This window comes from Candoia aspera, chromosome 1 (genome assembly GCF_035149785.1).
Source record: "Candoia aspera isolate rCanAsp1 chromosome 1, rCanAsp1.hap2, whole genome shotgun sequence".
Classification (NCBI taxonomy): Eukaryota; Metazoa; Chordata; class Lepidosauria; order Squamata; family Boidae; genus Candoia; species Candoia aspera.
In genome coordinates, this window is record NC_086153.1 from 62,631,358 (window position 1) to 62,919,715 (window position 288,358).

The following is a 288,358-nucleotide window of genomic DNA, read 5'->3' on the forward strand; positions in this document are numbered from 1 at the left end:
AGCATCTTTTAAGAGGATGCCCATGTGTGGTCTTTCAGCTGAGGAGCTGCTAGAAGCATTTTATTAATTATACACCATCCCAAGAACGTCTGTTATTGGGCAGTATAACAGTACTAGTACTGCTACTAAAAGTAGAGGTAAAGTATCTGTCATGTTGAGCTACACTGCTGTAGACTTGCTAAAAACACATGTGTTATTGACAGTAGTACAGAAATGGTTTGTCTTTGCCTTTTTCCAATATAGTTTTACAAATTCTTAGTGGCTACATCCATTCTCCCCATCCTCATTCTAACCAGACTCAGTGCTGCTTAGCTTCCAAACCCAGATAAGCCAGTGCTGTAATTTTTATGTGAGAAAATCAGGAGACCAAGCATCATTCAAGCACAACTATGAGATGTAGAATATCCATATTCTATTTTTGGTAACAAAATGCTGACAGAGCTATATCCTTTGTGCAAATGTCCTAATCGTGATCAAAACAGGGTGGACTAGTATTTTCTCTGTAAGTCTGAGATGAGAAGCTGTTGCCAAAGCAACAGAATTGGTACTTTCAAGAATTCTGACCCCTGCTGCTGCTCTGCTTGACTTTCTTTGTAATTCCAGATGCATACTACATAATCATTATGATTTACTGCATATTACAGGCCCATCAGTACTGATCCAAATGCAAACTTATATATGTGGGGCAACATTTTGAAACCAAATTGTAGATTATGTTCCTGAAACTTGTTTCCCTGTATCTCACCCTTTTGCCTAGATATTATTAAGATTTGGTGGAGCCAATCAAAAGGTATAATGAATCAGAACACACATCTTAGTCAACAGTGAATTGTTGGCCTAGATAATGTTTTTGCAGTTAAATCAGGAACCCTTCTACGTTGCCACTGTTTTCAATGTCAATGTTCTCAGAAGCTTGAAGGCGATCCATCTTTACTTTTGCCAATTTGAAAGGCTGAGAACATTGAGTGAAAATTGTTTCCTCACCTTGAGCTGTTCTATGTCCTCGTGTATAAGCAGACAGCTGATGTTAATCGCAGACTGTAGGGCCCAGTACTGATGGTCGAATTTACAAGCACAAACTATATATGAATACTTCTCTAGTTCACACACACTTACTCATAACAGTCCAGAAATACAAATCAGAGAAAAAAATAATAAAGTTAAATAAAAATGATATTGGGGCCTGGGGCCCCGAGCGTGTGAATGGTCCTGTTTCTTGGTTATATTAACATCCATACATTGCTTACTTGGTAGCTATGTATATTTATTTTGTATTTTAATTGTTTTAATTTGTAATTGTTTTAACTGTTTTATAGTTTTATTGTTGTAAGCCACCCAGAGTCACTTGCTGAGGTGGGCGGCTATAGAAATCGAATAAATAAATATATAAATATCACTCAGTTCCTAGTTGTGACAAAGGCACTCAGTGGGAGCATACTAACTTGGAGGTTTTGAGGCATGTTCAGAGTGCTATCCTGAGTTTCTCGCTCATCATTCTTGTTTCCAGGGTCCTTTGGGGAACACTGTGCTTGATATCGTGCCATCACCCATCCCAGCATGTTTTGTAGCTCCTCCATTCGCTCCTTTATCTAAAGCCAGAACAAGTGTGAAAGAGGAAAAAAAAAATCCCAAAATGCCATATTACGAAGTCTCTGAAATGATTTCCTTTCTCTTAGATACTGGTTTCCATATTCTTAGGGATGCCAGGTAGCCTAACAGATTTGTATCTGTCCTTTTTCATTCAAGGATTTGAACTATTATATCCTACTTATTTGTCTCAAGTAAGTAGAATATAATAGTTATAATAAGGCCTGCTGAGGGAGTCTATCTTTTTGTCACAGAAACACCTGGCACTTTAATGATAAACGGCTACTGGTACTTCAATGATAATTGCAAAAGTTTTGTAGGCCCAGGGAGCTTTATCAGATCCCTGGAATTGATTTTTGTTCTATTTTATGTATTAAATCATGAGAGAAAGAAAAGAAAACAGGACTGTCACAAGTCTTTGGATTCTCCCATGTTCTGCTCAAGAGAGAAATCCCTCTTCCATCTGTTACATGTTTCAGCAGACAAGAACAGATATTCTTTACAGTTATTCTGATTATTCCTTCTAACTGGTCTATAAGCCAACAAGCCCCTTTCAGTGTTTCCTGTAATGTTGTCCCCTGTCCTCAGCAGCTACTCTGTGTGTGATATTCCTTAGCTGCTGCTGCTTTTTTAAAATTCTTCCAAGTGACTCTATTCTCAAGCTTTTCCTATAGCCCTACTAGGCTGATTCTCTGCTGCTGCTTTTCTTTGTAATCTGATTTGTGACTAGCTTTGAAACCTGTCCATCTGCTTTCCTCTCAAAACCTTGTATTAGCTTCACTCTGTCCCTTCCCACATATGCTCTCAGAATTAAAAACAAAATAAAAACAAATGAAACAAAATCCTTTGTCATCCCTGATCCAAATCATGACTCTGAAACCATTTTATTTCTACGCCTTCTCCAAATTAAGCTATAGGAAAACTTGAACTTTCTTAAGAAATCAAAGCAATTAAAAAATCTATTTGAAACTAAGTGTGCTGATCCAGTGCAATCATGAATCATGCATGTGACATGGGCTGTATTTAGTGCTTTCTGTAGAGGGCAACATATATTTAAAGATTTGAATTTTATCTCTCATCTTAAAGTCTAGGTTTAAATGGTAGATACTTCCTGAATCAAAGCTTTTTCATGGTGCCAGGCCATCACCAGTTCTTTTTAGCTCTTTTCCCCAGTTACAGATGGTCACAGCATCTTCATGCCTCTGAAACTCCAATCCTCCCCCTTGGTTACACAATACTGTCTTCATCTTGTCCCCAGCCCATGAATGAAAAAAGTTGTTACTAAGTGTACTTATTAAAAGTAGTCTTTCCCCACTTAAACTGGTATCATCCCAACGCAACTTCAATGTGTATTAAATCTGTAACAGTTTGTCATCCATTACGAGACAACACCCCCTTGCCTCAGACTACTAGCCTCCACCAGAGCAAATTCTTTCCCAACATCTGCCCTTTCCATTAGCTCTTGGTTTCCTGAGTTAGGAACTTTAATAGGGGAAGAGGTGAGGGAGTAGTTGCACAGTTTTGTGTTAAAGAGTATTCTAAAATGATTAGACCACTGCTCTTACTTGTAGAAGAAGAGAGGGCATATTTGTACCACAGTATTCTGTCAGTAGGGAGAAGCCTTGCTTTTCCTCAATGCGGTACCCAGAAATTGAGGGAATGCCAAGCTAGGGTTTCGTTGTTTATTTGGCAGTTTGCCTGTATCTGTCCATTTCAATCACCCATTTCCAGGAAGAAAGAGACACAGTTGCCAGCACCTAGTCAGTTTCAGTTAACTTGCTGCACAATCAGGACCGGGTCTGTCTCCCCTCTTCTCTAGAGCTATTTCTGCGCTGGTGTCTTCTCATATGTTTATTTCATATTATTTTAATTTGAGTGATGCCCATATGGGATGTGGGAGGAGAATCAGGCAAACCAACCTAGAAAATCTTGAAATCAGCCCCCCCTCTCCATTTGTGCTGCATTTCCCCACTGCAGTAGGTTCTCCCCACTCGCTCAAATATCAGAAATTTAGAGAATTTTATAATTAATACCATAATATTATTTTCTGATCATTTTACTGATAACTAAATGAATAACTCACTCATAAGGCATGTTACTGGACCCCTCTAAATCAGAGTTAGCAAATAGATGCTCTGGGCAACTCTGTGTGTTTTTAAAAATATTTTTATAAAATATTTGCCTACTGGATTTATTCATGTGAAAAAGAAGTGTTTTCAAGGGTGTGAATTGGATAAAATCCATAATTACATATTATCTGTCTCCCAAGGACTTTAACCCATCTATGCCTGAGAATACATGCTATTTAACTGTAAAGCATTTGCTGCTGGATGAACTTATGCCTAGGAGGGGGCTGCTTAATGGTGCAAAAGATGTCTGTGATTAAGAGCAGTCCTGAGCAATCTATGAAAGCCATTGTTTACAAAAAGCCATTAGCTGCTCTGAGCCACTAATTCATAAAGGCATGCATATTTGCACAGCTATCATGTCCTTCTTCTGGGCTTAAACATTGATCTTTAAATTACCTAAATGATGTTCCTGTTGACAGCCTGTAGGATATTTACATGCCCAGCCTTTCACACTTACCGTCTCACTCAAGTAGTGCTCTTCAGTCACCAGCTCCCACCCTGCTGCTGCCAACTCCTCAAACTCCTTGAATTTAGCCTCCATACTGTTCTTTAGATTCTCCCATGGAGCCTCTGAAAGGCCCTGTGCATTCAGATTCTCTGAGAAAATTTGTGCCCGGGTATCCTCTGTCCAAGAGCTAGGAAATCAAGTGTGAGAGGAAAGCTGTGAATGCAACCAGAAGAAATAGGTCTTCATACCTCCCAAAGTGTAGCCAATTTAATCTTCCATTGCAAGAGTGGAGGGAATGTAGACTGAAATCAATGGGTAGATTTCTGGATGATGTTAGAATAGCAACAATAACAACAAAAATCCAGAATGACTTCTTGCACTGAAATTTGTCTGCTGAATGAGGAAACTTGGGAGCAACAGGGAGTGGATTTAGGGGTGAAACAACTGTACGTTCAGTGCAGTTCTGGTACTCAAAATAAACTCAGGCTCAGAAAGTGCTCATGGGCAATTTACTCATTAATTCTGAATGCATACCTCTTGCACCAGGCTTTGGTTGCTGGATCTTGGGGTTTTACTTAAAAAAATGGACCAGACCTGACAAATCTGAAGTCTGCCCATCCCTGTTCTGCTCTTCCAACAAAGCCACAGAATAATTATCTAGGCTGCAGGCAGGGCATGATCTATTAATAGCCAAGAATCCCACAGGAAGTCTATTCTGCATCAAGTTACCTTGGTCACTAGATGGCAGAATTTGTCTACCCATAGCAAGCATTTCCCTCAACCCTTTTTAAAAAATCAAATCACATTCAAACTGAGCGGGATACCTACTGACTTACATGGACATTTCCATGCAGTTTTCTTGGCATGATATGGAAGCAGTTTCCATTACCTTGTCTCAAAGTCTACTCAGGAAATATTAAAGATGTCACTTCTCCCACTATTGTTTAAAAGTTAGCAAGCAACTCAAATGTAGGTCATCATACTTGACAACAATATAATATTTATATGTATATTGTGCTCAGTAAAGGTGTATAAAGCAAGGAAATCTGTAGCCAATTGCAACTTCCCAGGATGTTGGTTGTGACAGTCTACACTCAAATTGCACGCAATTCCTTATCAAGAAATATTTGCTGTGGGGAACTGTGCCTAGGACTGAAATAGATCTAAGACTCCAGCTCGTTGAATTGTCTTCAAAACAAAGACATCTCACAGACATGCAATTAGAAACAAAACAGTTTGGAGGCTAAGGAAGATAAAAAAACATTTTTAATACAAGGACTATTTCCAGATTCTGACCTTTAGCTAATTTTAAAATGTCAAGTACTCCCCAAGATTTCTCTAGGAGCAAGACACATTCTTGGTGAAGTATAAAGAGTACAAAGGAAGTAAGACTAGCTAGAAAACTATACGGTATAGTTTTCTATTTCAGATGTAAAAGAGCCAGTTTGGTGTAGTGGTTGAGATGCTGGGCTAGAAACCGGGACAGTGTGAGTTCTAGTCCTGCCTTAGGCACAAATCCAGCTGGGTGACCTTGGGCCAGTCCCTCTCTCTCAGCCCTAGAAAGGAGGCAATGACAAACCACTTCTGAAAAACCTTGCTAAGAAAACTGCAGGGACTTGTCCAGGCAGTCTCTGAGAATTGGACATGATTGAACAGATTAAAAAAAGAAAAGGAACTGTAAGGTGTCATGAGTACTGATGGCGAGCAGGAGGGGGCCTCTATCCAGGGGGGAAAACGCATGCGTAGTACTGAGGAATTAAGCAGCCATTCAAAGAGACACAGATCAGACCCGCCTTAACTTTTGGGGTTTATCTGTCTGGGTTTTTCCCACGCTTCTTCAGTTTGTTGTGTTTTCCCCTCTGGATAGAGGCTCCCTCCTGCTCGCCATCAGTGCTCATGACATAAGGAAATGTAAGTATGCTGCAGGATGCCCTCTGAAAAACAATATTTTTTTTAATAATTTAAGACAGTTCTTAATTCTGGACATCTTGCATCCCAAGATTTTAAGGAGAGAAAGAGAAAGAGAAACTAACTTACATAATGGCCAGATAGTCTTTAAAGAATTGCCATAAGCAAACAGTCTGCTGTCCATGAACTGAATTTTCCAGCACCAGTTTTTGGAGATCTTTCCAAGCCTCTAATATTTCAAGAATCCATCTGGATTCATCAGATACCTGAACCAGGTGAGTAACTGCTCTTTCCAGTTTCGCTATATTTCCCTCCAGCTGAGACATATCACTCTAAGGAACACAAGACAACAGGGTTCACAGTGGTGAAAACACTTTCCTGGCTCCTTGCTGCTGTCCCAGAATGGATAGGTTGTTGCTACTGATTTTTGAAAAATAAAAGCACAGCGGATCAGAACCAATAAACATCACACCTACATTGACCTATCTTAAAAAATTATTGCTCAGAGTTATAGCCAAAGTCACATGATAATCCTCTCCTCTGATTTACAGTAGTAACTGGGTAGCATAGATTTTTCAAATTGAATATAATGTCTTCTTTAACATCTATAGCTCCCCACATCTGCTATGAGATAATGTAACTTATTTGGGGGAGTGGCTACTGAGCCCAGCATCTTTGTGCACATTTTGCTAGTTGTTGCTACATTTACATCTGTGCAAACATGACAAGTACTTCACACCACTTAACCCTTGGAACAGGTTCAACTATTTTCAGCCATTAAGCCCCCAATCTGTGAGCTACAAAGCCCAGGAACTCCACAGTTAAGGATCCAGTAAGTATCATATGGGATTTTCTGACTACAGCAACATGTATCTGAACTTCTACACCAGAGCCAATCTAATTCAAAATCCCAGGACATTCCTCACCCACGTTCATTTGAGATTAGCCTAAGGCCAAACTCACTAAAACACACCATGAGCTAAACAAGAAAAGTTAACTCTGAGTGCAGACAAGATTAACAGGAGAAGGAATGCTTCCTGAAAGAACAGTTCCTAAACAATTGCCTTACCTCATTCATGGATTTTTACAAGGGTTCCAGATGATATCACCCTCCATTTGTAACTCTTATTTTCCTGCCAGTTCCCCCATCATTTTTATTTACAAATGGAAGCACAAAGGAGGAAAAGATGGAATAGTTGTACAGTGTATTTTAATTAGCTGGGCTAATCTGAAAACTTCCCAAACTGGGGAAAACCATACACAGCGTCAACATCCCTCAAAATAGAAATGTCAGCGTTCAAGCTCTGGATCTCACCTCTATCTCTTCCTGCCTTTTCTGCATGCCCTGCACATCAAGCAGATCCCTCTCGCTTTTCACTGTGGCAAAACTCCTCTCTGCCAGGATGATGTCCTGAGCCAGTGTTTCTGCCCTCTCCCGGATTGTTTCAACCTGTGAGGTAACCCAGCTCAGCTGAGAATAGAAAGAATGAAGATGAAGCTTAGCAATGGCACTCTGTGCCAGAGATTTCTTGATAGGGTGTTATCCGTTTCACTCCAAAACTCTGAAGTTGCAGTTGTCTAAACACAGGAACCTTTGGTTTAGCCACAGACTAAATTCTTGGCTTATAAGTCTGGCTCATTCTCCCATCATTTGAGGACACTTTCTGTCCAAGCTGATTTTACATGATTTGTTTTTTCAGAATGGCTCTATCTTGTTTGGTCTTAATTTGCACCCTACTGCAGATTTGTTAGTATGAAAATTAGGGTATCCATACCATCTGTTTTTCTTCAGACAAAATATTGTCTTATGCATTTCTCAACATGTGCCACCTTCTCTTAGGATCCATTTCTGGGATTTGTTGAAGGATTTCATAATATCCACTGTAGTGCTAGCTTGGACCACTTACATGCTTGATCCAACAAAATTGAAAATTTACTCCCAAGAAATTCCCATATTGCTGCTTTTTACATGGATGGGATGCAAGTGTGAAGAAAGCCATGTAGGAATATAGTGAAAAGGGATGAGATAGAATCTGGTACAAACAGAGTCTCAGTAATATAAGAACATCTGGGAGAAGATGTGAGGAGGCCATGCAACTCATTTACTTTGGGGAACTCATCACAGGTGAAGCACATGATTTACATGCAAAAGGATCTCAGGTTCAATCCCCAAATCTCTGAGAAATTCTCCTTTCCAAAAAGCTGTTGCCAACCAGAGTAGACAATATAGAATTAGACTAACAGTCTGACTTGATATAAACCAGCTTCTATATATGTTCTACTAGAGACCTTTCAAGATCTCAGTCTACATGAAGAGTTGCCCTGGATTAAAGCAAGCCAAAAATATGACAATCTGCAAGAGACCATTGCTGGTACAGACATATCTTTAGTGGATAGTCAAGAAAAACTACCAATCTGTACTGCTCAGGTTCTTGTTTCGATACCAGAAACATTGCCACAACAAGCAATGAGTTGGGACAGGGTAAAAAGTGTAGGTATTCTCTCTCTCTAACCATCAGGGAAGTATGCTAATATATGGCACCTCTTAGCTTTCTCTTACCCTAATTTCCTCCTTATCTTTCATGACCTGAGTAAAACACTCCAGGCTCTCAGTTTCAGTCACCGCCTTCAAGGCCCGCTCTTGTTCATTCACAACATTATTCAGCATTTCCACTGCTTCTTGTAATTCCTTCAGTGGTCTACTCATGTCCTTACTCTTCCCCTGTTGGGCACTCTGGGCTAAGACAAGGTGCAAAGATTCTGGGGAACTGAACTGGTTTGGTGCAGCCTAAAGCAAAATAAGTATACAAGCAATATTGGTATTAAAATACATAAATCATTCTATTAATTATCACAGCAATTTTGGGAAGAAATTACCATTATTTCCATTCTACAAAGGAGGAATTTAAAACGGAAAGATAGTAAGACATTAAAACCCCCCGCTAAATAAGATTAATAATTTATTATTTAAACTGCTAGTCAAGATGTTTGTGTATGTTTTTCTGCCCAGTTGTCTTCCACCTTGTTTTTATTTAAAGTTGTGTATCTCCTTAATTAGAATTGATAAACAAGTGACCAATCTGTGTTTCTTCGTCGAAATAACTTATATGCTTGCCTAGATACCTTCAAGCCTCTAACCTGTGCTACAATGATGGTAGCAACACCTGCTGTTCCTTCTTTAGCCATTGAAAAAGTTGAAAGTGTGGTGTCTTATCTTAAACAAATGAATAAAAACATTACTAGTGAGTTTAGAGGAATGCAGAATTCAATAGATATATTCCAAACATCTTTTGATACAATTACAGATAAAATTCATATAAGAGAAAACAGGATTTCCCAGTTAGATTCATCAAACAGCTTCTAAAGCTGCTATAACAACTTAGAAAAAGCTAATAAAATATTAGAAATCCAGTAAAGTATCTGAAAGCACAGTGACATATGAAAAACATAAACAGTTTTAGCATTGCTAAAGATAGGGAAAAAAGGATGTCCTGCTGCCTTTATTGAGACTTCTAGTGTAAGATGGTTGATTTACCAATGGACTTTTAATTTGAGACAATACTTGAGTATTAGATGAAAATACTTGAGCACCAAGAGCTTATATGGGGTCCTGATAAGGTCAGGTAAAAATCTTCTATTTCATGGACCACCATGAGGCAGTATGTTACCAGTTTCATCCTTATTGGGACTTGTTAAGATATATTTAGTCAGATCTATTTTATTGGGTTCAAATCCAGGAAGTGAACTCATGCACCACTGCACTTTAGATGACTATATACAGTGCATTAGCACCACACAGGATCTAGAAATAGATCTCGCTACATATGTCTGATAAGTCCCAATAAAGATGAAACTGGTAACATACTGCCTCCAGGTGATCGATCTATATCTATATCTATATATTAATTCATTAATTAATTCATTCTATCTAGCCACCCATCTCAACAATGACTGAAATATAACTGAAAATAACAGACAAGATATACAGTGTGTAAAAAAGAAAAATGTTTTCATGTAGTTTTGTGTAAAACCTTATATACAGGGACAGAATGTAATATAACATCCATATCTCTCTACTCAGACAGCTTAAGCAAGAATATAAAAACCTTCCCTGACTATTCAAATGACATTGCCAGCAAACTGGCCAGAGAAAGAAATCTTCAGTACTACACTACTGTACATATCCAGTGATATTCTGCATTGTTATCAAAATATCAAAAAAAGTCCAGAGTTACAGAATAAATTTTACCTAGCCCGAATCCAGCTCCATTTGAAACTTAGGAAATTTAGGAGCTTGTAGTTGTATTTCTTCAGCATGGTTGGAGACATGACTTTAAACTTTTTGAATACAACCGAGGAATAATGTATATATATTTTTTTTATTGAAGAAAGGACTATAGCAAAGTTTTTCTTCCCTCCCTCCCTCCCTCCCTCTTATTTATTGTTAGACTTGCATTTGAAATTTTTAGCAGGTACACTTCTGTAAAAGTAAGATACATGATTTCTTACATCAAACCGCTCAGAGTCCCTCTTGGGGAGTGGGGAGGTGGGCAGTAGCAAAAATTTGAGAAATAAAATTTGAGAAATAAAAAAAATAAATAAAATTTCAGGCAAGATGTATAAAAGTCCCATTTGCAAATTATTAATACACCTGAATCTTTCATATCAAAATTAATAAAATTAATTCTGGGTAAAATATTAATTGGTCTAAATCTAAATATCTTTGAGGCTACTTTGTTGTTAAATCAGTTCTCTTGGAGCAGTTTCAATGGTGTTCAGATAGAATAATTTATATTGGGTTAATAATACCAAGAAATAGATCTCAGATGAGTAAATGAAATATTAAAATATTGCTATTAGAAATAGCAAATTATATGGAATTAATTATAATAATTCTTCCCATGGGAAAATGCTTTTGTTTTGAATTCTTTTTAAAAAAACATGATAGGATGGGACTTTGAAGGTTGGACACTAGAGGGAACTAGAAGGAATTAAAAATTACAATTAAAGGAGTAGAACACTTAAATTCTACTTACAAATAGAGAATGAAGCAAAATATTTTAACATTGGACATATTGAAGGATATTTTTGAACAATGGACCTAGAAATTAATTTAAGAGTGTCTGCCTCTAGAGACAGACTGTGTTTAAAAAATGTTATGGAAGAACAAGTTTGACCTGACAAGATTGAGACTGATCTGAAAGTGGATTTAAAAATGACAGGTTACAAGAATTATATGAAAAAAGATGCTACACTGGACATACAGAAGAAATCGGCTGATGTCTTAATAATTAAAAGGGATATACCAATAACAAACCAAGAAAGTGACCTGGTTAATTTCCTATATTGGATTTACAAAAGAGGCTTGTTAAAGCATTGAAGAATTTTGTGAGAAGGGACAAAAAAAGAATGAAAAGAAAATCAAGTTCTAGGACATTATTTGAAGGGACTAAAGATCAACATGGCTAAAGTAAAAGGAACATAAAGCTGGTTTATTTGATCAAGGTTAAAATAGATATGTTGCCTCTGGTAATCTTTAATGGACTTTTGCTGACATCAGGACTGAAATGGCAAGGCTTTAAGGATTTGTTTATAGATAAGAGATGGGATATGGAAAGAAGAGATCATTTGTTGTATTTTAAGAGAAGGTGATAAGTTACTAAAATTGTTTATACTTATTCTGAAGGGGGAAGTCATTTCTTTATATATTTCTTTTCTTTTTCTTTACTATATTCTTATTTTCCTTTTTCTATTTTTTGTCTTTTCTGCACCTTCTAGTTTTTCTTTTTATTCTTTTCTTTTTTTAGTTTTAGTTTTTATTGTTGCAGTTGTGATTTTTAATAAAATTACTATAAAAAAACAGCAAATTATCTGGTAAAAAGAGCTTTGTTTAAACTGAATATTTGGGATAAAATTAACACTTTAAAAATGAATGTATCCCCATGGATAATTTTATAATACATGTAGTATTATATTGTGTATTCCTACAACAAATTTTCACAAAATTAAAGCACCATTTTGGAGGTTTATCTGTGGAAATTCTCATTTTTCACTCAAGATGTTTTAATTGTCAGAGAAGAGAGTTTTAATTTTCTAGATTTCAGTTTATATCATATGGTTTACTTTATAGTCATAAATAGTAAATTTTGCTTCCTGGGTTCTTGCCTTTGTTTGTCATTCTGAAACTGGCATATTGAACATGTTTGGCTATTAGGTAAGTATGGAATTCCCACTCTAATATATTAAATGTTGTGGAGGGTTAGCATTCAAGAGCATTCCAACTGGTTTGATCTCCATGAGCATACTGCACTAACATTATGGAGAAATCCAAACTTGAAAATAGCAAGATAATAAGGACTTGGACAGTGTTTGGAAATTATATCTTAAACCAAGTAATCAGATTAATAACTAATTGTTGCTATATGAGATTTCTCTTCCCATGAAATGCAGAATCATTATATATTATATATTTTAACTGAATATATTATTATATATTCAGTTAAAACATCTTTCAATGTCAAGATGGGTTGGCAGCTTTAAGTGCTTGAGAATCTCTTTAGTACCAGAGGATTTTTCATGTGATTTACAAAATTACAAGCCTATGATTGGTTCTTATGATGTGGTCTTTCATAGTGACTCCCTTTTGGACAAAAGTTACTTCACATATTAATTTTGTTTTGGAAGACTTACTGTTTTTCTTGATGCTCATTTTCTTTTGAATTATATGCCAACATTTGGAAACGTAAGAAAAGGGACCACAGAAATGGCTACTGAATGCTTTAACGATCACACGAAAAAGTATCCGACAAGCTTGCATGGTACCAATTCTGTATCAATTGTACAGTGGTGTGAAAAACTCACCTCTCTTTTTATATTCAGACAAACATTTTATCCATAAGGAGTCCTGATTGCAGGAACAAATTAGAAATGTGGGCTGCATATACTAGTTAATATGTCTAGCTTCCTATTTGTTGCCTGTTGTAAAGTAAACTAATTTAAATGTCAATAATTTAAATGACACATAAAAAAATTAGTAGTAACAAAACATTCATACACACACTAGTTTTGCATTATATGAAAGACGCCTTGAGTTTTCTTTTGGTATTTTTTTGCATATAAACTATAAAATAAATAAAACTAGCTCTCACCCTTCATCTAAATAAACCCAGAGCTGTATACAGCATAATCGTGAAATAAGGAAAGGGCAACAGCTAATTTCTAGAAGCAGTAAAAAACAATGTTTTAAACAAACCTAAAAAAAAAATCTGTCTTAACATTAGAAAGGTAAAGATTGTTACATGTTTAAATAAGCAGTAACAAAATAGATTGTAAACATTTACAATAGATGGTAAAAGTAGATGGTAAACATTTAAAATAAAAGTCTCTTCAGGCAGTAGCGAATGAGACACTCAGACAGATTTAAATTTGGAGAATACCGCAGAGACCCGGTACTGCTACAGAAAAAGCTTCCGTCGGACTTATTCACCAGATATGCTAAGCAAGCATTAACAACACTGTCTCTAACATCCATTTCTCAATCAGCCTATAAGGGAGACTGATTTCTACCATATCCCTAAAGGCCAATTCTTTCTCACGGACTTTTTCAAGAGATATTTCAGTAAACAGCAGTCCAGATTATTGTGACAATTCATCTAGTGTCAGTTGTTGCAGTTAGTGGCATTAGAACCAATACGCTTACGATGGGAGATGACCAGAACTAGAAAGGTGTCAAAATTCAGCTATAAAATGTATTACCGATAACAATTTACATGCCATACTTCTCCTGAGACTCAATGAAGCCTGAAAAAAGAATAATACAAACCACTCTTGGTCACCAAATGGTCTGTTTAGACACAATGTACCACACAGATCTGTGTGCAGAACTACGTTATGTCCAAACAAGAACGGGAATCCTGACCCTAGTAGCACTCAGCTTATATTGGTGAATTAACTCTAAACTGAGGTATCAGATAGTATCCCGCTGCCCAAATTAAACTATTAGGAGAGGTCTCTCATGCTGTATATTTCCCACTGAGTGGAGGGGATTTAGATCCCGCTTTCCTCCTCCTCTTCTTTGCTTCTTACCTTTATTTGGTTCCTTTGACTTAGTGTCTGATCCATCTGCACATTCTGTAAGAACTCCATTAAAATCAGGGAATCATGTAAGTCTGATGCTTGGCGCTGGAGGGCTTCCTGCACACAGGCCAGCCTAGTGAGAAAATGTAAGCTAGGTAGCAGTATATGGCACAGAGAAATTCCCTCTGATTTATCAAACAGAAAAAACAGGTTAGGTCAGGAGATAAATCTCTAGCAACAAGAGCGGCCTTATTAAATTGCCCTAGCTCTCTAGGTCCACTCTTCTTGATTAGCTGTCTGCATCCAGTTCTTCTAAATCAGGCCTCCCTGAAGAAATGTGGTCTCTTTGTACTACTCCTGATGAGCCCAGCTGTTATATCACTTTCATTCAGAAAACACTATAGTATTTTGATCCTTAGGAACTCACTTTTCCTTCACTCGTTCCATCTTTCTCTGAATCACTGCAGCTGCTGTGTATTCGGAGGAGGGAACCATCTGCATTTCTTCTTGCAGAGTGTGAATCTTAGTAGCCCATGCTCCAGCTTTGTTCTTCAAGATGCCAACTTTCTGCAGATCCCTATGGAGGTCATCAAGATTCTTCGTTGCTCTTGGCTCAGAGAGCAAGCCTGCCACAGTTTCTAGCCAACATTCAGCTGCTTCTAGCTCCCCAACCAGCTGCAAAGCCTGCAAAGAGAAATAATATACATACATGAGGTATATCTAGCCTGTGATATATAGCACCTGAGTACTTCTTTGGAAGAGAAAAGAGTTTACACAAATCCCCAGGGTCAACTTCTCACTGTAGGAACACTCCACCAAAAAGAAGCAAATCCAGATGCTTGTGAACAGTTTTCAGAGCAAGGTTGGCATGCAAGCAAATGAACTACTTGGACAGAGAACAGAAATGGAAGTTATCTTGGGATTAGAACTTGCAATGAGTGAGATAAAAGTTTTAGAAGGGACTTTTTTTTTCTCAGCTCTGTTTCCCATTCCACCAGAGCCCATCTGGTAGCATTTCTCTCAATTTAACATGGTACATTCCACTGCCTCCATTCCATATCCAGGATTGCAAGGGAAACATACAGTACCATCATGTCACAATACTTGTTGAACTATTGCAAAGGAGAAGGGAAGAATAAGATAATTGTGTCCAGGGATGGCTACTACTCACTGTGTCAATTTCTTGCAATGCCATGCCATCTTCTTGATGTCTTTTTTTTAATTCAGCCCAAAGTTCTCCTAGGTCCTCAAGGGCATCTTCCATTTCTGGACTCCACCTATGATCAGTACGTAGCAACTGTTGTATTTCCTAAGTGGTGCAACATATATACATTCTTAATACAGACTAAAATAATAATCTGCCATATGCTATATGTCATACCACTTACTAATCTATTTTATTCTCTAGAATATCAGCAATGCTCTTGAAGGCCTCAAGTAAAGGGCTTTCATTTCATAGTCTTTTAACTGGAGATGCAATGGTTTTAACCTAAGATCTTCAGAATGCAATACCACTGCCTCTTTGATTTCCTCCTCCGATAGAGCCCAAGAACAGAGTACACTATTAACCACAAAGATCTGCTTTTCTGTAGTATTAATTGCCTGAGCATCAACTCTTTTTTATGTTGGCTTTCCCTCCATGTGCTTTTACCTAACCAGAAGAATTCTGGGGAGAAAAGCTGATGATGTGAGAAAGTAAGCTACAGATGGGGGAAGGCTAGGTGTCTTAGCACCCTTTGTTTTATGTTTTATGTTTTTTATGTTTTATTTAAGGCCACCCAACTCCAAGGTGCTAGCAGTTTTTGAGCTTCTTATTTTATGGAGTGGGAGCTGATCATTAAAACTACAGAGTTCTATGTAAACTGTTTTGAGTAAACTTTTCTAGAAAATGATATATAATAAGCAGAAACTATCATATCTAGTTTGATTTTGACCGAGATTTTACTCATGCAGCAGGCAAGCGGTAAAGAGGTGGTAGAGTTCTGAAAAGATTAGACTGCCTGGACAACCTGAAGCTAACTAGGCTGAGAGCAGGACCATCCTTTAACACTAGCAAGATCACAGTTTTTCTTCTACTGAGATCACAGCTTATTTGCTGCACTCAAGATTGAGTGATGTAACATCCATAGGTTCAGGAGGAATATCTGAGGGCTTTCACTTCTGCTGCCCCCATTTTCACATTTCCTAGCAACCATCCCCTGAGGTAGATGACTTACTCTGCCTAATGGTACATCACATCTATGAAGCTCACATTTTTAAAGTTTTCTTACAGAAAAAAAAATCTCCCTGGAAACAAAAAAAAACCTAGTGCAGCAAGAATTTTAGAAAGAACCTTTTCCCTTGTATGCATATGTTTTATTTGCACTCAGCAAATAAAACATTTGCACTTAGCAGCACTCAGAACTGATTTTCCCTATTTATATTTTCAATATTCTACCACCTCATCCTGTTGCACGTGTAGACCAGATCTGCTACTCATGTCAGGGCCTGTTCTCCATCCAAGTGGCAGCCAACCAGCAGCCTAAGGAAAGCAAGCATTATTGCTACAATAAGGGAATCCATGTGGGCTGCAACATGAAAAGGACTTGGAAAATCTATGAAACTTCTGTAGAGACATTACCCCATCAACATCCTGGCAGATGTCCTGAAGGTGTGCCTCTTGCTGAGGCAGATCCTTTAAAGTCTTTGGCTGTCTGAGAAACTTCCTCCTCCTGCAGAAGATGGAGAATTAGGCTGAGGTCATACATTCCAATTCATCTGTTGATTACTGCCATATCAAGTGCACATGTGTGAAACAGCCATTATATATTAAACCCACAGACAAAGAGAGAAAGAGTGTGTATTCATTTTATTTGAGAGCATTTTAAACTGCAACACATTTTAATGGAGGCTATTAATATTTTAAGTACCATATTCATATTCTGTGTATTGCCAAGCACAGGTATAAGACTGCCATGTAGCCAAACGGCATCATCCATACACAGATGAAGGTAACCATGAGTTTGGAGGAATCCATCATTCCAAAAACAGAAACAAACCCCCCAAACCCCGTTGAGCATTCTCATTGGCCATACGATATTGACCAATTTTGGGAGAACTTAAAACAGAAAACCAGGGGGAATGGAATGGAACTCCATGGAATTATACATAAGTCTTCTGTACTGCAACATTTTTTTTTGCACACCTCATTGCACACCTACTGACACAGCAATACAGCTTTTCAATGAAACTCACAGAATAAACCCACAAATGTTTCACCAGTCCACTCTACATACAAGGAACCATCCTTCTATGGGATATGAGAAAAACCTCATTGCTAAACAATAAAGCAGGTCAAAGCAAGCCCCCTGTCTGGATACTCCCACATCCCCCTTTTCCCACCATTTCCCCTTTTCCAGAGCATTTCCTCTAGGACAGCACTGTGTACACCAATACCTCCTGCTATCACTGGTGATGGCTTCTCTTCCTGATAAATCCGAGTTGCTCTCTTGGCTTCTTACATGTTCTGCCATGATTTCTGGCGTGTCCTTCTGCACCTAGGAGAATATATCCTATGGTTAAATTAAGAAAAGTCACTAAATAGGATTGTCTTTGGCCCTAACGTTATGGAATGCTTTTCTAGCATCTGCCTTAATCCAACCCTACTGCATTTTACAGCATGGCTACCTTGCACTCACCCAAGAAGCAAGAATAGGAGAAGGTTACTATTCAACATATCCCATTTTTCATTCTCAAGTCTCCTTTCTTTAGTATCTGAAAACTTCTTTTAACTAAATTAAAAGAGAGCCAGTTTGGTCTAGTGGTTAAGGTTCTGAGCTAGAAACCAGGAGACTGTGAGTTCTAGTCCCGCCTTAGGCATGAAAGCCGGCTGGGTGACCTTGGGCCAGTCACTCTCTCTCAGCCCAACTCGGTGCAATGTAGACTAGCCGCCTTGTGGTGCACCCTGGGCAACTTGACTTGTCATGGCTAAATAGTCTACACATCTGGCTGCTGGACCTCATAAGGATTTCCCAGCAAGAAAAAGCAGCATGAACACCAAACTGCTATGCCATATGATTAAAAAAAACAACAACTAAATTAAACTTAATTTAATTAAAAATCCCAAACTGGCATACTTGTTCTAGAGGACTAGTACAGTCTGGGCCATCACTTAATAACAGACCATGGTTTTCTCTACTATTTCCAAATAATCCCAAAGCCATTTCAAGGAGAAAAAGATACTTTCACCTACATTCCCTGAAAGAAATAATCCCATCTCTGCTCCACAAATTTATGAACAGAAAGCTGCAGCAAGAGAGGGCCTCCTTAATCAGTGGCACCTTAATCATAGGTCTAAGCCCAAGAAAGGGAAGATCAATGTGGCCATCTGGGATCAACAAAAAAGATTCAACTGTCATCACAGATTCATAGCTAATACATTTTCTCTAGCAGAGTATTAATGGCGATTTGTGTGATGTAACTGGATGTTGGGCAAAGCAAATTGGATTAGGTTCATGTTTTATACAGTATGGATGAAGAAGTCCAAGTGTGGCCCTAAACACACTGCTTACCTCCCACACCAGCTTTTCTTCAGCGTCTCGTCCTGGACTCCTTGTAGTTGTAGTCAGTACCTGATTAGGACTTGAGGAATCAATAAATTCCTTTGTTAAAGCCAATTGTGGGGGATTATCACTCCTAAGAGGTGGGAAAGCCAGAAAATGGAGAAATGAAACAAAAATAAAAGAAAACAATTATAATAAGAATGGGGAAAGGAGGGGCACAAAAAACCATCATGAAAATCACTACAAAATAAACCTAGCCCTATCTCAGAGCAATCTTAGCTCTGTTAATTATAACTGCATTATTTAAATCATTTTATAAGCTCTCACAGGGAGAAGTTTAGAGTTCAATAAAATGAGTCCTCGCCCTCAGACTTACAGGAAGGAAAAATGATTTGGAGGCTGAAAGAAAAACAAACAAACAAATGTAAGGGTAGTTCTCAAGGAAGAAGAGCCCTGATCTTAGTATTTTAGATGAAGAAACCTTAAAACAGCTTCTCCAACCTGGTGCCCTCCAGATACATGGAACTAACCAGCCAGAATGGCCATTTAAGTCAATGCTTCATGGAGAAGTTGGAAAAGGCTGTCTTAAAGTTTCTGGATCACACACCAAGATTTCTCCTTTTACCTTTTATCCCTAAGCTCTTCGGGACTCCTTTTATTTCAACCTTTCTCTGCATTTAGTCCAGTGTTTCTCAATCTCAGCAACTTGAAGATGTATGGACTTCAACTTCTGGAATTCTCCAGCCAGCATGCTGGCCAGGGAATTCTGGGAGTTGAAGTCCACACATCTTAAAATTGTTGAGGTTGAGAAACACTGATTTAGTTACTTAAATCTTTTCCTTAAAAAAGTGGTGCTTTGGGCAAAGCCTGAACTAATTGAAACAGTTACCAACTCCTAATTTTGCCTTGCTGTTGAAGCAAAGACTATTAAGCTCCAGGGTCTATATGAACTTTTGCTGAGTGCTTTCTCTAGTCACTCACACCAAAAAAGATAGGAAGTGCTGATGGTAAGTTTAAAAAAAAAGGGATTTTCATTGCTTCACTAATAAGCTTCCTTCTGTATCTCAAAAGCAGACTAACATATAAAAGTGCAACGTTGGGGAGGAACCTGAACACTTCATTTGCTTAATGTCTTTATATCATAGGCAAAGGAAACACAAGTAGATAACTCTATTTTTTTAAGAATAAGTCTAGCAATTCAAAAATTAGCTGTTTGATAAATGTAGTACTTAGCTAAAACAGGATCTAGGCTATGAAAAGAGTCATAAATCAAATATTCAGCAAATACCTCAACAGCTGCTGTAACTGGGCCCAGCTCTCCTTGATATCTTGGTGTTTGAGGGACACTTGTGCTGCCAGACTGGGATGAAGGCTTATAAGCTGTGACATGGTCACATCCAGCATCTGAAGTGATGGAAAAGGCACAAAATGAATAATTAGGAGTGGTAACTGGCCATCTGCCATAGACCGAGCCTGTACAACTTGACCCACCAAACCAAAGACATCAGACTTGGCATGTATTTTGTGGCCAGGCAAGTGCTTGCCAAGCTCTGTTTTTACAGTTACGGGCTACAGAAAACTCTTTTGAGCTCTTCATGGGCCAAATACAGCTTGATGAGTCACATTGTGCACATCTAACCTACAACATCTCCAAAGAAATCTTCTGGATTAGCTTTTCAGATGTAAACACATATCAAGAAGGGTGAAGATTTCTTCAGAAACTAGGGCTTCTGCTGAAAAGCCAATTTCCTTCACATATTGGTATATCCATTAGTATGATGGACCTCTGACTCTGGACCAATTGGTGCAGGACCAATATCAGAAACTGGCATCTCAATGGAAATTTAAATTCAGGCTACTTTGTTCAACTAATATTTACTGTCTAACCTATTCTTTTCCAATAACATTGTCCAGGAAGGTTAGGGATATTGGAACTGAGGTTTAGCAGATCTGGAAGTGGCCAGATTGGAGAAAACAGGTCAAAACTGAGAAACAGAAGAACGGAGAAACAGACAGTTCTAAGGAGCAACAAATATAGTATGGGGCTTGGAGGCTAAATCCTATGAAGAGCGTTTAAAGGAATTTGGTCTATTCAGCTTAAAGAAGAGAAAGCTAAGGGGAGACATGATAACAGTCTTCTGATACATGAAAGGATGTCACAGGGAAGAGGGAGTAGATTTATTCTCTCTAGCACCTGAGGGCAAGACAAGAACCAATGGGTGGAGATCCAAACTTGAACTAAGGAGGAATTTCCTGGCTATGAGGGCTATTAAGCAATGGAACAGCCTATCTCCTGAAGTTGCAGGTCCTCCATCATGGAGGTTTTCAAGAAAAGGCTAGACAGCCATTTGTTCAGAGTGGTATGAGGATTCCTGCACTCGACAGAGAGTTGGACTAGAAGATCCCCAAGGTCTTTTCCAATCCTATGATTCTATGAAGGATCTATGACTTCTGTGATTCTCTATTGGATCAATTACCAAGGAAGATGATGGGTTCTGCTTCACTGGATATGTTCAAGCAGAAGCTGGGCAGCAGTCTGTTGAGAATGCTTTAACTTGGATTCTTGCACTGAGCAGCAGATTGGATCTGTGACCTAAATGGACCCTCTATGATCTAAAAACAACCTTCTTCCTATGCTTAGGTATTCCAGGGGCAACCCCATTACCTACCATAACCTGGCTGGCAATATCCCGGATTTCCAGGTCTGAACTTGACTCAGATTCATTCTGTTTTCTTTTTCCATAAAGATGCCTCAACTGTAAAAGAAAAGATAGACTTTAAGCCTAGAGAGACAACTAACAATACAATCCTGATCTTGGTGGTATCCACTATCCATTCTCAGAATATATGAACCCATGCTCAGTATATCTATTAATGTTATTTATAAAAACTAATATCCTTAAGGTTTTTAAATTTTGAATTTTTGTTTCGCTCCAAGCCAAGTTTTCTGAGCTTCAGGACAATTTCTGAATCTAACTGGGTAAATAACATCAATTATAAATCTTTCCACTGTACAGTTAGAACTTGTACAGCAGCTTTCCCTAACCTTGTGCTTTGGAAGCTGAAGTCTAGTACATCTGTTGCGGAAGGCTAAATTAAAGCACACAAACCATTCTTTATTACACTACCCCTTATAAAGTAGGATAGTATACCTAGAACTCTATACTCTGAAATATTGCAGGGAAGGGAGCAATGTTCCTTCTTGGATACAGGGTTTACTATCCAATCTTGCTTGCTGGATATAGCATAATTGAAGTCTGGATTACACTGCAGATGACTGAGGGCCTGAGTGAAATGTGATTCAACCTGCCGAACGAAACGCATTCTTCTAGATATTTCAGTGACTCCCCAGATCTATTTTTATGGTTTAGTTGCCTGGAATGTAATCTCAGCCCTCAGTACCTTTGCATGGATGGCTGAAAGGAGCACATCTGCTTGCTGGAGGAAAGCAGCTGCTTCTAGTGCCTGCTGCAGGGTTTCATGATGTTCCTTTAATGTCCTCTGGAGCTGAAGCCACCTGAGAGGACAGAAGGAGAACAGGTAAATAGTTTGGCTCTGTCTCCTTCTTGAATAAGCTGCCTTGATTACTGAATTTTAACAGAAGGATAGCAAGCACAGAAACTTAAGAGGAATGCAACCAGATGACACTCTAGCTTGTCTTTATGTTGTCTCTGCCCTACAACATTCTCTCCACAAGCTGCTGCCTTGGCTTACATTTTATTGAGGTATTTGCGTCGAGCCATGACACTTCTGCTTTCACTCTTCCCTTGTTTCTCAAGCTTGTGAGCCAGGCTATTCAATTCCTCATGCACAGCCTGGAATTGCAGCTCCTCCTGAGTTGAGTGTGGTGGAAAAGAACAAGAGAGGAGAAAATGAAGTTACGTAAACTTAGCTTTCATAAAAAAAGCTGCCCCATTAGAAATTAAACTGGCAGCCAGTACAGTGCACAGACCTAGCAGATATGTGCATACTAAGGTATGCTCATTACTACTCACATTCAGTGAATGTCTGAAGAACCTCCTAGTCCAGGAACAGATAGGTATGTGCAAAGGTCTTCCTGGCCACTGCTCTTCTAGCAGTAGCTGCACGTCCAGGAAAATTCCCATATTGCACACCAGTCCTGAATGGGGAAATGCTACTCCATCCGGGACTAAAGATGGAAAATTTTCAGGATTGGGGTCCAAACACCCACAGCCACTCATTCTTCCTAGGACTGAGCCTGAGTCTCTTCCTCCCCATCTGAACCCTCACAGCCTCCAGACCTTAGCACAAGACATTGACGGTATCACTTGGGCAGCCTGTGGTCAAGATGTACAATTGGGTATCACCCTGACCTGGAACTGACAAATAACCTCACCCAGTAGCCCTGTGTAGATTTTAAACACAAGAACGGACAGTGTTGAGCCCTGAGACACCACACAAGTGAGGGGCCTCAGGCCTGAACTCTTTCTCCTGCCAACAGTGACTGGAACCACCCAAGAAAGGAGATCTTCTGAGGACACCTCTGTACAAGCTACTGACCTCAGATCGCCCAATCCCAGTGCAGAAGCAGCCTGCAATTGTGCTTTCTGGATTCATTTGAAAGTGGTGTTTTCCAGCTTACACTGGAAGTTGGAACTTACACTGCATGAACCTGGCAATGCTGTTTCACTGCTGCATTTTAATTCAGTCTAGGCAATGTTTGTGCTCCTACTGGTTGCTGTATAGAGCTGTTGGCATGACCCTTCCATTATGGTCACTGGCTACCTGCTATTTTTAGTATACCTTAATTCAAGGAGAAGAACATGCCCAAGAACGGTCTTAGTCCTGCTGTCTTTATGAGGCAGGTCTTAGGCAGTATATGGGTTCCTTTGTATCTCTGATAAGCAGTGCTCTGAAGCATTGGTTCACCCATTCCTATTAATGCCATGTGCAATTGATGTACCAATGCTTAAAGTAAGCAATTTAAAGGACTTGTGAACCACTAGATTTCCCCCTCCCTTGGAAATCAAAGGACCCAAAAAATGCTGGCCCTGTTATTTTAAAAACAGGTTTACTGGTGGATATTTCTTATTTTAAAAAAATCTGGGTGAAATTGACAAGAGTTCTGTCAATTCCCTTTCCAGCCCAAGGGGCAGAAAGAAAAGTAAAATTGGTATGTGTGTGTATGGAGGGGGTTCCCACTTGGATGGTCAGCTGTGAAGTATGAGGGACAGTCAGCGGGAAGGGGAGCACATTCAAAATGCTATCAATGGAAACCAAGTTTCCTTGAAGCCCTGCCCATAGAAAAGAAAGTGATGGGAAGGATAAGATGCAAGAGACTCCACCAGTTGGGGTCATGGTAATCGACACTTGTCCATCATCTTTGTCAGAGCTGAAGAATGGGGTGAAAACTGAACAGCAATTGATGGCTTCATTTTCACCTGGTTTCAAAGAGACCAGGTGTGTAAGGCTGTGGTGCAGAACTCTAAGCCAAAATCTATTTGCAGATGCATCTGTCACAGAAAATAGCTCCAATGTAGAAGCATCTTTCAAATACCATTCACAACACAAATTCCCATAAAGAATGTCAGGAAGAATATTACCTGTTTCAAGTCAAGGATCCGCCGGGTAATTTGTACCTTATCTGCCTTCTCTTGCAGCAAAATAGCTAGCAAAGGTTTCTCTTCCTAGAGAGGAAGAGATGATTAAAATATGAGAGATTCTGGAAAACACAGTGGTCATAATATTATAGGAAGTTTTAAAATACAGAAATATTTCTTCAGAATGCACACAGGAATTCAACGTGTGTAAACGTGCATACCAAAGAAACTCAAATACTGAGATCGGTGTAAATTATGCAAATTAAATAAGCTTGCTAAAATTTATGTTGGGGCAGGATTTTCTTCTTTCTTTTCAGGATTAGGAAAGAAATTCTAGAAATTTTTTAAAATTATGTCAAGGAATGGAATTCAGGTGAAGGACTGAAGTCATGGAGACTGAAGTTAAATGACTAATATACTCAGAATTTAAAGCAAAACAAAAACAAAAAGCCTTGAAGACTGAAGGGCACTGAAGATAGACTTTGCCTATCATAAGGTCCTTCTAGCTTTCCCTCTGTTTTTGAGCTTCCAAGAGAAATGGTTGAAAGCTTTCCTTCACATAAAACCTTAAAAACACTTTAGTTAAATGTAACAGTTAAAAATGAAGCGCAGATTCACTTCTGGAACTGAAATCCAACACATCTGAAGGGCACCAGATTGAGGAAGAAAATAGAAAGGGTGGGGGGCGGAGGAAATGCTTTCTCAGTCCCATATTAGGTTACTGAGGAAAATCTATCCACTTAAAAAGGATGTGAGTCGATGAGTTCACTGGTTCTCATATTTAGGGGACAGCAAAAGTGAACAGCCCTAAGCCCTGTATCTGCAACTGCCAGAGCCCCCTCCCAGAGTAAGTAGGACTAAAATTTTAAGAGTTCTTTTTTCATTTTTTAGGGCTCAGGATTTAGGTAGGGCTACTCTTCGCCCTCCTCAAAAGACTGAATTTTGTCACTCTGGAGGGTCATAGGGTCCTGCAAGACTTGGGCACCTATTTCAATCCTAACCACCCACAAAACAAAATTTTGAAAAACTTGAAGATTTCAATCTTGCCCACTCCGAAGAGATTATCACCAGACACACCCAGTGAGGTCCCCACTCAAAAACATTGCCCACTTCCATCACAAAGAATGGTGATATAGAAGAAAAACAAATGGGTCATGCTTCAGCCACCAGAACAGAATTCACATCTCTGAACAAGAAAATATATCTGGGGCTCATTTTCTGGCCTTGGTCCTACTTGTCCTCAATAATTACCTTCTGCCTGATCCAAGCTTCTAGTTGTTCAGCTTTCTGGTTGAACTCTTGTAGGTTCTTGAACCCAACCATGGTTTTAGTCTGATTTGCTGCCACATGCTTCAGCAGTTGCCATTGTTCTTGCAGGGTCTGTAGTCGTCTCTCTATCTCTGTGCCAGATTTTGGTTGGATCATCAATTGCTCACCCATCTGTGGGAAAGATGCAAAAGAATTGTACTGACAAGGTTGAATCTACAACCATCCTGTCTTGCAAATGCATTTAACCCATAAAAAAATATAGAAAATGAGGTATGCATAAACTGGGCAAAATAGAATATGCTGTGGCAATTTTATTTTTTGATTGTCAATTAAAAAAGGGTTTTAGAATTAAGCTCTGTGAGCAGTTAACTGGCAAAGTTGCAAGGTTGCCTTCAAATGTCAATTATGAAAGTGTGTTGTTAATAGAATGTAGCAGATGATGAACCTCTCACAAATTGGTGATTAAAATCTAGACTTTTTGGCCAATGGGAAGATATCTCAAAAAATAAAGATTGTATGGACATTAATATCTTAATAGACTTAAAAGATTAGTGCAATATATATGCTAAGAGCCAGCTGAATCCTATAGTTGTTGAGCCAATCAGGTGAGAACTGAATATAAGAGTGGGAACTGAGGGAACTCTCCATAGCACCAGAAGAATCTTCCAGAGCAGGGTTCCTCAACCAGGGTTCCGTGAGAGGTCACTGGGGTTCCCTGGGAGATCACGATTTATTTTAAAAATTATTTCAAATTTGGGCAACTTCACATTAAAGGGGTAAGTTTCATTCTTTATTTTTAGTTTAAGAACATTGTTAGTGCATATATACAGGCCTACACATGAAGTGAATATAATAATTTTGTAACCTGTGGCCTATATTTGAGCCTGAATGTGCAGGGGTTCCCCAAGGCCTGAAAAATATTTCAAGGCTTCCTCCAGGGTCAAAAGGTTGAAAAAGGCTGTTCCAGAGTCTGATTCCTGGAAGATTAAGACAGCATGCAGAAAAAGGAACCTACTGAGAAGGAGTTTGGTTTGTGGACAGGCAAGATCCTAAATGGCAAACTTGGCCATGTTCCTGGGAAATTGCACAGAAAAAGTTCTGATAAAGTAGTTGTGAGAAAGGGAAGGCAAGCCTAATTGTTTGCACTACTGTTCCTGTCCAGAAGAAATGACTTGGTGATTTCATGGACATATCCATGTTGTTTTCTTGGCAACAATAAAGTAGCAGTTTGCTGTTGCTTTCTTCCGGGACTTTTTTTTTTTTTTACTTAGCTGGGAGGCATTTGCTGGAAAATTCCACAGAGGGAGGAAAAGTTGGCCTTTAAGCAGGGATTGGCACACTTTCAACAGCCCACTATCTCAATAACATCTGCATTAACTTTAACAGGAGAAAGCTTAAGCCATTCTGAGCTACTGAAGAATAGGATTCAGGTCTCTTTTTCATGGAGATGTAAAGTAAGAGACTAAAGAAAGGGGCAAGCAGCCCAGAAACCACGCTTTACCCGGTTCAGTTTGATGATGGTATTCTCAAAATCCTTCATATCTCTTTGTAAGATCTGAGCTATCCGCTCCCATTCCTGAAATCTGCAACCATCCTTCAGGTCATGGAGTTTTCCTCGCACCCATTTTTCAGCCTGAAAGGGAGGAAAAATAAGCAACTGGGTAAAGCTGTACGCTGGTTTTCTGTACTTCCTTCAGGAAGTTCAAAAGTCTGCTCTTGTGTGGGAAAAAAGAAAGGATACAGGGCACTATGAATAAGAACTGTTCTAGTTTAGCAATAAAGAGCCCAAACAAGATTATTCAGTATATCTCCAGTATTTATTCCAGTAGATGTTACAGAACTGTAATATTGCAGCAAGGCTTCCAGCAAAACTTTCTAAGACAATATAAATTACTATAACTGGCCTGCAGAGAACTGGTTTCTCAACCTCAGCAACTTTAAAACGTGTGGACTTCAATTCCCAGCCAGCATGATGAGACATAAGAGAGCCTTGTGTTGGACAAGCATGTAGGTAATGCAGGCAATGCCTTTTGGTACTGAAGGTCCTTCAGAAAAGCAATAATGTTCTGTGGTAGAAGATCCCCTGTATTCTCCCTACCAACTTGTTAATTAAACAATCTGATTGCAAGCATTATAGAAAAATACTGCCTGATCCCAGAGAGTTGCTGCCAGAATCTTGACTAGCTGGATGATTACTTTATTTGTTTATTTATATTTCAAATTTAGTCACCACCCATCTCACTTGAAGAGCAACTCTGGGCGGTTTACAATAAAATAAGAATAAATAGTTATTAAAATACAATAAAAACAATATTCTTAAATATAAAATAAAAAGTCCAAGACATAGATGTTTAAAAAGTTCTTAATTTAAGGGAGCATCTTCAGGGTGCTAACTACCTCCAGGATTGATTACCCCTTCTCATGCCCCATGCAAGATGGCAGAGCCAGGTCTTCACCTCTTTCTGGAAGGCCAGGAGAGTGGGGGGCCTGCCTCACCTCTGGGAGAATCTAATTTGGAGGAAGGTAACTTCCTATTTACAACACATGCATGCATCTTTTTTTTATCCAGAGGGGCCACATCAGTAGTCAGGTTAGGGGATGTGGGGCACGCACACATCCACTGACTAGGTTCACACATATAGGTGTAATGCAGTTTGTCTAGTTTGGTTTTGTATGATGTGTGGACCCATTCATCATGAGTTATTTAACAGACAAGTCATGGCTTAATGGAACAAATAAGCCCAGTTACCATTTCTGTTGGTATGCTATGAGAAACCCAGTCATTCCGTCTTTCTCACATACACACAGACCTGCCCTAAGAGGTGAAATATGAATGGGAAACACTCTTTAGATGCTTCAAATAACAAAATAGTTAGAAATATTATTCACTATTTCAGCAGCTTTTCAACTTATCTTCACCAAGGACTACTAAATCTACCACCATTCAGTTATTAAACTCACAGCTACATGACTCACTTTGATATCTACACGGTATCCAGACACATTCTTGCTTTGTGCTTCATAAACCAAAAGATATGGGGATTAACAAGAGCTGGAAAGGAGGCATCCAAGGAAATTGGCACAGCCTGACCTTCTGCCTCGGCCTGCCTACACCCAAGAGCCAGGCAACAATTAGCGGCTTCCCAGAAACAGGTGGGACACCATTAAATCTTTCGTGTTTGTGTTACCTGACTCTTGCTAAACTATCAGCAGAAAGTAATTGAGCAATTTTTTCCATGGCCAGGGGTGATGAAGATAGTAAACCAGGGAGTCTTCTTACTGAGTCCATATTCAAGACTTTAAGAACCTTGTAAAAACAACGATCATGTATTTCACTGTTTTATTTGAAGACACATACCCACATTCTTTCTGTGTTCACAGACTTACACCAACACATTTTGCTGCCCTCCCTGCACAAAAGCAAGATGTCTATGTCATGCCCTTTCCTTCAAAAAGATGGGGGAAAAAAATCAACATTTCTGTGGACTGACCTACTGTCCTCTGTCCTTTGCTTTAAAGAAAGGCTGCCAAGGATGACCTCATGCCATAGCAACAGCTTCCCTCCCACTAGCCAAAGAACCTTGCTTCTTTCCATCTGCACGTCCTCTCACTCTAATAAAGGAAAGACCTTTGGCAGCAAAAGCACTGCTCTCCCTTCCTTTCTACTGCAGTTTTGAAAAGAAGAGCAGAAGACGGCCTTTTATTGTCCTGTTTTGTGGTGACAGCAAAGCCAAGTTCTTCCTTTGCCAATTTTGTTTCTTTACCTGCACCATGTCACAGTTGAACTGGGCCAGGAGAAGGCTCCACTTGGAAAAGTCTGCCACTCCAGTGCTGCTTTCTATGCAAGGCTTCAGCTCCACTACTGTGCCTGATTTGGTATTTTTGGCACTCTCTTTCCAGGGAGATGCTGCCACAGAGCTTGCAGCCTAGGAAGGAGAGACAGAGAGTAAAAAATTAACCTGACTGGATTTGCCCTGAATCCAACAGAAGAGAAGCAACAATGACCTACGGGACATTTGGTTCCAAAACCAACACTGGCTTGGGTATGAAATGGCAATGCTGAGCCTTAATTGCCCAACCCCAAAACTATGTATTGCCAAAAGGATGTCCAGCTTAGTGTTAAGTCTTCTTTACTACATGCTTGAATAGTCTTGGAGTTTATTCCATTTCTCCCAACATGCAGCTGATACAGCAACAGTATGGTGTGAGGCTGAAGGCACTTCACATGGCACCGTGTCTTTTACCCAAAACAGTTCGAAGCTTTGCCAATCACCTTTACTCCTGCTGACTTCAGCACACTAAGAATGTGCTGAGAAGGCAATGAGCCAATCAGTGCTCCCTCCAGCTAACCAACAGAATAATAAAAATAATTTTAAAAAACCCCAAAGTTACTCAATCAATGACCCACTTAAGTTACTACCTATTCTGGAACAACAACAACAAAATCTCATTTCCACGCCATACAAAAAAAAAAGAAGAAATGAAATAAATTGGTAGTCCTCCCTGCCACCCCAGGTCTTAAGTATATACTGTATAGTTTTCCTTACTTGCAAATAGGTAAGAATTTGTAATAAGCTGAATCTGCCTATCAAGCCACCATTCTTCTTATATGAAAAATCTCTCTTGAGAGCTGCAAAGGTGGCATATCTAGCCATAAAATTTGCAACTTTTCTTAATGTCTCCTGTTGCATCTGTCAGATGCAGCAATGGCCTGCAAATTAAAAAAAAAAATCTTAATTTTTAGACAATTTGAACAAGAACTCACTGTAAGGGAACTTCTTTACTGCCACAGGAGTAACCAAAATCTCATCTCCCCATTCCACACAAAAGGGAAAGAGAAAAAAAGGTAAAAAACAAAATAGCTGGGTGTTTTCCAGGTGCCTGGTCCACTAGGAAGACAAAGGGAAACTGACAAAAGCTTGACAATTTCACAGCAATTGAATCAAGGACCTATTCCCTTTAAAAGACCTCTCTGGTGTCTGAGGCTCTAGAAACAAGGGTTAAGAAAAGCGTTGCTCCAGGGTGGAAATGGAATACCCACAAATTCTGTGGAGTGTCATACTCAGAAAAAGAAAGCAAGCTGTTTTGCAGTTTGGGTTATTCTAGAGCTAAAAAAGAAATAAATCAGGTTAGCTGCCAAATTTAGCCAAGGTAGTAGGATTACAGAGGCCTGCAGCTGCTTTTGAACTGGGACAGAATCTTTGTATGAATGTGCCTGAAATACATTTCACTCCCATCCCTAAGTAAATTATGTGTTTTGCATGAGGCAGCCATTAGATGGTAGGAAAGAGATATGCAAAACCAACTCTGCTGCCATCTAGTGCTAAACTGAATTTTTGCAGCTCAGATCTGGTAGACCCAGTTTTAGGCTTTATAATGTTACTTGATGATGACTGATACTACAGCTATGCTGCTTCATCCTGATGCTTAGGTTGGCTTGAAACAACAGTATAACAGTACTGGTCATAAAGCTGTAATTGCTCAGCAGTCAATGTACCTTTATTGATACACACTACATTATAATGTAGCAGCTGACAAATTTAATATTTATTAAATTTATATAGCTGCCCATCTCACATACGGGACACTGATATGGTTGCATCTGAAATTGTGTATGTGTGTGTGTGTATGTGTTTGCATGTGTAGCATAATTAATCTAATTCTGAAACTAGAAGTATTGTGACGGGTTCAGAAAAAATACTGACAATTAGGGCAATAGACATAGGTGGAAGCCCAAGGAAAGATTAGCATACCATTTACTGTATACATCTTTTGGTACTAAATGTAGGCTTTCCCATCTTACTATTTGAGCTCATAGCTGACCAATGCCTAATCCAGTGTATCTCAACCTTGGCAGCTTTCAGATATGTGGCTGGGGAATTCTGGGAGATGAAGTCCACGCATCTGAAAGCTGCCAAGACTGAGAAACACTGGCCTAAACACATCTATTTAGCTTTTGGGAATTACATTTTCAACACAGAATTGTTAAGCTGTCCCTGCCTTCCTGAAAACTGGCTTGGTTATTAATTTGCTTTATATCCTGCTTCACAGCAAATTTCTGTTCCACTGTAGTATTTGTCCTTTACATAATGGCACAAGAATGCAGTCCATAGAAGCTCCCTGACCAGTTTCAAGCTCACTGCAGTCTGAATCAGAGTGTCCATTGAATTACTCTGGTTCATTGAAATCCATCCCTGTGTTTGCATTTCCACTGAATACAAGAATCTGGTTTATAATGAAAGGACTGTCCATTCGGCTCAGGGTATATCGTCACAACTGAGGACAAGACTTCAGTAAAACTTTTCTATAGCTCTTCCGAGCACTGCGAATGTTGAGGATCAAGCCTAGATTGTCACATAAGTAACATTTTCCAAAAAATGGAAATACCTTATCTTAAGTCTCATCTAATTCTACTATCCTGCCCTAACTTTCTGTCCCTCGGGCTCCAAGAGAAGCTAAACCAATTTCTCCTGAACAGCTAGTGCTCTGATAAAAAAAAAAAAACCTCTTGAAACAAAAGCATGACTTCATGCCTGCCTGCCTTACAAATGAGCTTTAGACTCTGCTCCTGAAAGGCTGACTAGAGACACTTATTTTAAGTAACTCATCGAATGGGAGCCCTGAATAGCTTCCAAGCTTTGTTCTTGAGCTCTGCAATGACACAATGTTTTGTCCCTGCTCCAAGACAGCTAGGGACTGGCAGTTATAAAAATGACCTCTGTCCAAATTCAGCCAAAAACCCAGCAACAAAATACTATGGGGGGATAACTGCAAATATTGTATCTCAAGTCCCATTGGTGGTAGAGAGATCAACAGGACTTAAAATATACAACACAGAACAAGAAGCTTAAAACCACCTTTGTAAAATAAGACATAAAATGATCCCCAAGTAAAGGAAGTGTAAGTTAGTGATGGTAGGGAAAAAAATGCCACAGGCAACTGAGTCCTTGATTATATTAGTTCATAGCCTAAACTCCTTCCTATGATTGACTATTCCTATCATTGGGCAGGAATCTGTGGTGGTAACTGGAAGTTGTGCTCTGCCACTGCATATTGAGATGTGCTGAATGACTGACAACATTGAAACAAGCCTTCTTAATATTAGTCACCTCCTTCTATGAAATACCCTCCCTAAAGGGGCCCAAGTATTCTATTCTGCTACATTTTCAGCACCAAATATATATTTATTTTTCAGGAACTTACATTTTCTTTACATTTTCTTGTCCAGGCAGTCTCTGAGAATTGGACACGATTGAATGGATTAAAAAAACACACACCATTTTCTGCATTTTCATTCCTATGAGGTAATTTTAAGTGGTTCTATCCCACTTTTAAAATCTTAATGTTTTTAGTGGATATTTTAATGTCCCTCTGTTTTGTCATGTATTTGGATTTATTTTTAACTGTATTTTACTATGATTTTACATTTTAGCATGCTTCTATATGCATTTTACCATGAGGGCCATTGCTACATGTAACTAATAATTGTAGAAATCAACAGAATAAAACTTGGTGTTCTCCAGATGAGCTGGACTATGACTCTTGTTCTTCCCATTCATCATGGCTTTTGACCATACTGGCTGAAATAATGAGAGAAGCAATCCAACACATCTGGAGGGCAGCAAGTTATAGAAAGCCAGTCTAAGCTGTCATTCCCCATGCTGTGTCCTGTTCAGTTTTGCACTCAGATAAGCTTATGGATTTGCTCAGTCACCTAATTCATTTCCTCCCATGAAATTTTCTCCAGAAATGAGTTTCTGTCTGGCAGGAAAGGAGAAGAGAGGCTGAAAATGAACAAGGACGACACTCTGCACAGGAACACAAAAAAGAGACTGCCATGGGCACAGCCTTTGAGAGACTGGAGGGACAGGAGGCAGCAACTGCACCCTGACATTTTCCATCAGTTTATACTTCAGACTAAGTTGTTTGTCACGACTTCTTGGAATTAGCAGTCTGTAATGCATGTGTACTTACGAGAGAATGCCCTGGTCATTTATATTGGCTGCAGATACTTTGAGATCATGTGTTGTTTTTTAACAGGTCTTCCAGATTATATCATTATATACACCTGCTAGAAGTGGGAATGCTGTCTTCCGATCTCAGAAAGGCAGTTGGTGAACTCGTTTTAGAGATGTATGTCCAACCATTTCTACAACTTGATATATGCAGTTTATCAAACAAGCAGTTTTTAAAAAGTCTTTTACAAGAAACCATAAGGCTACTTAATTTAATACTAAGTCAAAGAATACTAGGAGGCACATTTTTTTTTAAAAGAGAGGGGAAGAAGCAGTTATAAACTTGAATAATGTCTTTGATGCAAAGACATTATTGAAGTTGAACAGAACAGAGGCTGTTTTGGTGGGTGTGGGAGACAGCTTGGTTCATTAAGCTTAAAAGAAGGTTTACATACCATCTTAAAGATTTTTTTCCTGCTGAAAACTGGTTGGAAAATGTGCCTTTATTACTTGGCATTGCACTATCAAAGTTCAGCTCCATGATTCCTAAAGCCCAGTGAGCCACATGTGGTACATGGCATGTTGGTGGTCCACTCCTGCTTTTCAACATCAACTGTATTTATTTCTCCTCTTCATTTGTTCAGTGTGACAGCACGCATGAGTCCCGTACCTTCCTGAGGGTCTGTCACATATTTATGCAAACATCCAAACAGACACTCTTTTGTTTTGTGATTGGCAAATAAAAAGGAAGATAGCTTTGTGTTCCAAAGGACCTTTCCCATAGGAGAAGGGTGGGGCAGATACTGAGTTGGCAGAGAAGACTTAAGAAAATAAAAAGTCTGCTGGAAAAAGAGAACCTGTAGAATTAGAAGGAGGACTAATGGCTGGTAACCTAAGGAGTTTTCTGGTTGTTGAGAAGAGTCAATCCAAAGAAGAGAAGGTGCTACCCACTGCAGAGGCTGAAGTAATGGAAGATATGAAGTTATATCAGCCAGAGAGAAAGCTTATGCCAGCTTGAAAGAGGGTATTCTGGCCAGTAAATTTAGCTCCTTACTTCTTTCTAAATAAAAAGTAGGAAGAGTATTTAGAAATCGTGCAGTGTGTGTGTGTGTTTGTGTGTACATATTTGTTAAGCCAATATTGTAGAATGCATAAATATAGACAGAGAACACTTAGGCTGCATAACATTTAGTAAAGGAAAAAGTCCATTTTACAATACATTTTAAATCTTGAGCCATGGTGGTTATTAGCCAAGCAGAGAATGGAAGGTAGTTATCAAGTTGCAAATAAATCTTGCAAAGGAAAGGTATGGATAACAAAGGTAATGCTGCTTTCTCTCTTAATGAAAGGGGGGAAAATCACAAGATGAGTTTTGTACTGCATCCTGTGTCAAATCCTGTGAACCCACAGCAGCCCCTGTAACAATCAAATTGTTCCACAGAGGGTAAATGAGAACCTGCTGCTCATCTTCTCTAATGGAGATCTTCTCTTTGATTCTTTTTAGAGCAGGGTTTCTCAGCCAGGGTTCCATGGAATCCTAGGGTTCCACAGGAGGTCATTATGGGTTCCTTGGGAGATCACAATTTCTTTAAAAAATCATTTCAAAATCAGGCAACTTCACATTAAAGAGGTAAGTTTCATTCTTCATTTTTAGTTTAAGAACACTGTTAATGCATCTATACAGGCCTACACAGGAAACGAATATAATAATTTGGTACCTTCTGGCCTATATTTCAGCCTGAATGTACAGGGGTTCCCCAAGGCCTGAAAAATATTTCAAGGGTTCCTCTAGGGTCAAAAAGTTGAGAAAGGCTGCTTTAGAGCTGTTACTTTCTGCAACTTACAGAGGCTTACTTATAAAAATCTGGGAATCTATCTCTTGCAACCAACCTGGTACTTCATATTGTCAAGTTTTTTCCATCTGCAGACCAACATACAATATACTTCACAAATACAAACAGAATGCTATCAGAGCATGGATCATTATGGCATGTTTATTTCTGTTCAGAAAAGATGACAGCTGGTGACTGTAACTGATTGCTGCTGAGGTAACTGGGGCCTTTAAAGATATAGCTGGAGTCAGGAATATTCCCAGACTACATCCACCTGTCTAAGCCAGGTTGAACACCAGTTGGCCAGACTTGAGAAGAAGTATTATGTACAGTGCCTCCATCTCTGGTTTAGCACCTTGACAGCCTCACCTGATTCAGATAACAAAGAGAAATACAATGCTTGGGAAAAGGTCTTAAAGTTCACAAGAATATGGATAGATTGAGAGTTGTATACTCTCCAATTTTTTTTTCTAGGCTAAGATGGGAATCTTGCACTTTCTTCTTTCACCTTCTCCAGTACCAAAACTTAAGTTATAGAAGAAACAGAAAAGTCTCCACCCCAAATCTTCTGTAATTGCCTCCTTAGTTACTGTTTAAGAAGGATATGGTAGAATGTTTTAGTTACAGTTTGGGAGGATATGGATATGATTTGTAGATTTCATCAATGGGTTGTGATCTTTCCCCTCCATAATCGAAGCATGTTGTTTGGAAAGGCAAGACTTCAGGGGATGAGGAGAGAACTAGCAGAATTTATTACAAGATTTTAAATATGAAAAAGGTAATTGCATCAAAAGATTCATGTGTTTACTGAACACTGTCTAGCAATAAGTTGGCCATTATAGCAGGCAAAAAGTCTTTCTCAGAAGCATTACAAAAAGCATCAGTTTAAATCAAGTCATCATAAGTCAATCAATGCTTATTCTTCCTTCCTGTACATACCAAACATACCAAAACCCAAAACATTCTGATGATAACTTACATTAACACTGTTATAACTTGTATTAGGAAAATGACCTGAGGTTAGAGTCTACTGAAATCAAACACAAGCTATATATTAGAGGAGTTGCCTCTTTGTTTATAGAAAAGTCTGCTCATGCAAGTCAATGTCCATAGGTGATGTCAATAAGCAAAGATTTGGGTATCTGATGGAACTTATGGATGCTTGAAATGCCCACCAAGCTAAATTCAAATTGCAAGGCAATCTCCTCTTACTTGGGAGAGTAGCAAGGAGTATATATAAAGATTTGCAGAAGTACCAGCTGCAGGTAAAGATAGGCTTAAATCTACACTTATATTCAAGAATTCCACTCCTTTATGTATAAAGTCCAGTCTTTTTTGAGTCAAGCTCCACTTCTAATGACCAGCTGAACATAACCATATTCAGTAGTTTTCTTTAACTCAGCAGGATATAAAAGAAACCTACCAGAAAAGGTACAACTCTGCCAACTAGAGAATTATCACCAGCCTGGGGGCTTCTTACATCCTGTTTTTCTCCCTTTGATTCCACATCTTTTCTGAGAAAGACCTACAGGAAAAACCAGCATGATGAAGATTTATTTTTCCCCAACTATGAAAAACATTGGAGAATGTTCAGGTAGCTGGGTGCTGAGCTGCTAAGATGGCAATGGCAGAATGCAGACTTTTCAATTTCTCTGTGTTTAACCAAGTTCTCATCCTGATTATGCTTTAAGATGAGAATTACATCACCATGACTGTCAATGAGACAGGCTTTTTAACAAGGGTTCCTCCCGATAACAGTTGCTATGTTGCAAATCCACAAGTAGTAATGAGAAGATCAAGTATACATTGCCTAATTTTTTCTTTCATTCATTTTCATAAGAAATAAAAATAAAAACTTTTTTCAATTACTGATTTTTTAAACCTACACAAGTACAGAGCTGAATTAAATGGTAATTTCATGGTAAGCCCACCATTCAAACAATGTACTATAGTATCCCTCATGTACACATTATTAGCCACCAAGACAATATAATCCCAATAGTATTTGCTAACAAGCAGAAAATAATCCCGATCTAGAACTTTATGACACCAAACACTACCTATGCTAGACATTTTTCAAGGGTGCCTGAATTTACAGATGAATTTGAACACTCTTACCCGAAGAGTTAGCATATGGGCATGGGAAAAGAAGAATCAGCAGATCAGAAACAGTAACCAATGGGCAAATGTAACCAGGAAAAATTAGAACTACAGTATCTCAGAACATTTTGTTCTCTGCTGCATCTATCTCCTGTTAGCAATGAAGGTATAAGGTACCATCCTAATGCTCACATTAGGAGTTTACAAAAGCACTAGTTCTAGGAATAGCAACTCTATTAGAGTAATGGTGACTTAATGCTAGATGAAGTACCACATACTGTATATCTGTGGGGAAACAATAAATTACAATCTTATTTCAAAGGTGTGTATTCTAGACATGGGAAACCTGTCACCCTCCTGATAATGCCAAACTCCTACAAGCTCCAGTCAGCATATCCAATACTGAAACATCCTGGGATCATCCACCACCATCTGGAGAGCCACAGGTTTTCCACCCTGCTCCTGCAAGCGTTTTCATATACTTGCTCAACACTTTAAAACACCTGGATTCCAACAAATATCCATTGCTTGTCTATCTGTCCCAAAGTAAAAGAAAAATAAAATTCTGGTGTGTGTGTGTGTGTGTGTGTGTGTATAGATCAGTGTTTCTTAACCTTGGCAAGTTTAAGATGGGTGGACTAAAGATGAATGAGTTGAAGTTCACCTGTCTTAAACTTGCCAAGGTTGAGAAACACTGATATAGACATATAATGATTGCTGATTTACTTATAAACAACTTTTAAAATATTTTATAGTGAAATTCCATATTTGTCTGATAACATTTAGCAAGTATTTTGACATTCTGGAATTTCAGGCAGTTGCTTTTTATGAATAACATTGTGTGTGCAGGTGCACCAAACATCTGTGCATATTATGTTCAGGAGAGTGAGGAGGAGACAGAAGAGAGGATGCAATGGATGGGACAAGCACTTAGATGTCCAAGTATCTCAGACTAGTAGGGATGGGATAAATAGGTTTCTTTGCAATAAAACATAAAAGGAATAAATGATACTGCACATCTGCAAGCAACAAATATAGGAGAGTATTGCATGATTCATAACAAAGATGGGGAACTGCTATTGTGGCAGTATATTTAAGGAAAATGAACCCTCACATGAGTAAAGTAGAACATTGATAAAAATAGAAGCTAGGAATTAGAAATACACACACACACCCCTTGTGCTTAACAGCTCTCAGGTGAAACTGCAATTTAATAGAAGCTAGGAATTAGAACAAAAAATATATAAACCTAATGCTTAACAACTCTCAAGTGAAACTATATTTTAATATTCAAATGTTTATGTACATTTGTGTATTGTTTATTACTAATTTTTCTCAGTATGTAACATTTTGTACTATTTTAAATTGGGGGCTATCTAAATTCAGATGATCACTATATGGTAATAAAGAGTTAACAGTTTTCTATATTTCTCTGTTGCCATCTAGGGGGCATTTGGATTTTTGCAGCCTACAGCTGGTAGCTCTACCTAAACAAACATTTGCTTTGTTAATAATCGTTGGGTTTTCAACAGTACAAACTTAAGCAAATGTGGCTTACATTTACATAGTGTGAAATAAACTGCTTTGAAACTTAAATACATTTCTCTGTATGAAGATTTGATGAGATAAAGTGCCCATGACAGCATGCATGCCATTATGTCATCATACAAATTATGCACTTGTGTCATTTTGCATCATGATGCAACTAATGTATGTATAAATTGCATACTTGCATTGTTTGCACAATGGCATCATAATGTACATGTCATTATTTCAACATCATTGAGGTTCCTACAGAAACTTATGAAATTGTCTTGAAAGCCTTGGTCCTAAAGCCTGGAGATCTCCAATGAACTTCACAAGTCTGGTGCTCAGTTTTACTTTAAAAAATGGTAGCCAACCTCTTTGATGGTCAGAAGCATCAAAGAGGGAGGGGTGTTCTTTAAATATATGAACCACTGTTTCAATATTTCTCTGAAGTACTTCAGTGCTGGAGTACATCTCTGGGATTTCAGAAAATGGAGAATAAAAAACCCCTTACAAGACCATAAAAGCCTCATAAATAAATATTAAACAAATATTAACTATTCCATTGTGCACCCATCGAAAATGATTTGGAAGAAATGCCTCAGACTATATGGAAGCATGAGCACATACCTCTCTGCTACTCATTATAGCATACGTATTTTTTTTAAGCTTCCATGGAAGCCTGAAAAAATATGTTGCTGTTTTAAGAGTCACATCAAGACACAATGCTTAATTATAGGATTCATCAGATGCATTCATCTTTTTTCAGGCTTGTTCGGATGCCTGAAAAAAACAGAAAAGTGCTATGCATGGATGACGTCCAAAGCACTTCTTCTAAATCATTTCTGAAAGGTGCAGCCCTTCTACTTCAAATCACTTTTAAATACGAATATTCTAACCCGAGACTGAAGTTCAGAGGGACATGCACTAAAGGCATGGCTTAGGATATATGATTGTCTGCTTAAGATATAAAAGACCTGGAACATGTTAGCACAGCCTTTCTCAACCTTTTGACCCTGGAGGAACCCTTGAAATATTTTTCAGGCCTTGGGGAACCCCTGCACATTCAGGCTCAAATATAGGCCACAAGTTACAAAATTATTATATTCACTTCATGTGTAGGCCTGTATATATGCACTAACAATGTTCTTAAACTAAAAATAAAGAATGAAACTTACCTCTTTAATGTGAAGTTGCCAGAATTTGAAATAATTTTTTAAAGAAATTGTGATCTCCCAGGGAACCCCTAGTAACCTTTCACAGAACCCTGGTTGATAAACCCTGCTTTATCATGTGAAAGATGGGCAGTTCAGCCAAGGAGTAAACTTTCATGCCTTACCATGTGGCTACAGCCTGACAAGATGATCCTTTTGTTTCTATTATATTTACAGATTGTAAAAAACAACAACAACCAAACAGCTAATAGTGTTTCTCAACCTTGGCAGCTTGAAAATGTGTGGACTTCAACTCCCAGAATTCCCCAGCCAACCTTGCTTGCTAGGGAATTCTGAGAGTTGAAGTCCACACATATTCAAGCTGCCAAGGTTGAGAAACACTTATCTAACCGCTATTCATTATTTATGGTTTCTTCTAATCCAAGATGTTCAATTAATGCTGTCAATATCTGTCTGTTTATTTCCCCCAGCTGGGCCCACTTGGCTTCTCCCCACCCAGAGTTCAAAAAGATAAGCTTGCAGGTGACATAAGTGCTTTATTTACATGTGAAGCTCCCTCAATCCATCAGCTGCAGGCAAACAAGGCTGTCAGCACAAAGATGATCTCATCCTTCCTGCAGTTCTGCTCCACTTGGATTGCAGAGGTAGGGCTCCCTCCCCCATCATCCGATCCCATCCAGCAAGCAGCAGCCGGGGCACATGTGAAAACAAGAAACGAGTCAGCTTTGCTATCACTTTGGAATGTGGAGGCTGCAACTGAGGAATGAACTGGCAAGAATCTTCTCTGGCTAGTAACAGTACGAACAGGAGCAAACCAATCTTCCCATAGGAGGCACTGATCTGGATCTTACACTGCTCAGTGGCAGAGACACACGTAAGGGCTTTCAGAGTGATTCTTGGCCAAGATTTCAAGGTTGGTTTGGGCAACACTCTTCCTGGTGCTGGCAAGATAACATGGGGTGGTAATGCCTGCAGAGAAACTTTTTTAAAAATCTTGTCTTCATTATTAAAAACCCAAACTGAATGACATGGCCTTGACTTATCCCATTGGAACATGTTTCATAATTTCACAGAACTGACATCACATGACACCACATAGCTGGCCTCAATATTTTTTCTCCGTGAATACTTGCAGTTCATTTAGGAAAGTGGCTACAAAACAAGTGAAGCGTTAAATGAATGTGATCCTAGACATCCTTCTGAGAAGAAGCTTTGCCTAACAGTACATCTTTTCCAAGATTTCCAACTACTTCTCCCATAATCCTCTGTATAAAAATCAACACATCTTGTAGAACACACAGGACTAGAAACATAAAAGGCTACTCCAACATGTGATCGCTGTTTATATTCAAACCCTGGTACCATTACGATACAACAGGCTACTTCTAAGCCTTTTACCAGCATCACCTGGCATGGCACTTTCTTATAATGCCTACCCAGCACTGACATAACCTTGTGTAAAAAGGAAGATGGAAATTTAGATGCTTACTAATTGTATGAGTAACCTTTCCTAGACTTGTTCCACCATGTTCAGAGGTAGTGTATTCTTATTACACCATCCACAGATTGTCTCCACAACAAAACAGAAAAAGAGAACAAGCAAACACATGAGATAAGAAATGGAATAAATAAAATGGAACTAGAAATCTCAAGGCAGTACTACTAGGTTTGGGAGGAGTTCTGTGGAAAGATTTTTTTTAATCTGTTCAATTGTGTCTGATTCTCGGAGATTGCCTGGACAAGTCTCTGCAGTTTCTTTGGCAAGGTTTTTCAAAGTGGTTTGCCATTGCCTCCTTCCTAGGGCTGAGAGAAAGTGACTGGCCCAAGGTCACCCAGCTGGCTTTATACCTAAGGCAGGACTAGAACTTATGCTCTCCCAGTTTCTAGCCTGATGCCTTAACCACTACGATAAAAATAGGGAACCATGATTAGCTCTGACATGCAAGAGTGATGCTTACTATGCAGAGCTACTTACAGATAAATGCTATCAGAGGGCAAAGTACTTTAAATAAATAGTGCTTAGAACTCAGGTAGACCCTAAGCAGCACAGATCTCTCACCCTGTAGAAAAAAAACCTAATTATTCTTTGTTCGTGTTTTATTCTATCAAGTATTGGGAAGTAATAAATTGTGCCTTCCTATGATCAAGTTCTCCAGAAAATTGCCTTCCTCCACAGATACACTGGGGGAATTCTGAACTTCAGGCCTCCATCACCATCTCCAGCCAGCTACTCAAGATGCCTTTTCACACAATGGCTTGAATAAAGATCCTAAGGCCAGGTCTAACCTGGGCATTGTTAGAGAGAAATGAAGTGCAGAGGGGCAGAGCCTAGCAAAAATAGAAGGGGAGGGGAAATGAAAGCTCTTACCTTGAATTGTGCCTTTCCTGCTCTGCAGTTGTTGTTGTTGCAGTTTTTCTCAGCACTGGCGTGAGAAGGGCCTCTGAATATCCCTTCTTCCCCTAGACTAGCTTTTCCATGCCAGTTGGACAAAGTGATCTTCTTGATGGAACGGGACAGCGAATTGCTGCTGATACAATCATCACTGGCAACCACCTCTTCAGTAGGACTATCACTTTTAAATCTTTCTCCAGCAGGCTCCAGAGATGTCTGAGCCAGGTACAGGGAAACACACTCATTGAGGTTTTGGTGCAAGTCATGGTTATTCAGAGCAACAAGAGGAATGTCCGTACAGCTGTCTCTTGGAAATTCCAGGGAACACTTGGGTAGAGATAACTTGGTGCTAATAGTGAACGGTTGGACCTTCCTTGCTGTGCTACCGGACATTGTCTCCCTAGCACAGGCCCTACAGGGGGCCCAGAAAATGCTGGGACACAAGTCTTGATAACTCACACTGCTTTTGGTAGGGGAGAGAAGATCTCTTGTAGCAGGTCATAAAAACAAAGGCAAAATCACAAGTGACAAGATTTGCCTCTGTGTCTTCCACCCCACGCAAAAAAAATCAGAGGTGGAGAATGTGTCCCACTGGATCCGTTCCGCCCTTCCTCTCCTCCAGCGGCCACATCTGGGAGCTCTCCCACAAGCGAAGCTTCTCCTGAAACGTTCAGAGAGCACTTCCAAGCCTTCTTTGGTTTTCTAGCAGAAGTTACACAGCTGCCACCAAGCCAGGTCTCTGGGCAGTGGTAGCTCTGTGAGGAAGCCAACCATCCATCAGTTTTGCAGGAAAACAAAAGCAGAGGGAGCAGAATCGCGGGAGGGAGCTTGGTCTTGGCTTATTGAGCAGAGAGAAGGAAAATTGTTCGGAGAGCCTGGAAGTTGGGAGGAATGGTTTGGGGGTGGATCTTAAGCAATGAGATCAAAAATTTAATCTTCCCCTTGAGAGGCATACAGTTGGTAAATATTCCTTAAGCTTCTCTCCTCTTTGGTCTGGAAGAGCGCCCTCTTTCCCACGAGAAGCTAAACGCCGCTTCTGCTGGGGAAAACGGGTGGCCGGACTGCAGTCTTGTCTCCCTCCGAACGAGGCTCCGCGCTAGGGCTGTGACAGGTGGGTGCTGGTCTCGCCACGCCCGAGCCCCGAAATTTGGGGAGAGGTGCCGCCGCCCCCTTCCCCCGGGAGTCCGCTTCAGGCGTCGTCCACCTTCTTGCGCAGGTTAAGGAGGCAGAGCAGGCAGGTGAGGATGGCCTCTCGGGACTGCTGAGAAGTCAGGCGGGCCCTCAGGCGCCGGAGCAGCGGCAGGAGGCGCTTGCGAGCCAGCAGCCACAGGCGAATCAGAAGGGTGCGCAGAAGCAAGAGGGCGAGCAGCGGGGCGGGCATGCTGCGCTCAGGGCGCGGGCCTGGGATCTGCGGGGGGAGGCACAGAGAGACGCGCCGAGGTCAGAGAGTGGAGGAGGGAAGGGGCGCATCCTGAATCAGCCCAGCATTCCCCTGGGGGGCGCCGGAAGAAGAGGAGGAGCGCTCCCCACGTTAAAGCCCTCCCTTCCCTCCTCGCCCAAGTCTTAACTCTCTTCCACTCGCTATATTTAGCCCGGCTCTTCAGACAGGGAGTTCTTTAGCATGAGGTAATGTGGCTTGGACACAGGGGAGAAGACGGCTTCCAAAAAACCTACGGGCTACTTCCACTATCTCCCGGGAAGATGGGGAAATGGGCTTGTCCGCTCGGACTGCTACCATCTACTGGAGTTTGGAGTTGTTTGAAGAGGAAAACGGGGCCCGAAGACGAGATAGGCCCGAGGCGAGAAAGGGGTGAACAAACGCATCTTACGCCGCGGGCGAGAGAGTGCTGGCAGCAGCAGCAGCTGGTGTTAACAGCTGCGCGGAGTTCAACAGGTGAAGCGCTTCTCCGCATTTGCTCCTTGCCGAAAAGCGCTTCCCCTGCAGCATTCCCAGCTGTCCAAGGGCCGGGAGCCAAATGCCGGAGGCCAACGTAGCGGGCGCAGCTTCGCATTCCCGGCGATGGGTTCACTTTCTGTGCCAGAGTGAGGCACCTGCAGCCCCAGCGGGGAAAAGCGATGTAGCAAACTTTTGCAACTTAGGAGTTGCAAATCTTAGGGAGATTCAAAACGGGAGAAAGAAAGGCGGGAATTAAGGCAGAACCACTACCATCGCTACAGCTCGTCGCCAGAGGACGCGATGGCGAGAGCAAGGCTGCATTCAGGAGTTTCGAGCGGAGAAGAGGCGGTTTCTGAATCTTCGCTTACAAGCTCGCTCCTGCCGCTAAACGCACGGGCCGTTTTATTTCTGGGAAGGGAAATTGCGGGTGGGAGGAGGGGAGGGTGGAACCTTCTGCCTAGTGCCCGGAGTTGTCGTAGCAACAGAGCGCGTCGGAGGCGATGATGCAATTGAATTCCACAAGGATAGGCTCAAAGCGCGGGACGCGGAGAGGAAAGTTCTCTGGGCGCTATGGCAACGGACAATACTGACTTTAATCTCTGGAAGGCACAGGCGAGACCCGAGCGCCGTTCGGCCAAGGGTTGGAAATCCGAGTTGAGTCTCCCTGGGTTGGCGCTGCATAAAACCCTCGTGATTCGAGAAATAAGTCCGTTTTCTCCCTCTCTTGGCCCTGTTGCGTTATGGAGCACCAGAAGCCCCAGCTCTGAATTAGCTGCCCGGAGTGCCGCGTGATTAGAAAATACTCATGGCCGGTCCTCTCAACCGGAGCCTGTTAGAGGGACTTCGCACGTTTGAAACGCTTGGAGGGACCTGTAGGATGTCTTGGAGAGGGAACGCGCTCGCAGAAGGTGGACATGAGACGTGCGTGCCTGCGCTGTTGTACCACGCTCTGCTCTTGCGCTTGGCACGGCATCGCATTTTAGGTTAAATGTTACGTTAAATTTTATGTGTTACTGCCCGCAAGTGTCAAACATGTATGCCCATTGGCTTCCTAACATTAAGCCAATGAGGAACGTGTATGGAGCCAGTCGAGTTTGTACTTATGTATTGTTTCAGATTGTAGGCTGAACGCAGGATCCGAGACGAACAACGTCCAACTTCCCCGCACTGCTCTATTCACATTCAAAGTAATGCCCAAGTTGATAGTTTCATGAAAGGGGCAGTAGGGGCAATTACATACCTGTGTAGTAAATAGCATTTGGCTGCAACATATGTACTCCTAGCAAAAAACAAAACACAACCTGTGCATTAGCTTATTCACATACTACACTCTAAGTTCATTCAGGGATATTGTACCTGCATCTTGCATCTGCTGACATGCCCCATCACATCACACACTACACATGTATAAAAAGCAAAACTTTAGATTGTGTGTGGTCAGCAGTGAGTATCATTTAAACATTCATACATATAAAATCTTACACCAAACACTTTATACACACACAGGCTCTTTCATACACTATGGCCAACGTGTTTGGTGTGCAGATGAAGAACCAATGGATAAAACCCTGCTCTCCCTTGCATATCCCATACAATATATGATGTCACCTGTAGGCGAGCTGCCTGTCCACCCCAGCTCCTAAATGCTTGAGTTGCCTGCAGCTGGGAAAATCCTGTTGCATCAACAACACAGAAGAATAAAAGAAATCAATCTCCAAAAGGGTTTATTATTTTATGTTGAAGGGTGGGTTTCATTACAGCTGCCAATTGATCTGTAACTATCACCCACAGGAATGAGATTAGATGGACATTAATTACTGAGTTCTTAATGTGCTTTCCCCTCATTTTCACCCCCTTTCTTGAGAAAGAGCATTTGAATTTGGAACAGCCAGTTAAGAAGATAGTGTTAAGAAGCATATGAGGCATACAATGTCTTTTATTCACTATACAATACTAGAATGGATCTAATCCATACACACATTTTCTCATAGCATGCCTCTGTCCAAAGGCAAAAAGCAGACATGTCCTTTGACATTTGGACCATAGTCATAATTATGTTGTATAAAAGTGCTCTCTTTGGGGGTCAGGTCCTGTAATTTAGGTTCTGTATTTGCATAATGAGTGACCTCTAGGGGCCTGTTCACACGAAACAATAAGTCTTTTCCTCTCTCTAACTTTGTTAATTAACTGTAATACTTGGGGGACTCTGTGGGACAGGATATCACATGCAGTCTTACTGCCAGCCCAGTCACAGTATTCCACTTAGACTGGGAGGGTCACCATTTTTTATTTGCAAGTATAAGAAATCTAAAATACAAGATGAACATTCTCATAAAAACATCTGCCAGTGCAGATGGTAGAGAATGAACTGGCCAGTTTTAGTGATGCTAAAGGCTGCTTTATTATTACTGATGGGACTCATTACAATTATAATTTGGCATATTCTATATGCCAAATTTATATATTCTAAATTTCTGCTAACCTGCCAAAATTATTCATTGTTACCAGAGGCAAAAGTTTCACAAACTTTTTCATCCATCACCAAACTAAAAACTGAGAGTCATTATAGCCTTAGGGTCCAAGGTTTATAAATGTCATATCTAAGAATACACTTTTTTTAAAACTAAAACAACCTCTCAGATTAACTCCATGTACCTATTTTGTGAACATTTGTAATTATGATTTTCTTTAAACAAATAACTTTTTAATATAGGCATCCTTGAATTACAAGTTGCTTTGCAATAATTCAGTCATGACATGACATCAGCATCAATTATCTTTTTTGCAAAGCACATTTTGAAATTAAATATGATTAACGCTACCTTTGTAATCTATATTTATTATAACAATTTCTATCATCGCCCATCTCCCCCTGAAAATGTGCAGTTTAAGAAGAGATTATGTGCAGTTTAAGAAGAGATTAATCAGCAGACTGCTTACTTTATTAATTCTTTAATCTCTGCAATTTATATGCAGCAATATCTCTTTAAACTATTTTATTCTAGTTGCCATGTTAAGTATTTTTTTCATTCTTATTTCCTTAATTCTGTATCAAAAGATACCCTTTATCAGAGTAGAAAAAACATACAGTTTTAGATGCATATTACATTTGTTAAGAGAAAGATAAAATTAAGAGAAGGAAAATAAATGATATGCCTTCACTTACCCTTCCATCAAAATCTTTTTCCCCAAGCTCCAGCATATTCATATTATTTTTATCATATATGCATGTCTGGAATCACATATAGCTTAAAATTCTATTAAAAATTGTCACCATTGGTCATAATTCTTGCTTCATCCATGACGACATAGCTCATAGCTGTGTCTCATGACATCTCAATGTGAAAAACCAGACACTTAGAACAGACCCACTGCAACCAATAAGAAGTCAGTACTGAGTAAGTTAAATCCCATTGAGTTGAATGGTTTACCTTAAGTTTACCCTGCATTTAACCCTTTATATACAAGCTGATCCTAAAAGCCAGAGTAGAAAGCCACTTCAATTTTCAACTGGAACAGCCAATAAAAATTGCAGTGGCGTGTGATTAATCTTTTTCTATCTCTATATTTTTCATAGGTGCTTATAATAGCGAGTTCAGATCCTTTGGGGGATGACATGTTCAGAAGTAATCCTTCCATAGAACATGTCTGACTAATACAGTTCCCAGAAAACAGCATTTGATGTGTGCAACCAGAGCAACTCTTACTGTTTTTTTGGGGTTCCACCCTTGGTCTCCTCTTCCAAAACTGCAGAAGGGTCCTGTGTCTCTCGGAGCACTTTTCACTTCTCTGAACCACCACTGAGAAAATCACTTGCCTGCACCATCAGCAGCTACCACATGCCCAGACACCAAGGAACAATCTCTCCCCCACAAAAAAAGAACCTCATCTTATCAGCTGTCCTTTCAGAACTAGGCTCACACCTGGCTTTGCCTCCAGAAAAGAAATGGGTGGGGAGCAGACACATGCTCCGTGTCAGTGATAGCTGATGCCCTTGAGAGCCTGTCTGTTGGGAGGGCAGTCCTGGCTCCTGGAAAGTTCAGAGGGTGCTACTGGGGGAGGAGGACAAGGGATCCCTACATCCATACTGCACAGTTACATTATCGGGTATGGGCAGCAACTGTTGCAAAGTCATACAGAAATCCTGCTCAGGCAGCCTGCTTAAAAATACTCCACAAACTGTTTACTTCTACTAATGACACTCACTTGTTTGCCCAAGAAAATGAGTATGGTGGATGCATGTTGCTTTTATACTTATAATTGTTATTTCAATAGTACACAGTTCTGTAAAAATTACAGATCTCATAAGACAAAAGGGGAATTTCTAAAATAGGATATAATGCAGATACCAGAACTAAAATACTAGAGAAAATAGAAAGACTAAAATACTTAGAAGCTGCATTACTAAATTTCTAAATTGCAAATGTATATAATGTAATAAAATGTGAATACTAAAAAAAGCTACTAAAATGCTTACAATAATAATTTTTATATTTTTTTGTATTCTAGAGAATAAACAATAGAAAACAACACCATTAACAATTAACTGGGATAAAAATACTCAGAAACTTTATTTTTTTAATTATCAGAGCTAAATTTGCAACTCCTGTTCAAAATCCTCCCTTCTGAAGTGATCATTCACCTTTGTCTCACAAAAATCTTATGTCATAGTTAAGGGCAAACATCTCTTACTTAGTTCTGAATTTTTATCAAACTGAATAAAATATTTCCAAACTAAATAAAATATTTCCAAAGGAAAGTTATACCCAATATCCTGCATTTTATGTATTCTACCAGTGACTTTTTTCATGAAACTACTTACAGAATAATAATTTGGAATAACAATACTCTAATAATTTGAAGTATTAAAGTTGGAATACTTGTTTCCTTTGCTTTCTGAGCTTTAGATATTCTTCTTGCCACCAGCATAAATCTGATGTCTTTATTTTTATTGTTTTAGTTCTCTCCCTTGAAGAACCATAATAAAGGACCCAGTGAACTTAACGGAATAAGCCCCAAAGTACTCAATGGGATTTATAGATATGACTGGATATGACTAAATATGCTTTTACAAATGTGTCAATTCCAATTCATAGAGTAAATAACACAAAGGGTGTTGTGTTTTTCTTTTTGATCTAGCTGGCTCAAAATGCTTAAACATACTTGGTATTTAGTGTTCATGAAACATTTTCAGTATAAAAATCTTTCGCCACTGTTACTGCACAAGAGCCTTTTGCTAAAGATGGGATTTATGGATAAGTAGGACTAGAACCTAGGCAACTTTCTTGCATCTAAACTTAAATGGTCTAGTAAATCATATTGTCCCACTGTAATCCCAGTGTGTTTAAATGATACTTGATTTGAACAGATTTAGGTTTCTTGAAGTAGAACCAAGTATTTTGCTTTCACTGCATTGCAGATAATGAGATAAAATGAACAATATATTGCCTGTAGTTGGACATTATTATGTCAGACTGCCAAGGGGATGTATAGGTTCCCAGAGCTGGGAATTGGACCCTCTGGATGATGACTTGCAGCTTACTCACCCAGGATTTCACTAGAGAATAATGAAGGAAATGGGAAATGGTGGCAAAAAAAAAGAAAATGGATTGGAAACTGTACACAGTTCAGTTTATTTGGTTCTGTGAGGAAGAGTTTGTGACTAAGATCAAAGATTATCCCTTCCCTGTCCCCCCCCTTTTTTTTCCTCTCCATCTTCCAGACAAATCTTCAAGATATGACCTCTTCTTTGCCCTTTGAAGGCTATGGCAATGAGCTCAGCCGGGATGACCTTTCCCAGCCCTTGGAACTTTCTCACAGGGAGGCAGACATCAACCCAAGGGACCATCTTAGCCCCAGCATAGCAACTTCATGCTCCAAAATCAGAAACAGTAACTTGACAGCTCACTTATTAGCAGGAGAGCACTAGGGGTCAACAGTGATGTAAGACTCCTGGGACTTGCCCACCCCACAACCCCCACCCCCCCAGTTTCTGCTCAAGAACTTGCAATTTCCTCATTTACTTTCCACATGCTTAGATATGCTCAACGACATGCAGGACTTCCTTAGTAAAATGGTGTGACCTAACTGGGGATTCCTGGTCTTCAAGTGAAGTTTGCACTGCAACCTCACTGGGGGGGATCAAGGGAAGATTCTAAACAGTAGAAGGGAGCTCACGTAATGCAACAGCTGTGTTATTCAGCAACAGGAATATATTAGGAACAAACATGGTAGTGGTAGTAGTCCAAATCGTTCATGGCTGCTCTATGTCATTGACTGCTCTTTTCCTCCAACTTCTGGCTGGAGGAGATGCTGCAAAGTATTGTATAATACAGCTGGTCTGTGCTATGTGCACACACAATGGAGGCAGAGCAATAAGCATTCTCATCTGACTCCATTGCCAGGGATTTGGAGTTCAGATAGCCAATATATGATCTGAAGAAGAATCATATCATCATAGTGATGATAAGGGGCTAAATTTGGTTAAGGAAAATAAGAAAGGAAAAGCTAAAGGTGGAGGTGTGTTTGGCCTAGGAGAAAGATGTCAGAGATTTATTTATGGTAATGAGAAATTTAAGTAACAAAAATTCTTCAGTGCTGAGCTTCATTTGGTTTGGCTCAGCTGCTTCATACCTTACTTTTCCTACCTTGAGAAGGTTAAACTAAACTGGTCTTTAGATAAAGAAATTAAGATATACTGCTGTAAATAAATAAATACCTCTTAATGTAACTATGAGCAAGCCAAATGCATAATTTGCATACAATTTACTTCCACGTTATTACCACACAACATGCAAATTATGGTAGTTTTGGAGCTTCAAAATTCAGTGCACAGCATCCAGCATGAAAATGGGTTGCCTGCTCACCTAGCCTATAGGAGAGGACAATCCGTGGGTACAGAGCTTTGCAGCCTTCTGCTTTGTTGGAAAGAAAGCAGTCAACTTTGGTTCATGTCTGTGTGGCACTGAGGTGCAGCCTCAAATTGGAAATTCAAAGGATTTAAATATCTAGTATCAGTGTCATGGCTAAATGGTATCCAGTCCCATAGATCTGATTGCTTTAATTATTTTAATTGTTTCCAGACATAATTCTCATCCTATTTCATGTCCCAGAGTGGACTTAGTTTTAATAGATATAAATATGCTGTGCACTATATCTCTTCTTTGAGTATCAAGTTATTAAAGGAAGATTCTGGGCACTGGGTCTAAACAAATGTGCCAGCTCTTTTCTCCTTGCATACAATTTGTTAAACAATTAATGATGTTTTTTAGTTCAGTTTTTATTTGGAAATAGATAGATTGTATTACATGGTAAACCATTTTTTAGGAACTTTAGATTGGATTCAGGACATGGAAAAGTAAAAGAATTGCACACTGTTTAAATTAATGATATTACAACAGCTTTCCCCAAGCCAGCTGGAAATTGCAGGGGGGTTCCTTCCAACTTACCTGGTTGGAAAGGCTTGTCGCTGTGGTTCATCAAGTCAACCTTGACTCCTGGTGACGGCAAGAAAAGTCCCTGTGGCTTTATGGGCAACGTTTTCAGAAGCAGCTTGGAAGTACCTTCTTCCTAGGGCTGAAGGGGAGTGTCTGGCTCAAAGTCATCCAGCCAGTTTGTGTGCTTAAGGCTAGAACTGACGGACTCCAGCTTCTAATCCAGCACTTTTAACCACTACACCAAATGGTTCCCTGGAAAAGCTATACTTCATTTATTTATTTGAATATTCTAAAGCACTGAAAAGCCTTTAAATTGCCTATTTTTGAAAAGCCACTGTTTTTAATATATTATTGAAATGAGGATAGCTAATATTTGCAAAACTGTTGCATGATAAAAATGATAGAAAAATACATTTAAGAAAGAGGGGCAGCTACACTCAAATACACTATAAACTTCTCTGAATTAAATCTCTCGTTAATCAAAGGTGTGTGTGATGTATTTATTTAGATGAATAACTAATTCATCAAGTAAAAGCCAACATTAGGAAATTTTAAAAACTCATTAGATCAACCTTAGTTACGCTCATCATTTTTAAATGAAGAAATGAGGGGTTAAAATGAGGTTTACACATGTTATTGAAGCAGGGGTCCTCATGTTTTTGGCCAGGAAGCAATACTGGGAATTTTGAGAACATATTGTTGGTTCCACAGCAGTGATGAGAAAGAGAATTTCCTTCTTTGTATAACCATTGCAAAGCTCAACAGGATCAGAAGCCTCCCACATACAGAATATCCTTTTTCCCACCAGGGGATTCAGCTGGATCCAACCCCAAAAGATTAGCTACACAACAGCCAGTTATGGAAGTTGCTCACATACCACACTAAGCTGTAATTTGTCTAATCCACGACTTGTGGTAAATTAGGATGGCTAGGTTCACAAAATACATAAGGCTACAAACTAATTTACAGATCACAATGGTCTTCTTTACAGCTTATGGAGAGGTGCACAGTGCAATAGATTTTTTTTTAAGAAAGCAAATAAATAGTTGTTTTCTCTTTGTACTGCCTCTATTTCAAGGAGACATAATTAAGAGCAACTGGTCTGATTAGAGTCTCCACTGGAAGGGGTGCAACAGGGGAGAAAGAAATGGATGGAGAGGACCCTATGGAGTTAAGCACGCCGCCAGTACTGCACTTTCAGACAGCCCTACAAATCTTGTTATTAGGATCTTGCTGAGACAGCAGAAAGGGAAAACAGACTGCAATGTAAGTAATGAGATTAATGATTTTAACTTCATGAGCCCTTGATAAGAATCACTCAAGCAGCTTGACACAATGCAGGCAGGCCATTTCTGATCAGAAAAATGCAGACAAAAGGCAGTTGGGAAAATCTCACCAGTCCAAGGAAAACAGCATGACTGATGTCTTTTGTTAAGTAGCTAGTTCGCATCATTCCATCACTTCTTTCTTAATAGTGACTACAGTTACTAACAACCAGTACCTATTTTCATATATTTAATAGGACATAAACAAGTGCAGATCAGATTAATTTCCAAGCAAAGCCTTGTCTTATTTTTTTCTGGTGTAACCCTACAATTGCTGCAGCTTTGTGCTCATATAGCAGTGTTTCTCAACCTTGGCAACTTTAAGATGTCTGGACTTCAACTCCCAGAATTCCTTAGTCAGCATGGCTAGCTGGGGAATTCTGGGAGTTGAAGTCCAGGCAACTTAAAGTTGCCAAGGTTGAGAAACACTGCTATATGAGCACAAAGCTGCAGCAATAGGCTTATAGAATTTCTAGCACAAGGCCTTGTGTTTCTTAAGCTAGGGTTAATTTGTTTTCTTCTAGAAATTCCTGATCAAAACATGGAACTCCTTTAAATATGAATGGAGAGAATAAAGCAAGTAAGGGGAAGCTATACTTAACAGAGAACACCACTCTTTGTGATTAAAGTTATAACTGTTCTTACAGTCATGTGTGTCAGTTTTACAACTTCTGAGATAAACCCCAAAGAAACAGCTGAAGAAGTTACTTGATTCAGGAAGTAGCCATATTTCACCATCTGAAAGAAGGCACAGTTTGAGCAGCCCTGCTGAGAGCAGCTGCATCCCAAACACCAGCAATTCTGTGGTCAGGATGAGAAAAGTATGGCAGGCATATGACAACTGAAATCCCCCTCCTTCTGAATCTGAGCTAGGACAATTGGTCTGTTGGCCATTCTTTGGGGACTATAAATAAGTCCTGATTCTTGGCTCACTCTGCCAGTTCTGAGACATCAGTTGTTTAAAGCTGGTGGCATAGGCCATCTGTCTTCCATTTTTGCCTTTCCGGGTTTCTGAAGGCTAAGCAGGAAATGGCCGTCCCCATCTGAAACCCAGAGTGGGATGTTATGGAGTAGACCATATTTTTTTCCTCATCTGCTCTTAATATTATTGATTCTAGTTCAGACTTGCTAAGTAGCTAGTTCTCACCTTTCCGCCATCTACTGATGTGCCAAGAATCAGAGCGAATGCATTGCTTTGGCCTACATCTCCTTCATCTGCATGTCATCTGTGCTATGAAATGCTTCCAAAAATGGTTCATTTAAATTTATTTTGCTATGTTGGTTAATCCCAGACTGGAGGATTAGTTGATCACTTTATACTATGATTCATTGAAATCTAAACCTTCCAGTTGCTACCAAGTTAAGTACTCCAGAAGCCAGTCAGATAACAACTATGGGTTTCTTGATATTCCTCTGCAAGGGCTGATTTTCTTCTGATTGAGTAATGGAATCAAATGAAATAGGTTATTTGAAGATAGTTTGTAATTTTGAAAATAGCTTCTTAGTCACTTTGCTTTGGCCACTGATAATAATATTTCCAAAGTGGATTATAAGTAAAATCTCTCCAAGTACAGTTAGAAGTGTAGTAACAATAAGAGAGTGTGTCTATGGCTTCACTGGGAAAAATAACTGATTTTATTCAGCAGTATTGTTGTAAAATAAATGTACCTCAGGTGATTTTTTTTTATGAGATGAATGACTGGCTGGTATAGATTATCACCACCAGATTCATGTTCGTTGGTTAACATTAAAATAACACGCTTAGCAATAAATGTTTAGCATTAAATGAACACACTTAGAAATCAGCCATAGAGCAATATTGTTTTGGACAGAAGGCTGCACAGAGACCTTCCTCTGAAATAGCCTGTATTGTAAGTTCTTTTAAGCATTGCATTACAGGACAATAATCTCTCAAGTTTCACAACTATGGGTTTCTGGCCCTAGAATAGTTAATTAATTCTACCTCTCTCCAGCAGCTGAATTTCCTTTAGCTTTTCAACTCTTTGCTTCTGAGATCTTCACTCTTTTTTCCCCGACCAATCTCTGACTCTTAACCCACTTTGTTGGAGGGTTGGAGAAAGATGAAGAGCGAGACTGAACACAAGTAAGAGCCATATATGGGATTACATTGTGGTGATAAAGGAATAAAAAATAGTTATTTGTCTGCCATTATTGCTTCTTTCAATAGTTGTCTGGTGGTCCTGTTTAAGGTGACTCATTCCCTTGTGCCATCGTGGGGAATATTCTTCCTATCTGACAGATAAAGGCACTCGGATTCGCTCAGAGTTGCACTCCAGATGGACAGGTCCAGTAGAAGTCCCTGAAGCAGAGTCTTGTAAGATTATCTGGAATGAATTTGCGGCTTTGACTCCTGAGGAAGTGGTCAGGATCCTCCAGACTGTGAGTCAGCCACTTGTTTACTAGATCCAGGTCCCATTTGGTTGGTCAAGACTGCCCAGAAAGTGACCTGTAGTGGGGTCCCACTACAGGGTGTTCTCCTTTCTCACAAAGTCATCACTGGATCCAACAATCCCAGAGTCTTCATCCAGTCTCTTAGGGAAGGTTGCTGAGAAAGTGGTTTGGTTTCAGCTCCAGAGTATACTGGAGGAGATGAATTATCTTGATCCATTTCAATCAGGTTTTAGGTTGGGGTACAGTATGCAGACAGCATAAGTCTCACTAGTCGATGACCTGTGATGAAACCAGGGTGAGGGTAACACATCCATTCTTGTGCTTCTTGATCTCTCAGTGGCTTTCGATACTGTAGATCACAGTATCCTTCTGGATTAGCTGCAGGGTTTGGGCACTGTTCTGCAGTGGTTCCCTTCCTTTCTTTTTGCCCAGTCTTACTGTTAATAGGTGTGAGATCAAATTCACATCCCCTCACTTGTGAGGTGCCACAGGGCTTAATGCTCTTGCCCCTCTTGTTTAATATCTACATGAGAACACTGGGTGAAGTCATCTGTCAGTTTGGGGTCAGGCATCATCGGTACACAGATGATATCCAGTTATATATCTTGACCACAGACCATGCAGGTAATGCTATCAATGTCTCGATCCAATGTCTGGAGGATTTTCCATCTCTGATCTTGGAGGGGAGTGTATTTCCTCATTCACGACAAGTGCACAATCCAGAAGTTGTCTTGGACTCACTACTGCTTCTTGAAGAGCAAGTGGCAGCTGTGGCCAAGAGGGCATTTGCACAGGTACATCTAGTGCACCAATTGTGCTCTTTTTCGGACCAGGAGGCCCTTCAGACAGTCACTCACATCTTAGTCACCTCACAAATGGATTACTATAATACAGTTTACATGAGGCTGCTCTTGAAGACTACTCAGAGGCTACAGCTGGTCTGGAATGCTGCAGACAGACAGTGATGGGTATGCCTCATTATGCCCATGTGACCCCACTGCTCTGTGAGCTGCACTGGTTACTAGTTGGTATTTGGGTGCTGTTCAAGATTCTGGTTATCACCTATGCAGCCCATCATGGCACAGGGCCTGGTTATTTGAAGGACTACCTTTTTCTGCTTGTTTAATCTCTGATGAGATCAGGTAGAGTGGGCATGCTCCAGATCTCATCAATTAAGTAATCCCACCTAATGGGACCCAGGAAATACTCCTTCTCTGTCATGGTGCCTGCCTTCTGGAATGATATCCCCCTTGAAATCTGGATGGCTCCCACGCCACGACATTCAGAAAACTATTGAAGACCTGGATATTCTGTGGAGTCCTTGGTGCTTTCTGAGCTTGGTTGTTTACTTTCAACCCTGAGCTACAGATATTCTCTTCTATTGGTACCTGGCTATTTTCCCAGGCTTTGGGATAGGTTGATAGTTGAGCCCCTGTTGGATTGATTTTTTCATTTTTATGTTTATTTCCAGGTCACCTATATTTTCTATGCTTATGTTCTCCCTCCCTCTCTCTCCTCCTCCCTCCCTCTTTTTTGCATTTTTCTTATTCTTTATCACTGTAAGCCACCCAGAACTGTTGGGAGTCAGGCTGCCTCTGAATATGTGTGTGTGTGTGTGTGTGTATGTATGTATAAATAAATAAATCTTTTTCATTTCAGATCTTTATTTGTAAGGTGCCCAAATGGGTTGTGGGAAGAGAGACAGACATGCCAGCCTAGAGGTACCCAGATGGAATCTTGAAATTGCAGAATTGTGTAATTAGATTAGACCTACTCCATTTGTGTTGCAGTGCCCCAAGTCATGGGTGACAATGCTGAAGGGGGACAGCAGCAGAGTGGAAAACTGATCAGTGTGCCTGTAATTACCGGCCTACCTCCAGGACTGGCAATACAGTTCAGCAAAGAGTTGCAAGACATGAAGGGATCAGCAACACGATAGCCAATTTTATGATGACTGTTTTGTGAGCTGTGGATAGCACTTGAAATCAATAGTGGGAAATGACCTGAGAGTGGTATGAAGAAAGTCAGTGAAGTAAAATCTAAGCTCTCTAAACCTGAAGTGGCTCTCCATACTTTTGCCAACGTCACTTTCAGGGTTGACATTAGTGAGCACAAAAGTTCTTGTGGATTTTTCAAGAGGGCCATTAACATTCCTTGTTCCATTGTTTTCTTTCCTGCTCAAATGCCTTGAGTGATGCTTGACATATGATGGAAGCAGTTCCTGCCTCGTTCAGTCAACAGATTATAGCTCATGTTTGTGAGAGGAAGAGATTGGAATTTAGCTAAAAAAATAGGTAAATGTACCGGATGTGGCCTGTGTGGCTCAGTTCCCCCATTTCTCTAAGGGAAGAGCCACAGAACTACAATTAGGGTAGCCTGGCTTGCTGCAACCTCAGGCTATCCCTGCCATGGTTTCTCCACCCAATGCAAACTATCTAAATCCTCCCACAGCAAATGTTAGGGCTCCAGAAGCCCAAGGCACTCCTATGATCAAAAGCAGCAGCTGGACTGGGGAGATTCACCCTGTCTGCACTCAACCTTATCTCCCACAAAAGGCCTTTTGAGCCAGTAAGTCTGGAATTCTGCTAGGACTAGATTCAAAAGAGAAGGAAAAACTCACATCTGATGGGCGGGGTGGGGGGTCCTGAGCTTTGCACGTGGTAGGCAACAACAGCTGGCATAAGCAGGTGGGCACAGGCTGGGTGGATTCCCCCTCTGCCCTCTTTTTGCTCAGCTGCTGACTGATTTGGAAGAATTATGCAAGCAGTTGCTTGTTGGAAGGGAAAGCAAGTGGTGGGGATGGAGCCAGGCAGCTGAATGTTTAAAGCGCTAAGGGTTCTTTATGATTGAAGTGGCTGGGGAACCGGCCAAGGACCAACAGGAACAGAATGGCAAGGAGAATGTGCTTAGTGGCATTACGTGACATGGCTCCAGAACTCTGAAGAAATTTATTTATTTTAAAGGCCCAAATAATAAAGTGTATCTGCATACGTTTGTAATTAGACTCCCTTCTCCGCTAGTAACACATTTTGTTCTATTAGATAAATATATATTTCATATAACAGAATGAGCAACACCATTTCATAGGTGAAAAATTAATGTGTGCTTGTCTTTTGGTTATAGTTGCAACTAAAAGGCAAGTTTGAATCCAGCAGTTTCAATGGGAGTATTTTAAGTATGTGTGCTCATACTGAATTGCATCATGATTAAGATATCTCATATGGAGATAGGGGTTGAAATTCATCATCCTAATTTGGGTTTCTTCAAACGCAGTATTGTTCAACAAAAGCAAAGCAAAAGGCCCCACCACCCACCACATGTCTGCAGCGATTTAAAGAAGCCAGCTTTTAATAAGAAGGGGTTCACAAGTCAATTCAATTCAGCATAGAAGTAAATGCTGCCATATCTGCTGAGCCTTCAAACCTCACTGAATATACATAGGTTTGAAGGATTGCAGGAGGAGTTCAGAAACTTCCATACATTGCCCAGCATCCTAGTAACAGGCTACCAAGGTCACAGTGCTTCCATGGCTTGAAGGTTCCTGAGATACTTTACCTTACACATGGCAAGGGCTACATAGTACAAGGTCTACCAGTAGTGGAGCATTCCATTGCTTATGTCATGGCAGTCATACAGGTCAGGTTTACATGTCCCACTAAACCATTATGGGCTTGACTTTTAATGTGTTGTGTGAACTAAGGCATGATTTATAGCCCATAGCCTACAGTCTGGCATTTTGTGAACCTAGCCAATTGTGATTTGTTCAACAAGCCAGTTAAACCAATCCTTGGCTTATATACAATGCATCGGCCCAGCAAGTGCATGGATCCTCTTTAGGATGTCTTGGTCCAAAAGAAAGGTTTTATGGTAGTTGCATGGGATTGGCACTTTCAACAGATATAGACTGTCATATAAGGCTACCTTTACCATTTTTAAAAATGTTCTGGAAACCTCTCTACTGTTGCATCTGGTCACCCTAATCTATTATTTGTAAGGTATTTTAATGTGGATCCACTGAAGACAATCACTTTAATAACCAATAGTCCTCTATAGTATGGATTAGACATGTTTTTGCTAGTAGTTCCTACTGAAAATGGGAGTTGCTTTCAATGTACAGCCAAGTTTTTCTCCCAGTTACTCAGGTCATCCATCCACTAACATTAGTCCTGTGGTTCATATCTGAATTGCTACCCAAATCTAGTGCTCTCTTGTGCTTCATTGCTGTAACCCAAAATACTTTTTTTCCACAGACAAATGCCTGTTGTTGCCTGAGGAATAACAGTGATGTCTGTCCCACACTTGGGAATTCCTCAGGGTGCTCAGAGGAAGGAGGCCAAGGCTGTTCCCACACAGATCAACCTTCATGCCTTGCCTGCTAATCACCCAATGCTTTGAATCCAATAATCCCAAAAGCAGAAAGCTGGTTAATCAAGATCAAATTACTGGAATTGGAACCAACCTGCTCTTCCTTCTTCTCAAACAGCTGCCTGGGGCTGAATACCAATTCAGGACACTCAATTTGGAAAACCATCTCAAATAAGCCTGCAGTGTCAGTTATATTTCCAAAGTACCCTTCAATTTCATACCACTTTTATATGAAAGAACCCCTCCACTATCATACAGTTACAGGGGTATTTCAGGCATGCTAATCTGCATTTTATTGTCAGCAGACTTTAATTGTGAATTGCTTTTTCTTGTAGAATGTCCTGGGAATTATTACAGATGGCATGCTATTTATAAATATGGGCAAATAATACATATGTAATAAATGTATATCTAGGGCTGAAACACTGACAACAGGTAGGTATACAACAAAAATGAAATGCCAAGCAAGATATTTCCAGTGGTTCATTCTACAAACAGCACCAAGGGTTTCTTTGAAGGGCAGCTCTGCTTGGCAAGTTCTTCATATGAAGTCACTTGTCAGAGTGTCACAGCCCCTTTCAGCACACCAAGGAAACCTCTTTCCTTTATCAGAATGTGCCTAGAATAGCTTTATGAGGAGAAAAAAAATCTTGGGAAGCTTTCTCCCCTGCCTCCTCTCCCCAGCACATTAGCCAGATTTGAGATTTGGGAGCTGTTGATGGGGGCCATAAGTGGCAGCCACCCAACTTTGCCTTCCTGGTGCCACAGGCTCCAGTTGGCTTTGTTGACTCTTCAAAAGCCCATACACTGGGGCTGTTCAGAGATCCATATATGAGAAAAGACGAATGGAAAAAAGAAGTTGCCAAACACTGAATTACTTTTGGTGAGCCATAGAAGGCTCCACCTTCTCCATTCACACAAGTTTCCTGGAAGCTTTTCATATCCAGCTGCGAGGTGCAGCTGATCCCAAAACACAGGAAAAGCATGCTGGCCTCCTACAAAGCTTTACCAGGGCAGTGTTTTGTGTCTTGCTAATATACTAGTCTCTAAAGACAGAGCATTAGGGTTCTTTTTTACTCTTACTTACATAGTTTTGGACTGTTGAACTGAACAGAAGCAATATCCAGGAACAAAAGAACAAACTCTGCTCTTGTTAGAACCTTGGCACATAGTTTCTCAGTCGTAGCCACCTAGCACGATGGATGCTCATGCCAAATGAACACAGGAAGTCAATGAAGGCTTATTACTATTCCAAGCTGAAGGATATTAAGAGCTAAATTTCTCTCTATTTAAATAAATACTTGGGATAAACAGTAAGAGCTCATTTCCTGCAACAGCTGACTTTGGGATTGAATTTTAATTTCTGGATGACTCTAGTTACTGCATATATATTTAATTCCAACACATAAGAGAAACTTTGCTCTTCTCTAGATCACCCCCTGGGATTTTTTTCTCTGACTTGCCTACTCAGAGAACACTTCCAGACTGGAAATAACCTGGATTCCAACTTAATTGTTTAGAGAAAATCATACTATGAATTGGCAGCTAACTTTTAAATTTATCATTCAGGAGCAGTGCCATGAAAAAACTATAAAATAAAAGTATTTCTAATGTTTCACAGAAATAATCCATATGCCATTTCCATTTTTCAAAGAAGGTAATTCTAAAAAAAAAAGATTGGATAGTGCTATCTTAAAATAAGGCACAATCTTTGAAAAACAACGAAGCTCAAGGCACATTCATTTTGCATTAACTTCTTTCAGGTAATATGAATCCAAACTACAAAAATTAGGGATTACTCACCTTGGAATACTATTTAACATATTATTTTATACTAGCCCAACATAAATTTAAGATAGCTATTCTTAAATTCTTTGAGGATCTTTTAAGTGTATCATTATCAGTTGTACTATTAAAGCAATGATTGAATATAATCTCCCTTAAGCCAATCTGACAAATGTGTTTTCAAACCAAGCCACAGTCATTTTAGGAATCACAATGTAAGAGTAACAGGCAGGACAGCAAGCTGTGTTGAAAGAGCTATTCTGCCACCTGCTGGTTTCTGGATAAAATCTGTAGTTGATTGGATTTTGTATTTTCATCAGCTTTTGTGTTTCTTGGTCACAGCATGTAACTTGAAAACTGCAGTACTATTTTAGAGAGATTAATTAAGTCTACCACCTCTTCCTACAATACATTTTGACACAAGGATCAATGAGAATTTTACAGCTTTAATAGCTTTATCTTTCCCACTCTTCCAATTTAATTGACACTCATGAGCTTGCTTTGTCATGTATTGATTAGTCCCATTACAGTTGTTGGTTGACTACAATTTCTGGTTTAAAAAAGCAAAAGCAACCATGCTGATCATGGCAAATAAAACAATCATATCTATATTAAGGTAGTAATTGCAATCAGTCCAATAGAAGTTTATGAAATAATATTCAACCATTTGAGTTTCCAAGAATCCTTCATCAGAATCAAATTTTTGTATCTGCAGACTACTACTACTATTTTTAAGACTGTAAAGTGAAACAGATACGGCTTGGACACTGGGCCACATTTATTTCCCCCTTTTCTGAATTTTAACCATCTTACCCCATAACTGCACAAGCAGTGATTACATGGTAGATTTAACCTTGGAACAGTACACTTCCATTATATTACTTTTTTCAGTTTAACAAAAACATAAGTGGCATTTTTATTCCATTGGTGTTTCATAATTGGCTGTTGGTAATGTATATTTCAACATTTTGATGCAACTGAACGGTAGGATTTTTAAAGTATTCTAGTTTTTGTAAAAATATTTATGAAATCTGCTTTAACAAATGGTTCCTAATAAAATCCATTTGCTTCCAATAATTTTAACCACTACCAATAGAATTGCATGCATACACAAACACAAAATGTGTATGAACAGAATTAGATAAATTTCTACTATTTTACATATGTTGTAATTTGGGCTAAGGCAGCGGGAGAATATATATATCCTTGCAAGAAAGCACTAAGGTTATTGCCAGCTTCTGCACACAATCAAGGACATGAATGAATTTGGACCAATATTGCACAGAGGAATATTCCATCATTACAACAGCTATATGGAGGCTGTGGATGACCATGATGTTATGTGAAAGAGATGGACAAAACTAATGCTTTGGTGCCATTTAGTAGTCTTTTGCCCTCCAGCAGCCCAGATCTGGTAGCCGTAGTTCAGCCCATTGGCCACTCTTTCTCCTGCTGAGTCCTGACTACCTGAACCTCACATCCATATTTCAGTCTTAATCTTCAACTCCCACTTTCCTCTGGCAGTGGTTTTTGTAAAGATTTCTGAAAACTTAACTCTTGGGAAAAGAATGTATGCAATCTGCAAATTTGCATTTTCTTAGTGTACATGACTTAATTTGATTACAGAAAACAGGGCCCCCCCTTTTTGTTTGAGGAACAGATTACGAAGTGGTGACCTCATACTTTTAATCAAGTGAATAATCTTCCTACAAAAGCCAAGAGGACACAAATAATTTCCTTACTTGGTTGGTAAAGCATAAGCCTTTAAATCTCCCTTTAGGCCCAATAATATAGGATCCCCCCTGCAACACTTCTAAAGTAAAGCATTAAGGTTTAGCAGCTATTCTTGTAAATGGTTGTTTTGTGCTTGTTAATTGAAAATAAGACCACAATTTTGAGAATACATCTATATACAGCACCCGTTTTGCACAAGCCACTTAACTGTGCAAGTAGAACATTTGCAGAGGGCTGAGACTGCAGGTTGGATGGGAACATTTAGCCTGATCCTATTCAATCCAATGGACAGGCATTGACTCAAAGAATATTCCATTCAATAGCACTATAGCAGCTTAGTAGTAAGAAGTGATCTACAAGTAATGTTTCCTGCTTAGACATTTTATTCCACTCTGATACCTTCAGAATATTAAAGCTACAAGCAAAAAAAAGAAAGATTTTTAGCCAAGGACAAGTCAGAGGCATGACTGGTAACAACACTCAAACAACTTTTTCCTTCAGTTAAGCTACACTGTTTGTTGTACATAGATATTGCTCTTCCAAAAAACCTTGGAATACTTACACAAGGCATGTAGTGATTTACACTTTCAGTTTCAACAGTAGCTCAGCCCATTCACCAAGCAACACCCTTAGTTGTATGGGATACGAAAATATTCTAAAAGAAAAGGCTGTATTCCTAATCTGTTGATGTTCTCATCTACTAAATGTACCAGGAGACACTTTAGTTTTGCTTTAAAAGAAGTATTTTCATCATTAAAAATCTCCAAGCCCTAGTGGAGATAAATAAAAAAATAATAGGAAAGCACACCCTTAAGTATGCTTTACTATTTTTATATTAAGTTTAAAATTTTTAATGTAATACATTTTTCAGATTGCTCTTACTTAGGGTGTGGGCGGAGGGGGCCACACTCTCCAGTGTGGTCACTGGTAAAGATGTTCTCCAACCGTTTCCTACCCAAGATTTTGTACAAACCTAGCAAGACAGCCTGTTTAGCTGAGTCTGCTCTAATGATTTGGATGATTAGCTTTTCTAATCTAACAGAGAGCAAAGAGAAATCTCAACATGCAGCACTTGTTTCTGGTACAGTTTGTGAAATATAGGGACTCTCAATGCAGCCCCATCCCTTGGGAGAAGCAGAGTTTGTAAGCTGCGCAGTCTCCCACTGCCTCTGACTTGGTTGGTTACTTCATGAAGTGAAAATAGTGGCCCTTTGTGAGAGGGGGTTTCTTAGTCATCTTGGCAAATGCCTGATTTCACCAACCTTTGGCACCACTTCAGGGAGTCACTGCATTACTTTAGAAAGCATTGTGTTGAAAGTTGAATTAGGGATACAATTCCCTTTCTAACTTTTCCACTGAACTTCTCAGGAAAAAAAGCAAAGAAGTAGATGCAGAACTGCCCAGCAAAGAGAAAGCAAGTGAGGCTTTCTTGCAAGATCAGAATCAGCTATAGCCAGTGAAGAGGGAAAGACTAATTTATCAGGGGAAACAGCTTACTGCAATCCTGCCTGTTGCTAACTCTGAAGGCAGGCCCTCTTGATAAGCTCAAGAAAGACATTAAAACTTGCATGCAATGAACGAACAAACATGCACCCATGCTCCTCACTCACTTTTCCCCAGTTCCTAAATGCTGTTGTCAAAAGTTATGCTTACAGCAGGAAACAGCCTGCTTCCTGAAGAAGCTTTGACACCCTAACCTGAGAGAACATAAATCACAATATATTGTTGGGTCTGTTGCCAAGAAGAAGAAGAAAGCAGGTTCTGGGCTGGATGGAGTGGCAAAGAAGGGAGAGGGTTGATAGGCCATCTTATGTCTGTAGATCTGACATACGGAAGGCACTTGGGATAGCCCAGTCCAATCAGGTCGTCTTTATGAAGTTCCATCACTGCATTAGCCGCACATTGTGAATGTCAGCCACTGTGAAGAAAAGAAAGCAACAATGAACGTATTTACAGAAGCTCAGAATGATATGCTAGGCTATAATCTGCCCTAATTTCCAGAATTATATAGGAATTAAGTGGTGAAGCTACTGTAATTGTCATATGTTGCCACTGTGATGTTTTTTTTTTCCATTCAGCTCTGCATCTCCAAATATCTGTCCTTTCTCCCTGGATATGGAAATACAGCCTTGGATATTTCATCACTATCTCAGAAGTAAAGTACTCAAAACAAAACTTAGTTTTCTCCCAAGTCTTTTGCTCCTACAATCCAGTGATAATGTTACTATCTATCAATCTGGTCTAAACCCTTGTCTTTTTCTTCCATCCCTTCTTCTAATTTGCTCCTCTCAGTATATGTATATGTCTCTCCGTGTGTGTTTGTGTGTGTGTGTGTACACATATATACATACAAACACACAGCAAAAGCATGTTTTTTCTTTTCTACACTCTAGCTTAACTACTGCAACTCTCCTCCATCTAATTTTTCATTATTGGCATTTTTATCTAAACCTTTTTTCTAAATTCTGCCATCAAAGTAATTAATCTCTCTTGGCACTGAATCTGAAATGCTTTTCTTAATGTTTACACCAGCCTCTCATCCATTGCTATATCTCAGGATTAAAAATGCCATGCTGTGGGCAACATGTTGCTTCTGCCACATCCAGATGATGTCCAGGAGACTCCAAAAGTAAAAAAAGGTAATTAAAAAAACAGTCGTAACTTCCTTACCTCGCCAAGGTTCATCACAGCACTCCCAGTGCCTTCTGCATCCAGGCTACGGAAGAATCCTGCAAAGTTTTAAGAAATAATATAGAAAAGCCATTTAGCTAAAGAATTTTTATTTCAGCTTTTCCATCAATTTATTCCCCAAAGGAGTTTCAAAGCTTAGATGATCAAAGGAACAGATTACCACTAAAGAAATAACTTGATTTTGGTAATGACCCAGTACACCTGAGTAGCTCAACAGAGCCTCATCTGCAGAGCTAAAATGGCTGTGCTACGTCAAATCCCATAGAGGTATAAATGAATTTTATAATCAGCTGATTGTAGAATTCATTTATACCTCAGTAGGACCTGGTGTAGCACAGCTGTTTTTTTACAGTCAGGTTGTTTTGCTGCACTGCAAGAATAATGCAGATATTCAGACATCAAGCCTAGAGATGTACCTACATGAAGTGGGGGTTATTAATTGCCTCTGGAGATGGCTGCCGTCTCAACCCCAGCATCATAAGCACTTACTGAACATAGTCTCCAGCTTGACTAAGCAGCAGACAAAGTTATCAAAGTCCACACCCATTGATTCATCAGCATAGCGTGCCACTATCACTTGATGCAACTTGTTGTCCAGTTTAAAACCTAAAGATGTAAAAATGGAGCATTAATCTTGGCAGAGTGGAAGTCAGGAGGAATACTAGAACAGATCCAGGAAATGATTTAAAAAGTCAGGTCAGGAAAGTCAAAGAACATTAGGTTCAAGCCCATCAGACAACATATCTTTAGAAGTAGTCTATAGTCACCAAGTAGCTGGAATTACATCTATGTTTATCACACAGAAGCAGATGCTGCCAAATGTCCTGGCTAAATTTGAAAAATGATGCTTGGAGATTTTTTTTCCCCTATGAATTCCTGCTGAAGGCTGAAGGCAAAACCTATCATGCTTGGAGGAAATGCAATGGAAATACCAACTTACTGATTTGCATGGAGCAGTCATAGTAAGAAGTCATATTAGAGTTCTTTGTTTTTTGCTTTTACCACAAAAGCAGATACTCCTTGGAGGGAGTAAGGAGGGACCCTGGGGTAGATATTTTCCCAAAGAATCTTTCTTAGGGAAATCACACCTTAAGTGCACAATGGCAGGGAAGGGATGCATCTATCTTGCTCCTCCAGGGAAAAGCTCTCTTAATAATGCACCTTGAGTTGTCTAGGTAAAAATAGGATCTGGAGGACTAGGCCAATAGTTTTCTCTTGAATTATAACAATAACTAAGTCTGGATTACTATTGCACTTACTGAAGATAAAAAGGAAGAGAGGCAAAGTCACAACCCATACTTAGAGACATCTGAATGCTCAAGGCTTTTTCATTAAAAAGTTGTACAGTCAAGGACAGGAAAAACTCCACAGGCATAGTACAATATTTTTTTCTTCTTTTGTTTTCAAAGTATGTAAAAGAATTGGGAGATTCTGACAGCAACAGAAATGATTGTACTATCTGGACCTTTGCATGATAACATCATATAGAGAACATATTTTTTATTCATCACAGAACTGTAATTCTCATTAATGTTCTCAAATTCAAAGATGTCCCAATCAGAATGTCAAAGTGGCATTGGCACCAGGGACTAAACATTTTCCAAAGTTCTCATAGCTAACCTGGGAGGCAGGAACCCTACTCATATTATTGATTAGCTTTATTTTCCATGTCTGAGAAAGGGATTTAATTCTCCTTATTAATGCACCCACCCTCCACTGATCCTATTTGCAGGGAATAGTAGAATAGCGGTTAAGGCACAGCGCTAGAAACCAGGAGACCGAGAGTTCTAGTCCCGCCTCAGGCATGAAAACCGGCTGGGTGGCCTTGGGCCAGTCACACTCTCTCAGCCCAACTCACCTCACAGGGTTGTCGCCATGGGGAAAATAGGAGGAGGAAGGAGTATTAGGTAAGTTCGCTGCCTTGAGTTATTTATAAAAATAATAAAGGTGGGATAAAAAATAAAATAAAAATAAAATAAATAATTGAATAAACCCATTATTCAGCATAAATGAAAATTCAAAGTAGGCAACATGGTTAACATAACATCACCTTCAGCTGATAAAGACTCCAACACCTACAACTCAGTATTTTCTAACTATCCCTTCCAGACTTACCAGATGATTCCAAGGCCAGACGCATCTCATAAGAGCTCATAGTTCCTGATTTATCCAGGTCATGCTGGCGAAAGATATTCTGCCCCGCACATACACACACACAAAAAACAAAAACAAAAACAAAAACAAAAACGGTGGTAAGATCCCTTTTCCCATACTCGTCATCTTTAAATACCTTCCTTCCATCAAAAGCTTGGTTGACCATACATATATGCAACTTGTCTCTCTTACCAGCCAGTTCCTGATTTTCTTCCACAAAATCTGAAATTCTACAAGACCCAGACGAGCACTGCCATCTTTCTGAAGAGCAGAACAGTCAAGGAGAGAACTTAAAACGAATGTTCTAAAATCTGAAAGTCTGGGGAAATATTGGTGAATCAATGGGGAAATAGTGCTCTGTCTCTTTGTAACACCTAGAGATGCCAGAATGTGTGTACCGAGCCCATAAATAATTTTGGCAGGATTCCAGGCTTTCTGTATTCACCCCAACACACAATAATCTGCTACCTTCATACTATTTTTACAGGTGTATGTTGGTACCTTAGAATGCAATTGTCCATATATGCTGATCTAGACAATTAAGTTAAACTTATTGCTTCAACAGGCTCTTCTCAAATGGGGGGATAAATAGAGGAGCACCAAGTAATTATTGGTAAGAAAAATGTCAGAAAGATGTCATGCCTAGCTAAAGCTTGTTCACAAAGCCACTTGGCAATCAGTGTTGTCCCTGAAGGGTCTCGGGTCAAAATAATGACAAGTAGCTTTATCTCATAGCTAAATTTCATTCATTTGTGCAGGGCTTTTTCTCCCCCATGATCAGCTCTGGCTTCCTTGTGCTACATCAGTGATCCTGTAGAACAGTGTTCTCAACTTTTGCAACTTTAAGATGGGTGGACTAAGATGCTGGCTGGGGAGTTCTGGGAGTTGAAGTCCACCCATCTTAAAGTTGCCAAGGTTGAGAAACACTGCTATAGAAGAAAAACTGAACAAGGTAACAGAAGTAGAGGCAAGGTTATTTGTTTCTCTTGAGATCTGTTGTTCAACTCCAGCTGTAACTCTCCACCTATAACGTTTGTAAAGCCTGGTGCTCAAATGAATACTCTTGTGAGCAGGGCATCAAGGTGATACACAGAGCATAAATAATCTCTAGTATAGTATCATAAACAGTCTTAACACATTTCTGGACTATTTATCAGCCTGGACAAATTCTACACAGGGACAAAACAAGCTAGACTAACTAAAATGGTTTTGGATAATTTGTGATTCAGAAGAATGTAGAAGCCCAGCTATTTTCTTAACATGGGATAGGTTAGACGGAGCATATTTTGTTTTGTCTGCTTTATTATGACCATGAATTCCCTCTCATCCATAGCAGAGAGGATACATCCATCAGATTGATCATGTTGCGACAAGAATCCATGCTGAATCCATCAGTCTTCAGATCTTTGTCTAGCCAAAGGAGGAAAAAGAGCCATAGTTATAGAGGAAGCTATTTCTAAAGCAACTCTTGGAATACATAAATGGAAAGGAAGATCTAAAAAGCTGAAATCCTATAATACTGGAATGACTAAACTGTACTTACGCCTAGCAATGACTCTGTTCAAAATAGTTTTGAGTTCAAAGACACTGATTTCCATGTCCTGGAATAAGGAAAAACAGAGAATTAGTTGCTTGTAACTGTTCAGAGGTATCACAAATCCCATTTTCTTCTGAAAGTAGATTACTGGCAACTTCTTGCACACTGACACTACCCAGGGCAGTCTACAAATGTGTGCCAAGGGATGGCTGCAACACCACCGAAGAAGATCGTAACACAGAATACTGTCATGGGAATTCCAACTGCAGAACTCTGCAGCCAATATAGTTTATTCCAATAAGCAAATGATAACCACTGTTTTTATTTCATGATATATGAATTTTTAATCAAACTTTTGTTTTACTCTTCCAAGCTTTAGCTGATATACATGAATTAACTATCACTTTATCCCCACAATATCCTATGAGCCAAGTTAGGCTCAGAGAAGGTGACCTTGAAGGCAGTTATATTAAAGAGGTCCTTCATTCAAGTCTATTGCTTCCTCTACTAAATTGGCTCTAAATGGCAGTAGCCTCAAAACCTGCTCACTATTTTGTTCCTCACAGTAACTAGTTGTAGTTGAAATTATTCAACCCCCATTGCAAATCAGGTTGATTGTCAAAATGTACAGACTTTCAGCTGTTTGCAATGAACAAATCAAACAAAAGCAATTGAAACAGCTGAACACAACGAGTGCTTCAAGTGGTGTCCCCAAAATCAACTGAAAATGCAACTTATAATGACTTCTCCAGTCTCAAAATTATTCAATCCCTTCATGGCAAGCATCTTCAGTACCCTTTTGCCATTATGACCTGCTGCAAACGAGATGCATGGCCAGACACGAGCTTCTGGCAACATTCCTGAGGAATCTTAGCCCATTCCTCATGAGCAATGGCCTCCAGTTCAGTAATATTCTTGGGTTTGCTTGCTGCAACCGCCTTCTTCAAATCCCACCAGAGATTTTCTATGAGGTTCAAGTCAGGTGACTGTGATGGCCACTGTAGAATCTTCCAGGACTTCTTCTGCATCCAAGCCTTAGTGGAATCTGAGGTATGCTTGGGATCATTGTCTTGTTGGAAGGTCCAATGACGCCCAAGCTTCAGCTTCCTTACAGACGGCATGACGTTTTCCCCTAGGATTTCCTGATACTTCAATGAATCCATCTTGCCATCCACACGCTGCAGGTTTCCAGTGCCAGAGTATGCAAAGCAGCCCCAGAGCAACACTGAGCCACCACCATGCTTAACTGTAGGCAGAGTGTTCTTTTCAGCGTATGCTTTATTCTTCTTCCTCCAGACATACTGCTGATCCATCGGGCCAAAAAGTTCCAGTTCTGTTTCATCACTCCACAGAACAGAATTCCAAAACTTCTGTGGCTTATTTATATGATTTTGAGCATATTGGAGCTGACTTTTCTTGTGCTTTTGGGTCAGTAGTGGTGTACGTCTTGGAGTTCTGGCATGGAAACCTTCTGTGTTTAGTACACGCCTTACTGTGCTCACTGAAACCTCAGTGCCTGTTGCCACCAAGTCTTGCTGCAGGTCTTTTGCAGTCATTCAAGGGTTTCTCTCAACCTGCCTTCTCAGAAATCTGGTTGCAGCCATCGACAGCTTCCTTTTTCTGCCCCGTCCAGGTAGTGTAACCACTGTTCCTTTAACTCTGAACTTGCGAACTATGCTTCCAGCGGTGTCTCTAGGAGCATTCAGTGCCTTCGCTATCTTTTTGTACCCTGTTCCTTGTTTGTGAAGGGCGATGATCTCTTCTCTTACCTTTTTGGATTTAGCCATACTGTATATCTAACATGCAGTCAAACGTGACACTCAACAAACCCCTAGCCAGTTCAGGTATTTCATGTGTTGCAGCTCAAGCACACCTGGTGCAACTAATGAAGCCCTTGATTAGTTGCATCAGGTGTGCTTGAGACAACACCTGTTTTGCATACGATATGTGTGCTGTTGTGACGGATTCTATTCAGGGGGTTGAATAATTTTGAGATTGGAAAAGTCATTATATATTGCATTTTCAGTTGACTTTGGGGACACCACTTGAAGCATTCATTGTGTTGAGCTATTTCAATTGCTTTTGTTTGATTTGTTCATTGCAAACAGCTGAAAGTCCATACATTTTGACAATCAACCTGATTTGCAATGGGGGTTGAATAATTTCGATTACAACTATAGCTGCTTTTTTTGCATCCTCCTCACCCTACATGACAACTGAAGAAGAAAGAATTCACAGGAAGGCTCAGGCACAATACGTACCTCTCCTGCAAGCTGCTGGAACATGTTCCTGAAATTTTCATCTATATCATCCTCAGATATTTCTTCCTGATGAAACAAAAAATAGGAGGAACTGATTAAGCCATCGACAGACTACCTTTTGTGAAAGGGTGTAACGTGGGAGGCACAAAGTACCGCCTGCCTCATCTATATGCTCCCTACTTCCCAAATGCTGGTTGTGGTCCCATGATTAAGTCCCTCAAATGTGAGGAAACCCTCCACACAGCCAAGGGGAGGGAAGCTCCACTGAGAGCAACAATTCTGGGTCCCCTTTGATGCAAAGGAAATGGACACCTTAAAGCTTCTCTTCCCCTCTCAACTAAAAAGGAGCAAAATTGGGACAAAGGGCCTGTTTGACCAAGGATGGGTTCTGGCAGGTGCCAGGGGATTATATGGGTGCTGCAGTGGATTAAGCAATACTTGAGTTCTTCTAGGTTAAACAATACTTGGATCAAACAATGTTTAGGCTAAACAACACTTGGAATCTTCTGGAAATCTCTAGCTATGCATAAACTTGAACTGAAGATATGTTACAGCCTCCCAACCTTAAAACCAGTTTAGAACCTTCTTACATCATTTTTCTTTCTTTTTCTTTTTTGCAGCACTTGGATCACCTAATTCTGTTCCTTTCTTTTTTTTTTCCTTCTACCAAAGTCTGTTTTAATTGGTAAAGAAATATTCAGGTTTTTGGAAAGGTAAGCCAGGTATGGAAACATGCAAGTTGGAAGCAAGTCTTACCAAGTTTGTTTTAAAGCACCTGCTGATCTTATGGCTTTCAAAAGCATCATATAGAACAGCTCTTTCTCAACCTGTGCCTGTGAAATGGGCTGGATTTCAATGCCATGGTATGATGAGATTATGAGAACTCAAGCCCAAGCCACTTGGCAGATATTGGATTGAAAAAGGCAGGAACAATGAAAGAAATAATGCCCCTTGGTAGTTAGATTTCACCTCATCTGGTAGATCTGCAGAGATCTCGTCATCAAGCACCCTAAAAAAGAAAGAATACTTAGAGACTCTAGTGCTCTTGTAGAAAAGGGAAGACAGGGAAAAAATTCTACTCCTATTGCCTTCTACTCAGAGGCAGACATAACTGAGGTGTATTGTGCTATTGTGTGCCCAGCACCTTCTTTTTCCTCCAAGGGAACTCTTGATAACCCAGGAGATTTCCAGACAGAAGGCCCAAAAACCTAAGGGTTACTTATAGGTCTCTGGAACAAGCCCATAATATTACAGAAGCTCACAGAGCATGGACTCACTCTGTGTCTGACTGTTTCTCTGTGAAGACACGTAGAACAAAGTCTCCTTCTTTGTTAGGCTCAAAGGTAGAGGGAACTATGATGTATTCACCGGGTGGCAGGCGGATGTGATTGCTCACTTCCCGCAAATTGATAAAGGTCTCTGAGCGTGCTTGAGATTGGTTCCTCAGAAAGAAGTCCTTCTTCAGATGAATGTTTTGGCAGCCCTGGGACTGGGAGAGAAGCAATCCAGATATTCTATACAGCTGTTCAATTGTCAAAGAGCCATCATATATGCACATGTGTGTACACATGCTCACACTCAAGGCAAAAGCATAAAGGAGAAGATACAAGTCAAAACACTTTTCTTGAAATGAATAAAAAATGTACACACATACGCACACAACTAATATTTATACAGGCAGGCTTCCATACCCCTTTAATAGCAACTGACCCCTTTAGGTTTCAGAAGATACAAGCATTGAGTATCTTAATTAACCCACACTGTAGCCATCAAAATAACTGTGGACAAACTGCAATGGTTTCAAATAAGAGGAAAGCACACTTTTCAAATGCTGTGTGGAATAATTATGAGAGACAACTATCTGTATCTCAACCCATTTCAGTCAGCTGTTTTCCATCTTCACAAACAGTTCAAATAATGAATTGGGGTAGCTCACGGCATACCTCTTCAGGAACCTGGGGATGGGGTGGGGGAAGAGAGAGAGAAAGAAAGAGAGAGAAAGATTAGGAACAAATTTCTGTAAACTTTGCTGCAGAAAAGAGAGACCAGAAAACCATCTGGTGTTACCTCATAGACAGCAAAGCCAATGGTATGCATGTCTCCTCCAGCTCGGCGTTCTTTTCTTCGATGTTTTTGCATCAGGGCCACTAAAAAGCTGCAAGCCACTTCATCATCCTCTGGGTCATCATCTTCTTCTAAAAGCTTAATTTTGAACTGTGGATTAATCCAGAATGTAGCTGCAAGAGGAATGGATAGGTATAGTGATTCTCAGCACCACAACCCAGACAACATCATTAGAAATGAGTAGCATCCAGGAAGAAGCCATGTCAAGGTATAAAAAATGGGGAGAGAGAGCTGACTTTCAGATTTCTATCCTCTCAATAGGGAAGAGGGGATTACTGTGCAGCATGACGGTCCCCCTTTTTAGTCTAATTAAATATTATATACTACATGTGATATACGTATATAATAATCCATCACGTATCAGACAGAGAAGACAGTGGAGTAAGTAGAGAAAATCTGTATTACCTGGATGGTTTCTGCAGCCTCCAGCTGTACTGCCTCGTCGCCAGCTCCCCTCAAATAATGCGGTGTGCCATTTCTTTGCCTCATCCTTTGTCAGAGCATCTGGGGTAAGATTACAGATCTCGAGTCTAGAAAACTCACGCATAAAGTCTCGAAAAGACATCCTGAAGGAAAAAAGGCATAGTGAGAACTATATCAAAAGCAGATATGATGGTTTCAGTGCTACCTTACACCAGAAGAAAATAATCAGCACAACTACTCTAAGACCGTAAGAATAGTCCTGCCAGATCATGTCAAGGCCCATCTTAATCCATTATTTTCTTTTTCACACCAGCCAACCAGATGTCTCCAGGGTGCTTGCAAGCAGGAAGTAGCCACGGTATATAAACTGAGAGCAAGGCCCACTCCCTCTTTGCACTGAAGATGTTGCCTAGTCTGGCAATGAAACGTCTGCAAGAAAGCAACAAGGCTCAGAGAGCACCAAGGACTCCACAGTTCAACCCTGAGCTACATATATTCGCTTTGATTGGTACATAACCCTCTTTCAACATTGTTCCCTTGCAACTGGTTTTGGGAAGCTTACTACTGGTTACTTGCACACAGCATTTCTTTTATCTGTTTTAAATTTTCTTCCAGGCAGATATCTGGTTCCACTGAAAAACTACTCCCTGCTTAGTTTTTCCATGCCACGTGGGGTGAGGTTTTTGCCTACCGCCCCATTTAAGGAGGAAGAAGAAGAGGACAAAGGAGCAGGAGCTTGGGGAGGAGAGAGAAAGAATAGGGAAACACTAGAAAAACTTCAACCACCTTTAAAAATGACTCACCAGTATGGTCTAAGGTCAAGGGATCAGCTCCAGCAACCCACCACTCTCCTACCCTTGCACCAAATGCCAATTGTAAACCCATAGGGACAGGCAACTACCATACTAGTTTACATACCTTTTCCCACTTCTGATTTATATAACTGGAAGAACAACTTGAAGCCGTACAGGAAAAACCCAGATCAGGTGGCAGAACATTCAATTATGCAAATCCACAACCCAAGGTGGCAAGATATTCAGTCTTCGTTATCAGTTTTCCAAACATCAGAGGAACAGAGAATGGTTATTGGAGTAGGACAAAGAAGAGCAAAGCTGGGAGGGAGGATATTAAAAGAAAACTGCAAAAGTTGGGGAGTGCACTAACAGAGCCCATAAATGAGTAAGGTTTTTGTAGGGCAACCCCAGGAGGAAGAGAGGAAAGGGAGAGAAAAAGGAAGCTGGAATGCCTTGTTCTTAGCTCAAACTTGGCGGCCCCAAAGATGGGGAGGCAAGGGGGCTCCTGGAAGACTGGATCGAGGAGGCATCCCATGGAATGGCGGGATAGGAGAACAATGGCGACAGGCAGGGTGCAGGCTGATCAAAGAAGAGACATTGGAGAGAGTGCTCCTTGGACCTGGAGAGACGCAGGCTCTCTGGGGAGTGGGGGGTTGAATCACGATCGTTTCCAATAGGTATTGGAGCGGCTAGATTCATCTTGATGGGAGCAATTGCCCTTTTAATAAGGCATTTCTTTCTCCCGGCTGAGAGGTAGGGAGGAAGAGCTTCTGTGTTCCTGCAGGACTGTGATGGATTGCATGTGGCAACAGACAGGGGGCTGTTTTGTTAATGCTGAGGCGTTGGTGTATGTTTTTTGTTTGTGAACATTTGTCTGTCTGAATGTGTTTGTGCATGTAAGTTTGAGAAATCGTTTTGAGTTATGAAGAGAAAGTTTGAAAATTATGTGAGTCTGTTCCTTTAAAAACTGAATCTTTCTATGGTGATAAAGGTGCAGGTTCTGGCCATGCCTGCACCCACCATTTATTCCGGTGTGTTTTTTGTGTATTGTGATTTGTGTAATTTGAATGCATATTGTAGGAAAGTTAGATGGTTTTTGTTGGTTCTTTCCCATTTGTTTTTCATTGTTTGAGGTGCAAGTGTGTTTCCCTTTTTGCCTAGTCCCACTCGAGCCCCTCCCCTTCTTCAGTCTGCCTCCTGCCTGCTTGTTACAGGCTTGAGGATTGGGATGTGCAGAGAGGAGGGGGAGGACAGAAGGGAAATACAATGCTTCCACAGAAAATCCTTTCCTCCCCTATCTTTTTAGGATTTTATTTATTTATCAAATTTGTCACCACCCATCTCCTCTCACTAGAGGGACTCTGGGCGGTTTACAACAAAATACTCAATAAAACAATAAATATATAAAATCCCTTATAAAATTATATATCATTAATAATATAAATAAAAGTAAAGTCCAGATGGCTATATCTCATTCAATCTTCTCATGGAAGGGGTACTTCAAGGCACTAGCTAACCCCAGGAATGACTCTTCCCTTCCCCACCCCAGGCCAGCTGGCAGAGCCAGGTCTTCACATTTCTCTGGAAGGCCAGGAGTGATGGGGCTAGCCTCGCCTCCGGGGGCAAGATGTTCCAAAGGGCAGGAGCTACTGCAGAGAAGGCCCACCTCCTGGACCCCGCCAGATGGAATTCTCTTACCAACGGGGTCCTCAGCATGCCCTCTCTGCAGGATCGGGTGGGGTGGGTAGATATAATGGGGAAGAGGCGGTCCCTCAGGTAAACTGGCCCCATGCCATGTAGGGCTTTAAAGGTGATAACCAACACCTTGAATTGGACCTGGAAGCAAACTGGTAACCAATGCAGCTTGCGAAGCAACAGTGTTATATGTGCCCTCCAAGGGGCACCACAAATAGCCCGCGCGGCTGCATTCTGGACCAGCTGAAGCTTACGGATACTCTTCAAGGGTAGCCCCACGTAGAGCGCATTGCAGTAGTCAATCTGGGAGATAACAAGGGCATGAGTGACCGTTCGAAGGGCCTCCTGATCCAGGAAGGGGCGAAATTGGTGCACAACACAAAGCTGCGCAAAGGCCCTTCTGCCCACGGCTGCCACCTGCCATGAGTCCAAGAGGACCCCCAAGATACGCACTGGGTCTGTCTGGGGCAGTGCAACCCGATCCAGGACCAAAGATGACAAAGTCCCGGATATGGAAAGGCCATTAATCCACAGCCACTCCATCTTACCAGGGTTCAGCTGAAGCCTGTTGTTCCCCATCCAGGCCCCCACAGCCTCCAGGCACCTGGAGACGGCAGTCACAGCATCACTTACATCACCCGGGATGGAGATATACAATTGAGTATCATCAGCATACTGATGAAACCTCATCCCATGGTGACGGATGATCTCACCCAGCGGTTTCATGTAGATATTGAATAGGAGAGGAGGGAGAACTGAACCCTGTGGCACCCCGCAATGGAGGGGTCGAGGGTTGGATCTCTCACTCCCTATCACACCACTGACTGGGACTGGCCCTGGAGGAAGGAGGTGAACCAGCGTAAGACCACGCCGCCCACCCCCAACTCCCTGAGCCAACCCAAAAAGGATATCATGGTTGATGGTATCGAAAGCCACTGAGAGATCAAGAAGAGTGAGGATGGATGTACTGCCTCCATCTCGCTCCCGCCAGAGATCATCCATAAGCGCGACCAATGCCGTTTCCATCCCATATCTGGGCCTGAAACCTGACTGAAAGGGGTCTAGATAATCTGCTTCATCCAGAACCCTCTGGAGCTGCAACACCACCACTTTCTCAACCACTTTCCCCAAAAAGGGGAGGTGGGAGACTGGACGAAAATTGTCCAATACAGTAGGGTCCAGCGATGGCTTTTTGAGGAGGGCTTGTACCAACGCCTCCTCAAAGACAGATGGAAACAGTCCCTCTCTCAAGGATGTATTAACCATTGCCTAGACCCATCCACATGTCACCTCCCGAGCTGCTTTCACCATCCAGGAGGGACATGGGTCTAGCTGACAAGTGGTGGCATTTACTGTCCAGAGGATCCTGTCCACTTCCTCAGGTCTAACAGGATCAAACTGTTCCCAGATAACAAGGTAAGTCCACTCCCTTGGTATCTCCATGGACCATGCCTCACACTTGGAGTCTAGCGCAGAATGGATCTGAGATATTTTATCCTGCAGATGCTCCAAAAACTCCTCTGTACAGCCCTGTAGGTGAGTCACTAGGCCCGCCTTCCCCAAAAGGGATCGCGTGATTTTAAACAGGGCAGTCAGGCAGCATTCTGCAGACGCGATAAGGGCAGAGAAGTATTGACGCTTCGCCACTCTTATCACCATCAGGTAGGCCTTAACAGCGGTTCTAACTAGTGTTCAGTCGGATTCGGACTTTGACTTCCTCCAGTGGCGCTCTAGATGTCTCTTAATCCTCTTCAGAACCCTCAGCTCCTCCGTGAGCCATGGGGAGTTTCGGATTCGACAGGGTAAGAGTGGCCGCATAGGTGCGATCCTGTCCAAGGCCCTAGCCGCCTCTCTATTCCAAGCAGCGGCCAGGGCCTCCGCTGGACCGTGCAGCAGATGTTCAGGTATAACCCCCAGCTCCCTCTGAAACCCTACTGGGTCCATCAGTCGCTGGGGGCAGACCAATGAATAGGTCCAGCCTCCCTGCAGAGGGGGGCAGCATAGGAGAATCTCAGGGTCACTAGGGAGTGATCTGGCCATGACAATGGGGACAGCTGTAACTGTCCCCTCAGACCACATTGCCACTGCTCTGACAAGAAAACCAAGTCTGGGGTGAGGCCATTGTCTCGAGTTGGGTCCCAAATAATCTGAGACAGGCCCATGGCTGCCATGAACTCCTGAGCTGCCTCTGAGGCACGCCCCAGGGAAGGCAGGTTAAAGTCCCCCAGAACCATAAGCCTGGGGAACTGTACTGCCAACCCCGAGACGGCCTCCAGCAGCTCGGGCAGGGAGGTTGCTAGGCAGCAGGGAGGCTAGTACAGTAGCAACACTCCCAACTGTTCTCGGGCACCCAACTTGAGGAACAGGGTCTCACAACTGGTCACTTGTGGAGCAGGGTCCCTGAAAGCCACCAGAGACTCTCGGATGACGACTGCCACCCCTCTTCCCCTGCCCTGGAGTCTCGGCTGGTACCATGCCGTAAACCCAACCGGGCACATTTCTGAAAGGGGCACCCCCCCTTCAGGGCCCAGCCAGGTTTCGGTAATACATGCCGAAACCTCCTACCCCCTCCTCAGCGATCAAGTCACATATGAGGGGGGCTTTGTTGTTAACAGACCTGGCGTTAAGTAGCAGCAGTAGCAGTAGATTTTTCCTTTTGCAAGTATTTGAAACAGTTATCTGCGCAAGTCTTGTCCTTGTCTCCCTATCTGTAGAAACACTGGGCCCTACTGTTGGAACAGCAGGCACATCCTTTTAAGTCTGGAAATCGAGTTGTAGCTCAAGAATGAAACCAGATGGAGGGGAGCCGGCAACTGCGTTGGGAGAGACCCTATGATTCCAGCTTGGATCTATCACCCCTGACTGAAGGAGACACCGAGATTACCAGATACTGCCAGACACTGGACTGTGCAGCCCCAGAAAGACCTGGACTCATACTTTTGTTTTGAAGAAAAGGCCAACCGTATGGGCAGAGGCCCCTGACCTGATATGGACTCATGGTCAGTCCCATGAGTAAAATACCTGGTGGCCAATCATTGGTTTGTTTCCTTGATTGGGATCATCCTTATAGTGACACATGGAAATAGGGTACACCATGAGCCTGAACTTCCTCTAATACCTTATGGTTTTAATGACCATAGCAGTCCCTGGACCTGGAAAAGAGATTCACAGGATTCAAGGGAAGCTCTGAAGACATACCTAATTCAGAACAATAGGGAATTTCCATTTTCATATGAAAAGGGACACAAGTTTTTGTCGGGCTGGCCCATTCCAAATAACCCAGTGCATGGAACCTTTGACCGGCTATTTTTGGGTCCACCCCTCTTTCTACTCATTATGTTAATATTAGATTGCCTGTTGTTTTTGTGAAGTGTTTTGGTCGCAAATGTTGCTAACACCACTATAACTGGGCAATGATTCTGCCCAATCTCTCCCCACCAGATTACAGTAAGCACCAAAGCGGGGAGAGAAGAATCAAAAAGACAAGACACAGAACACTCAGAACTAAATGGTTTTAGGACCTGAACAACTTAGCGCATGTCTGGTTCAGGCCCCAAACCTCAAAATATCAGGAACGTCAGGAACCTTTTTAGTTCCAGAATGAACTTTGAAACTAGTGAGAATGCGACAGCGGACACATTGGAAGGACTACAAAAGAAGGTTGACTATGTCTCACAGGTGGTCATTCAGAATTGCATGGCGTTAGGTTTCCTGTTGGCAAGTCAAGGAGGCACGTGTGCTTTGATTAACTGTGTGAATCAAAGCTGCAGGGTGCTGACTGATGTGCATGCAGTTGTCCCCAATGGTAATCCAAAGCTGCTCCTGACTGATAAAATCCCCAGGGGAGAAGAACATGATATTGATGGGAAAGGCAGAGTATGATGATGCTTTTTCTGATACTTTTTCTGAAGGATCATCAAAGCATCAAAGGGGGGAAATTGAAGGTCAGAATAGGGAAAATTATGGAAAATTGGAAGGTCGGGACATAGGGGAGTATGAGGACAAGGAACAGAGAAGTATGAAAATAAAAAATCCTTAAGTAAGGAGATTATACTTGGTAAAGGCAAGATAGGGCTGAAACTGCAAACGCTTGCAAGAACTTGTGGTCCAGTGACCTTTGAATTAGGGAACTTGACACAGAGAAAGGCTACACAGCAAAATTTATGCCTGCGTATGTAAAAAGTTTCAAAGGAAATGATGTGTACATTTAGATGATTGGGCGTGGTTGGAACTGCTTATAAAAATCAAAATGTAGAATTGTTCGGGGCTCTCCACCTTGCATATGGAGAGACCTCCTTTATGTTGATGTCTTCAATAAACGAGTCAGTTATTTCTCCCACTCTGTGTGTTCATTGGGAAAATCGCACCGAGCGCATGAACCAAGGGGTCTTTTTAGGACCAACAATACCGTTGGACATGTTGCCAAAGTTTTAAGAACCATTAAGACATATACTTAGTGAACAGCACACATAGAGAATGAACTGTCCCCTAGATTTCAAAACTTACCAGAATTCACCATCTTCCATCTTCAGTTGCAGTTCATCCCTCTGATCAGGATCCACGTCATTCCATTCAGAAGAGCTAAAATGGCAGCAAAAAGGTAGTTATGCTATTTTCCCTGTATTGCTGCACTACTTCCAATTTTAGCTGTCAGTCACACAGTCAGTCCTGGGCATTTTCAAGTAGAACTGGGAAAGATTCCTGCCTGAAACCCCAAAGAGTCAGTGTCATTCAGATTGCACTAAATGGACAAGGCTGTCTACTTTCTAAAAATTTCTTGAAAGTTCACAGCCACACATACAAACTAACTGTATCAAAGACCACTGGACTGGAAATAATGTACTAGGACCAAGTCACACTCATGACTTGGATGAATGAGTTGAGGAGATACTTACTAAGTCTGCAGATGACACAAAACTAGGAGGGCTAAGTAATACTTTAGATGAAAGATAAAAGATCCAAAAGGATCCAGACAGGCTGGAGCAGTGAGCTGAAATTAATATGATATTTAACTGGAAAAAATGTAGAAGTTCTACTTCTGGGTAGGAAAAATGTTCATATAGGATGGAGAAGATTTGACTTGGCAGTAGTACATGTGAAAGGGATCTTCCTGTACTTATCAACTGTAATTTAAATGTGAGCCAGCAGTGTGGTGCAGCTGCTAAAAAGGCAAATGCTATCTTGGGGGGCATTAACAGAAGGCAGATCATAGGAAGTAATGGTTCTACTCTACCCTAATGAGATCCCATTTGGGATATGGTGTCCGATTCTGGGCACCACTGTTCAAAAAGAACAGTAGGAGCAAATTCACAAGAGGGCTACCAAGATGGTGAAGGGTCAGGAAAACGAGTCCTATATGGAACAGTTAAAGGAACTGGCTAGGTTTAGCCAACATAAAAGTTGACTGAAGGGAGATATAATAGCAGTCTTTGAATATCTGAAGGGTTATCGCACAGAAGGAATAGACTTACTCTTTATTGGCCCAGAGGGCAGAACCACCACCAATAGTTAAAATTACAAGGAAGGAGGTTCAGGCTAGATACCAGGAGGCATTTCTTGACTGTACAAGCTGTCAACCAATGTTAACAGCTGCAAAATGAAGTGGTGAGTTCTTTACTACAGACCTTCAAAAAGGCCGGATGGTCTTTTTCAAAGATGCTCTAGTGAATACTCCACTGAGCAGGAGCTGGACTAGATATCTCTAAAATAACTCTATGGTTCTATGATTCACCTATCGCTCCATGCGCCAGTCCACTCCACCTGACCCCAGGGATTCCTTATACGAATTAGCTCTTCTTGCCGGCCACGATACTCCACCTGTCAAATTTGAGACATTAGGCTACTTACATATGTAATTAAATCCTTGAATTGATATTTATAACTCCACGAAGAGAAACTTACCCCTTTAAATCCCGTGACTGAATAGGCATGACCCTTCACTAGTTTCTTGAAGGTAACTGCTTCCATGTCAAATGCACTTGTAATCTGAGAAAAAGGATACACCATATTGCACAATAACTTAGGTGTCCTGGCCCCTCCAGCTAGAATCAGATAGCATGACATTAAAGATGGAGAACCAACAGGGGCAATAAAACTTATCAGTCTGAAACACAACCTTAGTAGAAGAAATAGTTACCCCCAACAACCAAGATTCAAAAGCAATGCAGTTACTTAAGTAAGGGCTGAGGTTTCTAAATAGGCTTTTGTGGAGGTCATAGGGAATGTCCTTGAAGGATGAGGAAGAGCTGCTCCCAGATAAGTGGGGCTTGAGCCCAGGCCAAGAAAATAACTTGAGAAAAGGTCTCAGACAAGTCCCTCCCTAGTTCACACAAAGATAAAGTGTGGGAGGGGTAGCACAGGAAGACTTGCAAGATTCTGTTATTATGGTTGTTACAATAAAAGTAGTCCTGACCTATATGGCATTGGTTTCTCAGTCTGGTCTACCTTGTTGGGCTGACATCTTTCATGGTCCAAAGCAAAATACAGTATGCAAAGTTGGGCTGTTGCAGAGACTTCTTCCAGCTTTGTATTGCATTCAGGTGAGTTCCCAATATTACCTGAGCACAGCCTATTCATCCTGATTCCTAGAGTCAGGCCTACTTTCAAGTAGACCATGCAATGCCATTTCCTTCACCATTTAACCATCTTTCTCTCTACCTGGAAGCAATAGTTCATGCAGACTGGATAATTTTTAGTTCAGAGTCTGGGTTTTTAGGAACAAAATCAGGAGTAGTGAAGCAGACTTTTCCCTTGTTACTGATGCTGGGTTTACCCCTCTGGATTTGCTCTAACAAGTGCTTCAAGTTGTTTTAATTTTTCATCTAAAGACAATTTGTATATCAGGGCCAGGACATGAGATTCTTTTCCTCAGTTATGCTCCTTAACCTTCAGAGAATGTCAATACATCATCTATTACAGTGGGTTACATGAACTATGAAATATACTAGTAGCAACCCACAGCTTAAAAAACCTTTAAAAAGGTTTCGCTATATTGAAATTTAAGTGAGCATTCAGAGAGCCAGTTTGGTGTAGTGGTTAAGGCACCAGGCTAGAAACTGGGAGACCGTGAGTTCTAGTCCCACCTTAGGCACAAAGCCAGCTGGGCGACCCTGGGCCAGTCACTAAGAAGGAGGCAATGGCAAACCACTTCTGAAAATATTACCAGGAAAACTGCAGGGACTAGTCCAGGTAGTCATCAGGAGTCAACACTGACTCAAAGGTTTGCGCGCGCACACACTCACACACAAAAGGTGAGCATTCATTTGCATGCCTGCTAGTGCAGTCAAAAGAATGCAATGACATCAATACCAAAATAACTGATTAGTCTCTAAACATTCCATAACATATTTGGAAATATTTCCCTGGCCTATCCTGTACGTTTTTTCCTTCACAATAAAGTGGAACAAGAAAAAAGAAAAAAAAGTCAACTTAGAAATACAGATAACCACACTGTGGATAATATCTCTTTGGCTTGGACAGATGTGCCCTTGTGTACAGTATAAATTCTGGCTTTATTTTTTACCCACTTCACATTTTAAACAGGCCCCCAGAAGCTTTGTAGTGTGCAAATAAATCAAATAAGAGCGAATCCAGGATCCATGCTTGGCAAGCATCCCAGAATATGATTCATCGATTATGGTCTCATTTTCTGTATAATACATTCACATATTCTCTTGTTTTTCACGATTGAAAGTGATATGTTTTTCTTACTTTAAAAATAAATAAAAGGTGAAAGCTTGTTATGTTGTCTGAAGGATGATTTTCAGAAAACCTTTATATCATATGACAGCACCAACCAAAGTTTCATGGAAAAGGAACTCTGTAGTCTAACCTTTGATATGCCCCACTTCAAGAAACATAGGCGCATTCAACTGTTCAACTCTGATAAACCTCCATTAACTGAATCCTATATTCTGTTTACTTCTGGCCTCCTAACAGGCTTCTAAAAATCAGAAACAAATAAAAGAAGCATTCCAATCTTCTTAAAATTCCCAAACCCAAGCGTTTCATGAACCTCTCTCAGGGGTACTTCTTACATCAATGGAACAGCCAAGCAGAGATTCTCTCTCAAGGGCCTTGCAAATGATTCTGGATAAATTGCGTGGTGGTCTCTTGAGATCATACATTTCCGCCACACCACCTGTGAAATCTTCAAAGCCTTCTGTGGTGCTGCCCCCTGACAGGGCTTCATAAGAGCCATTCAACCTGTGTAGCGAACAAAAGTCAGGGTTAGTAGGATATCTGCAAACCCTGTCAGTGATCTCCAGCTATACAGGAGGCGGGGAGTATTATAGCAGAGAAGCAAATCTAAAACAGAGTTTGCTGGAAAAAGTAAGCACCCACCTCTGTTTTAGCAATCTAACAACCTAAACAACAGCAATACTTACTTGGCATAAGCCTTTTCCAGCAAAGCACTCCAAAACTCTTGACACTCTGCTGAGTGCACAAAAACAAGTTCTCCATCCTTGGTTGGTAATCTGTCATCTATTACCACATCTACCCAGTCACCAAATTGCCACATCTGAGTAATAAAAATAGAAAGGAATAATGACTTGATAGCCAGGCTTGGCTTGAGCAAAGCAAGCATAGTAAGGCTGAAATAAGACATGGTGTTTTTTCTGAACTGCACTTCTTTTGTTCTGTAACACAGCTGTCAGTGAGCAAGGTCTCGCTGTGAATCACTTCCTGGGGCAAAACACATGCCTTACCTGGAAATGGAAAATGCCCGCATAGTCCTCCTGGAAGCTCTGTCCATGGGGTACAACTCGATGCAAGAGTTCCTCATTGAGAGTCAGGGAGCCAATGGCGGCCAACAACCAACAGTCCCCTTAAGAGCAAAGAAACAGAAGTTATTTCCAATCAGCCTGCAATGCTGATCAATATTTCACTTCTCCTCTACATTTTAAAAGTCAATATATTCTCCACTGCATTTATATCCACTACTTAGAATATATCGTTTTATATTCACTTGTGGTATCTGTAGATAACTGAAAATGAGTAGATTCTTTCTGAAAACCACAATCAAGTTTTCCAAATTTTAGTAAAATCTGTAGAAACAATAAGCTGGAAAGACAACTCCTATATTCTGCTGTGATTATGAATGTGACCAGTACCCTCTTGGCCAGAAATGTGAGCATAATGAGATAAGAAAAACTAGAGGAGGGCTTTTGGTGGCTAATCTAATATATTGCATTGGATCTTTGGCATAAGCCATTTGATATATGGCATTAAATCAGCTTTCCTTAATCCATTACTATCCAGTGATGCTATAGTCCAATATTCAGCATTAACTGGGTAGAAAAATAACATATTGTAGGAACAAACAGTGAAAATACAGTAAGCATTATTAAAACCTGGTGAAGCCCAACAAGTGGAATGCAAAGACTGAAGGATCAGGCAGGCAGAATTCCTGGATGCTGCCTTCCTGGACCAGATTGCACCACTTTTAGGAAAGGGTCATAATGAGAGGATTCAACTATCTGGACAACTAATTGGAAGCCAAGATCGCAAGGCCCTCCAAATTCCTCAGCAGTCTTGCTGTTTCATTTTCCAAAAGGTTAAGAAACAGATAAGGGGATTCCCTAGATCTGATCTAACAAGGAATAACTGATTGAAGAGATAAAAGGAGTGGAAACCTTGGGAAGAGGAAAGAGAAACTGAAGCAGAGTCATACATGCAGAGTAGATTTCAGGACAGCCAAATCCAACAAGCTTAGAAGCACCAGGTGAGACCTTATGGACAGAAATTTTCAGGTTGAATGGACCTCAGGAGAATTGGGAATGTCTCAAAAATAAGACGCTAGAACTACAAGAACACACCATTCCAAAAAATGGGGAAAGCAGCTTAGCAAATCAGTCTGGATGCATAGGGACCTTTTGGCTCAGCTAAGAATTAAAAGGGACATGTATAGGACATGGAAGATGGATGTAATCTCCAAGGAGGCATGCTAGCAAGTAGTTGGTATCTGCAGAAAGCAACTCAGGAAGCCTAAAGCATAAATAGAATTTGGGCTTGCAAAAGAAGATAAAAGCAATAAAAAACTTTTTTGTTGCTAAGTTAGTGATAAAAGGAAGAAAAAGGAAGAGAAGGGCCCACTGCTTGGATAAGATAAGACAGTAACAGGTGACGGGGAGAAGGCAATGCTCCTCAACTCCTGTTGTGCTTGGTCTATTCTCCAAAAGGGAATTGTATAAAATAGACCTAAGCAGAACAACTGACATAAGAGGGGGTGGGGAAGTGGCAAGCTAAAGTAAGTTAAGAGATTAGGGAGTATGTTTAAGTCTTCAGGACAAGACCAATTACATCTGAGATTCTTGAAGAAGCTCATGGAGGTCATCTCAGAGCTTCTTTCTATAATCTTTGAGGAATTTTTGAGAAGGTGGGGGGAAGATCCAAGTAACTACAGACTTGTCAGCTTGACGATGACATTATATATATATATATAACTGTGGAACAGATTAGGTAGCTGATTTGTGAACTTTTACAAAATAATGTATTGCATATCAAGAACAAGTCATGCTAAACTAACTTGTTTTCCTTTTTTTTTGATAGTCACCAGTTTCAGGGACCATGGAAATGTGTAGATATAATATATTCTGACTTCAGCCAAGTATTCAGCAAAGTGTCCCATAAGATTCTAACAGGGAAGATGGCCAACTATGGGCTGGACTATGTGACTTTTTGATGGATACAGAGCTAGCTAAACAATTATACTCAATGAGTGTACTCCAATGGTTCTGAGTCAAGCTGGAAGTGTCATGAGTAAGGATGGCGAGCAGGGGGCTCCCATCCAGACTGTCAAGCGCATGCGTAGCACTGAGGAATTGTTCAGCCATTCAAAGAGACACAGATCGGGACCGCCTTAACCCTTGGGGATTATATGTCTGGGTTTTTCCCACGCTTCTTCAGTTTGTTAGGATTCCTGTTAAGTACTAGTAATAAATATTAGAGACCAGTTCCTTGTCTCAGTGTGTTTCCTGGTTGTTAGGACATCAAGGAAATATTGAGTGGTATACTCTCTAAGGCTCCATTCAAAGTCTTCTGCTGCTCAACATATTTATAAATGATTTCAATGAGGAGTTAGGACATTTGATTATAAAATTTATGGATGACAAATAACAGAAAACTAACAGAATACAGGATCAAGATTCAGGAAGATCTTGACATGCTGGACCATTGGGCACAACTAAGAAAGGTGAATTCCAACAGGGACGGATGCAAAGTTCTACTTTTGGATACAGAAAATCAATGACATGAGTATACAATGGGATAGCATATTGGCAGCATTTCATGCAAAAATGATTTGGGTGTCTTGATGGATTGCAAACTGAACATGAGCCACAGTGTGGTGAAGCTGCAGAAAAGCATCTGCAATCCTAGGTTGCATAATTAGAAGTATAGTGTCAAGATGAAGATAAATCTCTGTTCTGTATTAGTCAAACACTCTTAGAATATTGCATTCAGTACTAGGCACTACAATTTTGGAAGGACACTGATAAATTAGAACAGGCCCGGAAGACAACAACCAAGATAATAAAGGGCCCCAAAATGGGGGGAGGGAACCTATGAGGAATGGTTGAAAATTAGCATGGAGAAAAGAAGACTGCAAGGATACAGGGTAACTATCTTTCAGTATCTGAAGACTCTGTCACGTAGATAATGAGGCAAAATTGTTCAGAGAGGTTTCAGAAGACAGGACAAGAAACAATGGGTTTAAATTATAAGGAAGCAGAATTTGGTTGGACATCAAGAAAACATTCCTAATGGGAAAAGCTGTTGAACAATGGAAAAAACTGCCTCAGGAGGTAGTAGCTTCTCCTGTTCAGGAAATATTTAAACAGAAGCTAGATGGCTGTCAAAGATGCTATACTGGTGAATTCTTGAACTTGGGTAGTAGGTTGGATTGGATTATCTCCAAAGCCCCTTCCACACATTGCATGCTATGATTCTTTGCAACTACTCAACTAAAAAGATTTGTAACCACAGATCATGGACAAGTACAAGGATGCAATATAAAGAGAATGATCATATAAACAATGGAATATTCCATGCCAAACATACTGGGAAATATCTCAACAGTTCAGTGTAAATTCAACAAACCTGAGGAATCTCTCCTGTTCCAATAAAAATAGTTTCGGCTTACATTACTGGTAAAGCTAGTAGAATTTTTCTCAGTAAATAACATTAATCACATGCCAAATATATACTCAGTATATAGCTCAAACAGTTTGTATCAATTCAGAAGAAATTATTTAAAAAGAACACTTAGCTTATGTATACTGAATTGCTGAGATGTTTCTCAGTATACGTTTGGCACAAATGGATAACTTACCATACAGCAACACTATGTATTATTGAAATAGAAGAATTAGAAGAGGTATCAATCAGCATAAGTTGTGATCATGTTTTATATTGTTTATATGCTTTTCTTTTTACATTCCATAGTATACCTGCCTTGTTGGTATATAGTGTTTTCTGCCAGGAAACTTGGCTGCAGAGGAATTAAGTTACCATGGTAACAAATCACTGGCAGGGTGAGAAGGTCAGACTTAATTGTCCTCAGGTTGGGATGTGAAAAGGATGACCATATAAGAAAAAGCTGCTGTTTGGGGAACTTGCCTGGAGGGAACTTGCCTGGAATTACTACCAGAAAGTTTCAGTTTCTGTTTTGCAGCCTCTCGTCCAGCTCAGCACATGTGCGTGAGCTTGTAAATATGTAAAAAGTTTTTGTGCCTATCCAGGGCTCTGGATATGGAAACTGTTTGTTTTATGCTTTCTTTAAATACATTTATTTTTATAGAAATGCCTGGTGTGGTTTTTTTTTTCTGATCTCTTGGGCCAAACGCTTTCCAGCACTCTGCAACATGCCTATGATCCATGATTATAAATTTTTACGATCTTTTTATTGGTTGTGCCCACTGTATTTTCTTTGTCTTAGAATAGATAATGAAGATATCAAAGTGGTAGATTGCTTCTGCCTTTTAGAATCAACCATCAACAGTAAAGAAACAAGCAGTCGACACACTAGTACTTGGTAGAACAAACCATGAAGGCCTTGGAAAAGATATTCAGATGCTGTGATATGTCTATGCCTACAAACATCAGAATAGTAAGCCATGGTATTCCCTGTGATACTTTATGGAAGTGGAAGCAAAACATGGATTTGAAGAAGCAGGATAGGAAGAATATTGTATTGATACTTTTCAAATTTGGTGTTGGAGAAGCCTTCTGAGTATACCACAGACAGTCAAGAAAACAGTGGATCATTGAACAAATCAATCCACAGTTCTCACTCAAAGTACAAATGACCAGGCTCAAATTATCTCACTTCAGACTCATTATGTGAAGATCTAACCCCCTGTAGAAGGCTCTAATGCTGGGAAAGGGAATGCAAGAGAAAAAGATGACCAGCAGCAAGGTGAATGTACACAGTTCTGGTGGCAATGGGTGCACTGATGGAAGGCCTAAAAGACCAGATTAGTGACAGATCATTATGGAGAAAATCTAACTATGTGGTCACTAACAGTCAACACTGACTTGATGGCACAAGTCAGAAAATCAGTCAATTTTCTTTATCTGCTGATGTTGTGGCATCTCAGTTGATGCTCTGTAATTAAGGGAATGTTCTGTTTTGTATTAAAATACAATGTAAAACCTTTGATTTGACTCAATTGGTGACTTTATGGATGTGTCCATGTAGATCTCTTGTAATAGTATATGAGTGGTTTGCTATTGCCTTCTTCCCGTAAGTTTTTTCAACTTTTCAGTCCAGTCTACAACTCTAATATTCTTTCAAATTCTCCTGTACAAGCACTATGCAGGCCTGTGTTTGGTTTCCCAGACCAGGCAATGTCAACCACATGATGCCACTTTATAGTCACAATCAGAATGGTCATCTTGGTTAAAAGCTGTGGGATAACCCATTAACACAGGAAAGCTGTGATAAGGCAGTATTTCACCTGGCTGATATTTAGAAATACCGGATGTTCTAAAAGTAGGTTTCTGTTCTTTACAGTGGGCTTTTGCATGGTCATGCCTAATAAACATTTTAAAACCACAATTTCTGTTCAATTAATTTCTATCTGGTCTGAAACAGGCACATTTGCAGAGTTTTATCTCACAATAAACTGAGTCAAACTGCCATTGAGATGGAAGAGCCTTTTCAGGATGTCTGAGAGAAATGGGAAGAGGAGTACATGCTGGTTCCCTCCAGGCTGTAGATAGGTTTCTGGTTGCCTGAAGGACATACTTCCTTCCTTCCTTCCTTTCTTTCTATCATAAAATGGCATGCTGAGGAGAAGAAATGCTACAGCTACTGACCAGCAAATGGAAATATAAAAGCTATCAGAAGCTGCCACTTGGACAGGAATTCTATTATTTTTCCATTCACAGTGGTCAGGCTTACAGATTGCACTGAGTCATTTTAATCAATACTTTTTCATTATTCACTAATGCAGAAGTCATTTCACAGGGCAGTTTCTCCATCCACAGCAGTCACGTTTATAAGCTGCATGACATCACTGTTGTTTTAATTACTTCTTTTATTTACTGATGTAGAAGTCTTCTGTTGCCGAGCTCTCTGCTGCACAGCATTTAACGGCATAAATGTTTTAGGAAAGGGGTTAGTATGAAAGAGACAGAAGGTAAGAATGCCAGGGAATAAGTTCAAAATGTATAAAAAAGGTTTCATACAGCCTGCTGTTATCTCTTTTGTGGATCCCACAGACCCCAACTGCCAAGTCAACATGGCCAAAACTTTCCAGCCCTTCTTTTAAAAGATTTGAGGGGCAAACTCACTGCAGGAGTAGTGATGGATTCAACAGGGTTGCACTCCCTGGAAGGGAGCATGCTTGCCACTTGGCAGTCCTAGACTCACAGCTCCCGTTGGAAGAGCTGGTGGAAACTGTGGGCAGGAGGATTTTTGCCCAGCTCTGGTTGGTGCAGTTGTGGCCTTACGTGGACTAGAAGGCAATAAGGATGGTGACTGATGCCCCTGTCAGCTTGCAATTGGATTTCTATAGTTTGCTGCATAACCACCTCAAGAACCACCTGGAAAATTCACCTGGTTTAAACTGCAATAGCCTGTGTGCTTACTGAGCATTTCTAAGTACTGCCATATCACACACCACCGTATTGTGGTGCAGTAATCAAAGTGCTGGTCACCGCCTACAAAGCCCTGTACGACTTGAGGCCTCCCCTGTCTGGGTGACCTCCTGAGGGTTCCCTCCTATTGTGAAGTGCAATAGGAGGGGCTTGAGGGTGGGCATTCCCTGTGATGCTTTCCTCCTTTGGGATAGCTGACTCCCCCAAGGCAAGGGAGACTCTCATGGCCCTGCAGAAGATTATAAAAATGTGCCTTTTCTAGGAGGTCTTCGGGGATTGATTAGCATGGAGCCACTGGTACTATAATTATTTCACTATGTGCATTATTTCATATGATATTATATTTACATGTACTATTTTATTCATTCTGGATATTCTACATCGGTTAGAGACATAGTCAACTGAGGCGATGAATAAATCCTGCAAATAGATTAAAAAAAACCCCGAGTGCCCTTGCCTAAAGCACCCATTTCACCCTTCCCCACCCCATGGATCCTGGCCCTGCCTGGAGTGGCCCTCAGATCAATAGAACATGATACTATTATTTATTTCTAGATTTGCAAATAACCAATTTTCCAGGGAATGAAATTAGATGCTTATTTTGCAAAATCTAAATTGCATTTGGGGGAAACATATTCAAGATTATGGGGTGTGGGTAGGGGATTATTAACCTATCTCTTTATTCATCTGGAAGTACAATAAGAAAAGCAACCCTGAGCTAAATCATTATGGACATCAAGTCAGTATTGACTCTCAGTGACCACATATATATTCTCCAGGAGAAGCAAATAAGGTGAGATAAAAATACAGTTAAAAGGAACTCAAGCTGGTATGTACTTCTCCCTCCCCACCCCTTTAACCTCACAATAACCCAGTGAGAGAGTGACCAGCTGAGTGACAATGAATCTTATGGCCAAGTCAGGATTTGAACCTGGGCTTTTCCAGTTAGGTCCAACACTCTTAATCACCACACCACACAAACCCTCAGTTTTCCTCAGCACCACTATATGAAATGAAGGTGTAAATCTCTCCCAACACAGCACATGAGAATCAGCTCACCCACTTCCCCCCAAATAGAAATTTGTATTTTAAACACTTCTGTGTGTGTGAGAGAGAGACCCACCTGGGAACTCCTCATTTTTTAATCTCCCCCTGCAGTTTCCCATATTGTATATGGATCTACACTCCAAAAAGTTCTTCAGAAGGTTCGATCCCTGCATATTTTTCTCAGAGCTGCAATAATAAGGAAAACACGTTTCCTTTCACAGCTCTCAGAAAGGAACAAAGGCCTTGCCTTACCTGGCCCAGAAAAGTGGACAATATCTCAGACTGAGAACAACGTACAGAAAACGCAGCACTGTTGCATGGTCACCATAGTAACTCCAATGCCACAGGTCTCCTTGTTGACTTACTTCCTTGACCTTCTAGGCAGAATGACATTCATTAATGTCATTCTATCTGTCGAGGTAAAGGCCCTTCCAACCAGGTGACAGAACAGTCACCACCCTATTCCAGTGGTAGAACAGTGGTAATGGCTATAGTGAGTGTTGTGCAGTTGTTAACACCATACAGTAAAAAGGATGGGTGCGGCAACAGCCCTCTGAAGTTGGGCTGGAAACATGTATTGGTGTTCGTTAATCCCCAAATGTCCATCTTTCCCCTTGTTCTCCATTAGATATATATCCAATCATGCACAAATCTCCTCCCACTTGAGATTTACTCTCTGTGCAATTGCTCATATAAGATTTTATTTATTTATTTATCCTCACAATATTGGTAACTTGTCCTGCCCCCAAACTGATGGACTCTGGGTGGGGCACAACTATGTCAAAAAGATGCATTAAAAACATACATAAATGATAGAAATCAACAATAAAAAACTTAGCACGTCAAATGCCATTCACTTAATTCAAACAACCCTGCTTTGGCCTGTTTTCAAAAAAACATGTAGGGAAGGAGCATCCATTATACCTCCAGGGAGAAAAACATTTCATGAAACAGACGCAGCTACTTAGAAGCCCAGATGCCACATCCATCTCATGACGAGGTGGATCTGTAACAAGCCATGACCAGACAAGGAGGTCTGGTTTAGGCGAGGTGCTGCCCAATGTATTCTGGTCCTGAGCCATAAGGGCTTCAAAGGTGAAAAGCAGCACTTTGACTTGGGCCCAGAAGCCTCCTGGAAACCAATGCAGCAATAGACAGTATTCTCACATGACAAGACTAAGCCTGTCATGAGTCTAACCGCCACATTTTGTACCTTCCAGGCATTGTCCTCAAAGGCAGCTTCATTCAGAACACATTGCAATAATCCAGGTGGGTGATGAACAGGGCATGGACCACCACTGTCAGGGTGTCTTGGTCAAGATAGGGCTGTAACTGATGCATCAGCCACAGCTGGGTAAAGGCTCCCTGCCCATGGCTTCTGCCTGCTCTTTAAGCAGGAGCATAAATCAAGGAGCACCTTCAAGTTAGAGATGGAGTTGGATCTCTCCCATGTTAAGAACTAACCTCAGCCAGTCAGTGTTTACCTTGAATAGTTCAGGTGTTAATAATCTGAATGAACTTCATGGCTTTTTAAAAATCAGACACTATACACACATACACAGTGTGTGTGTGTGTGTGTGTGTATGTATGTGTATATATACACACACACACAGTGTATATAAAACTATAAATATTACAATCTTAAATAGCTTCCACTTTATCTTCATTTTGAAACATACTGTCACAAACTAAACACAGGGCTATCTTTTATTGGCTAGTTTCTGTGTCAAAAGAATCAAAATTCAGCTTGGGAACCTAGATTTATTTATTATTCAAATTTTGCTACTGCCCATCTCCCCCAAAAGAAGGACTCCTTGTTGACAAGATGTTGAAACATTCCAAGTATTTCAGTTCCTAACTTCTATGCTAAAGTGATTCTTTCTATATCCTCCAGAATCATTTCACAGTAAGCCAGCAAGAAGGGAAGACAGATTCCTTGGATCCAACAAGAACTTGCTGGCTTTAGATGCTTCAGCATCAGCCTTGTGAGCAATCTGTTTAATCAGTAGTGTTGCCATGAAAAAGAGACTGAGAGCTTTTCCTAACAGCTTCAACTGGGTTGAAGTTACTGTATACTGTATAGTTACTGTATACATGAATACTGAAAAACTGATCATTCTTAACTATGGCTTAGGAAGAGATAACACCACCAAACTGTGGTTTACAATTCTAGATTGTTTCTCTAATTGGTTTCTCTAGTTAAACATAGCAGGAACCCATATTATATGCAAGTAGCAGGAAAGGATTGGGAGTCTGCAAACTCTAGGCTCATGTATGTCATCATAAACACTGTTTACCATGATGTCTGAAACAGATCTGCTATTCCTTCTTTGTTCAGAGATTCTTGTTTTAGCAAAATACTCTATAATAATCATCCCTTAAAGCTGTTTTGTTTAGGAAGAGGGGAAAAGTTAACATTTTCTATTGCACAGCACCTTATAAGGCAGCCTGTTCAAGGGAATGAGCTCACCAAGTGAATGAACAGGGAGAGCTAAAGTTTGCCTAGGAAGTTTAAGAGGAATTTCTATCAGTTTGTTCCTCTAAGCCAAAAGTTTTTACTTGGCTAATCTAAGAGCCTGAGAGAGGTAAAAAAAAAAAAAGCCTTTCCATAGGTGGTACTTTAAGAAAAAGTAAAGATGAACTTACAGGAGCCTACAACGGTAACCTGCAATGATTGTAGTAAATTTGTCTTTCTGCCTGAAACCAATCTGGCATATATTTGCAACAAATGCAAGGACTGGAGCAGTGAGTGGCCACAGTTCAGTTAATGAGGAAGGACAAGGATCACCTATTCAAAGAAATCAATGATTGACACAGTTTTTCTTAGTTTGCCATGAGGTTTCTGTCCTGCTAGTGCTCCAGGAAAGGAGAGTTTGCACCTATGGGGTTCTTCAAAAAGACATTATTGAAAATCACATGTCATGAATCATTATTCCCATCCGCTTCAATTCACAAAAAAGGACTATACTGATTCCCATTCATTCATCTGGATTAACATGATTGGTGTGTGAAGAAATATTGATGGATGCACAAAAAGTGCTCTGTCAAATGGTACTTCTACTGTGAGGCACTGCCAACCCCTACTTATTACTTAATACTACCCCAAACTGTATATTTGCTTTGGGAAAATGTATTTACAGTATCTAATTCCCTTTTTCACAGATAGAAAACATTCAATCTTGAATGAAAATGCTTATCTAACTAAATCTGCAAAGAGTTAAGGCAGCAGAGAGGCATTGGTCTACCTTGAAGAATAATATACATAATATATGGAGACTCCTAACAGCACTCAATTCTGTTAGTACAGAATTGAGTATTCTGATATCCACAGCTTAACAAAACTAACCTTCTAATTCTGAACTCTGCAGTCCTAAGAGCCGCTGAACAGTATTTTGAATACAGCGTAGTCTGATACAGATTCAGAAGTCAGAGCAGGCTTGTGCCTTTTAATTCTTCTGTTTGGCTTGCTCTGCAGCCTATATAACCATCTCTATGCTTTTTTCATGATCCCAGTCCTAATTTGTAAGGTGAAATGGGTTAATTGAAAGCCTAGGTTTTAAAAGTTAAACAAAGTTTGTAGTATAACTTGATGTGAACAGTTTAAAAGCTTCCTTGGCATCATTTGGGTTTTTAATAGTGCAAAGTATAGAATACACATTGCACTAAAAGTGCACTGCTCTACTTGCTAATATAGTGAAGAACAGCCCTTTATTGTCCTCACCTATGATTTCAAAAGCTTGAGAATTTGAAATGGTTCTCTTACAGCTACAACGTAAATGCAAAGACTGTTATTTCTGTTTGAAAAAAATATTCTGTGACTAACCCATTTTATCAATGTCAGTTTTCTTTTATCTTTACAATGTTTGTTATACAGGGAGGATTTATTTCCTCTAAATTCTGTGAGATGTCAAGCCAAGTGGCATGCACATTACAGTATTAAGAAAGGAACTGTGTTGAAAGCAGAATGAACATCCTGGAGGACTCTGCTTTCTTAAGAATATGAAGAAACCCGCTCCTTTCCACAGAAATGGGTGGGATCAATGGCATCAAAATACACACCCTTCTCTGTGTTTATACCTTATGTAAGTGGAGGACATTGTATTTGCTCTCAATTTTCTCAAATGATTGCTCCCTTTCTCCTCCTCCATACCAGTGAAGATTCTCTACACAAGAGAAAAGGGTCTGCATTATTGAGCTGGAAAGATGCAAAACTATCTTAACTATTCAGTGGAAGGGTGGTAGTTGCATTCTCTCTGAGAATAAAGGCCCTACCATATTGCTGCCCTACCCAGCCCCTTATATTGGACTAAATGCACAAAGAATTTAGCAGCAATGAAAACAGGAAAGTTCAATTTACCTGGCCCAGGGTATTAAAAAAAAACCTCACCCAGTTTCAAGGACCATCCAAGCTTTTACTGTGAAGATAATCAATGGAACTATCAATCACCCCAGCATCTCTGGCCAATGCTTATTTGGCCACCTCTCTCATCTTTACCACTTGTTAGATAATTAACTATTTAACACTCACCCAAAGCCCCTTGGCAGATATCTGTCCTCGTGGCACCTCCAACAATAAATTGAGGGTCATCTACAATTTCCTACAAGCACAATGAAAAACATGAATCAGGAAATACAATACACATGCCATGGGGCTCAAAGAGAATTAGATAATTGGATTCTGAGCAAGGGCAAGGTTTTTTATTTTTATTTATTTATTAATCAAACTTATCACCGCCCATCTCCCAAAAGGGACTCTGGGCGGTTTACAATAAAACATAAATAAAAATATAAAACTGTAAAACACTATAATACATAATAAAATAAATATAATAAAAAAGGTTACTCTCTATTCATTCTTCTCTAGGTTTTTTTGTATATTTACATGTTCTCCCTTTCTTCTATTATAAGACTCAGCATAATGCTTTATTTTAGGTTTACTGCCTGTTATAATCAGTGGTATGCTATACCTTGGCAACACACCCATTGAGATCCTCTAACCAACTTCCTTACACAGCAGTGAGCTCATTGCAAAGCTCTGTAAATACTCTATGCCTTACAAGGGGTGGTGATTCTGTGTAAATGGATGATTCTGTGGTTCCACCGTTGATGGGACTCCAGGAGTTGTGCTGAAGTTTCTCTAAGGAGCTCAATTCTAGCCTAACCATGTTTTCAGGTAGCTTCTCTCTTTCCTGGTTTCCTTCCCAATTCATATGTATCAGTAAGGTTATCTGGAGAGGCCTAGTGTTTAGACCCTTTGCTATAAATTTTATTTTTGCAACCAAACTGTTGTATATCCTGCATCACTAATCATGATTTTGCCAGCGTTATAGCCTTCAAACATTTCCCTATATTAGGAGCATAAACAGCTGAGCTTACCAAAAGCTCGAAGTCCTTGGACACAAGGACTATTTCCCCATTCGGTATTTGTAACCCAAAGCTAGAGGCCTGAAAAACCCAGTGTCCACGATGATGAGCCCAACAGTATTCTACATACTCTGAAACGGATGCAATTTCATGTTTAAATATTTACAGTATCTGATCACCATGAAACATAACAGGACCGAGATGTGAAGCAATGAGCTTGCATCTCATAGTTTAGTCATACTACATATGAAGTTTACAAAATAAACTTCTGTTGAATTATAAACCTGGGATAGGACAGTCTACAGCTTTGTAACCATGGTGTTTTATGGCTTAACACAATACAGTATACTAACCAGGGCATATGTGAAATATTTAATACAGTATTGCATAATTGAATGAGTCATAACTTAATACAATACATTAATCCAGTTACTGAACGGTGTTGTAATCAGTCTTTAAGTTCAAATCTGAGTTGGCACTTGTCCATATTTCGTGAAAAGCACAGAAGCTTTTGAAATTCAGCTTTATCTCAGAGCTAATCAAAACACAAGGTTTAAACAGGAAAAAAAATACTAATAAGGACATGGGCAGAGACCATAAAAAATAACTAAAGTAAAACCTTGATTCAATGGTTTCTTGAAGAGGTTGCTGTTAAATTTTAACTCCTGAAGGTCATTAAATTCAAAAACGTATCATTTGCTGCAGTCTACTTTTAATGTTTGGTCCAAACTACTTTGGATGCAGTGAACTTGTCTGTTATTTTGAGAGGCTGTCCAGACAGAAATTAAGTCTGCTAAAGTTAAAATAAGGTTTCGCCAAATATATTACAGGTGGCTCAGTGAGCCACAGTGAAATCTGCTATATTTGAATGCAGAGCACAATGTCAAATCACCCCACTACCAAGGGTTTCTTCAGTACATAAATACTCACAGAGGGGCGCTTCCAGCACACTCCACGGGTTTTGCCAGAATTAGGGCCCAGTTCTTTGAAGCCAAGGGCTGACGGAATGGCAGGAAATAGGGGGTCTTCAAATAATGTTCCACTCTCCAAACATTCTTGCTTCAGGGTACTGAAATCTTGACCAAGATACTTCACAGCATTCTGGTGATCACCCACACCTTCAGCCCGCAGGCGGTCCCTTTCCAGCTTGGCAGCAATTCCTCCAAAAGCAGTCATGGTACAACCTGCTTGACAGGGGCAACAGGTGCCTCAATAGTTCTCCTAGAAGTCAAAATAAGGATATGTGAGTTGGAATATAGATCAGAAATCAAATCTGTAGTTATGAAAAGGGTATTCCTGGAGACTTCTGTGGACACTTCTGGACAAAAGAACAAGAGAACTGAGAAATATTAACACACATTTGCTTAAGAAATCCAGAAAGTAGTATGTTGCCTTAAATTTAGGCACTGGTTATTTTTAACTCATTTCAAACTCTGGTTTATAATCAACAGTCCCTGACAAGGTCATCACCACTCTCATTTCATCTAAGAATGAAATCAAACCAGGGAAATTACCCAGAAAACTTGAGTAGAAGTATGCTGTTACTGGTGATTAATCCACAGTAGAGGCTAGAACTTTAAAAGTGTTTCTTCAAAATTACACACCCAATTCTGGCTAGCCTCACCTTTCCTAAAAGCTGATATATGTATATTAGGTCTGACTTTGTGTACTTTCTATGACCTGCAAGAAAATCCCTGTTAGCATTTTAGCATCTTTAACTCTATTCTTTGGACAACCAGCAGCATTGACATTGAATGGAAAGGTCCTCTCAGAAGGTTCAATGCTACAAACTGTTCTGGTTCAGTGGAATAGCAGCCCAAAACATGTAACATGATGTTCAGGGATAATAAATCTGAAATGGCCAACTGGTGTCTCTGAAATCTGGTTCCTGGTGGCCCTACCAAACGTTGAATATATTACATGGAGTATATGTATTCCATGTAATGTGTTATAATTACAGTGCAATGTATGATGTAAGTGGATGGGTGTGGTAGAAGCTGAGATGGTTCACAAGAAAAGAAAGTTATGAAAAACTGCAGTAAATAGTGTTGGTTTAAACTATTTGGCTATAATTACTTTTCTCCCCTGTATTTCCTGTTTTTATTGCCTTTGGCTTCCTATTTCAAGGTTCTAAGGGATTTAAATCTGGATTTTATACCCAAGCTGTCTGCTCTCCATTGGACTTTTGCCCTATAGTAGTGCAAGTCATTAGGTAGTTACCATCTATGGAGTTCACATACATCAGGCTAAACTGTATTGTGGGGTACTTGGTTTTGGTTTAGGGTTAGGCAATTATGACTTTTTCAACAAAACACTGTTGCGCAAATCACATTTGGTGCAACAGTCTATAAGCTCAGTTTAGAGATACCCTGGTCAAATTCATATTGCTGAAATGTTCAAAAGAAGATAGATCCATTTCTGCACAGCCTAAGGTTAGAGAAAGGAGAGAAGCCACACCTCCGGCAGGAACATGTGAATCAGTTTTTAGGACGTGACATCAACCTTTGGGAGCGTGCGATCAACACTGCATTATTACTAAAAAGTCTGAAACTTTAAAAGACTATTTTGAAATAAGCAGCCTTTAAGGAGTTATTTCCAATGTTCTGAAAAATTTTACAAGCTCATATATTTGGTGAGGGAGAGTGAGACCCCTCATTTCATTGCACTTGCCATCTTTTATCTTAATTTTTTTTGTTTTATTGATTTTATTGTAATTTCTTTGATTGTTGTGAGCCACCCAGAGTCATTAAGAGTTGGGTGGCATACAAGTTTAATAAATCATCATCATTGTCATCATCATCACGCATAATTACTTTCCTTATTTGGTGATGGGGTTTTCTTACAGACTTTGGAGAGACTGCACCCTAGAGCAGGGATGGGTAACATGTTGTCTTCCACATGTGGATTGCAATCCTTATCGTTCACTACTCCTGAACATATTGGCTCAGGTTGACAGGACCTGGGAGTTAACAGTATCTAGAAAGACAGCTGGGATATACAAATTACTTCAGATGAAGAAACCGCAGGCCCCCTAACCTCTAAAAACCATAACTGGAACTGCAGCTATTTGAAACTGTAAACAGAAACCATTTGGGTTTAGTTTCCTCAGAAACAAATGTAAACAAAGGATCTTCTAACAATGAAATCTGCTCTTGGAGATTTTAAGCCTTTTTTCCCATTGGAATCCAAGGACTAACCACAATCTCTACAGCTCTTGAGTGGCAATGTGCGCATAAAATAAACTGAATAAAAGCTTTAATACATGTCACCTGAATAAAAGGTGACATGTAATTAAAAAACCCACACACTGGGTTCTACTAATATCTTGGACTCAGGGTTCAAGGGAAAACCCAGGTCTTTAAGACCTTCCAGAAAGCCAACAGGGTCAGGGCTATCTGGACCTCAGATGGGGGAAGGCCATTCCTAGGTCCCACTAGACGACAGTTTCACAGAAGGGACCTAGAGCATTCCTACCCTGCCAGAACTGGTAAGATGGGAAAGAGCCATTTTTCCCTGCAATCTCTCTTCTCCAGGCTAAACATACCCAATGCTTCCAACTGTTCCTCCTTAAGTTTTTCCTTACAGGCCCATTATCAGCTTGGTTGCTCTCCTCTGGACACACTTTATTTACCAATGTCTTTTTTAAAATGCAATTTACCCAGAATTGGACACAATATTTTAGGTATGGCTTGACCAGTAAAGAATAGAGAGGAACAGTGAGTTCTCTTCATCTGGATGCTCCACATCTGTTAATACAGGCTGACTGCATTTTTTTCCCTTGCAGCTTAATCATACTGTTGCCTCATGTTCAGCTTGTGAAATGAAATGAAATGAATAACTTTACTGATTAGTCAAATGACCGTATCAGAAAGTTGGGCATCAGCCACTATAAAATATAAAATATAAAATGTGATACCATAAAACAGCTAAAAACAGTAAAATTAACTAGAATATACTATGTTGAGATAAAATACGATAAAATACGGTAAGATGAAATAGAGATAAAATTGTAAGATAAAAATGCAGGATGTGATAAAACAAGTGATAAAATACAGAAACAATGTGAGTTTAAATGAATTTGTCACCTTTACATGCCACCCCAATGCGTTCTATAAATTGCATTCTCAGTTGGACAGCCCTAACTATAAACTTAGCAGTTCTATTGACCACATACGTATTTGTGCCCTGGAGGAAGTAACATAGTCTTTTGTTACGATCCCAGTATGTGGTTCTGTCAATTAGTGTCTGAAGGTACTGAGCCCTTGCTGGGGCATATAGTTGGCAGTTAAATAGGGCATGTGCAATGTCTTCTACTGCAGGTGCTCCACAAACGCATGTCCGCTCAAGGTAAGGCACTTTCTGAAATCGTCTGTATTTGACCATAGAATCTAACTGCTCAAATCTTGCTCTATTAAGAGCTATCCTATGGTATTGCGTCAGACCCATTGTCAGGTACTTTTCTATTTGAAAGGATAGTTTATTCTTAGCCAGCCATTTCGACGACCTATTGTGTGCAAGTGACTCAATGTCTCTTTGGGCATTAACATCCAAGACTCTTTGAATATTGCCTTGGCCTGGTCTCTGGCTGAAAGTAAGTATTGTGATGAAAAGCCGAGGAATGCGATAGTTTGGAGGAGTTGGTTGATCCATGTGGAGGGTTGAGGTGTGCCCATCTGTTCTTCAAGGCACATTTTTGGTAGTCTATCATGTTCCATTGGGAGAATCCTCCACCAGTAGTTGAAGACTTTGGTTACTGATAGACTGTAAATGGAATGGGTGTCTGTTTCAGCTCGATTGCAGCTCTGCTGCAGGTGTATTCTTGTCGGTCCCCAAAATAGTTCTTAAGAAGTGTGCTTGATTTTGTTCAATGGTGTTGCTGAAAGAAAGGGCAGAACCTTGCAAAATGCGATGGAATGCATGCTTAAAGATTCACATTTATATTTTAAGTTTGGGGAGAGGCAATATCTACTGCCTGTTATGTACAAAACAGATTGTATAACTCTGTGATTCAGGACACTCCATTCCATTTGTTTTATGGTGTGAAACCAAAGGTAAACCATCTTAGAGTGTTTGGTAGCACTGCATGGGTTCATATTCCAAAACAACATAGAAGGAAAGGAGGCCCCACAACAAAGAAAGCCATCTTCGTTGGCTATGAACAAAGCCAGAGGAGCTACAGGTACATAATGGGAAATAAATTAATAATTAGCAAAAGCGCTTCTTTTGCTGAACAAAACTGGGGAAGATAAAATTCTAGCTCTCCAGTTGATCTGACCACCACAAGAGAACAGCAAGGACTTGCTGATGGTGATCTTTTGCCTGATGAGGACATTAAACCAGAAAAGCAAACTGAAGATCTGTCTGATGAGACAGATGCTTCTCAGGAAAGTGATAGGAGTCAAAATTTAAGCCCTGTATTACCTCGCAGATCTTAGAGAAGTAATAAAGGCGTTCCTCCATCATGTTTTCAGGCTGAAACAGTAAAGGCTTTTCACATATTCACAGAACCTGAGTCTTTAGAACAAGTGAATGCTTTACCACCTGAGATTGCACAAAATTGGCATTCTGCCATGCAACAGGAGTTAGCATCCTTGAAAGAAAGTAAAACATGGAAACTGGTAAATCTACCTCCCAATGAATGCTGTCTAGGTTGCAGGTGGGTTTTCAAACTGAAAAGGGATGATGACAAAATCCAAAAATATAAAGCAAGGTTAGTTACAAACGGGTTCACTCAAAGGAAAGATTTAGACTTTGACAAGACTTTTGCACCAGTTACTAAAGGTGAATCAATTAGATTACTGTTAAAAATTGCTGCACTCAAAAGAATGTCAGTTCACCACTATGACATTCAAACTGCATTTCTCTATGGTGATTTAGACCACAAATTATACATGCAGCAACCCCCTGGCTATGAAAAAGGGGAGAATCTGGTCTGCGAACTGCAGAAGTCAATCTGTGGGTTAAAACAAGCTGCTAGATCCTGGAACCAAAAATTAGATGAAAAACTGCAGAATTTTGGTTTTGAAAAAGGAAAAGCAGATCCATGTGTATATATGAAGAAAGACAAACAAGGCTGTATATATCTGTGCATTTATGTTGATGATTTGCTGCTGTTCACATCAACAGAAAAACAAAGGCTTGATTTTGAAGCCTACATGAAAAGCCATTTCACATTAAAAAGCCTTGGAACTGTAACAAATAACCTAGGTTTGGAAATACACAGGAAGAAGGATGGTAGCTTTCTGTTAAACCAAAGGGGAAATAATGTTCAAATATTGTGAATGGAAAGACATTCAGAGTTGTCAAAGAAAATTGGTTTGCATCTTATTCTGTAGTATAAAAGGGGGAGTGTTAATATGTTTTCTACTACAGATTAAGGTTACTATGGTAACTAATTGAAGAGGTTGAATTTAATTGTCCCCTTTTCATGTGTTAATGGTTGCATTGCCTAAGGGGAGGAACTTGCCTGGACTTGTTTTAGTTTCAGTTTCCCTTCTGTGTAGGCTTGCAGAGAATATGCAGCTGAGAGAAATCTCTCCTCTCAGCAAACAGCCTTTAAATATGTTTGTTTTCTGTAAATAAAATTATTTTTATAGAAATCCCTGGTGTATGACTTTTCTGATCTCTCCTGGGCCAAATGCTTTCTAGCACTCTGCCAACAGATATGTGAAGCAGCTGCCTTTGCCTCCTAGGATGTGAAGGTTGCATGTATATATCAGAGGGATCAGTTTGGAGCCAGCCATGTTCCTTTTAGAGTCTCTGGAGTGCCAGGGTGGGTCGTTTGTTAAGTAGCTCTCAGATATGATGCCCAAGTGTACGTAATCATACAAAGAAGCCCCCACCCTAGCACTGAAGTCTCCCAGTAGGATCACAGTGGCTTTGGGATGTTTTATGATTATCTCTATGACTGTCTTTTCTAATTGCACCCAAATATCAGAAGAGAAACAGGGAGAGGAGTATGGTGGTCTGTATGCATTTAGCAGCACAACTTCAAATGATAGCTAGGAAATAGAATGGGTCTTCTCTGAGGACCAGTTGCTGCCCTTGCCAACCTAGCTCTGCCTTAGCAAGTACACATAATCCCCGAGGCCCGCCCTTTTGAATAAAATTTGCGTCCTGGTATAGACCAGGATCTGAAGCCTGTTAAGTGAGCTTCCTCATCACTGGTGGTTAGCCATGTCTCTTGAGTGCTATGATGTCAAATTTGGAGAGGAATTCCAACAGATCTCCATCTGACATTCTGTTCTTCTATCTGGCTATATTCCATGTCAATATCCAAATAGAGTTTCCTTGTTTGTTGTCAGGAGGGATGACTGGCGTTGTGCTGAGATCTGTAGTTGGATGGTGTGGCTCATGCAGTCATTCTACAGGTAGGATAAGATCCAGCATTCCCTCAGTATCTAGGAAGACACACTGGTTGAAATTTGGCCTTCCATTACTGCTCTCTTGCTGCTGTGTGGGTTGAGGTGAATTGTGTGGTGGCTTACACATAGGGTGGTAAGCATCAACAGGTTGTTTCATATCTGTGTCAGTGGCCAGAGTTGTCTCAGTCTCAGACAGTGGTCTTCTTCCTACCTCAGAGACTGCCTTTACCATAATTTCCTCTGGTTCCTGAGGCAGAGGTCTGCCTGCCAATTTTTGAGTGAGCTAGACTGCTGTTATCTGTCTCAAATTCCTGGTGTGAGGGATTTGGATCTGCTCCAGGGGCCTCTGTATTGATGATCTGCATATCTGAGTTCCACCTGGTAAGGGAAGGGGCACAAGTGACAACAAGATCTTTCTCAAAGTTATTACAATTGCCTTGGGTAGTTGGCAAAACTAGATCGATTAGCGGTTTGGCTGCTTTGCGTGTTGCCACTAGAGTCTCTCTCAGATCATCCAGTCTTTTTATAATGTCACCTTGTTCCACGTCTGACAAGGCACTAAAGGAGTTAATCAGATTTCCCTCCAGAAGATCGTCTGTGCACTGTCTCGCTATAGGTAGTACCAAGTGTTCGCCTGGGCCGTCTTCTCTCAGGGGCTGAGCTGGTGAGGTGTTCTTGAGGTTATCTGAAGTCGAGTTGTCACTTTTGTTCTTTAAGGTGACAGTGCTCTCTAGGACCAGCTGGCTTGGGAGTGGGCTGAGTTCCTCCGAACAGAACATGTGTGTTGGGACTATTGAAAAGAGGTGCAGAAAGGGCCTCATTTTAAACAGCATGCTAGAGATTATGGGCTGCCTGAATGTAAGTAGAATTCACTCGCAGCCTCTGCTGAATGGGAGCCATTCAGCTTTTTCCAAACCGACCAGCTGCCTTTCGCATCGTAGTAACTGGCTTAAAGATAAGGTAATTGCTCTTTTGGATCTCCATTGTCCTCTGTTTACACTGTTGTTTAATATTTGTAGGGTAATTTGATTAGGCTGTAAGTAATATTTACGCTTTAAGTGTCTCTCTCCCTTGTTTGCGTGGCCAATAGGCACTTGTTTCTTGCCCTTCTCCACCTGTGTAATCAGCTCTCTCTGATTGCCGTCTTTCTCTTTCTTAATATGGGGGAAGGGCCACCTGTGACTTGCCTGCTGACTGCCTTTGTGGCACACCTCGTATGGGAAATCTTTGCTTCAGCAATGTTGTCATTTGTTTGATTTTCATTAAACTTCACAAAAGCTTCTCCCAAGGAAACCACCTTGTTCTCAATCGTTGTCAGCAGCTCGAAGATGGAAAGAAGAGTTTGTGCTGTCAGCAGGCTTTGTCTGGTTAAAAAGTCAGTTATATTTTCGTTCTTTAAATTTATCAAGTTTGTATTCTCACTCCCATCCGGCAAAATCTGTGCCGCTGCTGAACAGACAGCAGCAGTCTGTTCAAGTGGGGAGGGTATGTCCTCTTCCATAGAAGAGGAGAAATCTATGAGTTGTTGGCTTTCAATCTCTACTTGTAAGTCCCACTCTAGTGCATCGTGTCCATTAGGGAGATTAGAGTGGATTAGGTTACTTCCAGGAGATGGCTGCCTGCTTGTTAGGTAGCTGTCGACTTTCAGCTGTTTCGTGGGCTTGGGAACAGCCTGTGTTCCAGAATGTGTGTGGCACCTCTTCTTTCTTTTTCCCATGATGATTAATAGTGTCCCAGAATTTTCCTCCACTCTGTCTGCACGTTGAGGGCTCGCAATAAGACAGTGCCAGGCTGTCGCACCAGGGGGTAAGTGTGGAAGATATTGAACAATAAAAAGTAATCCTTGGAGGAGCTCCTTACAGCGGTTGCTGCCTTGTCACCATCTTGGCTCCCATGTTCAGCTTGTGATTCACCAAGACACCCAGATCCTTTCTGCACATACTAGTGCCTAGTATGCCCCCAAATCTTACAGGGGGCCTTTGATTTTCCTACCCAAAAGTTTTTGTCCCTGCTGAAATTTATCTTGCTTGGTTTTGCTCAATGTTCCAGCAACTCTTTCTAACTAATTCAGTCTTTCTTCTGAACCTCTGACTCATTAGTAGGGTGGGGCAAAACAGAATCCCCATGCACATTCTTCAGCACTGTGGCAAGTGCTTCCTGCTTTATATAGTTTCATTGTTCTACATGTAAGCTGACTACAAACTGAAGGCAGAGGAATAATTCTGATATGAACTGTATCAACCACCTTCGTATTTCTTTCAAAAAGAAAGATGCTTGCTTTAGCTCCTCAGCCACAAAATGATGACAAGGGAGGATTATAACATGCAACAGAAGATGTGTGATCAAGTCATCTCTCAGTGTGACCCATTGATCTATACATGCAGATATGTCCCTAATGCACAGACACATGACCTTCTTCTCACTCTGCTGAAGATCTGGGTTCCTGTATGCAGACACTTTACTGTGCTTTCCTCTTTCCTTGGAACTGGGAGGAAATCATGTCAGCACTCACAGCACAACACACATCCAAAGGTTGTGATTTGCTGCTGTCCATATAGCTTTTCCATGTGACACTGTAAGTACCCTGATTTGTGGTTTTGTGGTTTTCCTTGAGTGAAATTCAAATGCTACCAACTTTGGGAAAAGCCACCACCAGTTTTGGTACAAAATATGTGCTTGTAAGATCATTCCACCCAATCATTTTTTTTTCTAATTTCTTCTTCCAGAAAACTGTCAACCTATTGACCTGACACCCTCTAAATGGCAGCAAAGAGTTTGCTTCTTTTAATTGCAGTTTAGTGATTGCCTGTTTTGTGCAGCCCAGATGCAGCCACTGCATTAAGTGTTCCTGGAGCTAGAGTTCAAGAAAGAGGTTTTGATGTGTAGGATGCTTTTGGACATATCCACATGATTTTTCCAAAATTTTTACTGACCTGTCAAGCAATCAACTTATTGACCACTAGGTGGCAGCAGTTAGACTTGTCTTTCTTGGCTACCATCTAGTAGTTGTCTAGATTTGCGCACCCAAGATGCGGTCTCTGGATAAACGTTGAAGAGTTGGAGTTTGAAAAATCAAGGTGTCAAAATACAGAATGCAGGTCTGATCATTCAAAATGGCAGAAGAGGAAAAAATGGTTGTATGTTGATGCTATATCTGTGCCAAGATGCATTCTACAACGGAGTGGATTTTTTAAAAGGAAATTTCTGTGAGGACAGGAACTGAGGAGGCTGAGCTGCTGGGAAGGGAATTCTCCCCTGTGCAGGCCACAGAGCACCATCCTTTCCATTACATTTTTAGTTATATGCATTAAGCTGAGTTGATTTGTAAGACCAGCCCACTTAAATACAGGTACTCCTCCCTTACTGGGCACTCATTCAGCGACCATTTGAACTTACATTGGTGCTGAAAATAGAGACTTATGACCGGTCCTCAAAGTTGCAGCCATCACAGCGTCCCCATGGTCATGTGTTCATGATTCAGGTGCTTCACAACCAATGCACATTTATGACGGTTGCAGCATCCTGTGGTCACCTGATCACCACTTGTGACCTTCACAGCCAGCTTCCGACAAGCAAAGTCAATGGGAAAGCTGGCAGGAAGTAGTAAGTCATGGTCATGTGATGTTGTGCTTAACGACCTGCAGTGATTCGCTTAACAAGTGCAGTGGATCTGATGTCGTAGGTTGGATGCTGTTATGTGATGTTTCAATTAATGACTGCATTGCTTAGCAACAGAGCTGCTAGTCCCAATTGAGATCGATAAGTGAGGATTACCTATAACTAACTAAATAAGAAGTGGCTGTAGAAGCCAGATTTCAGTTTCCCTTAAAGCTCAAATAACTGCACAACTGACAGAGCCCATAGATGGGATAGAAAGGGGTGGTTCAAGAGACCTGCCAGGCTAACTCCTCTTTCATATACCACAGACTGTCTGGATGGGAACTCTTCTTTCATTTTCCCAAGGAAAAACACTACTTTCATGCCAGAACACCTTGAAGCAACTTCACCCTGCCTCAGCAATGGGATACCCATGAAATGGATGCTCCATTGTAACGACTTGTCCTCAGCAAATGGTTAGTAGGACATCTTTCTGTCATGGTAATCAGGATTTGCAGATGAGCCCTTACCTAGTTTTCCTATTCAGGCATTATTTACTGATTGTTTTCAGAAATACTTTAAAAGCAACTCTGCAGTCTGAGCATTGGACTGGATTAACAGTTCCCACCCCCACGATATTTCCATGATCAAAATGAAGAGCCCATCTCTGTTCTTCTAGCCCCTTAGGACCAACAAGCAAAAGTACAGTTACAATCTAATACTGATATAGAAGAAAATCAATGCTTTTGTTGTTTTCATTGTCTTGTTTCTCACGTTTTAAATCATTTGTAAACCACCCAAAACCACTGGGAGTCAAGTGGCATAAAATAACAATAACAACAACTTATGTGAATGCAGTCCTGTTGCATATCCAGACTTGTACCTAGATGCCTAGATACACACTTTGCTATTTTGAAAAGTATTTCCCCCTACCTACTGCATCTCTCATTCTAGGTGGACACAGTGTGGAAATAATACTGTATATACTTTAAATTCCTGAAGCATAAGCATGATCTGAAAAATACAGATGTAAACACATAAACAAGGGACGCGGTGGCGCTGCGGGTTAAACGGCTGAGCTTGCCGATCGGAAGGTCGGCGGTTCGAATCTGCGTAACAGGGTGAGCTCCCGTTGCTAGTCCCAGCTCCTGCCAACCTAGCAGTTCGAAAACATGCAAATGTGAGTAGATTAATAGGTACCGCTTCAGCGGGCAGGTAACGGCGTTCCGTTTAGTCATGCTGGCCACATGACCACGGAAGTGTCTACAGACAAACGCCAGCTCTTCGGCTTTGAAACGGAGATGAGCACCGCCCCCTAGAGTCGGACACGACTGGACTTAATGTCAAGAGAAACCTTTACCTTTACCTTAAACACATAAAGCATCAAGACAAAAAACAGAATGAAAAAGGAAAACACACAGAACAAAACTGAAAAAAGGGGAAAAACCTGGTGGTAGTGTGTGTGTACATACATACATACATACATCCTCACACATGTGATCTTAAGAAGAAATATAAATATTGTAATTATCCCTATTCAGTCTTTCTACTGAGGAAGATATCTGTATAAACAAAAACGTTCTATTAGGAAAAACACTGCTATTGTGGTTAAGAAAAAATGACCAGCTTTGACTAAACTTTTCTTGAAATCCACAATTTTTCAAAACTCTTTGCGCTTTTAAGAAATAAACCTCTGTTTCTATAATCCAAACTACAAGTTAGGGAAAGTTGCTTCAATCTATTGTAATTTGGTCACTCTTCACAAGATCTTTTCTCCCCCCCCCCGCTTTTTTTTTTACAATTTGGTTAGAATTTCTCCTTACAAATTCCATTCTGAGAGAACAAACTGCCTATTGACTCTGACACGTAATATCAATATTTTCAGGCTTTATAATGGCAGAATGCTGAAAAAGAGTCACTCCCAGTTATATCGCTGACAGTAACTATAAGCGTCTGATAACGTACCAACCACTGATGGCCGACATGAGCACAGACTTAGTCTGGATTTCACAGTGCAGATGTTTGTAACTCCAGTAGCAAGGCAATAACCCCCGGTGTAATTACTCATATAATCTGCTGTATAATTCCTATAGAAGATAGTTTGATGGCACAGCTAGTAGCTTTCATTATTGGGCATATCAAGTTTAGTCCTGCATGCTCTGCTAGGCGAATGTGAAGGCAAACACTAGGAGCTCTAAGCCAGGAGTCATACAGGGATTCATTTGTACGAATTTGGCAGTTTACCAGCTCCTTTGGGGGGAGATGGGCGGTGGTAAAAATTTAATTAATAAATAAACTCTTGAAAGAAAGAGGTACAGGATTAGGTGCTTTGCCTATTTTAATAGTGAGATACTAGAATTGATTTTGCCCTTGAATCTTTGGTCACATAAAGATTTGTGATTTTTTTTCAGTAGCTTTGTCTCCGACAGAGTCGCAAACTTTCTGCATCATCCTGTAATTGTTGATAAACATGAATACCATTTTCTTTCCCCAAGTTGGTCAAATCTATGTCCAAATAGGTCAGGGAGAGAAGGAGAAGTCATTGCACTTTATATATCCTTATGGTGGAAACTGCTTCAAACTTGATGAACCAGTGCCAAAGTGAGTAAGAAGCTCTGACATGGATGGGTGAATTTTCAATTCAAGTGGCTACTGAACTATTATGGGAGTCCCACCAAACTCCCTCTCTTCAAGTCTTGAAATTCAAAATCCGGTTCTCAAAATATCAGCAATGTGTTTCTAAGATCAGCATATAACAGATTTTCTTAACCAAAATCTAAGACTGGGGACTGCTGGTCTAACATTACAATATAACGAGAAATGAAAATTACAGGGAGGTGTAGACATGGACAATATACTGCATCCTCAGGCTCCCGCTATCTCCTGAGGCCTATCATCCATGGTCTGCAAATTAAAACCAGAATAACGATAGTGCTTCCCTAACTAATCTGCAGCTCCTCTTTCAGCAAGTTTCATACAAATAGCTCTCCCATTAGCTTTTATCCCCTTTATCGCAACATCATCCCCCAGACCTGACACCATGCCAACTGGAATGATCAATGCTTAGTCAGCTTCTAAACATTTGCAAATTATGTGCAAACAGGACTGCCATTTCCCTCTTCCCAGCAATGTCTGGCCCATGCATTTTTGCAAAGATTACTGTACACAAGTAGCACAGTTCTTTGATCCTGCAGAAACGTTTTCTCCCACTTACATTTCCCATCACTTCCAACTGAAAACTAAAATGATACTTCTGTAGTGCCAGCAGGGAGAAAAGATCTTCTTTGCAAGAGCATAGTTATTCTGCAGTGTTGGCAGTACAGAGAAGATGGGCCTCTGTGGATGCCCTTTGTAATTCAGAGAGAGAGAAAGAGTTAATAGGTTGAACCAAAAGATCTGCATTTTATTATAACCAAACTTAGTGTTGTTTTTTACATACACGTATCCATGATAATAGTTTTTGTAAACTAATTGGTACTATGTATTCTATTTAACTGGGATGTCCCAGCTTCAAGGAATTTTGATACACACTCTTCTGAGCGCCTTTTGACCTTAAACAGTTTTTATCTCAGAGTGTGTTAGGAAGTTTTAAGAAAGCATAATCTTATCACGTTGACTTCATCCCTTATTTAAGGCTAGGCTTTGAACTATGGTAGTCACTAAGATGCAAAACATTAATAAAACTGTACAGGGATTTGGCCCCTGTTTTATTTTACTTGAAATTTTAAATATTCCTCTTTTAGCTCATTAGCATTTTTTTCCTTTGAATTGCCCAAGCAAAAGACCAGCAGAGAGAGAGAGAGAGAGAGAGAAAGAGATGCTGTCAGGAGTGTGCCTTTGTTTCAGAGTGCATAAAGTGTCAAAGTCCAAAAAAGTGGAAGCACCTTCACAGAGAGTAACCTGGCCAAATGGGAGGCAACCATGTTGCCAATTCTGGCTTGGAACTCCTGTAGCTGCGTGAATGGATGAACCATCCTGACCGACCCTTAAAGTTCATCTTGTCCTTTCTTTTAGGCTATACTGCTTATTACTTTTATTATGGCCTTACAGTATTGTCTTGGTGAATCTAGTTTGTACAGTTGGTCACTTATGCTATAGGTTCTATAGCTCATAAGAAAACAAACTCCTCTCCAAGGCAATAAACTAAACAAACTCTTTAGATAGGCAAACTATATCGCCTATAAACCAAAGGCAGCATTTATGCCAAACAGTACCATATCTTCTCTTCACTGTGAAGTATATGATGTGAAATAAGTTTAAGCTCATGCTCTATATCAATCATAGACAAGATAAACCCAATGAAAGAACTTTACATACAATTATACAGTCTGTAGATTTTAACAGGGATGCCATATGTAGGTTCATACTTGATGAATATATTACAGCTTTCCAACTTGAGTTTTGTTGTGCAAGTAAAGTGTGTTGCTTACAACAAAGCACATTGCTCTTCTTTCCAGCTGTATTGCTGTATTTTGCAGTAGCTGATCTTATGCATCAATATGGCCACCTCTAGAATGCAATAACGCTTTTATCTAACTGTTGAGTCCTCAAAGGTTCCACTATTCATTTGCTATGAGCGCAGGAGAAAGGGATTAGTGTTGCATGACATCTGACATTGTTAAGTAAAGATAACGCTTCCTTCAAATTGAGCTATACCCAAGTGATGTCAAGAACAAATTCATATAGCTAGCAACACTATAGAAATTGTTTATCATACCCTTTTTCTGAGATTTTTAAATATTTCCCAGTCTAGTCTATAGCCGTGGAACTTCCCAGTGGCTTCCATCCAAGTCCAAACCAGGTCCAAACCAGATTAGGCTTTTTGAGATAAACCAAGGTCAGACAGTTATTGTCACTATTAAATAACTTTCATTATTAACAAATATTTGATTTTTCTTACATTGTATCTTAAAGTTTTGTGTATGTTTTGTCACAAATCCTCCCTATTTTGGAATGTTAATAACTATGGGAGAAAGGTTCACCCAACCTTTTCATTCTGAACCTAAAAGGAATAATTTTTTCATTGGGAGGAGTCAGACATGCAGCTCTCTACCTGTGTATCTCATCAAACAGTCTCACAAAGACTTTTTTTTTGCGCTTCTATCAACTAATTAGCTAACTTGGGTTTTAGTGGCTGCTAGTACAAAATCTAAAATATTCTGGAACTTAGTATCATTTTATCATGTATGCCCTAGGGGAAAAAAAAAAGATGGCTAGAGCAGGGATGATATAGCCATGGAGTAACTCAAATAGATTGATAACCACCTATGTATCATTTATCTGGTCCCTACAAGAAATAAATCACATCTCATTCCATACAACATTGGGAAGAAAAACAGCATGAAGAGGAAATCCATGAATCAGTATAAGTGTTTCAGCACTTCTGTACTTCAGGACTGAAGATAGCTCCCTGAGTATCTAGCATTAACATCACCGGATAAGCTAAATAAAGAAAAATCTGCTAGGTAAAATTCACCTGCCTGAAAAAAATCTGTTGTAGCCCCTGCCCTCTAGAACACCCTACCACTTGAGATGAGGTTGGCCCTGACCTGCTAGCCCTTCGGAAACCCCTAAAGACTTTGCTGTTTTCTGAGAATGGCATCAAAGTTAGTTGAGCCTGTGAGGCTTTGTTAATTAACTGCTGATAGGTTTGACCCTTGGTTACCCTTTTATGCCTTTATGTTTTTCTTTTTGTTGTTATTCGTATCTGGTGTTTTAAGCTGCATTAGCTGCCCAGACTCACTATTGTGAGATGAGCAGCCATATAAATGAAATAAAATCAATCAATCAATCAAATCCTGTCTTTCCCACCCATTTCTCCTCTAGTTGAATGGGGGAGATGTCTTGAATGCCTCTGGTACCACTCTGATGTCATGCTATGGTCCTGGATCCCTGACATCCTTCAGGATTAATAGCAGACACCTTCATTCTATAGTGTGTCAGCCTTTCCAGGTAGACCAGACAGGAAACATGACCAGATGAGCTAATTCTACTTTATTGTAAGGTTATAGTAACAGAATCTTGCAAGTCTGAAAGTACAAATCTCTGCTGTCTCTTTTACAGCCTGATAAGTTATGGAGGTTTCTTTCTGAGTTTTTTTCTCTGTCCTTTATGCAGCTGTGGGCTATGCCCTCTCTTACCTGATCATTCCCTATGCAGCATCCCCCCCACCCCCAAGGTCATTCCCACATCCCATTACAACTGCAACACAAGCTAACACTTTCTTTTTCTACTGCTTCTTTGCAGCCGGACTGGCCTGGTTGAGGACTCTAACCATGCTGGCTAGGATTTCTGGCAGTTAGTAGCCCCAACATATCTGGAGGGAATCTGAGTGGAGCAGGCTGGCACTTTAGAAGACTGTTGCTAATCTCCATTTCTCTTCTGCCTACCAACCTTTTTCTTCCCCACGGCTAAGAATCAATGAGAGAGAAAAGGCAAGAGGACAAGAAACCTGAATATTGGCAACAGAAAAAATGTAATATTATATGTGCAACAATCCAGCTGCATAGCTTGGTTTGAATATAGTGCTGTTTTCTTGGCAAAGAAATTGGACTGGGACTGGGAGGTAGACATAAAGGAGATTTCTTTCTGTATGCAAGTCTGCAGCCTCCATCTCATTCTCTTTAGTGTTACTGCTTCACTTTAAATCTGGAAGACATCCAAGAATCAGAATTGCAGACTGAGTAAATCAGGACTCACCTTAATCAGCATAGCAAATGACACTATTTTCATAGGAGATAACCATCTACCTCTACCATCACACTTGGGTGCACACAGATATAGTGTGTCTGCTTTACCTTTTGTCTTATTCCATTCTGTTCATTTTCTTTCCAGGTCCAGCTCAAAATCAGCCCTTTCATCAAGGAAGTGATTAAGTTTCACACAGCATATCTTGGCTAATACCAAAGGAACTCTTCCCCCATATCTCTAGAATGGGGTCTTAAGCTAGAGTTCACAGATTTCAGGGGTCTATGAATTTAAGGGGGAAAGAAATTACAACTTGAACCTCTAACTGAAATTTAGCTTTTCCTTCAATAATATATGTAGGTAACAAAGTAATTTATGGCTTTAGACACCAAAAATGTTTGTTAACTTCAATAAATCTCACTATCTAAGATCACTATATCCTAGAAAAGATATAGTCTTGTTGTTGATTTAATGGATTAGTAAAGAAGCACTTACATTACTATATTGAAGTACATCTAGTGGGGCCAAGGAAAAGGGCCTTCTTTGTGGTGGCTCCCTCCCTCTGGAACTTCATTCCCCCAGAGATAAGATTGGCCCCCTCCTTGCTCCTTTTCTGGAAGGCCCTGAAGATGTGGTTTTGTCAGCAGGCCTGGGGACCCCAGGTCGCTTCGGAGCCAATAGAGTGGTTGATATGAATGTGTCTGCTGCCATCGTGGCATGTGTATTGTGTTTTTATGGTTTTTAATTTGCCTGGAGTCATGGTGAGTTGGGCAGTCTTATAAGTGTGTTTAATAAATAAATAATAAGTATTATGTCTTTATTATTTTAAAATATTTTGATAACCGTATTTGAGCATAATTGGGTTTTCTGTATACATTCTACAGCTATGTATTTTAGTATATGGACTTAAATAGAGTTTTCTGAGAAGGGTTCCATAGGCTTTCTCATCAGAGTCTCAAAGGGATCCATGGCACAAGAGGTAAAGAACCCCTGCTCTAGAGCAATGTTTAACAAATTCAAAAGAGTTTCAGAAACAAATGTCTAAATAAAAACTTACCAGAAACAAATCAGGGAGAGGAGACAAGGCTGATCGTTAAGTTAAATGCAGATATAAATCTGTCACTTTAGACAGAAAAGTGGGATACAAATGAAAATAATAGGTTTATATTGACAACTCAGGGCGAGTTACAGAAGAAAAAAATCCACTGCAACATTCCTCTACTGTTACACAGCTTGCAATTCAACCTCACATTTTCTTCCTTGGGCCTTTGAAAAAGGAAAGGCCAGCAAAGAACTTTCATGAATTGCATCCAATCATCCCACTTTATGTTCTAACAGAAGAACGAATGCTCACAGGAACAAAGGTATCTACAGGATGAAAGAAATATAGCTGCTACTAAGCAGCAGATTATACCCATCAAGAGGAAGATTTATAGTACACTTAATGGAAAGTGGAGATCTGCAATCCAGAATAATGTGACATGTGTGCATTATGGGCACTTCCATATAAGGATTCTCTGCCAGCTCAAAAACTGCTCTAGACCATTGAGATCACACAGAGCTAGCTGTTTCTGGGAGCTGAGCAGATTTATTTTTGACTCAATTCTAGTCTATTTGAAATCACAATAAAACTGGACCTTTAAAAAAAAAGCTGCTACTCCATGTTGCACATGGGCAGCTCCTTGCCTCATTGGCAGGAACTCCTGTGACACCACACTTTCTGTCTTGGTGGTGTCCAGTTTTTCCAAGGTTTTTTAGCTCCCCCTCACAGAAATTGCTGAAACGTTTTTTGCAGACAGCCTAAGACACAAAACATGAAGCAAATGTATGGGTTCTGTTTGTGTGTATAAAGAATTGATCTTCTTCTGTACGGAATGGAGACAAAAGGATATTTGTCACAGCAGGGTCTGCAGCAGGTGAGGCAGAGCAGCAATTTTTGCTCTATCTTGGCATTTCCAGTAAAATTGCTTTGAAAGGGTGGGGAAACAGAAGTGATGGCAACAGGGAAATGCCTAAAGTATAATTTTGCACCATGGCTAACCTGGACCTCCTCTATCACCTAAGGGCAAAGCATCCATCTACAAAATGTGGTCAGTGATGCTGGAGAACAATCAGTAGGATATGAATAGAACAGCATTCGTTTCTCAACCGTGGCAACTTTAAGATAGGTGGACTTCAACTCCCAGCTGTGCTGGCTGGAGAATTCTGGGAGTTAAAGTCCTCCTATCTTAAAGCTGCCAAGGTTGAGAAACGCTGACATAGACTGTAGATTCTACTCTAACTACAACTGCCCTCAGTGCAGAACAATGTGTGAGGGGGAAAAAGCGTATCCCGGTAAATTAACAAAACAAATCAAACATGCTTACACGCTAAACCAACCTTTTTTTTTCCAGACTGGCACCCCCTAGACCAGCCAGGCTTGCACTAAGGTGGCCAAGAATTTAGAATTGCAGGCTCAGCGTATATGGCAGAAGCCAAGATGGAAAAGGCTATATTAACCCATCAGCACAGCAAGAAGAATGGGTATTCTGAGGAGCAGCATCGAAAGATGTTTTCCTCTGAGACCTTTCAAGAGACTGCAGAACAGCATCACCTACAACCAGCAGGAACAGGTCCCCAGCTGCCCTCCTGTCCTTTTGCACTCCTAACTCAGGTTTTCATCACACAATCTCACTGCAGAGGGAGAAGCAGGCAAGGCACTGCCTTATAGCTGAGGTGCTGGCTCTGAAACAAATTTCAAGGGTTTGGTTTTTTTTGGTTAAAACTTTAATAAAAGGCTTCCTGCCTTGGAAAGCTCAAGGCAATTCCTGCTTGTTCCTGGCCAGGCCTTGCAGGAGTGTTACTCGCTAATTTGGTAGCCACTCAGTCACCTTCCAGCTACACAGACTAGGAGTGAAAGATCATAATCCCCGATTATAGATCATCCACACACCTACGTGACACACCGAGAACGGACCGTTCGGGGACAACTTTCATGAAAAGATTGATTGAGCTGCACTACTCAGTTCCTCATAAAGATCTAGAGCCTTAATTCGGGACGGAAGGCGCGCTCGCATTCTCGGGCACCCCGCCACGGGACAGTAGGTGGCGATCTGCGGGGCGACCAACCCTGCGGGGCGGCCAACTGCCCACATGAGGGCTACCAAGATTGTTCTGCGGCCATTCCTGGAGGAAAGCAGAAGCTCCGCTAAATCAGGGCAGGGCGCTTGGCACAGCCCCGCCGAAATCTCAAGGCCCTGCAGCAAAGGAAGAGCCGGGAGGAAGCGGCGCAGAGAAAGCACTGGAAGCTGCAACACGCACACCCCACGCCCCGAATGAGTCTTAATCGGATTGTGTAGAATGGCCGCTCACTCAGATCTACTTACGCCGGCTTCCGCAAGACCACAATTCTGCTTCTCGGAACCACTCCCTACGCCCTCCACATCGCCTCCGAATTTAAGCGCAGCAGCTGCCCCTCCAACTTCCAGGCCCGAAGGTGGGGTTTGGCTGGCTGGATGTGCGGGCGGGGCCCACCGGAGGTTGGGCGGGGGCGGTGAATTTAAAGGCGCCGCCGCCGCCGCTATGGCCGGTTGAGATAATTCGCGCCGGGTTCAGGTCTTCTCGGCTGCAAAACTCGTTTCGGACAGTACAAGACGTCCCCGCTCCTCCCGCCGCCATACAAGCCCACAAATCTGCACCCGCTTATTGTTCCTGGACCATATTCATTCCATGTGATAGAAGGGGATGATTAAACGTGTTGAAAATCTACCGATTGATCCGAGCGAAGGACGCTCACAGGGTCGCCACACTGCGTGTGAGCAGGAGTGGGAAGCAGCGGGCGTCTCGCACCAGAAAGGTGCGGATTAGGGAAGAGGTTCTGATTTTTCCGCGAGGTATTTAAGTCACAGACTTATTGCTCAGAGTTTCCGCATCTCTGCCCAAATCCCCGGAGCTTCTCTTTGAAAGAGATGGATCCCTTTTTGGTCTTCAGGGACTGGAGTCCTTAACATTTCAAGCGTGGCCGAAGGGCTACGGTGAGACCAGTAAAGATTTGGGCAGTACAGTATACCAATACAGTATTTGGACAAAGCTTGGATTTCATTCCTCCCCATCAGGTTTAATTAGCATACAGGTGTGTTTTCTGCTTCAAAATGGTAAGGAACCATCTTGCTGATCATCACAAAAGAAGGGGGTTGGGATTGCAGATTGCCAACTCTGATTAAGGGCAATAGGGTGGAACTGTATTCCTTACAAGCAGGTGCACCACACTCATTCAAAAGAGGACAAATGGACAGCCAACTCTCTTCTAGCCAAATGCTTCATTGCTTGCTGCACAGACGTTCCAGGTCTTTTGAAAGGAAGCATTTTCTTTTGAGTGTGTCATATGAATACTGTTCAAAAGTCATTGATTCATGCAAGGCCTAAATACTCTGCACAGAGGCAACTTTGAACCCGCAAGGACACCTATATCTTTTTTTTTTATTACAATTTTTTGGTACAGTAAAATATACAAAACAAAAAGATAGAAAAAAAACATGAAAATATGAAAAAAAGAAAACATATAGTTATGCCTTCCTCCCTTCTATCAAGTAGTTGCCATCTTATTCTTTTCCCTATCCTCTTTGACCCTTTTTAATCCCCAAATCCAGAAATCATCAGCTCAGTCTTTTCTTCTTCCAACAAAAAGTCTATATAAGGTTTCCAGTCTTTCAAAAAAGTCTTTGTCATTTTTTTCTCTGACCAAGCTGGTCAGCTTTGCCATTTCCACAACTTCAGCTAATTTTATACCCCAAGTCTTCCACTCTGGGTCAAGGACACCTGTATCAATGCCCTTTGATATATGACACTGCCCTGGGCATAGAAAGTATACGTTCCAATGCGGCCCAGGCGAAAGTCTCAGTTCTCTATTCTTTTCTACCTCTTCTGGCTCTTACAGGCAATAAAATTTTAGTGTGTGTTCCTTGTTCTTGCTTATTGGCATCAGCAGGTGCAACACTTGGCTGATTTTGTCTGGGCTCAGAAACTAAGCAGGGATGGGCCTTGTTAGGATTTGCATGGGAGACAGTGAATGCTAGGGCTATGCCCTTGACTGGGTGGTTGAAAAGAATCCTATAAAAATGCAGTGGCAAATTCACTTCTGTGCTAAGGCCAAGAAAACTGATGGATATGTCCATGAAGTCACCAGGAGATGAGCTTGACTCAAAGGAGACTTTACCTTTTATCTTGCTTGTTGGTGAATACACTAGCCCCATTGCTTTTCTATTGTACTCACCTCAGGAGAATTTGCAAACTATGTCTTATTACTGTAGTATGTACCAAATGTCTGTATGTGTATCTTCATAGGACTGGAAAAATAAAGGGAGTCTGCCTTATCAGTGCGAAAAGCTGGTGCCTGCAGAGATAGTAAGCCGGCTGACAGTCATGGTACATATCTAAGGGAGTTGAGAAGACCTGCTTAGTTACATGACTGGGAAAGTAAATACTGAGGAATGTAGCTGGGTGAGACTGGCTTGGAAACTCTACCTCCTTATTTGTTTAAGCTCACTTGAATCTTAAGTCCTTAGTCTATATTCAGTAGATAATTTGCAAAAGCAAGTAAGACATACCAGTCACTTATTCTCAGCATCTACATCCTCCAAGATCCAATTGCTTTTCTTGACCTAGAAGCTAGAACTGCTGATAGTGTCACAAAACACCACCCATATAGCATGTGATATGGAGACTATAGAAAAACCATGAAAGTACATCCATCAGCCTTGTTCATGATTTAATTATGGATGAAATGACAGACCTGGCATATATCCCTGAGACCTGGCTGGATGAAAGGAGTGGGCTTGCAGAGATCTGCCTAGCTGGATTTCATGTTTTGCATTAGTCCTTACTTGGGTAGGGGAGGTGGTGGCAATTGTATACTGGGAGATTGAGCTGTTGCAAGGTCTGTTGTTCTGCAGATGGCAAGATATGAGATCTTGCTTGTGATACTGGACCAAAGGGACAAACTGGACATGCTATTATATATTATCCTTCCCGGCTGCATGGCAGCACCCCTCACCACGCTGCTGGATCTCATTGCAGGGGTGATGGTTGGATGTGAAAACTTGGAGCCTGCCTCAAGAAGTTAGACTCTTGATACCTCCTAAATCTATTATCTATTTTTGAAAATGCAGTACTTTATATCCTAAATGTAAGAAAATTAAGCAATATTTTTCCATATGATCTAGATTTAATAGGCTTAAGGGTATGTGGAATATATATTAGTATTCATTCCATATTGATATTACATGGCTAGTATATAATTTTATTTATTTATTTTACAAATTTATTCACCGCCCATCTCACCCCTACAGGGGGACTCTTATAATTCTTTTTCTTTAACTAGTTTTTCCCATTTTTCTTACTTTTTAATGTTTAGTTTATTTTAATCACCACCAATGCATGAAGTTTTTTTTCTCACAGTATAACAATTACTGTATTTTTTTCTGTTGGTGTTGTAGCTGTTTGAATCTCACTGTTCTTATTTTTTTAAGTGTCTCATGTACATACAGGAAATTGGGCTGAGTAACCCAACCCAGCTATGTTGTATGAATTCCATCACAGGACATTTGGGAATGTATAATGGGGAGGGGGGAGGACAATATTTGGTGTTCATTAAAAGAACAATAAGAAAATGTTATAATGACATATGAGATAATTATTAATTCATTAATAACCCAAAATTAATAATTATTAACTATTCAGCTGTGGAATCTTTGGTGTTCACAGCTACTGTATATAAACAGAGAGCAAAACTCCACTCCCTTCGAACACTGATGATGTTACCCAGTCGGGTAAAAACGTCTGCAAGAAAACAACCAAGCCCAGAGAACACCAAAAACTCCACAGTTCAATCCTGAGCTACAGATATTCTCTTCTATTGGAACTATTCAGCTCTTGGGCTGCAGCGGTTGACGGTTGTTCATACCGCAGTCAGGAAAAGCCATTCGTAGGCTTGAGTGGATTTAAACTCAGCCACGTTCATTTCAAAAGAAACGGGACAAATGTATGTCCAAAGGGGAGGTGGAGGGGGGGAGCCTAGCTTTGAAGGGTGGTGTAAAATATCACTGACCTGATCACCACTGACATTCAAAGGAAGACAAAAACTAATAATTTTTCACTCTACCCCTATGAAAGGGGGCGCATGTGGCAAGGCAAAACTTTTTGCGCGCGAGATGCGCATCTCCGTATTTGGCTCTTCCCGGACGCTCAGCAGCCCGTCCCGGCGAGGCCAAGAAGGAGACGGCTGAGCCAGCTACCCAGGCGCAGCCCCGAATCGGAGGCAATAATCCCCGGCGCCTTTAAGAGTCTCCTCTGCGAGGTAGGAACCCAGTGGCCTTCTCTGGAAATTCGGGCCCGCTTTGAGTCAGGCTTCAGCTATGCTGGCGGCGGCACTCCGGCCGCCACGCCCAGAGAACCCGGGGAGGGTAACGGAGCGGGCAAAGCGTCACTCGGGGGCGTTCCTTCAGCTGGAGCTCCAGGACCGGATTTGTGCTTTGTTTCTTCTAATGCTGGCGCTGAGATACTTCAAGCACGCGTGAAGTGCCCTTTTCCTGCCACCCTTCCAGGACTCTGAAGCACTTCAGAGGGTGGCGGAGTCTTAAGTTCCGGGCAAACCCGAGCTCGTCTCTTAGAAGTTGGCCCCCTCGATATTGTTGCCTCAGACGCGATTCAAGAAGAACGAGGCCGCCGCAAGCCTCCTTTGAGTAACTGAGCAAATCAGCTTCTGATTTGGCCAGTAAAGAACCGCCCTGGCCTGGTGGCTAACGGGCTCGAAACCTCGGTAGAGGGTAAAAGTGATTACACTACTGTACTGTAGCCTGTAACCCTCGAGCACGGAGCGGGCCTCTGGTTACCCACAGTTGCATCAGCAACTCAAGATACACTGAACTCGACTGTAAAGGACAGCTTTATTTCAGCGGGTGTAGACTAGACTGGGCCTTGAAAACACATCCACTCCATGCCAACGTAAACACCTGCAAGGGGTGTGCAAGCAACCAAACCTGCATTGTGACAGGTTTGTATTTAGTATTGCTCTGACCTATTCAAGATCCTGAATAATCTGAAGTATCTGCTAAGAACATAAGAGCAGATAATGTCCCATCTAAATTAGGGGTATTATATCTGGGCTAAAAAAATCCAGATGACCACTACATGGCAGCAAAGAGGTGGAGAAAACTCAAATATTGGTGCCATTAATGCTTGTCCTGAGTTTTGCAGCCCAGATCTGATACCTCTAATTCTAGCTAACTTTTTGTGTCCCCCCCGTGGCTACCCATATATAGCTAGCAAGCTCACAACCATGAATGCAGGTCAATAGCTGTCTTCCACTGTTCTCTTCAATATCTGGCATTTAAATAATGCTGCTTGTCCCTTAGGAAGGAGCAAAGAGCCATCAACTCATCTTGCTGGGAGCACTAAACTAATTCTTGTTGATCTCAGACAATGCTAAGCAGGGTCAGATCTGGTAAATATTTGAATGGGAGTCTACCGGAGAAGTTCAGGTCTGTAGGCTACCTTAAAAAGTTGAAAATATGATTGTGGAAGGCAGCAGCAATCCATTTTGGGTTGAACCCCCTTTTTGGGGGAGATGGGTGGTGATAAAATTTGAAAAAATTAAATAAATACAATTTGACATTATTAAGAAAATAGAGGCATGTTCATGTCACCAGAAATGAAGCTCGATTTGGGGTCTTTTGCTTACCTTACTTGAACAGCCATCAAGTGTACTAGTAGCCAGTCAAAGCCTGATCTTCCATGTATTTGTTCTTCTACAGCCACCTAAATTGGTGTCTGTCATCACATCTAACAGCAGCGGATTCCACAATTCAGCAATGGAGTACTTCCTTTTATGGGTCCTGTATCTCGCTGTATTTACATTTAATACATAACCCTGAATTAGAACAATAGCGAGAGAGTTGAGCTGTCCGACTTTTCCACATCGTGAGTTTATATATTTCTGCCATGTTTCCCTTACCCATCTTTGTCCTAAGCTAGAAAGCCCCAGGCTTTGTAGTAAGCATACTTGTAGGAGGGCTTCTTTAGCTCTCTGATCAAGTCAGCTGCCCGTTCTTGCTTCTTTTTCAGTTGTACAATTGCCTTTTCTGAGGTGCTGTGACCTGAACAGTTCATCACATCTAGAATGCTGTGAGCCCCTATGAACTACCAAACCACGTCTGGAATGGCTGGATTGACTTATTCTGGAATAAAAGCAGGCTAGAATGTTCCATCTCTGGAGCACTGAGTTTTGCATAGCTTGTTTTTGTCTCCTATTTTAATGCAGTTATACAAAGAAGTCTGTTTTAATAGCCTCTTATATGCAGGCTGGAGAGCCAGTTTGGTGCAGCGGTTAAGGCACCGGGCTACAAACTGGGAGACTGCGAGTTCTAGTCCCACCTTAGGCACAAAGCCAGCTGGGTGACCTTGGGCCAGTCACTCTCTCTCAGCCCTAGGAAGGAGGCAATGGCTCCTGAAAAAAAGGGGAAAAAGCCACTTCTGAAAACCTTGTCAAGAAAACTGTAGGGACTTGTCCAGGCAGTCTCTGAGAATTGGACACGGCTGAATGGATTTTAAAAAAAAGCAAGCTGGGTAAGGATCATACTGCATATTATAATTTTAGACTGTTTCAGTGATAAATTTTAGATTTTAACAGCTATATTGGCCTATAGATTATACTTTTGCTAGTTGTGTATCCTACTCTGACAAGATTATACTGTATGCCTTTGTCAGTGTTGTGATAGCATTAGATTTCTAAATAATGTTATAATTACTTAAACAGAATTTAACAACTGTTATTTGGATGCTGAGAAAGCATAGACATGGTTTCATGAAGATTTCTGAAGCAAGTTTTGCTTTATTATTTATTATTATTTGCTTTATTATGCAAGTTTTACTTTATTATTATAAAGTTTTGCTTTATTCTCCAAAGTTTTACATTTTGGACATGGTTAATTTGGTCCTGAGATCATAAGTGATTAGCAGGGTAGCCTTTTCTTTTTATAGTTTCATAATGGTAAATTTTCCTTCTCTCTCTCTGGTTTATAAATTCTAAAATATAGCATGTAATGTACTGAGACAAAGCATAAAATAATGCTCTATACATAATGGGACCATATATTTCATAGATAATGGCAGAAACATCTATCCTTGATTTTTAATTAGACAGTTTGGTATTTTGTCTGATTACTTTTCATTGGGGTAGATCAGACCTAATGCCACTGAATTTCAGTGATAATTTGTACATGTTTATGACCTTTGTTTTTAGGGTGTACCTAATTCTGCTCTTTATTTTGGTATAATGATTACAAAAAAGCTATCTCAATTGGAAAATTAGTTTCAGCTTTTGGTACAAATGAAACAAGGTCTATATAGAAGAAATCATCTCTTTTGCTGCATCTCTGGACCAGCATTCTCCCCGAGGTCCACACAGCTCCAACTCTGCCTGCCGTTAAGGGAACCTTGAAGGCCCGACTCTTTTCACTGGAAATGGGCTAGAACACTAAATGTACCCACCATTGAGGTTGCTTTGCAGACTGTGAAGGTTCTCTTCCCCCCGAGTGGCTGTTTCATTCTTGTTTTAATTGTAACATTGTTTTTGACCTTTGGTAGCTGCCCAGAGTTGTGTACCAGTGGACAGCTATGGAAATAGAAATTATAAATAAAATGGACTATCAAGGGCATGATAAATGCAGTTAAAATGAATTTAAGCCCAACTTTGATTTATATTGAAGATGTCTCCCTATTTTTGTTTCCTCATATTATTTTAAGTGAATTGATAACCTACTAAACCATTTGCTTTGGTAGGACAATTTGGTAGGGCTTGTTGGGAAAGATAAGATTTAATTTTCCATTCTTTCAGGATGATTTGTTTGTGTATTAGTAATGACGGCACATGCCACTTTTTCTTCCAGAGGTAATAGACTATGACATGCTTGGTATTGCAGGTGAGTAAAAAGGGGAGATTGGTTGCTGTGTTGCCATCTGGTTGGCTACTTGCAGGAAAATGCTGCGCTAGACAGATGGAAGTTCCTTCTTCCTTGATTTACCCCTTACGTTCTGCCTAAACATTTAGGAATGACTTACCTATCTGTGCTAGTGAAGAGTAACATAACGGAAGAAATCTCGTTAAAAAGAGATATGGGAGACATCAAAGGTAACATCACCCAACTGCACACATTCTAAGCCTTTTTCTTCTTTGGCTTTATAGGGTTTGCAGAGATTCCCAATAAATATTTGCTTTGTGCTGCAAAGCAATACATGTTACAAGGCCCAAGAAAGGTCCCAGAAGTATGAGGAAGCCATAGAAGCCCAAGAGTTACAATTGCATTTGTCACAAGCTGAAGCCTGGCTTTCATCTGTCTGCTGAATGAAGATCGGCTAACAATATGTGAACACCCAGCTAGTTCAGTATGTATAACAGAATGTAAGTCTTTAATACAGAGAATTTATTCAATTCCCAGGAATCCCTAGAACTGAAAATCCCATTGTTTTTAAAAGTTATAATGGGAATATATAGCCTGTAGTTCTGTATTAGCTTACCTCTGAGCCAGGATGATCAAAGCTTTAGACTTTATTTTGTACACCGATTTACCCGCAAGTGAATCTTACTGAATTGATTACTGTAGATAATCAGTAGAGGTGTAGGGTTGCATTATGATAATGGGAGGCAATTGGCAAGACTCAGAGGAAGGCTGCGAAGAGCTGGACTTGGGTATGATGACCGTTACGGGTTTATCATTTACTGTATGGCTAAAATGAACAAACAAACTAAGACAATTAATACAATTGAATTACATGCCGTGAATACATACAGAGCTTGTGGACTCTAACAAATGAATTTATTTAAACTCAGAAGGGCATAAAGATTGTGAAAAGAGGTGTGAATGCCACAAATGCTATAAAGGGCCAGATATCACTTGCTCCAAGCTTGGTTCTCACCAGGGCTTCAGCAATAGAAGATGGGAGACAGCCTCTCCTTGATAGCCTCTCTGCAAGCCAGGATATATGGAGAGAGAATTGAGGGGCTTGGGGACAAAAAGGGGAGAGGATCTTCAGTGCCTGTGTTGCTGCAGAGGACGGAGTTAAAGAACCCTTTCCTTGCATCTGAGTTTACATGGGAGAGAATCAGAATTAGTAGTTCTTTCTCTAGCTGTAAACTAAGTTATTTTTTCTCTTGAACCTTAATCTTGCTTCATGTTTACCTTGGAAAAGGGCTGCCTGCTCCACACGCAATCTCCTCCCTATCCAATGCAGCTGCCTTTTCATCCTGAGAACCTCCTTTTCACTGTTTTTGCTTCCAGTGAAGATGAATTCATTTTACTTCCATCACATTCAGATCCAGTTGGCAATGGTAAGGCATCAAAAGAAGAGTGTTGTCTTCATAGCTGGCAGATGTCCAGAGTTTTTTTAGCCCATAAAAGTCTTGGCTCCCTTAATGACACTTTCAAGCCAGGAACCTATTTTGCCTGTGTTGGTTTTGTCCCAAGCTGGGATTTTCATAGCTGTCCAGTAATAAGAGGTCTGCATTGGCTTTCAGCTAGTGAGGAAAGGACAAGTGTTTGGGGATATGCACTTTAGAGAGATGCCTTCCCTTTCCCCAGTACATCACTGCAGGCTTGATGCTTAGCATTTCGGAGAATGCAGATAGAACCCTGAAGGCATGCTTGGAAAAGGATATTCTGTGTCTATTTTGAATTAGCAAACAGTTTTTCTTCCATGCCCATCACTCCACCACACTATGGAAAGGGGGAGATTTTTTTTTTCAAGGATTATCGTGCCTTTTTTCTTTGTATTTTTAAGCTGCAGAAAAGGTATCTCAGGGCATCCTGTCTGCAGAGGCATGGCATGAGATGTGATTTAGTTTGAGTACATGCTGCACCTCATCTATGAGAATGACACTGGCATTCTTTTTCCTAGGAAATACACTGCTAGCAATTTCTTCTCCAATTGTATGAAAATGTTTGCAAAAAATGTTCAAGGAATGTTTAGTAGAGCACTAGAGAGTTTGATGATGAAGAATCCACCTCATAATGAGATTCTCCTTCTTCTCAATGTTGAATCAGCATCAATATGGTGGCAGCATGGAGGGAAATGCAATTCCCAGTGGGATGTTAACATAAAAGTGCGTAAAAGTGCTTATCCCTCATTAAAATATCCCCATACATCCTAACCTTGTTGTTGCCTGCTGTTTTTCAAACACTGGTCAATCTTGTGTCTTCCCTCCAACCCATGTTTAGATACACACACAAACAAACATAATGGAAATATGGTAAGTTCCTCTTTTTTCTCCTTTTTTACACAAATATGTACAGGGTATTTATACACATCTCTACACAGACAAAGTGCCAGTTAGAACAGAGCTCCCTGCAGGAGGGGGATACCAATGATCTGCACCCAACGCATCCAGTCCCCACGGGCACAAGCCAGCCCTGCACCGTAGCTGTATCTACACAGACGTCAGATCCCTCGCCACGTTCCCAAATGGAAGCAGTGGGGCTGATGCAGATACAGCCTTGGTGACTGGGCTTTTAGGAATATGATGCCAAGGGACCAGGACAGGAAACTCTGGCATGGAACACGTACTATTTCTAGACAGCATTGAAGAAACATCCTGGAACAAACAGTTAAAATAAAATCCCACGTGCAATTTCAGCAGCAGAGTGGCTGTTGCGCACGGTGGCCACGACAGCAGGGGAAGAATGAGAGGTGCTCAGGCTTCTCTACCCCTCCCTACCAACATCTAGGATAGCTCCAGAAAAGAAACCCCACCACGAGCCGTGGCCCAGCTTCCAAGGGGTGAAGTGGGCTCCTCAAATGTTCATCTCTCCTCTCCGCCTATAAGGGAAATGGGAAGTCCAGCTTTCTCCCATTCAAGAGGCTCGAAGCAAAGGGCTTCTTAGCTGGATTTTTGACCATCAGCAACTTACACAGTCTTGACTAAGCCTGATCTTCAGTACTTGCGCTTGAATACCCTGATTTACCGTCTGGCAAATCTCCATACTCCTGCTCCCACCTGGCCAATTCATCTCCCTAAAAAGCTCAAGCCCCCTGGCTGGAAGAGCAAAGGGAGTTAATTTACACCCACCTCTGTTGGAGAGATGGATAGGGCCTCTGCCTTTGTGTAACACTGGTAGCATTGCTCAAGTACTGATTCTGGCAGGCAGAGGGCAGAGTTGTGCAGAGGAAAGAAGGCAAAACATTAAGACAGCTTAGCAGCAAAGTAGGTCCTTCTGTCTAGGTCCCATCCAGAAAAGGGATTCAGCTCAAGAGAGTTGGTTTACCTTAGCCAGTATGTCAGGCAGAAGCCCAGAAGGTCCAGAGGTGAAAAGGGAAAACAATAGTTTATGTGCCTCCCCCTAAAATCCATCTGAAAAAGCAGGGTCTTCTATGCCAAAATTGTTCTCCCTTTGCCTCATCTCTATTCTAAATGGATTTATTTAAAGTGCCCCCAGAAAGACCACTTTTGAAGGAAAGGCCCCAGTAATAGCTGAATCCCACCTGGGAAGCAGGTCAAGAAATGGGAAACCTTTGAGGCATAAGGCAGTTCCTTAGAGTTCCATGCAAGGCAGTGGGATCAGTAAAGCAGCTGAGCTGCCTCCTCTTATGGAATACACAGTCAGCCTCATGCAAGGCTCCGAGGTGCAAATGGATGAGCTGGGAAACCTTTCCCGGTTACAAATTTAGAAAACCAACCCTTCTCTTCTTCTCCCTCCTGGGAAATTAGGCAGGACAAGAGACCAGGGTTTTAGTCAGTCTTGAAGGTAAAATTCATTGCCAAGTTGTTGCAGATCCCAAATCACTGTGCCTCGTTCCACATTCAGGGTGAAAACAGTGGAGAGAGAGATCTGGAGGGGCTGCTCATCCTGCTGAACCCTCTCCTGGCATATCTCCTGAACCTCTTCTCACCCTGAAACAGGCACTTTTCCACTAGAGCTACAGGGTTCCTAGCAGTTGTTCACTGACACCTGCTGTTACGCAGCACTCTCCAGTTGTGGCCTTCATTGGGTAGTGTTCATGGCAGCAGGTGACCTCTTCCATTCAATCCCTCTTGCTCTTGACAGCTTATTTACAGCCAGCCTTGGAGAGTCCAAGTGACCAAGACCAAGGTTATCATAGGGTTGCATCTTGGCCACCTGAGATAAGATGCTTGCTGATGCACAAGCAAGTAGGAAATTTATACACAATTAAAAACAGCTCTGCTTGGCTGGAACCACTGATTCCTGCCAGGTTCAAAGCCACCCATATTCTTAGCTTAGAAATTCAGTACCTTGATTAAAGCTCAGTCCTCATGGGAACCTAATACATTATTAGTGTCTGTGACTCTAGAGAAGGGTAGTGGTCCAGGGCAGGATAGGCTTCCTGCCCGAATAGGTTCTTGCCATTAGAAAACACCCAGGCTTCTGACGTCCTTGCTTCAGTTCCTCTCCTTGGCAGCGTGAAGCAGCAAAGTCATTCCTTTGACTCCATCTTGGACTTGTGGGGCTTCAGAAAGTGGGGATGGCAAGTAGCTTATCAGAGACTTCCTGCTCCTACCCTGGGGGTGGGAAGGAAGAGGAGGAGGAGGGAGAATGATAGGAAAGACAAGAATGGAGGTCCAATAGTTTTGCCCCACCCTGGAATGAGCACTAATGCAACAGCCAAGTGAGTGGGAGCTGGTGATGGTTGGTGCTGAGCATGTGCTGCTCTTCTTCCCCTTCCTTGGTCTTGACCTCTATTGCTCATTCAAACATACATATACATACAGTGCACATCAGCCTTGTCAACTCTCAGGACTCCCCTGCCCCCTCGTGCTTTCCCACAATCCCTAATGGTGGATTTCATTTTCTATCAGGCTGTCCTCACACGACTGGAAATCTGTATCATTAATGCCATTGGGATTGATGAGCTCCTCATCCTGGGACCCCTGTTCTTCAGACTCAGCCACGTCACCATCTGGTGGAGAATCCTGTAGCACCTGGGCAATGTACTTCTGTGGAGTGGACAGAAAGGGGAAGAGGGAAGGACCCGTTAGCTCTCTGCCTGTATGGGAAATCTGGCAGCAGAATATGATGGAAATGCCATGCAGAGGGAAGCTTGAGAGCAATCATGCTGGCATCAAAAAGAACCCTATATAATGATTTTCTTTAGCATAAGGGGGAAATAAGGAAAAATGACTACATGACACCATAGCTTATGCTATAAATGCTAGACCATGTTTGCAATTGGGCCTGAAGAGTCATACTTGACTTCTCATTAAGGATGACCTCACTTCTCTTTAAAGATGACCCTAACTCAGGGCTGAGGAATCTATAGCTCTCCAAGTATGGTTGAACTACAATGTCCAACAGCCCTCCCCCCAGCACTGCCAGATATAAAGGATGCTGGGAGCTGTAGTTCAGTTAACATCTGGAGAGCCACAAGTTCCCTTCTGAGACATTCAGGTGAGAAACAGCTCAATGACGGCCCCACTGCTTGCTCCAAAGTTGTCCTGCATTGTGTTTCTTATTAGGACCTCCTGGTTTGGGTCCTTCTTTTAGCAAGTCAGTAGAAAACCACCAAGGTAGGAAGTATTTCTTATGCCTCTGCTTATTCAGAAACCTTTGTGAAGGAGCATTCATCAAAAGCAGGAACAACCCCACACTGTGGTCCTGTGGCAGCCATTTAAACCTTGCTTCATTTGCAACAGTTTGATCTGCTTCTGCAGCATCTCCTAGTTCCTTATCAATTAAATTAAATATAACTCTCGATATGCAACAGTAAAGAGCGAAGCATTCCTGTCCACTGAATTATGGAAGCAATAGGACTGACAGAACACTCTTCAAGTCAAAGGATGATGCAAGCTGTTTTTCCTTCTCCTTTAGAGTGCAAATGAGGAAAGTACAGAAGCTCTGCCTATTTACCAGAGTGCATACAGGGTTCTGGCTTAGCAATGAAGATTTGAAAGGATTTTACATAACAAATACTACGAAAAATGGATGATGATGGAAATGATCTCAATTACAGTAATCTCTCTATTTTCCCTGTTTAGTAAAACCAACCAACCAACCAACCCATTTCAAGTAATACAAAATAAAGCTGATATCTGGAAGACTTTTCTAGGCTTCTGGGAGCCACTTTAGAGCCTACATAGTACTCTCCGTGGCACGACTGCAATCATACACATTTCCAAAGTTCTTGTTCTGGATAATTCAGGGACCTGGGGCACAGGGAAGGGGCATACCACAAAGCCTCTAATGAATCAATATTCTCATTCCACTTAAAGCTACTTTGCACTGGGAAATGATGGCCCCAGCTCTTTCTGCAGCACTTAGAGCACATGCCAATGTGTTAGAGCCACAAAGCGAAAGAGAAAGGGGGGCACTGAACAGTCTAGTTTCACTGTCCAGCTGAGAGACAAAGGCCGAAAGTGAACAAACAGCATTGGGAAGGGGGCAAAAAATGAGGTTTGCAGATCCATCATTTCAGACAGGGCCAGTAACAAAGAAGCCTGTTTCCTGCCCATGCTTCTCGGATGCTGCCTGTGTGTAGCCAACCAGGGGGGAACCTGAAAGGTAATCTGTAAAAGCCTCTCCCTCCTCCCCAAAGTCAGACAGAAGAGGACACAGAACATCTGGCGTGGCAGAAGGCAAGCGGAGGAGCTGGAGACTCACAGCTGATTTAGGGGCTGGAGGTTGACTGGCAGCAGGCCGCCCGTTCTCTCTTCCATCCACGACATCTGCCTCTGTGTGGTCAATCTGGAAGACAACAGCGCACCATGAAACAACAGCCAACCTAGCTGCTGGTCAGTTCTCATCCCTCAAACGGAGGAGGTTGGGTGTGTGTGACAGTTGTTATGAGTTGGGTGAGAGTGTCCTCAGGGGCCCAGATTTCACAATCGTGATTTTATGATTTTATGACTTGTGTTTTTCTCCTGTTGCTGTGTTGGTTTTTTAATTCTATATTCATCATCCAGAGTGCAAATTGGATGGCTATATAAATTGATACAATAAATACAAAAACCTCTCTCCACCCCTCCTCCCTGCAGGAGCATTTTATGTATTTCATCTGGGAAGGCTTAATAAAACAGGGGATCTCAACCGGGGATTGAAGAAACATCAGAGGGAAATCCTGACAAGAAAAACCTAAGGGCTACTTTAAGCATGCGTTCTTTCTACTTTCCTTTTGCAGGGCTCCCATAATGAAAGAACCATGTGGGAGGTTCATGTGCCAGAGTTATCCTCTATAGCAGGATTCGTCAACCCTGGCAACTCTAAGCTGTGCAGACTTCAACTCCCATAATTCCCTAGCCAGCAAAGCTTTACGCCTGGGAGTTGAAGTCTGCACAGCTTAGAGTTGCCAAGGTTGAGGAACCCTGCTCTATAGGGATTGCTCAATCTTCACATGGGTAGCTACCTCATCACTGCTGTTCCTTCCTGCCCTTTAAGAAGCCCCCTATAAGGATTGCACCTTCTAGGCTGCACATGAAAAGGCTCTTCATTTTCCAGGTGGAAACAGCAAGGCTTCCTCCTTTTCTAGCAAGTCCAAACAGCAGGGACAGGACGTCTAGTGTGGGAACCAGTTTTTCCAACTGGGCGTAAAGATGGCAAAGCAGAAAACTGCAAGCTTACATGTTTTTTCCCCCTCTACTTCAATACAAGTATAAGATAGATGGGTGTACATGAGATGCTTCACTCCTTCATTTAATTATTTAGGAAATTTATATGGCTACCCATCTTAAGCAAATAACTCTGGGAGAACAACAATACAGACCAATAAAACAACAAACATGCAATTTAAAAGTAGCCATAATAAATACAACATACAAAAGCTGAGGCATCTTACACATCTTCCTTGACCCAAGATTCGCCTACATTGGGTTCTGCTAACAACCCAGCCCAAACAAATGAAGGAAATACCAAGCTTTTACAGTCTTCTGGAAGGCCAACATGGCTGGGGCCACTGGATCTCCAGGGGAGGTTGTTCCACAGGGCAGGCATCGCAACAGAGAAGGCACATCTTCTAGTCCCACAAGACGGCACTGTTTCACTGAGGGGACCCAGAGTGTATCCACTGTGCTGGATCTGGTGGGATGGGTGGTCCCCCTAGCAACTTGCCCAGTGCCATGTAGGGCTGTAAAGGTGATAACCAGCACCCTGAAGTGAACCCAGAAGCCTGCTAGTCAAACATAGACCACAGTTTTTAAAAGGATGGCCCCTTGAACCCAATTCTGTGGCTGTGCCAAAAGCGTCCCTCCCCTGAATATATTTTAGAGTATTACCTTATAATTGTGAGCACTGAGGTATTTGAAGTGTCCAAAGCAGACGTGACATAGGCAGATCACAATGGTGATGACAAGAACCACAAAAGTAAACATGGACGTGAGAGCCAGGAATCCTATGGAAAGCAGATAGCAACGGTCAAGCTAGCCAACACAAATCTGATCTGTCCTGCTGATGACTACTTCAACCCTCTCTCATAGCAGGTGTGGCCTAAAGGTTAGGGGAATCTGCTGTTCTCTGCTACAGAAAGTACAGTTACCCTCAGCTAGGCATCCCTGTTTCTCTTGGCCATAGACTCCTACCATTTGATAAGCAATAGAATCCCTCTCCCCAAAATTATCTTTTGTGATCCACAAAGTCTTACAGCAAATCTATAGCAAACCTCCAGAGGACTCCATTAACAATGCAGGAATTATGTTGGCCTTTAATGTTATCAGAAGTGACATTGTATGGGCAGAAAGCAATCCTAAAGAAATGCTTTATTTCAGCTCCTAAAGTTTAATATAACTAGAACAAAATGCTGGCAGTTGACCCTTTTGTGTTTGCTTCTTTTGCTTCTATTTCACAAAGGCCCAAACACTAGATTCTAGTATAGAGGAAGAACTCTAGGACATGGCCTGAAGACACTGAACAACAGCTGGGCTGAAGTTAAGCTGTAAGCTGATTCCGGTCCAACAACATCTGAAGGCAACCTGGGATACGGATGTAGAAAATATGGGGAAAATAAAAAATAACTGTTTCTTAAATGGTAAATACGGTATCCTGTGGGAAAGATTTGCCCTAACCCAATTGCAGTGAAGTATTGCCATGTTGCCTTGATGAATGATAAACCAACTGGGCCTATGGTTTGCAATAGCATGCTGCAATGATGTTTCAGATCAGACGACTCCTCTTCTCATCCTTGTTTCTCTGGACCTCCTAATTCCCAAATGTAGGGCAGCCTTTCTCAGCCTGGTCATTTCTGACCATCTGAAGGGTACCTGGCTAGGAAAATCTGTGTTACGAGTTGTAGTCCAAGCTGACTGTTGTAAGTTGGTCCAATACGTCGAGAAGGCAGGGGAAGGCACTAGAGTAATGTAATCAATTAGCTCCTTCAGTTGCTCTTTGTGAAGATAAGAAGGCAGTTCTATTTATACTGCTGGTGTAGCTGCTTAGCATGTGGCTTGAATGATGTGAGTTAGAATCCAAGGTGGACATGAAAATAAAGTCCCCTAAACCCCACAAAAACTAGTCCCTGTAAATTTGATTCACCTGTGCGCACAGTAGAGAAGAAAAGGAGCCAAAAGAGGCATAGAATGGGTGCTGCCACCACCTGATTCACAGCCCCTGAATGGATCTTCTTATCCAATTTGGCAGGTAGATAAGCATAATAGAGGTTGTACCTGTCCACCAGGTGCTTCAGTAACATATACATCAGACCTAAGAGATGAGAGAAAATGATGTATTAGCTGGGATCTTAATTAAACAGGGGTTGGATTAGGGAGTGCCCCTTTCTCTAGAAGGCTCATCAACCAGAAGAAATTAATGCATTTTATTTTATTTGCACTCCAGACCAACTTAAAACAGATTAAATAGCATAAATACAGTAATCAGGTTAAAAATATACAACCTCCCCCCTCAATCCAAATCACACACTATTATCATGCCACCTCCTCAGGAGGGCATTCTACAAAACTCCACCCCCAGAGGCCCTCCTAAAGTCCCAGGCCGTAACAGTCTTGCAGGTCACAAAAATGGATGGGGTTATCCACCCTGTTTTCTTGGTACAGTCTGCTCCAGAGAAGGGGGCTACCACTGAGACGCCTCATCCCCAGCATCCCAATCCACGTTAATACTCTTTAGGGATCAAGAAACGCAGCAAGCCCTCTCTACTGGTTCTTACTGGATGGGCAAATTCCACTCAGAGAAGGCAGTCTTGGAGATAACCAGATCCTAAGTCTTATTAATGATCCAAGATGAAGCCCAACATGGCTATGCATACACCTACTTATTAAAATGCGACTAGCTACAAGAAAGCCAAGGAGATGCTGTAATACTTACCAAAGGGAACAATGATGGGGCATGTGATGCTGTAAGTCATTACCACAGTGAAGACACACATCATCCAGGCATAAGCAGCCCCAAATTGGAATTCATAAGCTTGATGCTAAAAAAAGAAAACAGAACTCCTATCAGCACACACATAACAACCAGTGAAGATTTTCTGGGTATCTGTCAGAAACAAGCCATGGGTCACAGGTTAACTTGTCTGTGCACCACTGTGCACCACTGACACTCACAGTAATGGATGGTCAGGTAATATGCTCTTGCTAACTGACTGGCAACTTTCATCCCAAAATAGTGGAAGCTGCACTTTCTAGTTGTTATAGGCATATCAAAGGGCAAAAACTCTCCCATATCAATCCAAATGGGCTTTCTGTGTTTGGCATAATATCATCTGTGAATCTGGATGCTTGAAACTGGGGACAAATATACAACTCAGTAGAAAAGTCATATTCTAACCAAGCTATGCCAGCAAATCTGGAGCAATAGAGTGGCCAACAGATTGGAAGAGGTCAATTTACATTCCAATACCAAAGAAAGGAGACTTAACAGAGTGTGTAAACCATTGTACAATATTCTTACTTTCACACACTAATAAAATAATGCTTAGGATTATCCAATGCAGATTAGAGTCCTACATGGAAAAAGAGATCCCAGATGTTTTAAGATGGCTTTAGAACAGGCCGAGGAACATGAGACATTATTGCTGATGCATGCTAGATAATTGAAAAAGCCAAAGAATACCAAAAAGAAGTCACTATGTGCTTCATTGATTATAGAAAGGCCTTCAATTGTGTCAAGTACACTGTGGAATGTGCTTAGAAAAATAGGAACCCCAAAACATCTCATTGTTCTTATGCAAAGCCAATACAGTATACAAGTCAGGAAGCCACAGTATGGACAGAACATTGCGAAGCAGACTGGCTTCAGGTTCTCAAAGGCGTGAGACAAGGCTATAAACTCTCCCCTTATTAATTCAGCCTATATGCTTAATTAAGGGAAACTGGATTGGAAGAAAATGAGCATGGTTTTAAAATCAAGGGAGGAAACATCAATAACCTCTGCTATGCTGATGACACCACTCCGACAGACAAAAATGCAAAGGATTTGTAAGCTGTAGTAATAAAAGTCAAGAAGCACAGTGAAAAAAATGGGACTAAAATTATTTATTTATTTATTTAAAGATCTGTATGCCCACCATCTTAGAGCATAACTCTGGGTGGCTCACAACAACAATAAAACCACAAAACTATAAAACCTATAAAAACAAAAACTAAACACCTGGCCCTTCAGTCATCCTCTTGGGATGCCCCAGCAACCATCCACAGGCTACCATCACTCTACTCCAGTTCCTGGGGGAAGGGCCAGGTCTTTATGGCCTTCAGAGAGGTTGAAAGAGTGGGGGCCTGCTTATAATTATATTATATAGATATAATTATTATATTTTAATAATTAAAATATAAAGAATTAAATATAAAGAAGTCCAAGCTAATGACAACAGGTACAACAACCAGCCTTAGAACTGGTAATAAAAATACTGAAATAGTAGATAGCTTTTAGGATCAACAGTAAAGGAACCAGCAGTCAAGAAATATGCCACAAACTAGTACTGGGTAGAGTAGCCATGAAGTCCTTGGAAAATACATTCAGATGCTGAGAGTTGTCTATACCTACAAAGATCAGAATTCTGCAAGCAGTGGTATGTGACACTCCATGGAAGTGGAAGTTGGACTTTGAAGAAGCAGGACAGAAAAAGTACTGTACTGATGCTTTTGAACTTTGGTGTTGGAGAAGACTCCTGAGAATACCGTGGATAGCCAAGAAAACAAACAAATGGATCACTGAGCAAATCAATCCAGAGTTCTCATTTAAGGAACAAATGACCAGGCTCTAATTATCCCACTCTGGACACATTATGCAAAGACCTAGTGCTCTGGAGAAGGCTCTAAGGCTGGGAAAGGTGGAAGGAAAGAGAAGAAGAGGATGACTAGCAGCAAGGTGGATGGACTCAGTTACAGTGGCAATTTGCGCACTGTTGGAAAATCTGAAGGACCAGGTTGGGTTGCTAAGAGCGGTTGCGAAGAGTGGACACTGACTTGATGGCACATAATCAGTCAATCAATAGGAAAAATCATACAGACATGTTAGGGTTATCAATTTGAATCAGTGTAATCACCTAAGATTACACTGGGTAAAAAAAAAATAGAAAAGTGTCCTGCAATAATTGGGTGGCAGATATTAATTTTAAAAACTGGAGACAGCAAGCTTTATCTTAAAAGTAGTGTTTTCTCATCTTTTCAACATGCAGGAAGAATTGTTGGGAACTATGGAAGACACAGTGTGGCCTGGTCTCCTTCCAAAAGTTACTTGCAATGAATTCTAGAACACATTTTGGACCAATGATTGGAAAGGTGACATTGAAACCTGTCCCTGTTGAAGAACCTCTGCTCAACTTGATTTATGCCGAGTTGTTAGCAGCAGTTTCTCCCTCTCATTTCAACAGGGTTACTCCTAAACCATAGCTGTGATTTTTCTTGGAGGATGAAAGCCAACTGACTATTGTATTTCTGTAAACACTACTGCTGCTGAAGTATGCACAAATCTTAGTATGTAGAACTACATTTCTCAAAGCTACTTCCAAGAAACTCAAAATGACTTCCATGGAAGGTTCTTCCTGTTAGATAATTTATGTTCCAAAGTGAGGAGGAGGAGGAGGGGGGGGGCTGTTTCTTTATTCTGTGTTGTACTTTTCTAATAAATGCAGGACACATTTGTCTGTTGGTTGTTTCCAGTGACACCCCTTTACGCTTACCTCTGCCTTTGGATGCATGGCAGGCGTTGCTCTTCCCTTGCCTGACTAACTTACCCTTTTGACATTCCTGCGTTCAGCAGCTGAGCGGGCAAGACAAAGCCGAATCATATACATAAGCAAGCCAGGGATGCGCAGCAAGTCCATGGCATTTCCAATGAATGCAGAAGCTATGACATAGTTCACAAAAAAGGCCCCATTGTCTGGTAAGAAAACACACCTGGAAAAACAAAGAGGCAAAAGCAACTTGGCCATCTGAAAACAGTGTGATATGAGGATGCGCAGAGAGGAAGCTGGTTAGCAAACTTGACTTTAGAGTTGGAGTTGCCACACCAGGTGGCAGCACTTAACTGACATTGGAAAAAGCTAAATAAGACCAGATGGGAGGTCAGCGGGAAATGTATGGGTGTAGGCTAGACTGGGGAACTGAAAAATCATCCTCAAAGAAGGGAATGACAAACCACTCATGGAAACTTCTTGGCAATTTAAAAATCTCACTATGTTGTTTTGTAGGTCTCCATTACCTAACTCACTACTAAAAATGTTATTTATATCTATCTATCTATCTATCTATCTATCTATCTATCTATCTATCTATCTATCTATCTATCTATCTATCAAATTTGTCACCGCCCATCTCCTCCCACTGGAGGGGCTCTATTACCTGTCCTACATAGCTGAAGCGCCTGGATCTATATGTGTTGTCGCATGTGTTTGAATACAGTAACTTTGTTTTGTTCTTCAACACTTTTGGAAATACCTTGGTTTATAGAGCCATTTTTACCTCCCATAGTTGCTTTATACCCAGGATACACTCCAGCAATTTAAGGAAAAATAGCTCCTGAGAGCATGAAAAAAGTGGGAGTTGTAGGATATACAAGGAAAAAAGGGGGGAAAGGTAAGGTTTGGAATCAAATGTATTGGGGAGACTTGGCTGCCCTGATGTGTTCCACCTGGGAGGAAGTTGATTAGGTACTGACTCCATGGTGGTCAATATTAATAAAAACACCACACAGGATGTACACTGTACAAATAGAGAAGTTCCTCCCTCCACCTAAGGAGGGAGAAGAGGAAGTCATGTAAAACCTTGTAAAATGAGTGTATTATATTCCATAACATCTGTACCTCCCTGTCTGTGCACTTAAGATAGATTGGCTGTCCCGGAAGAGGCTTCTTGAGAAAAGCAGGATGTGAGAAAAGCAAGTATTATAATTCATATTACACACACATTCTTTAAAACATTTTAAGACTTACTCAAATCTTACGGTAGCTTCAGCCAGGAACTTTTTATCAAACAGCCAGCGGAAAAACACATCCAGACTAGGATGAGAAGAGAAACATAGAAAGAAAGAGTCAGCTCCACTATGTAGACCAGACCAGGAAATTAACTCCAGAGGAAGTCTAAAACTAGTACTATTGACATTGGCTACAATAACAAAATTTTGCAGGTCTGATTGTGCTGTATCTGCTCCTCCTCCTCATAATTCAGTGAATTAGTGAGGCATCTAAAAAAACTACTCAAAGCTATGGCACCTCTCGCTTTGAAGGAGCACTTCTATCTTGTCTAGAACACGCTTAAGCTAAAACCCACCCATCTATTGTATTTCTGCTTTATCTGGGTTACGCTTCAAGTTGTTGGCCTCCACCCAGTATAAAAACTGGACAGTCAAAATTACACCCACATTTAACGTGTGCCACCTTGAGATTGCAGGAAATCTGCTACTGTCTCTTTATGTAAATTATCAGATATTTTGACTGCTTTTCATTTAGCAGCTTGTCTTTCCTGATAATCCAAAATATTGTCAACTTTGGAAAAAGTAGTTCCTCCTGATGTTTAAGTTGATTTAGGTCCCACAGTCAATTATTTTTGCTTTTTCCTACAGTGCCTACTCAGAAAAAGGATTCCAGACATTCTAGGAAAGTTATTCAAAATAATGTTGCCAAGGTTTTTGATTACTAATGAGAACAACAGCATAGAAATTCAGGAGTAGTGGGCGGGGGGTGTTTGGCAAGTTATACAGCCTCAGATTATTTGAAAGCAGTTTTGACATTTCACATCTGTAATAATGGACTGGAAATTAGCATATAAAGAACTGGAATGAATTCATCAGAGGCAGCACAGGAAACTTGAATCAAGGTAGAGGAACTATCTCTGGAAGCTTGGAGATATTGACCATATTAGCTGACTTGAAGCAAAGTCATGAATCAGTGACTACTGCAACACATTGTGGAAATATACTGCTAAATACAACACTATAAAGTATCATTTGCTAATTTTTTCCAATTCTACCTCTTCAGATCAATGTGGGAGATTTGATTTTTTTTTTAAAAAAAACATTGTTTGGACAACAGCAGTATTTGTAAAATTGAGTATATTGTTTGCTATTCAATATCCTCTATTTACCTGCTCAGGCCCAGTGATGGCAGCAACAGGACCATGAAGATGAGGAAAGTGTAACACTTGTGCATGGTTGTCCTGTTTTCTCCAGACCTAGTGGTACAGAGAATATTAGTAGATTCGTAATAAAGATGGTTACTTTCAGTAGCTTTTGTGGAAGAAAAGCCGTGAGGTGGTGAAATGCAAGATTTACTCATTTGCTACTAGTAGTTCTATGCCATTGCACTCCAAAATGGCTCTGAGCAATGCACAATACAAATAAAGGTTAAAAACACTGAAACAGTGGCAAATAATAAGAATATATTACAATGACACTAAGCAAGAGGGATATCCTAAAAAAAGAAAAACCAAGACATTTCTGAAAGACTAATAATATTGATACAGAGCTGAGTTTCAAGTTATATTAGAGTGAGATGAAGAGATAAGTATACTCATATACAAGAGTCCTTGTGAACAAAACATCTTGTTATCAAAAGTATTTATTTTACACCTGAAACTCTCAATTCTGAGTTTGCAGGCACAGATTGAACTACACAGAACACAGCATTGCAGCAAACCATGTTTCAACTGTAGATCAGTTGTATTTTTTTCTTTTTTCAAAATATGCCCAGAAGAAACCCTTACTACAAGATTATCTTGTTATCTACCCCAGTAGTAAAATTAGAGAAAAGCTGACAGCCTCTCTTAAATTTGTTTATAGAGGTGATACAGAGTCCCCAAAAATCATTTAAAATTAAATGATCAACTAGGTTATGGTTTTGTGATTGCGAGGAAGAAAAATTAGTAAGCAACAGTTCTTGTCTGTAAATTCTGAATAACTCCACTTTTCTTTTCCATCTTACCTGGTCCAATGGGCTTCAAAGAATGCTGAATAATATACAATTGTAGGAAGCAAAGCAGAGAAGCACCACAGTAACAGAGTAGGAAAGAACTGGGTGATGATAGGGTTCTGGTAAGAGAAGTGAAACAATAAATCATCTGTTCCAAGCAACTTGGAGAAGAGCACAGAACATTGCATTTCTCAGGGGAATTTCCCTACAGTGTACCTTTCACAGTTTAAACTCAGAAGATACAGAACAGCTTTGTAGGTCACTGTCTTAGCTCCCCTGTCACAGTATGTAAGCAGAAATCCTGAAGTGTAAAATATCTAAGAACCCCAACTTTGGGTGACAAATTTATTCCATACATGAAGAGATTTCTGTATGCACACTGACAGCGAATTCTACATTCCTATATACAAGGATTTCAAATTTGCTGATGGAATATAGTATCCTGTGCTTGCCTTCTAGAATCAGGCACAAGGGCTCAGAACAGGTTCAAAGCAGCACCTACTCTCCCAAGTTACAATGGGAGGACAGGGCAACTAGAATGCACTGATTTGTACAAATCTAGTATGGATTAGAACAGTTCCTATACCTGTCTACTGGAAAAGGATACGGGCATCTCCTGTTTTAGGATCCCACCTTACTCTTGACCTCTGCTTACTTATATAGGCTGCACTTCAGAATTACAGGACCAAGCAGATGAAGATCTAAATTGAGACACATGATTTTTTTCAGAAAAAGGAGGAACTCGATATATCAGTTCTGGAATCCAGTAAAAATACATGTGGATCTTTTGCAGTTTTGGGATTTTAATGGCTTCAGATGCCATTAAATGCAAAGGATTCAGGCTGAGGGATTACCTGACAGAATTCCCAAGGCCAATTTAAATTATTTAAATTACAGCAAATGGATGACAACATTATCCAGTGAAATGCCATTATTCAAAGGGATGCCCTCTACATGAGTTTACTTTGTCATTACTGGTTAGGGATTATGGAATTTAGCCCAACACATTTGGAAGATATTAGGTGAGGAAGGGCTGCACCAGAGAATACACAAAGTTGATTTTTTTAGATGTATATATTTATTCCATTGGAAATACATTATCACGTATCCTTTAACATTCAAGCACCAATGTACACATATACTTTAAGCATGAATGCATTTGCTAAACCAGCATGAGCCTGTTTCCCATTGATTTTGAAAAGAAAACCCCACTGAGTTCAGGAACAATTTAAAAATGTAGAATTACACTTATATTTATGACCCATCAGCTAACCCTAACATTTCAGCCAGGAACAACTCCTGCAGTCGTTTCACCCTGATTACCACTGCTAACAATAGAGATTCCTTTACTTATCCTTGTAATCTCACTGGTTGCATTTACAAAATGACCTCCTGGAAGGCTCTTCCTCTGTTTTCCTTTCAAAAGCCAGATACTGAAAGAACGTGCAGAAGACCAGGCTCAAACCTACTGAAAGGGAGGGGGCTGTGCCTGAACTGCTGCTACTGCTGTTATGCCCTGAACTTAGCAGGAGAAAGGAAGACCTTCATTATAAGCCTCATATGGTCAATATCTTACATTCAGGTATTCAACAGGCTTAGTGACATTGAACTTGTCCATAGTAGTGATGATAATGGCAGGAGTGGTAAGAAAGAACAGCAAGATGAAGAGCACCACATTGATGATCAGGCAGCGGAACCACCAGAAGAAGCCACGTATGGAGAGATGCTCCCTGGAGAAGAGACAAAATGAAGAACCTCTTCTAAGTGTGGCAGAATCCAATACCAATTATGGAAAATGGGACTGCATTTTAGGATGGAATCCTGGCCATCCTCTTTGTTGCTGAATTCTATTTCAAAAAGCTAGCCTCTTCACTGACAATATTACCAATGGCCTGAGCCCCTTCTAATGTTCCAGGAGAAGGATCCCTCACACTGGAATTCTCACATTCCTATAAGAAGCACAAAGACTTAGTGAGTTCCCTGTTTTAGGCCAACTTACCAGTAGATGTTTTGAGGGTCAGGAGCATAGGAGACTGTCCAATTGGAAATGTGGAGAGACTCGCTGCATGAAGAACTCCTGGGCTCCCCACGACACTTGCAGCCCTGGCACTTGCAGGCATTGAAGTCTTTAAGGATTCTGGAAGAATGCAGAAAGGGAATAGATAGGAGATCAGAGGCCTTTATACGTTTTTGCAATGTGACAGTAGCTACCAACCCACTCAAAATCTTTTGCTAGAAACTATAACAGAAAGGGGAAAAAAAGGACATGATTTAAGAGAGAACTTTAGAAAATTATGAAGTCTGGAAATGCTGTGTAAAAAAAATGCTTCTCACTCCCCTTCCTTCCCTCCCACTCAGTTTTAAGTCAATGAAATGGATTGGCAACAGGTTCAGAAAGGCCACTGCAAGCAGAATTGTAGAGTTGGGAGAGGCCCTGAAATTGCAATTATGTCCAATTGTACATAATTAATATACACGATCTACTACAAAATGAAGTACAGTTAAAAACTACATAACAATCTAAAAACAGTCAAACATAAATAAAAATATAAAAATCCAAGATTGTGGGAGAACACTAGTCACTTGACCTCATTGCTGACCATCTCTCTTCTTTATTTGTGAGTATCTCAGGAATTAGATGGATCTTAACTTGTCTATTTTGATGTTTTCCCTCCATCTTCTTTTCTACAAGTGAAATGTTTCTCTAGCCTGACCTCCATGCACTCACATAGCTGTTATGGCCTCATTATGGAAAGTCACAAACGCCATGCCCAGTGGCTTCTCATTGACTTTTTCCTTTTCCTTCTTGTAGTCCTCTTTCAGCTTCTCCTCCAGTCTGGTGTAGTACTCAATGGCTTCCACCTAGATAAATATCCACAAAGCAAAAGCCTAAGTCCTAAAGTGGGTTTCCTAAATTACTAACCCGACATATAACATCATCACATTTCCTCAGTGATCTGCCCAAGAAATGAGAATTACTGATCTCCTGACCCTTTCCCTTAATATTTTGATTTCACAGTCCATTAAATGCAAACCATTTAAGAGGTAGTATGTTAGACAGAGGGCAAATTACTGTCCATTAGCATAGATCTGTTGTAGGAATAAAAATGGGATAGGTATGGATCCATTTTGATAAGGACCATTTTGATCATTAAGATATACAGTACATAATCTCTCTCTCTCTCTCTCTCTCCCCACAACTATAATGCACAGAATAATCAGCAACTGAATATGATACACACAATCCCCAGAAGGTTCTCAGAAATGCCATAAAAAAAAAACAAGGTGCCACAGCGAAGACAGAGCCCTAAGTTTTGGTAACCAGTTTCAAATTCTTTTCCCCGCATGCACGAGCTGTAAACAATGCTGGACAGTGACATCAGCTCAGGAGATAGATCTCAAGCCTTCCCAGATTCTCTTCTTTTATGCTATTTCCTAGCACCATCCCTCTGTCTCTTGTCATTAACCAGTCCTTCCTTGCACCTCTTCACAGCCTTTGATAGCACAACAGCAGAGATGGCCACAGGGCTTGGGGTTGATCATTGAGGGGGTATTCTCCTTGGTCTGCAAATTGGTAAAGTAGATTTTTCCACGTTCTGCCTTTTTTCTGAAACAAAAGAATATGAGAAAATAGGGAGTTCAAAAAAGCTAGCAGTGATCATTACAAGCCAAAGTAAGCTATGTTCAGGCTAAGTGTGGTGAGATAGCAAGATTTCATTTGCATGTTTCTGCACTTACTTTTCTTACAGTAAAACAATCCCACTAGTCTCCAGTTTGCCAATTTAAATTCCTGCACTTTAGGGTCTTCCCTTAATATACAGCCTTCAGTATGGGAATAGAATATCAGAAAGCTTTTACCCATCTGCATTTTCAGCAAATGAATACAATGGTGCAAACTAGCCAGTTTTCTGGCATACCAGCTCAAGAAGGATTGTGTGTGTGCTGGTAACTGGTGTTGGAGGATCTAGCTCATTACATTTTTTAATGTCAACTTTACCCAACTATTATGGAGCAATACCTGGGCACTTTTAAAAAGAAATTGAAATGTAGGAACGTAAAAGGAAAACAGTCCTTTCTACTGCAAGCGCCCAGAGTCACTTGTTGAGATGGAAGGCTATAGATATCAAATCAATCAATCAATAATAAATAAATAAATATTAATTGACATTTAACGAAGGAAGGAGTGGTCTATGCCACAGAGGCCTCCCAGTTGAGAAAACATTTGGACTAGATTAGGGTGGAGCGTTATGGCGACTCAAAACCATGAATACCTGTATCTAGTAGGGGTAGGGCAATTGCTCATTTTAAGATCAGGTTTAATCTTTTTTATTTTACTATGCTGGTTTTAAGGTGTGGTCAGTGATTTGGTTTACCACTGAATTTTATTTTATTTGGGTACTGATTATATATAACTTTATCTTTTATATAGTTGCCCTACTAATCCATAAAAGGATACAGCCTACTTTGTTACTGGATCTCTGTGATGACTGGGAAAGCAATTAACTCTTTATAGACTAATAATGTTACTCTGCTTTCCAGAGGTAGCTGACAGGCTTCACTGTGCAAATCAAGGAAGCTAGGTAAGCATGACATTGTTCCAGAGAATATATCAAGTCCATTCTTCCTCCCATTTTGTGCACCCAACATCTCAACGGTTCCTGAATTTGGGTCCATCACTCATAGAATGTTTCCAAGATCACTTGGTTTTGATTAAGAGTCCTTGATATGCCATTGTCAGCCATTTGAGGTAGACCAGACTTGAACACCAAAATCATGAATACAAAACTAATTTTATTACAGGGTTACAGTATTAGAATCTTGCAACTCTGAATGTGCCTCCTGCTCCCTACCTTTACCCTAAAGAGAACTAGAGAGGGTCAAGTCTGAGATGTTTTCTCAAATTACATTCCTGCTCTGGACTCAGATTTCTCTTATCTGACTACTGCCTTGGCTGCAGCTCTTCCTCCTATTCCTCAGGGTTATTCTCACAGCCCATTACAGCCATGTTTTGGGATTCTTGACTGAACATATGTCAGTGCTGACCCATTTCTAACTTTGCCCTACTTGTTGTCCAATACTTACCCGTCTGTATTTTGCTCTTTATATCCTAACGCTGTCCACCAGAACCAACACCCTTAACCTCTACCTTAAGTAAAGGATTCACTATTAAGAATACTACAAATGGATGAGGCTTTTTACTGCAGATACCACCTTGGACAAGAATAACCAGACTTCCTCTACATGGCACCCTCCAGATATTTTAAGGCTGCAGCTCCCAGAACTCCTCTCCATTGCCATTAGACTGCCCTCCCGGCAGTGGTAAGGCAACCTGAGATTCAGGATCACGTGTGATTTCCCACCCACCCTCTGCTTTTTGTGCCGTTTCCAGAACCTCATCTGATCATAATACTGTGATATGACCCAACATGTGTGGCATAATTTTCCATCGCTTTGAGGTAAGAATCATTAAGATGGTACTGAATGCTATAAAACACAGTTAACATAATTAAAACAACAAAATAAATCCTAATGCTTCTCATAAAACCCCAGAAAACTTCCTGTTCACATATGTGATACAGTACAGCTATGCTCGATTTTCATAATCACCCTACTCGCTGCGGCCTTGGCCACCAGTAATTGCCCACAGTTGTTGAGAAAGCTCCAAGTTCTGTACCTTTCTGCATCAAGGAACATCAGCCGGGCCACATCATAGCATGGCCGTGCCTCCAGCACCGTGCAATTTGCATAAGCCTCCCTGCAAACAAGAAAGATACCCAGACAGGCTTATTAGATTCCTGGAGGATGAGCAAAACTTCAAGGATTCTGACTGGAGCCTATAGTTATGCTTTTGATCCTGAAAAGGAATGGCACCTTTTGCTTTTGAAATGTTTCCTTTTAGATGTGGAGGAGAAGGAAAAAGAGGAAATGGAACAGAAGACTGACCTACCCTTCATTTCTATTATGCAGAATAGAAATCACTTCTATCTAAACCAGCCCTTTGTTGTATTAGTGGGGCATCTGCCACCTTCTAAATGTTATTAAGCTACAGTGGGCCCATCCTGTTTCCTGGTCAGGGAGCCTGGGAGCTAGAATCCAAAAACTTGAGAGCCACAGGTTTCTCATTCCTGCTTATTGAATTGGCTACAGTTGTGTACAGAAAAAAATAATAGAGATTTTTCTCCCTGACAGAATGGAGAACGAGTGACTCACTCAAAATGTTTTTTGATCTTTTCGGGTTCAGCATATTTCGAGATGCCATTTATGAAGAGAGTCCGCTTCACCTGGAACAGATATGAGGCAACAAATAAGTAAAGTAACGTCTCTTTCCAATCAAGCTCACTTCCTGGTGACTTAATGAACATGCCTATCTAGTGTTTTTCAAGGAACTGTGAGTCCCACATCTTTTCCTGTTGGGGGAAACGTATTGGTCAAATGATAATGGCTCTTGACAAGCCATCCATTAAAACTCTTTTAGCTAGAAGAACCTTTAAGAAGCTGCTTGTAAGGAGAAGTCATTTCAAGTATTTCTGGGACTTTGTCTCCACCTCTTTGAGGCCACCCAGCCTTTGAGGAGGAGAAATGTCAAGGGGCCAGGAAAGCTAACATTGACTTGACCTGTTCCCAACTCCTTTTACTTTAGGATGGAGTGGTGGTTGGCTGACAACCTGGTCCAGAGCTTGCTCAGACTTACCAAGTCATCCTCCTTATAGCGCATCTTTGAGGTGTGGCGACGCATGCTATACACAGTCAGCAGCAAGTACAAGAAGGCAAAAGATGTGTGCAGCCATAAGAGGTTATTCCTGCCGTAAGATGAAAGAAGAGAACCGAGTTCAACCACTGCTAGAAGACAGCTCATTTGGATAAGGGCCAGCCCATATGATTCCCAGAGAAGTTTTTCCTAAAAGGATATGAATAATATTTTCTTGTCCCCACCCCCTGCAAAAAATAGAATCTCTTGAAACATCCCAATGATCATACTTACCCCGAATTCAAGTTAGCAATAGTTGTTCTACCAAAACTGTAGGGGTTATTTTCTGGACAGAAAAAAAGAGAGAAGAAGGGAAGGAGGAGAGAGAGGAATGAATTGGATGAAGTCAAGAGAGGAAACTCATAGTTGACATGATTTATTGACTTAAATGTTTTAATTTAGTTTGCTTTTATCCTAGAGGCTCCAAATGATTTGTAATAAATAATGCATTGTAATGTAAAACATCAAGATATCTACTTTAAGAAATCAGAAGACTTTAAAATTCTGTAGATTCCTCAGCCAAGGGAAAGTGGTAGGCCTGTGCCAGCTGCAGTATTTCTTTATTTATTTCTCAAGTTTATACTACTGCCCATCTCCCCCCACAGGGGGACTCTGAGTGGTTTACAATAAATTAGTTTCCCAATCTGGAATTTCTCTCACACTCATTTCAAGTCCAGGGTGCCATAAACTGCTTCAGTGCTAAATGTATTTACTAGTATTAGAGTAATATACTTCCTCCAATCCAGATTGCCCTTCATGAGGATTTTTTTTTCAGTTATAAAAGGAAACAAAGCATTAAGATGTGCTTATTTAAGTAAGCTGTATGTGTATAGGAGGGGTTGGGGATGCATACTGCCAGAGCATGCCTCTTGATCCACGCAATCCAATCTAAGCATCCCTTGTAAAGTAAGGAAGCAAAGACAAAAGATCCTCTCCAAACTCAGCAGTGTAATTCCAGAAAGCCAGAGTGTTGTACTGCTTGGTTGCAATGCCACAGAGCAGAAAGGGACATTTCCATATTGTATAACAGTCCCCTAATGTGAGATCTTTAAAATCCATGTAAGTCAACGGTTATGTTTTGTTTTCATCTTTCTGAGCTGAATCTTGAGGATCTTTCCTGCTCTACAGCTGGGGTAGAGCAAACACGTGGAAGAGGCCATCCATGTCTTGTAAACTACCATATTTCCCTTCTTATCTCAGCTTGAAAGACAGTATGTACATGTAGCATAACACTATTCAATGAAGAGTGTTCTTGTTTAGCCAGCCCCTTTTCCAGGTCAGTTGTCATTCTCTGCCCACTCAGCATGCTTAGCTCTCCTTGGCTGTTACCCTAAATATTGTTTCTACAGCTGCAAATCTTGGCGTTCCCCCAAGCTTGCCGATACATGGATGGCGTCGCTCAGGCTACATAAAGCCTAGATGAGATTTCAGATTGCTTTCTGAGGGAAATACATCCATTTGTATGTCTGAATCACTTCTGCTCTTTTGGCCCACAGAGCCCGCAACAGAACACATAGGTTCCAGAGCTGAGTGAGGTCTTTCCCCAGCAGAGTTCACACGAAAATACCCTCCGCTTACCAAGAAGATCCCCTGAGAAATTCACTGGCAAGACAATTCCAACAGACAGGACACCTATAGCAACTAGCAGTCCAATGATGTGCCGCTGGAAGGAGAGGTAATGGACTGCGTCTGCCCCACACTTATCCCTGATTTCATCATCCCTGGAAAAGAAGAGAAATGGGTAAGATACAGAATAGCTTGAGGACTCCTGGGACTAGTCAAGATGTCCAACCAAAATGTCAGAGCAATAAAGTAAAGCCTTTGCTAAGAGTAGTAGGCATATCCTTTTTGAGTTTTGTCCTTTCTGAAGTAGATAATTAAACATCTGGCAAGCAACTGGCTCTCTACTCTCGGTAGACAGGAAGCAGTATAGATGGCTCTTCAGACTGACTGTCTCTAGGGGCACTGGCAAATGTCAGAGGATGGCAACTGCTATGAAAATGGAAAAGGTAGAGTAGATCAGACCAGGGTGGAAAATATCATACCCACTTATCTTCCTTTTCTTTCACTGAAACATTGATTTGCCATCTTTCAATTCTTTAAAAATTGAAAAGTAGTATACAGTAAAAATGTAATGGACCATACAGAAGAGTTAAAATAAAGAATTATGCAGGAATAGGTTCCCATGCATTATTTCTAGTTCTCAGAAGTGCAAGCTAACTGCTTCAAGTTAGTGAAAAGAAGACATGCTATTATATCATGCACATTTCAGAGCTCAGAAATTTAGAACTGGTTTTAGAACTGATCTCTGGCTCAAATGAAACTGAAGAATCCTTCAACAGAAGGGAAATTGGCTAATAGGTTTCTATTACTTTCTGTGTATTAAAACGAAGTATCAGCTCACCCCTTTGTTCTCTAAAAAGAAACTGTCATGAGTAATGATGGCGAGCAGGAAGGGGCTCCCATCCAGGGTGGAAAACGCATGCGTAGTACTGAGGAATTAAGCAGCCATTCAAAGAGACACAGTTCAGGCCTGCCTTAGCTTTTGGGGTTTATATGTCTGGGTTTTTCCCACGCTTATTCAGTTTGTTAGGATTCTGTTATGTAGCAGCAATAAACACTAGAGAACTACTCCTCGTCTCATTGTGATTCTCACTGTTAGGACAGAAACTATGCATTGCCAGACATCCTTAAGCCACTGAACCTAGAGTGCACTTGACTGCAGCGTAACTTCTAAGAAATGTATTTATGCTTCTGAACATAAGGTCTTTGCTAAGGCAATATTACTGTATAGTGCAGTTTATTTAAGTCAGTTTTGTCCAACTTGATGCCTTCCAAATGTGTTTGGGCAACAGTTCACAGAATTCTTAGCCACTAAGAAAGTTGTGTCGAGTAATGTGCACTTCCCCTTCCCCAGGTGGAGGGTCTCAACATTGTCACTTTCTCCTTCCCCTCCCTCCAAACCTTGGATGTACAAGTGAAAGAAGTTGTACAATTTTGGACCCTGTGCAAGATTTGGTGAATGAAGTAGGACAACTACAAAATGAAAAGGATTCCATTTGGAATCTTCCTCATTAAAACTGTATGTAAGATCAATTCAACACAACTCATTACCCTTTGGTATTCTGAAATTTATTAGCAAATATGAAATTAAAGACTTGATAAAGTTGGTCAGCCTTCATTTGGGTATACTGTGATCTGAGGATTGGTATAATCTTAAAAGTTTTTAAAAATTTATTTTCAAGGAAAAACTCTTTTCTGAAAGCTCCTCTGGGCTCATCCTATGGATCCACTACTCTGCATTCCAGTTAGATCAGTTACTGCTTTACTTACCAGTTTCTCCAGCCCTTTCCAATTTTCAGATCTGTATGTCTGAACTTCCAGTCTTTTAGGACAGGGAGTTATAGGAGAAGTGATCTTCCTGATTAGGCCTTCCCAGAATTTATTCCCAAAGCACAGGAGAACCAAGACAGAAGTCTTCAGTCTTTTGTTTGTCACTTTATGTCAGTAGACTCTTTATACCTTTCCCTTTGTCAGAAGAGACTGAGGACTGTCCCTAAATATACTTTCATCTTAAATAATCATATATGAAGAATCCCTATATTAACTCCTCTTCCATAAGTGTAGGGCTATACCTTCTATTATCTTATTGACAGCATAAAAAATTGTAAGGGCAACAGCAATACAATATTGGTGGCATTTATTTATTTATTCAGTTTATATAGCTGACCATCTCAGACCAGTGACTCACTAGAATAGAGAAACATCTACATGGAAATGGGACAACTTACTTTATCCTGAAGATTGCTGTCAACCAGGAACAAAAGCCCTATGGAGAGGCAAAACAAGACCAAGTTATTCAGAGTTCTCTCTTTTTTCCATTTGCAGAATGTCTACTAGCTTGTTTTAGTCAATCATGAGAAACCAAAGTGCCTAACTCCAGATCTACTAGCTTCCCCACCCCCCAATTTAGAGTGGGGGAGAGAAGATATAAGAATAGACTAGAACAGTTCCAAGACACAGAACACTTCATCTGGAAAGAATAATCAGATAACCATTAAAATAATTCTAAGTTATAAAACAAGCTAGTTCTCTTGTACTATTGTCATCATCCAAGACGTTGTAAAAAAAAATCACTTTTTTGAACTTCTATATTCCAGGTTCAAACTGTACAAAAGCATATCAGTCTGTTTCCAATAGAAATTACCAGACAATGATAATGAGTATTAAAATCCTTCCTAAACTCCAAAAACAAACAAACAATACTGGCCCAAAGGTTTTGGCCCCAAGTAATATGGGGTTACTTGTCCAGAGGTGAAAAAAAATGCTTTAGACTGTTTCAGAGGTCAGGATGGTTTTCTGAAGGATAAATAACAGGAAGTTTTTTCTGCATAGATGCATTTTTGCTGCTACTGATTTCTGTGTAATGGTACATATAATTAATATCAGTGAACTCAAGTGACAAGCATTGACAGATGAAGAACAAAATGGAGGTGCTGGGGAAAAAAGAGGGATCGATCAACAAACTCTGGATTCACCTGAGATTAGCTAAAATACAATTTAAAAAAACAACTGAAGGCGGCAACTCTTCCTCTTCAATATGGCGATGAAAAGCAAGTCTGCTTAGCTGCCCTGAAAAACTCTGTACTTGAGAGGGTAGGTCTGACTGAACTAGACATCACTTGGCCACCTTGATATTTAGGTTTGGGCATCATCTCTGGTTTGTATTCAAATTACGGGTTTGAGCAAGCTTCACCAGCTTGCCTTAGTAAAATGAGATGTTGTTGCTGTAGCAGCAAATGTGGGGCTCAGAACTTTCTTCTGCCATTAAGCAGTGTCTCAGATGAAAGATATGAGTCTAGCCCCCTTTCAACAAGCAAACCATCTCCATGAGCTAACAAGCAGGCAAGAGGTCAACTGCATTTGCCTCTTCTGTGTCACCTCTGTTCTCTCAATAGCGGAATCAGATAGTTTTAAAGTCTTGCCTTTACAATCCTATGGGAATCATCCTTTAGATTGTAATGGGTTGGATCCAGATGTAGATGCAGTGATTATAACAGCTCTACTCTAACCACAACCAGTACCAGGCTGAACTCAATATACAGGCAATATGTTTGCTGCACTGTATTGTGGCTCCTTTCTGCCCAGCTGGGACCCTTGATATCTGTTCTGAAGCCCTGCCCTGAAAGTACCACTGCATTCAGCACAGAGGTATGCGACCTTGGATCAGGGATGGTCCATTTAAGTTATTGTGACTGAAACTGGGGTGGAACAAGCAGGATGAAAGAATGCTTCAATAGAAGACATGGTAGAAATTGCCTGGTAGTGAATGGGATACAAAGATTCTCTCCAATTTCTTGAAGATACTGGCTATCTTTGTAGATTTATAATTGTCCTTTAGTTTCTTAGATGCTGTTTTCTGCAGGAAAGGTGGGAGGCTTTTGTTTACACTAGTGGTATGCAAAATGTTCCGAGTTCAAAACATTTCAAGCTTGAAGTAACTGTCCCGACCTTATCAGAAGTGCTTCTACACTGTTTCAACTATTGTATTCTAGGAGTGTTTTGAAGCTGGGAATGCTTCCAGCCTAACTGGAACATTTCTGATAAGACTGGAAAAACCCTATTTAAACTTGACATGGTTGTTGCACATCCCTAGTTTATATGACCCCTTGTTATTACCTATGTTTTCCAAATTGTTTAGTTTGCTATATTTTATTGATTTGTTCCTTTCAAGTTTGTGTGCTGATCTGTATTCCTCATATTGAGATAGAAGGGATGGATGGAAAGATTTTCACTAAAAAGGTTAGGTGCTTCCACTTTCTGAATCACAGCTGTTCCTTTTAAACCTGGGAAAGAGGTTGCATCACATTTTTTGCTATCCTGAAAGGGACTGGCTGCACCACAGTTGGAAGAACCAAACTTTTATTGGCTGCCACTCACATTGTCTCTTTGGTCGAAGTCCACAGAGCTGGAGACAGAAGTGAGGCGTTCATAGCGATCATGGCTATCAGAGTGTAGAGCAGATGCAACACTGAAATGACAACAGAAAAGCCCATTAACTGAAGCACACAGAAGCATAAAAGAGGAGAACCCAAAGGTCAGGACAGTTAATGCAAGGCAGTTTGCCCCAGGCAAGATGAAGAGAAAACTTCCAGAGAGGGCAGAAAGCAAAAGAGAAACGCCATTAGCAGAGATTACCCCTCTCTTTCCTTTCCCTCAGATCCAATGCATATACATCTATGATAGAGTTAACGCTACTAGGCAATATTAAAGCAGGTAGAGCCATGGTTTAGACATGGATATTTCTAACCCTTGACTGAAGGCTGCTTCATAAGCATCACTGTGCATGCTAAGAGCATAAAGTACACCCTTACTTACATATGGTAAGAATTCTACAGCTGTGGTAAAATCTCTAAATTCACATGGTTTATTCTATTTTGACACATCACGGAGTGGGTTAAAGAGAGCCTCATTCTCAACTACTGGAATCTCATGAAGTCACCCATTAAGATTCCAGCAGGCATTGTCCATGTGTTGCTGAGCACATCCAAGCAGAGGGACATGTATTTCTTCACTGAAATGTCTTCTGGATGCTAAAGAGCTGTACCATGCACCACATTTACATTCATTACTTTGGCACTATTGCAATGTACAAATGCCCCTGTTCATGAACTAACAAATCCCCACAGAAATTAATGGTGCAGCAGCTGTCCAATCTCCATGCTTGCAACAAAAACAATAAATAACACCTCATCAATTGCAGGATAATGGCTACTTTGCAGGGAAATGGCAGCTGATGAAGTAGTGCCTTATGGCCTAATCATCTGCTTTTCATATTTGAAGCAAAAGTCAGAGGAGGTACAACTTATAGAGCACTTTTATAGTTTAAAAAGGTGATTGCAATAAATAAGGATGAAACACTGAAAATGGTCTTCCAGTCTGCAGCCTAGGACAAAGAGAGGGGCTTCTATTCTCCAATTTGCTGTGCTACCACTAGGCCTGATCAGCGATGCCATAAGAATGCAGGTACCATCTATCTATAACATGCACTAGATAGAAGAGATCCAGATGTCCATCACCTCCTCCGCAGCTAAACTCATACATGGGAACAACGAGATAACAGAAGAGAAGAAAAAAGGTTATGCCTGCCTCAAAAGATGAATGAACGAGAGGGGTATGAATTAAGAATTGTTCAGCTGTGCGGGTTTGCGTGTTCCTTCTTGTGAACCAGCAGCCAGGAGGCTTCCTATGAAATTATTAGCAGACAATACAAACATAGACACAGACACAGACATAGCCACCAAGAAATAAAGAAAACCCACATCCCACAAACACAAAAGACACATTTAATCTAAGGAACTTAATATAACAGAAAAGAATGTCAAATTAATAACAAGAATTAAGAAAATGAAAGTGTTAGTGCAATGTGATGAACGAAGAGAACAGAAACTGGAATGGGAAACCTTTTGGATTTGGGGAGCCTGAATATCACTGCCAAGGATTTATACAATTATACAACAGATTGCATAAACTGCATACAATCAGAAAACTGGAACTGAAAATCTAGTCTGTGGTGCATCTCTTGGATACTTTAATAATTAAATCTCTGAATTACTGTATAATGTTAGTTTTTAATGTATGTAGTGTTCAATATGTTACTAAAAAGTGATTTCTACCATTTTATTAATTAATCAAACTGATTAGCCCCTTCCTCTATCTGCACTAAATTTTCTAAAAGTTACAAGAATCAGAAATAGGATTTCTTTCTGCTTCTTTTTAAAGCTCAAATACTAATGTTTATGCACCAAGTACCAACATTTCTTATGAACAAATTATAGAAGGAACCCAACTGATTTCAGGGTACCTGAAATGACTTCTCCAAAAGCTTAGCATTCTGTGACAGAAGAACATGGATATAGTGCTATTTATTGGGGGTGTCATGAGTACTGATGGTGAGCAGGAGGGGGCCCCTATCCAGGGGGGAAAACGCATGCGTAGTACTGAGGAGTTGAGCAGCCATTCAGAGACACAGATCAGACCCGCCTTAACTTTCGGGGTGTATTTGTCTGAGTTTTTCCCACGCTTCTTCAGTTTGTTAGGATTTTCTATCTAATGTAGCAGTAATAAACACTAGAGACCTATTCCTTGTCTCAGCGTGGTTCCTGGCTGTTAGGACCGGGGACATGGAGGTGTCAGTTACCAGAATCCCTGTCCATTGGCCATGTTGACAGGGGCTACTGGAAACTGTAGTTCAAGACATACAAAGGCCAGCAGGTTCCACGCATGTGTATTTTTATGTTCATGGATTTCCTAATCCATAACAGTCCTGCCTATCCATAAGGCAGTCAAGACATGTTTGGAACCAGTCCAAGCAGTTCAGCCCTTCTCACACTTTGAGACTTAAGGAGGAAATACTGTCATTTCCTTGTGACTTTCAGTGCAGGAAGCTTCTGCTAGGTTGATGCTTAAGAGCTTTGTAATGAGGGTCTTAAAGATACAACACACTGATCAAGCCACACAAGGTTTGACTTAGTATCTTCTCTAAAAGCCCATGGATGTTCACAGAGGAAGGCTGGAGCTTTTATTACATGACCTACCAAGAATCTGGAAAGGCAGTAGAGACTGGGCAATTGCAAACAGCTGCTAACACCTGCTCTAGGTTGACTCAAACTGGAAAACCAAATATTTAATTAAATACTGATCAGGATGAATATGTTCCTATTTCCTCCTTCTCTAACCAGAGAATGTTTGTCAGTACAATTCTGAATTGACTATATGCCCATTTGCAGTCACAAAATGTGACCTTGGTTGATCTCGAAAAGCTAAGCTGGCGTAGGACCTGGCTAATACTTGATACTGTCAACTGTAGATCAACAAGTTAAAAAAAATTTCAGAAGAAAGCAATGGCAAATCACTTCTGTATCATTGTCAAGAAAAAAACATGGATGTGTCCATGAAGATGTCAAGGAGTTGAGTTTGACCTGAAGGAGATCTTTTTTCCCTTGTAATATACTGCCGTGCATTAAAAAATGGACATGGAAAGCATCTGGCCACAAGGGAGAGCCAGAGGATAGTATGTTACCAGGCAGATTTCAGTAGTGTAAGTGGTGGTGGGTGATGTAAGAAGAGGCAGGTGTGTGTGGATCCCCAGGAGGTCTGTCAACCTCCCAGACCTCTCTAAGCATGGATGGGCCCTTTTCAGCTGCCCTCTCCTTATTCCTACTGAAGATTAAGACATAAACAACACTTCTTGGCCTTAAGCAAGAAGCCGACACTAGAAACTGACCAAAGGAGATAAATAAACTTAAACTCTGTAATTCTGCAGTGTTATAAACTGCTCAGGACTGCTTCCCATTTGAAGATTTCTCTACTTCCTCTGTTACACTTCCATCAGATTTACAGACAAAAGTAAAAACAAAAAACAAAAACTGTTGAATGCTTCTTTGTATTATATTTCCAGGAAGTTTCATCATACAGGCAGGACCAGCCACAGGCAAGAAGCACAGTGTAGGGAAACTTATTTTCTGGGTTGATGGCTGTGGTGTCATCAGACCTTTATTTGGTTGAGTTATGTATGTAGGTTCTGTCTTTCCACTTCTGAAAAAATATGAAGTTATACTAAAGAAAGTCTTTGAACTCACTGGATCTCGAATTTATCACCAACAAATACAAGTATTTGGGCCTGGGGCAAAAGTCCCCTCTCCCCAGCCCTCTTGTGCTGCCCTACTTGCTCTTGATTCCCATCCTCTCCGTGACAAGAACTTGGGAGCAAGGGAGCAGCAGCGAGTGGGGGGAAGCTGCTTCTACTGGGCTGCTCTCTCTCTCCATGGCAAGTGAGAAACTGGCAACTAGGGTGGTGAGAGACATCCTCTGACAGATACAGAAATGAGCATACAAGATCATTTGAAGAAATTTGGGAACTCCCCTCCCCCACCCCATTCCCCTCTAAAGGAGTAATTTTGCTCATCATATGGTCACCTGTCTTCTATTCATCCATTCACCCACAAACACAATACTCGATGAATGATTTTTGTGTGTGCGTTCCCTATCCCAATTCACCAACAGCAAAATAATGCAGACTTCAGTGGAATCATGGCAAAAAGGAAAGCTGTACTACTTGATGGTGCTTTTTAATACTGAGCTTACATTTAAAATGTATGCAAAGGCCACAAGGAACATTGTAAAACAAATCAGAACAACGCTGGATGAGAACAAAGGCCCAGATAGTCCTATATTCTGTTCCAGTGGCCAACCATAGAGAAATAATTCATGCTTTCCCAAAACTCTTACTGGAGATAATATACAGGCATCATGGCAAATAGCCATCAATAGCTTTATCTTCCTTGAATTTATCTAATGCCCATTTAAAGTAATCCAAGGTAGTCACTGTCTCTGCTTCATGAGCTGCATAATATAAGCATGTATTCTGTGAAATTAGATACTTTTTTCTCTGAACCCTCTTATAAATGATGGATGGACAGAGAATTTTTACAGTTAATACATAAATAATCCACACTAGGTCATTAGTATTCTGTGGATTATTCTGACACCAAATTTTGAGAAAACAATGAACAAGTAATAAGACCTTGCCTATCACAGTCTATCCTGCCAAGATAAACTAAAATGCTTCCTATATCTGTCTGTCTACTCTATAAATTTCTAAATTAGTAATAGTGTTTAAATTTGGGTACAATGATAACATATCTTTCCATGGCAATCCTTTCTGTTACCCATCCTCCCCAAGTTCTTGTTTATACCATTAACGTTTATACAGAGCACCCCAATCTGGTGCTTTCAGGATATGGGGGACTACAACATCCATCATAATGCACAGTTAGCACAGTCTATGATGTGTAACATCTGGAGTGCTCCAGGTCAGGAAAGGCTCATGAAGTACCAAGGGCATGGGCAACTAAGTGTGCAGTGCTCAATGTGAATGCCAGAATAAAAGAAATCAAACCCTTGTTTCCAAAAAGATTAGTCCCAAAGCAAAAGGAGAAAATGGTAAAAGCAGTGGCAGAAAAGAGAATTAAACACACTGAAAAACCCACAACGTACTATTCCCTTTCCTCTTGCTCCTGTTGCCAGCGCCGCTTCCTGAGAACAGAAGAAAAATAATTAAAATTAAAAGAGAGAGAGAGAGTTACCAACAGGTTACCGTCTTAGTAAAGAGTCTGGATCCTCCTCGCCCACTGGCTGACATTTCACGGTCCTAGAAAAGAAACATTCACCAAGTCTGACCAGAAAAAAAGAAATAATCTTTGCTTTATAGTTCACTCACTGTGCAACATAGAGAGAGATGTTTCTAGACTGTGACTGACTTTCTGAACATTTCCCTGCTCTCTCTAAAACCAGTCCTGCCCTCCCATCACATTTGACTTTCATTTGCTTCCCCAAATTTCAAATGTTAAACAAATGTGGTTTCACAAACATATCAGGCCAGAGAAATAAGACATAGGATTCTGCAGAAACACCGTGCATAACCCCAAGATGCAGTTAACAGCTGCAGATGAAAACTATAAATGCAGATACAGACTAGCTGGTATTCTTGAGTCTCCCCTTTAGAAATACTGTCATCTCAGGAGAAAATAAAGTTTATATACACATAACTGTTTCTTCACATTCATTTGCTGGGGCTGGGACTTCTTTAAAAAAAACCTACTTTAAAATGCTCTATTCCATCATATCACTCTAAACAACATACATTCATACATGCATATATTTCATGCTATCTCCAAAGGCAATTTCAGGGTAGTGGTTACATGACGAGAGGCACAAAAACACACCAGCTAACAAATACCAACCAACCAAACTGTAATCAGCTGAGACTGATTTCAATTAACTTCAAAGGATTTCAATACAATCATCTTAAAATGCCTGGGAAAATGATAGATTCTCCCTCATGTAAGGATAAGAAGCAGACAAATAGCTATCTATTAGGATGATATCACAGCCATCTCCTGTATCAGCAGTGGTTAAGCCAGATAGTCTTCCTCCATGTCATATGATTTAATTTCACTAAGCATCTCTGCTTCCCATTGCAGACTTGTACCAATATACATAAGGGCCAATGACAATAACAGTTATTTCTCTCCCCTTCAGTTCAGTGAAGTTATAATTAATGATGCATTGTTTGATCCAAACCTTTGTGTTACAACCTTCTGACTCAAGATACCCCACTGCTTGTAACTAGGCATTATTGCCAGCTTTTGTTTTGGCAGACTGAAAGTTGTGATGTTTGTATCAATAAAAGCACCACATGTTGCCCCAGAATTCACTGGAAAATGAATGCCCATAAAAGCAAAGATCTGCCTTCTGCGGCAAACTATTTTGCAGGCTAAGAAAGTTGTTATCCTAGCTTTGCATATCTGTTAACATTTTTTTCTATATTGTGCATATAAATGTAAGCAAGTTTGCTCTCCCCCTCTGAGACTCTGAATTGCCAGGACTCTGAATGACAAACCCCACTGACATTGGAGATGCATATGATAGAAAAAATATGGAGAAGGACTTTCTTAGTAGTTAAGCCCAAACATAAGACTATTCCTGCTTTGCACCTTGATTGCTGATCACTGAAACTTTTGAATTACTAAGACTTGTAAGTCTCTCTTGTTAAATGAATTTTAAGAACTGTTTTTAATAACACCTCCTCCACCCCATGATGATGATGCAGCAAAGCATTCAGTACTTTTATCACCCTTAATGCTATTGGTGGAAAAACAGCATAGAGTATAATAAAAAATGCAATACAATACAATGCAATACAGTCCAAAACAACAAGGGGCCTGGAACAAATATGACAAAGCAGAATGCTCTTCTTGAGAATCTGCTTTAGGAAGGGCAATCCCAGGACTACAGGCCAGAGTTCATTTGGATCAAGGTGGCAGAAATATAAATAAAGACTGGGAAATCTAAAAAGAATCCTGGATTATGGCAATGGCAAACACATCTGTACTGCCCCCAAGAACCCTAAGTGGACATGTCTATGTAGTTGATACAGATCACATTTAACTCAAAGAAATTTGCATTTCTTATTAAAATTAAATACAGCGAATATAATGACTCCCTTTATGTTTAACATTTCCCATTAAAAATTACTATCCAGCAGTTTCTGCTAGAGGGGCATGGTGGCCATTCAAGACTCTGGAGAAAGTACAGGCTGTGCCTCTCCAGTTTGGTCCTTCTGAAGAGGGATCAGGCTGGACTTTCTACTATGCCATAGCCTTATGTTTACAACAACTATGACTTGAGATACCAGGTGGGATCCAAAGAATTGAGCAAGCCATACGATACATCAGAAGGGGTGCCTTAGGAGATGCTAACCTCCAGGGCACACTTTTTCTTTTTCTTTCATTTTTAAATTAAGAGGCATTTTCCCAAGTTTGTGATATGGTGCACAACTCTTTAAAACAGAAGGATCAAGCTGTTTGCTAGGCACGCACAAGTCCCTGGGGTACCTACATAGCTCTCTGAACAACCAAGTCCGGAGCTGTTGGCTAGCAAGAAGTTCTGCTTCAGGAATGCCTCCTAACTTCAGTCCAGCTGTTATTTCACCCAAGAAGATATTTCTTTACTCCCTAGTTAAAAAGGAAAGTTTTACTTGCCTGTCAGCATCAGTTACCAGTGCCAGGCGTCCATAATCCCAGGCCACTTTACGCAAAATGGAAAAAACAAACAGCAGTGCCTGTAGAAAAGCAAATAAGGCAAAATAAGGCAAAATGTTGCCTGTTTGGCAATGTTCCCTGCCCAGCCTGTAACGCTATCCCAATTCCGTACCCAAAAATACTCTGCAAAGAAGAAATAAATTCCTCCATATCAAAACATAGAACCTCATCAGTGGAAAAGCCAAATTCGCCAAGTCATATCACAAAAGAGGCTTATGCAAACATGAATGTTCATTTGGCCTGCTAACCACAGACTCTAATAAAGGATGTAGACCAATTTTCTGCCAGCAGCTTGACTCTGACTGGGTGGACGATGCTTCAGCCATTGGCAGCAAGCAGATTTTTCAGCTAACTTAATTTTCAGTACAAAGATTTCAGACCTTGTGTTTGCAGAATAAGACTTATAAATGTCCAGCATCTGCAACTATCTCTTGTACTCAGGAAGCAGAATTTTTCTGCTTTCTGATGTGGCCACTTATTCCACTCCAGAGTTTTCAGTAATTGAACCTTCTCCCATGGATGTAGGGCAGGACTGGGGAACCTACGGCCTTCCAGATTTTGCTGAACAACAATTCAGGGCAGCTTCAATCAGAGTGACTAATAATGTGGGAAGCTGGAGGCTATAGTTCAGCCACATCTAAATGGCCATTGGTTCCCTATTCCTTTGGTAGTAACCACAGTGCATAGAAACTTAAGTTTCATCTGCTTTCAATGTATATGAGACAGCCCAGGTTCTGGCAAAAGAGTTTTTGACAGAGTGCTTTAGAACAAAGGAAGACCTGAGGTGGGTTAGGTGCAAAGGGTTGCTTACTCCTGCCCCAGAACTCCCCTGCCCCTCCAGCTACCTACGGCTCCATCAGTTACTTCTGCTGCCACCAGTGAACTTCAGGTGGCAGAACTGGAAAGGACCTCTATCAGATACTTTTGGAAAGTTGGACCACTGCAAGTTAGGATTGTCTAGGCTGGCAAAATCAGGAGAATCAAACATCAAACCAGGAATCTTTATCAGAATGCAGTGGCATGGGTGCTGGGTGGCACATCCTAGAGGTACCACTAAGTACACATGTCCTTGCATTCTGATAAAGATTTCAAGTTCAGTCATCATTCTCATCATCCCTGTTTTGACATAGCTACAAAGGCTGCCAATTCAAGTTTGGGGTATAAAGCCTTATATGGCTTAGGCCCAAATTACCTGCAGGCCACCACCTCCTGCACAGTCCATCCCACACTCTAAGCTCCTTCTGCAGGACCCACTACAAAAACATTTAACATCAACAAAGTCTGTGTTTTCCATGATGGGTCCTACATGGTGGAATAAATTGCCATTGGGAATGAGGCAGAACTATTGGTATGGGTGGAATATATATTGATAAATTATTTACATTGACATTTTAGACCCTTGAGAGCTTCTAGCAATCCTGACAATATGCTCTCACATTCCACATGAGTTGCTGACCCTCCTTTGTCCCATAAAGGATGTTTGTCTGTTTACCCAAGCAAAGCAGCCTTGCACCATGGCTGCCAAATTGCAGTGGAGTAACAAAATGAGTGTGTGGCATTTAGAAAGTCCTAGGTAAAAAGCTCTAGTTAAAACCAACATGCTGCCTATGTATGAGGTGTCACAGAGACTGTGTGCTTTGAACTGCCTCTGTGTGGGATGAGCACCTTTGCACCAAGCTATGGGACAACAGCACTTACAAGAAAGCACATGAAATCGAGGGCGAGGACAGTGGGCACCCCTCCGAAGGGCAAGCCCTGCAGTACAGTACTGCGGATGCGGGCACTGTAGCAGTAATCCTTGGTGCTGCTGTTGTTGCAGCTGGAGGACCTGCAAGTAGTCCCTGCAGAGCCCAGGGTGATGATCACAAAGGGAAGCATCTCTATTGCTTCATTGTCTTTCCTGCAGAAGAAAGAAACAAAACTGATTAGAAGCAAAAGGGAAAATGCCAGCTTACCTGGCAGATCATTTGGACTTGGAAAAAAGCAGGATATGGAAGGACTAGTTTCCTGGTTTTCTCCTCCCATTTCCACATTGGGTTAAGAGCCTCTACACTACACAGGTTCAAGAGAAATTGGTAATAAATGGAGGCATGCTGTTTTATGTGGATTAAAGATTGGATAATGTGAGAAAATAAAAAAAAATGTTACAACTGGAGGGTCATGAGCTAAAATTCGGTTGGCATGCATATTTATGGTACAACAAAGTGAGGGTAAATAAGGAGTTTAAAAATCATTATATTATTAAGAGTCTGGGAAAAATATAAACCTAGATTGGTACCTAATATCCCTATGTGGTTATCTCCTCAAGAGGCATTTACAAGGCAAGAAAGTGTGGGAGAAGAAAAATGGTTATGGTATAAAGACTTATTCATTTTTGAGGAAAGGAACACGACACTGAAATTGAAAGAAACGTTGGAAACAGAGGGTTATGTATGTCACTGGTTTAGTTATAGGCAACTGTCTGAACGTTTTAAATCAGACAAAAAGAGTTTCAGATTTGTAAATGAAGTATCATTTTTGGAGAAACAATTATGCTGGAACGATCAACATATTCATTATTTACTTATTTGATTTCTATAGCCATCCATCTCAGCAAGTAACTCTGGGCGGCTTAAATTATAACCAAGATGTGTAAGTTGTTACTACAAATGAACCAGGAAGATGAAGAGTGCATGGTAAAGTGGGCCAGAAACTTTGGGTATAACATCATGTTGAACCAATGGGAAAAAATGTGGTCAAAAGGATTAAAATTTACGTTAAGTTATAATTTAAAAGAAAGCTTCTATTAAATGATGTTCCGTTGGTACTTAACACCCGATAAATTATCGAAAATTTATAAAAATGTTTCAAATATATGTTGGAAATGCTCTCAGGGAGTGGGAACATTTTATCATTTGTGGTGGACCTGTGAAAAAGTGAAAAAAAATTGGAATCAGATCCCTACAGGAATTCAGAATATATTAAAAATCAGGATAATGAAAAAAGCAGAACTGTTCTTATTAGGCATGATGAAGAGCTGGAGAAAAGTCATGGGAATCTGCTTTCATATATGATTACGGCCACCAGAAGGTTGTATGCTCTATGTTGGAAAGATCCATGAACCCCATCAATAGACGACTGGACAATTAAATTATTGGATGTAGCCCAAATGGCTAAACTAACAGATTTGCTAAAAGATAAAAATACTGTTAGTTTCAAGGAATCATGGCAACCATTTGTGGACTATTGGTTAGAGACTGAAAAAGATGAAGTAATAACTATGGGTTTTTCACAATAAGAACTATATTGTATAGAAATAATGGAGATTTATATGTGGATTTAGTAGCAAGAGATTAAGGTATTATAAATTTAGATATTTCTATAACTCGGTTAGGCAGAAGTCACACCTTTTCTTTTATTAATGTAAGTTGTGTTTATGTCTTTTTTTGGTATATTTTTTCTTTGATAATGGTGTATTGAAGAGTGATGTTGTTTTTTCTTTATTTTGTTAACTGAGTTATATTTATAACTCTTTGTCCATTTTTGCTTTCTTTTTTTATCATTTGTTTGGTTCATGTTTGTGTATTTTATTTCTTGAAAATGATAAAGTTTATTTAAAAAAAAAGAAATTGGTAATAAATTTTGAATGGTCCCTCTATGAAAACAAGTAGAGGCATATTATGAAAGAGATGGGGATGCCTAGCAAACTTTCTCCAATTTTTGTTCCTGGAAAATAATCATGTGCTGGTTGCAGATATATTAAGGCCACACTCCCAGGCATTCTTGTGGAATATATCTAAATTTAAGTAATTTTCTTTGTAAGCAATTCCAATTCTTTATAATATGTATGTACGAGCCTGGCTAGAAGCAATTAAGGATCCCTCTAGTCCAAAATTTGAGTTTTCTCAGCACTGGTCAGCTGTCCTCAGAAGCCTGTAAGCTGAGGGAGGAGGTTGCATTCTGCTGTGCCAGCATTTGATACTCAACAGCACAGTGCTTCTGAGCAGGGACCTTCCATTTTAACTATTGTTTCTCACAACCAACATTTATTTTCATCATTGTATTAGTCCACAATCAAGTGGCAAAGAGTTAAAACATGAATATTTTTAGTATTTACTTATTTATTTACTGATCTTATATGCCACTCCAATCATTGTGACCAAAGATATTGTTTGTCCCTGAGAGACAGACCTTTATGCTCCCTGATAGGTACATCCTTGATTCTCACCAGTAAGTTCTGTCTACTAGGCTAACAATTCACTTCCCTTCCTTTTGACAACTACTCTCCAGGAATCATTGCCTGAAAAAAATTAGCTTGCTTAAATGCCCAAGACTAAAAACAAGACTTAACACCCGATAAATTATTGAAAATTTATAAAAATGTTTCAAATATATGTTGGAAATGCTCTCAGGGAGTGGGAACATTTCATCATTTGTGGTGGACCTGTGAAAAAGCAAAAAAATTTTGGAATCAGATCCATACAGGAATCAGGATATTCTTTTTTGATGAGATACCATGCAAATATAACCTCACACTATTTTAATAATCTGTAGTGTTTAAGACAGTGTTTGTCACTAGCCTTTTGGAACATGACTCATTGTTTGGGAAACATGTGAGACCACATAAAGAATATCTGCCTATGTTTTGATAGTGGTGGTGGGGTTTTATCTCCTTTACCTGTACTACACTGAAATAGGTCCTTCTAATCCTGGAGGTTTCAGGTACCTCAAGGACTCACTGAAATTTCGCCATGCCATACAGGAGCTTTCAATGCTAGCAAGTTACATGGACGAGCATAACATTCGTTCTGTTATGATCATAAGTGTATGGCCACAGCCTATCCTTCTGCAGAGAATATGGATTGGCACAGGAAACTTACTAAGGCCAATCCAACTAAGAAAGAAAAGGAAATAGGAAATGTGCCTCCAGTAGGATGTTTCAATTTAGTCAGTGTGGCTAATCCTCATCTAAATTAAATCTGTGAAACCCATTTCCTCAAACCCAGGGGTGACTTGGTTGTAGCAAATTGAGTCTAATGTTAAAAGCCGCCCAGCTGAAGTCTGATTCTTTCATGTTGCTTTATAACTTGAAAAACACAAAACATCATCCCAGTGGTAGAAACTGGCAACTGAATATGCTTCATTATAAAACCTGCAGTGTCACATCGCTGGAGTCCCCCCCTTGCCTTCTCTAATTAATTCCTACTGGCTTGAATGAGGCTGGCTCACATGGATGCAGGCTGGCAGGAGAATGGTAAACAAAGGGCCATGCAGGATATTGATTGACAGGCAGGGCACATACAGGGAATCACCATCTGGCTGGGACTCAGCTTACTTAATAAGAGGCACAAAGGATCTGGGAAGAGAGCCATGTTGTGCATTAAATTCAAAGATGGGATACAGAGATAGGGAGAGGGGCTGCTGTAGCTCTAGACAGACAAAAAGCAAAACAGCAAGGTTGAGATCTGAAGGCAAGCAGGAGTCAGCATGCAAGGATCTTTTGGGGGAAAAATAGCAAGACAAAGGCTAGCAGTAATGGGTAACCCTGGATAAACTATGAGTAACCCTTCAGAAGAATGGTTACTTCCTTTTAGAACAGAAGGAATGTACAATGAAAAGATAGTGTCAGATAAGCATGGAGTTAAAATGCATAGACCAGTGTTTCTCAACCTTGGCAACTTGAAGATGGACTTTAACTCCCAGAATTCCTTAGTCAGCATGGCTGGCTGGGGAATTCTGGGAGTTGAAGTCCATACATCTTCAAGTTGCCATGGTTGAGAAGCACTGGCATAGACACTGCCTCTGATCTGGATGTGAGATAAAGCAAAGCAGAGCCACTACTAAAGGCAGTGGATTTGGTGGCCTCTTTTTCAACATGGATACAAAGAACTGAATGATGGGATATAATTTACATGGAGCAAGTACAGGCTCAAAGAAACAAACTATGTTTTGAGTTCAAGTGAATGGGTTAGGGGAAGAAACTCAATTTCTGGATGTGCTGAGATCACAGTTCCCAGAGAATCCTGTCAGTGTGGCCAGACTGGAGAAGCTTGCTTTAAAATGTTGGCCATTTGGGATACTTAGCACATTCTTGCCCCATCCCTCACCTGCTAGCTGTGTCAATTCCTCTGAAAGAAACAGGCAGCACCACAGAAGCATAGTCTATTCTGCTTCAACCTCTCCAAAAAGCGTCTACAGCGATGACAGTTCTCTCCTATTTTGTACCATACTCACATTAGGACCATTCAACTCAAAACAGAGTCACAGACTGCCCATCTTAGGTTGTGAACCAGCCACTCTGGCCTGAGCGTTAGGGAATATTTAGAAGAGGTCAGTACAAGGAACAAGAAAGGTATACGCCCCATAAAATTAAGCTCAGAGAGCCAGTTTGGTGTAGTGGTGAAGGCGTCAGGCTAGAAACCGGGAGACCATGAGTTCTAGTCCTACCTTAGGCACAAAGCCAGCTGGGTGACCTTGGGCCAGGTGTACCAGGCCATCTCATCTGCCTGTAACTAAATGGTTCTAAATTGGGAAAGGAGTGACCAAGGTTGTTTATGTCATCTTATTTATTTAATCTATATGCAGAATATGTAATGAAAAATGCTGGACTAGAAGAAATAGCAATTGGAAAAAACATCAACAACAAATATCATCATGTGCTGATGATACCACAATTACATTGATAGGCAATACCAGTCCAGTGTAGACAGCTGCAGAAGAAGTTGAAGTAGTCATAAACTTCATATTCCTAGGCTCACCAATTCATAGAGACAGTGATTATAGTGGTGAAATAGACACCAGCTACTTGGGAGAAAGACTATAGCAAATCTGGACAAAATATTAAAGTGCAGAAACATCATACTGACATTGCACGTGCTGTCAAGGCCATGGTATTCCTAGCTGAAACATATGGCTGTGAAAGGTGGCCCATGTGAAAGGTTGAAGAAAGAAAAATAGATACCTTTGAATTGTGGTGCTGGAGAAAATTATTTAGAATACCTTGGACCACCAGAAGAACAAACAATTCAGTTTTGGATGAAGTAAAATTAGACTCCTTACTAGAAGCACTAATTATGAAGTTAAAGGTATTTTGGACACCTAATGCAAAGGAAGGAGTCACTGGAGAAGTCCCTGATGCTGAGATAAATTGAAGGCATTCAAAAGAGACTGATGTAGTTAGATGCTATCATTGATGACACAAGCATAAGCTTACAAGAACTCAGAGCAGTTAATGACAGACAATTCTGGCAAACTGATGTCTGTTGGATCATGAAGAGTTGGAAGGTACTGAACAACAACACGAACAATGAATGCAGTGCTTTTTAAAAAAATAATTATTAATGTTACATAACATTTAACAATGTAATCAATAGAGTTCTATGGATGCTACTTGAACAGCGTGTGAAGCATAAGAAATACAGTAATATGGAGTGATAAAAACCAGCAACTATCCTTATTTGCACTAGCTTATAAATTGAACAACTTGAACTTTTTCTTTATTCATCAGTTTTATATATAAGAAACAAGCAGAGAAATGGTATCTATACAATTATTGACATATGTGAAGAAACCAGGTTTCTTCCAAAGCCTCTTAATAGATCCTCTCATGATTCTGACCTTACAAATCAGACATTCTAACAAAGCATGTCCTGGACTTTGCTAAGCCGGTTTTGAACAGAGAAATCTTTCCCAGTGAAATATTATTCCTGCCATAGCAACCAAGTCAATATTTGCATCACAAATGACTCTGCAATTATTTAACACCATCAAATGATTCCAATCTATAGGTTGTGCTATAACTTCAGTAATCTCAGGAAATACTGAGATGAAAAAATGTGTACCGCAGTGCACGATAAGCAGCTACATCAGCATGTCCCTCCAGCAACTAGCAAAGTCCCTGTGCCATAGGACAGGCTGCGTAGCAAAGGAACTCCCACTGAAAGGATCTGTTTCTGCCACTCTTTAGCCCCACCCCGGGAGTCCAACAGGGATAATATCAACAGGGCCTCACTCAGTCCTCCTCTGAGCCTCTCAATCAGGGCACGGGGCAGGCTGACTCACCCAAGGACAAGTACTTGCACATGCCTCATTTCTGACAGTAGAGAGCAGCCTACTATTTTTATCCTGCTTCTCCTCCAAGACCACAAAGGGGTTTCTGTGTTTTTTATTATTATTATTTCAACCGAACAACCTCCCTGTGAGGGCGATTGGGCTCACAACGTGGCCCAGTGAGTCTCCCAAAGCTGAGGGTGGACTCTTCCTGAAGGAGCATCAACCAATCCACCAAGCACAAACCCACCACACCCTTTAACCATCTCTTATCACTCCTGTGGCACTCTCACCCTCTAATTTCCTTGGTAAACAACTTTTGGGTTTGATTCTACAGCCAAGAAAAAGGGAGAAGGTGCAGGCCCTGCTCAGGTCCTTCCTGGGTCTTGCAGCTCTCTCTGTGAAACAATTTTGCAGCCCTGTCTTCACCAGTAAATGGGAGAAGAGGTGACTGCCAGGGGAGAAGGAAAAAGAGAAACAGCTCTTCCACTTCTCGGTTACTGGCCTATGGTTGCTTGAGTTCAACTATTTGTTTCTGATTTGCTGAGCAGATGATGCCTCTCTTTCCTCAAAGTTATGCTTTTGGGGCAGTGAAGATAAATTTCCTTTGCATCCCAATATTTTTATACTGGGAAATGGACTTCTTCCTTGCCCCCAAACCAGGTTGCCCATACTGTATCCTCTTCTGTGGAATGTGGTTGTGTGAGTGTCACTACCGCATATTTCCTGGGATTTGTTGAGGGCTCAGTAGCTCCACTCTTTGCCTCCCTCCCCTCCCCTGCACAAGTCTTTTATCTCCTTCCCTCAAATTCCCTGGAACCTACACATGTCCTTAGTATAAAATTCCATGTGAAGATATCTGACTGCATTTTATCAAACTGGTAAAAAGCAAACTCATTTTTCCATGACTGCCCTCACTTTTTAAAATAGTTACCTGTGCTCACCAGCAAGGGGGCACTGGCTTCGGAATAGTAAAGAACAGCACAGCTATTTCTCCATTTTGCACATGCCAATAAGACATCTCATGAATGTTACTGAAGATGATGAGCAAGATAGTGGAAGCATTGCGCAAAAACTTAGAAATGTGGTTTGGCAGAACTGACAACTTAATATGGGAAAATGTAGTTTGTGCAGCAGAGGTGAGATCAGAGAAGACTGACCAAAAGTGTGGGAGGGTGGGGGAATGAATAATATTTTCTCACTGGGAGAGATCAAGCCTGTGACAGTGATAGTCAGTTTGAAGAGAATGCGTTTTCCCCTCTGTTCTCTCACAACTTTGATTCTTCAAAAAAAGCTTTTCCTAATTCAGTATCATCCAGTTTGGACAGACTTTACAAGACTGTTCCCCAAGCTGTCATTCTTCCTTAGTTCATTGATTTGCCCTTCTTTATTCTGTATGGCATTTCTCTTATACTCTGGAAATGGGTGTAAGGCTGACTTTTTCACAACAGTGTTATTTTTTCCTTATCCAGGATAGATAACCTCTTGTTTCGGTCAAAACTTCCCCTGCTTTTATTCATACTTCCATACACTTAAACAGATTCTCTAAAATAAAAATAAAAATAAATGTTCATTGTATGCATTCTGGAACAAGATACAAGGATTTTAAATTGCAGCTCAGGACATACCATGATGGACAGAAAGGGCTGTTTAGGCCAATGAGTCCAACCTCCTGCTCAGTACAAAATGGCTCCTTATTTATTTATTAAATTTATATTGATAGGTTTAGGTTCTTTTGGGCACATCCAGTGATGGGAAGTCTACCACATCTTGGGGTAATTGATTCCATGAAGGAAGAGAGGCAAAGAATGATAAAATTGAGGTAGAAAGGCTTCAATGTCTTAACTATGTAACATATTTTATAGATAGTCCTTTTTCCTAGGGAAAAGTGGGCACCCTACAGGCCTCAAATCCCTTTTTGTAGCTTGAGATTCCCCAATACTGGAGTAATTTCCCCCAGTTTCCAGCAAGAAGGTAAATATAAAATGCTCGTTAAATTTCCAGTAAATGGTAGATGTCATCCTCAAAAGGAGAAAAATAGGCTGCAAATCCCACAGATGTCCTAGCAGATGCCAGTTAAGTTTTCTGTTTTATTTCTGAAAAGCCAAGCAGGTATACAGGCTGACTTTCCAGAACACATGTTTCTCGACCTTGGCAACTTTAACATGTGTGGACTTCAACTCCCAGAATTCCCCAGCCAGCATGAATGGCTAAGGAAATTCTGCGAGTTGAAGTTCATACATCTTAAAGTTGCCCAGGCTGAGAAACATTGTTCCAGAAAATCAATAAAAAATGACCCTTTGTCTTACGTTGAGATCAATCACTGGTTACCTGCATTTTAAGGACGAGGAGCAGGAGGATTGAGATTTAGTCTCTCTCTGTGTAGGATTCATGGAAACATTTGTATCCTATTTTACAGCAACCACACTGGCTTCTGATTCTAAAGCTGTAAGTAGCTTGTGCCCAGGGCACCTGAAGGTCTATCTTTCCCCATATGACCCTAGAAGTCTTTTACAATCTGCTAAGGAAGCTTTCCTCGGCATCCTGGCAGTGTCCAAAGCCTCACCTGCTGGGTTCAGATAAACAACTTCTCTGCACCTCACCTACACTATGGAACACTCTACCCTGGAATATAATTTGGCTGAAAGCCCACTTGTCCTGCTAGGTACCTGACCTAGCAGCAAGATGAAATATTCATGTATTGATCCCTGTTACTTTTTATTCTGCTGACTCTTCCTCCTTTATTCAATTTACTATGTTATTGTTTGTAAATATTTGATCTCTGGCTTTGCAATGTTTGTAAGTTTCAAACCTTCCAACAGTACTAGTGCAGCAGACTATAAACACACCAAATGAATTAAATACTGGCTACTGCAAGCAAATTTCACCCAGTACTGTTCAAAGTTTGTGACGGTCTTCCCAGGTAGACCAGACAGGAAACGTGACCAGATGACCTAATTCTACTTTATTGGAAGGCTACATTATCAGAGTCTTGCAAGTCTGAAAGTACAATTCTCCTTTAATATCTACAGCCTGATAACTTAGGAATGGTCCACCCTGAGCATCTTGCTCCGCCCTTATGCAGCTGTGGGCTATGCTCCCTCTTATCCGACTGTTCCCTAGGCAGCAGCTCTTTGCCCAGTCTCCCAAGGTCACTCCCACATACCATTAAAGCATGAGAGTGAACCAGTAATGCCTTGCCTGTGCACACTTGCACACTTTTCTGGGAAGAGAAGCTTGGGGAGATGCATGCTGAATTGTTTGAATTCTCCACAGAAGGCTTTGACACCAGGTAGGAACTACACTGAACCATACAAGGCTGGTTAACTGAGAAGGCAGTGTACTCTAGGGACGAACTACCATTATGGCAGAAAAACACAGCATTTGTCAAAATAGCAACCTAACCATTCGTGTTTAAACTGAAAAATGACTGGAAACCCCCTCCCCCTTACCTTAATCACATTTAGTTAGAAACTCACGGTTCATTCCCTAATAACTGTGCAAGGTTTGCAATTTTGTAGGCATCTGAAGGCTAAGTCCTTACATTTGGATATTTAACTTCAATATTTTACATCACAGATATGGGCTGAACTGGGCAATGCTAGTTTTCTGTGGCCAAATGCTTCAGGAAAAAGGGTAGAATGGGCTAACTAAGTAGTTGACCTTCCATCCATCAATTAAACCTGATGTGGGAAATGGCAAATTCTACACACTTGCCAAGTTCAACCTACACCTCAGCTACAAAAAGAGAGCAATGGCGGAGAAACAATAAGAAGTGCTGCATTCATCCTCTGCACCAGGGCATTTTTAAAATTATCTGTAGCTCTCACAATCTTTGCTATAATGGAATATATGCAGTCAGAGAGAGAGAGAGAGAAAGAAATTGTTTGGCTCATCTCATTCCCCCTTTTTCTGCTTTGTATGAGATACTGAGTGAAGTTTTCCTTCCTAGTTGCTTCCTTATTAAATCAGGTTTTGAAATCACTGCTAGGGACAGTAAGGCAGCTCAGATTTTCATGCATCAGTAAGACTGTTAGATGAAATAACTTTTAACTGCAGAATTTGATGAGGCTTCTAAAATAATTGTTCCAGCTGCAATATAAATCAAATAATCAACAGTAGCAGATTTTCCTATATTATAAGCACAGTTCTCTCTGGGGATTAAATACTTTGCACTTATTTATCCCTTGAAATATTTTTCAGATAACCTTACAAATTTGTGAACTATGGGAACCCATTCATCCATTTTGATACAGATTCCCTTTTTCAAATGCACCTGCTCCAATGAAATATTTTTTCCAGCATTCCCAGACTCTGCCATTTTAAAAATGTATTTTGCTCAAGTAATTTGTTAGCTTTTACTTTTCCTGGAACCTATATTCCTTAGGCTTCTAAACTAGTGCAGCTGAAAATGGAGCTAGGTTAATATGTAGTACAGAATACATCTGAAGGTAGAACAACCTGAAATAAAATTTATTTCACTTTTTTTGAGGCTCCATTTTCATCACTATTTATTTCAAATAAAAGTCACTATTACGTATGCATATACAAATAAAAGCAACTGCTTTTTTGAAAATTGATTATTGTCATCCGTAGTATTCCCCAAAATTAATGCACACAGCCACTTAACTTCTTTGCATATGTAGGTATATGTGGCTGCGTCTTTGTTCGACCTTTGAAATAGTCTCTAGAATCCTGTATAAGTTGTCACAAAACTATAGTTTTTATGTTGCATGAACAGTGAAATAATGAAATACATGGGAGTAGACATATTAACTGTGTTTCATTAATTTACTTTGAATTAAATGTAACTTCAATTTAATCAAGTTAATTGTCCTTTAACATGGCTTCCAGCTCACCAAATAGATGGAGCCTGAAAAAGTGCCTAAAAATAAATTGTGGGATTGTCTCTATGAGTGCAAAGTGGTTCAGATTATGTCCAAGAAAGCAATGCAGGAATTGATCTAGATCAGATGAATTCCGTCAAATAAGGAAGTATCTATAGTCTTGGTATAAGACGGGTGCTTGGCAATGTAACAATTCAGATACACTAAGTGATAAAGTCTAACTATCATAATGTGCTTTAATTATGTTAATAATTAATGTAACAGAACAGGAGATCTGACCAAAGGTGACATTTAGTGTAGAATGAGGTAAACTGATGCAGATGAGCAACCACTCTTTCAGTTGTAATGTCAAAAGCAGCAGCAGAAGATGAAACTATTTACAAGAACCCTCTATTATCTGGCAGAGAATTGTATTTTATTCTACTGAACTGTTTAAAAAGAAATATTTGTTACTAGTGATGCATGAAGAACCCTTTATTTGTAAATTATAGGAAATCAAATTGTGGACAAGATGACATGGATATCTGTGAATAAAATTACTCTTTAATGCTCTGTTTATGATGAGAATATTATTAAAGACCAAGCCTGTCATACAGCTGTGCTCAGAACAGTAGCAGCTGGAGTCAAGGTCCCTTAAGGGTCAGGGCACTGAGCTCAAATCAGCCACAAACCTTCTCCTCTCTTGTCCTTGGACTACAATCTTCAGTCACTACAGTTACTTCCTATGCCCTGACACCGTGTAGGTCATCATTATTCCTAAGACAGAAGGTCTATTAAATTGACAAGGAAGAGATGACAAGAAATGCATGTTGACAAGTTGCAGGATATATCAGTTTATTTAAAGAAGATTTCATGTCAAAAGGCCTGCACATAAACAAGCCAGCCACATTCTGGAAGGGCAACAGAGAGTTGTGTTCTACATCAACATGCAACAATTAACACGATGCAGGGCATCCTGTAGACATTTTAACCTGTGACTGAGATGGAGAGACATGTTCTAGTGACACTAGCAGAATGTCACAGCTGAAAATGCTACAGAGTAGAGGATTCAGCAGTCTGGGGAAATCCCAGAAGTCCATGCAATGAAATACATTCCTACTTTTCTAGTCTATGGTGCCCATAGGGAGGATTAATATATTTGAGAAAATAAGGCATGTACTCGGGGAGCTGGGGGTGTTGACGACCGACAGGAAGCTCTGCCATGGGCTGGTCCATGAAGTCATGAAGAGTCGGAAGCGACTAACGAATAAACAACAACTCAAATATCCATATGAAATAAATAACTTGGTAGTCAAATACATTTTACATGGATTCGTTTAATAGGATGTATATGCCCATTTTCACCATTATAGTCCTGTTAAGAAGTTTTCTTCATTTCAACAGTTATTTAACTTCAGCTAAAATTCCAATCAAACAACAAGCAGTTTTGACACAATGTTGGAAGTAACTAGAAGTAAACATCCAGAAAGTTTCTTTCTATCTACTGGATGGATGAAAACTAAACAACCAGTCTGAATACCCATTTGAGTAGATGGGACAGACAGAAATGGAACAAATACACTGAATAAAACAAATACATCCAGGAATATGATTATTGTCAATTGTAGAGATTAAAATGCTAATCTCTCCAGTAGTTAGGATCCAGTTTATAAACTATCCACAAAAGACTGTGGAAGAACCCAAAAGCATGGGTGAGCCACAATGTGTTTTTGCCACTGTCTCTTTTTAGAGAGCAAATCCATCCCACTTTCTATAAAAAAGACCATCCCAAAAGTGCTGGGGGAGCAGGCATTTCAGACTTTACTATGCATGCATTCACTTATGGAAAGTTCAATCCTCCTTCATAGTGGGAAATTAGAGATGCATGTGGTCTACTGGAAAAACAGAACACATTTCTCTTTCCATAACAGCACTCTGCTTCCTTCTGGGTGCCAAAACAAAGGAATTGGAACTCATTCTCTGTAACAATGGATCCAATCAATGTGGTGGGTTAAGGCTCATTGCTAGAGCTTTTACGCTGTATATAAAATGTTGTGAATCAAGCCATGACATCTCTAGATAGAAAATACTGTGGTCCTTAACCTTGGAGAAACTTTGCCAGATATTACCATGTAGGAAATAATCATTTTCAAAATACTGAAGAGTTCTAGATCTTCACCTCTTTTGTTTCACCACTATTGTTCCAGTGAGACAGATTGCAGTTGGACTGGGCTGCCAGTGAAGAAGGCAAATACAACATGCTTGTTTCAAGTTAAAAAGAGGTATTCCAAATTTGAAATGGATCATTCTAACCTTTTGCTCTGTTTAGAACTCAAGGCTTTTCCAGAATGGTCTGAACAACTTCAAGTTTCAAACTTGAAACATTACGCACAGCCTTACAAATATAACTGCTCAGCTTCCTGATCCTCCTTTATTACTCCTTTAACAGTCTTGTCATTCGATGTTTATTTATTAGATGTATATATTGACTTTATTTTGTACAACTCAGGGCAGTTTACATAATGCTCCCTCCTCCTACTTTCCCCATAACAACAACCCTGTTAGGTAGGTTTTGCTGAGAGAGTGACTGGTCCAAAGTCATTCAACCAGCTTCTTGCTTAAGGGAAGATTAGAACTCTTGGTCTCCCAATTTCTAGTCCAGCACTTTAACTACTACATTAGCTTACCTAGCTGGTTTTCTGTATTTGATGTACTTAAACGTGGTTCTTTAAATTATGGATCTTAATGTTATGAGCATTAAATCCATTTTTGCCTGCCATACTGACTCACTGCATACATTTTATTCTCCTCATTTGGGCATCACTTCCATTTTTTAAAGAGTCTCCCTGTTTTTTCCTCCCTAATTACCTCCTTGACTCTGCTCCTGGATAGTGGTAGCTCTGGGTCAAACTACAAAGGTTGAACGTAAAGTAATGCCTCCACTGTTATAAGTCACTAACAAATGGCAGTACTGATATGCTTGAGGCTCTGACATGTTCTTTAGCATCTGTTCTTTCACTTCAGTTGGCAGGAAGTTGCTGTGAGAAAAGGTTGTGTTGTGTTGTGTTTGTGCAATGGAAGCCTGCGGTGAATACTCCTTTAAGTTGTTGAATTTTAAGTAATTGAATTTTTGATTTCTGATGGAGTCCCTCCAGTTGAAATTCATTGCTGAATGCAGATTGTTTATGGCGATGACTGTATTGACATGAATACTGTGAGTCACTGGACCAAAACATGTAAAAATGGTGAACCAGAAAGAGCTGATTTGTATGATCAAGACTGATGGATGACCTGTGACAGCAATTGAGTTTCAAATGAGAAAGGTTGATGAACTGATTAAAGACAATTGACAGATCACTCAAAGGGAAACTGCTGTTAAGCTTTGCATTTCACAGGAGCATGTGGGTCACACTATTGATGTTTTTCAATATCAGAAAATTTGTGCAAGATGGGATCTTTGCATGCTGATGGCAGAGATGAAAGCTTTGAGGGTTGAAATTTGCTGGCAATTGTTGTCATGCTCTGAGAATGAAGGTGAGGAATTTTTTCACAGCACTGTGACAGCTGACAAGACATGGGGTCATCATTATGACCAAGGAATGAAGTGTCAGTCCATGGAATATCATCACAAAGCTTCACCTATGGAAAAAAACTTCAAAACCCAGGCTTTGGCAGGAAAACTCATGGTTACCATTTCTGGGGATGCAGATGGCATTGTTCACATGGATTTCTTTGAACCTGGTATCAAAATAAACTCAGAGCACTACACTGTAACACTCAAAACTTTGAAACAACAATTAAGCAGAGTTCAGAAGTACAAGAAGGACAAGTCACTGCAACATGACAAAGCTAGGTCTCATACCCCATGAGCCATCCAAGAGGCAATGTTGGATCTCATTATCTTAGCCCATCCACCATACAGTCCAAACGTGGTGCCATGCAAATTCCACCTTTTCCCAAAATTGAAGGAATATGTTTGGGGGCATTTGTATGATTCAAATGAAGAGGTAGAAGGGACTATCAGGATCTGTTGGAAAAGACAGTTCTTTTGTTATGGTTTTAAGAGCTTGTCCATTGTGGCAGAAATGTGTAGATAATGATGGTGATTATGTAGAGAAGTAACAAAAGAGCTCATTTCAAGGATTATTTTTCTGTTTCTTTATTAAATTATTCCTATTTAAACTAAAGTTATGGAGGTGGAGGCATTACTTTTCATTCAACCCTTGTACAAGATAATATGCATATGTTGTATGAAACTCTCTCTTCCTTGACTCAGCCCAGGGACCCCAATATAGACTGAGACCAAACATGCTGGGAAGGGAAGTTGTAGCTTTCCAAATTAATCATTTATTCTAAAATCTAAACTTCAAACCCCTCCCCTGTAGGAGGTGGGGAGCTTTGTTTGTATCAGTGATCTGGTCCAGATGAACTCTCTATACTTATTCTGAATTAGGGAAAAAAAAGTCAGCTGCATACTGATACATCTAACATATAGGTTTGATGTTCCTTGATCTGAATTACAATTTTAGCTGAGCTCTTTTTCTGGCTTTGAGTAATCCGCACATTTCTGGAGGAATTTGACTTTCCTTTTCAAATTCCTTTAACACCCCCCCCCAAAAAAACCTCTGAAAATGAGGAATTGGTCAAAAATGAGTGTTTGGACTTCTTTAGCAATTTTTCCAATATACAAATTACATTTGGTAGCATAGTGGTTGCAACCACACAGGTCTCTTTCAGTTCTTTCCCCATTCACATCTCCTATTAGACTCCAGGGACATCATTTAGGTTTGGTTAAGGCCGCCACCCCATGTATATTAATTTTTTGAAAAATAATTTAAACCAACTAGAAATTGTAGTAGGAAAAACCAATAATGTGACCTTGCAGTTATTATTTTTTCACATGAATATTCTTTTAACTGCATGAAAATGGAGCAGCCTGAAGAACATCAAAATAAACCATTGGCCCCAGGGATAGCAATAAAAAAAGTAATTAAAAGTAAACAGCAAACTCCCAAGGGTTTGCTGTTCCTAGACTTATAGTGAGGGAGAGAGTAAAGTTGGGACCTAATTTATGCATTTGCAGATTGCTCAGCGGTGCAACTGAGTGTAAGTCTCTGGCCAAATGGCCACCCAGTGACAGAAGCAGCATCAAACAGGCCCAGCATTAATCCATTGCAATTAATGCAGTTTCCCTGAGCACTTTTCTGTTCTGTTCTGTTTTTTTAAATTATTATTTTATTTATTTATTTTCTATCACTCCTTTATTATTATTTTTTTATAAATAGGTCAAGGCAGCAAACATACCAAATACTCCTTCCTCCTCCTATTTTCCCCACAACAGCAACCCTGTGAGGTGAGTTGGGCTGAGAGAAAGGGACTGGCCCAAGGTCACCCAGCCAGCTTTCAAGCCTAAGGCGGGACTAGAACTCCTGGTCTCCCAGTTTCTAGCCCGGTGCCTTAACCACTAGATCAAACTGGCTCTCTTTTTAAAATTTAGAGGACACCTGGTTGATGTGTACACAGCTACAGCACAATGAAATAATCTACAACTTACTTTTAAAGACTGAATAAAATATAATAAATAAACATATTTATAATAAATAAGCATAACCTGCAAAATAGCATAGCAATAGAAACCCCGTAAAGTATGATTCAAAAGCCAGGTGAAAGAGGATAATTATCTCTTCCTTCCTGGACATTAACAGAGAGAGGCCACCCATTCCGGGTTGGGGTGGGGGGGAGGCTCTTCTGGAGGTCTGGGGTGGCCACAGAAAAGTCAAGGTTCCTGCCCTGCTCCTTAGTCTCTTGGGAGTGGAAATTCACAGCATGTCTTTACAACTCAAACAAATAGGAAGGTGGTCCCAAAGCTATTTGGGACCCAAGCAGTGAGGGGCTTTGTGTGCAATAACCAGCATTTCTCACTACAGTATACACTGAAATTTATGCAGCGGTGGCAAAAGAGGTGTTGCTCTGCTGAATCAACTTTTGTTCGCCAGCAGTTGGGCCACTGCATTCTGGACTGGCCTCTAAAGAGAGAGTCCCAAGTAGAGCATGGTGCAGTAGTTCAATCTTGGGATAATGAGGACATGAGACAAAAGTATAAATGATAGGGATAAAATGTTGGGTTTCTCTAACTTGGGCAGTCAGTGGTATTCCACCTTAGCATCTCCAATTTCTTCTGTCATGGAAAAGGAAGCAGTAACCAGAGCAAACTGACAGTATTGATGAAGGTACTTACCAAGTTGTGCAAGGAACACCATGTGGCACAGGGACACAGAAACTGCAGACCTACCCAATGTGAGGCCTGAGCTATGTTAAGACTGACCACACTCTGAGAAAATACAGACATTAAAGTCAAAGAAAAGAACTTCTTCTCTTCTTTCCCTGCCAACAGTCTCTTGCTGGGCTGCTGACAAGTCACCTAGTTTGTTTACAGTCTATTCCTGTCACTTTAATCTTGCTAGGTCCCTATGAACAAGCATAAAGGATGGAATTTCACACCTGGCAGACAGCCCTCTTTTACAGCAGCACCCCAGCATACACAAGAGTAACTGTTCAAGCTTCTAGGGTTTTTCTCTTCACCAATGAGTGGGCAAAAGAATCTAGATTCTTACAACTAGAAATCAGAGAATGCTTCAAAGAATTGCCATGGAACCATCATTTTTTGGGGTGTTATGAGTATGCTCTATTTGTGGGTCAGCAACTTCCATCTGCTCAATGGAAGAAATTGTGTGAGGAACTGAAGGATTGTTTAGTTTTGCAGAGGAAGTTAGATGCTGATGGGTCATTTGGCTTTCCAGCACTGATTCTCAGAGTTTTTGAAGGAACATCATGGGACTTTTTCTTTGTTCTTGTTGAATGTTTTCCAATTGCTTGTGCAAAACTGTAGTTTGAACCTGGCAGTTTGAACAGGTAGGGAAACTATGATTTTTTATCAGACTGGAAATTAGTTACTTTAAGCTAAATGCAGGAGGAAGCATTTGAATGCATGACTTGTTCCTTACTAACACCAATACCAGGCAAAATTCTGAAACAGATTATTAAGCAGTTGGTTTGTAAGCATATAGAAAATAATGCTTTGCTTGATAGGAGCCAGCATGGATTTATGAAGAATGTGTCATGCCAAACCAGCCTGATCTCTTTGGGTTGACTGATAAGTTTAGCTAACCATGGGCACATGGTACACATAGTGTATCTCAACTTCAGCAATGCATTCAACAAAGTCTCCCATAAGATTCTGTTAGAGAAGATGACAGAATGTGAGCTGAGCTATGCTACCATTACATTATAATATAATAAACACAACCAGTAAAATAACATAGCAACAGCAACCTCCTAAAGTATGATTCAAAAGCCTGGTGAAACAGGACAATTTTCACTTCCTTCCTGGATGTTAACAGAGAGGGGCCCATCCTTTCATGGGGGGCAGATGCAATGAAAGTACGTCAGTGGCTCTGCATCAAGCTGGAAATGTTGAATGAGGTATGGTAAGACTCTATTCCAGTCTTGTACAATTATCTGTCTATCCATCCATCTTGGTTATGGGGTTAGAAACAATGATATCTTATTTGTAGAAGTCATAAAGATAATGGGGATAGTGAACATCTGAGAGAACAGCATCAAGATTCAGGAGGATCTTGATAAACTGTAACAATGGGTAGAAAACAGCAAGATGAAACTCAACAGGGACAAATGCAAAGGCCTATATTTGAGTAGGCAAGGTCAAAGGCATGAGTTTAGAATGGCGGGAAGCAGTACACATGGAAAGGATTTGGGTGTCTTAGTAAATTATAAGCCAAACGTAAGAGGGTGATACAGTTGCAAAAAAAAAAAGTCAAATGCAGTCTTTGACTGTACCAACTTAAGTATAATGTCAACATCCAGAGAGGTCTCCTTTTCTTTTCTGCTGGTGTTCTTTTGGATGAAATATTCCAGAAGAGGTAAAATCTGTTTTATGTGTGAAGGCCTTTTAGATTTGCATTATGTGCACAGGACTGAAATAGCTTTGAAGCAATTTTAACATCTGCTGTTACTATTAATATTCTCCTGTTTCAATACTTCAAGATAATTTCATTTTAAAATATATTTTAATTAGCTTACTTTATGGTTGCAAAATGGAATGTATATAAAATGTAAATACATTTTAGTATGTAAATTCTTCTGGTAATTGGAGATCTTGAAAAGAATTAAACAGATTACAAACAAATAATTTTATGGCAAGTTGTCAGAGGAAGTAGAGCAGTGTTTCTCAACCTTGGCAACTTTATGAAACCAGGAGACCTTGAGTTCTGGTCCTGCCTTAGGCATGAAAGCCCGCTGGGTGACCTTGGGCCAGCCACTCATTCTCTCAGCCCAACTCACCTCACAGGGTTGTTGTTGTAGGGAAAAGAGGAGGAGGAAGGAGTATTAGGTATGTTCGCTGCCTTGAATTACTTATAAAAATAATAAAGGCGGGATATTAAAAAAAAAAGTCCATTTGCTCTCCTAGATCAGAAGCAGATCTCTCCCATCACCTCTACTAGAGACTGAGTTTCAGGTCATCTCAATGCAAAACATGTACTCGACCACTGAACTATCAGGAGGTATATAATGGCCAGGAGAGATCATGCTGAATAAAACGAGTTCCTTTTACTGGCTGATTGCTTTTAGGAGTTCAGAGAGGCAGCACATCCTTATTAAGACATTTTAAAATACTGTCACAGAGAAAATTAAGACAAATGGTTCAAAACAGCTCTTACTCTGGCATGCAATTTATTTATTTTTCAATTCAAGCCCATATTCTGAAGATGATTACTAACAAATTATTCAGGGCAAATCCAAATCATGCAATGAGTAATAAACAGACCATGAGTCACAAGTATACAATAGCCACATTTGTACTGAATTAGGAGAAACAATATATCCCACATGCAGAAAGCCACTATATTTATTCTGATAAACTTATTTATTACAATTTTGCACATACCAGTGTGTTCTTATATTGGATGCTAAAGAAATGGCAAAATTATTACTGTAGATCTAAGCTCCTGAAACAGCACAAGTAATCCACATGACCCCTCGGAATAACATTTTCTCTCATCCTTCTCTTCTAGGAAGAACGTGGGAGAGTAATTGGGATAACTTTTAAGTAACTTCAGATACAGTGTTAATGAGATGCATGTTCTTGCTTCGATTAGGAATCACCCATTAACATTCAAAAGGTTCTGGAAGAGTTCAAGATACCAGGAATCATGCTTGGATTCCAGTACCCCATCGCCTATCTTGGAATAAGATTCTGTTTAAAGAAAATGGCTAAAAATGCCAAGAAAATTATGTGGGGTAGATTTCAAAATGGCTATTTACATTTCCAAATTAAAAGGAAACAGTTGTTTGGCCTTTCTACTGAAAAAAAGAGGGAAGTGCTTTCTTTTGAAATTACAAAGAAGCAAGTTTAAATTAAAGTTGAATTGGATGTTGCGTTGGGTCCTTGAATAGTCTGCCACACATAAAGAAGGTAATATAAAATGACCATAGATTGCTGAGAAAGCTAATGGAGCACGAATTATGTAAGCCACAGGGAGACAGAATTAGAAGAAATGTTAATCATACTTCTAGACTATCAGGACAAGTGGGTTATAGGACAAGTTGCCCAAGGTGGAAGAGTTCTCCTTGTTTAGCTATCCATTAACAGCGCCTGTGGCATATAATTACGATGACTCAGCCCCAGCTAACTGTAGCTGGCACAACTTTCTGATTAGTCATAAGGACTTCCAGTGATACTGACTGATTGCTGGAGACACTGATCAAAAGAGTCATCATTTAAACAAATCTTCCAGAAACAGAACCTTTGTTTTTCTTTGCTTGTCTTGCTTAAGCAGATGTCAGTTAACTGGTGAGCTAAAGAAACAAGATCTCTAAGGAACTACCTGGGCCCAAAGAGGCAAAGAATCCAGTGAAGATGCGCTTTGCCTGGAGGAGATTGCTAAAGGCTTTTGATGCTGTTCATATCCAAGAAACAAGAATAGGGTCAACACGGGTGCTCCTTTCACATGTATGGCACTAAGGTGGTGGCAGTTTTCCAGAACGCAGCTGCAGCTCCAAAGGCAGATGGCCAGCAGTGCAATATCGGCTGTGTTTAAAAGATGAGCACACAGCCCATGCCTTGTAACTCCAGGGGAAGTTGGAGGTGTTAGGAAAGTTTTTTTTGTGGGGGGGGGCAATCAATAGTGCTGCAGTTGCAAGCTCCAATTATAGCCAAGTCTGGTTTGGTTTTTTAGTCCATTTTTTCTATCTCCAATGTGCAGAAGTTCAAACAATTGTTCCTTAGTTCCTGTGCATTTGCATTTTTTAAGGAAAAGAAATCAAGCCTTTCTTGGCCACCTGCTTCCCATCATCCCCTTGGAGCTCTGCCTGTTCCTTAATGAGATGGGGTTATGAAAGTGACTACAGAATTCTCATCTATTCCTCAGTCCTTTTCCTTACCCAAGCAGCCTGTGTCTTCTCCAAGCAGTGCCCCATTAGCAAAATTTGGCATGCTGTTAACTTTGAACTGGAATACGGTATATTCAGGAGTGCATAGCCTAAAAGACCATTTATAAAAGGAGTCAGCAGGGAGGGGGAGAAAATTGTTTGGAGGAAAATCGCAGCTTTAAGATGAATTGGAACATTTGTTGTGTTCTGTAAAAGGGTTAGTGAGTGGGAAGGGTAGGAACCCTTGATAGATTTACCTTTTTTAAAAAAATACTCAGTCACATCCAACATTTTGTAATCTGTTGAGCATTATTTTGCCAGATTTGCCTCTCAGTAATGGCTTGGGTCATCCATCATTAATGGTATCTGGGCATCTGATCTTCCATCAGCCTTGGAGGAGTTAATTTCTCAATGCCTCCTTCCCTGGCATCCTCTAGATATGGACTACTACTCCCACTATCCCCAGCAACCAGATTTGGGAAGGGTGACATTGTTAGCACATTTAAGACATGTAAAACTGTTAATGACTTCAAACCTGAACTTATAAGTAGAATGGTATCCTATGAAATTGCAAAGGGAGAGAATTTCAGGACCTGGAGCTCTCACTTGAGGCACAAATGACCAGGCTCAAATGATCGAATTCTAGGACACGTTACATGAAGACCTAGGTCTGTTAAGAAATCCATTATGCTGGGAAACATGGAAGGAAAGAGGAGGATCACCAGCAGTAAGGTGGATGGTCTTGATTATGTACAGTGGTGATAGGTACATCATTGGAAGAACTGAAGGGCTAAGATGGGGAGATATTATCCTGGAGGAAGTCTATCTATGTGGTCCTTAAGATTTATCACCAACCTGATGGCAGATAATTAATCAAAAACAGAAGAAGCAGAATGTTCCAAAATTATTGAGTCTACACTTTCATTTGAATTCCAGTGGAACTCAAACCAGAGGACAATATACAAACTGCAGTCCAAGTGCATTTGTTCAACTTGTATATACATAAGAAAACAGAATATTCCAACTGGCCATCTCATAGAAATAAATGTCAAAGATGTGGCAGGGAAAATAAAGCTAACTTTTAAACATGGGGAAATCAATTTTTTAAAAACATTTATTATTTATAAAGTAACAGTCAAATACTTTATTGATTCAGGTCAGAAATATCCCAGCAGGAATGTTGCACAGCATGTGTAATGTATGAGATTCTAAGCAACAAAACTTTTAAGATTATTCTATTTAAATTCTGTCATTGGCATGCCACCAAATAATGCAAATTCATCTCAGCCCCCTAGTTCATGAACTATTTTTGGTATAGTCTTCAGGGCTGAGCAAGCCAATTGCATTCATGACTGAAATACAAACACAGAGATAAAAAGAAGGAAAAGGAGGGGACCATTGTTTAATATGTTAATTTTTGTCTTGGCTGCTTTATCAATTGTCTCAGTTATGCATTTTCATTTCAATCCCTTACAAAGAAATTGATTACAGTGATTACAAAGACAGGTAATGGTTTAAGTGACAATTGTTTAAGAAGGATGACCTAGTGGTACCTGCCAGTAATTTGGAAAATAAAAAGCATAGTTTTGATTGAATGAATATGCATCTCTAATCAGAGATCAAAAAGAAATAAGTGGACTGTAGGACCATTTTGAAGACCTGAACTACTACCATTTCAGTTAGCACCAAGAAATTCCTACAGCCAAAAGTTTTACAGCTGGGCTTTATATTCCTTGGTTTCTCGATTCACTAGGTTTTTTTCACCACTGAGTCTACCAATCTATGCTGGGCTGGCCATGGGCCTTTCCCCTTCTGCCATCTTTCCTGGAGTTATTTATTTATTTCACTGAATTGATTAGGGCCACACACTCCAACAGACTCTGGGTAGCTTACAAAATCTAACACAAAGTTAAAACAATTAAAAACACAGACAAAATAAAACAGCCTGGACTAAAACAGCCACTACAACACAGCACAGCAGTCTCCTCTCAACACATCAACCTGTTTTGTTTGTATTTCTGCAAGCCTTGGAGTATTCAGGAAGCCTAAATGTATCCTGATTTTATACATGAGTAGTCCCCTTTGGCACTCCCAGGATGCCCTCAGAAATGAAGCAACCAACAGTTAAGTTACTGGGTAAGTCATCAGACAGCCAGTATTGCATGGAGAGTAAAAAAGACTATGGCTAAATTGGCTGTGTAAAAGTAAAAAAACAAAAACAAAAACCCCGTTTAGATATTCATTAAATATTAGGAAAAAAATAGAAGCATATATAGCATTTGAAGCCTCACATATATTCAGCAGAACTGAAATAATTTGCAAATAATTTGACAGTTTCTGACATTTTATATAAAATAATAAACACAGACATTATGCTCTGGATTGCTAATATATACATAGTTTCTTTCTGTGCATTATGCATACACGAAACAAATTAATGCACGAACAAACCTTTTGTGCCCTATTACATTAAATGAATCATAAAGTCACCCAATGAAAGACTGTATTTTTACTCTTTCATGAGGCTACTGCAGTATAATCACAGCCAGACACATTCTCTGAGGAGATGTCTATAAACAAGGGATAAGTAACATGATAAGATCAGGTCACTGAGACCTGTAACTTTGTATACTTTTTTTCAGTTCATAGACAGCATCTTTGGATCCAAGCTATGTACATATTTGTGTTTATGGGGGGGGGGGGTATATTTACACTTTATAGTGTCTTAGTTACATAAGATATGAATAATTCATACAAAAATATGTTGTCCCTCTGTCAATCAATCAATCATCTACCTATCTTTAGCAAACAGTAGTTCCCTCTCTGCCTACCTTTATTCTCTTAGTGCTGAGACTTCATGCAGAGATGGTTTACTTCACAAGTCCTAGATATTTGACCACCTGCACTCAATAACTAGTTAAGAGCAAAACCTACAAGGACTCAGCATGATTAGACAAAAGCTTCACTGCAAACTTAAATAAGTCACATCTGCACAGAAGATACCTCTATCTCTATCTGTTTGTCAGTCTATCAAGCCCACGGGGTTTAAATCCTAGATCTCTTTCTCCCATCCTTTCATGTTAATGAATGCTTTGCTGTACTTTTCCCAGAGGAAATGCAGAAGGCACCTGCCCAGCATTGGTATAATGGCCTAGCCGGAGCCTCTTTCCTTCTTGTCTGGTGAAGTCCCTCTTGCCCTTCTGGTGAAGTCAATGTACTCAGCATTATAATCTCATTTCTCTCCTCCCCCTTCACCCACTTCTATTTTGCATAAGGAGCTTAGAAGCTGTAGCAGCTTATTAATTTAAATATTTTAATTATTTAGTACATGTAAATACTATTGAATTTCCAGCCCACTGGATCTGGTAAACCAGATTAAAAAGCCAAACGAATTAAAAGAAAATCAAGGTCATAAACTGTGGGGAGAACTTATTTGAATGCAAAAGGCTCCTTGATGTGGAAACTATTTCTCTGCGTGTACCTGACTGGGGTAAGGGAAAGAATAAAGCTGGGCCTCTGGAGTCTGTTAGGGCTTGAGTTGCTGCGTCCTGTTATATTGGATTATTGGCTATTGAAAATAATTCTGTTCCACACAAATTCAGAATTTCAAAATCTTTTTTTAAAAAGAAAGTTATGAGCCATGGAGTGACCCTGTATTTAGTTTTCTGGAATAAGTGCCATTTAACTCAATGGGACATAGTTTCTGGGTAAGCTCAAGAAACAAGGACCGATTGGATTTCTAGAAATTCCTTTATTGCTAGTAGGGCATGTAAATAGATGCTTGAAAGCCTTCCAAAGTTATTCTCCCACACAACTTACACCTAGTGTAATTAAGGCAGAGTTACTCTTGAGTCCCTTTCTCAAGCTTCTGAGATTCTTCTCTCTTTTCTGCAACAGCTCTGTTTCCTCCCTTAAATGTCTTGCTGCCTCCTGTGGGTTCCCAAGGTCAGGTACACACTCAGTCCATATGGACTTCTGAAATGGCACATGCAGAATTGCATGTTGTTATTACATCACAGAGGTAGTACCTTTAAATATCTAAAGAACAATCAACTCCCAATAACAGAGTTTATGGACCACAGAAACATTTAATCAATCATTAAAGACAGTAAACAGGATAATTATGAGACTTGTTAACATGCAATAAGATGGACAATGTCAACTGCCAGGGTGTTCTCAGTGGTAGCATTTTACAATGCAATGTGTTAAGTAGCTGTCAAAGTACCCAAGAGAAACATTTTCTTACTTAAGATGCTACAGAAAAAGAAAGATAAATCTAAATGGATCTTATTTATACTTTCAGAAGATCCAGTATCTTTAATTGTTAATTGTACATAGCCCAAGCAAGAAAAGTAAGAGCTGGGGAGTTTAAAATCTCAAAAACATTTCTACTTCCTGATACGCACTTGGGCTTTCCTTGCAAAACAGTTAATACTTCTGTTCTTTTACAGCCTAATATCTCCGCTGGTCATTTGAGCTTCCCTCTTCAAGGTCCCATTAACTCCCCCCATTTAAGATTCCATAAACATAGGGGACTCTTCACTGAACACCTATTTAAACAGGTCACAAGGGAGAATGCATAGATATAGGGTGATTAGTGATGGTCATTAACAAACAGTTCTAAGACAGAAGGCCACATGATTCATTTCTCTGCTTATGTGGAAGTTCCAGTGCTATCCCAATTAGCCGTTCATCAAAAGCCGGAGGACCCAAACAAGCAGAGCAGATTGAATCATTCTTGCTCTGCAACACACAGCAAAATCCAGCAGTCATCACAGTTCTAATACGGCCATAGCATATGTGGATTTGCTCTAGAGAAAAACAAGCCCCAGATCCAATGCATATCATAAGAGACAGCCTAGATCAATGTTTCTCAACCTTGGCAACTTTAAGATGTGTGGACTTCAACTCCCAGAATTCCCTAGCCAGCATAGAGTCAACACATCTTAAAGTTGCTAAGGTTGTGAAACACTGGCCTAGATGTTAGACTAGGATTGGGGGACAAATATAGGTCTGTCTTCAGACATGGAAACAAAGTTGGATGATTTTGAGCCAGGCTCTCTCTCATCCCAGCATGTCTACAGGGAAAAAAATAGGAGGAGACAGTGCCATGAAGCTTAAGAGGAAGGGTAGGATTTTAATCTAACACCATATAAATAAAATAATGGTTCAGGATGACTCTAATGCTACACTTCCACCACACCGATTCCTAGGGACTCCATTTTGTTCAGATAATCTTAATTTTATGTCATTTTCTGAGGTCTTTGAGTTTAAGGAGACCATTTCTACAAGTGCTGCTTAAACTGCTATTGCTGCATAAGTAATTTTTAAAAAAGTATCCATTGGATGGCCTATTTCATTTAAAATGGGGGTGTTCATTTATTTGTAAAACCAATGGAAAATGAAATGAATGAATTCCATTCTCCCAAAACAGAGAGAAATGAAAATAGATTCCAAAACAAAATTAATTTAGGACTCACAGAAACAATCAAACAACCCTTGAATTGAAACCCTTGAACAGTCTCACAAGGCCATAAAAAGGCTACTGGGATGGGGAAAAGTGTGTGGAGAACTTTTCAATATCTGAATAAGAACACGTATTTCAAGTGGTGCATGGAGAAACAATAAAATTTTGGAATGACCTTGTTTCAACTTATAGACAAAATCAAGTAGTCAGTATGTTTTAGATATATGAATGTTTCTTCAGATGACTTCCTAGGTGTTTTATGCTGATATGACTGACCACAACACTTGGACAATCTTTGGTTCCAGCTGAAACTGTTTTTTATTTACAATCTCTCTCCTTCTAAGTCAAATTCTTCCATCTATAAAATTAAAGGGTTACTCATTCACAGATGTTCCACTACCATCTCTGATCAAACAGATTTTGCAAGTTTTTAGAAATATATCAATCCTGCAAAATCATTTCACATGGAGAAAAGCAGAACACAGTGATCTTTTGTACGGATACACTTATATATACACACACAGTTCATCTTTAGCTGAATATGGGAATATGGCAACTAGACATGATGGCCATACAGTATATTCTCTCTCAATACTACCTTTTGTTTGAAAGACAAACCAGAATGAAACGGAAGCGCTACTGAGACCCTGTCCAATCTGTAGGCTTCTCACTGACATCTAATTAGTGAAGGTGGGAATAGAACATTGCCTTAGATAAGCTTTTCACCTAATGTGGTCTAAGGTTTGCTATATTCCTACAGTCAGGACCAGAAATACTGGAACAAGGATAACTGTTTTGGCATTTGGCCTCTGTACACCACCACATTGAAGTTGAAAGGAAACACACCCAGATGAGAGTGAAGTCAGGACTTTCAGCTGTAATTCAAGGGGGTTGACAAAAGTGGGGCACTAACCATTCAGGAAGTACAGCCAGTGGCATACACACACACACATCGTTGGTGGCTTATAAGTAATGGAACAAACCAATCATTACCAAGATAAGGATCGCCTTTAATACCTTGGATGAAAATCCTCTGCAGTCAATGACTGCCTGAAGTCTGGAACCTATGGACATGACCAAATGCTGAGTTTCCTCCCTTGAGATGCTTTGCCAGGCCTTTACTGCAGCTGCCTTCACCTGCTGCTTGTTTGTGGGTCTTTCTGCCTTCAGTCTTGTCTTCAGTAAGTGAAAAGCATGCTCTATTGGGTTGAGATCAGGTGACTGACTTGGCCATTGAAGAACATCCCACTTCTTTGCCTTGAGGAATTCTTGGGTAGCTTTTGCTGTATGCTTTGGGTCATTATCCATCTGCAATATGAAGCAGCATCCTATCAGTTTGGCAGCATTTGGCTGAATCTGAACAGAAAGTATAGCCCTATACACTTCATCCTGCTGCTTTTATCAGCAGTCAGGTCATCGATAAACACCAGTGACCCAGTTCCATTGGCAGCCATACATGCCTATGTCATAACACTGCCTCCACCATGTTTGACAGATGATGTGGTATGCTTTGGATCATGAGCTGTTCCTTTCCTTCTCCATACTTTTCTCTTCCCATCATTCTGGTGCAAGTTAATCTTGGTTTCATCAGTTCAAAGAATCTTATTCCAGAATGAAGCAGGCTTTTTTAGGTGTTTGCTGGCCAAGTCTAATCTGGCCTTTCTGTTTTTGAATGTTGCCAGTGGTTTGCACCTTGCTGAGAAGCCTCTGTATTTACATTCATAAAGCCGTCTCTTGACTGTAGATGTTGACAACAACATGCCTACCTCCTCAAGGGTGTTCTTGACCTGGCTAGATGTTGTGAAAGGTTCCTCTTCACTGTGAGCAGAATTCTGCGGTCATCCACTTTAGTTGTCTTCTGTGGTCTTCCAGGCCTTTTGCTGTTGCTGAGCTTGCCAGTTAATTCCTTTTTCAGGAAGTTCCAAACTGCTGTATTGGCCACTACCTGTCCTAACAGCCAGGAACCACGCTGAGATGAGGAATAGGTCTCTAGTGCTTTATTACTGCTACATTAGACAGAAAATCCTAACAAACTGAAGAAGCGTGGGAAAAACCCAGACAGATAAACCCCAAAGGTTAAGGCGGGTCTGATCTCTCTCTCTCTGAATGGCTGCTTAACTCCTCAGTACTACGCATGCATTTCCCCCCCTGGATAGAGGCCCCCTCCTGCTCACCATCAGTACTCATGACACTACCAATGTTTTTGCTATCTCTCTGATGGGTTTATTTTGTTTTCTCAGCCTAATGATGGCCTCCTTCGCTCGCATGGACACCTCTTTGGACCTCATGTTGAGAGTTCCACTGAACAGCTACCAAATACAAATGTAATAGAACCACCTCCAGGCCTTTTATCAGCTTGATTGGTCATGGGGTACCCAGGAAACAGGCCACACCTGGCCATGCAGCTGCTTGTCAGTCATTCGTTCCATTACTTATGAGCCACCAACGATGGGTGTGTGTGTATGCCACTGGCTGTACTTCCTGAATGGTTAGTGCCCCACATTTGTCAAACCCCTTGAATTACAGCTGAAAGTCCTGACTTCACTCCCATCTGGGTGTCTTTCCTTTCAACTTCAATGTGGTGGTGTACAGAGGCCAAATGCCAAAACAGTTATCCTTGTTCCAGTATTTCTGGTCCTGTCTGTATATCAAGGATTAGAAATCGTAATGTCCACCCTGATCTTCTTTGCAAATCAGAGACTCTGGATAAATCTTTCCCTCCTTCTATATCTGGCATCCTGAGCTGAAATGACACTTCCTCTTGAAAATGTGCCAAGCTTGCTACTGGGAGTAGGGGACTGGGTTGATGAAATCCAAGGTGAAAAAGTTTGCAACCTCATCCCAGGTCTGGGGTCTCACCGCTATGCTACTGGACATCAGTATCAGATTGCAAAACTATTTTGGGGGCATGAAATCAATATTTGCATATCTCAAAGACTGCTTGCTCAGCAGCCTTCCTTCTTAGAAGTTGGATTCTCCTTTAACCAGGAAGGTTCCCATAAGGAAGTACTAATGAATCTTAGGAATGGATTTCTTTCCCAATACTTATATATTTGCACGGAACTGGACCATGGTGAGGAATGCTTACTTACCCATCTTTCTGGATTCCACGTGCAGAGTAGTTTACGTTTCCAATGCTATCATACCAGTAGTCTGTGGCATTCTCTTTTACAAACTCTGAAGGATTTATTCTGTTTCTTTTCTGTTGATCTCTTTATTGGCTTCTTCCTTCTCCTCCAACAGGACAAGGCTGACAGAGCAAGCTCATGGCTTTGGGAGAACCTTTAGTTTAAGGTTCAATAAATCTCTCAATGTATTGAGATATAGTTACTAATATTGAAGGTTCTTATTTTAGAATATTAAGTGCATGGCTGTTCCATCCTCAGGATTAGTTCTTATAATTACCTGTCCTGAATGAAGAAGGTAAATCGGTGCCTGAAACACTGACTTGTGCCAAAGACCAAGGGTATTTTTCTACAGCAGAGAAAAGTATCCTTGGTCTTTTCTGCAAAGGCTGCAAAAATCATGTCTGAATAGCTTCATAAGGGACAATCAGCACACAAAGTTTTGATTTCCCATTGGGACAGGTTGTCCACAATCTAGTATCTGTCCTTTCCCATTTGAAGTGCTCAGTTAAACCACATTATGCCTTAGTGCAATATGTGAATCAAATTAATTGAACAAAAATAGGATGCTAACAAAGGAAGGTCAGCCTTCGGCATCCTTTTTATTACCAACAGTCTCTCCAGGCCCCAGATGAGCTCCATTAGCCTTTTAAACAAATACACATGTTGGACAACAGGGAAAGTCTTGTGCTTTGTTTGCAAGTGTGCCCAGCTGTCCTGGAAAAGGACAAAAATAAGAAAAGGTAGCAGAGATTGTCCTGCAAGGAGGAGAGGGAAGAAGCTAGATAAAGTGGCAGGCAGACTTCCAGAAAATTGGTGCTTTGTACCTGATTATGTTGCCATGGTGGCCATTTTGTGAATGGCTGCCTCGGATTATTTCATATTTTTCCACATGAGGATCTACCCCAAAATTACAAGAACTTTAACGTCCAGAATAATATATAGCAATGTTTTGGAATGCCTGATATTTCAACCCCAGAGTTTATATTTCACTACACAGATGCTGTTTATAAGGGCTAAGTCAAGTATCTGCCCATGATGTGTTATGCCAGCTTCTTGCATCAAATGGAAGGATTGCCTGGTATAAGATGTAGTCTGTGTAGGTTACCTTGCAAAGTCCATATTTAAACCCACAAAGGTAAATTTACTCTTGCAAATTTAATCTATATAACAAAATCTCAGATTTATTGTCTACCCCCACCTCATCTGATACAACGTGGGCAATCCCTTTCAACTGCCCAGGCAGGATTTCAGATTGGATGTGTTCCCACCATATTAAACTTAAGATGGTTAAAACAGGTTATTACATTCCACTCTGACCATCTCATCCCTCCCCTTCCAATTACTCACTTTGAGTTACAGGGCTGCCATCTCCCCAAACATGAGGAAACCAGGAGTCCAAACTGATGGAACTTCCATGAAAAAAAACCCCTATTAAAATCTGCTATTTCCATTTATTGAATGCTGCTATTTCCATTTATTGAATGCTGCATAATCTATCAGTTCCTCATAAGTGAGATGGTCAAGTTCTTGCTTTATACCCAGCATCATTCATGGATTATTGTACAGTAATAGCCTGCTGCTTGGTAACCTGAGACCTCACTCCATCCCTCGATTACTGTCCAGAATGCTGTCATTCATACTATTCTGCACTTTCTTATTTTGTCCCTATTTTTTATTACCAGTCATTACATTGGTTGGAACTCAAGAAAGATATGGGTACAAATTGCTGGCATTTAAGTTTTTATGAGATTTATAAAGCTGCCAGGCCTTCAGAGTTTTACAAAAGGCTAATAGGATAGGGGCAGGCCATCCTCTTCATATGGGCACACCCAATTATTTGAAAGACCTGCCGGTGGCTCATGCATCTATGTGCTTTCTCTGATTATCGAGCCAGAATAATTTGTTTCCACCATGTACTAAAATGCTATGTCACAGTTAAGCACTTTTTCCCACTGGCCTCAGGTTCTTTGGAATAAACTCCCCCCAGGATTACCCTTAGAATAAGATCCCTTGAAGTTTAAAATAGCACTAAAACACTTTTTCATGGGCTCCTGTGATGTTGCTATACAATACGTACATATATTTTTACGTATTGTTTTGAATGTATAAAGATGAATATTATTATATGTCATGGACTTTTTAATTTAAAGGCTGCTTATTTTATATCATGTTGTTATATAGGTAGTCCTTGACTTATGACCAATTGTTTAGCGACCCTTCAAAGTTACCATGGCACTGAAAAAAGTGACTTATGACTGGTCCTTGCATTTATGACCGCCACAGCATCCCTGCAGTCATGTGAACAAAATTCAGGCGCTTGGCAACTGGCATGTATTTACAATGGTTGCAGCATCCCGGAGTCACATGGTCGCCATTTGTGACCTTCCCAGCCAGCTTCTAACAAGCAAAGTCAATGGGGGAAGCCAGATTCACTTAACAACCACATGATTCTGTTTTAGTATTCGTGCCTCCACAGTGTTATTTTAGGTATCTCTATCATACTATCATCATCATCATCATCAATAATAATTTATTGTATGCTTACTTAAACTATTCTGAAAGTAATTAAAGTGATCGTGAAGATTTCTATTTTTTGCTACCACTTCCAGCTTAGCAATATTTTTCAGATCTGAGACCAGAACTCTACCCAATATAAATCTGACAACTTGACAATTTATACATAATAATGGTATTACAATATTTGAAAATTTATTAACGCTTCCTCAAATAACTCTAATCTTTATATCGCTTTTTCTATTAAACTATTTCAGGATACTGAAATAATTTAAAGTATTTAATGTGCACATGCTGCTACAACTCCAACACATTCTTCCTGGGCTACCATCATTTTTGTTTTTGTTTTAATTATGAGCTTTTCACTGCACTTAATTGTTTTGCATTTCGTTACCTGCAGCAAAGCTCTATGCAAATTTATGTAAAAGTAAACACATTTGGTTATCTTACTGGTCACTACTGAGTCCATGTGATTTATAATGAAGTTCAATATCCAAATACCAATGGCCAGTGGTGATTTCTTCCCTTCATTGTGAAAGCTGTTTATACATTCCTATCATTTGCTTCTGGTTTTAGCCATTTACAAATCCAGGATAGAATTTGTCCTTTAATGATCCCTAAGATTTCTCTTTGACAAAGACATGTTTATTCTTGGGGGTAACAAAGAGATGGCTTCATAGCAGGCTCTTGCAGCTGTGGTACAAGCCGAGTTTTCTCTTAGTTTTGCTAGGAAACTGATAACAATATAGCCAGCAAATCAACCTCTCATTTGGATTTGGCTCTCCCACCTCCCTGCACTGTTGGCAGCTTTCCTTCCCCTTATCTATTCTCATTCATTTAAATCAGTGTTCTTCAAACTTGGCAACTTCAAGATTTGTGGACTTCAACTCCCAGAATTCCCAAGCCACCTGGCTGGGGAATTCTGGGAGTTGAAGTTCACATATCTTAAAGTTGCCAAGTTTGAAAAACACTGATTTAAATGTTCATTGGTCACTTATTTTCAATACGACAGCCTTTACTTCTTGAGAGTGCCATTGTGTCAGATCTTTACCAGGATACCATTGCATCATGGTAATAAATAAGTCAACTGTCCTTCTCATGGCCTGGGGAGAAACAAAAGATACTTGATACAGCAGCTGCACCTGTGACTGCTGCTTTTCATCCTCAATTTCAAGCATGCAAAGGGTGCTGAAAAATTCCAAGTAAGCACTAGCGTAATGCCTGTGGCATTCCCTGGCAGCTGATAGAGAATTTCCCATGAATATGTGAGTGGAAGAAGGCTGTTGGGCCCAGAGGACAGCCCTAGGCTGACACATCCTGAGTCTTATAAAGGGAGCCACCTGGCTGAAGCTTCTCCATTCATGCCATCAAGAATCAGTACCAGATTCCATAGGAATAATTCCTCTTCCAATTTAAGAGAACCTCAGCCCCAATACTGTTATATTGACAAAACATTGAGTGGTTTTCTAGTTTGTCTGCAAACCCAGTTCCAAACTACATAGAGACAAATCAGGCCAAACAGGTATCCTGAGCCCTTTCGACCTTTAATCCAACAAAAATAAAACAAAATAAGCAACGAATTCTTCAGCAAAGGATCGTTACCTTGTCATGGTGCTGGAGCTTGAGCACCTCAATGATGCCATGAGCTAAACCGTGAAGGGCCACCCAAGACGGGAAGGTCATGACAGAGAGGTCAGATTAAATGCGATCCTTGGGGATGGTAATGGCAACCCACCCCAGTATTCTTGCCGTGAAAACTAAATGGATCAGTACAACCAGAGATATGTTGGTATACCATCGGAAGATGAGACCCCCAGGTCGGAAGATGGTCAAAATGCTATTGGGGAAGAACAGAGGATGAGTTCAACTAGCCCCAGACGTGATGACGCAGCTAGCTCAAAGCCAAAAGGACGGCGAGCGGCCGACGGTGCTGGTGGTGAACGGCGAATCTGATGTTCTAAGGATCAACACACCATTGGAACCTGGAATGTAAGATCTATGAGCCAGGGCAAATTGGATGTGGTTATTGGTGAGATGTCAAGATTAAAGATAGACATTTTGGGCATCAGTGAACTGAAATGGACTGGAGTGGGCCACTTCACATCAAATGACCACCAGATCTACTACTGTGGACAAGAGGACCACAGAAGAAATGGAGTAGCCTTCATAATTAATAGTAAAGTGGCTAAAGCAGTGCTTGGATACAATCCAAAAAACAATAGAATGATCTCAATTGGAATTCAGGGCAAGCCATCTAACATCACAGTGATCCAAATATACACCCCAACCACAGATGCTGAAGAAGCTGAAGTAGAGCAGTTCTATGAGGATCTGCAGCACCTACTGGACAACACACCTAAAAGAGATGTTATTTTCATCACGGGAGACTGGAATGCTAAGGTGGGCAGTCAAATGACACCTCGAATTACAGGTAAGCATGGCCTGGGAGAACAAAACGAAGCAGGACATAGGCTGATAGAATTTTGCCAAGACAACTCACTCTGCATCACAAACACTCTCTTACAACAACCTAAGAGACGGCTTTATACATGGACTTCCCCAGATGGACAACACCGAAATCAGACTGACTACATCCTTTGCAGCCAAAGGTAGCGGACATCTATACAGTCGGTAAAAACAAGACCTGGAGCTGACTGTAGTTCAGATCACAAACTTCTTCTTGCACAATTTAGGATCAGATTAAAGAGATTAGGGAAGACCCACAGATCAGCTAGATATGAGCTCACTAATATTCCTAAGGAATATGCAGTGGAGGTGAAGAATCGATTTAAGGGACTGGACTTAGTAGATAGGGTCCCGGAAGAACTCTGGACAGAAGTTCGCAACATTGTTCAGGAGGCGGCAACAAAATACATCCCAAAGAAAGAGAAAACCAAGAAGGCAAAATGGCTGTCTGCTGAGACACTAGAAGTAGCCCAAGAAAGAAGTAAAGCAAAAGGCAACAGCGACAGGGGGAGATATGCCCAATTAAATGCAAAATTCCAGAGGTTAGCCAGAAGAGAGAAGGAATTATTTTTAAACAAGCAATGTGTGGAAGTGGAAGAAGACAATAGAATAGGAAGGACAAGAGACTTCTTCCAGAAAATTAGAAACATCGGAGGTAAATTCCAGGCAAAAATGGGTATGATCAAAAACAAAGATGGCAAAGACCTAACAGAAGAAGAAGAGATCAAGAAAAGGTGGCAAGAATATACAGAAGTCCTGTATAGGAAGGATAACAATATCGGGGATAGCTTTGATGGTGTGGTCAGGGAGCTAGAGCCAGACATCCTGAAGAGTGAGGTTGAATGAGCCTTAAGAAGCATTGCTAATAACAAGGCAGCAGGAGACGACGGCATCCCAGCTGAACTGTTCAAAATCTTGCAAGATGATGCTGTCAAGGTAATGCATGCTATATGCCAGCAAATTTGGAAAACACAAGAATGGCCATCAGACTGGAAAAAATCAACTTATATCCCCATACCAAAAAAGGGAAACACTAAAGAATGTTCAAACGATCGAACAGTGGCACTCCTTTCACATGCCAGTAAGGTAATGCTCAAGATCCTGCAAGACTTCAGCAATTCATGGAGCGAGAATTGCCAGATGTACAAGCTGGGTTTAGAAAAGGCAGAGGAACTCGGGACCAAATTGCCAATATCCGCTGGATAATGGAAAAAGCCAGGGAGTTTCAGAAAAACATCTATTTCTGTTTTATTGACTACTCTAAAGCCTTTGACTGTGTGGACCATAACAAATTGTGGTAAGTTCTTAGTGGTGTGGGGATACCAAGTCATCTTGTATGCCTCCTGAAGAATCTGTATAACGACCAAGTAGCAACAGTAAGAACAGACCACGGAACAAAGGACTGGTTCAAGATTGGGCAAGGAGTATGGCAGGGCTGTATACTCTCACCCTACCTATTCAACTTGTATGCAGAACACATCATGCGACATGCTGGGCTTGAGGAATCCAAGGCTGGAGTTAAAATCGCTGGAAGAAACATTAACAATCTCAGATATGCAGATGATACCACTTGGATGGCTGAAAGCGAAGAGGAACTGAGGAGCCTTATGATGAAGGTGAAAGAAGAAAGTGCAAAAGCTGGCTTGCAGCTAAACCTCAAAAAAACCAAGATTATGGCAACCAGCTTGATTTATAACTGGCAAATAGAGGGAGAAAATGTAGAAGCAGGGAAAGACTTTGTATTTCTAGGTGCGAAGATTACTGCAGATGCTGACTGCAGCCAGGAAATCAGAAGACGCTCAATCCTTGGGAGAAGAGCAATGACAAATCTCAATAAAATAGTTAAGAGCAGAGACATCACACTGACAACAAAGGTCCACATAGTTAAAGCAATGGTGTTCCCCGTAGTAACATATGGCTGCGAGAGCTGGACCATAAGGAAGGCTGAGAGAAGGAAGATCGATAATTTTGAACTGTGGTGTTGGAGGAAAATTCTGAGAGTGCCTTGGACTGCAAGAAGATCAAACCAGTCCATCCTCCAGGAAATCAAGCCAGACTGCTCACTTGAGGGAACGATATTAAAGGCAAAACTGAAATACTTTGGCCACATAATGAGAAGACAGGACACCCTGGAGAAGGTGCTGATGCTTGGGAGAGTGGGAGGCAAAAGGAAGAGGGGCCGACCAAGGGCAAGGTGGATGGATGATATTCTAGAGGTGACGGACTCGTCCCTGGGGGAGCTGGGTGTGTTGACGACCGACAGGAAGCTCTGGCGTGGGCTGGTCCATGAAGTCACGAAGAGTCGGAAGCGACTAAACGAATAAAGAACAACAAGCAACAAATTGCAGTGTTGAAAACCAGCCATTTCTCTGCTGATTTTGGGGAACAAGATCTATGAGTGTTCAAGGAGTTGCAGGTTAGAGTACCTCACAGACAGCTTCCTCTTGCCCTAACAAATTTCAAGAACTTCACAGAGATCAAGAGACTAAAGAGCTTGGAAATGCTGACCCAGAAATGTGGACCCTGATGATCAACAAAGACCCACTGCCCTCTCAGCCCTACCACCTTTGAAAACCACCCAGAGGCAAAAGGGCAGCACATGTGGATGCTTGCAGGCTGGTGTTTGCTGCCATGCTTCAGGAATGAAAAAAATAACAGATTTGAAAATGGAATGCTATGCTTCATCATATCAAATTTGCTTAGTAAAATTTTATGCAGAGTAATCCAGATAAGTGATGGAGAAGATTCCAAGTCTGCAATCTTTATGATTTCTTGTTATAACTGGGGGCATTTGTGATCTGCTGTCGGGTATTCCAAGTATGAACACATGAGTCAGACATGAGGCTTGGTTAGCTGAAGCTCTCAAACCAATGCTTATCAACAAGGCAGTACGATTCCAAATTAGGGAAGGGGTGTGTGGAGACCATACTGAGAACACTTCCTGTTGTATGTCCCCTTGCTGGGATATACACCTCCATGGCAGGAGCATTGCTGAAACAGCCTGTCTCACTCTTTTCCCCCCACAGGTAAGCTTGGCTGTTCAGACAAGTGGGTACCAGGCTGGAGATCTCATCACATAGGGTTGTAGGTAGGGTTGTAAACTCACCCATGCAATGGGAACAGGCAGCCTGGCAGCTGTCAGCCTCCGCCAAGTGTATGAGCTTAGCCAAGGGCGCAGGTGGCAAGTTGAACAGCTGCCAGGTCAGAGTTCCATTTAACCTCAGTGTCCTAAAGGATCCCAGAAAGAAGCAGATGGCACATTTCCCCACATCCTTACTATATTTTCATATATGTGGTTCATTGCTTAGTTGCAAATTACACATCCATTTACATCTAAATGTATAGAAGCAAAAATCATTGTTATTTCACATTGCTATTTCCCTAAAAGGAGGCCAGGGCAGGAGAGCTAAAATGCACAGTGTACTAGCAAGGAGTGGGCCCAGTACAGTCAGAGTACATTATACACTGATGGTGAGAGAGTTCACACATAAAACTAAGCTATTGTTTAACTGTGTTTTATCAAGTAACCCACAAGTGATGAAGTTCATATAAGATGCTAAAGCTATAAATCACATGGCTTGCAGATCACAATGGTTGGGTTGACACAACACATTAAGTCAAAACCAAACAAAGCACCTATATGAAATATGGGAATCGGATTAGTGTTTCCAAATTACATCATAAAATTATTTAATAATATTCAAGGTCATGATGAATCAACAATAAATAATTAAATAAAAAATAAAAATAAAAATAAAAATAAAGAATCAGCATTCTGAATCTGAATAGATTAGCTATACCCATTTCTTCTGTTACAACAACCAAATAACATAGCTCTTCCTGTAAACATTCATAGAAAGTTCAGATATATTATTAAATCTCTAACCTGTAGCTGACATTATATATTCTGAAAAATATCTAACAATTAATTGACCTCACCATAATATACAAAGCAGCTTATTTTAAATTTCTGAGTCTAATCTTATTAGTATGGAAGTCATCAGATGTTATGTCATCTTCTGCCTTAAATTTTCAAATCTATATCCCCTGGGGTTGTTACCTTAAAAAAAGCTATGAATTACAACTTTGGATTTACAGCATATCCATTTTACAGAATTGTTCCAGTTCCTTAGAAGAAAGTGGAAAGCTTTGGTCCAAAGAGCAAATTTACTAAAGTTTTGCCCATGTCTTGATAACCACCTATCTCTTAGGAGGGAGGGTGCTGTACAAAATTTGAAAGAGAGGGACTAGGGAATGAACACCACTGAGCTCATTGGAACTTGTACCTAAACAAACATGTGTATCATTCCCCTGCATGACCTTTAAATGACTAAAAAGGTAGCTGCATACAGTATTCTGCAGTTCCAAATATCAGGTACAAATTACTGGAAGGAACTGGTGACGCAGCACTTTTATAATAGCGTATCTAATGAATATGTCTGCTTCATACCAGCTGACCTTTTTGGGCCACCGTGAGATCTTTCATTCTTTGTTGTCTTATCATTTGTCAAAGTTCCCTTCTTTAATCTAGGCTGAAAACAGTTAATCCAAGGAACAAGAAGCTAGCAACGCTAATCAATAGTATTTATTAGAAGAAAAGTTATAAAGTTACAACACAAAAATCCAGCCAGTAGCTTACTTTCAAATGAGATACTTTTATATACACAATTTTATGGCAGCAATATCAAATAACTTGCCAATATCCTCCATTTTTGGGAGGGCGGGGACTGGAATCCTGTAGACAGGACAGTCTACATATCTTCACTTTTTTGGTAACTGCTAGTCTTTTTATCAGTGTAATAAAAAACTCTCACATCTTTGCACTGTTGACTAATACGGTTTTTACTGCTACATAGCACTATATTGTTCCATGCTTTCAGGTCTGACAGCTAGTGGATATAAATAAATAGAAGCAAGAAGCTTACATTACTTCCTCTCTTAAACAAAATGAGCACAGTTGTATCTTATATATAACGACAATTACTAGCACATTGATTTCTCAATTATCAGACACCTAGACATTCCTGGGGATAGAATCATTTCTCATTTAACATCAGAAATGAATTAACATTTTAAAAAGTACAGAAAATCCAACAGTTAAATCCTTGTACTTGCCATATTAATTACATGAAGTTATATGGATAGTGATATGCCTTGATCTTGCACTTTCAGTTAATACTATGTTTTGATATAAGCCATCCCTTGAAGTAGAGTTTAGCTTACACTCTTTCATAATGCTTATACTCTACCAACAAGCCAGTTTCTTTTTTCTTAGTAATGACTGCCAGTTATGGAAACTGATACAGCATACATAAATTCGTCAAAACTATTTCTCTTCTCACCCCCATTTGGCAGACATAAGAACTGACCACACTTCACCTAAGTTGTAATGGATGAAGAACTACAAGCTATTCAGGGATTGTGCCAATTCCTATGCTGCATTACAATAAGCAGAACTCAAATGGGAAAAAGGTAGATCCAAATCCAAGGGCTGCTGCTCCAACCCATTTTCTCTGACTCTCTAGCTACAACACAACTGCATTTCAGCACTCCCCAGCAGGTGGCAGCATTTGGCTCAGTTTGTCTGAGTTCAGAAGGCACGCAGGTTTAGCCCTGGTTAGCGCTGGATGGGAGACTCCAGGGAATTCCATGGCTGGAAGCTAGATTGGGAAGACAAAGGAAAAATCCCAAAAGGCCACAGCAAACCATTTCCACACTGCTGCCAAGAAAACAGCAGGGATGTGCCCATGAGGCCACCAGGAGGCAAGGCTGACTCAGAGCAATCTTTATACGCCATACCATCAATGGTTGAACCTCACATCTGGATAAATTGAACCAGGGACCGGAATGCTTCAATGAGAAGAAAAGATCTCTGGAATAGGAGCATTAAAACTCCATTAACAACTTGGGCAACCTTGGGAAGGTTAGTTATTTCCTAGCTTAGCTCCACCTCTCTAATGAGAACAACAGTGCCTTCCTTCAAGGTTTACAATTACAATGGGAGGATACATTTACTTGCAATGGCAAATAATGGATACCCATCTTTTACCAATTTCCAAAGATGCTTTTATAACATTTGCATATTTAGAAGCCAATCATTAGTTAAAATGTCATCTCAAGGCAGGTAACATAGCCCAGGTCTTTCCCAAAATCAGAAACATGTATTACTTGCTTAGCATTTTGCTTTGGAACGAAACCTCTGTTCTACCCCATCTGATTGCGAGGCTCAACATGTACCACTTTATTTAGCCTTCAGCCTGCCCCGCCAATTCTAATCAAGTCACCTCTGTGTTAGTGGTTTATCATCAGATGTTGATGCACTGAGATCCAGGCACACCCACACATTACAGACCCTGACTAAGATTAAATCAATAACTAGAATAAATGGCAACACTGATTTTTCAAAATAACAGTGACAAAAAAATCATCATCATCATCTGGGAAGGAATCTCAGAGGACTCTCTCTACAGCTTCCTCCCCCTTTCCATCCAGCTTGCTTTTACATTCAATCCAATATATAATCAGAGCAGAAGCGGGAGTGCTCTAAAGGGACTGCTCAAAGGAAGTGGATAATGTAACTGTAGTGGAAGGAGGAAAGAATAAATGAATTAAAGGGGGAAGGAAAAATCGGGCAAAGCCAGCCAGTAGAGCAGCAGATTTTTTAAAAAAAGTTTAGCAGATCTTACCCATTTTAAAACATCTTTATATACACTTATAGTTTAATCTTAGAATGGTTTGTAGACCTAGATGTTGCATGAAGAGCCCACGTATTATAATGTTACAACCCAGTAGAAACATTTGGAGAAGGTGCCTGTTCTGGTAGCCTGTCATATTTCATAGTGTCTCTTTAGTTCAGCCTTCCCTAGCCTGGTATCCTAGGATGTGTTGGACTTCAATTCCTATAATTCACAGCCAGCAGGCCAGGCTGAATGGAGATTATGGGAGCTGAAGTTCAACACAGCCACCAGGAGATCAAGGTAGGGAGGGCATTTTTGTTCTGGCACAGTCAGGGAGAGACGTTTTGACTGACAGCAACAAGTCCATTACTGTATCTCCAGAATATACCTGGAAAAACCAGAAAGCCTCTGTGTGGCATAGAGGAGGAGGCAAAGATGATGGCTTGGAACCGATCTGATTCCTCCCTGCCTGCCGCTTTTGTGGCCTATTTCCCAGAAGCATCTGGTGTGTTTTCCAAAAGCTGCAGTAAAATCTTCCCAAACAAAAGCCGCATGAAAGAGACAACTTGCTCCCTCCTAGGCTCTCCCTCTACAGGACTTTCCTTCCTGGCGGTATTGTATGCCCAAGGAAGAGGGGGGAGTGACTGCAGCATCGCGGACCAACATCATCGTGATCACACCATCGAGAGTGGAAACAGCAACAAAGAAGCACCCAGCCTTTCTCTCCGTGCCATCTTGATCTCGATACCTGTGTCTTATTTACGCACACTGTACCAACAAATCCATGCAGGCTCATTGAGTCCGAAAAAAACCAAGGCCACGACCTTCGGGTGGCAAATAAGCCACCCTGTCCTCCTCCTTTCCCCTCTGACATTGTGCAGGAAATGCCGGGAAACTGCAACGAAATGCAGCAGCTAGCTCAGGTGGACTTTCAGGGTGGGGGGAGGTGGGGAAGGAGGCGGCTGCGCCCGGCCCAGCGGGGGAGAAAGAGAGTCCCACCAAGTAGGGAAAATGCAGCGGGATCCAAGCCTGCCTACGATCCTGCCGCAGGGCTCCGCAAAGGGACGGCGGCACACACGTAGAGGGCGAAAAGCAGCGGCAGCCCGCGCGCCCCGCTCGCTGCCACTCTGCAGGCGTGTGCTTGCGCCAGATCGCCAGGAGCCCCGAGCCGCGCCGCCGCCGCCGCTTCCATTGTTCTATCGCAAGGCAAAGGGAGGGAACCACCAACCTCAGCCGCGGATCTCTCTTGAGTAAACACATTCCGGCTTAGAGAGGGAGCCGAGGAACACACGGAAAGCCATTTCCCAAAGGATTTCTCGGGGTGACCCAGCTTCCCGGGCTCCCTGGGAAACAGGATTTTGGAGTCGTTATCGCTGCGGGCGGGGGGCAAGGGGAGGAAAGAGGCATTGCAAAGGGACGAGGAGCAACAACCGGGCGGCTTACCCCGTGTTCAAGGTAGAGTCGCTCCTCCTTGCCTCTCAGCCTTCGCTCCTCCAGCGCACTCAGCTCTGGCTGCGCTCCCCTTTCCTAAATGAATACTCCTCTTTCCCTCACTGGATTGGCTCGCGCCTCCCCGCTCCAGCTTCTTCTAGGCTAAAAGAACAGGGAGAGAGGAGAGAGCGAAGAGGCGTGGCCTTTTGCCCAGCGTCGGCGAAAGAGCCTCGCCTTCTACGCATGTGCGCCCTTTTCCCTTTCCCTGGGAGGGCTGTTTTGCGCCTGCGTGCTCAGGAGATCCTCTGGTCCGAAGAACGTGTGAGTGATGGGGGTTGGGAGAGAAGGGGCGTCCTTTTGGGTGGGAGAGGCTCCCTTCTTTTCTTGCGGCTTTGAGCTGGAGGGCCGGAATAGCTAAGATTAGGACGATACTTCATGCTAGTGATGGGAATGAAGTTAGGTCGTGCAGCGCGGTTGTATGTACAGATCCTTTGAAAAAAGCCCACGGGTTGTGCAAGGCTCACTCCTAGCCCTAGGCAAGTGATTTTAGCGTTGCAGCCTTAATCTCGAGAAGGTCTACTTTGCATCACAACCTTGAATACCACTCGGAATTGGAAAATCAGGAGGAACAACATGAGTAGGACTTTAGGCCTTTTAGTCCTGTGTTTAGTTACTTTACTTACAAATAAGGCTGTTGGATTTTATAGGACTTACTCGTGCGTAAGTGCATTTACGATTTCGAATATAAGCCTTCTAAAGACCAGAAGACTGGGATCTTGTCTTTGTCTGCTGAGCAGTAAGTCCCAAGACCAGCAGAATTTCGAAATAAGACCACAGTTCTGTATACATAGTTGGATTAAGCCCATTAAACTCAGGAGCATTAAACCAGCTCATGCTTGAGGGTCCTCCCCCAGTCAGTCTTGTTCAGAATTACAGCACTTTCTGTCCTTTACTGAGAACAAAATCCCACCAAGTTCCATGGAGGTTTCTCAGAAGTAAATGTGTAGAGGAAATTTGCACCACTTGCAGATAGAGCAAAAGGCAATCATGCTTTATTTTAAAATCTGGAATTGGGAGAATTATAGCACAGGAATCTCTCTTTTTACCCTGATACACCCTTTTTCCTTGGGTGCGTGCCTTTGAGTCAGTCTTGACTCCTGGCAATAGCCTGGACAAGCCCCTGCAGTTTTCTTGGCAAGATTTCAGAAGTGGGTTGCCATTGCTTCCTTCCTAGGGCTGAGAGAAAGTGCCTGGCCCAAGGTCACCTGGTTGGCTTTGTGACTAAGGGAGGACTAAAACTCACGGTGTCCCAGTTTCTAGCCTGGTGCCTTAACTACTACACCAAACATGCTCCTATCCCATTTTCCTTACAACATACTAATACAGATCCAGTATTGCTGAGGATGCCTTGAAAATACAGAGAGGGAAATTCAGTGGTAGAGGAACAAGAAGAAAGAAAATATGGAGGTGGAAACCTTTTGTACTGAAGCTGATCAGTTGGTGGGGTGTGCTTTCTCACAGTGGGAAGTGTCAATCCAAGTGGGGTATGGTAGTCCTGGCAGTGAACTGCTGTGTTGGTGGTTAGCAGAATCTGTAGGGGTTCTTTCCATCTTGGCTGGAGGGTGTCTTTTCCCTTGAAGACTTTACAGTAGTTCCAATTTCCAGGCTTGAGGTTGTTGCAAGGCTGGTCTGGATCCTGTAGCAAGCGCTCTTGCACCTTGGTGTCTGCTTTGTCTGTGGGATGCATTTTGAGAACGTGTCCACAATTGCTAGTATATATTGTCCATGTCGACACTTGGACATTTTAAGACAGTCTTTATAGAGATTCACAAAAGGAGGTGGATGAGAGGCTTTCCCGCCTTCTTCCTGGCCCAGGATTGTAGGCTAGGCACTCATGATCAATGGTTTCATTGGAAAGAGGCAACAAAGTGAACAGGACAGCAAGTGATAATTATACTTGGAGAGCCAAGAAGAGAAAGCTTGTAGCTGGTCAAACATGAAGGACAAAGTACTCGAGTCTGGCTTTTCTTCTTAAAGCTACAGTAACATAAAAGTAGCAAAGTTGACAAAGAAAAAAAATACAGGAATATCAAATTTCCATAACAGTAAGAATATTCTTGTGTGGTTTTAAAGAGTAACATATCTCTTAAGTGCATAGGTTCTGTTAAGCACAGTTGTCTTCATCACATGTATCCAGTGTGAGATGAAATAGTGAATGACTTTATAGCTCTTGCTGAGGTTTCATCTGCATGTTTCAGTGTTAGAGTTCTATCAGACATTGCATGTTTTCTTTCTTTAAAGTTGGGACGGGAAGAGGGACAGTTTAATAATGTAGGAAAAGTGGTACCTTTACTCTCAGATCTACCTGTTTCTGCACAACAGGTTGTGAAAAGGTAAGGGTGAGGAAAATAGAAATAAGAAAAAAAAAATCCAGATAAACAAAACTGCAGATGGATTAGGGTTTCCTGGCATCATATCTAGTAGCACTTGTGCAACTAAAGATTTCTTTTTTTAACTCTAAAGAGAAGATTTGGTAAGAAAAGTGTGGAACTCTCCCTTTCAGTCAGTAGCTTCTGACATGCATTAGATGTAGTCTGACAGTTAATTGTTACTTATAATTAACACTAAGAGTATAGGTAGTCCTTGTTTTGCAACTGGACAGTGATGAAAGAGTAACTTTACAACCAATTCTTGCATTTACGACCTTCGCAGGTCTGTAAAGCAAGGGAAAGCTGAAGTAAGATCATAAGCACAGTTGTGGTTTCACTTAGTGACCTCTTTGCTTAATGACTGAGTTGCTAATTGTGCTTGCTAAATGAGGAGTACCTGTACTATTGTAGAAAACAGTTGTAGAATCTTGTGAATTGTCCACAAAGTCAAAGAGATAGCCCAGTGTTGTTTAGATTTACTTTGTGGGTATCCCACCTTTTTCTCTCAAGACTACAGAGTTGGAGTGGGGTATCCCATAATTTTACTCCCACAATAACAACCCTGTGACAGAAATACAACCCAGAATAGGGAGGCAAATCCTGCCATGATTGTGCCTTGGGAGTGAGAGAACTGAAATGGACCTGCTTTTGGGTAACCACTCTCTTACCTGCAGGGGGCAGCAATAATTGAATCTGACAAATGCAAGGGAAAAGATGAATAAGCAGTGGCAGCCAGTTCAATATCCCTCATTATTTTCTGAACAGCACAGTGAAGGGGCTTTTACACGTTAAAGTAGAAATAGATTTCAAAATATTGTTAAGGTGGGCTAGCACAAACATACCACTCTTCTTCCCCAAATAAAATAGTGGAGGAGTGCTCTCCTTTTGGAAAGTTTGGAGAGAAGTTGGTGTTGGAAATGGGAGACAAGAAGGTGACAGGTATGAAAAGAGTATAGGAGACATTGTGCTGATGGAGATTAAAAGGCTGCAGTGGAGGCTGGTTAGTTAGACACCCTTACAATACTCTCCTTACCTGATTTCTCCTCTAAGAAAATGGCTAACAATGTCTAACCAATGTTATATACCTTGAGGCTATTATTGGATGATGTTGAAATAAGGGAGAAATACTCTGTTTAGATCAGTACAGCTGGGGAGAACTTAAGATTGCTTTGTTCATGAGTTAGGGTGACATAAGGGCAATGTCATGGGACCAAGGAGGAAATGGATGTTGTGGAGAAGTGCAAGTGGGCAGGGCCTTTAAGTGACATGGTTAAGTGAGTTCCGAGAACCCCAGATAGTGAGCTGACAGGACAGAGAGAGAGATTGGCTCAGTGACAGAGGCCCTGTCAGCTACATGACAGTGGACAACTTGTCCACACGCCTCCCTCACCCCTGCAGAATACTTCAGACTGCACTTTGCTGATATCCAGGGGTATTGTTTTTATGTCAAACAATTCTTTGTTAAAAATATTTGGTCTTTGCTGCTGTGAATCTAAAACTGAGATTGCGGCTTGGCAGAAACACTCAGCACTTCTAGAAGAGAGATTAGAATGGGACAGAGCCTTGAAAAGTTGGCCCTCTGAAAAATAATTTCTCACTCCGCAGTTTGAGGAAGCAATTTGGTTGCATTTCGTTGTTGTTGTTACAGGACAAATTGATAGCTTGGATTAATTTTATGTTAATGTTTCTTAAGGGTTATCCAAGGGAACTGCCAGCAGAGGTCCTTCACTTTGACCTGAAAACAGTCTCTCTTGCCACATTGCTGTGCTATCTGCTGTGCATGTGAATACTGGTTCAGCGTTTGCAGGGGACAATCCCATTTTTATCTATACAAAATGTATGTTTGTGTCTGAAGTTTAAATTGCTTGTGCGCTAGTCTTCATGGTCGTGCTTTTGATTCCATCATACTATGCCATAGGACTCTGTAGCACTTCAGATCTGAAGGGGGAAGTGGGCATTGTGTAGCACCTGTCCACAATTCCTTAAAGCAGCTGTGTCTTTTCCCAGGATCTCATGACAGCCTTCCCCAGCTGCAGCACAATCTTAGGAAAAGATGCATTGGTTTAAGACAGTGTTTTTCAAACTTGGCACCTTTAAGATGTGTGGACTTCAACTCCCAGAATTCTGGGAGTTGAAGTCCATATGTCTTAAAGTTACCAAGTTTGAAAAACACTGGTTTAAGGAGTTATAGAGAGGTGCTACTTAGGCATTCTGCATGTTCTGAAGCCCCTTCTTCCCTTTGAATCCAAAGTGTTACTATGTAATGTGTTATATACAATTATATCTCTTCAATGATGGGTAGTTCTTTGAGCCAGTACAGGCTTTTATGAGCAGAAGTAGGGGTGTTTTTTCCCTAAGTGGTTCTTCATCTGTGTAGCATTCTGGGGAAGGATTTAGGAGAGTGGAGAGGAAATAGAGAATCAACAAAAACTCTTTCTTAGGTTTTGCTAGATCAAAGAATCTCAGTGGAAAAAACAACCTGATTTATTAATTAGGGCTATTTCAAGAGCATTTGTTTAGATTCAGTCAATAAGCTTTTTGGACAGTTAAAAATGTTCCCCTGAATAACCGGGTAGCAGATTTTAAAAATGAAAGCACTTAGTGAATCTAGGAGGGACTGGTGCCTTCTTAGATTGTCCACAGTGTCCTCTGAGACAAGATGCTCTAATGTATGTGCACATCTTTAATAAGCAAAGGTGGATTGTTCTTTTCTTCAGAATGTTTTAATAACAGAAGTGCATATCACTAAGACCTTTTAATCTCAAATTTCTTTAATAAGTGATCATTCTGTTTAGAGATATAGCCTGAGGCTATATTTACTCTCATGTCAAACAACCCCCTTTGGATGGTGGACCCTGTACTTTGTCATTGGTGTGTGTGTGCAAGTGTGTACACAAACACATCATGAAAACAACAAGGAGAAGAAGAGAAGAAAACAAAGAACTAAGCCTCATCTTTTCACGTGTTAGAAAAATTAAGCCCAAAGTTACCACCAACATTTACAAAATCAACATCCTCATCTCTGATGTGGCCCAGATACTATCCTGTCTGGGTACAACTCTGACTTTTCCCCAAATACTTTCAGGCTGACTTAGAATTTGTTTGCTGCATTTACCTCTGTTAACAATAAATCTGAGATTAATGGGATCTTCTGCAGTCTTTTAATTCAGTCAGTGACTTAAAGTTGGTTTCAAGTATAGATTTTGTTTCTTCATTGTCAGTGTGATTGACTGAAAAGTGCAACCAGATTGTAAATAGATGCAAAGGAATTTAATGGACTCTGTGGTTCTGTTTCCATTTACAGTATATGTGCCAATAGTTGAGGTTCAAAGGGCAGCACAGGTAGGGCTGTTAGAAACCTAATGGAGAGACAGCTGAGTTTTAAGTTACATTATTTTTAGTTTAATTACACATTATTTGGCTATATAAAAATAACTCATTGCTTTGCTGTGATGATGTTACTTTAATGCAGAATATTATTTGCTGATCAATTTTTCAAACCTAAACTCTTGTGTGCTCTTATACTCTTAAATAGACATGCATATGACTTTAGCAATGAGACACACTTGTTAACATTTGTCAGAACATAGCATGTGTGCATACTTCAAAATATCTGAGCTGCATCCTTTGCATTGTGGAATGCTGTGAATGATTGTACACCAGGAAGGATCTGTCTTGCCCAATACCCTTAATATGCTAAAAAAAGTTTATTCTATGACTCCAAGAAAGAACTGGAAGCACACACAGAACAAACTGAAGCAATATATCTGATGTTTGTGGTCAGGTCTGCCACATTTCCATTAATATGCTTAAGGTTTAAGTAAGATCCAGCAGGTATGAAATCTTACATTTTAAAAATTGGAGTGGGGGCAATCATGTTTCTTTGCCCCTCAAATCCTAAGGAAGACTTGAAGCTAAAGAACATTTATTGAAATTGATCTAATTAGCTCCAAGAAGTTTGATATACTTCTTACACTCAAACTTTATGACCATTTTTGCCCTCCCTCATTGTGCTTAACATTCAACTTGAAAATCTGTCAGCTTAGATAGGACAACCTCTATGTCATTTCGTAATTATTATCTTCCCAAACTATAGGAATGCTGATGGGTTGGATTTGTTTTATTTTTTAAGGAAAACTTAAATTGGAAAGGCTGGTTTTGAAACTTGTAATATATAAACTTTTAAAGGAGCAACTTTGCCTATAAATTTCATTTAATTCTGCTAAGAAATTAAAAAAACAACAAAATGACAATTTCCTTTTTTAAAAAAGCAAAATTTAAAGATACCTAGAACAAAGTCTTTAGCAAAGGATTGTTACCTTGTCGTGGTGCTGGAGCTTGAGCACCTCAATAATGCCATGAGCTAAACCGTGAAGGGCCCCCCAAGACAGGAAGGTCATGACAGAGAGGTCAGACTAAATGCGATCCCTGGGGAAGGTAATGGCAACCCACCCCAGTATTCTTGCCGTGAAAACTAAATGGATCAGTACAACCAGAGATATGTCGGTATACCATCGGAAGATGAGACCCCCACAATTTAGGATCAGACTAAAGAGATTAGGGAAGACCCACAGATCAGCTAGATATGAGCTCACTAATATTCCTAAGGAATATGCAGTGGAGGTGAAGAATCTATTTAAGGGACTGGACTTAGTAGATAGGGTCCTGGAAGAACTATGGACAGAAGTTCGCAACATTGTTCAGGAGGCGGCAACAAAATACATCCCAAAGAAAGAGAAAACCATGAAGGCAAAATGGCTGTCAGCTGAGACACTAGAAGTAGCCCAAGAAAGAAGTAAAGCAAAAGGCAACAGCGATAGGGGGAGATATGCCCAATTAAATGCAAAATTCCAGAGGTTAGCCAGAAGAGATAAGGAATTATTTTTAAACAAGCAACGCGTGGAAGTGGAAGAAGACAATAGAATAGGAAGGACAAGAGACCTCTTCCAGAAAATTAGAAACATCTGTCATGAGTGAGGATGGTGAGCAGGGGGCTCCCATCCAGGCTGTAAAGCGCATGCGTAGTACTGAGGAATTAGGTGGCCATTCAAAGAGACACAGATCGGGCCTGCCTTAGTCTTTGGGGTTTATATGTCTGGGTTTTCCCACACTTCTTCAGTTTGTTAGGATTCTCTGTTATGTAGCAGTAAGTAAACATTAGAGACCTATTCCTTGTCTCAGCGTGGTTCCTGGCTGTTAGGACAACATCGGAGGTAAATTCCAGGCCAAAATGGGTATGATCAAAAACAAAGATGGCAAGGACCTAACAGAAGAAGAAGACATCAAGAAAAGGTGGCAAGAATATACAGAAGACCTGTATAGGAAGGATAACAATATTGGGGATAGCTTTGACAGTGTGGTCAGTGAGCTAGAGCCAGACATCCTGAAGAGTGAGGTTGAATGGGCCTTAAGAAGCATTGCTAATAACAAGGCAGCAGGAGACGACGGCATCCCAGCTGAACTGTTCAAAATCTTGCAAGATGATGCTATCAAGGTAATGCATGCTATATGCCAGCAAATTTGGAAAACACAAGAATGGTCATCAGATTGGAAAAAATCAACTTATATCCCCATACCAAAAAAGGGAAACACTAAAGAATGTTCAAACGATCGAACAGTGGCACTCATTTCACATGCCAGTAAGGTAATGCTCAAGATCCTGCAAGGTAGACTTCAGCAATTCATGGAGCGAGAATTGCCAGATGTACAAGCTGGCTTTAGAAAAGGCAGAGGAACTCGGGACCAAATTGCCAATATCCGCTGGATAATGGAAAAAGCCAGGGAGTTTCAGAAAAACATCTATTTCTGCTTTATTGACTACTCTAAAGCCTTTGACTGTGTGGACCATAACAAATTGTGGCAAGTTCTTAGTGGTGTGGGGATACCAAGTCATCTTGTATGCCTCCTGAAGAATCTGTATAACGACCGGTATACAGTAAGTAACAGTAAGAACAGACCACGGAACAACGGTCTGGTTTAAGATTGGGAAAGGAGTATGGCAGGGCTGTATACTCTCACCCTACCTATTCAACTTGTACACAGAACACATCATGCAACATGCTGGGCTTGAGGAATCCAAGTCTGGAGTTAAAATCGCTGGAAGAAACATTAACAATCTCATATGCAGATGATACCACTTTGATGGCTGAAAGCGAAGAGGAACTGAGGAGCCTTATGATGAAAGTGAAAGAAGAAAGTGCAAAAGCTGGCTTGCAGCTAAACCTCAAAAAAACCAAGATTATGGCAACCAGCTTGATTGATAACTGGCAAATAGAGGGAGAAAATGTAGAAGCAGTGAAAGACTTTGTATTTCTAGGTGCGAAGATTACTGCAGATGCTGACTGCAGCCAGGAAATCAGAAGACGCTCAATCCTTGGGAGAAGAGCAATGACAAATCTCGATAAAATAGTTAAGAGCAGAGACATCACACTGACAACAAAGGTCCGCATAGTTAAAGCAATGGTGTTCCCCGTAGTAACATATGGCTGCGAGAGCTGGACCATAAGGAAGGCTGAGAGAAGGAAGATCGATGCTTTTGAACTGTGGTGTTGGAGGAAAATTCTGAGAGTGCCTTGGACTGCAAGAAGATCAAACCAGTCCATCCTCCAGGAAATCAAGCCAGACTGCTCACTTGAGGGAATGATATTAAAGGCAAAACTGAAATACTTTGGCCACATAATGAGAAGACAGGACACCCTGGAGAAGATGCTGATGCTAGGGAGAGTGGAAGGCAAAAGGAAGAGGGGCTGACCAAGGGCAAGGTGGATGGATGATATTCTAGAGGTGATGGACTCGTCCCTGGGGGAGCTGAGGGTGTTGACGACCGACAGGAAGCTCTGGTGTGGGCTGGTCCATGAAGTCATGAAGAGTTGGAAGCGACTAAACGAATAAAACAGAACAAAGTCTCCTGATTCTGTTTGTCTGAAATGAATACATTTTGTGCTCTCAGTAGTGATTGCAGTATTTCAAAAGCAGTAGATACAGATTTGGAATTGTGAACCAGGATCTGGATTTGGAGGGTGGGTTTGGATAGGCTCTGAGATTATATTTTAAATTGCCAAATTGGGGTTCTGCCCAGAATTTAATATCAGTGCCTACATAGGGAATTGCTTAATATAGATGGATTTTGTAAGTTAAATTTCCCTTTTATGGTGGGCTTCACATAGTATGAAAAGAATCAGACCTTCCTCCAGACAGCCTGGACTGGAAATAGTTCATCCAAGGAACAATAATCCAAGATCTCTGATCAGTAGTCTTTTTAGAAGGAAGGTCACAGTGACAACACAATAATCCCATGAGTACTCTACCCCCAAATGAAACACTTCTATCCAGGGAATTATGGTGGCAAAATTATTTGTCGTCTTTCACTCTTACTTTGCAGGGGACTGAACTGAACAGGTGGGGCAGTTTCCATCTGTTCACTGTTTTGGTAACTGTTAATCATCCTATCTGTGTGAGAAATAACTCTCAACGAAAGTTTTCTTGTGTGGGATGGAGAGGAGCTATGAAGGATGCCGGGGGAAGGTGACTATAGGTGACTTAATTTGACACGTAGTACAGCAATCCACACTCCCATGGGCTTTTGAGGATCTGGCTGCAAAGTTTCAGAAGCTCCTCCAGTTGAGAGTAGCGAAGTACTTCAAATTCCTGTTAGATTGTTGAGAGTATTTGAGAGAAATATTCTGGTGCCAGAGCAGTTGAAATGTTAAAAATGTAAGGTAATTGCACATTCACATTTTTTCACATTAAGATAAAAATATTTTCAGGAAGATCTCAGCAGGAGAATAAACTAATACAAATTAGTGTTTGTGTCAACATGTTAATCTACGTAATTTGGAGGACTCAGGCTGTTCATCGGAATCCAGCTTTTAAAAAATGCTCTGCGTTTCCTTACATGAAGCCTACATGAAATCACTGAGAATTTTTAATGCTGTACTTAACAGAGTGGCATTCAAACATTGGTTTCTGTTGGTTGAATTGTTCTATTTTTTTAAAGGTTATTGCTAAAGAATTCTGTCTTGTTCCTTTTGAGAAAGTAAGGATTCCTCCCCCCACCCCGCACCCCCATCAGACTACAGGTCACATTAAAAAAATAAAGTTCCTGTACATATAAAATTGGCATGTTAGGGACATCTTTATTATCCCAGAACAGAACAGAAGGATTTCCAGTCCATTTCTCTTACTTACAAACAATATATCTGAATGTGATTTGGGGGCAGGGCTACACTTTTTCTGAGCAACTGACAAATGCTTACCAAGGTGACATGAATATGGAAGTAAGGAGACCCTGCAGGAAGGATTAACAGATGGAGGCTTTGTCCACGATTGCTGAACTTCCATCTTTGCAAAATCTTGCTGTTTTGCTCCCAAACTGGCTGATTTTAGAATCTAGCTGTGATAGTCCTATTTTAATGATCTGTGGATTTTGCAGGTAAGGAAGGGATTGAGCCCTCCACCTTCCCAGTGGGTCTTACTTCCCCAAATTTGCCTTAAGAGAAGAGCATAAGTTTGAAAGCCATAATGTCTACTCTCATACTTAGATAAATTCATTCTTTCCATTCTTTCTGCAGTTTATTTTGAATTCAAATTGGATTTGTGCCCAAATAATTCCTAGCAGATAAAGGGAATGAGATGAAATGATAGTTCTTGTTTCAGAGTGTTCAGATGATTTCCTTTTATGCTTATGTAAATGGTTGATTATAGGAAGTTAAGTAACTGCAATTATGGCTTAACATTAGAAAATAACTGTGTTTGATGTTTTCATTTATGAGAACTATGCCGCTAGTAATGAGAATATTCTTGTGTCAAAACTCTCTCTTCAATATATCAGCTTTACACTCTGAATACAAATTAGTTCTTGGTTTAGCAGTTATTTTTGATCAGTGGGTTTGAATGAAAAAATGAAATGTCAAGATATGCCTGAAAAAAATGGTTTATTATGATATAAATAACAAAGAATTATAGATATCCCTTTTGTTGCCTATCTTGAATATTTTGCATCTTACATTCTTTCTGTAATATTTAGAATAGAGTTTCCATGTAACAGTCAGTCATGAATTATCAGTTTGGGAAACTTTAGAGTTTTCAGAAGTACAGAAGAAATTACTATCAAGCGGTATGTCCCTTCCCAAATGCCCTTCTAGCTCAGTTTACTCAACGTGCTAAACCTTAAAACCAGGTTAGCCAAATAGAATTGCTGTGTTTACATAACATGCTATGCCTCAACAGATACACCACATTATAACTTAATGTGACGGCTATGTTGACCCATCATGCTTAGACAGTGGGTGGTTACCGACAACATTTTGTCTTAGTCAATGTGTGGTGTAAATCATTGAGTACTGAGTATTCATGTTGGGATTGAATACTGATTGGCTGTTGAGGGGAGAATCAAAAAATTAAGAGGAATGAAAAGACAGAAGAATTATTTATATGTAAAAAAGGAAGAGATAACCCCTAATTTTGTGCAGGGATAATTTTCTGTTTATATCATTGCACTGAAAGTGATCCTTAAATATCTAGGAGCTTTTAAAAAATGGCACAGGATGAAAGATCTAAATTGAAACAGGAGTAATCTTTAATCCTAATTTCTGAGACTACGTTAATTTCAGGTAATGGATCTTTGCTGGGTATTTTAAAGTTATTTTGTAACAATTTAAAGCACTTTAACATTTCTCAAAAACCATTACATATTAATATGTAGTATTTTGGATTAACTATGTAATTATGCAGCTACATTACTATCGTATAAAATACTATATACTTTAAAAGAAACAAACCCTATTATATAATAAAGTATATGGTTAAAAAAACCCAAAACCTTACACTAAACTACCTAAGGAAAAAATGAGGGAAAAAGAAGAAAAAAATTATTGTTTGAAAAAAAAAACCCTCATAAACAAAGAATACACTTTATCTATATATATGGCATGCATTCACACACACATGCAAAAAGGGAAGAAAAACACCCCTACATGGAAAAAATATTCAAAAATATCCAAACATGGAAATGATAATTTTCTTCAATTTCACTGTTATAATTCAATTTTTAAAAATGAATTATACCTAGTACATAGAGAATGCTATTACGCAGTCTTGCATCTCCTTGATACAAGGCTTGTCTGGTCTAGTTTGTACCATTTTGTCATGAAGTTTTGTATTCCTGAATTCCAGTTGGAAAAGGCAGCCTCTAGAGTTATTGTTTTACTCAGTCACTCAACAGAAGACGACTAAAGAGGATAAATTTTCCCCCTGTTTGTTATATTGGAATGCAGATAATAGTGAGACAGACTGTCCATTTACTTCATTTACATCCTTTTTAGTGGTAAATGTTCCACCAGTGTGGAATAGTGAGATGAACATACCTAAATCGATTAAACAAATAAAGCAAATAATAAATAAGCAAATATTTTGACAATATCACCTTGATTGCTAGGAACACTTTCTTTCCATGTGGGTGGTTTTGACCCAGAAGATCTTGTTCCATGCATCTAAAAGATGTTTGCAGTTCTGTGATATCTTAGGAATCCACAACGCGCACCCGCACACACAATGCGTACAAATCTGACTTTCGGTAATTTAGTCTTAATGTGAAATCAGTATTTTTGGGGTGACTTAAAATCTACACAGAGAATCTTATAGTTACAGTACTGTACATTGTATTTTTGAAGCTGGGAAAATAATTAAAGGTTCTGTGTTGCAATAAAGTGCCTGGGGTCAAAAATAAATAGTTTGATGGTAATGGAGATGTAACTCAGTTATTAAATTGGTCAGAATAAACTTAGTACAGTATATTCATAGGACTTACATTAAAGGAGCTAACCAGAATGGAATAATTATGATTTTTATTCTAATTTTTTTAAAAATTATATTCCTAAAATGGATTTCTATTCCAGAATATCATTGGGTGATTTCTCTTTGGGACTTTTAAAAATTTGATTAAGTTTCTAAACTGCTGATTAGAAATCCCATATCATAACCCCATTGCAAATAAAGCAATTAAACAAATACATCCTTAATTTTGGTACCAAGTAAGCTTTTAAAAATTCTGCAGCTCAAACTCCTTTAAAATGCTTGCGCTAATCTCTCTGAAAAAGTAGTAAGTAACAAAGGGATGGGTATCTCTGTCAGCCCTTTGAATTTTTTAAAAACTTGCTGCTTTTATAGCTGTGAAACCAGCAGTTCAGAATTCACTGGAGACCATCAGGGTAGGGAATGCTATGCTAAATGACTGTGCTCTGTACTTGTGTCCTCAAAGATTAGCAGCTAACAACCAGCAATTGTAAAAGCAGAAGGATATTTTGACAATGAGGATCTGTTCCCCTGAAGAAAGCAGCCCTGCAGTGTGTGTTTTTTTTAAAATACAGTACCATTGTGTTATGTATAACTGCCTCACATTAATTCTGTTTTATTTATTTCTTTTGGAGGACAGTATGGTGCTGTGATTTAACAGTACAATACAAGCATCTGAGATCTTTCAAGGGATAGCAGAATGAAAAATTCTGCTTTTCCCTAGGAGTTTGCTCTATTCATTTATTCATAAATATAAATACAAATTAACATTTTGTTTGTTTGTTTTCTTACCCAGGTCGTCTTATTGGAATCCTGATGGTTCTTTTGTATCGGTACTTGGGGTTGGCTCTTCCCCAGATAAGTAGAGCGACAAATAAACGAAATTTCAGGTATTTATTTTGTTATATTTATATCCTGTCTTTTCTCCAAGGTGTTCATGGCAATTCATGTGCAGTTATCCTTCATTTTATTCTTGTCATTATCCTGTGAAATAGTTTGGATTAAGAGAAAGTGATTGGCTCACTCTGTGGGTGAGTGGTGAGTGGGGACTGGAGCCTGCGCCTTCTTATGCAGACTCTTCTCCAGGCACTTAACCCCGTATTCAGGAGCTTGCTTAAAGCAGAAGCTTTCAGCAACCACATGGCTGGATTAACTGCTTAGTGGCACTCCAGAATGAAGGCACATTTGCACAGAAAGACTGTAGTACAGCAAAAGCAACATATCCATCCATCCATCCATCCATCCATCCATCCATGGCTTCAATTTTCTTCCCAGCCTTGAAATTGAGATGCACCCCCTTAGTGTTCATAATGGTTCTCTGGTTTGGGAACTGATGATTCCCAAACCTCACTAGCTTGATTCCTTACACAGTTATTCTCATGCATGCTTTATTTCCATCATATACTGCTCTTACCCCATCTTAATTATATTCTACTTAAATAGAGTATTTAAATAGTTAAATAGTTTTAAAATACCCTGTGTCCCAGCCACCCACACCTTTTCATAGTACTTGAGAATACGTATCAGTAGGAGTTCTACCTTCTGATCTAAATATCATCCTGGGCAGTGGAGACTAGAGGGCAGTAGAGGCAGTTCCCTGGTCATTTGGACCCAGCTCTGGGTGTGACATGGCCTTCCATTCTCACTCCCCCAAAAGCTGTCCTCCTTCCCACAGGGCCATTATACAATTACTAATTTCTGTTGCCATTGAAAAATATTCAGTAGTATTTTATTCAGGTTCTGCATGTGGCATGGGGCCCTATCATGTCTGTCTTGTCAGGTTTTTTTTATTGTGGCTCTGTTTTCCAGCCTTCAGAGCTAGGAGAGGCAACTGCTATGACTTGTAGAAGAAACACAGCAGCAGCCTTCAAGAGGTGTTGTGGGTCAGGTAGTCACTTGGAGGCAATTGTTGCCCACATGGGTATATTGTACCTGTGCATATATACTGACTTGGTAAGTAGGAGTTTTCCCATAGAATAGAGGAACAAATCACCTGCATTATTGGCTAGTAAAAAGAAAAAGAGAAAGAAAGACAAACTTAAATGTGTCTGGATATATATTTCTGGTTGATCATCAAGTGACTATTTCTGTAATAGACTCACTGATGAGAACAGTGACTACAATATCTCCAGACTTTCTAGCCCCAGCAAGTGCTGGAGCCGAGAACAGTTTTCAGTTTTACAAACATGATCAAATGTTATGAGGGAAACATTTATTTTAAATAATAATAACACCAAGGAAACCCTTTTCTCTGCGGCCTTATAGAAATGGCTCCTTTTTGGACTAGATGGTACTTCAATTTCTTTGATCTGATCTGATTCAGTAAGTCAGCTTTATGTTCCAAAAAATAGACTCCGATAGGTAGAGGTATGTGTCCTTCCCCCTTTGTCATTACTTTGCTGCTCTGCAAGTGTATGGGAAATATTTCTGCAAAATACTTGATGTTGAAGTGGGAACAAAGACCCTTGACATTCGTGATTTGTCCATTGTGTGATGAATACCTGGTGGAATGAGTGAAGCCCTGAGAGAAAGGTTGGCTGTTCTCAACTTTTGGAGTGATCCTTGTAAACTAAAAGGAGAAAGGGTCTTGGAGGCCCTGAGGCCAGCTAAGTATCTTAAGCACAGGTGAGTATTTTCTAAGATGCAGTTCATAACACATGTGTTTTTTAGAACCAAAGCTCACCTAGAATGTTCTTCAAAAATGGAAATACAAAAATATTTAAACTTGTGGTTCTGTTTTATATGGCTTCATATTGCTATTTTGCCTGTTTGCCCTCTCCATATTCAAAGCCAGATCCAGAACACTAGAAGGTTCCATTCATCACACATCTCATATCACGCCAAGTTGTAACATGTTTTGCTTGATTCTGGCTTAGTGGTAACTGTGAACACAGGAGATACAGCTTGTCAAACGTGTTGTATAGTCTTAGTGTGAATCAGGCAACCAGGGGTTGCTCAACGAACTGTGACTAAAAAGATTATGCCATTACGTGATGGGAAGCCCAACATTGACCATTGGTCTTTCTAGTTCAGTATGGTGTGTACCAACTGAACCTGGCCTCTCCAGACTGCAATTCTAGAATATCTAGCCAGCATGATCCTTGGCTGATGTAAGAAAAAGCCTAGTGGGGACATACTTTGGTATAGCTATACAGTAGAAATAGAGACTTCCAGGGAACCTTGGAAGTGTAGCTGGGGACAAAGTGGGAAGATTCATAATGGTGGACAAACCTTCCTGGAAGTTTAGTTTTGCATTATTTTTCAGTAGTGTACAATTACAGTGAACCATCCTGCAACCATATAATCAGTGGGGCTGTGCAGCACCTTGGATTGGTTGGAAAAAGATGCACACACAGAGCAGCTGTTGGCAACTCCTGAAACCAAATGCCGCTTTCCCTGGGATCACGCTGCAGCAACGAAGAGCAGCCACACCGTCCCAGAGAAAAGACTCAGCTGCTTTGGGGAGTTCCTGACTGGGGCTCCATCAGTGCCCCTGTGTGCTTGGAAGCACTTTTGCCCTTTGAATCCAAAGAAACGCCTTCATGCAGACTCCTCATGTAGCAATCACCCCATTAGGAAAATAGAAGAAATAGATTTAAGACAGCGAGTGGCTATTCTAAAGTCTATTAGGATTAAAATGTGTGTGTCTTGTATAGCTATAGTTCTTTTTTAAAAAAAAATCAAGTGACTTATTTTATAAAGGAAATGTGCCATATATAAATTGATTTTAAGAGCCAGAACACTGAAGGCATTGGTTAAAACTCAAAAAGTATGTGTACCTCTCTTTTTAATTATGGGTGCAAGACTTGTGTATTCAACAAACCTGAGGCTTCATCTAAATGTGTTCTATTCAGTTTAAACCCCAGTGAGTTCATATATCCTGCTAAGTTGAAAAGCACAAAGCCAAACCTAAGCAGACCATATAATGGCTTAACAAAACATGCTACCTGGTCAGTGTTTTCAGCTCCGAGGTCACTTACAGATTTTTCATATTCTATATCTCAGATCTACTGGAAGAGGCAAAAATAATAAAGTAAAATCTGCAGCAAAACTCTCTGTATGAATTAGCAGTCATCTGTGGTGAAGACTTAGTTTTTTTTTTAAATGGAGACATTAATAGGGATCAGATACTGCAGCGTTACCATCCATCATACTCATGTCATTTAATTTGGAAATTGCTCTAAAGAAAAAGCATTTCAGAAAATGTTTGTTCAATGAGTCTCACAGTTTGCCTTTTCTCTCATTAGAAAAATATAGAGCTGTACTGACTGTAAGTGCATTGTAGTGAGCAGTACAGCAGTGCAAATTACAGTAGTGACACTCTACTTGTCTACTTACACTGCGTGCACAATTATTAGGCAAGTTGTATTTTTGAGGATGAATTTCATTATTGAACAACTACAGTGCTCTCGGTCAATCCAAAATGTTAATAAACCTCAAACCTGAATATTTAAGAAAGTAAAAGTGAGGTTTTGGCTTTCTTAGGAGCATATCTATGTGTGCACAATTATTGGGCAACTATTAGTGTGCAGAATTATTATGCAACTAAATGAAAAACGAAAATTCCCCCATCTCACTCGTTTATTTTCATCTGTTAAAGTGAGAATAATAAACAACTCCAAATTTACAAATAAGCATTTCTGACATTTCAAACAAAAAATCAGTGACCAATATAGCCACCCTTCTTTGCAATAACAGTCATAAGCCTTCCATTCATGGAGTCTGTCAGTTTCTTAATCTGTTGACAATCAACTTTTTGTGCAGCAGCAACCACAGCCTCCCAGACACTGTTCAGAGAGATGTACTGTTTTCCTTCACCATACATCTCCAGTTTGAGAAGGGCCCACAAGTTCTCAATAGGGTTTAGGTCAGGTGAGGAAGGGGGCCATGTCATTATTCTTTCATCTTTGAGGCCTTTACTGGCTAGCCACACAGTGGAGTACTTCGATGCATGCGATGGAGCATTGTCCTGGATAAACATCATGGTCTTCTTGAAAGATGCAGACTTTTTCCTGTACCACTGCTTGAAGAAAGTGTCTTCTAAAAACTGGCAGTAGGTTTGGGAGTTGATTTTCAGTCCATCTTCAACCCGAAAAGGTCCAACTAGCTCATCTTTAATAATACCAGCCCATACCAGTACCCCACCTCCACCTTGCTGGCATCTGAGTCAAAGTGGAGCTCTGTGCCTGTTACTGATCCAGCCATGGGCCCATCCATCTGGTCTGTCAAAAGTCACTCTCATCTCATCAATCCATAAAACCTTTGAACAATCTGTCTTCAGATATTTCTTGGCCCAGTCTTGCCGTTTCAACTTGTGTGTCTTGTTCAGTGGTGGTCGAATTTCAGCCTTCCTTACCTTGGCCATGTCTCTGAGCACTGAACACCTTGTACTTCTGGGCACTCCAGGTAGGTTGCAGTTCTGGAATATGACAGCACTGGAGGATAATGGGTTCCTGGTAGCTTCACGTTTGATTCTTTTCAAATCTTTGGCAGTTAATTTGCCTCTTTTTTCTCAACATGTTCCTTGTGACCCTGTTGACTATTTGCAACAAAACGTTTGATGGTTCTGTGGTCACGCCCCAATATCTTAGCAATTTCAAGAGTGCCGCATCCCTCTGAAAGACTTTTTACAATTTTTGACTTTTCAGAGTCAGTTAAATCTCTTTTTTGGCCCATTTTGCCTGAGGAAAAGAAGCTGCCTAATAATTATGCATACCTTGATATAGGGTGTTGATCTCCTTAGGCCACACCCTCCCTCATTACAGAAATACACATCACCTGATATGCTTATATCCAATAAGCATTCAGGTTTATACAGCTTGGAGGTGGAAAACATGCATAAAAATGATGATATGGTCAAAATACTCACTTGCCTAATTGTGAGCACAGTGTAGAAGAAAGCCCCACTGCTTTCAAGTGGGTGTACTGCATGCTAAGTGTTGGTAGGATTGCAGCCTGATTCTTTTGGCCAGATCCCCTCTGTATAACTCTCTAATGCTAGCAAATGGGGGGTGGCAGTGGGGGTGGGTGGGTGGAGGGCAAGCCAGAAAAGCCTGCCAGATAAATATTTGATCAGCTTTAGGTTTCTGTGTGAGAATCAAGCTTCATAATGGAATGGGTGCTTTCTCACTCTCAATCCCCATGGATATGTGTATGCCCTGTTAAAGAGGCAGCATGCTTCTTTAATAACTTATTATATGTTTACTTTCAGCCCCTTGCTGTCTATATTGCTGGTTTAACTTTCTGGCACAATATTGTTTTCATCCTGAAGGAAATCACTGTGACGCAAGGTTCCCAACTGGGTGACCTCCAGTTATATTGAGTGACACACACATACACACACACACACACACAATTTCCCAAGAAGCATGGCCAACATCTGGAGGGCACAAGGTTGGGCAGAGAGAGAGTCCTGTACTTTAGGTGGATCCTGAAGTGAGCTGGTTTCACTTGGTGTCCCCAGGAGATCTATTTAGACTTACCTCTTCTCTTTCTTTCAGCCTCAGCAGTGTGTGCAATTACATTCAGAAGATGACTCGTGTGCGAGTGGTTGATAACAGCTCCTTGGGAAACACACCATATCACCGGCCTCCAAAATGTATCCATGTCTATACCAAAAATGGAGTGGGCAAAGTGGGTGACCAAATCCTTCTGGCTATCAAAGGGGAAAAGAAAAAGGCATTAATTGTCGGGTGCAAGTTTCCTGGGCCTCGCATGACTCCTCGGTTTGATTCTAACAATGTGGTGCTCATTGAAGATAATGGGAACCCAATTGGGACACGGATCAAAACTCCCATACCTTCTCTGCTGAGGAAGAGAAAAGAATTCTCCAAAGTGTTGGCCATTGCCTCCGATTTTCTCTGATAAGCAAGGGGATGTTGTGTGACAAGCAGTCTCTTGAGCTGCGTTTCTCTTTTCCTTCCCAGAACTGAGGAAGAAGAGTTTGAAAAAAGTAGGAAGAGGGTTGGGGGAGGGTGGCACAAAGCCTTTGTATAGAAATTAAAAACATTTTCCTAAGACATCTTTGGGGAAAGACGCTTTCCATTCCTTTGGGTAACAGTTGTTCTTCTGAACTAGCTTAATTAAAGATAGAGTGTTGATAACTGTTTTGTTTTGTATGATTTATGCTTTTGAAAGAGGTAGGAGAGAAGAAAGTAAAGGACTGGAAATGTGAGAGGACCATTCAGAGGGTCAACAGATTTGGGCAGCTGTTGCTCTCTGTTAATCTCCAGTCACTTTTGGAGTTTTTTTTCTTTCACAGTTTTATTCTGTTAAAGCATTCTATAGTTGCATTGTCCTGATTCCAGCCAGCAAAAACCTTTTAAGTAAATTCCAGCATGGTTTTATGCTATTAATAAAGACAAATAAAAAGGAACCAGCAAATAGAAGAATGTCATAAACAGTATTTCTATTCCTGCTTCTCTCCCTTTCTGGCTTTCTTAGAGAATACCTTACTCTACTCCTACTATGAGGTTCCCCACTAGGATATTTTTTCTGTCATGTTATTTCTTCCTTTGCATTTTTGTCTTCCCTCTTTGTTTTACAGATATTTTCTGTGTTCTGAACTAAATCCATGACTTGGAATTTCACTAACAGATGTGGAGAAGATAGGTCACCCTATTAATCAATGGGTTATTTTTATTTTATTTTATTTTATTTTATTTTATTTTATTTTATTTTATTTTATTTTATTTTATTTTATTTTATTTTATTTTATTTTATTTTATTTTATTTTATTTTATTTTATTTTATTTTATTTTATTTTATTTTATTTTATTTTATTTTATTTTATTTTATTTTATTTTATTTATTGTTTTGTTTTTTTGTTTTTGTTTTTGTTTTTGTTTTTGTTTTTGTTTTATTATTTTCTATCCCGCCTTTATTATTTTTATAAACAACTCAAGGCGGCGAACATACCTAATACTCCTTCCTCCTCCTACTTTCCCCACAACAACAACCTTGTGAGGTGAGTTGGGCTGAGAGAGAGGGACTGGCCCAAGGTCACCCAGCCAGCTTTCATACCTAAGGCGGGACTAGAACTCTTGGTCTCCTGGTTTTTAGCCTGGTGCCTTAACCACTAGACCAAACTGGCTCCAAAGTGGTTAAACATTATTTGCTTTTCTCAGTGTTGGGAATAATGTATTTTTTTAAAGATTTTACCTTTCCTCCAGGAGCTCAAGGCAGCAGACATAGCATTTCCTCCTCCCATTTCCCCCCACAACAGCAGTCTTGTGAGGTAGGTTGGGTGGAGAGTGAGTGAGTAACTCGAAGTCCCTCAGTTAATTGCTGTGGCTGAGGGGGGAACCTGAAGTTGGGTCTCTCAGATACTAGTGCAACACCTTCACCCCCATACCACACTGTCGTTTAGGGGTGGCAGTTCAAATAAATATGGTGTCAGAGTGCTGTGCGTGTTGCAGCATTGCTTCCCCCAGACTGGTGCTCTACAGATGTGTTGTGCTGCCACCCTATGATAACCATTATGCAGGATGCCAGTGGGGGTGATGGGAATTGGAGCCCACTTGGGAGGTGCTGGATTGCAGAAGGCTTCTGTAATGTCCTTCAAAAATAAATCCTGATACCATGTCAATCTTTCTGGGCTTCATAAGTTATGAGACTGTAGGATATTCAGGTTCCCTTCTTCCATCAGGGGTGGTTTCTGATTGCTCAGTCCTGTATCTTTTCTATCTGCAGTCCTTGCCAAATAAACCCTAATTCTGTACTGAAAGCTGGATAAATTAGGGACAGTGAATCCAACTACAGTATACAGATCTCGTGAGTGGGAATGTTGTCTCTGTGTTATTGATGAACAATGTCTGACTTCTGAGAGACACCGCTGTGCAAAGCCTTGATCAATGGCATTCTGTTTTACTTTGATGCAGAAAGTATGGTCTAGACTTGGAGGAACCCTTGAAATATTTTTCAGGCCTTGGGTAACCCCTGCACATTCTGGCTCAAATATAGGCCACAAGTTACAAAATTATTATATTTGTTTCATGGGTAGGCCTGTATATATGCATGAACAGTGTTCTTAAACTAAAAATGAAGAATGAAACTTACCTCTTTAATGTGAAGTTGCCTGAATTTGAAATAATTTTTTAAAATAAATCATGATCTCCCAGGGAACCCCTAGTGACCTCTTGTGGAACTGACCTCTTGTGGTTCTACGGTACCCTGGTGGAGAAACCCTGCTCTAGACAAAATAATCATGGCAAATACTCTGGATTTCCACAGCATGGAAGTGTACTTAATGCTTTGCCATTCCGCCTGCTGACTGTCTTTCCTATGTCAAGTACACTCTCTTAAGAAACCTTTAAAATAGTGAAAAAATTAAATTCTTGGTTGTTCCCCAGTAATTTTCAGGCTCTGTGTAGCTCCTCCAAGGACTGAAATGGTAGAAAAAGTGTAAGATAGTGGGGAGAAATTGTAGGAGGTGCAGTATTTAGTGTTTTAAAAGCAAAGTTAACGTAAGAAGCAAGAGTGAAAACCCATACTTGGTTTATTCTGTGGGGAGCATTGAGGATTTTTTTTCTCATTGTGCCATCTTGTGGTAAGCTGTGTGTGCGTGCTGCTGGCTTGATTACAAGGATTTTTATTTTTGTTTGTTGAGAAAAGCTCTCAGTATTGAATATATGTAAAGTGCTTTTATTCCCCTCTATTAACAGTGAGTCCTTAAACAAGCAATTGTCTTAAAGGAACAAGGACAAAAATTACAGAATTCCCTTTTTACTTAGGTGATCAGATCAGTACTATTGCTGGGGACTGTTTTATTTGCTCCAGGTAAAGCAAATAAAAAAGACAAAGTTAATTGTCTCTTTTCAAGTCAGTTGCAAAGACTGACATGGTTCTCTGGAATTAATACATATCTTAAACATATCTTAATACACATTGAAAAGGAATATAGAACAGACCTTGGGGAAGGTACGAATGAGCCATTTGGGAAGGATTTATAAAAAACTTGCACAGTCCAGATATTGAAGGAAGCCTGAGAAAGGAACTCAAAATAATCCCTCCGTGGTTTTGTATACTGTAGTATAAAGAAGGGACACAGAAACTTGCACAGGCTTTCAAAATACTGTTATTACACCCTAAAACAATAGCATTCCTGGAATCCCTGTGGCGTCTGTTTCTTGACCTGGCCTACATTGAAGGACTGACATCAATCTTGAAACTCCATGTCTGTTCACTGCTCTTCTTACTAGTACATACCTTCCAGTTATAAGCTGTACCACACAAAGAGATTGTACAGCTGTGCTCAGAATTGAATTATGGTATGACTAAGAAAAAAAAGCTGGGCCACGTGCTATAAACTGCAGTACAATAGACAGCAGAGGAGAAATCTGCCCACCCCCAGGCTTAATTGTTAATGTTTTAGTAACTACTGGATATCTTGATTATCCCTCTCTCTTGTCAGTGAATTCTATAATTCTGATATAAGATGTAGCTTTCATATTCAAGCTTTGGCTGGTTCATTTTCTGCTGATTCGGAGCAGAAACTTATCTATGTTAAAATAAATAGTTTGGCTCAACCCTACCTCTTAGGTGAAAATTTTTTAGTGACATCCATCAAAAAATTTTGAATTCTGCTGTCCTTTAAAAAATGCCTATAAAACCAATAGCCCCAGTTGAAGTTGGAGTTCTTCACCCAGTTACTTGGAAGTCAATTCCACTGAACTTGGCAGCACTTCTTTCTGAGGAGTTACACATCGGATTTTGCTGTTCAACTTATTTTTAATGAGGTACATAAATTGTTCCAATTTTATTTAGGGATACCACAATGTCTTTTGTCTAGGTAAACATCAGGGCTACTGTTCTAAAGGTGAAAGACTTTGACAAGGAGGTCTCCTGGTGAATTGTATCCATGCAGTTTTCTTGACAGTGTTATGCATGTGGCTTGTCATTACCTTGTTTTGGTATTCTGGGATTTCCTGAGTCTAGCCAACAGTGCTAGAATTCCTAGGTGGTTCCTCATCCCCTGATCAGAGCTGAACAGATGACTCAGTGGCTCCACTTGTTGAGGCACACCATCATGCAGCATCTGTGCCCATTCATAAGGGAGTTTGACTTCTCCCTCCTTGTTTTAAAAGATATGTCTAAAAATACCTAATCATAAAATAGCATGGTTATACACGGGTTTTCCACTTTTATCCACGTCAGGTCTTTGAAAACACCTTCCCTTGAATAAACCTTATTAAAGTCAATAAGCTTTACTTCTGAGTAAAGAGTCCCTGGACTGCATGGTGGATTCTCTGTATTATGAACATGCAACTCCACAAAACTTACAGACCTGAACAAGAATTGGATGTGAAATACTGATCTATTTTATGGTAGGAAAATCCATGGAATGGAACTGTACTGATTGAAATTTTACAGATCATTTATTATCCTTTGGAATCAGTGTGTATATTGAGTGTGTCAGTACACAGCATGTACCTTCTAGTCGGGATGTGGGTAACAGTATGTTGGCTTGCAAGGCAATCTTTACAGTAAAGACTCTTAACTTGCATAGAATAGCTGGATGATGCTTGGAATAAAATAGCTTTGGTTGTGCTTGTGGTGTACTGGCTGAATTGAGCCAAAATTAACAGATACTTTCTTTCGTATTAACAAGGAATGCTTCATATGGCAAGGATACAAATAAAGCAGATAACCTTGTATACTTTATCTTACTAAAATGTTATATGAAAACCTGGACCGGCCAAAGCCATGGTGGATAGTGGAATCCATTCTTGACAATTATGGCATAGGAAACTTTGCCATTTGAAATATAACAGAGTAAATGCCAGTTTGGTCTAGTGGTTAAGGTGCTGGGCTACAAACCAGGAGTCTGTGAGTTCTAGTCCTGCTTTAGGCATGAAAGCCAGCTGGGTGACCTTGGGCCAGTCTCTCTCTCTCAGCCCAACTCACCTCACAGGGTTATTGTGGGGAAAACAGGAGGAGGAAGGAGTATTAGGTATGTTCACCGCCTTGAGTAATTTATAAAAATGATAAAGGTGGGATAGAAAATAAATAAAAAATAAATGGTAAAGAGTGAATTGACAAATGAAATGAAAGAATGTATAAGTTGTGTGTCTTTGAAACTAAGACTAAGGGGAAGGATGTAACTGATTTGAATGGTGATCTGAGATTATGGAGTGGAGTTGATATATCCAGGGAAGTGAAGGTGCACATTTTATTATGAAGGAAAGAGCTAATTTGTGTCAGAAAGTCTGAACTTGGTGTTATCAAATTGTTGTATGTTTGAAAGCAGAAATTCACAGGTTGGTGATAGCAGCTTGTTACATTCCAGTGAATGGTGATAATCTCAGTGACCATAGTTTCTTGGAAAAAAATAAAGGACAAATCTGAAAAAGGTTCATAAGGATTAAAAAAAAATTAATTGTTTAGGCTTATAACTTTGCTTTACAAAGGAAAATTCAAGAGCAAATCCAAGAAAATAAACAAATCTATCTATCTAAAGGACAGCTTTCTGAAATAAAGGATTGTCCTTTATAATAAGGACATATGGTGTCATGAGTGCCATTGAGCTGAAGTCATCAGCGCAATGGCACACATGACAATAGCAAGGAAATAGGTGAAGGGGGCAAGATAAGTAGCCATCAACCCACAACGACTAACGGCCAACAAACAATAACTAAACGGATCACGGAGCACACCCAAGCCATCAGCGCCAATACAACGGAGATCGCCCAGCTGACAGCAATCAGCAGAGGAATAGAAAACCTGATGATGGGCGATCCCGGAACCCCTCACCCACCGGCAGGGCAACGTATTGGACAATGGGGGGTGACGTGACCGCGAGTGAAGGGGCGCTGACCGGCGCGGGGTATTTAAACCCCGCACCGGCGCGCTCCTGTCACTCTCAGCTTTTTTCTTCCAACGCTGTAACTGCGCTGAGAATAAATCAGAACCAGTGTCTGAGTATTATTCAGAGGCAGGCAGCGCATGACATATGGTCACTGTAGTATTAGTGGAACAACCAGGTATGAGTTTGGGGAAAAACTGTGCAACACTGGAAACAAATGTGAAAAAAATGGTATTCTGTCAGGTGACATGAGTGGGTGGGTGGAACAAGACAGGAGAGTACTGATAAAGTAATTGGGCCACTTGGTGACACAAGGATGAATGAGAAGGGTGACTAGCAAGCACCTACTGAGGAAAAGCTCTGTTTATTTGGAATACATGGTTTATGCATAAGTCTGTGGGTGTGTATGCAGGGCAAAGGAATGAAACTAAAAGAATGACTGATTTGGCTGATTATGATGAAAGATTGAGAGAATTAATGAAGGATATAGGGGAATTGAGAACTTCTGAATGTGGGACAGACCTTTATTTTGTAGAGTCAAGAATGGATCTTGGAGAAAAATTAGACCTAGAAAATGGGAGCAGAAGTGAAAGAAATTAGGGTAGAAATAGAATAGCTGCAGGAAGAGAAAGTCCTCTTAGAAGATAGATTAGTCTCCTAATTGATTGAACAGAAAGTAGATGTAGGGAAAGATGATGTAGAAGCTACTTGGTATTAAGTGAAAGTAATTATGTTACAGAGTGTGGAGTTACTTTAATGGGAAATACGAACAAGCTAAGGAAAGCTTGGAGAGCATGGCTAACTGGTTTGGAAAAAATTCTAGAAGCTATGCCCTACAAGCTTTCCAAATTGCATCTGTAACATGAATCTGCCCTCCCCTCATGTAGCATCTGCGTAGGCTTTGGTATATGTGTGCACTTGGAGCATGGGACAAGTTGCATAAATGCTGCTCTGAGTGATGTGACCAGGAGGGAGGGGACTTAGAAGAGCACAGTGGTGAACATGTGAAATTTCTGCCCATCTGCCTTTCCCATAAAGACACATTGGGGATTTTTTTCCCCCAGGATTTTTTTCTCCACAGCCCCTGGATTCTGCCCATTTTTAATCTTGATCTTTCTTTTGGAGAGTTACCTCTCATGGACAGAGTCAAAAGCCTCTGTTTGTAATTCTTCCTGCCATTACGTTAGTATGGAAGACCTCCCTACCACCACCAACCTGAAAGCATGTTTTTCTCTTTGCATTTGAAGTTTTGGAAAGTTGTAGTGGGTAGAAAGTGATCTGTTGTGAGAAATGAGTATTTGTCAAAAGACACCAAAATGGCTGTGTTTTGCCACCTTTGTTATGTGGAAGAGACAGTGGGGATGTCAGGGGAAACTAAAAAAAGTTGACTGCAGTGGGACTGTGGTACTTAAGAAGTGGGTGTGGTAATAATGCTAATAATAATTTTATTTAACTTATATGCCACCTGGCTCCCAGCAGCTCTGGGCAGCTTACAGTTGTTAAAAACATTTAAGAACAAAAATCAATACCAAAAAAACACCATCACCACCAGCACAAGACAGAACAACAATGGCAAAGAAAACAAACCCAGGGAACAAAAAAGAAGAAAGGGGCATCAGTCATCCTCACAAAAGGCCTGGGTGAAGAGCCAGGACTTTAAGGCACTTTGAAATAGCAGTAGGGTGGGTGCTATTTGAATTTCAGGGCGGGGGGACCTCATTCCAGAGGGCAGGCACTGCTACAGAGAAGGTGCGCTTCTGAGGTCCTGACAGATGATGTCATGAGTACTGATGGCGAGCTGGAAGGGGCCTCTATCCAGGGGGGAAAACGCATGCGTAGTACTGAGGAGTTAAGCAGCCATTCAAAGAGACACAGAACAGACCCGCCTTAACCTTTGGGGTTTATCTGTCTGGGTTTTCTCACGCTTCTTCAGTTTGTTAGGATTCTGTTTTATGCAGCAGTAATAAACACTAGAGACCTACTCCTCATCTCAGCATGATTTCTGACTGTTAGGACAGATGGCATTGTTTAACTGATGGGACACGGAGGACCCCAGCCCTGCTAGATTGAACCGGCTGGACAGATATGTACATGTTGAAAAGGAGGGGAGAGAGACTAGAACCCTGCGGTACCCCACAAATGAGGGGCCCAGGGGACAATCTCTCCCCTCCAACCAACGCTGACTGGAACCAACCCCGGAGGAAGGAAGAGAACCACTGTACAATGGTGTCCCCAATCCCCAACCCATGGAACTGGCTCAGAAGGATACTGTGGTTGATGGTATCAAAAACTACCGAGAGATCAAGGAACACAAGGATGGATGCACCACACATCCCAGTTCTGCCACAGGTCATCAACAAGCTTGACAAAAGCTGTCTCAGTACTGAATCCCGGCCTGAAATCTGACTCAAATGTGTTTCCTCCAGGGTTCTGATAGCTGCAGACTGACTACCTTCTCAACAACCTTCCCCAAAAAGGGAAGGTTGGAGAGTGGTCAATAGTTATCGAAAGCCGTTAGGGATGGCCTCTTGGCGAGGGGGCACACCAGTACCTCTTTCAAGGCTGGGGGCACCACCTCAGTCAAAGAGGCCAACACTATTGCATGGACCTAGCCACAGGTCACCTCCCTGGCCACTTTCATGACCCAAGAGGGACCCAGATCCAGTAAACAGGAGGCCGAGCTGACAGCACAGAGAGCCTTGTCCACTTCCTCAGGAGTCACCAGCTCAAACTCATCCCTACACCACCAGACCATACCCCAGGCACCTGTGCCTGCTATGCCCAGTCAGTTGCTGAATAATTATGGGTTGAATACAAAAGTGAGTGAGTGGTACAAAAAACATTGAGGTGGACTGATCACATGGAGAGAATGAATGAAGTTTGAATTGCCAATAAATGTAGGTAGAAGGGTGAATGATCTGAAAGTAAAGGGAAGACAGAAAGCTGTGATTGGGCAGAGGTTATGTATCCTCCTCTCAACTTGAATCTTGCAAGTAACATCCTTGATTGAAAATGATACTTCAAAACCCCCTTAACTTTGACCTTTTCAGAAATATTTTTTCCTGTACAAAAATCCACATTTTTGTTACATAAAATCTTGATTTTTTTAATCATTTGAAAAACCATTATCTCTGATCCTAATAAAATTTGGGCTTAAAAGACAGTTGTTCAGTTTACTGAGTTGTTGGGTTATGAATTTCTTTAGAGCTGAATACCTCCTGCTGCTGCTGCCATATTAAATGCTGAATTCTTGTAGCAGGAGAATCAGACAAGACAATGGGTATATTTTAATCTCAGTTCAATAAGATACTTTATCTGTGATATTGTGAATAAACCATTATCCTAGGAGCTTAAGGAGGCACGCAAAACAGCTCAGCAAATATTTTCCTATTATGCCACCTACAGTTTTCATCAGTATTTCTACAGTATTTGAAAGAAAGAAGTATATCCGCTAAGAAGAACAGAAAAATGCACATTTCCATCATTGCAGTGTTTTTTTTAACTCTGGCCAAGTATAGAAGACCAGTCTGTTTCCCACCAAGAGTAAAATGCTCTTGTGTGTTCTCTCTCTCAAAAGAAATAATTAGATCTTGGAACAAAAGAAAAGAAAGAAATGTGGTCATATTTTTGGTTGAATTCTTACATTAGATCCAGTGCCAGTGTCATAGTATTCTGTCCGATGAGTGGTTGGAATTAGCCACTGGTGTCTTAGCTGATCTCAAAAAGCTAAGCAGGGACAGACTGGCTAGTACTTGGATGGGAGAGCACCAGAGAATACCAAGGCTGTTAGCAGGCCCGCAACTAGGGTCTGTGTCACCCGGGGCAAACATGGATTCCGCGCCCATTTTGGCACCCCCCAGCACTCATTTTGGTGCCTCCCCAGCGCGGTGCCTGGGGCACATGCCCCGCTTGCCCCCCCGCCCCCCGTTGCGGCCCTGGGCCATAGGCCAGACTGGGAAATAGAAGAAAATATTGTGGAAGGAGGAAGTAACACAGTACTTCCATATTATTGCAAAGAAAATGACATGGGCACATCCATGAAGTCAGCAGGAGTCAAGCTCAGTTTAAAGGAGACTTGATTTTGCTTCTATTTGCTGTTTGAAAGGTACATTTTGCTTTGATAAGTATGATTGCAAGATTTACGACAGCTTCTGTGGAGATCACTTTAAGCAATAATCATTTACGATTTTGTGAGAGCCAGCTGGACACAGCAAGGGAGAAAATTATTTTCTAGAAAAAGTCTCATGTTGATGTCACCTTCATATTGCCTTTGAATTCTGACAGATGAGAAGAGGATGACGTTCTCAATGTAGGAAGCAGGACAAATGAGAGAAAATGAATATTAATGCCTTCCTACCCATCACCCTTGTCTCGTTAGCTTTATTTATTGCTTGGTCAATACTGGATTGGGGCTATAGCCTCAGTAACACTAAGAAAGTTGTTAGGCTTGTTGCTCCGGGGCAGTGTTTCTCAACGTTGGCAACTTTAAGATACATGTTTTAACTATCTCAACAGAATTAACATAGGAAATCCTCTAAAAATAAATAGATCTAGAAATACTCATTTTGCCCACATTTATTCTTCCTCATAAACTCATTGGAATTTTCAGAATTTGTATCTACCTGGGTATTGCAATTTGAAATGCTTAAAATATACTAATGAAGATACCTTTTGGGGGATACTTATTCCAAGATATTTAAGATAATCCCCATTTTTTCTTAGGTGTGAAATGGTGTCCTTGTCCTACGTGAAAGGAAGTCTTTGCTTCTGAAGTTGTGAATGTCTCCTATGACCACTAGAGGGTAGACATGGTGTAGACATTAACAGCTGTGTGTGAGCAGTAAGATTTCTAAGATTGTCGTAAGCTTGACTGACACTATATAGCCCAGATCTTCCCCTGTCAGTGTGTTTCCAAACCACAGGAGATGATGGCAAGATAAAAACAGTGAAGTTGAATGTGAGAAATCTTTGAGGGGGCATGGGGGGGGGGATAGTGGAGGTGGGCTTTTCAGTGCAGACAAACTATGTTGATTGCTTAGGTGGAAGTTTGGATTGTCTCTTTCAACAGATTGAACTACAGTCTGTTGAAAGATTCTACCTGAGTCTCCCTTAAAAGGAAATTATTAGAATCACCAGGTACTTCCCTGGGTGGGAAAGGCAGATGGGGTGGAAGTCACGTTTGCTCAGAAATCTGGGAACTCCCTACAACTGTTCCTGTGATTGATTTGCTAATAAAGTCAATGATCAAAGTCTCCTGATTGTGACAATACTTTGGAAAACCGAAGCTTAGTTTTATTTTCCTCTGCCTAAGAATGAATCATTCTTGCGTTGGAGGAAGGAGACTGGGAGAACTCCACTTGTTCCTTTGTATTCTTAAAAGGTAAATGGGGCAGGGACAAGGAAGTGGACAGGGCTAGGGAAAAATACATGTTTTAATCTCTGCTTAGTTTGATTATTCATGCATTTAATAGTTTCCTCCTTTTGTCACTCTTATAATTACAATTTGGTGGCAAGTTTGGGAGAGGCTCTGAGTTTTCATGGGTCTCTCCAAAATTAAGGTCTTGGAAAAGTCTGAAGCTTTCAGCAGCCATTCAAGTGATTGTCAAGGCAGAGTGCTTGTGGGGAAATGTCCATGTCATGGGAATTCTGGTATTCCCACTGAATTTTCTCATGGCAGGTGTCTCTGGGAGAGTCACAGAATCAATTGATGTAGGCAGGAAGAAGTATATGGGGTTCAGTGGTCTTGTAACATCTTCCCTCTTTGTGTGAAAATATATAGTCATATTTCAGAATGTCCCGCTCACACTCATTTTCTCACTTGGAGTTGCAGCCATGTAGAAAACAACCAAGCCGCAATCCGGGTAGGAATGATCTGGTAGTGACAGTGGCTCATTCTGTCATATTGTTGAGTTCTCTATGCCAGGTTTGCAATCTGGCTGGGCTTCAATTCACAAGTCACCAAGCGAGGTTCAACCCAATTGGTGTCACTTAAAGCTCATTTTTCTATTAGATTTTTTTCATAAGGTATCATTGATTTTCCTTATGAAGCATTAGTTCCAGCCCAGTATGGAAACTCCACAGTGATTATTTGGTCCTGCAATGATTGCCCAGTGCTCTTTGAAAGCTAGATCTGAGGCTGTAAACTAACTGTACAGTCATAGTGGTAGTTCATCCTGACTTACTCCGTTTCTGAGCATAATCTAGAAACAACTGTTTGTTTTCCTTATAGTATTGAAGAAAACCTGTTCCCTTCAGGAATGTGTTTCTCTCTTCTGTTCTTTAATTCAGAAAGCAACTGGAGTTCCTCTGTGGAGATGTAACCAGCCCACTTTCCTGTCTTTAGGGTTTCTGAAGACAGTGCTAGATTGACAAGTGCTTGACAAGGCCAAGATTGAATGTATTGTCCACTATAAAAGTAAGAACCATGAAAGGCATACTGCACGTTCTCTACAGAGGGGGGACAGAATGGTCCTCTGCAAAAGAAGAAAAAAAGAAAATGAAGTGTTTCCTTTTTCCAAATACCACCTTGACCTTCTCTTGTCCACCCTTTCTGCTGACAGCAACTATTCTGTCTTCAAGTAGGATCGTAACTCATGTCTTAGTCCAACAGGTCTCAGCGTAGGCTTCTTTTACCAGGTTTATTTTTTCTCTGAATCTTGAAACTAGTTAGCAACTACTTTCTCAGATTAGACTTCCTGAACTCCCAATAACCTTTTCTGCTCAGCTTGATTGAAAGCTGTCCCTGCTCCACTTTTCCTCAACTTCTCCAGCCAGCTCTGTCCTGCCCAATCAATCCAAAGAGACTGTGTTGCATGATTTCTCCATCCAAATGCAAATATATAAATAAATAAGCAGTGATTTGGGCAACCCATGCTGGTCTGATCATGTTGTTCTTAGAAGGAACCTATTCATTGAATACAGTTCTTGTCTTTCTCATTCCAGTATAGTATTTTATGCAAGTGGCAAAACATTTCCCCCCTTTTGTGCAGCAGTCAAGGTCTGAAGCGATACAGGTAGTCCTTGCTTACTGACCACTCATTCAGTGACTATTCAAAGTTATGATAGTGCTGAAAAACAAGACTGGTCCTTGAAGTTATGGCCATTGCAGTGTCCTCATGGTCATATGATTGTGATTTGGGTGCTTGGCAACCGGCACACATTTATGACGGTTGTAGAGTCCTGTGGTCACATGATCACCATTTGCAACCTTCACAGCGAGCTTCCAACAAGCAAAGTCAATGGGGAAGCTGGCAAGAAGTTGCAAGTCATGATCATGTGACATCGCACTTAACAACCTGTGGTGATTCACTTAATGATCACAGCTGGAAGTCAGCATGGTCCTGTGATGTCGGACTTAATGACCACACCACTTAGTGACAGAGTTGCTGGTTCCAACTGCAGTTGCTAAATGAGGACTACCCGTAGATTGAAACTGGAACTTGGCAACAAGTCAGAAGTGTTTGCCGCTAACATGATGATGCCAGAATGATGGCAAAACAGGGTAATGATGACACAACACAAACTGTGCCCCTTACATACTTGAGGTGATGTCACCCTCAATGAGGGGTGCAGAATTCCTGATACCCTTTTTGTCACTTGCTCTTCTTTTGTGAATACTCAGGCATTGGTTTTTCATTTTTAGCAGGGCAGATTAAAGCTGTTTATTGCTATTTTATTTATGATTATAGTCAAACTACATAGGGCACATCAACCTTTTCCAAATTACCCCAAACTACCTTGGAAATTGGAGTTTGTTCAAATCCAGAGGCCAGCCTAGTAGTTGGGAATGGAAGCTTTAAAATAGTAATAATAATTGAAAAGATATGAAGTGATGTCCTCCCCTCCTCCTTGCTCTCATAATGCCAGAGCCTACCTGACCAATGTCAGAATTTGTATGGGAGTGGGAAATGTTTAGAAGGAAGAAATTGGGAGAGATGCTACTATCCTTACAAAATTACATGCACCAAGACCCTTATAATGCTGGGGAGCTCATGTAATCTGGTGACCAAACCAAACTTAGTGGAAACTCATTTGAAAGGAGTTTGTGATTCAGCCTGGAAGTCTAAAGTGCTCCAAAGGGTTAACTCATTCAGACTTCTCACATTTTCACTCTTTCCCTGGTATGCCTTGGAAAGCTTTGTTCAGGGGTGTATTAAATGCCACAGCTGAAAATAATCTGAAGCAAGAGAATTATCAGGGCCTTGGGAAGCAGCAGCTTTAACAATAAGATTGGGTTTCCCTGAGAAAGTTCACGTAGCTCCTTTCCACCCTTTCTTTGGTGCTTTCCTTTGTTGTTAATTTTTGGAGTGGGTGTGCACATATTCTAGATCTGGATCCAGGCCCTCGCCCACAGCTTTTCCATTGAAGCAGGTGTGCTGCAGCTTTGCAACAAGTGAGCACTTCCTTGCCTCAAGCCAGGCAACTAGCAAGCCGGGAGACCCAGGCTGCTACACCTGTTCGGCTTGGCTGACTGTGAGCATCACCTGATGGGCTCCCTTTAAACCTAAGTAACCAATGAGCAACTTGCAACTGAGTTTTCCCATCAGGAACACTCCTGGAGCTTGGATTAAGATGCCAGCTGATAAAAACGTTTTTTATGATTATTCATCTATCAGCTGCCAGGTTTTCAATTAGCTGCTATGTTTAGTGGGGGATTTGATATTAATGGTCTGAAAACCTTTCCCTGATGATCTTTCTGTAGGGCAAGCTATGTTGGTGCCATGGGAATGTCAAGCTTCTCGGTGCCTGGAGAAATCTAAGTATTATTTGTATATTTTAATACAGCTATATCCTTTTGAGGATATTAGGAACTTCTACATGTGAGATGCCTTTCTTGGTATACTAGTTTGCCAAAGAAAAATGTAGTTAAAAAATGCAGAAATCCTTTTATTGTGAAACAACAGCATTTCAAGACTGCACTATTAATGTCACCAGTGTGGATTTCTTCATGACAGAAGAGGGGGAAGGAATTCAGGTTTTAACTGTCTGTTCTTTGGCAAATGCTGCACGAGTTTTCTGTCCTATGGATCATTTTTTTCACTCTGCCAGAACCACACCCAGCGTCATGGTTCTTTTAGCAATGCTTGCCAGCTGTGTCAGACCTACTCTAGTAGTCCCTAGTCAGCTTGCCCCCATATTGTCTGAGAAGGATACAGCAGAAATTGAACATGTTTGGAGGGCACCAGGTTAGCAGTAGGCTGGAAGACCACCTGAGCCCCTTCTGCTGCTGCTTCTGGTCAATCCCAAGCGTGGAGTATTGTTGGGAACTGTGCTGCACAATTGAGCATCTTATTCATGACTCCATTCCCATATTTTGAAGGATCCCAAGGTTAGAACTGCCCTCCGTAATCACAGACATGTGCTACCCTTCTAGTTTAAGTTACATATTGAAAACATATAAAAACATCCACACCTCGTTTTGCGACTACCTTGGTTAGTGACCATTCACAAATATGACAGTAATAAGCAGTAATAAAAAATTAATCTCCAATTCATGCATTTATGACCAAATTTCATGCCCCGACAACAATGCACGCCAGAGTGAGAATAACGCTGGTGTAGCTGTATAAGAGATTAGGGAAGACCCACAGATCAGCTAGATATGAGCTCACTAATATCCCTAAGGAATATGCAGTGGAGGTGAAGAATCGATGTAAGGGACTGGACTTAGTAGATAGGGTCCCGGAAGAACTCTGGACAGACGTTCGCAACATTGTTCAGGAGGCGGCAACAAAATACATCCCAAAGAAAGAGAAAACCATGAAGGCAAAATGGCTGTCTGCTGAGACACTAGAAGTAGCCCAAGAAAGAAGGAAAGCAAAAGGCAACAGCGACAGGGGGAGATATGCCCAATTAAATGCAAAATTCCAGAGGTTAGCCAGAAGAGATAAGGAATTATTTTTAAACAAGCAATGTGTGGAAGTGGAAGAAGACAATAGAATAGGAAGGACAAGAGACTTCTTCCAGAAAATTAGAAACATCGGAGGTAAATTCCAGGCCAAAATGGGTATGATCAAAAACAAAGATGGCAAAGACCTAACAGAAGAAGAAGAGATCAAGAAAAGGTGGCAAGAATATACAGAAGTCCTGTATAGGAAGGATAACAATATCGGGGATAGCTTTGATGGTGTGGTCAGGGAGCTAGAGCCAGACATCCTGAAGAGTGAGGTTGAATGGGCCTTAAGAAGCATTGCTAATAACAAGGCAGCAGGAGACGACGGCATCCCAGCTGAACTGTTCAAAATCTTGCAAGATGATGCTATCAAGGTAATGCATGCTATGTGCCAGCAAATTTGGAAAACACAAGAATGGCCATCAGACTGGAAAAAATCAACTTATATCCCCATACCAAAAAAGGGAAACACTAAAGAATGTTCAAACTATTGAACAGTGGCACTCCTTTCACATGCCAGTAAGGTAATGCTCAAGATCCTGCACGGTAGACTTCAGCAATTCATGGAGCGAGAATTGCCAGATGTACAAGCTGGCTTTAGAAAAGGCAGAGGAACTCGGGACCAAATTGCCAATATCCGCTGGATAATGGAAAAAGTCAGGGAGTTTCAGAAAAACATCTATTTCTGTTTTATTGACTATTCTAAAGCCTTTGACTGTGTGGACCATAACAAATTGTGGCAAGTTCTTAGTGGTATGGGAATACTAAGTCATCTTGTCTGCCTCCTGAAGAATCTGTATAATGACCAAGTAGCAACAGTAAGAACAGACCATGGAACAACGGACTGGTTTAAGATTGGGAAAGGAGTATGGCAGGGCTGTATCCTCCCAGCCTACCTATTCAACTTGTACGCAGAACACATCATGCGACATGCTGGGCTTGAGGAATCCAAGTCTGGAGTTAAAATCGCTGGAAGAAACATTAACAATCTCAGATATGCAGATGATACCACTTTGATGGCTGAAAGCGAAGAGGAATTGAGGAGCCTTATGATGAAGGTAAAAGAAGGAAGTGCAAAAGCTGGCTTGCAGCTAAACCTCAAAAAAACCAAGATTATGGCAACCAGCTTGATTGATAACTGGCAAATAGAGGGAGAAAATGTAGAAGCAGTGAAAGACTTTGTATTTCTAGGTGCGAAGATTACTGCAGATGCTGACTGCAGCCAGGAAATCAGAAGACGCTCAATCCTTGGGAGAAGAGCAATGACAAATCTCAATAAAATAGTTAAGAGCAGAGACATCACACTGACAACAAAGGTCCGCATAGTTAAAGCAATGGTGTTCCCCGTAACATATGGCTGCGAGAGCTGGACCATAAGGAAGGCTGAGAGAAGGAAGATCGATGCTTTTGAACTGTGGTGTTGGAGGAAAATTCTGAGAGTGCCTTGGACTGCAAGAAGATCAAACCAGTCCATCCTCCAGGAAATAAAGCTAGACTGCTCACTTGAGGGAATGATATTAAAGGCAAAACTGAAATACTTTGGCCACATAATTGGAAGACAGGACACCCTGGAGAAGATGCTGATGCTAGGGAGAGTGGAGGACAAAAGGAAGAGGGGCCGACCAAGGGCAAGGTGGATGGATGATATTCTAGAGGTGATGGACTTGTCCCTGGGGGAGCTGGGGGTGTTGACGACCGACAGGAAGCTCTGGCGTGGGCTGGTCCATGAAGTCACGAAGAGTCGGAAGCGACTAAACGAATAAACAACAACAGCTGTATAAGAGATCTTTATCTGAATGATAAGGCAGCAACCAGTGATCTTCGCAGCATCTCTCTCTTTCTCAATCACGTGTTCACTTAGTGACCATTTTGCTTAACAACCTAGTTGCTGGAATGGAATTTGGTTGCTAAATGAGGACTGGATGTAACTGAGCATATCATATTGCTTTGAAAACTACAGATTGTTGCTAAATCCAAGGAATACAGAAATATCCAGAGCAATAATCAATACAGTATACTGTATATCATAAAATTAGGTTAAGAATTACAGTAATTTCTATCCAAGCTGCTGAATATTTATTCTCATCTAATGGATCATTGCATGTTAAAATATTAAGAATTTATGTTAAGAAAAATCCAAATGTTGGATGTGGTACAAGACCATATATAGAATTATAATCATAAAGTGGTTTCCAAATTGAGTTAATCTTGGCAATTATTTTGGATATTGAAGTGTACAATTGGTCAGGGGCATCTGCAGCATTTGCTACATTCTTCTTAAGATGCAACAGGAGCAGGAGAACATCTCAAGATCAAACCGTGCCAAGTCTGAAGCTGTTTTGCAGTGCAGCTTATGTTTTGTACTTCACTCGCTAATCCTAACCCAGCCCAGGCTCAGCTGGATGAGAATCAAACAGGTACCCTAAAGGTGAGCAGGACTGCTCTGCATTCCCTTCCCAGTGAGCCATCTTTTATTCAGCAGACACTTCTTGGGAATATGGCTAGGTTACACATCATGCATTTTTCAGGCAGGGCAGGGGACATGCTGTCAAACCACCTGTGGAATGTTGGCAGCTGGCAACTGCTGTGATCCTCAGCTAGTTCAAGGAAGGGAGAAAAGTCCACACATCTTAAAGTTGCCAAGGTTGAGAAACACTGTTATAGTCAATACTATTGGATTAAAATGCTGCATCAGACTCTGTGCAGCAAAAGTGGGAGGGGCAAGGATTTGGAGGAGATTATATCAGGGTTTAAAGTTGTGAAATTCTTCTTAACCCCCTCCCTAAAACTAAACAAGAAAAAAGCCAAAAGGAGAAAGAGGATGCCAGTGGCCCACATGTGGCCACCACGTTGCATGCTTTACATTTCTGTCTTCAAACATCAGAAAGTAAACCATGTTTGTTGTTATCTGGAGAGGTGACCGCAAAACATGAAAGGATCACTAGGTGGCATCATAATGCCAAGTTTTTGCTTTAGGTTTCTACAGAGGCTGGTTTAAAAAAAAGCTGGGAAAGAGTCAAAGATGGGACAGAGCAAAAAGACAATGAAAGTGACTAGAAAGAAAAAATTAGAAGCAGAAGGAGTGGGGGTCAGAAGAGGTCTGGTCGCTATAGCCATTTTTGCTTCGAAAGATCAGCTTTGGAAAACCTCCTCTCTCTGCACAGTCAAGCTCCTAATTGCTTTCCAGGGCTCAGCCCTGCTTGTTGTATTTAATGTACTCTTATCCACACAGCCTGTACCTCAGTTGTAATACATATCACACTTGCATCAACATGACTGCATAGAGCTGCATGCTGACAGCTGGATTAGATTCATTTATTTGTTAGATTTATATTCCACCTTTCTTATTTATTTATGTTCCTCCTTTCTTCAGGAGCCTGGAGATCTCCCTTCATTTTATCCCCACAACAACTACCCTGAGAAGTAGCTTGGACTGAGAGAGAGTGACTGGCCCCAAATCACCCAGTTTAGGTGGGAGGATTTGAACTTGGAAAGTCGCACTCTAATTCGTTAAGACAGTAGGAAAGATAAAGGGGCCGTGACATCCAGTACACAGTATTTTCTAGAATAAAGACAACTGGGAATCATAATGATGGGAACCCATTTTGATGAGAACAAAACTCAGTTAACTTTTGGAAGGATGGATTGATAAGAAGCTGTGAGACATTTGGATTTGGAAACCAGTAGGAGAAACTGCAAGGGGAGAGGTCTGATGAAGCATGATGTATTCTACACTGCAGAACTGCGTGTCTGGAGCACCTCAATGCAGTCAGGTGCTCCAGACACGTAGTTGCCTGCCTCCACCCTTTCTATGTGGGCCAGACTCTTAAATGGTTGATACATTTCCTCCTTGCCACTGCTTTGTTTCCAGCCCTACGTGTGTGCATGAGTGCACGTGGGGGTGGGCAGGGCAGGGAAGTGGGTGTGGGTGTTAGGGACAACTCCTTCTTAGGGCTGGTGTCTCTCCCATCTTAGTAGGCAGGCAGACTGCTTTAGGTGACTGGCTTGGCTAAGACCTGCAATGCTGAAGCAAGCTGTTTCAGTCAGGTGCAGCCCTGCGTGCTCTGCCTCATGTACAGAGACAATATCTCCTCCAGCTGCTCTGTTTCCTGCCAGCTCATTCACAAAGGGGCTTATTTCTTTCTTTCCCTGGTGGTGGAGATGCTAAGTCAGACAGTTCTGTTGCGATGATCCCAATGGCAGATCCTGCATCTGCCTTGGAGCGTTTTTGTATGAGTGCCAACCACTTTCATGGAGCTGTGTGATTTTCCTATCGGTGGCACGAATGACTAGATTTTCAGGAAGGAAAAACTGAGGAACCTGATCTGAGGCCCATTCCTGGATCGGGAGGCCCTACTCTCAGTCACTCATGCCCTAGTCACCTCCTGAATGGATTACTGTAATGCGCTCTACGTGGGGGTGCCCTTGAAGAGTATCCGGAAGCTTCAGCTGGTGCAAAATGCAGTGGTGCGGGCAGTTATGTGTGCTCCAAGAACTGTACACATTACACCTCTGGTTCCCAAGCTGCATTGGTTGCCAGTGTGCTTCCGGGTCCAATTCAAAATGCTGGTTTTGACCTTTGAAGCCCTTCATGGCATGGGATCAGTTTATCTGAGGGACCACCTCTCCCCGATTACATCTGCCCATCCCACCAGATCTGGCAGGAGAGGCATGTTGCAGTTCCTGTCAGCCAGGGAGTTTTGTCTGGTGGGACCTAAGAGGAAAGCCTTTGCTGCTGTGGCCCCCACCCTGTGGAATATTGTTCCCCTGAGTTGGAGCTGGCCTTAACCCTTCTGGAAGGTCCTGAAAACATGGTTCTGTCAACTGGCCTGGAGATCCCATGATAGAGTGGCACCTGCTAGCCAGTTATATGATAGTTAATTGGAATGCACTTTCTTTTTTTTTTACCATTTGGTTTTTACCTTTTAAATTTGATTTGGTTGCATTTTAATGTTTTTTATGGATTTGGACTGTTTTATTATGTATGCTGCCCAGAGACACTATGTGAGATGGGCATCTCTATAAATGTGATAAATTAAAAAAAAACACCCTGTGCTCTGGGCAGAAAAGTGTCAGGGTCCACTTCCTGGGTTCTTCTATTCTCTTGTGGGTAAATATTGGAAAGTTTGAAGGAAGAGGAAGAGGATTGCCCTTAAGGTGTTCCTCAGGAGAGGGCTTAAGAGGACTACAGTAATGATACCTCCAAGCGTTGCAGATTATTCACCTGTCAGAAGAATGAAGCATTTGGACTTTTAGCCAGTTTCCTTCTTATGAAAAAGACTTCTAGAGAGAGAGGCAAAAATCTGCTGTGTTTAAAGTTTCACATGTATTGCCAAGGATGAAATGTAATGGTTACTATCAAGAAAGTTGCCTTGTGTTGAGCCAGAATGTCAGTCCCTCTAGCATAGTATTGCCCACAACTACACCAAACCTGCAGGGCTTCCAACCGGTGTCTTTTCTACCTGGACTAAAGTGACTTGCTAGACTTGAGTCCTACCACTAAGCTCCTATCATTCCCAATTGATGCAATTTTTTCAAGCCTGCCTGATTCTTTGTGGCATTCTCTAGGATTCCCCCATGGCTTTTAATCTGCACACTGGTGGCCAGGCAAGAGCCACCTGGCCTCAACAATAGCTTGCTGCTTTGCTTCTGGTGCATTCTTGGGCCGGCGCTTCTCCTTCTGCTCTGCTTCTCCATCAGCATCATGGAAAGATGGTTGACCTAGAAGGGATGATGAAGGAGATATGGAAAAGGCGGTGTTGACCTTGAGCTTCTGGAGGAGGCTATTATAAATCAAGAGACAGACCTCTATCTGCTGAAAATGTTCCATTGCAAGTAGGTTTAAGGCTCTGGCTCACCATGACACAGTGAGGAAAAATATTGGATATTAGCCTAGATCACAGAAAACTGCCCAAGCAGGATCTTCATGTTTTTCTAGCAACCAGATCTTTCGGTTTGGCATACTTGGGTCTCATCCTTGTCTTATCTGCATCCAACTCAGCACACGGGATTAGGCTTTGTTTGTGGTTTTTTTTTTTTTTTTCTCCACGTGTGAAATTCTGGGAAGCAAATGTTTCCTGAAAGAAATGCAATCCCAAAAACTGGGAAGGGAGGGAAGCTTGCAGTGGCCCAGAGAGGGGCGTTTTAGAAGCCTGTATAGGAAAACTGGGGGAATATTAAGGAGAGAAACTGAAAGGAAGAGCTGGCAATTGGCCAAAGAGGGGCACGTTGAAAGGGAAAATATGTAAAGCTGGAAGGGAGGGCTTGCAAAAGGAGGCAGTGTCAGGAAAAAGGAAATGGGGGGAGCTTTGGCTTATTATCACCTCCAGCTGGGGTTACCAGATGCCACTATTTTGAAAAAGTGCGCTTGTTGGCAGGCACACGTGTACTGTATGCCAGTGGTTAAAGACCAGATGTGCCAGAAACTAAGCCAAGTAGTCCATCCCTGATTCATACTTGCTGAATTTATATCACAAACATATCCACATCAGTTAAAGCTCTAGGGACTGCGTTCTCCAATCGTGCTAAGCTTGGTTAGTTTTAGTGTGTGTGTGTCCATGTGACCCCAGCTTCTTTGGTTTGTTTGCAGTTGGCTGTATTGTGTAAGGACAGAAGATAGGTCAGTTCAGTAGCCTTGGGAAGACACATGTTTGAAGTGCCCCTGTGTGTATTGCCAGAGCCTACCTTGAGTTCCCAGAGGAAAGGTGGAGAGAAAGAAATAATAAGAAATGCAGTAAATGCAAATGTTGCTAAAGAAGGATTTCCCCCCTTAAAGATAGGACTAAGTATAACAAAAAAAGGGGAGGACGGTTTAAAAGGGTTCCGTGGATACCCGTATCCTACAGATCTTGCTTTCAACCATGTGAAAGGTGAAAGGTCCCCTGTGCAAGCACCGAGTCACGTCTGACCCTTTGGGGGGACGCTGCTTTCGCGACCTTTTCGCTGGGTATGCTTTCAACCATACCCAGCGATTAGTATGGCTGAAACTTGCGCCTAACGAAAAAGGAGGTTTTTCCAATCCCAGCCTCAAAGAAACCTCGGAGGACATGCTTCTGTAGGCAGCTGATGATGCCCCTACGAGACACGCTCCCCAGTCCCTCCCTTCAAAGACTGGCGAAGAAGTGAATGCAACGTCGGTTGTTTTCAGCCAACACTTTTTCCGGGTAACAAGAGACCCGCCGTGGCTGCTGACTTTCTCCTCAAAGTCAGTCAGGCCAGCCGTCCCAGCGCCAAGGCCCTTCCGACGGCAGCTACGCCTTCTCTACACTAGGTGGCAGTGCCTACCCAGTTTTTATGAATGGAACGGCAACTTAAGTGGTGCGCGCACGCGCTAGGGAGAGGGGGGGAGTGAGGCGGCCCCACCCCCTGGTATTAGCATAAGGGCGGAGGAGGTTTACATGTCATTCTGCACGTTGCCTTTCAGTGATCCAAGCAGTTAACCGGAGTTGGCAGTCGCCCAGCGAGTCAGCTGCTTCCGAGCGGCGAAGGAGGCTGGGCTGAGCCGAGCGCAGCCCTGGCAGGAGCCGCCGGTTTTAAGGTGTCCTCGCAGCTCCGTCGGCGTCCTTGCAGAAGGCGGCTCTAGGCGGCGCAAGGGCTTACTCTAGGACCGCGTGGGGCAAAAATAAAAATAAGTAATACCCCCCCCCAAAAGCGAAGTACAGTAGAATAAGGCAACTAGAACTGCTATTGCAATATTTGCGCGCCATTGGGAGGTTCATTTTTCTAAATTAGGGCTCCTTACTCATTCAAGCCGGCGGGCTATACCTTCCTTCTGCTATAAAATCCTGCTCTTTAAGACCCATTTTTAAAGGAAAGATTCCTTCCTGTCCCCGGGATGGGATATTTTCAGCATATGGAACCATCTGTCTCTGCTAATAGGCAATTCCCGTCTCCCCTTGCTTCCCCCAGCCAGGCAGGGTAACCTGTTACCTTTTAATAGCTTGAAGGTATTTCCCTGGGAAAAAAAAACACCACTGTTGAAAATTTGCCTGTTCTGTACCTCCCCCCTTTTCCCCTCTGTGAGAACATTACCAGAGGAAAACTTGTGTTGGCCATGGGGGGGAGGGGGAATCCCAAATCCACCTTGAGGTAACATGTTCATTAGGTCTGAAAAAAAGAGTATGCAAGATTTGAGTTTCAAAGAGCATTTCATCAAGCAAACGTGTTAAAAATCCAGAAAAAAGGAGAAGGGGTTATGGAAAGAGGATAGGCAAAAAATGAGGTTGGTGTTTAAGCTGTACATATGTGCTTCTGTTCACTTTGGGCCCTATCAGATATTAAAATGGTGTGAAATTTCATAAAGGGTTATTTCAACTTGTTGAAAGGGAGGAGCAAGCAAATTATTGTTGGTCTCCTATTTTTGGATTATGAAATCCAGTTATTAACAGACTTAGCAAGTTAATGCATCCCTTGGTAGGTGGGAAATGGGAAGTTAGCAGTCAGGGAATGGTGTGTGTTGTAATCAACATTTGCTTGGGGAAGATAGTGGGGTAACTTTTTATTTTCCTTTGTAACAGTGTGGGGAAAGACCTTGTATTTTTTCTCGGTGCTTTGAAAATATGTTGAAGTGCTTTTATAGTTATTACTCTGTTTCATAGTCACTTGTTACTTTTCACAGATGGGGAACTAAAGCTGAGGGATGTTCTTCACATTGCCACATCATAAATTTGTGGCAGAGCACTGTTCTACGACTGCTTTAGGCCATCTACCGCATTGACTCTGGAAAACTGTAGTTCTTCTCTGGAGTCTGTGGATCCCTAATATTTAAATGACCCATTATCACCTTTCCCAACAAGCTGTAAATTTCTGTTCTTGGGTTTTCACTAAACTCAGTTTCCTGAGCCTTGCAGGAATAATAAGTCATGCACAGGAGACATCTGGTTGACTTGGCAGTTTCAAGTGGAACACTGGCTTTCTGATCAACCAGGAGATTCATGGGCTGGAAGCTGGGGAACGCTGAGTCTAAGAATCCCTGAAGGAGCATGTTTCTGTGTGAAATGAGGTCTGCTTCCTGGCAGATCATTTCTTTTCTGCCTTTCAATTAAAATTATCTGCTCAAGGCAACTGATGATGAAATAGTCAAGACAAAACCTTAACATTTAAATAAAACCACACCAAAAACAGTCATAGCTGCTCACCAATTAAAAGGTACTCCAGCAGTAAGATAGAAGAGATTCCAAACGTTTGCACTTTAATTGATCTTGACGTAGTGCAGCCAGCTTGTCCAACCTGTGCTTTTTAGAGAAGAAAGGAACTGGCTAAATTAGGCATTTTGGTGAGAGGCAGGAGCCTTACCGTAAATAAAACTCAAACTTAGGGGTACCTAAAAGTATACTGGAAGTGGTCTATCCTGAATATGTATTTGCTCCATTCTAAAGCATCTGTCTCCAGGACAGGCAAAGATCCTTATGTCCAAAGCTCTCTCACTACACTGAAGGGTGTCTCTGAAAGAGTGGCCTCTTCTTTCCATGGCCAGGTCTTGGAAAACTAGTATCATTAAAATCTTACACATTGCTTTTGGAAGAGCACAAGAAACTTATATGGCAGAATCAGCCTTGCTGAACCATTCCCAAGTGGATTGTCTCAGTGCAAAGGCAACATTTCCAGGGAATGTGGCTACATAGTCCAGCAGACCCCATAGCAAAAATAGGGGTTTTTCTCCCCCCAAGGGGTGATGAACAGTGCATAGCAATGGCCCTGTTAGAGGCCACATCACTAAAGAATAGAAAACCACTGACAAATCATTGAAGAACAGAGAAAGATAATTGAATGTGTAATAGTGGATATAATGTATAGATGTCCCAGAAGAACCTGGAATCTACTTCCATTACATTCTTCTTGTGTCACTTTAATATAAATATCTTCTTTTTGGAGGATCCAATTTTTTAAAAAAACAGTGCCTCCCTCTAAAAGGGGATAACCCCTGGAATAAAAGAAAGGGAGAAGTGTGTGTGATCAGGCTAGATAGTTGGGCTCTGCTATGCTTTGGATTCAGAGGGAAGAAGATGCTTTGGAGGGGAGAGGGTGTGTATAGCATCTGCCAGCAGCTCTTTAAACTGATCACACTTTTCCCAGGATCTCACAACAGCTGCAGGGAGAGGAAGCCATATGATTCCAGGAAAAGATGTGGCTGCTTTAAGGCATTGTTGGCAGGTGCTACAGGACCTCACTGCATGCATCAAAGCATCTTTTTGCCTTCAGATTGGAAGTGTTATACAGCCATACAAGATGCCAGCTAGCTGGATACAAACTTGATTATGTATGAATTGTGTAGGCTTGGTTTCCTGTTCACTAGATGGAAACTTTCCAGCACTGTAATCAGGGCAATTTCTTCCGCTCTCTATCATCTGGGTAAGAGAATCTAGGGATGTCACCTTTGGAAAGGCAGGACAGAAAGGCATAAAAAAAAAGCAAATACTAATTGGTTATCTCTCAGTATTAGAAAAAATACATTGCCATTCTTGAATAGGTTTTTGGACATTCCAAGTGCTTAATTCCTGTTATTGTTTTTGTAATAAAACAACCCTTTGAAGTAAGTATTGTTAAAATTTGCAGGTGAAAAGACGGGGGCTTCAAGAGAATGATTTACCTACAAACTTTCAGGAACTTTCTTTGCTCTCACTGCAATTATATTCTCACACTGGTAGGAAAAAAATAATACCACTTGTAATTAGAAACATTTGTGGGATGGAAGACGAGACCACAATTCTTGTAGGGATGCATTCAAGAATCTTATTTTATATTTCTCTATCATACATAATGGGAATGTTTGAAGATTAAATCAGCTTTGATGTTTGTACATCTCTGTCCTTTAATCTTTCTGCCTGGACAGAAACAAGTAGAAGATAGATCTTGATTGTTCTGGCAAGTAGACCCTTTGCAACTGGAAGGGCAAAACTTAATCAGGAATTGGAGGGAATTAACCTTGAGGTTGTCCTGCACAGCATGAGAGTTAGGAAATAACTATACTGAGTCACTCATTTCATGAAGCACTTTATAATGTTGTTGTATTCATCTTGGCAATTTGTTAAGTGGGTTAGGTCAAGAGGCGATGATTTATCCAAGGCTATAATGCAAGTAGCATCAAGGCTAAACTGAGGCTTTGGAGTTGGAAGTTCCATTATTAAGGCTATCACTTGACAATCTTAGGCACACTTAGCTAGGAAGATAACTACTTCACAGAACTCAGGGGGACTTACTTCTGTGATGTTGGACTGTTGGAGTGTGACGGTCATATTTTGGTTTGGGCATGATTTTTAAAAGGCAGTCAAATTAGATTCCAGGTGGACTACATAGGGACATCCATGTAGTTTTTCTGATTATAATAAGGAAGTAGTTTCCATTGCCTTTTTCAGGGTGGAAGAAATACTTGCTTTTCCCAGTGGTTTCTATCCATCCAGATTTTATCCCGTTTGGCTCCTTTGAGATCAGAAAAAATCAGCTAGATGTTGCCAACTGGCTGGATTTAAAAAAAAATGGACACCATGATGCAGTTTTATTGGCAGTATCACAGAAGTGATTTTCCACTTTTTTTTTCCAGGATGTTTTTTGACTTTCCAGTCTAATATGCTTAGGAACAGGATTGCAATGCCCATGGTTTTGATAAATGTACCCCCCATTTTTTTAAGACTGCCATTTTAAAGGAAAGGGAGAATTTTCATCCAGAGTCCTAACAGGTTGGAAAAGGTTAACTCATCATGCATTATGATCTTCATCTTGAGCAGCATTCCTATCATGCCTGAAATTTAGATTAAAAAAAAGGATTTAAGGGATGTAAAAATGAGTTTGAAATGTTTCCTGCTCAGTTTCTACGTGGTTCATTTTGATAGGATATATTCAACCATATGGGCTGTCTAAAGTGAAACCCATCAGGGCCATATTTTTAATTTCAGTGAGAAATAGTCCTGTGTTTCAGGAACTCCTTCCATACAGAGATTGTAATGAGGCTCTGCCTTGCACCTATGTTCCTGTTTGCAAATGAACCTCCATGCATAGCATGCCTCATGCTGCAAGCAAGAGCTTCCTTTGGGGTGGTACAAAATAGGGAAAAAAAGAAGGCAAGGCTTGTGCAAGTGAAAGCACCTGTTTCTTAAAAGGTGGTATAAATTGGAATTATTACTCAAGGAGATATGCTAAATTTAAGGTCTCTGTCCCCTCAAAGGGAAAAGCTGCTTGTCACTCTGCCAAAAGCCTGATGTTGCTCATGTATCCTGCTTGACATGAGGAAAAAGCAGGGATTAGAGGATGAAGGGAAAAGAGGAGGTCCTGTCAGGTGGAACTGCTATTCATTCCAAGAGCTGAGGGTCTCCACAGATGGGATCCACCTTAAAAGAACTTCTAGCCATCCATCTGTATGACCAGATGAGATGCACTCAAAGCAAAATTTTTCATCTACCATATTCTATAGCCAAGGCAACCTTAACAAAGAACCATCAGCAATCCCATTTCCCTTCAGACTTTTTTTGTGCTGCAGCTGGTCTGGAAGTTCTCTCTCTTTTTAATAATTATGTCATTATTGCATCCTTCTTTCATTCAGAGGAAAGGAGGTAAGGAGATGCCAGTGCAAAAGAATGGCCATTGAAACAGAAATGGCTTGAACAAGCAGTGTGTGCCTAGAACAAGAAGTCTTTTGATATTGTATATGAAGTTATACATGGCTCCATTCAGCATATTTCCCTCAGTTTGCACTGCATGCAGAGAATCAGGCATTCATGACCCAGGGATTACAGCATTGGCATTTCCACATTTTCATGCTAAGCCTTCACTGATTTTTGGTTCAAAGAGTCTACTAACACAACTGTGAAAACAGAGTCTGAGATTTTGCCTGCAGGCAGAGATATCCATTTAAGATCATTTGAATTTGAAACCTTCATTATATTTCTACTACTGTATGTCTAATTGTTTGGATTCATTCTTCTTTTGTATCATCAATTTATAGATCTGTCCATTTCTGGAAAAAACAAAAAAGTACCCCAAAGAGCTGGTACAGTCCAGCCTGCATCTGAAGACTTGCTCCATGTTGGTTAGGAGTTCAAGGAATGGTCAGCAAGTCCATTTGGAGAGCACCAAATAAGGAAAGCTGCCCTGACATGAAATGAAGCATTTCCCACAATTGGTTGCAAAGGTGCTGTCGGATGAATTCCTAGGCACAGCAAGTTACCCTGAAACACACACACACACGCATACACACAGAGAGAATGTTCATGCAAGGGAAAGATCCAGCCCAAGACATTTTTCTGCCTAAGCTGAACGTCAAATTGGCATTTTCTGATTCTTCCATGGAGACCGTCCAACCAACAAAGGATGATATTGGGCATCACACTCAAGGCAGACTAGTTTAAATTAAGTGGGGAAACAGCAGCTGACTGCTGTCCCTACCTAGGACTCAAGATCTGCCTTATAATTGTCAGCCAACTCGGAAATAACTAATGTACTGTTAACAAGATTACAGAAAATAAAATTTAAAAAAATCCTCCCATCTATAGTTTGTCAAGATTGTAAGCTATCAATCTTAGCACTTAGCACAAAATTATGAACTGATTGTTGAAAAGTTCTGTTTCTTTATTCCAGTAGTTTTTAGGTGAAAAATTTTGGGATCAGTGTTTGAACCAAGAAAAAATGTAGAAATCTTACTTATTGTTCTTGAAGGGCAAATGCTGTTTTTTCCCCCCCTACCAAAATAACATACAATGTGGATTTACATTCGTTCTATAGAAGCAAAGAGTTGCCTTAAAACCGTCTTTTTGTCCCTAACCATGACAGGGAAGCCCACATTCTTTTATCCAGAAAGCCTAAGATTATGCAAGATTTTTCCTTGATTTTCCCTGATTGACTTGTTATTTCTTCTACTGTAAATCCTGTTTTGTTGCATCATAGTCAGTTTCTATGGAAATAAAGACAAACATCACAAGCATTTATTTTATTACTTATTTATTGCAGGCATTTTGTATTGTCTTTTAATCATAATCCCAGGAAAGTTTAGAAGAAAATATAAAACAATCAACAAACTAAACATGCTAAGTGAGAAATCAACAAATGCACAACAGAACAGCCATATTAAAATTGTACCAAAAACATTTAGGAAAATAGAGAAGGGATTGCTTTCTAAAATGATGAGACAGAAATGTTGTGAATTGTGAGAAAAGCAGCACTCAGCTAAGATGCTGATTTGGCAACCTAGCAGTTCGAAAACATGCAAATGTGAGTAGATTAATAGGTACCGCTTCGGCGGGCAGGTAACGGCGTTCCATTCAGTCATGCCGGCCACATGACCATGGAAGTGTCTACGGACAAACGCTGGCTCTTCGGCTTTGAAACCGAGATGAGCACCGCCCCCTAGAGTCAGACACGACTGGACTTAATGTCAAGGGAAACCTATACCTTTACCTCTTAGAGATGGAAGAGAAATTTTATTTATTTATTTCCATTATCTAGACTCCTTCAAATTAAAAGAATTTCTAGGCAGTTCACATAAATTTGCATTGGAATGCAAATCTATCTTATTTCACATTTTTGAAACAAGTCAAATAGTTATCACTGGAAGTCTGCAGCTCTCAAGAGTTACTGGGAGAAGCTCATGTATAAAAGTGTAAATATTATATATGCACTTATACAACAATGTACAATGTATACATGAAAACATAATACAATGAAAATATAATGTATATATTAAAATAATGTAAAAAGTTGACTGTATTATATTTTTTCCCAAATCAGTTAAAGCAAAACTGCAAACAAAAATTGTTTACATTTGGAGACATGGGCACCAAAATATATATACATTTGAATGCATTTTAAAAAAATCTTAAGTTTGACAAAACTTGACCTATTTGCAAAACTGACAGGAACCAACATGGGCAGATTGACAGGAACCAACATGGGCAGATTTGCTTACTCAGGTAGTGGTATCATCTGCAGAAGGTTGACCACTGAAAATACAGATTAGTCAGTCATGAGGGACTTTAAAGTTCAAAACCATTGTTTTGAATTGGGTCCAGAAATAGATTGGGAGCCAGTGAATTTGGCGTAACACCAGCATTATATGAAAACAATGTGAGTATGATGTCATATAATGGATTAGATAGATATAGAACAGGTGCTGATTTGGAGTTATGGGCTGTTTTGTGGGGAGGGGAAGGTCACCTCACTTTTTATCCTCACATAACACATCCCTCAGAAATTGCTTCTCCTCAGCTATTTTTTTCCCCCAAGAGAACCTTTGAAACCACCACAAAAGGGAAAAATGCATAAGTAGTAGACCTTTAATAGAAACATTCTGCCCTTCCTTTCTCTCTGTTCCTGCTGTATTTTGGCTCTTGGCCAGATGTAACAAATTCAACACAAACCTCACAATTGTACTGCCATAATACAATTTAACCACCTCTTTGGTCAAGTTGGCTTTGCAAGTTTTTTATAAACTTTTAAGTTCTACCGCAAAAAGGAACATATCAAAATTTTGATGAGACTCTTGAACAGCCTTTATGTGTCATGTTCAGTTTTTTTTTAATATTTTAAAATAAATAGTACTCAAATCAGTGGGTGCTTATATAAAGGTGTACTCCTTTTCCAGGAATGGCTTCCTTCTGCACTTAAAATGCTCCAGTAAAATGCCTACATCAAAAGCTTCTACAATCAAGATGTTTACCACTCTAGCTAAAGAAAATTGCAAGCAGACTTCTCCATGACTTTCAGATAACATTGGACAAAGCTCCCATCACTCCAGAAAGACTGGGAGCTGGTGATGATGAGAGTTATAGCCCAACATATCTGAAATGTGCCAAGTTGGGAAAGACTAGCTTATACTATTATTTTGGGGAGTGGGAGGTTACCCAAGAACTTTGTAGTAATGATACCTCTTAATGTAATTCTAGGTGCCCTCTTAATCATGGAAGTTTTCCAGGAGAGTAATTTAACTTCAGGCTTTCAATATCAGCTCAACCTTGTTAATTACTATTTATTGCTTACAAAGGTACATTTCATTAGGGTTACTAGATCTGAGCTAAAAAAAATCTAGTCAATCACTAAACGCTCTTTGCTGCCATCTAGGTCATATCTAGTGTTTGACCACAGTTGTACAAACATAATTTGGTAAGCCTAATTTCATCATCAAAGCTATAATGGTCTTAGTATTAACAGCAACCTCTGCCCCCTCCTGGAAGAAATTTTATAGTTGGAGCAGTTGAAATGAACCTCAAACCATCTTGGAACGGATAAAAACATATCTATGTATTTCACTACAGAAGCTGAGAGGCAAAGAATCCTCTATATTAGCAGAATACAATCTAGTTACAGATAAGGTTTCCTGAACTCCCTTGATTTTAATCGACTGATTCACAGAATATGCTAGGAAACATTACCAATAGAGTTTGGCTTAGCATGTCATGTGAACCGAACCACAATGGTTTTTAAATCATGGCTTAGCATGTAAAGCGAACACAGCCAGTTGTAATGAACCAATGGTTTACTGGAAAGATGTAACCTCTTTTGAAAGGTAGAGGAAAGAGAAGAGGATGGACTCAGTTAGAGCAGTGATGGGTGCACTGTTGGAAGACCAAGCTAGGGAAAGATCATCCTAAAGAAAATCTGTCTATGTGGTCACTAAGAGTCAATACTGACTTGATGGCACATAATCAGTTCGAAAGATATTATGAACTCAGTCAATTTTACTTTTACCTTACTTTTGCTTAGATTGCACCTTGGGTTTATCCAGATGTTACTGATTGAAGCAGTGTTACTGTGTTATAGAACAATCCCCTCTGCCCCTCCATGTAGTTTTCCCACGATTTACAGGGGCTACAACTACAGGGGCTAACGGGCTACGAAGTGTTATAACATAACCCCTGCATTCTCTATCTGCATCAGTGCAAATAAATCCCCTAGGTCAGTGTTTCTTCAAGTGTGGTCCGAGGACTCCTAGGAGTCCCCCAAGACCCTCTAAGGGGTCCATGAAATCAAAATTATTTGCCAGATATTTGCAAAAATTTAAAACAATGTCACTCTTATTTTTTCTTTGTTAAGAAATATTGGGTTTTTTTCATGAAAAATATTTTATTTATGTTAAATCTAATGTGTTTAATATTGTTATTTTTACATGATTCCATAAATGTTCTATGAATGCATTGATTTTAATTTTTAATATGGTAAATATCAATAAATATAACCCATACAAACAAAATCTCTTTTGGGGTCCTCCATAATTTTTAGAAATAGGAAGAGGTCCTGAGAACAAAAAAGTTTAAGAAATGCTATCCTAGGTGATTGCATGAATTTTGCTACAGATAGCTCCATCCTTTTTTTGGTCTTTTTTTGAAGGGGGGGAATCCCCTGGGTAGAAGAGCAGGATATAATTCAAAAGAATAATCACATGTCTTTGTCTTTTGAATATTCCTACTATCATTCTACTACTATAACAAAAGAATAATATGAAGTGCCTTCTCTGGCTGATACATTCTCACTTAAACTATGATATACTTTTGAAGAGATTTCCTACATCAGTTTCTTGGAATACGGCCCTGACAGAGCAGCTGCTGCAGTTTTACCTCTGGCAAATGGGACTCTTCTTCCAATGATTAAGAATCTCCCTTCTCAGTCTCACATGTGAAGTTTAAGATGTCTTAAGTTCACTACCATCCCCTCAAACGGCAACCCAAGGGATCCATAACATTAGCTGAAAAGATCATTTTGCTATTTTGACCTGTCATTTGATTAGTGATAAAATTTATAATGACATAGAAGGCTGATTCTTAAATTCTGGCCTTTTAAATCAATGGTTTTCAAACTATATGCCAGGGAATTCCTCAGAAGCTTACCAGAAGTTCCTTCCCCAAAAGAATAACAACAGAGACACTCCCTAGCTCATGTTCATCAACATTGATCTCTTTGGATGATGCATTACAAGAAAATATTGAGTATGATCTAAGAAGGTTGTATCCTCATAAGACAAAATTAAAACCCAGGGGCTCTAGTTTCTTGTATTCCACATGAACTGATTATGAATCTTAGCACATGTCCAAAATATTTATAATCACTGAAATTCCTCCACAGACCAATAGTGAAAGAGTTCCCTGAAGGTAGAAATTCAGAATATTATTCTTCATGTCCTGAATTGAATTACTAAAAATCTGATAACTGCAGTCCCAACACATCTAGAGAACATCAGATTGGAAAACACCAAATAATTAATGTGTGTCTAAAGTGAGATAACAGTGACATAAATAAGTCTGCACTTCTGGACTCCAATAAACAATATAAGAGTGGCCATGCTGTCTTTATTACCCAAGTTATCAATTAATGTTCAGTCTTGTCTCTTTTTAACTTTTTCATCTTTACCTGTAATCTTCAAGATTCTTAGACTGGAAGCAACCAGAAGACACAGAAGAAAGTAGGCATGTTCTTAGGAACCCAATCTTTGACTTGAAATCACCTTCCAGATGGCTCTGGGAGACATTCTAATAATTTTGCAAATATTCTCACTCGAACTTAGCAAGGGACCTTTATGGTCCTATCTGATCAAACTGTAGTCATATCTATAGAACCATGATGAATCAATTCAAGATATTGTACAGCATGGCTTCTTTCATCCAGAATAGTGTAATGCTGTACAAAGAGTTATGAATTACTCCCTGGTGAAATATTTCCTACAGAATAGGGAGTTGTCCCTACAGAGTTGTACTATACTTCCAAAGAAGACAGTATGTAGTAGAGTTCCTTTTAACTTCTCTTTGAAGCCTCCTGCTCCATATTTGTTTCATGAATACAGAGATGATGTTAAAAAAATTCTTATAAACTCACTTTTGGAACAAAAGCTTGGGTGGCATTAGGCATTTAATGGTATATTGCGCTGATTAGTATATTGTAAATCAATAGTTATTAAAAATAAATACCTGCTGAATACAGACAGGGCCTGATACACTGATTGAAAGATGGGCTTATAGTTTTGCTAGAAGTGGAGCATGGCGTTCTTGTTTTTTGCAGACTTCTCACTTCATTTTCTTGTAAAAACAGAAACTTGTCTTGTTCCTTATTAAAACAATACTCCGATGTAGTAAGTTGAACTGGTTTCCTTGGCAAGTGCATTTTCAGTGAGCTACAGCTAAAGTAGCATAATTGCAACAGAGTCTTAGGCTCATGAGTTAAAGGTATTTAGTTGAGCGTTTTCCAAATACTTTGTAGTTCCTTGATCTGGTCATTAAATCGGCCTGCAATATGTAAGTGGAATAAAACTTCTTTGTGGCACTGTGGAGATTAAAACTCTCTTCTTTGTGGTAACTCAAGACAGTTTAAATCTCAGAAAAGCTCTATAATTTTTTTTATTTGGGGGGCGAGGGACTCCTTTAGACAACTTTGTTCTTCACTTAGGGCACATTCAATAACTGTTTAATAACTGTGCGTGATTTCTTGGGTATTCAGAATGAGAAAAGATGTTCTTCAACTTCCGTGAACCACATTTATTTGTACTAGCTAAAGATCTGGCCCTTAATCTTTAGCTATTTGTCCTAAACTTATTTAAAATAATCATTGAGGACAAACCTACATCACAGGAAGCTTGCTCCTCAGCATTTAGAGCAGGATTTGGGAATTTGGCTATGTGTGGGGTTTGCTAGTGTTAATAGTTCTGCCGCTGCATGTGCCAAAAACATGAATACCATTTCTTTCCCCTTCACTTCCATCAAGAGCTAAAATGCAAGAAGTAAATCATTTCTGACATTTTCTTTCTGTCTCTTTTGACAAATCTCAAGTAACTGAAGTCTTAGTTAGCTACAATCTCACAGCAGTTTTTAATTATTTATAACTTAAAGCACCCTGCCCTATATACTGCTCTCCAGATGCATTTACTTCAGCTTCCAAAACTCCCTGCCAAAATAGGTCTTTTAGGTCTGTAATCTCTTTGTGGGCTTGCTGACTGTGAGGAATTATGTCAAATTCTCAAAGAACCAGGTCACCATTTACAAAGTCAAATTCACTGTTTTATAAAAAGTTTGCAAGTACTTCAGTGAATCAGTCCGCACACACATTCAAACTGAAATTTCTGAGCAATGCTCAGTCATCTGGTGATGCTTCTAGTTCCTAAACTCTTCTCTGAGATCTGACGGCATGCGTTGTAACTGGCCTCCTTCCATCTGCTCCATTTGGTATCAATTTGTGTTTGGAAAAGAGCATTTCCAGCTCCCAGCTGTGCAGGCCTGCCTGCCAGGGCAGCACTGATTGGATTTGCAGCTGTGCTTAACTTCCTTTACAGTTTTTGCATTAGACTCTTGTTCTAGGGTTGAAGGGGAAAAAGTAATAGGAAGTTATAAAGGCCTGTAAGGGAAAAACAGTACCTAGTGTGAGAACTAATCTATATATTATGGGTTATTATTTCATTCTTCCATGTATGTAATTCTTTTCATCTCGCAATTGCCAATTACTAGCTAAGGACAAATGATTCTGCTGATAATCTTTCAACACATCAACATGTATTCTTTACTCATCCAAACCCTAGGCAGCTGTTCAGAAGAACTTTATGGCATTGCAGAAATAGTCGTGAGTTATTAGTTTTCTTATGAAAATAATGGACCATTTCTGGATCTTGGGATATGGCAGATATTACATCAAATGCCTGGATTGTTTCTGGTAACACAGAGATACGAAGTGTTGAGAGATGCTGCCCCGTGGAGTTGCAGAATAGAGTGCAAGGTCCTTATAAATCAACTGCTATTAAGAAATTCACACAAGGGAAGTACTAATAAGATAGATCTTAATAATACTACAGTTATTCAGAAGAAATTGGTGGAAATCTCATGAGAAGTTAGCAAGTTGAAGAAAAACAAAAAGCTAACCAAAGCTGACAGTTCTAGTGCTAATTAAAAAGGGATTTAAATACTGATAAGACATGCATTCTTAGTTGTTGAATAAGTCACTAGAGATTAACATTGCATTTGTAGAAATATTACTATCAATATACTTCCCTGGCTGATCTTTTCCTTGCTCAATACTTAAAGTGCTTTATGGTGTAGGACCCAAGAACCCTCAAGATCAATTTTTCCAATACATGTATAGTGATCTTTGTCAAAACCCTTCTTTGTGTTTCTCTGCCTTCTGCATTCAAGTAGATGAAAACTGTAAGGTTTTCAGCTGTGATACTTCAGTTGCACAATATTCATCCAAAATAGTTTCACTTGATACCTACTTATGTCTTTCTGATGCCAGATTAAAAGCTTTTTAACATTTTCCCCAACACCTCTTTGATTGTTTTAGCAAGCTCCCTGATGCTTTTTAACTTGAACTTTTTATTCTGGAAGTTTGTAAATAATCAATGTATACTTGAGATCTAGAGTTGGATTTATGCAAAAAACTATGGTAGTACTTCAACTTTGCTTATTATATGATTTCAAAACGTTCAGATGTGTGATGAGTCTATTTAAACTGTGATTCCATAAAGAACATTCACAACTGAAGTGATTGTCCAATTTTATCTATTGTGGGAAAACCAAGTAAACCGGGTTACACAGAAACTGAGTTTTAAAACCCAGAGTCATTCAGCCTGAACTTTGTATGAGTATTCCTATTCTAACAGACTTTGATCCAAGAAAACTTAGGGCCCTGTGTATTTGTAAGGGGAAAAGGATAAAAACCTTGGTAGAATCCACTTGTACTGTATGCAAAGCTTTTTGCTGACAGAATAGGTGATCAAAATCTATGCAATAGATTAGATTTTGGGGTGTTTAGGGGATTGTAGATTGAAGAAACTCAGTTCAGGTGATGTTGAGTTTCATCCATTATAAATCCCTCCAATTAAATTGTCACTGGTCAACTAGTAATGTTGACATCAAATTTCTATCTACCTTCTAATTGTCTACACATGCCTCAGGAGTGTTCAGGACTAGATACTGAAACTTTATAAAAATTAATAAACAATTATATTTAAATATAGAATACTAATATACATTTTTAAAATTAATATTCTAGTCATCCACAGTATATAAGTGAATGGCAGAGAGCTTATTCCTTCTCTAAACACAAAGTCTCTTGTACTTTTGAAAAACTTTCTGAAACCCCAGGTCTGGCCACTGAGTCATCTATGATACAAGTCCAGAGAGCCCAATCCACAAGGCTATCTTAATGGAATTTAAAATTATTTGATTTCCAAATATGGGGCCTAAAAGGACTCCCAAGGATGACTTATATGTTTTTGATATTTATTTATAAGAGTATTATTAATAAACTATAGAATATAATCTATATAGGGTGTAGTGCAATCAGTAAAACTATATTCAGCAAAATCATACAACAGCACAAAATACGATGAAACACATGCCTTTTTAAAACAGTGGCGTATTCAACAGATAGGAATGCCCAATCCTTTAATCGGCTTATTTATTTTAACATAATACTAAAACCAGGCAATGCTGTATCTGTGGGGAATTCTAGCTCAGGAGTGATGCATTATTTGCAGCTTGGGGGCCATGAACAGCCTTTAAAAGCCCCAGAGCCCTTCCAAGTTTTGTTATGATAGAAAGGAAAAATGATTAAAAATGTTGTAAGTAATCCTACTTGTCCAGACTTAATTTAATCAAATTAGTCTGTGTCTTGGACCACTTACTTTCTTGGCCTGACACTGTTTGGAGTGCAGACCCTAGCATGTCACTCAGAGATTTAGTGTGGTCCTTGATCTGCATATCTCCATCCAGGTAATCTCCATTACTCTCTGCAGCAGTAAACCATTCTTTGATCCTTCAGGTACTTTTGTCCAGTGGCTTGATCTCATCTAGTGAATTGTTGAAATTGTATCAGGCTGATATAGAAGTACCCACAACACTTTGTTACTATCCCCCTCATTGTTTTCCCCATTAATGAGATATTATTTTCACTGCTTTCTAATTTCTAACTTGTTTCCATCTCAGCTCTCTGCAATGCATTTTCCTACATACTCAGTTGTTTCTAAAATATTTTTTGAAAGATAATTCATTCTTCCTCAGTAGAATTCCAATCAACCAATATAGAAAATTACAGACTTCTAACTAGAATTTCCATCAACCAAAGCATCAAATTACAAACTTCTAACCAGGAAGACTTCTCATTTAAAAATCACTTGGAAATACATAGTATACATGTGTTTAGCATAAGGTAGCTGCATTTCTGAAATGCAGCTGCTATGAAATAAATTTTTCCTAAGGGCCATATTTTATGCATTCTGTATGCCAGCTTTCCCCAACTGGGTGCTCTCCAGATGTGTTGGGATTACAATTTCAAGAATTCTCAGCCAATAAGCCCAACATATTTGACAAATACCAGGTTGAAGGAAACCTGTTCTATATTGCAATCACTGTGGGACAGATTTTCACATGAAAATCAGTTGTGTGTACATCACTGTGAAATGATTTGCTGAGGACCTTTGACTAAATAATCCATCAGGAAAAAACATGTGTATATGATGATCACATATAACAAAGCAGTTAAATTCACACATTCTTGAAGTCACAGTGAATAAGCACTGGAGATCTGAAGATACTAAGTAGAATGTTTTTGCCTTTAGGTTGTTCATGCTATGTTTCCTATGGAAAACAGCATCATAGCCAGCAACTGCTGTTGTGATAAGTAGACAAGACTTGACCTGTAGTATAAGTACATGATGTCATATCCTGATATTAAAAAATGCTGTCAGCATTTTTAAAACTAGAGCTATATGGTAACTGGCCATAAGATAATAGACTAGCATGCTATACACACCATATATTTACTTTGAAAGGGCTAAACTAAAAATGATGTGGGAGATCTTGAACAGGATGGGCAGGGATTTAAAAGGATTAATTGTAGTGTGTGCATGTGCTTGCACGCATGTGCATGCATGCCAGAACAATGGCATTGGAGTATATTTCCATCCATATAATTCTGGTTTGTTCCCCTGGCCAAACCAGTCAGGAGAAGTTTATGAGAAGGATTTCAATCAGCTGAGAATGGAGAGGAAAAGTTTAGTCTAGTGCCCTGGTTACCATCCAATTAATGGTCCCTTTCCCCTCCACCCTGCTACTGATGCTGCCATTTGCATTTTAAGAACAATACCTAACCTGGACTTCCGGCCGCAAAGTCCTTACCCCAGTCCCAGACCCGCAGTCTGGCCACTGGATCTTATACATTGAAGAAAAGGCTCAATATTGTGTGTAACATTACTTTCTGCTTCGAAGAAGCTAGTGGCCGCGCTACACCGTCACGTCCGGAGGGCAGAGAAGAGCGAGGTCACCGATCCTGTCTCCTCCGGACGGCGTGTGCGTGTTTGTACTTCAAAGCAGCCGCGCAGCGACAAAGCTGGGGCGGGAATAAAATGAGTCCCAAACTGCTCCCTTTGGAGAAGTGGGAAAATGGAAGAACCGTCCCTCCCGGCATAGCGTATGTGCGGGAAAATCTCCCTCTCCCCGCGCGTGGTTTGGCAACCTGCTGATGGGCATGGGTTGCCTGCCGCGGCCGAAAGTGAGCTTATTCTTCCCGCTTGAGCAGACGCTCATTCGCCCCTACCTCCCAACGTGCCTGCCTCCGCCCAGCTCCATCAAACTCCGCGCATGTGGGGCGGCGGCACCTTTCCTGACCGAGCAGCCGCTTCCCGCTCGCGCGGACGGGCCCCTCTTCTTCCCGCCCACCTGGGCGGGAGACAGACAGACTCCCTCTCCTCGCCTCCGCCGGCTGCTAGGCAGTGCGGACTCTCTACTCTGCACGTAGCGAATGGAGGCGGTCTCCTCCTCTTCTTTCCGCGCATGGAAAGTACTGCGCCGCGCGTGGTGGTGCCCCCTCCTTTTCTTCGGGTTGACCCCCGCCCCCCGCCTTCCTTTCAGCTGGCGATAAACTCAAGGGCGGTGTGACACTCACCGAGGAGCAGCCCCCGCCCGCCAGTCAGACGCGGGCGCAGTCCTGGTTCGTCCTTCATTCAGCGCTCCTGGCGAGAGAGGTTACTGGCCAGTTCCGGTGGTCGTTTCTCTTTTTCGTTTCTTCCCACTTAAAGTTCAGATCTGAACATTCGTTTCAGTTGTGCGGGAAATGGGGGGCTGTACAGAGGATCTGTGCCGTCTTAATTGCAGGAGAAGGTTGGATTCTATTCCAGAAGAAATCTTTGGGTTTAGATGAGTAAATTAGCCTTTAATAACTCATATCAGGCTATAGTCTTTTCTGACCCGCACTGACCCACCCCCCTGCAGATGTGCCCTGGAAACATCCTTTCTCTGCTGAGTGCCCAGGAAGTTGCCCTCATCTCAACCCTAGCCTATGAGTGAAAGCTGTAGGTTGCCCTTAGCTGGACCAGTGTTAAAGGAGCGCTTCCCTCCTTGAGCCCACTGGATCCAGCAGCAGTTGCAAGGCATGTAAGGCTAGTTAAGCTGTTGCAGCAGAGGCAAATCCAGGTGACCAGTAGCAGGTGGGGTCCGGGAGGCTGTTTCAGGCCCTCCCCGCCACCCCTGGTCAGTCTCATCTGCTCTGATTCTGCTGTCTTTGCAAAGAACTGGGCACAAGCTCTGCTGTGCTGGTGGACCTTTGGGGTTGCCCAAGAACCATAGACCTCTATGTGTGCACATTGCTTTAGCATAAGGGTTCCCTTTCTGCAATGAATCCTTGTCCTAAGCACATATTCAGAGTGTACCACAAAACGATGTGTGAATGTAGCTAATTTACACTCCCTATGGAGTGGTGGAATTAATCTGTGGCTGGTAAATTTAAACTGGCTTGTCAGAATCACCCGACAGCACTAAGTCTGCTCAATTGGCAGTCTTGTAAATGGTTTAGCTCTGTCGTCCTTACCTCATGCAGGGCACACACATAAGCATAATCGGGGCAGCACCATTCAGCAGTGATTTAGAACTGTTGTCGCAGAAGCGGGACAGAGATCAGCAGTGGGGCAGCAGAGTTCACACGGGCAAATCAAAGATGGCTGGATAGCCTTTAACTCAGCTGTGGGGAAAAGCCATGCTATTTTCTCACTAGAGCTTTACAGTGTCATCCAACCCTCTCTCTGCCCCTATAACAGCAACGAAGACAGGCTTTGTGTTGTGGCTAGAAGGGTATTTGCATGATGCTGTAAGATGCTCTAAATTCCTTGTGAGAGCATTGATTTAGTGGGGTTTCCTCCTCTGCTGATAACTCACAGTCAAGGAGGCAACCCTCCCCCCCCCCCGCTTTTTCCAATGAATTTGAAGACTTTTGCTGGGTAATTTATACTCCAGAATCTTTCTTTTTCTGGGTGGTGAGGCAAATGCTTATAGTACGTCCTCAAGCAGTGCATGAAAGCAATACACTTTTCACAATGTGGTCTCCTCTCCAGCAGCTGGTATTTGGAAGGATATTGCTTTTGAAATCCATTAGTTTACAGATGGTCGATTTCCATGAATTAGGCTAGTTCTATATTTATCTTTTATTTATGTAGTTACAGTAGTTAAAAGATGTTTACTTTGTCCTTCAGTTTAAAAGACTTCCAGAGTACAGAAGGTTTACAATTTATAGAGCTACAAGATCTGGGCTGCAAAAATCTGGGGGACCAGTAGATGGCAGCAAAATCATGAAAAGTTTTCTATCTCTGTTGACGTATAGTGGTCATTCAGATTTTTGCAGCCCAGTCTGGGTAGGCTTGATTTACAAGACATGACCCAAGAAGAAAAGCAAGAGGGAAGGAGAAGAAGCAAACTCAGGTGCTACAGTTGGGTTTGAGCTAAATCTAAGCTCAGTGGAACAGCTGCTACTTCATCCTATCACAGCATTAGCAGTAGTTACCACAAGCTGAAATGAGTTGCTCTCGGCTGGAAATGAATCCAGCCATTTATGTTTTTTAAATTGATCACATGCCATCAAATTGCTGTCAGTTTTTAGCATCCACATAGATAGTTTCTCCGGGATGGTCTGTCTTAGCCTGGCCCTTCAGGGTCAGGAAGGGAAGTGGAAATTTATTAGGAAAAACCAGTCCAATTAACTGAGAGACTGAACCTGCTTTATCTCCCCAAAATCCTGCTGCATTGCCTCGTTGTGGTGGGGCGCGGGGTGTCCTGAGAGAGATGAGCAAAGAACATTGGGAGTGGATGCCAAGAGTATTTATTTCCAGCAGGGTCACCCAAGGCATGGTCATCCCAGATGCCCAGCTAAAGCAAGCAGGCACCTATATTAGGCAGCAGTGATATAGGAAGATGCCAGAAGCAGATGTGACAATGGCAAAGGCATCAGTTCAAACCATGGGAGAAGGTAATGGTAAACCGCTCCTGTGTTTTTCCAAGAAAACCACATGGTTAGAAAACATAAAGTGATTCACGATATAGTGCCAGCTGATGGGCCCCTCAGGTTGGGCAGCACTCAACATGCTACTGAGGAAGAGCTGAGGATCTTTTGGAGTACTAATGGCCTTTATGACATGGCTAGATTAAAGCCTTCGGGACATCTAGTTGCTGATGTTGCCATACAAGAAAATAAAACCCGAAGCTGCGCTGCAAAGATAGAATTACAGTAGGAACATGAAATGTAAGGAGCATGAACACGGGGAAGCTCAACAGAGTGAAAGATGAAATGAAAGAACTACAAACTGACATTTTAGGCATCAACAAATTGAGATGGACAGGATTGGACACTTTCAGTCAGAAGATCACACTGTTTATTATTCAGGAAATGAAAAACAAAGAAATAGTGTTGCTTTTATAGTTAGGAAGGGTCTAGCAAGAACAGTACTTGGCTACAGTGTAATTGTAATCAATGATCAAATAATATGGATTAGACTTTGTGGACAACCCTTTAAATATGATCATTCAAGTTTATGCATCAACCACTGATGCAGAAGAAGATGAGATTGATAGATCATCCAACAGACTTTTATTACTCAGGCTTGAAGATCCTTTGCATATTAGGACAATGGCAGCTTTATTTTCAATCTTGTAAGTAAAGCTTTTTTAATAGGGATGAGAATCCGATTGTAATTCGACTCTCTATTAGTAATGCTAAGAGAATTCCTACTTCCAAATGGAAGGCTCCTACCAATGAAAAAGCATTGTGCTGCTATTCGTTCATAATGATTTTTTGTAGTGGATAAAAAGATGGGAGAAGGAGCTGAAAAATACATAAAGGGTAGGAACAGAAGGTGCTTCAATCTCCAGAACGGCTTGTGAATAAAGCAGAGCCAGGGCTGCCTGAGACAAGAGAGAAGATAGAGCAACCCCACTTAGAGAAGCTGGGCAGATTGGCAGTGAATATTCAACCCTGGGGATGAAGCAGTGACAACTGCACGTGTGGTGGTAAGCCAGCTAGGAGGACATGGCAGTCCATATGGCACATAGAGTTCCTTCCTTCAAGAGTGAGGAGCAGCCAGGGCTGCTGCCTCTGTGATAGCTTCTCCATGCTAGAAGTGTACAATACAGGCAGTCCTCATTTAGTGACTGCCTCATTTAGTGACCATTTGCAGATACAACAGTGACGAAAGAGTAACTTTATGACCAATCCTTGCATTTATGACATTCACAGGTCTGTAAAGCAAAGGAAAGCTGAAGTATGATCATAAGTGCAGTTGTGGTTTCACTTAGAGACTGCTTTGCTTAATGACTGAATTGCTGGCCCCAGTTGTGTACGCTAAATGAGGACTACCTGTAAAAGCTTTATTGAGGAGCATTTGAAGTAAAATCTGATCTGTTCACAAGGTGAGATATGTATTTGAACTCCATTTTATAGGCGGCTTAACTCATACCACTCCAGCTTTTTTTTATAGACCAAACAAGTCTATTGTTTCAGTGCATGGACAAACTAAAGGGACTGACTTATGACACAGGGGAAACGCAAATGAAGATCCTTTCAGTTCAAAACAGATGCTGGTTGCTATAAATGGAATGGCAAGGTAAGGTGAGCTGTGATTTTTAGCTGGTGATGCCCGGTGAGCATATCTTCTAATGAAGGATTTCCCAGAGGTTTAACCCCTGTGAGGAATTCTGGGGTTTCTCTGGATCTGGTTGCACCCAGGCTTGGCTAAGCACCAGAGAATTTTGGGATTTAAGTGGCTGTGAAGTGAACGGTTACAGGGCAATCAACGCTAGGCATGGAAAATTAGATTAAAAGGGTTGGAGTGATATGCAGAGTAACAAAAAATTGTTGGGCAGACAATTACACAGCACCAAGAATGTAGCAACTTGCTGGCAGATGTCTTTCATCAGTGCATAGGCACAATTGGATTTCACCCTCTATTCCATCTTTCCCTAATCTGCCCATCAGAGGTGTTGGACTGCCACTCCCTGAATATCCAGTCCTCATGGCTATTATTCAGCACATCTGGTGGGCATCAGGTTAGAGATGGCTGGAATATAGAGTGAGATCTATTTGTGTCTCTCCACTGATGGAAAGGCATTTGTCAGCATGTTGATTTTACAGTAAGTGAGAAGCACTCTGTTCAACACCCCAAAACTACTACTACTTTTTAAAAAATCATATTTCTTGTATTATCTGACATTAAATATGAGCATGGAATCCTGCCCAAGATGTGAGATCAACCACTATCCTGTAAGCTAGTGTTTCTCAACCTTGGGAACTTTAAGATGTGTGAACTTCAACTCTCAGAATTCTCCAGCCAGCATGGCTGACTGGGGAATTCTGGGAGTTGAAGTCCACAGATCTTAAGTTCCCAAGGTTGAGAAACACTGCTCTAAGCACAAATCATAGGAATTTGCAGGGAATGGGGGCAAGGGAGGCTGACAAAACATGTTTAATGACCTTACAACTCAGATCCAGTGACTTACATACTTCTGTCAGACATCAGGATGCAAGTACATAAGGGCAGGGTTTGCTTCATTATGTCACTGAATCCTTGTAATTTTTCCATCATTGTGCAGAGGTGCACACACCTAGGTGCCCACACCTCTGGCTCCAATTACTAGATTTAAATGCTATGCTTATAAAGGCGGATTTCAAAATCACAAATCTTGAAAGGTAGGCACCCTATATAAATGCACAATGAATTATCTTGTATGAAATTCCAGAACATTTGCCATGGTGATTATTTGTAAAATGAACCAGAACATACCACTACATCAGTGATTATTTCTAAAAAGAACACCGTGATGCCTTGAAGACTGACACATTTATTACAGCTTTTCCTGTTGTGTAATAGATTCTAATATCTTCAACAGAGTCATGTTATCATTTCTATAGCACTTCAAGGTATTTGGGGGCACTTAAAGGGGATAAACCAGCAATGGATCTGTGTGCTGAAAATGATTTGATGACACTAAACAAATAGGTAACAGGAATTTTTCAGGAACTAGGAAATCTTCTATCCACAATTACTGTACCAGATGGCTTTGATTTTAAAATCAGTTATTTCAGGATATGGCATTAGTACAGAATTTCATACAAACACATGACAGCTCTACAATAGCTCTTATTTTTGAGATTTATGAATTGGCAACCAACAGAAAGAACACTTTATTAAAAACCCCACAATACAGATAGCATTAGATCTGTTTCAAAGTTGAAAGAGATATGGAGAAAATATCTTGCTTACTCATTAAGTGGATTTGGGGGCGGGGAGTTTGGAAATGTTTCTAGAAGCTGTTCATTGAATGTTGTTGAATCTTCTTTTTAAATTATTTTGGGTTCTTTGCGCTTTTTTTTTGTTTTAATTCACTGTCAGTTGCCCAGGGTTGCTGTAGTGAGATGGGCAGCCATCTAAATCATATACATACATACATACATACATACATACATAGTTATTTTTAACATGGCCTTTGGCACATGAGCTCTGAGAATGATTAACAATACTGTAGGAAGATTCTCCATCATCCACAACACCTCTGTAAGGTAAGTAAGTCTGAAAGCTGGCTCAGTGAATTCCAGGAACTGGAACTGGATTGGTTTTATGATGTAGCCATTTCTACAATAAGCCCATGGAGAGCAACTGGGAACAATCTACCGCTCAGTAATGGATGACGCGCCACCTTTAGCTACCTGATAATCACAGCTTTCTTTGGATATTAACTTCCATGAATAAAGAAATATTTGAGCAAATGAAATAGTTAAACTGTTGATCTCAAGGATGGTCATTATGGTAATGTGAGTAGAATTGATCTGAGGCCTAGGTGAAACTGTTGTCATGGCAACATTTCCTTCCACTCCCTTTTTTATATCTGGATTTAGTACTAGAGGAGCACATGGCACAACTCAGATGGTGGGTTTCTCTCAGCCTGCTCATTCTGTGAAATAGATCAGCTACATCCATGGAAGATGACTAAATCTTCAGCAGTCTGGCTGGTTCTTGACTGTATCCCATGTATAGAAGCATAGCTTCCCTCCATTAACTTCTTACTTAATAGTATCAATTTTGGACAGATATTTAGGATTAATGTTATATATGCATCAGCTGAATTCAATGTGGCATGCAAATTATCTTTACTATATGAATCCATAACTTAATTATGCAACCTAGCTATGTCTCTCTAGTTTATGGTATGATTCTTAGATACATCTACTTCCTCCTGCAATTCTAAAGGCTTTGTTTACTTCTGGCGTGGAATATACATGGAATAATTTTAATAACTTCTTATCACTTCATTTAATTATGCCTAAAAATTAGATTTGTCAGAATGGAAATAAGAATGTTATGGCCCAAGGATTATTTTCTTTTAACTCTTAGAAGAAAATGCTACAAAACAGTGGAATTAGGAGGGAAAGGGCTAACTCAGATTTGGTTTTTTTCTAGTGAAACAAAAAGGATCTCATCCCTAAAATGAAATTGTGCTGCATAGCAATTTCATGAATTGCTTTAAAAGACTTTGAGTTTCCTGCTGAATTGGAGGAAGTTTCTTGCTAGGGAGACATATCGCAATTTGAGAAGGGGGATGAAAATCTCTTTAGAGGATCTTCTGGGGTTCCCCCCTTGGAAGCCCTTGATCCCTGTTGTAAACTGATCTCTTCCAAAAGAGAAATGTTTCTACTCTGGAAAATCTATATGAGCTCATGGATTTCTACCTTAACACATTTTTAAAATAGAAGGAAAAGTCAGTTTTAGAGAATTGTGCTAAAGTCAGGGAGTAAACCACCCTCTCGTAAGGATAATGGAGTGTAATCCATGTTACCATAAATATGTTTTGATCCTGGACAGTATTTGTAGAATAATGGCATGGCTTATATTTTCCAGAACCCTTCAGTTTTGGAGATTTTATAGATTATTAGACTTAGAAGTTCTAAAGTGAGATATAGTTTACAAGTGGATTTTGTGATGATGGATAGTGAACTGCTGTACAGTACTGGATTGTGTGGCTGTTTCCTTTGATTGTAAAAAAAATATTTTACCCATATATTGATGGACCCAGACTATGCTATTTAACTAGTAAATATGGTTTTGAATGTTAAAAAATGTGCTGCTGGCAAGCAACCATTTCCTGTCCAAGTTTGCACTTGTGTTTCTGATGTGTGCTGGCAGCCACATAAAAATAGATGCACTATATCAAAAAAGGGATGAGACTATTTAAAACATTGCCCCCCACCCCTGGCATATGTAACACTTCCAAAAGGGGAGGAAGAATGAAAAGAAAGGGGCATGCAGTTGCATGGGTCGGGCTGCCTGGACCTCAAAGGATATAATTTGTAATTTACCTGTGATCCTATTGATTTAAATAGAATGTATTTCCAAGTAAGTGTGCTAAGACTTTCAGTCTCTGCTTTTTGCAGATTAGCTATTTCCTAACTAGCAATTAGCATTTATTCAGCAAGTCAGGAGCAGTTTAAAGCTCTATCATCCATTATGTTACAGTAGTCACAATACAATTATATCCATGTAGCAAAAGATAAGCTGAAGCTGAGAGAACTCACTATCTAAGGGACTTCCTCACTGACTGCTTCCTAGTTATTGCTTCTACCTAGGTTCAAATCTTGCACTGAGTCATGGTTTGCTGAATAAGCTACAATTGGCTGGGTTCATAATCCCAGTAAACCATTAATCATGGTCTACAAATTATAACAGGTCCACACAACATACTAAACCAAAATTAAACAAACTATTTATTATGGTTTAGTGCAAGGTGTGAACTTGCTTTTGTCACACCAGCTTTCACTGTATGGTGAATGTACAGGTATCAGTTTCAGGATCCTTCATCTGTTCCCCCAGGACTGCTGTTGACAAGCTTCCTGTAACAGAAAATACGCTCCCCAGTATCCAAAGCCTATTTGGTCACTAGTTCATGCATGCAGCACGGTAGACTCAAGACTGCAGGATGCCCTTTTTGACGAGTGAGTCTCCCATTCCACAAGGAAGGGGCAGCATGGAGCCCCATGGCCCAAGCAGCCCTTGGCCTCATTTCAAAAGCAGTCTGCAAATAGTTGAGAGCCCTGGCAAATCAAGTCGTCTTCTCCTTAGTAGCTTCCTGGTGGGGAGGAAAAGAGAAGAAGAGGTGGGTACCAAAAAGAAAGAAGCGAGAAGCGAGAAATACAGGAAGAGCAGAAGTAGGAAAGGGGTGGGAGAGAAAAGAGTTGCCAGACTACAAAAGTGGGACAGAAATTGAATAAAGGGAAAAAAAAGTGGGGGGAGGGAGAGAAGAGAGAATATACCACCCGTTTTTAGATTTGGCCCTACCCACTGCTGGCCCATTGCCTCTGGCTGATTATTCCCAAGGGAATGTAGCCCTCAACAGAAAAAATTCTTCCTGTTTCTGCAGCCCACCAATACTCATTTTGAAAATGCTGCCTTATTTCCATTATTTCCTTTCCTGCCTTTACCACTCCAGCATGGAGGTGCTTGCATAGCCATTGAAAGACGTTAGCTTTTTTCCCCTAGGTTGGTTGTTCCCTCCTGGACTGAACATCCCCCTATCTGAAATTAAAGTTAAGAAGTCCTGAGAAAGCTCTTCCCCCAGCACAGCTACCTCTGCCCTCCCCTTCCCCACCCCCTGGAGGCAGCCTACTCTAATCCCCCTCTGAAGGGTTTTTCCCTAGCCGTTTAAAAGCCCACATTGCTGGAGATCAGGAAAGGCCCGAAAGTGTTAAAAGTGATGCTCAGTTCATACTCAGCATTCCCTCCTCTCCTTTCTCACTTGCTATTTCTTAAAAAAATGTAACTCGTATCAAGATATGTGTGTGTGTGCGCGCGCGCATGGATAACAGAAGGCAATATAGGAAGGAAGACACTTTGCTTGTTAATTACTATTTTTAATTCTTCAGGATCATCTGTGAAACAGCTTGCTTGGCTCTTTTGCCCAAGATCTTTTGGCAAGAAGAAGAATGGAAGGAAAAGGCAGAGCAGGGCAGGCAGGCAGGCAGGCAGAGCATTATGCATTATACTCAAACAACCTGCAGGGGAACAAACTGAATGACTCTGCAATGGTATCAGCTCCCAGTGGCCAATGACATACCAGAGAAATGTGGAGTGATCACAGACAAAGCCCTGAGAAGGAGGAGGAGTGCCCTGAAGCCCTGACCCTATTCTGGCAGTCCCATACACACTGCCAGGCTGACTGTGGGAGGTACCGTGAGTGTGCAGAAAACTGGGCTTCGAAGGCAGTTGATTGAAGTCCTCTCTCTCCCTCTCTCCCCCCAACCCAATTAAATACTTTTCTGACCCTGAGAAGAAGCTGACGTGTCAGGAGCCTGATAGCTTTAGGCAATAATGTACAGAGGAAAGTCTTAAAAAGTTGAACTACTGGACTCCTGACTTTGCAGATAAAGCTTCACTCTTTGCTACAATTAACTCAGGCAGGAAAATCCAGGACAGCGAGGAACTGTACTAAGTCTTCAGACAAACAGCTCAAGGCTGGGCATTGTGCAGGAATGTGAAGAGTAACCTATCTCCTAACGTCAGGTGTGTGGATATTGTTCACCAGGCATCAGAAAATGAGTTCACAGTTAGTATGTAGGGAGAGAAGGGCTATAGACCAGTGTTTCTCAACCTTGTTGACTTTAAGATGTGTGGACTTCAGCTCTGGGAGAAACACTGTTATGGTCTGATGCATACTTTGCATGCCCCCAGTCAGAAAACCCTAAACTCTGTCCCTGGCATCTCTAGTTGGAAGAATCGCAACAAGCAGGGCTCGGAAACGCCCTTGTATGGACAGCAGCTGCCAAAGGAGTAGATTATACTGGACCAAATGGAGCCATGGTCTTGCTAGTTATATAAGGGAGCTTTTGATCAGAAGGACCTTTCCTGGCAGTGCCTTTTCCACCTAACACATTTTATTAAAGAACATAGGCTCAAAGGACAAAGTAATATCAGAACATTTCAGCCTCCCAGGAACCTCCACTGCAGTTCTCAAAGTGGCCGTTTTGGAAAAGCAAGACTTTAAAGCATGATTGGGTGAGAGATTGTTCAATTCACATACATCAAAATGTTTCAGCATATCTCAAAAGGCCTCAGCAAACACAATGGCTTTTTAGCATATTACAATTGTGAATTGATAAGGTGCTTGTAATCTGTCTCATGTGTAACCTGCATCTGCTTAAGCAATCTATTTTTCCCCTACCTGCTCACCCTAATTTAAATCCTACATTGGTTTAGCCACTCTGTGCATCCGATGAAGTGAATTGCAGCCCACAAGAGCTTATGCTTTTTAATAAAATTGTGTTAGTTGGAAAAGGTGCTACCAGACCAACATGGCTCTCCTCCTGCAAGGTAGCTTTTGAAAATGCATGTCATCAATGGCAGCTTTCATTGCAGCGGGTTCCCAAATTGTGCATGGATTGCAAATCTTTACATGGGAATGGCACCCCTTACATCCCTCCCCCTACAAAGTCAGTTGGAATCATCCACGCATGACCACATGCCTTCCTGTTCTTTAGGTAGGAGTTACAAGCTATCCAATGAAGGAATTTCCTCTGGAATGACCACATAGCATCAGATTGTAGCCCATATTGATATTTTCTGTCTGCATCCTTCACAACCACTTTGGGAGGCTTGAAATAATCACAACGTGTTAACTGTCAACAACCAAGGAAACTAAACTTGATACTGCCCTACATTTTTCATATGCCTGTGCAGCAGGAGAGACATACCAATCTGAAATTAAAAGGCATTGAGTGGGCAGGCAATAACTGCTTTGCAGTATCAGCAAGGAGGATCAACACATACTTCATCCCATTCCAGTTTCACTCTCTGTTATCACTGGAGCAGTTACCATTGTGAGGCCAGGAGAAGAATGGGGGAACGTGCATGCAACATACGAGTGGGGTAACTCATAGGGCTGACTCATAAAGTTTTGCAGCCTGAGTGAGAGCCACAAATGCTGCTCTTCGCTGCTCTTTCCTCCCAGTCAAGATAGATCATATCCAAATCCAACCCTGTTATTTTGGGCACTTGAAGCACAGAAGTCCACAACAGCACTACATACAACACTTACGCCATTCAGCAACTAATGTTCTGCTGCCCTTTTATGACATTTCAAAGCACCTGTCTTATGGGTTGAGTTGCTCTGCCTAATAGGACTGGCTATGCTCTTTATGCTGCCCAGAGCTGCCCTATGCCCTGTTCTTTGCTGATCTCAGTAGCACATGTACCCAACTATGTATTTACATACAATATAGCATCATTTTTATATATACAATTAATCATAACTGAGAATACAATAAATTACAAGAAGATGGGATTGAGAGGCATGCAATTTAGAAAGCAGACAAGAGGCACAATGGGAAGAACAGTGTTTAATATTATCAAAAGTATTCCTAATATATTCAGTGCACTATTATGTATTATCATCAATTGCTCTTTCCTGATCTGACATACTGTTTGATAATTGGAGGCCCAGAGAACAATTAATCACATTCATTTTGGCCCAAACCCATTAGAAACTAATGACCAATTAAAACTGGAAAGATCCACTCAATTATTCAGAACAACAAACATCTCATTTCAAATTGATATTATGTGATACCATTATTTGATGGGAAGGTTTACTGAGGATCTGATGAAAAGCAACACTGTTCTAAAGTGTGAAGACAGAGGAAAAGTATTTGCTGCCCTTAGAATTTAGACTTCTAATTTCCCTAATTATAGACAATTTCAACTCAGAATGCAGCAGGGTTGGCTGACGTTGTATCATGCCACTTGTAACACCATATAAATGCCAGTCTGTTCAGTGAGATGATGCCTGATTACATGGGCCTGAAGGTATATCTGTGTAGATTCTAGATGTTCCTCTCACCCAACTGTGTGGGAAAAGTTGTAGGCTGCCATCTCCTGCATAAACTTGATTAATACAATGTACACTTGCACATGCATGCACAAAGGAAGATGACAGCACTACTTCATAAGGAAAATATTCAGCAAAATGGGCTTATAAAATTGCTGGACCTTTATAATAATGGCTGTCTTGTCTTCATTAATTCCCACTGCTGATTAACTATCTTTTTTTTAAAAAAAAGCAAATTGCTAGCCAAGAGCTGATATCTCCAGTTTTTCTCCACTATATGACAGAAAAAAATAAGCATATATTTTGCAGCTCATCAGCTACTTCAATTCATGTATGTGTGTTTATGTGCTTTTTTTAACAGAATAATCTGTGGAGTTGGTGGCTGTTGCCAGAACCTGCTACAGATATGAAGAAATCATAAAGATTCCTTAAAAATTGAAAGTGTTCAGGATTTTGCTGGGCTGGCTTCACCATTTGGCTCATCAAGGCAACTGCCTCAGGCAGTAGATGTAAGGGAAAGGAACTGTGTGAGATATTGGAACTTAGGACTGATTAAACTACTGTACATGGCTAGTTTCAGATTCATTCAGCTAGCTGCTGTCCTTGGCTATTTGGCAGAATGTTTGATTGCCAGTAATAAAATAAGATTTAATTCTTCAGTGGATGTGGTGGTGGGGGACTGGTGTTGGCCTCTTGCCTCAGAAAACAAAGCATCTTGGCATTGCAGAAGTGACAGGCTAGACTGACAAGCAATTGATTATCACCTCCCCTGAAAATTAAGTAGTTTATATTGGATGAAATGGAAGAAGTGGTGTTTGTTAGCCATACAGCAAAAACATAATCCTGAAATACCTAATGACTTTGAATGTGGCCAGGCCATAGCCTGGTTTATTAAATCTACTCTTACTATATACTCTTCCCATGGCATCTTTTCTTTTTCGTTTTTGGAGGCATGAATGTTGCACCAGAAATAGGGTTTAGATGACCTATGAATCAGTTAATCTTCAGGAGACCCCAGATGGAACTGCTTGGTTATCTACCAGAATATACGTAAAGTGTAAATACCAGGCTTATGAAAAAGTAATCTCATAACACTTAGTGAGGAAGCAACTAAGGGGAAAAACCCATTGTAAAAGTCATGATGGGTCACTGAGGAAACACACATGCAGCATTGTGCTATAAGCTCCAACCTGCTGGAATGTGTCTGCAATGTTGCAAATGCACATGGTAAAGGGTCAGGATTTGCACTGTGTACGCACATGGTCCAAACGCACCATGGCATGGAAATGTATACCAGGAACCTTCATTTAGCGATATCTGGAAGCAACATCGAGATGCAGAGAACACTTTTTTAGACTTTCCAATTGGACAGAAAGTTGGAAAGAAACTGTGAAAAGGGAGTCAGGCTGCATGTCTGTCTCTGTGTGTGTGTCAGCAGGATAATTCTCTGAAAATCAAACAGAACAGGACCAAATTTGGTGTGGGGGAGAAGCTGGCAAAGAAAAAGAAAAAGATTATGTATGAACACAGTCCAGATCAGGCTGGGAGCGCTACACAAAGGACTTCCAGACAAAGATTCCCCAATGCATTCCCTCAGGAGAGGCAGCTTGGAATGTTGGCAACTGCTTCATTCTAAGCACTCCAGTCATGTGACCCAGAGAAGTCATGTGACCCAGAGCCTCTCCAGTGTTTCCCAGAGCACACAAATGCAATCTGTGAGGAGACCAGAAACATGTGCAATACATTCCTTCATTGCACAGAAGAAAATACATTGGCCTCCTATGGCCAATGCTGGTAAAAGGGGTTGCAAAGAATTCCAGAAGCTAGTCTCTGTATGCTTTCCTTACTTTGGTATTCATAAGCTTTTGTCCATATATGCATTTGCACACATTCTGAAATCCAAAACCAAATGTGCAGCCTAAATGGTAGATGCCACTTAAAATGGATACAGACAAATCTCCAACTAGTACAGGACCGTCCACCTGACACAGGATAGGCAGTGAAACATGTTCACAGTTTCCCCTTTGAATACTGTGCAGCATTCTTGGTGGCAAGCTAGCATGGCCAAAAGGGAAGTAAAACGCTAAGAATGAAAGCTGAGAATTAAGCGAGTTTAGAACTGCATACCCTTTCCTTTCATTTTGGTACCATTCAGCACTTGATATAATTCAGGGCTGACATCATTCAGGTCAAATAAATTGTTCAGATGAAAGCAAAGGAGAAAATGGCTCTTCCAGAGACTCAGTAACCTCCAGTCAGTTGTGAATAGCACACAAAGGCATGTGTCTGTGCTTGATTAAGCAATTCAGAAGATTGCAAACTGGGCGGGTTCATATACCACTGTCAGTTTGTGATACATACTTTTTGTTGTGACTGACCAATGAAAAAGCAAGGCTTTAGAGCAGTGTCTACCAAACTTGGCAACTTTAAGATGTGTGGACTTCAACTCCCGGGAATTCTGGGAGTTGAAGTCCACACATCTTAAAGTTGTCAAGTTTGAGAAACACTTACTTTAGAGTCTTCTGAAGGATACTTGTTCTTTTCCTGTAATATGCTGGGGTCTTTCATTTATTCCTTATTGGTGGCCCAAATTGTAGTTTTGACATTTTTATTTTGTTGAGCCACAGCCTCTCCCTAAAGCAAATAGAGAGAGGTGGGTGGGTGTGGAGAAACAGAACAGAGAACAAAGAGATCATATAAAACACAAAATTGGCATGACACGTAAGAATTCAATCCCACGTGACATGAAAATAACAAAATATAAAATGAAAAATTCCCAGAAATCCTTTCACTCTGCTGTAACCTGGTAGACAACTCCAGGAAAAGGATATTAGTAGCTTTTTCTTTTTCCTTTTCCACTCAGGGCACTAATTATGGCTGTGGCAAAGCTGCTTCCTAATTTCCTTGGCCTTCCCTTGAGATCTTCAATAATCTCTCCCACCATAGTGTAAAAGAAAGGTAGCGTGATATGAAGCAGCCATTCAGGGATCTACATACATACATGATGGTGGTCCCAAGGAATGATTAGGAGTGTATGGCTGCCATTTGATTTGTGTCTTGCTCTATTCATAAGGAGGTGCTAAATTTGTTTGTGTTTTAATCTGGTAATACTGATCTCGTGAACTGGGGAAGAAGAGAGCTTTGTATTTGTCACAAGGCTAATTAATCAGAGCCAGTGAATTAGTCCTCACAGTTGCAAACAAGAACAGTTTCCTTCTATTTCTTCCACAATGTCTCCCTGCCAAAATGCGATGTATCTATATTCATCCTTGAAAGAAATTGCTTGTCTTCTACCTTCAGCTCTCTCCCCTCTGCTATGGTGGCCATATTCATCTGTTCAGATTTCAGGAATGTCCCAGGTTTTAATAAAGTGCTTTAATGTGTGGTTGGTATGAGTGACTGTACAAGATTGTCTTTACTTTTCCATCCAGCTAAACTAAGTAAAGCAATTCTAAGTTCTTGCTCACTGGCCAACCTTCTAGAGTTAATAAAGGTCACTGGTATGTGCACAGACCACATTGGAATCAGTAGGAATTACTAGCAAATGTAACTCATTTTCACTGCCAAGCCACCTTCCCCCACCCAAATTAAAGGTCTGTGTTGCATGTTGGAACAACACCCAAGGGCCAAATTAGCTGTGGAAAGATTTTCCATGCTCTCTGGAGGAAATATAGTTGCATGAAGAGTAATTTGATGGTGGCGGTGGTGGGAAGCTCTTAGTCAGGCAACCACAGACAAAGTGAATAAGTCAAAAAAGACTCTAGCAAGTCTTTTAAGAACCTGTAAGCATGGCCTGACTGAAAACAGAATCTAGCTTATGCTCTGCTGACAAGCCAAGCTTCTGTCTCTGTGGTGATAGAGAGGCTCAGAGCAATGGATGTTCATGGAGATAGAAAGGAGCATTTCTGAAAGGTCTCCAACCCCTACTCAAGGCATTTGCACAACAATCTTGGTTTTGAAGAGAATAGGCTTTGAGAATTATGACACTGTCCTTTTTAACAGGGATAGTTAGGTAACTTTTAAAAAAACGAAATATGAGTGTGTAACTGCATCACGGGAAGTTTGATGGCGGAAAATTACATAGCATTCACTCTGCAGGTTTCATCTCTTCAAGACCAGATCCTCATTTGAGGTGTTTCAGTTAATACATCCTCTAGGAGGTCCTGTGATAAGCCCAGTGGAGAGCTTCCCTGGCAGCAGTAGCTCACCATTTTAACTTCCCATATTACCTCTGGCATGGCACTGGAGGGATGGGTATGCTTAAAAAAACAATTAGAAGTGTTTCAGATCTTGGATGAGTGCAGTTCTTCTCTGCCATTCATTAAAGGAGCCCAACATTTTTTTCAGGTTTTCATGAGACCCTAAAAGAAGAAAAAAGGCTGCCACTTTAAAAAATCTGCTTATTAAAGTCTTTGAGACTTTTGAAGAGCATCACACACCCAAACATATGCAGAGCATATATTGTTCCATGTTCTTGAAAAGTTTGAGAGGCTGCTCTGCTCAGTTTCATAGGCAACGTTATCACCACACTCCTGCTTAATCCTTGTTAGTTTCACAATCCCTGTAAAATAAAACAAACTGCCTAAATTGATTCTCCCTTATCAGCAAATTTGATCTTAATCCTTTTAGTCAGTTTCTAGTCAGTTTCACAATTGCTGTAACATATCCAGCTTGATTTTCCCTGGTCATCTCACCAGCTTTTGTCAGCAAACCTGACCTTAATTTTCCTAGTCAGTTTCTAGACAGATTCACAGTCCATGTAAAACTGCCTGGCTTGGGTTTCCAAACTGTTACCTCACCCCACCTCCCAGTCTTTGGCCTAAAGCCATCCATTGCTTTCTTCCCCAAGCAAGATTCATATAGAGAATGGACGCTGCAACCCACAGTCATGGTTGCAGCTGCTGGAGAATGTGCCTGGTTGTCATGCCATCAGCATTTATTTCAGTGGGAACTTACGTGCAGGAAATATGATGTCTTGATGGCTAAATACCCCCCTCCTTTTTTAGTTTTATTTTTAATACAACATGTTCTGCAAAAGTCCTGATTATTTACCTTTTCTGGGTCAAGCAGAGTAGGGGATTGTTGTTACTCCAGGACCTGCCATAGCTCAGAGGGTGAAGTACTGACTTACTATTTTTAAAAGTCTCCTGTTAGTTAGGTGGAAGAAGCACAGATGGCTTAATGCTATTCTTTGCTGGTTTTCAGCATTCCAGGTTTGGCAGGGGTAGAGATGACCATATGTATCCCACTGAGAAACTTCTCCAGTGATACTACTTCCTAGTAGTAAGCTAGTGGGACCCAGTGAGAAACCCTTGCTTGCTAGCCCAACTTCTAGTGGGAAATCCTTCACTCGTATCTTCCTCTTCCTCCCCAGCGTATTTCCCCAACTATCTCTTCACACCTGCTCAACTCAACTTACTCTTCTAGGGCTACCTACCTGCTTTGCCTGCTAGGATTCCTTCTCCCATCACAGCCTTAGCTTTGACAAGCACCAGCCATCTCCATAAGTTTTAATCCAATTTCCACTGTACCACATATGGCTTAGCATCCAATACTTCCCAATTCACAACAGCTCCCCCTGGCTCCTTCACCTTTTAGGGATTCCTTCCCCCACACCTGGATCCAATGCTCATTGTTAATTTTTGTTTTTTTAATTGTAAACCACTTGGAGATTTTTAGAAATAGGGAGCAGTGTATCAATATCTTAAATAAAACTTAGCAAGATTGAATGAAGAGGAAGAAAACGGAAGAGGAGGAAGAAGAAAATAGATAAGGTATATTAATGTAACACACCTTGCAATATTATTGCAATATACTTAGAAATGCTAGAAATTGTCACTATTTTGTATACCACCAAATGAAAATAAAGACAAGTAGAAATGATTAATATTTGCTTATAAGGTCACCAGGAGTCAAAGCTGACTCACTGGCCTCTAATTATCAAGTTTGTTTAAATTTTCACTTGTTCTTTAAAGAGCCAGCAGATTGGAAATTTAGCACTTCATATCTACACAGCATCAATATAAAGATTTTGTGGAATCTCTTAGGTTATTATGGATTTAGAAATGACATTTCTTCAGCTAATCTGCACTACTGTTTCAAGACAAAGTTCAGCTGTGGAAGAATCTGTCCAGGCAGAAATTGGAAAGGTGCAGCTACCTCAATCACTTCACAGAAGTGCCAATTGACAAAATTATACCTGATACATGTACAGAATGAAAAATTCCATCAACCACTGTAGGTAGTTTTGCAATAATACAGAATATAGTTGATACCATAGGATTTTATATATCCATATCTCAAATTCCTGATTTTCAAAAGCCAGTTTGCAATGAAACAACAGTAA

At 40.6% G+C, this 288,358-nt stretch overlaps 4 protein-coding genes and 1 long non-coding RNA gene across 5 annotated transcripts; 1 reads left to right on the plus strand and 4 right to left on the minus strand.

Moving 5' to 3' along the window:
• Positions 1–1,397: 1,397 nt before the first annotated feature.
• On the minus strand, positions 1,398–43,933 carry LOC134488168 (spectrin beta chain, non-erythrocytic 5-like). The gene is made up of 21 exons (XM_063290498.1): positions 42,477–43,933; positions 36,730–36,831; positions 29,284–29,445; positions 27,021–27,152; positions 25,502–25,690; positions 24,254–24,337; positions 22,404–22,522; positions 22,092–22,206; positions 21,359–21,445; positions 19,978–20,093; positions 18,699–18,822; positions 17,584–17,684; positions 16,769–16,859; positions 15,320–15,457; positions 14,576–14,832; positions 14,158–14,281; positions 8,633–8,860; positions 7,388–7,543; positions 6,202–6,404; positions 4,174–4,351; positions 1,398–1,589 (listed from the first exon to the last, which is right to left on the minus strand). The coding sequence occupies exons 1-21, from the start codon at positions 42,891–42,893 to the stop codon at positions 1,398–1,400; spliced, it is 3,315 nt and encodes a 1,104-aa protein (XP_063146568.1). The 5' UTR covers positions 42,894–43,933.
• An 18,213-nt stretch (positions 43,934–62,146) lies between these two features.
• On the minus strand, positions 62,147–119,788 carry CAPN11 (calpain 11). The gene is made up of 22 exons (XM_063305115.1): positions 119,660–119,788; positions 99,577–99,867; positions 97,811–97,880; positions 85,842–85,960; positions 85,521–85,654; positions 85,170–85,338; positions 83,035–83,118; positions 82,865–82,950; positions 81,640–81,714; positions 74,627–74,787; positions 74,165–74,334; positions 74,041–74,052; positions 73,375–73,586; positions 73,067–73,106; positions 72,098–72,163; positions 69,843–69,900; positions 69,645–69,709; positions 68,492–68,560; positions 68,261–68,339; positions 66,635–66,751; positions 66,125–66,183; positions 62,147–65,372 (listed from the first exon to the last, which is right to left on the minus strand). The coding sequence occupies exons 2-22, from the start codon at positions 99,820–99,822 to the stop codon at positions 65,346–65,348; spliced, it is 2,118 nt and encodes a 705-aa protein (XP_063161185.1). The 5' UTR covers positions 99,823–99,867; positions 119,660–119,788; the 3' UTR covers positions 62,147–65,345.
• A 9,781-nt stretch (positions 119,789–129,569) lies between these two features.
• On the minus strand, positions 129,570–209,169 carry TMEM63B (transmembrane protein 63B). Its single transcript, XM_063305090.1, has 24 exons — positions 209,032–209,169; positions 165,732–165,933; positions 163,970–164,053; positions 161,428–161,462; positions 156,310–156,400; positions 154,161–154,198; positions 151,948–152,090; positions 150,604–150,655; positions 150,313–150,421; positions 149,832–149,902; positions 149,296–149,376; positions 147,105–147,228; positions 146,350–146,483; positions 145,621–145,758; positions 145,198–145,351; positions 143,634–143,740; positions 142,798–142,884; positions 141,648–141,713; positions 140,451–140,613; positions 137,582–137,687; positions 136,793–136,960; positions 135,541–135,656; positions 133,934–134,017; positions 129,570–132,273 (listed from the first exon to the last, which is right to left on the minus strand). Exons 2-24 carry the CDS (start codon positions 165,909–165,911, stop codon positions 132,109–132,111), a joined length of 2,496 nt encoding a protein of 831 aa, XP_063161160.1. The 5' UTR covers positions 165,912–165,933; positions 209,032–209,169; the 3' UTR covers positions 129,570–132,108.
• Positions 209,170–209,272: 103 nt separating this feature from the next.
• Positions 209,273–229,342, plus strand: MRPL14 (mitochondrial ribosomal protein L14). Its single transcript, XM_063305102.1, has 3 exons — positions 209,273–209,340; positions 223,036–223,129; positions 228,740–229,342. The coding sequence occupies exons 2-3, from the start codon at positions 223,056–223,058 to the stop codon at positions 229,101–229,103; spliced, it is 438 nt and encodes a 145-aa protein (XP_063161172.1). The 5' UTR covers positions 209,273–209,340; positions 223,036–223,055; the 3' UTR covers positions 229,104–229,342.
• A 35,021-nt stretch (positions 229,343–264,363) lies between these two features.
• Positions 264,364–269,124, minus strand: LOC134488078 (uncharacterized). The gene is made up of 2 exons (XR_010066927.1): positions 269,005–269,124; positions 264,364–265,190 (listed from the first exon to the last, which is right to left on the minus strand). It is a non-coding gene; the product is annotated as an uncharacterized LOC134488078 (long non-coding RNA).
• Positions 269,125–288,358: the final 19,234 nt, after the last annotated feature.

Excerpts from the sequence above, each read along its gene's own strand:
- LOC134488168 (XM_063290498.1), bottom strand. The coding sequence starts at position 42,893 with ATGTCCGGTAGCACAGCAAGGAAGGTCCAACCGTTCACTATTAGCACC. Across the intron at positions 17,685-18,698 it reads AAGAAAAGCTGGTGTGGGAG|GTGCAGAAGGACACGCCAGA; the intron begins GTAAGCAGTGTG and ends ATATTCTCCTAG. Across the intron at positions 15,458-16,768 it reads TCTGCCAGGATGTTGATGGG|GAAATACAACAGTTGCTACG; the intron begins GTAATGTCTCTA and ends TGCACCACTTAG.
- MRPL14 (XM_063305102.1), top strand. The coding sequence starts at position 223,056 with ATGGTTCTTTTGTATCGGTACTTGGGGTTGGCTCTTCCCCAGATAAGT. Across the intron at positions 223,130-228,739 it reads ACAAATAAACGAAATTTCAG|CCTCAGCAGTGTGTGCAATT; the intron begins GTATTTATTTTG and ends TCTTTCTTTCAG.
- TMEM63B (XM_063305090.1), bottom strand. The coding sequence starts at position 165,911 with ATGCTTCCCTTTGTGATCATCACCCTGGGCTCTGCAGGGACTACTTGC. Across the intron at positions 150,422-150,603 it reads ATTGCTAACTTGAATTCGGG|GAATAACCTCTTATGGCTGC; the intron begins GTAAGTATGATC and ends ATCTTACGGCAG. Across the intron at positions 135,657-136,792 it reads CTTCTCTACTGTGCGCACAG|GATTCCTGGCTCTCACGTCC; the intron begins GTGAATCAAATT and ends TGCTTTCCATAG.
- CAPN11 (XM_063305115.1), bottom strand. The coding sequence starts at position 99,822 with ATGACTGCTTTTGGAGGAATTGCTGCCAAGCTGGAAAGGGACCGCCTG. Across the intron at positions 83,119-85,169 it reads TGCTTGGCTGTTCCATTGAT|ATTACAAGTGCATTTGACAT; the intron begins GTAAGAAGTACC and ends CCTTTTTCTCAG. Across the intron at positions 82,951-83,034 it reads CAGTCACGGGATTTAAAGGG|GTGGAGTATCGTGGCCGGCA; the intron begins GTAAGTTTCTCT and ends CAAATTTGACAG.